Below are 288,358 nucleotides of genomic sequence, written 5' to 3'. Positions count from 1 at the left end.
TTGAGACAGCTCAGCAGAGTTTTACCCTTTCGGTACTTGAAAGACTCATATGCTCCCTTGATGAAACTCATAATTAAGTATTTCAACTATGAGGGCTGGTTTTCTCGCCTATATGCCTATCATATCAGATTGTTGATGCACTTTACCAGGGTGAGAATGATGAATCTCCCCTACTTCATGTGCCGAAATATTGAGAAGATGACCACCCTAGTGCAAAAGAAAACTGCTCAGTAGCAATATAACAATATATATCATTTTGCACTCATCAAAATTGTGGTCATGCATCAGCTTGGTTTGCAGGACATTTCATGGGAGGATTTCATTTCTCATGAGTTCTTCACAACTCCTCAGGTACCTCCATAAAGCTTTCATGAGACAGGGATCTTCACATTAGCAAGAGAGTCAAGAGATATAGACCGCTAGTGTGCCAGTATTTGTCACCTATCAAAGGGGTACTAGAGGGTTGTTTGCAGCAGCAAAGCGAATATTATCTCCACCTGGGGTGGAAGGGGTCTCGCTTCCTTCATCAGAAAAATAGGTTCAGGACAAGGGAAAGAGGCCATTACAGGATGATGGGCCTTCAAGAGAGCAGGGGACATATTTTATTCTTATTCAGGATGATGACACCGATTTGGGCTCACAAAGCTCAAAGCTTAGAGAGATCATCCAGGAGCAACAAGCCGACATTCAACATTTATCTCTCAAACTAAAAAGAGCCAAGTGGATCGTCAAATACCTATAGTAAATAAACAAACAACTAGAGGATGTGCAAACCATAATGGAGCTAAGAAACATATGAGAGAACCGGCAAGCTGCCAAAAGGAGGAAAGTCAAGTTCACAACACTTGAACAAGAAATCAATGTTGATCATGAGTCTTGGTTGGAGAGGACTAATATCCACCTGGAGAGGATGCTGTAGAAGGCCATCAACAAGAAAAATATGTTGATAAACATGGCATATCACTATTTGTCAAGGAATATTGTGTGCCAAGCTAGAATCAGGAACTTGAAGGCCAAGTTGAAGAAGAGATCAAGGAGGGAAAAAACATAAGATAAACTTCAGATCTTGGCTGAGGCTTCCTTGGCCCAGTATAGCACCTAATGGAGTACACTCAGCCCAAATTTCAAAAAATTTGGGACACTTTTTTCATTTATGGAATTTTTGGGCCAAAACACGAGTATTTTTGCCAACCTGGCACTCTCTTTTGATGGGGGGACTCCTTTTGATGAAAACTCAACATTTTTGGATTTTTCATGAAAAAATATGCATTCTCACCAATGGCGAAGAAGTTTTGACAAGTTTTGATTCCCCAAAAAGGTCAAAAACACCCTAAAAATGACCTTTCTGCCCCTTTTTTGACACACAGGAAGCAATCTTGGGAGAACTCAGTTTTAGAGGGGCAAATGGAGGTCAACTTCAAAAATTCCACTTGTGCTAGAAAGTAGACAGGAAAAAATTTCCAACAAGCCCACTTGGAGTAAATTTGGACACCAAGAAGGCCTTCAAAAATAGCTGCAAAAAGGTGCTACGCATAGGGAACTTAGCGTTGTGCGTTGGGGAAATTTTTCTCAGTTTCACCAAAATGCTCTGTTTTTCGCCTAGTTTCTTGACAATTTGACTTTTCTCCTTCTTAAGGTCAAACTCATGATCTAATTTAATGTAATTTGATGGATCTTTATGTAATTGTGTTGACTTTTTACTCATAGAGGTAGATTCATCTATGAAAAGGCAATTTGCAATTGAATGAATCAGTTCCCTAGCTTTTAGAGGCATGCTTTTCCACTACCTACTTTTTAGTTCTCAGTTTAGAATTTGTTGGAACGGCTCCTAAACTCACGATATCGAACCATAGAGGCTAGGATGAGTTATTTTTTACCTATATCTTACGTTTTTTCAGTCATTACCATGGATGGACTTTTGGGAAAGCTTGGAGCTTCATTGTATACTCATTTCTGCAGTTTGGCTAAGGAATAGACCAGTGGTTTGCAACACTTTATAGGATTCATGTGGCATCTTACTTTGGTATTGTGTTTCCTTCTGTAAATTGTAAGTTTATATGTGTTTATGTATCCCACTATCTCTCTTGTTTCTTCTTAACTAAAACAAACAAGGATAAAGGTAGAATCCATTGAATTTGTAGTGCTCTACCTAGGGTTTGCTTAGTTGTTGATGTTTTTAGCTGTTTGAAGAGGATCCCTGAGGTTTTCTTGCCCTCTTCAACTCCTCACTTGTCTAAATCTCTCCATTTTATTCAATTTGAATTGCCAAATCAGTTTCCTACCTCGCCCCATAGCGATCTCTGCAAAACTGAGCCTCATTCCCCAGACCCAAATCTGCCTTTCCATTTGACCCAAAAAAACATCATTATATTCAATCAAGCTCTTCTGCACACATACCTAGCCTAAGATTAGTATTCATATTAGTCATCTCAAGCCATCATTGATCATATTTTGCTGAGATTGACAAGGAAAGAGCACTCTCCCAACCTGGTAGGGCTAGCTACCAAGTTAAGCATGGTTTGATGTTATCCTAGATCCTACCTTTCTCAACCTGAGGTAGATTTAGGCACTAACATAGTGGCGACCATACTAGGGAACTGAAATTGTTTGTTTGTTAGTGTTCTTCGTTTCATAAACTACAAACGGAGCCTGAAGTTAAGCCAGGTAGCCTTCGAAACGGTTTTGCTTCGCATTAGCGCAAGTAGATAAAAGCTACTTTAGTCAATCTCTGGTCTAGTCTTATAAACGGAATATCTAACTTGCAAATTGCCCAAGCACATCTGATAATGCTAAGCTTTTGGATGATAAGGTTAGAATTTGATAGGCTGAACAAGTAGGTTATGTCCATTTAATTTCTTGAAACTAATAACACACTGGCTTCTAGAAGACACACGAGAGCAAATCCAGATCTTGATCCACCTCGTGTGTATGAAAATCCCATTCTTATACCGAGAATTATTCGCCGCAAAATTTCTGTGATTCTTGTGTTCAAATATTGTTCATGTCCTATAGTTTTTGAGTATCTTGAAGATCTTGAGTTTGACGAACAGTTTGAGTTGTCTTTGTTTGAGACCAAATCTGAAAGTGTTGTTCGTTCTACTGCCTTAAATCCAGAGTTTGTTAAAGATCTTGAAACTGAAACAGCCAATAGATCAATTGAAGATTATAATTTGAGACTTCAAACAGCCATTATGGCTATAAACATTCCCGAATTTTAAGAGTCTGTATCTGCAACTCTTGGGTCTTCTGCAATTGCATCCAGTTCAAAAATTCCTACTGAACCTCCCTTCATTCCCACTATTCCTGTGCAGCCTTCCATCTCTAATCAGAAATCTGCAGTGGTGTCACCTCCATCTACCTCTTCTACCCCTCAAACTTAAAAAAATTTGTCACCTTATCCCCACCTCATACACCCCATACATCAGCTGCACCGACTCCCCCAACATCTCCAAGACCGATCGCAAATCCACCAAGAGCAATGGCTGCCCGATTTGCACCCCTTGTGCTGCCTCAAAATTTGGATGATATGCCTGCCGATTATCAAAGAAAAATTCCATTATTTGATGGAACTCCTCACAGTGTTACAGCTCAGTAACATGTGGATAGGATGACAGATTTCTTCGACCTTCATGAGATTAATGGAAAAAATGTGACAATGAGACTGTTTGCACAAACCTTTGGCGGTGAAGTGAGGAAGTGCTTCAGAGCTTTTCCGGCTGCAAGTATCACTACGTTGACTAATATTTATAGACAATTCTTGGATGACTGGGAAGTGAAGAAAAATCCTCTTCAGATCCTTTCCAAATATGAGAACATTAAATGGAATGTTGGTGAGTATGTTCAAGATTATTGTATTAGATTCAATTTTGTTTACAATGCAATTCCTGATCATATAAAGCTACCTATGGGAATAGCTTTAATTAAATTTCTGGATGGTTTTGACCCTGATATGGCCTATCAATTAAGAGAAAGAGATCCGGCCAGTTTGGAAGATATGCAGAAAATTGCAGTCAGTGTTGAAGCAAATCTACTTGCCAAGAGAGCTAGAACAATGGCTGAAAAGAAGGTAACAATAAGGGAAGAGGTTTCCACTTCAGATCAAGTGCTCCGAAAGATGGAGAAGATGTTTGACAGACTGACAATTGACAAGTCTAAACTGCAAGTCAGAAATCCCAATTTTCATGGTCAGCAGCAACCACAATTTAGAATTAAGCAAAGAGAGCAACGAGCACAAGACCAAGTAGCATAGCAGCAGGTGAAGACACCCTTACAACAGAATTTTGTACATGGTCCGGAATCAGATGATGAGGAGAATGTAATTGGAGAGGAAAATCATTTCTTTACACCTGATGATATGCCAATTTTTATCACTGAAGATGAGGAGTATTTAGAGAAATCAGCTGTACAAAGGGATGAAAATTTCATCTTGGAAAATGAAATAGCTCTTGAAGAAGAGTTTGATGAATATCAGCGAGGGTACATGAATTCTTTGACAGCCAAGCAGCAACAATATTCACTCGGAAGTAGAGATGTGCTCATAAATGCAATTCAGAATAAGAAGGAGACAACAGCACCAAAGAATGATCCTCCCATTGTGCAAAAATAGGGAAAAGAGACAGCTAATCCTACCACCAGTAAAACACCATCAGCAAATGAAAAATCCAATCATCCAAGTGTATCAAAGGAGAAAACTAAAAAGAAGGATGTTTCAGTGAAAGAGGTAGAGAAAATTTCAGTTTTTGACTTAGAAAATGAAATTGCTAAGTTAAAAGTATCTATTCCTTTGAATGAGTTGATGAAGAACAACAGCTACAAAGGTCAGTTGTCTAAGATTTTGAATTTAAATGCATCATCTGACATGATGAACATGGAGGATGATAGACCTAAGTTGATTTTTGGTCCAGCATTAGAAGGTCAGTCTCAAGATAGTGATGTTGCCCCTTTTTACATCAGTCTCAGGGTGCATGACTATGTATTGCATAATGCTATCTTTGATTTCGGAACCTCTCATAATCTCATGCCTAAGGCCATCATGGAGAAATTGGGATTGGATATCAGTAGAAAGTATCATGACCTCTACTCTTTTGATTCTAGTATAGAAAGATGCATTGGTCTCATCAAAGATTTGGCGGTTAGTTTGGATCAGATTCTGGCTAAAAATGTTTTGATGGATGTGGTTGTGGTGGATATACCTTCTATATTTGGCATGCTTCTTTCCAGATCTTGGGGAGAAAAAATTAAAGGGACAATGCAACTTGATTTCTCCTATGCTACTATTCCTGTGTTTGGTAAAATGAGGAAATTATACCGGGAGAAAAAGATGAAATACATTATTACTAGTAAGGAGAAATCGGTAAATCATACAATCAGCTATGTACATACTGATTTAGAATCATTTGTTTTGTATACAGATAGCTTTAATGATGTAAATAACCAATTAGTTGAAGTAGAAGACATTCCAGAGATCACTGAAAATTTCAGAGAGGTCTTAAAGCATGAAAGACAAAGACTTGATAGTGCCGCTGAGTAATCAGCCTTCTGAGAGCAGCAACATATTGATGGACAACAAGGAAAAGTAACAGCGCAAACAAAATTTCAGCATTTGGAAGAGGACAAAGCAGGCCTGTGGAGCATGGATTTTGACAGCGCGGTAGGAAGGGAAGGTGTTGGAATTTATATTTGGATACGCAGCCCTAGTTTCATCCCCAAAAAAGTGCCAAGCAATGTAAGGGTTTGTTCTTATAAACTAGCTTTTGACTGTTCAAATAATGAGGCTGGACATGAGGCTTTAATTGCTGGTTTGAAAATTCTTATAAAGTTAGATGCTAATAGGATTTTAGTGTATGGCGACTACGAGTTAGTTATCAAGCAAGTGAAAGGAGAATACCAAGCTAAGTATCCTCGAATGTGGGCCTACCGCAATGCGGTATTAGATATCTTTAGAGTATTTTAAGATTATACTTTGACATGTGTCCTTCCTGTTCAGAATGTCATTGTAAATTCACTTGCAACATCAGTAAGTAATTTGAAAATTTTGATGAATTCAAACAAGAAGTTTGAGATTCATGTGAAACATCGCCCAACTGTCCCCGACAATCAAAGGTATTGGAAAGTGTTTCAAGATAATGAAGAGATAGATGAATTTCTGCAAAATGAAGGTAAATTCAAAGACACTTCTATTGATGTGGAGTATGATGATGGTGAGGCGGATATATAAGTCAATCAGATGGAAGTGTTGCAGCTGAAGGACAACGTCATTCCTAAAGGTCTAATACCTTTAGAGGAGTTGTTCGATCAGGATGATGTGGCCTGAAAACTGAGCTTGCTGCCAATCGAGAAAGGAGTTAAGGATGTGAACATTGGATCAGCTGAAAATCCTAAAATAGTGAAGTTATCAAAGGCATTGCCTCCACAGGTAAAAGCAAAGTATATAAGTTTACTATCTTCTTTTACTGATGTATTTTCTTGGGATTATTCAGATTTGAAGGCATATGATACAAGCATAATTCAGCATATCATCCCAATCAAGCCAAATCAAAATCCTTTTCGTTAGAAGCTAAGAAGAATAAATCCAAAGCTATTGCCCTCCATTGAGAAGGAAGTGAATCAGTTTTACAAAGCCGATATCATCGTCCCCATAAGATTTTTAGATTTGACTTCAAATTTGGTGCCTGTGCAGAAGAAAACAGGTGAGATTTGATTATGTATTGATTTTAGAAATTTGAATAAAGTATCTTTGAAGGACAACTATCCATTGCCTAATATGGATCACCTACTTCAAAGAGTAGTTGGAGCATCCTGTATGTCGCTACTCGATGGGTATTCGGTTTATAACCAAATTCTAGTCCATGAGGATGATAGAGACAAAACAACGTTCACCACTCTGTGGGGAACTTTTCACTATGCAAAAATGCCTTTCGGATTGAAAAATGTTGGTGCAACCTTTCAGCGGGCGATGGATATCACATTTTCTAATGAAAAATATGTTTTTCTAGTTGTTTATCTTGATGATTTGACAATTTTCTCTAATTCAGATGAAGAGCACCTTTATCATTTGAAGATTATATTTCAGTTGTGTAGGAAGTATGGTATATCTCTCAATCCAAAGGAAAGTTTGTTTGTCATGAATGAAGGCAAGCTTCTTGGTCATATTATATCAAAGGACGGTATCCACATTGATCCAGCTCAGGTGTAAGCGATTCAAAAAATTTATTTTCCACGAAGTAAGAAGGAAATCCAATCATTCAATGGTAAGATGAATTTCTTATGTCGCTTTGTGCCCAATCTTGCAGAACATTTAAGGGAAATCACAAACATGCTCAAAAATGATAGAATAGTGAAGTGGACCGAGGAAGCAATTAAGTCTTTCAATTTGGTGAAATTGGCCCTCCCTTCAGCTATGGTGTTGATCAAAATGGAATATACTAAGGATTTCATTTTGTTTTCGTTCACCTCAGATCATACTATCGCAGCGGTCTTGATGCAGAAAAGTGACCAGCTTGTGAAACCAATTGCATTTTTCAACAGAACCATAAGGGATGCGACATTAATGTACAATATTGTTGAAAAGCAAGCTCTCACTTTGGTAAAGGCATTAAAATATGTTTGGGTTTATATTTTGCATTCTCACATCCTTGATTATGTCCCTAACGCTGTTGTTAAAGATGTTTTAGTGCAAACAGATCCAGAGGGGAGAAGAGGCAAATGGATTGCTGCCTTGTTGGAACATGATGTGGAGATCAAAACGACAAAGCCCATCAAAGGACAGGGGCTGGAATATGATTGGCTGCTATGTCCGAGGAAGATGAAGAGAGTCTGCCCACTCAGGTATCCGATTTTTTTTTCTTTTTCCTTTGTATTCAGACATTGTTTATATACTCCAAAACCTATCATCACCACCTAGAATGGCTAAGAACAAAATTTGGACACTAAAATTGAAGGCTGCCAAGTTTTATATCATGAATAATGCACTCTATTGGAAAGATCCTCATGGTGTCTTGCTCAATTGTTTGGTTGAAGACGAGGAAAAACAGGTTATGGAAGACTTTCACAAGGGAGATTGTGGAGGCCATCTTTTCTGGAAGAAAACAGCCAATAAAAGTTTGAGAGAGGGATATTATTGGCCCACTCTTTTTTCTGATGTGTACAAAACAGTAGCAAGCTACCAAGAATTTCATATTTTTTAAAGTAGGAGGAAGTTGCAGCCTTTACCACTCAAGCCCATTGAAGTAAGTTCTCCATTTCAGTAGTGGGGTTTCGATTTCATTGGCGAGATCCATTCTTCTTATTCAGCGTAACACAAATGGATTCTCACAGTGACAGATTATTTCATCAAATGGATTGAGGCGATTCCCACGAGGCAAGCCACTGATTTGGTAATTATTTCATTTCTTGAAAACAACATTTTGCCTCATTTTGGCTATCCAAATAAGTTGATCACTGACAATGCAACAACCTTTAAATCTAAAAGAATGATTGATTTTTTTCATAAATATCAAATCACTTTGGGGCACTGAACTGCATATTACCCCTAAGGTAATGGATTGGCAGAATCCTAGAATAAATCTTTGGTCAACATTATCAAAAAGCTGCTGGAAATGAACAAGAAAAGTTGGCACAAAAAGCTGGTCAATGCACTTTGCGCAGACAGAGTAACTCAAAAGAAATCTACAGGCATGTCTCCTTTTGAGCTCGTGTATGGTGTGGACACAGTCTTCCTGACCTCTCTTGCAGTCCCGGTGGTTAAACGCCTACAAGAAGCGGGCAACGAAGCTGATCATTTGCAGCGGAGAATCAATCAAATGATTCATTTGTAGCAAACTAGAGAGGAGGTATTTCAAAACACTTTCAAGCTGCAAGAGAGAATCAAGAAGATGTATGATCAAAAGGCAAAGGCAGACAAGTTTCAAATAAAAGATATAGTACTAAAGTGGGACGCAAGAAACAAAGAGAAAGGTAAGCATGGAAAGTTTGAAAATCTTTGGAAAGGACCTTTCAGGATTGCTACATATCGGGGCCAAAATGCTTTCCTTTTGCAAGAAATGAATGGTGAATACTATCCTGGTGGGCTGGTCAATGGTCTGCTACACAAACAGTACTATTTGTGAAGTATTTTCTGTTGTCATATGTATCATTGTACATACCGGTTTGTTTAAATTCCATTGCAAGTGTGTATTGTTTTCATTCTTTCAGTTTGGGGCCCGAGGTGAAGGCTATAAAACTGAGGTTTGATTTTAGTTTTGGTTTGGTTTGTTTGAGTCAGGTCTTTCAAGTTGATTTCAATCTTGAAATTGAGTCAGTTTTGAGTTAGATTTCAGTCCTGAAATTGAGTCAAGAGTCTGGTTTTGGTGTGTCGAAGTTATTGACTCCATAGCCCAATGGACGAAGGCACTGCCTATTTTCCCAGAGATCTGTAGTTCTTGGCACCTCCAAGGAGCTACCATCCCCATTGGAGCCAATGTTAGTGTTGGTATCTTCATCCCTTCGTCAGAGATCAACTTCTCTTATTGCATTGCATATTAGGTGTCTCGCTCAGACAGCTACATTCCATTAGGATCATGGATCATCTGACAATAGTGGCTTGTTGTACATTTCCCCTCATGCCCTTTACCTGCTAACACATTACCATTCATCTAGATTGTCTACAATCATTTTTTGTTTTTAAATCTGCAAGAGTCATTTTTAGGGTTTTAGTTTCATTAGGTCTAGTGTTTCGTCAATAAGGTCTTCAAAGGGTCCAATAACAGTCAGCAGGCACATGCAGAGGTTGAATAAAGTTCCAGTACCAATAAATTCCATCATCATATGCCCAGAAATGAATTTTTCCTCAAAACTCTGTTTTGAGGAAAAACATAAAAACAAAATATTTTATCTTTTCATGTATATAATTTGGTGTAATCACAATTTTTCATATGTAACAGTTCCAGTGGAAACCCTGGTCACCTTACCAAGCTTTAGCAACTCCATGCACTGTAAGGAAAATAGAAAATCAAGTCATTCAATTAATCAGAGGCAAAATGAAGCTAAAATGCCTAAAATGGAGTTTGAAAAGAAAGTTTCAAATGTAAATATTACAAAAGTGGGGTTTATAAAGTGAAAAATTAAAGTCTTTGGTGTATAAGTTATTTATTGTGTTTAAAAGACTCATTTGCATCCAAAAGAGCAAGAGAGTTTTAGAGCAAGTTGTGGTAGCAAAATCACAGGAAAGAGTTTCAGTTTCAGGGGTGCAACACATTGGGTGAGCAGCGCGGTGCATAGAGCCGACGCGGCTCATTGGGCTGCCTTCCACAGTATAAAAACTATACTGGCACAGTGCATATAGCAAGCGTCACGCATAGAGCTGCAAGCCATTTTCACCACAAATTCATCCAAATTCCCAATTTGCTTGGCTTCCTCCGGTTCGAAGTAAGTCAACAACTCTTCAAGTGCCAATGAAAGTGTGTCTTAAGATGTTTATGATTATTTAGTAAAAACATTTCAAAACCCTACCTCCTTGCAATTTTTGTTCAAAACATGATTTCTTAGGGTTTTTAAACTTGTTTTTGTTGCCATCACTCCCTCACCTTTTATTCCCTCACTTGTTTTCTAGTTTCATTAACCCATTTTACTATCCCCCATATCCCTAAATTCATTCACCCCTATCCCCAATTCCCATTATCCTAAACCCTAGCTACAAAATCCCCAAACCCTAATTGCTATCCCAAAAGCCTAAAAACTGTCCCTAAAACCCTTCAATTCCCCAAATTCCAGTCAACAAAATTCCAAAAATCCTTCTGACCCTCTCTCTTCATAGTCCCTCATACATTTTCATACACTTGGCAGCAAAAGATCAAAGACACCTAAAATATTTTCATACTCATCTAAGACAACACAAACATTTGGCAAGCATGGAGTCTAATGCTTCCTATGATCGAGATGAAGAGACACACAGTGACTCTCCTACCGAAATGCATGCACCAAGGATACCTCACAAGGGTGGAAAACATATACGAGAGGAGCCTACTTCACTTGTCGAGCTACAGGCCTGCCTTCTTTCTATCACATGCTTCCAACACCAATCCTGTTGTCATTTCTGTGAGATGGTTCCTAGAGTCCAATACCATCATGAGTTGGCCAGATTATTTGTTCTTCATCTACATAATGGCCAAGCCACTCTAGTTGGTGTGACATTCACCTTGACACCAGAGTCTATTTCTATAACAACCAGCATTCCTAATGTTGGAGAGCAGTGGAACAAAAGGCAACAAATTGACAGGGAACATTACAGACCATACATCAATCCCAGTTATTTGAGACAGCTCAACAGATTTTTTCCCTTTCGGTACCTCAAAGACTCATATGCTCCTTTGATGAAACTAATAATTAAGTATTTCAGCTGTGACGGTTGGTTTTCTCACCTATATGCATATCATATCAAATTGTTGATGCACTTTACCAGGGTGAGAATGATGAATCTCCCCTACTTCATGTGCCGAAATATTGAGAAGATGACCACCCTAGTGAAAAAGAAAACTCCTCAGTAGTGGTATAACAATATATATCATTTTGCACTCATCAAAATTGTGGTCATGCATCAGCTTGGTTTGCAGGAAATTTCATGGGAGGATTTCATTTCTCATGAGTTCTTCATGGCTCCTCAGGTACCTCCAGTAGCTTTTCATGAGACAGGTGGACCTTCACATCAGCAGGAGAGTCATGAGATACTGATCGCTAGTGTGCTAGTATTTCTCACCTATCAAAGGGGCACTAGAGGGTTGTTTGCAGCAACAAAGCGAGTATTATCTCCACTCGGGGTGGAAGGGGTCTCGCTTCCTTCATCAGCACAATAGGTTCAGGACAAGGGAAAGAGGCCATTACAGGATGAGGGGCCTTCAGGAGAGCAGGAGACAAATTTTATTCTTATTCCGGATGATGACATCGATTTGGGCTCACAAACCTCAAAGCTTAGAGAGATCATCCAGGAGCAACAAGCCGACATTCAACATTTGTCTCTCAACCTAAAAAGAGCCAAGTGGATTTTCAAATACTTGTAGCAAATAGAAAAACAACTAGAGGATCTGCAAATGATAATGGAGCTAAGAAAGATACGAGAAAACTAGCAAGCTGCCAAAAGGAGGAAAGTCAAGTTCACAACACTTGAGCAAGAAATCAATGTTGATCGTGAGTCTTGGTTGGAGAGGACTAATATCCACTTGGAGAGGTTGTTGGAGAAGGCCATCAATGAGAAAAATATGTTGAGAAACATGGCATATCACTATTTGTCAAGGAATATAGTGTGCCAAGCTAGAATCAGGAACTTGAAGGCCAAGTTGAAGAAGAGATCGAGGAGGAAAAAAACGCAAGATAAACTTTAGATCTTTGTTGAGGCTTCGTTGGCCCAGTATAGCACCTAATGGAGTACACTCAGCCCAAATTTCAAAAAAATTGGGACACTTTTTGCATTTTTTGAAATTTTGGGCCAAAACATAGGTTTTTTTTCCCAATGCGTCGCGCCACCTGGCGCTCTCTTTTGATGGGGGATTCCTTTTGATGCAAACTCAGATTTTTTTCATTTTTCATGAAGGAATATGCATTCTCACCAATGGGCAAGAAATTTTGACAAGTTTTGAGCCCCCAAAAAGGTCAAAAACACCCTAAAAATGACCCTTCTGCCCCTCTTTTGACACAGAGGAAGTAGTCTTGGGAGAACTTAGTTTTGGAGGGAAAATGGAGGCCAAATTCAAACATTCTACTTGTGTTGGAAAATAGACAGGTATACCTTTCCAACAAGCCCACTTGCAGTAAATTTGGACACCGGGAAGGCCTCTGAAAGTAGCTGCAAAAAGGCACTACGCATAGGGAAATTAGCGCGACACATTGGGCAAAGCTTGCTTACTCTGACCAAAATACTCTGTTTTTCGCCTAGTTTCTTGACAATTTGACTTTTCTCCTTCTTAATGTCAAACTCATGATGTAATTTAATGTAAATTGATGTATCTTGACGTAATTGTGTTGAATTTTGACTCATAGAGATAGATTCATCCATGAAAAGGTAGTTTGCAATTGAATGAATCAGTTCCCTAGTTTTTAGAGGCATGCTTTTCCACTGCCTATTTTTTAGTGCTCAGTTTAGAATTTTTTGGAACAGCTCCTAAATTCATAAGCTCGAATCCTAAAGGCTAGGATGAGTTTTTGTTTCCTATATCTAATGTTTTTTCAGTCATTAGCATGGTTGGACTTTTGGGAAAGCTTGGAGCTTCATTGTATACTCATTTCAGCAGTTTGGCTAAAGAATAGACCAGTGGTTTGCAGCACTTTATGGAATTCATGTGGCATCTTGCTTTGGTATTGTGTTTCCTTCTGTAAATTGTACGCTTGTATGTGTTTATGTATGCCATTATATCTCTTGTTTCTTCTTAACTAAAAGGAACAAGGATAAAGGTAGAATCCATTGAATTTGCAGTGCTTTACCTAGGGTTTGCTTAGTTATTGACGTTTTTAGCTAACTAAAATGAACAAGGATAAAGGTAGAATCCATTGAATTTGCAGTGCTTTACCTAGGGTTTGCTTAGTTATTGACGTTTTTAGCTGTTTGAAGAGGATCCCTGGGGTTTTATTTCCCTCTTCAACTCCTCACTTGTTTAAATCTCTCCATTTCATTCAATTTGAAGTGCCAAATCAGTTGCCTACCTTCCCCCATAGAGATCTCTGCAAAACTGAGCCTCATTCCCCAGACCCAAATCTGCCTTTCCATTTGAGCCAACAAAACATCATTATATTCAATCAAGCTCTTCTGCACACATGCCTAGCCTAAGATCAGTATTCACATCAATCATCTCAAGCCCTCATTGATCATATTTTGCTGAGATTAACAAGGAGAGAGCCCTCTCCCGACTTGGTAGGGCTAGCTACCAGGTTAAGCGTGGTTTGATGTTATCCTAGATCCCACCTTTCTCAGCCTGAGGTAGATTTAGGCATTAACATAGTGGCGACCATATTGGGGAACTGAAATTATTTTTTTGTTAGTGTTCTTCGTTTCATAAACTATAGACGGAACCTGAAGTTAAGCCATGTAGCCTTCGAAATGTTTTTGCTTTGCATTAGCACAAGTAGATAAAAGCTACTTCAGTCAATCTCTGGTCTAGTCTTATAAACAGAATATCTAACTTCCAAATTGCCCCAGTACATCTGATAATTCTAATCTTTTGGATGATAAGTTTAGAATTTGATAGGATGAACAAGTTGGTAATGTCCATTTAATTTCTTGAAAATAATAACACACTGGCTTCTAGAAGACACACTAGAGAAAGTCCAGATCATGATCCACCTCCTATGTATGAAAATCCCAATCTTATACTGATAATTCTTCGTCGAGAAAGTTATGTGATTCTTGTGTTCAAATCTCGTTCATGTCCTGTTGTTTTTGAGTATCTTGAAGATCTTGAGTTTCACGAAAATTTTGTGTTGTCATTGTTTGTGACCAAATTTGAAAGTGTTGTTGGTTCTACTGCCTTAAATACAGAGTTTGTTAAAGATCTTGAAACTGAAAAGGCCAATAGATTAATTGACGATTATATTTTGAGACTTCAAATAGTCATTACGGCTAGAAACATTCCCGAATTTTTAGAGTCTGCATCTGCAACTCTTGGGTCTTCTGCAATTGCATCTAGTTCAAAAATTCATACTGAAGCTCCCTTCATTCCCACTATTCCCGTGCAGCCTTCCATCTCTGATCAAAAATTTGCAATGGTGTCACCTCTATCTACCCCTTCTACCCCTCAAACATCAAGAATTTTGTCACCTTTTTCCCCACCTCATACACCCCATACATCAACTGCACCCACTCCCCCAACATCCCCAAGAATGATTACAAATCCACCAAGAGTAATGGCTACTCGATTTGCACCCCTTGTGCTGCCTCAAAATTTGGATGAGATGCCCACTGATTATCAAAGCAAAATTCCATTGTTTGATGGCACTCCTCACGGTGTTACAGCTCAACAACATGTGGATAGGATGATAGATTTCTTCTCCCTTCATGAGATTAATGCAGAAAATGTGACAATGAGATTGTTTGTACAAACCTTTGGCGGTGAAGTGAGGAAGTGGTTCAGAGCATTGCTGACTGGAAGTATCACTACATTGACTAATCTTCAAAAACAATTCTTGGGTCGCTGGGAAGTGAAGAAAAATCCTCTTCAGATCCTCTTCGAATATGAGTACATTAAATGGAATGTTGGTGAGTCTATTCAAGATTATTGTATTAGATTCAATTCTGTTTACAATGCAATTCCTGATCATATAAAGCTACCTATGGGACTAGCTTTAATTAAATTTCTGGATGTTTTCGGCCCTAATATGGCCTATTAATTAAGAGAAAGAGATCCGGCCACTTTGGAAGATATGAAGAAAATTGCAGTCAGCGTTGAAGCAAATCTACTTGCCAAGAGAGCTAGAACAAAGTCTGAAAAGAAGGTAACAATAAAGGAAGAGGTTTACACTTCAGATCAAGTGCTCTGATAGATGGAGAAGATGTTTGATAGACTGGAAATTGACAAGTCTAAATCGCAAGTCAGAATTCCCAATTTTCGTGGTCAGCAGCAACCACAATTTAGAATTAAGCAAAGAGAGTAATGAGCACAAGACCAAGCAGCACAGCAACAGGTGAAGACACCTTTACAACAGAATTTTGTACATGCTCCGGAATCAGATGATGAGGAGAATGTAATTGGAGAAGAAAATCATTTCTTTACACCTAATGATATGCCAATTTTTATCACTGAAGATGAGGAGTATTTAGAGAACTCAACTGTACAAAGGGACGGCAATTTCATCTTAGCAAATGAAACAACTCTGGAAGAAGAGTCTAATGAATATCAGCGAGGGTACATGAATGCTTTGACAGCCCAGCAGCAACAATATTCACTCAGAAGTAGAGATGTTCCCATAAATCCAATTCAGAAAAGGAAGGAGACAACAGCGCCAAAGTATGATCCTCCCATTCTGCAGAAAAAAGGAAAAGATATAGCTGATCCTACCAGCAGTAAAACGCCATCAGCAAATGAAAGATCCAATCAGCCAAGTGTATCAAAGGAGAAAACAAAAAAGAAGGATGTTTCAGCGAAACAGGTAGAGAAAATTTCAGTTTTTAACTTAGAAAATGAAATTGCTAAGTTAAAAGTATCTATTCCTTTGACTGAGTTGATGAAGAACAACAGCTACAGAGCTCAGGTGTCTAAGATTTTGAATTTAAATCCATCATTTGATATGGTGAACATGAAGGATGATAGACCTGAGTTTATTTTTGGTCCAGCATTGGAAGGTCAGTCTCAAGATAGTGATGTTGCCCCTTTTTACATCAGTGTCAAGTTGCATGATTATGTATTACATAATGCTATGTTTGATTTCGGAGCCTCTCATAGTCTCATGCCTAAGGGAATCATGGAGAAATTGGGATTGGATATCACTAGAAAGTATCATGACCTCTGCTCTTTTTATTCTGGTAAAGTAAGATGCATTGGTCTCATCAAATATTTGGTGGTCAGTTTGGATTAGATTCTGGCTAAAAATGTTTTAATGGATGTGGTTGTGGCGCATATACCTCCCACATTTGGCATGCTTCATTCGAGATCTTTGAGAGCAAAAATTAAAGGGACAATGTAGCTTGATTTCGCTTATGCTACTATTCCCGTGTTTGGTCAAATGAGGAAATTATACCGGGAGCAAAAGATGAAGTACATGATTACTAGTAAGGATAAACTGGTAAATCATCCAATCAACTATGTACATACTGATTTAGAATCATTTGTTTTGTATTCATATAGCTTTAATGATGCAAATAACCAAGTAGTTGACGTAGAAGACATTCCAGAGATCACTGAAAATTTTAGAGAGGTCTTAAAGCAAGAAAGACAAAGTCTTGATAGTGTCACTGAGAAATCAGCCTTCCGACAACAGCAACATATTGATGGACAGCAAGGAAAAGTAACAGAGCAAACATAATTTCATCGTTTGAAAGAGGAGGAAGCAGGCCTGTGGAGCCTGAATTTTGATGGCACGGTAGGAAGGGAAGGTGTTGGAATTGGTATTTGGATACGCAGCCCTATTTTCGCCCCAAACAAAGTTCCAAGAAATGTAAGGGTCTTTTCTTATCAACTAGCTTTTGATTGTTCAAATAATGAGGCTGAATATGAGGCTTTAATTGCTGGTTTGAAAATTCTTATAAAGTTAAATGCTAAAATGATTTCAGTGTATGGTGAATCCGAGTTAGTTATCAAGCAAGTGAAAGGATAATACCAAGCTAAGCATCCTCGAATGTGGGCCTACCCCAATGCGGTATTAGATATCTTGAGAGTATTTTCAGATTACACTTTGACATGTGCCCCTCGTGTTCAGAATGTCATTACAAATTCACTTGCAACAACAACAAGTAATTTGAAAATTCCGATGAATTCAAACAAGAAGATTGAGATTCATGGGAAACATCGCCCAACTGTCCCCGACAATCAAATGTATTGGCAAGTGTTTCAAGATGACGAAGAGATAGATGAATTTCTACAAAATGAAGGTAAATTCAAAGACACTTCTATTGATGTGGAGTATCATGATGGTGAGGTGGATATAGAAGTCAATCAGATGGAAGTGTTGCAGGTGAAGGACAACGTCATTCCTAAAGGTCTAATACCTTTAGAGGAACTGTTCAATCAGGATGATGTGGCCCGAAAACCGAGCTTGTTGCCAATCGAGAAATGAGTTGAGGATGTGAACATTGGATCAGCTGAAAATCCTAAAATGGTGAAGCTATGAAAGGCATTGCCTCCACAGGAAAAAGCGAAGTATACAAGTTTACTATCTTCTTTTACTAATGTATTTGCTTGGGATTATTCAGATTTGAAGGTATATGATACAAGCATAATTCAACATATCATCCCGATCAAGCCAAATCAAAAGCCTTTTCGTCAGAAGCTAAGAAGAATAAATCCAAAGCTTCTTCCCTAAATTGAGAAGGAAGTGAATCGGTTGTACAAAGCTGGTATCATCGTCCCCATAAGATTTTAAGATTTGATTTCAAATTTGGTGCCCATGCGCAAGAAAATAGGTGAGATTCGGTTATGTATGTATTTTAGAAATCTGATAAAGTATCTTTGAAGGACAACTATCCATTGCCTAAGATGGATCACCTACTTCAAAGAGTAGTTGGAGCATCCCACATGTCTCTACTCGATGGGTATTTGGGTTATAACCAAATTCTAGTCCATGAGGATGATAGAGACAAAACAACGTTCACCACTCCGTGGGGAACTTTTCACTATACAAAAATGCCTTTCAGATTGAAAAATGCTAGTGCAACCTTTCAGTGGGCGATGGATATCGCATCTGCTAATGAAAAAGATGTTTTTCTAATTGTTTATCTTGATGATTTGACAGTTTCTCTAATTCAGATGAAGAGCACTTTTATCATTTGAAGATTGTATTTCAGCGGTGTAGGAAGTATGGTATATCTCTCAATCCAAATAAAAGTTTGTTTTCCATGGATGAACGAAAGCTTCTCGGTCATATTATATCAAAGGAGGGCATCCACATCGATCCATCGTGGGTGGAAGCCATTCAAAATTTTCCACAAAGTAAGAAGGAAATCCAATCATTCAATGGTAAGATGAATTTCTTATGTCATTTTGTGCCCAATCTTGCAGAACATTTAAGGGAAATCACAAACATGCTCAAAAAAGATAGAATAGTGAAGTGGACCGAGGAAGCAATTAAGTCTTTAAATTTGGTGAAATTGGCCCTCTCTTCAGCTCCGGGGTTGATAAGCCTGGACTATACTCAGGATTTCGTTTTGTTTTTGTTTGCCTCAGATGATACTATCACAACAGTCTTGATGCAGAAAAGAGACCAGCTTGAGAAACTAATTGCATTTTTCGGCAGAACCATAAGGGATGTGGCATTAAAGTACAATATTATTGAGAAGCAAGCTCCCACTTTGGTAAAGGCATTGAAATATTTTCGGCTTATATTCTGCATTCTCACATCCTTGCTTATGTCCCTAACACCGATGTTAAACATGTTTTAGTGCAAACAGATCCAGAGGGGAGAAGAGGAAAATGGATTGTTGCCTTGTTGGAATATGACATGGAGATCAAACCGACAAAGCTCATCAAAGGACAGGGGTTGGCCAAACTAATGGCTGAGTCAAATTTGCACGCCTTGGACATTAATCTCATTGCTGCTATGTCCGAGGAAGATGAAGAGAGTCCGCCCGCTTAGGTATCAGAAATTTTTCTTCTTTCTCCTTGGTATTCAGACATTGTTTATGTACTCCAAAACCTATTATCACAACATAGAATGGCTAAGAACAAAATTAGGACACTCAAATTCAAGGCTGCCAAGTTTTGTATCATGAATAATGCACTCTATTGGAAAGATCCTGGTGGTGTCTTGCTCAATTGTTTGGTTGAAGAAGAGGCAAAACAGGTTATGGAAGACTTTCACAAGGAAGATTGTGGAGGCCATCTTTTCTGGAACACAACAGCCAATAAAATTTTGAGAGAGGGATATTATTGGCCCAATCTGTTTACTGATGTGTACAAAACAGTAGCAGGCTACTACGAATGTTAGATTTTTCAAGGTAGGAGGAATTTGCAGCCTTTACCACTCAAGCCCATTGAAGTAAGTGCTCCATTTCAGCAGTGGGGTTTGGATTTCATTAGCGAGATCCATCCTTATTCTTCAATGCAGCACAAATGGATTCTCATAGCGATTAATTATTTCACCATATGGATTGAGGTGATTCCCACGAGGCAGGCCACTGATTCGGTCATTATTTCATTTCTTGAAAACAACATTTTGTCTCGTTTTGGCTGTCCAAATAAGCTGATCACTGACAATGCAACAGCCTTTAAATCTAAAAGAATGATTGAATTTTGTCATAAATATCAAATAAATTTGGGGCACTGAACTGTATATTACCCCCAAGGTAATGGATTGGCAGAATCCTCTAATAAATCTTTGGTCAACATTATCAAAAAGCTGTTGGAAACGAACAAGAAAAGTTGGCACAAAACGCTGGTCAATGCACTTTCGGCAGACAGAGTAAGTCAAAAGAAATCTATAAGCATGTCTCCTTTCGAGCTCATGTATAGTGTGGACATAGTCTTCCCAACCTCTCTCCCGGTGGTTAAACTCCTACAAGAAGCAGGCAACGAAGATGATCATTTGCAGCAGAGAATCAATCAAATGATTCATTTGCAGCAAACTAGAGAGGAGGTATTTCAAAACACTTTCAGGCTACAAGAGTGAATCAAGAGGATATATGATCGAAAGGAAAAGGCGGATAAGTTTCAAGTAGAAGACATAGTACTGAAGTGGGACGCAAGAAACGAAGAGAAAGGTAAGCATGGCAAGTTTGAAAATCTTTGGAAAGGACCTTTCAGGATTGCTGCATATCGGGGCCAAAATGATTTCCTTTTGCAAGAAATGAATGGTGAATACTATCCTGGTGGGCCGGTCAATGGTCGGCTACTCAAATGGTACTATTTGTGAAGTGTTTTCTGCTGTCATATGTATCATTGTACATACCGGTTTGTTTAAATTCCATTGCAAGTGTGTACTATTTTCATTCTTTCAGTTTGGGGCCTGAGGTGAAGGCTATAATTCTGAGGTTTGATTTCAGTTTTGGTTTGGTTTGTTTGAGTCATGTATTTCAAGTCAATTTCATTTCTGAAATTAAGTCAAGATTCATGTTTTGGTGTGTCAAAGTTATTTACTCCACAGCCCAATGGATGAAGGCACTGCCTATTTTCCCAGAGATCTGTAGTTCTTGGCACCTCCAAGGAGCTACCATCCCCATTGGAGCCAATGTTAGTGTCGGTATCTTCATCCCTCTGTCAGAGATCAAATTCTCTTTTTGCATTGCATATTAGGTGTCTCGCTCAGTCAGCTGCATTCCATTAGGATCATGGATCATCTGAAGGTAGTGGCTTGTTGTACATTTCCCCCCATGCCCTTTACCTACTAACAGATTACCATTCATCTAGATCGTCTGCAGTCATTTTTTGTTTTTAAATCTGCAAGAGTCATTTTTAGGGTTTCAGTTTCATTAGGTCTAGGGTTTCGTCAATAAGGTCTTCAAAGGGTCCAATAACGGTCAGTAGGTGCATGGGGAGGTTGAATAAAGTTCCATTACCAATAAATTCCATCATCATATGCCTAGAAATGAATTTTTCCTCAAAAAACAGAGTATTTTATCTTGTCATGTATATAATTTGGTGTAATCCCAATTTTTCATATGTAACCGTTCCAGTGGAAACCTTGGTCACCTTAACAAGCTTTGGAAACTCCATCCACTGAAAGGAAAACAAAAAATCAATTCATTCAGTTAATCAGAGGCAAAATGAAGCTAAATTGCCTAAAACAGAGTTTGAAAAGAAAGTGTCAAATGTAAACATTACAAAAGTGGGTTTTATGAAGTGAAAAATTAAATTCTTTGGTGTATAAGGTATTTCTTGTGTTCAAAAGACTCATTTGCATCCAAAAGAGAAAGAGAGTTTTAGAGCAAGCTTGTGGTAGAAAAATCGCAGCAAAGAGTTTCAGTTTCGGCGGCGCAACACATTGGGTGAGTAGCGAGTCGCATAGAGCCGACGCGGCAGATTGGGCCGCCTTCCACAGTATAAAAAGTATTCTGGCACGGTGCATACAGGAGGCACAACATGTTGGGTTTGTGGCGTGACGCATAGAGCTGCAAGCCATTTTCACCACAAATTCATCCAAATTCCCAATTTGCTTGGCTTCCTCCAGTCCAAAGTAAGTCAACAACTCTTCAAGTGCCAATGAAAGTGTGTCTTAAGATGTTTATGATGATTTAGTAAAAAAAATTCAAAACCCCACCTCACAATTTTTTTTCAAAACATGATTTCTTAGGGATTGTAAATTTGTTCTTGTTGCCATCACTCCCTCACCTTTTATTCCCTCACTTGTTTTCTAGTTTCATTAACCCATTTTACTATCCTCCATACCCCTAAATTCATTCACCCCTATCCCCAATTCCCATTATCCTAAACCCTAGCTTCAAAATCCCCAAACCCTAATTACTATCCCCAAAAGCCTAAAAACTGTCCCTAAAACCCTTCAATTCCCCAAATTCCATTCAGCAACATTCCCAAAATCCTTCTTACCCTCTCTCTTCACAGTACCTCATACATTTTCATAAACTTGGCTGCAAAAGATCAAAGACACCTAAAATCTCTTCATACTCATCTAAGACAACACAAACATTTGGAAAACATGGAGTCTGACCCTTCCTATGACTAAGATGAAGAGACACACAGTGACTCTCTTACCGAAATGCATGCACCAAGGAGACCTCACAAGGGTGGCAAACATATACGAGAGGAGCCTACTTCACTTGCCAAGCTGCAGGCCTGCCCTCTTGCTATCACATGCTTCCAACACCAATCCTGTTATCATTTCTATGAGATGGTTGCTAGAGTCCAATACCATCATGAGTTGGCCAGATTATTTGTTCTTCATCTACATAATGGCCAAGCCACTCTAGCTGGTGTGACATTCACCTTAACACCAGAGTATATTTCTCTAGCAACCAACATTCCTAATGTTGGAGAGCAGTGGAACAAAAGGCAACAAATTGATAGGGAACATTATGAACCATACATCAAGCCCGGTTATTTGAGACGGCTCAACAGAGTTTTTCCCTTTCGATACCTGAAAGACTCATATGCTCCATTCATGAAACTCATAATTAAGTATTTCAGCTGTGAGGGTTGGTTTTCTCACCTATATGTCTATCATATCAAATTGTTGATGCACTTTACCTGGGTGAGAATGATGAATCTCCCCTACTTCATGTGCCAAAATATTAAGAAGATGACGACCCTAGTGCAAAATAAAACTCCTTAATAGTAGTATAACAATATATATCATTTTGCACTCATCAAAATGGTGGTCATGAACCAGCTTGGTTTGCAGGACATTTTGTGGGAGGATTTCATTTCTCATGAGTTCTTCATGGCTCCTCGGGTACCTCCAGTAGCTTTTCATGAGACAGGTGGGCCTTCACATCAGCAGGAGAGTCATGAGATACAAACCACTAGTGTGCCAATATTTCTCACCTATCAAAGGGGCACTAGAGGGTTGTTTACAGAAGCAAAGCGAGTATTATCTCCACCCAAGGTGGAAGGGGTCTCACTTCCTTCAGCAGCACAACAAGTTTAGGGCAAGGGCAAGAGGCCATTATAGGATGAGGGGCCTTCAGGAGAGCAGGAGACAAATTTTATTCTTATTCAAGATGATGACACCGAATTGGGCTCACAAAGCTCAAAGATTAGAGAGATCATCCAGGAGCAACAAGCTGACATTCAACATTTGTCTGTCAACCTACAAAGGGCTAAGTGGATCGTCAAATACCTAGAGCAAAGAAACAAACAACTAGAGGATCAGCAAACCATAATGGAGCTAAGAAACATACGAGAAAACCGGCAAGCTGCGAAAAGGAGGAAAGTCAAGTTCACAACACTTGAGAAAGAAATCAATGCTGATCGTGAGTCTTGGTTGGAGAGGACTAATATACACTTGGAGAGGATGTTATAGAAGGCCATCAATGAGAAAACTATGTTGAGAAACATGGCATATCACTATTTGTCAAGGAATATGATGTGCAAAGCAGCTAGAATCAGGAACTTGAAGGCCAAGTTGAAGAAGAGATCGAGGAGGAAAAAAACGTAAGATAAACTGTAGATCTTGGAAAAGGCTACCTTGGCCCAGAATAGCACCTAATAGAGTACACTTAGCCCAAATTTCAAAAAATTTGGGACACTTTTTTCATTTTTGGAATTTTTGGGCCAAAACACAAGTTTTATTGCCCAATGTGCCGCACCACCTGGCGCTCACTTTTGATGGGTTACTCCTTTTGATGAAAAATAAATTTTTTTGGATTTTTCATGAAAAAATATGCATGCTCACCAATTCCCAAGAAATTTTGATATGTTTTGAGCCCCCAAAAAGGTCAAAAACACCCTAAAAATGACCTTTCTGCCCCTTTTTTGACACACAGGAAGTAGTCTTGGGAGAACTCACCTTTGGAGGGGAAAATTGAGGTCAAATTAAAAAATTCTACTTGTGATGGAAAGCCAACAGGTAGACCTTTCCAACAAGACCACCTGGAGAAAATTTGGACATAGGGAAGGCCTCCAAAAGTAGATATAAAAAGGCACTACACATAGGGAAATCAGGGCGACACGTTGGGGAAATTTTGCTCAGTTTGACCAAAATACTTTGTTTTTTGCCTAGTTTCTTGACAGTTTGACTTTTCTCCTTCTTAATGTCAAACTCATGATGTAATTTAATGTAATTTGATGGATCTTGATGTAATTGTCTTGAATTTTTACTCATAGAGGTACATTCATCCATGAAAAGGTAGTTTGCAATTGAATGAATTAGTTCCCTTGTTTTTAGAGGCATGCTATTCCACTGCCTACTTTTTGATTCTTAGTTTAGAATTTGTTGGAACAGCTCCTAAACTCATAAGATCAAATCCTAGAGGCTAGGATGACTTGTTTTTTTCCTATATCTTATGTTTTTCCAGTCATTATCATGGTTGGACTTTTGGGAAAGCTTGGAGCTTCATTGCATACTCATTTCAGTAGTTTGGCTAAGGAATAATCCAGTGGTTTGCAACACTTTATGGGATTCATGTGGAATCTTGATTTGGTATTGTGTTTCCTTCTGTAAACTTTAACTTTATATGTGTTTATGTATTCCATTATCTCTCTTGTTTCTTCTTAACTAAAACAAACAAGGATAAAGGTAGAATCCATTTAATTTGTAGTGCTCTACCTAGGGTTTGCTTAGTTATTGATGTTTTCAGCTGTTTGAAGAGGATCCCTGAGGTTTTCATGCCCTCTTCAACTCCTCACTTGTATAAATCTCTCCATTTCATTCAATTTTAAGTGCCAAATCAGTTTCCTACCTTGCCCCATAAATATCTCTGCAAAAATGAGCCTCATTCCCCAGACCCAAATCTGCCTTTCCATTTGAGCCAACAAAACATCATTATATTCAATCAAGATCTTCTGCACACATACCTAGCCTAAGATCAGTATTAACATCAGTCATCTCAAGCCCTCATTGATCATATTTTGCTGAGATTCACAATGAGAGAGCCCTCTCCCGACCTGGTAGGGCTAGCTACCAGGTTAAGCGTGGTTTGATGTTATCCTAGATCCTACCTTTCTTAGCCTGAGGTAGATTTAGACACTAACATAGTGGTGACCATACTGGGGAACTGAAATTGTTTGTTTGTTAGTGTTATTTGTTTCAAATGCTTCTCAGAATCCTTGATACCCAGCTTTGTGCGAAGGTTATGAAAAACATTGGTAAACTCTGGCACATCTTGGTCCCTTCCTTGTCATAATGTTGTCCACTTTATGTGTTTATCCTCATAGCTCCCAATAGGGTAGTACTGCTACTTAATGGCATCTCGAAATGAGTTCCAAGTGGGTACGGCCGAAAACAATGAGTTCGTACTTTCATCCTTTTGCTCAAAATAGGTTTCCCACTAGTCCTTGATGTGGGGGGCTACTTTGACAAGTCCGAAAGTAATATTTTCCCGACTAGAAAAATCATAAACTGTTGGCTTCTATGGGCCTGACCCAGTTTCAGATGTGATTTAGCCAAGAAAATCCTGGTACTTCTGGCCCTTTTGGCAACAATTCGTGGAGCGCAGATTGAGGTCTCACCCGAAGTAGTATGGGAGGGTTCTAGAACTAGGCTTCTGCACCCTACTGATGTTTGATGGGCTTTTGGTGGTCTGCGGTCTAACCTGTCGCTACGTGCATTTGCAATCCCTTCGCAACCTGTGGTGTGGCTTTTGTGCAGCCCTACTTGGGGCGCAACCCGTATAATACCCAAGCCTCTTTCTACTTAAATAATTATTTAACTGGTGTGTGCAAGAGTTATGGCTATTAAAACATATTCAACAATCATATCAGTGCGTGCGATACATAAACAAATACAACCATAAAGAATATAATACACAACAAATACACAAAAATAGGAATCAAATTCTCTTTATTAATCTTCAATTCCGGTTACAGACTCGACACCCCCTGCGCACTCAGTTGCAAGGGTTCACACACTTACCTGTGGACTCTACTAGGGCTTTGTGCACTCAGCTGCAGAGCCTCTTCCTACTACTACAACTCCAGACACTTAGAATTCTACTCTAAGCTTGAACCGTTCCTTCGCTACTATCTCTATTCACCTACTATCTTTACAACTTAGAGCCTCGCTCTATTTATACAATCCCATGGTCCGTGAACCATGGGTAGGCTGACTTTACACTAGTTTACAATACAACGTTTATGGCAGACAACCCTATGACTCAATTGTACACTTCGCGCTCCGCGCCCTCAATTCACAGAGACTAACAATTTATTGTTTACCAAAACTTGGGTTTTGTACCCAAAACCTATTGTGGGGTACCCGATGCCCAATAGGCCCCCAACACAATAATCATTACTCATCCTGAGTCACTTTGTTGGTGCGACTATCTTGGCACGGAGCCCTTCCAACCGATCCTGCACTGCGCGGAGGTCCGCAATGCACTATTCTGCAGTTTGCTATATCTGCTCCACTCTTTCGGCCAAAGTCTTGCTATCAGGGGAAAATCCCTATCTTAAGGCATGAATCGCCTTCATCTGCGCAATATTTCCTTTGATGTTTGTAGTGATGAGGAAGGCCTCATCAATCCAAGGCTAGATACGTGGTTTAAGGACTGCCTCTTTCTGCCACACGACATCCACCTGTTCCTTCAACGCCTTTGCCTATTGTAGCTTCGTAAGTCGTTGGGTCAAGACACCTGTCTATGCCATTCCGTGCACACTATCATACTGCACTTGAAGCTCCCACTCCTCTATTTCCAGGCACTATATGTTGGGGTCCTCCTGTAATGAAGTGAGGACCACAAAGGATTCTTCCAACATAGCAGTGCAGTTCTGCACTGCCTGTCTTATTTCCTCCAACCCTTTTTTAATAGCGCGAGCACACTAATCCCTAACTTCCGGGGACATAGAGGACTATGCCTTTAATCGTAGCTCGACAATATGAAGTTTGAGGTCCAACTGTACCCTTGTTGCTTCCTTCTTTGCCTCGCGGAATCGCCTAGCTAATTTGTGGATTCACACTCCAACTAGTAGGTCTGTCATGATTTCTAGCTCTGGAATGTGGCGACATGCTTCCTCTACCATTTGCTCCAGTTGATGGTTCTTCGCAAGCAGTTCATCGCACTGTAGACTAAGCTACTCAATGTTGATTCTCTGTTTGCCGAGAATTTGTACTATGCGTCCTTCCCTAGCACGAAGTTATACTGTCGCTCTGTCTTGCAGCTGATATAATGTATCCTGCAGAAGGTCATCCGAATTAGATCCTTAAACATTTCTCATGATTGTTTCAAAATTATGTCAAATCAAATATTACGAATAACAGGTATCAGAAATGACCCCTAGACAATGGCACTTATGGCTTGCACAGAACAACAAGGACCCTCGGTCAAAGCACGCTGACTGTTGGCCCATGGAGACTGCGCATGGATGCAAATTGGCAATTGAAAGCCCAGATCTAGAAACAGAGGCAGTTTGGCCTGCAAGGAACAATGAGGACCCTCGTTCAAAGTGCTAATAGCTTATCGCAAGACAAAACCCTCAGAGAAGGAAAGCCTCAAGTGCTCGCTCATGAGGGAAAATAGGAAACCTTGTGGAAAACGTTAGAAGGTGGGTCTCGTGCCCTAAACCGGCAGGATATCGCATGCACTTCGAGCGGTAAGTGGGTTTGGCCAAGTTCAGCACGATTCCATACACCAGGCGACGCATGTCCAATGGATGAGACAGAAAACCGCTTATATCGTGTGAGTAACGGTCGATCGACTTACCCACGTGATATAAATGGAGACCGTAGGATCTGGAGGCTCCAAATCAACGACTGAGTATTAACCTGATGGATGATCGGATTTGATGAGAAAATAGACTAAGGCACATATAGATTTGAGGTCCGGCATGACCGATAAGCTAGTAGAAGGATCAGTTTCATGGGAAAATCATGGAGTAATGGAAATAAAAACCGTTCAAAAGAAAACTGACACTCAATTCATAAGGAAACAAGTGGCCACCACTCCGTGCAGTGTTACATAACGATGATGATGCAGAGCAGGGGAATTCTAGCGGATATAGGCAGGCAATCCAGAGAGTCGGGAAGAGGAAATGAATAGTCAGAGAGAATATTGGCTTTAAGCCACGAACAGACAAAGAGCAAAAGAAACAGAATAGAGGAAGAAGTGAATTACAGAGAACAGAGAAGCTGAGCTGATCTCTAGAGCAAAGGCAGCATCGAGCAGACAGAGACAGAGAGAGTCTGAGAGTCTGTGAACTCCAGAGAGTGCTTGAGAGGTTCAAGCAACTCCTCTTTGTATACCTATCCAGTATTGAGTACCAAATTGGGCTCATACCATTGAGACCAGTTGAGGTCGAGATCCAGTAAGGGGGAGTCTGTGTACTTTAGAGGCTTAGGGAATCCAAGTTCCACCCTACTGATCATTATCTGTGGAGTGAGACTCAAATTGAGCTCCTTATTGTAAAATATCTGCTTTAAGACACAATAGAAAAGGCCACCACTGAAGGCTAGACCAAGAGACATAACCGAGGAGGATTGGGTGAACTCCTTATTAATTTTGTTGTGTTTTTATATTTTCTTACTGTGTTTCTCTTACTGTTTCAAGTGTCTATGTATTTCTCAATCTTATCGATCCATTGCTTAAAATAACATAGACACACCCCAACACATGGGTCTGTAATATCTTCATTAATTAACTGAGATCATTCACGGGTGATTTCATATCAAGTGGTATCATAGCTCCTAGGTTGTTTAAGGTTAGACAAGCTTGTGTTAGATTTTGTTGTTGAATGCTAACTAAATCGAAGCTTAAATTAGGAGAAGGAGAGCTATTCAAAACTAACTCGGAGATTGGAAGAGTCTATCATTAGAAGAAAATGTCATAAGAAAGTCCCTTGGGGACAAACCCTCAATTTATAGATAGTTTCCTGGCCATGAGGTCCATGGTAGAGGAAATGTATAAGGACTTTAGGAAACATAAAGATGAGGATTCATCAGGCTCCAAACAAGATAAAGGAGAAGAAGAATCTCTCCTCCATGACCACTCAAAAGGAAAAGGGAAAGAAGAAAGATTTCTCACACCTCCTAATAGCCCTGAACATAAAAAGAAGGCATATTTGATTAAATTAGATGTTAAATTTGATTTACCAATACATGATGGAGTGTTGAATGTATAGAGGATGGATAATTGGATCAAACAAATTGATGTGTATTACAAAGTGCAGAGTATCGACTTAGACAAGAGTAAGATTCAGTCGGCCAGCCTACGCCTCGGAGGCAGTGCCTTGGTATGGTGGGAAGGGAGGACATAAGCTGACATGAAGAAACATGGTAAGATTCTTTCTGTGTAGAGTGAATTTGTTTCTGCAATAAAAAAATAGTTCTATCCACTAGCTTACATGCAGCAAGCCATGACGAGCTGGCAAACTCTTTGCCAATTGAAATGGAAAAGTGTACAGGGTTACACTCAAGAATTTAGGAAGAGAGCTTTAATTCTAGGAATTTCATTAGACTCACTTGAGACTCTATTGAAGTACATAGGGGGTCTACACATCTACATGAGGCACACTATCCTCATGTTTAATCCCACTAGTATAGATGAGGTATCTGTTCAAGCTACGCATCTAGAAGCTAGAGGAAAGAATGGGAACCCATAAGTTGGAGGATCATCCAAGCCCATTGCAAGCAAGAATAAGGAGAAAAGAAAATAGATATGGAAAGAGAGGAAGGCCAACACTACACAGAAAAGAAATTCTTCATGCACTCACTGTAGAAAGGATGGGAATGATGATGAGCACTATTAGATTCTGCATCTGGAGCTAAGAGCTAAGAAGTTTGAGGGCAAGAAGAAGAAGACTACTACAGCTATTTAGAAAGATTTGGGGTCAGACTTAGGAGATGAAACAACCATTGTAGCCATAGGTATAAGAGGTAAAAATTCTGAAGCATCTACTAGTAATTCTACACAATCTATTAATGATGAAGAAAATGAGAGAAAAAGACATGAGATTTTCCATATTCGAGTTGTTTCCAAACATCAAAAGATTGATAATTTGTTTGATAGTGGCTCAAAAGTAAATTTAATTTCTAAAGCAATTGTGAAGAAGTTGGGATTACTGACTACACCTCACAAGAAACCATACCCATTAGGTTGGTTAAGTGATAAAGCACAACTACAAGTGACTGGACAATGTAAACTTAAGTTTTCTTTTGGGTCAGCATTTTTAGATGAGGTTGAGTTAGATATAATTCCTCTAGATATATGTGAAATTGTTTTAGGAAGTCCTTACTTGTATGATAGAAAAGCTATTTTGTATATAGATGAGAACAAGTATCTACTCATTAAAGATGGAATCGAATACTTTGTAAGAGCTCATAAGCTCAAGAATAATTATACTCTCATAAACTCAGGGTAGATGAAACAAATTGTAAATTCATGCAAATACTAATGGTTGTAAAGGAAAAGAAACTTGATAAAACCAATGTATTTGAGGGCTGTGATGCTAAATAGCATGATGATTTAGAAAATTTTGATTCAGAGTATGATATCTTGTTTCAAAAACCTAAAGGTCTGCTACCCAAAAAGGAAATAGTGCATGATATTAATTTGTAGCAAGATGCTCCATTGCCTAACATTGGGACGTACAGGTTGTCTAATTTAGAGAATGCAGAAATCAAGAAGTAGGTGCAGGAGTTGCTTGAGGTCACCAATCCTTTTGGTGAGAAAGAAAGATGGCTCGTGGAGAATATGCATTGATTACCTAGCACTAAATAAGATAACGATAAAAAATCGTTATCCCCTTCCTCGCATAAATGATCTACTAGATCAGTTAAAGGAAGTTGTTTATTTTTCCAAGTTAGAGTTGCATAGTGGATATCATCACGTCAGAGATGTAGAACAAGATGCATGGAAGACTGCTTTCAAAACAAAGTAGGGATTGTATGAGTGGTTGGTTATTCCTTTTGGTTTAACTAATGCTCCTGCTACTTTCACGAGAATAATGAATGTACTCAGAACTTTTCTTGATGATTTTGTTATTGTATATATGGATGACATTCTTATATTTATCAAAACGTGGGAAGAACATTTCAAGCATGTTAAGCAGACATTAGATGTTTTGAAAAGAGAAAAAATTTATGTTAAACTCTCAAAATTCGAATCTGGCAAAACATTTTTGAATTATTTGGGTCATATAGTAGGGGGTGGTGAGTTGAAGATAGATCCCTCTAAGGTGGAAATAATTGTAAAATGGCCTAAACCCAAATCTGCTACAGAAGTTAGAAGCTTCTTAGGAGCAGCACAATATTGGAGAAAGTTTATTTCTAACTTTTCCTTAATTGCAACTCCCTTACATGCTTTGATAGGATTAAACAAGGTGTTTCAGTGGGGAGGCAAACAATAGAAAGCCTTCGACACCTTCAAAGAAATGATTAGTACAACACCAGTACTAGCACTGCTAGATCTTCAAAGACCATTTGAGATCCAAAAAGATGCTAGTGATTATGCCATGGGAGCAGTGTTGATATAGCACGGTAAACCCATATTTCATCATTCTGATACATTTAATTCGGTAGTAGTTAACTATCCAACATATGATAAATAATTGTATGCATTAGTACAGAGTGTGAAAAAGTGGAAACATTACTTAATGGGCAAAGAGACAATCATAGATACTGATCATCAAACACTTCAATATCTACACTCCCAAACTAAGTTGCAACAATCAAGACACTATAGGTGGATGGGTTTTCTACAACAGTTTCATTTAGTCATCAGATATAAAAGGGCATACACAATAAATTTGCAGATATGTTGTCTAGACCTATTATAAATGCATCCACTATACTTAAGCATAATTCAATATTGCATGAGAGCTACATTGAACAATATGCTTAAGATATAGATTTTAGAGATGTATATGCAACTTTAAGTCAAGGAAAACAAGTAGAAGAATTGGATTATCACATTAAGGACCAACTCTTGTATCATTGTGGGAAGTTATGCATTCCAAAAACTGAAAGAGTAAAGATAATTTTGGAAGCACACACTTCTCTAATATCAGGTCACTTTGGGGTAAGTAAAACAGTTGCACAGCTGCAAAGATTTTGTTATTGGCCAAAAATGAATCAGGCAATTTCTAGATATGTAAGAGGGTGTACCATGTGTGCTAAAAGCAAGACCAACAATAGAAAACTAGGCTTGCACACTCCACTACCAGTTCCTTCACATCCTTAGGAAAGAATTTCCATGGACTTTGTTGGAGGATGGCCTAAATGTAGGAAAGTTCATGAATATTTATATGTTGTTTTGGATAGGTTCAACAAAATATGTATTTTAATACCTTGTAATAAATAGATTACAGCTGAACAAACTACAAAGTTGTTCTTTCAGCATCTATTGGTTCATTTTGGATTACCCACTTCTATTGTATCTGATCAAGACACGCGATTTGTTGGGGAGTTTTGGTCGAGTCTGTGGGAACTAATGGACACCAGAGTGAAGAAAAGCACAACCTTTCATCCACAGACAGATGGCCAAACAGAAGTGGTCAACAAGATAGTGATCCAGTTGCTCAGAGGCTATTGCAGCAAGCATCCCAAACTTTGGGATGAACATTTGTGTTATGTGTAGCATTCTTACAACCGAGAAAAACATTCTTCTACACAGAGAGCTCCTTTTGAGACCTATTTTGGTTTCACACCAAGGTCTCCCTTGGATTTTGTCTTTGGTAAAGACATAGCAGTTGATGGACACAGTGATGTGGACAAGGCAACCAAGTTCATTGAACAAATCCAAGAGATTCAATAGGCAGTACAGGAACAACTGGAAAAGAGCCAAGCCAAATACAAGGCAAGGAATGACAAGCATCAGATGGAGCATAGTTTCCAAGTTGGTGATCAATTCTAGCTGTATATTAGCAAAGACAGAATGCAAGGTGAAGGTAAAAAGCTAAAGCCAATAAGGTATGAACCTTTCAAGATACTTGAGAAAATTGGTGAGAATGATTTTCACCTTGATTTACCAGCTTACATGCACATCTACGCAGTCGTTAATGCAAACATCTTGAGACTATTTGAACCTTAATTAATTGAAGATCCCGAAGAGCAAGGTGAATTGCCTTCTATTGATGATCTGTTACCTGAATATCTAAATGAGTTACAGGAAGACACAGTTCTGGACAGGAAGGTGAGGACGACGTGTAGAGGAGATGTTGAGTACCTCAGGATTGGACTCAAGGGTTCAAAGCCAAGCAGTGCAAAATGGATAGAGATTGGACAAGTGAGATAGTTATATCCTCACTTAGTCAATACTTGAAAACCAACTTTTGGTGGTCCAAAATCTTTTTCAGTGGGAAGGCCATGATCTGAATTGGATCCTAAACATTTCTCATGACTATTTCAAAATTATGTTAGATCAAATCTTATGAATAACAAGTATCAGAAATGACCTCTGGACAATGGAAATTGTGGACTGCATGGAACAATGAGGACCCTCGGTCAAAGTGCACTGATCGTTGGCCCATGGAGATCGCGCATGGATGAAAATTGGCAATCAAAAGCTCGGATCTAGAAACAGAGGCAGTTTCAAGCGCTAATCACATATTGCAGGAAAAATCCCTCAAAGAAGGAAAGAACCGAGCACTCGGTCATGAGGGGAAATATGAAACCGTGTGGAAAACGTGTGAAGGTAGGTCCCGCACCTAAAACCAGTAGGATATTGCATGCACTTTAAGTGGTAACTGGGTTTGGTCGAGTTCAGCGCGATGCCATACACCAGGCGACATGTGTCTAGCAAATGAGAGAGAAAATTGCTTACATCGTGTGAGTAACGGTCGAGAAACTTACTCGTGCAATATAGACAGAGACCATAGGATCTAGAGTCTCCAAATCAACGATGGAGAATTAACCTGATGGATGACAAGATTCGATGGGAAAATAAACTGAGGCACATAAAGATTTGAGGTCTGGCATGATCGATGAGCTGGCAGAAGGATAAGTTTCGTGGGAAAATCCTAGAGTAATGAAAATAATGACCATTCAAAAGAAAACTGACACTGAGTTCGTAAGGCGACAAGTGGCCACCTCTTCGTGCAACGTTACATAGTGATGATGATGCAGAGCAGGGGAATTCCACCGGACAGAGGCAGGTGATCTAGAGAGCCAGGAAGAGGAAACGAACAGTCAGAGAGTAGATTAGCTTTAAGCTACGAACAGACAAAGAGCAGAAAAAAATAGAAGTAGAGAAAGAAGCGAATTGTAGAGAGAAGAGAAGACGAGCTGACCTATAGAGCAAAGGTAGCATTGAGCGGACAGAGACAGAAAGAGTCTGAGAGTCTGTGAACTCGAGAGAGGGCTTGAGAGGTTTAAGCAACTCCTTTGCATATACCTATCCGGTATTGAGTACCAAATTGGGCTCATACCATTGAGACCAATTGAGGTCGAGATCCAGTAAGGGGGAATCTGTGTACTTTAGAGGCTTGGGGAATCCAAGTACCAGCCCAATGATCATCATCTATTGAGTGAGACTCAAACTAAGCTCCTTATTGTAAAATCTCTGCTTTAAGACACAATAGAAAAGGCCACCACTAAAGGCTAGGCTAGGAGACGTAGCCTAGGAGGATTGGGTGAACTCCTTATTAAATTTGTTGTGTTTTTATATTTTCTTACTGTGATTCTATTACTGTTTCAAGCGTCTATGTATTTCATGATCTTATCAATCCGTTGCTTAAAATAACATAGACACACCCCAGCACATGGATCTACAATACCTTCATTAATTAACTGAGATCATTAACAGGCGATTTCAGATCAGAAGGGCAGCCAAGTTTAGGCCAAGTCCCTTGATCCTGCCCACCACGGCTCTGTCCTCCTCGCTTTCCGCTATTAGCGCTCCTTCCAATAGCACTATGGTGTTGGCCATTTTTGTGTGTAGCAGCTACTCCATTGTTGATGTACCTGCGGCACCAGAGGTGGCTATTGTTCCTTCCCCGAGGTCCCACACCTGAAGTTCCTACAGTTGTGCCCTTAGGTCCCCCAACAATTTCTTTTGCTCCGCCGTAGCTTCCTAGATCACTTCTTCGGTGACCTCGCGAACTGTGTCACCGATGTCATAGAGGTCACCCTCTGTCAATGTAATTGGCTAGATGTCTAGTTTAGAAGCCTTTGCCTTCCTTTGTGGACCTGATCGCTCCATGACATGCATCTATTTCAATTGGGCGGACGTCGTGCTCAGGTCCGCACCTTCTGCTGTATTTGGTCCCTATCCCATAGACATGTTCTGGCCCCCTTCCTCCTGTGTCATGATGGTCCCTATTTCTTGTGCTACTACTACTATTTCGGCAGCCTTTACTTGTTCTGCGGCTACCTTTGCTGCTTCGCGAGTGGACCTTACCTCCGTAGCCACTTGTTCGTCACACCCCTGTTGGGCTAACTTCGTGACACACAACTTGGTTGCATCCTTCTGCTTCAGTGTTGCTATTCTATCCCTTTCTGCTAGATTCGGGGTGCACCACTTGGGAGGCCATTATTTGAGGACAGAGAAGATGGCGTCATCAATTGCGGTGAAAGGAAGCTTGGTCTAGGTTTGTGCTGAATCCTTATGTGCCTTGGTATACACATTGTGCATATCTGCCTTGAAGGATGCAAAGCTCCGTAGGTTGTTATACACTATGGGGGATAGGTGTGGCCTCCTATTAATCCACAATCGGATGCTCGCCTCCATGAGCACCCAAAAGATTTTAGTCTCACAGATCTGTGTGGCATCCTTCATAGCCCAAAGCGACACATATTTTGCAACCTCTGGCAAGTCCTATTCAATATGAGGGAATCGATTGTCCTCAAGCAGTTCCCCTATCACCAATAAAATCGACAAGAGAAACCACGCGTAGTGGAAGGTCTTGCCCTACTCTTGAGCTTCCTTGTAGTTGATTAGGAATTCTTCATAGAGGAGTTTGGCCTAGTTGAATTGGACACCCTTCACCCATTGTTCTACCACCGCAATGACTGGCGCTGGTACCTCATCTCCGTGACATTTTCTCATCACCTTCCCGACCAGTAGTTGGGTGGCTACATGCACCCCTTTGTATTTAATGCTATTGATTACTTAGCCTCTCTTCTTCTTTTCCAATTTGTACTTCTTCTTCATGGCCTCTGTGAGTGCCAAATCTCCGCTTTTTCCAGCTATCTCTGCAGGGTCCTTTCCCTTACAGGGAAGCCGAGAAATCCTATGGATAAGCTCCACCGTGATGGGAATATGCTCCTCCATCCATAAGTACCCATTGCGCATGAGATAAAGCAGCTACCAAATGAAAAGGATCGTGATAGGTGCATGGCGAAAGTGTGGAATCCATAGTACGTGGAGTAGTCTGGCCTTCTCCACGCCATGTAGCCATTTTTGTGGCTCTAGCATTGTAACTAACCGTTCCTTACTCTATTTCATGAGGTTCTCGGTCTCCAAATGTGGTAACTTTTCACTATACGCGAGGTCCCAGTCTTCAAATTTCATTTTTGGCACGTGGCCTAGGGCCGATCCCTCAAACAGAATTCCATCTGGAAGGAGCGGGGTTTGCAGTGCGCCATTAGCAGCATCCAGATCCTTGGGTACCTTAGCTTTCCCTTTCCACGGAGGAACGTACTCGAGCAGTTTTGCTGGAGTGCGCACGGCTGGATGTCTTCTTCAATTTCTTCATCTGCCCCTATCTCATCTATAGGAGCTTGGAGGTCCTCCTCCTCATCGTCTTTCTCAAGGTTGATAGCCTTGCCATTTTCTTCCATGGAAAGTTTACCAAACCTCGGATTTCGTGGGGACATGCGGACTAGTCTTGCTCCCTGTTTATCCTTCTTGGGCCTCGGCGTCCGACGTGATTTCAGAATTTCTGGCGCATCCCCCACCTGTACCGTAGGGCTTTGTGCGACTTCCTCAGCTATACTCTCCATAAAACCCACTCCTCTCCTAGTGGTTTTCATATTGTTCGAACTGTCTATGGTTGTTCGCAAACTTGGGGGCTCAAATACCACTTGGTGCTCAACACTCTATGCTCTTCGTAATAGCTTAAATCTAAAATGAAAAAGTGTTGTCTCATGGCTAGCCTTGGGAGTTTTATAGTGTCTTTTGAATTTGAGTTTGACCATTCGCCCCACTTCTAAGTCATTTATGCATTCTTGGTGGTAGATCGTCCCAAATCTAACCCTTAATTTTTGTCTTAATTGCCTGCCACTTGCTCCCTTTTGCCTTAAATTGGACATCTCTTCATGAACAGTGACGCCAATGGTTACCTCCAAGTTTACCCGCGCGACAGCACAACCCTCTATGCATGGGTGCAAACCTTGTACCGTGCTGATTCTGCGTGCACCTCCTTCACTACGAAGTTCCTAAACAAATTCTTTTAGAGTCCCACGCTCTCTTTCAACTATCTGGAGCATTGAGACTGTGCTCCCTACAGCTAGTCAGGTGGTTGCACCATCTGTGCAAGTCTTCAATTCACCTTCGAGTATAGTCCGTGGAAACACCTCAGTTGCCCTCGTGATAGCCGGCGCCGCATGCTCTACCTCATGTGGTGTGCTCCCCTTGTTACCACGTTTGGTAAGGTGTGATCTCAGCCATGGTAGCGGAGTTATAAATTCTCAGTGACAATCTTTTAACGTAGTTGTATGGCCATCCATATCTTGCCTTGTCATCTTTGGTTTATTGATGAGACATGCTTGCGTAACCTCATTTTCCAGTCTTTTGATCTCAACGTCCATCAACATGCTTTTCTTCCTTAATCGTACTCGATCTTCTTCGAGTTCGTGAAGTCTAAGGTTCCCTCGTTGAATGGTTTCCCGAATCCTTATATGGTTTTCCTCGCGTAGCTGTGTGATTCCTTCTTCCTGGTCTTCGTGCACTGTCATAATTGCGGGAGCTATTACATGTGGATTTATTTTGGTATTCCCTTCAGAAATTGTGGTTTCTACTCTGTTTCGCATCTTTGGAATCATCTCCATGCTCAGGTTTTTGCACATGGTCCTATAGGCCCATTAAACTGTTGGCACGTGCAAGTTCCAATCAGTTCGTCTCATCTGGTAAACCTTGTCCAGTACTCCACACACCCTATGGAATGCCCTGTCATGAAGAATTGGTAATGCACATTACCTTTCCTACTGCTGTGGTTTGTTCTGATTCTCTAGGCTGGTGGTCATGTGTGCTTGTGCGGACTGTACAACATACGTCTGTACCCATCGGGAAAGTTGGGCATGCAAGTTGTTCCACCCCTGTTGATTGGCTTTCATTCGAAGCTAGGGTTTTCCAAAACGTAGGCGTATCATCCTTCTACATCCGAGCGAGTCTTCAAAACTTCCTTGATGTGTACCCCACCATCGTGCGCGTGTTGCGCACAATGCCCACTTCAGTGCATCGAACCACTACTGTTCTGGTACTGCACTTTCGAATTTGCTTATAAATTCATCCACCACTTACAATCCATCATAGGTCGAGAGCTCCCTTGCCTCTATTGTTACGCAACACAATGACCTGATCATCATGTTGTAGTTCAGTGTTGTTACTTCGTGCAGCCGATTCTGCCATTGCTCTATCTCTTCGTCTGTATCCGAAGTGTAGGAGCTTTCGCACTCCCACGAAATCCTTCCATCTGCAGTCGGCTTCACCTAATCCTTTCCTTGTGAATTTATCTTGTAGATACAGTCGAGATTGTCATCACTATCGTCATCACCCACCAGTTTAGTGAATTGTGCTCCTTTGGCTGGATCCAGAGGTACTACTACGCGTAGTGGCTTTTTCTCAAAGATCATTTTGCGCTTCTTCAGATTTATGACTCTGTTCATATCGGTAGCCCAGTTTATTCCTAGTGGCGTGGGATAGGGATTGTTGTCATTGACAATCTCTATCACTTCAAAATCCGCTTCTGCGCTCGCGCCTTCAATATCAACTATCACCCCTGTCAATCTTCCCATGGGAAAAATCTTTTGTTGGTTTGCCATTCATAACTGAATAGGGGACCATTGTAACGCGGGTCTGCCCAGGCATTCCAAGGTTTGCTTTGGTAGTACATTTGTGTCCAAACCTAGATCCAGGATTACATGATCCATTTCGTACTCACCTATTTGCACGGTCAACCTAATCTCCCATCCTGTGCACAATGCATGCTTTCCAAGTTTTTAAACCATGTGCACTTCTCCTGAACCTACGAACCTAGTGATAAGCTCTTGTAGCCCTTTTACTGCCTTGTTGTCGTGCAGGAGTTTCATGCATGTCTCCAAAAAAGTAGTTAGCATTGAACGATCTATCCCTGGTTCTAGTCGATCCTTACTACCTAAAGTGGAGGCCTCCATGAAGCTCTTCTTAGCTTCCATGAATGTCTCCTGCACACAATCTAAGTCAAACTAGGGTTCCCTTGTAGGAGACTAAAAACCCACGCGTTGTCTTCTGGCTACTTCCCTTTATCATCTCCCATGGCCATACCACTTCTGAGCATCATGTTTACATTTGGGTCTTCCTCGCGTGGTTCAGACCTCATCATTTGTAAATTTTGGGTTGGAGGGGGATAGAGTACCCCCTTTTCACACATATTCGCTATCAGTGAAGGGAAATCTTCTACCTCATGATCAAACCAATTACAGTACCAACATGATATCCTAGTTGGATTCGTACAATCGCAGGCATAATGGCATGGCCCTCCGCAATTGCAACAAATTATCTGTCTGCGACCTCTTCCTGGTTCCATTCCACCTCGACCTTAACCGCACTCCTGAAACCCAGTGTATGCCATCCTTGCATTTGGGTCGAGGGCTCGTGTTTTGGTTTGCACCCTGTAAGTAGGAGTTTGATCCATCATTAGTTCATCTCTCTAGAAGGTGCATTCGTCATGGCCTACCGACCTATAGAAATTACAAAACAATTGCTGGGACATCTGCATATACCTCTGCAACAAATGACAATTATATGTGGTATGTTTTCCTCCTATCTGGTAGATTGCACACCATAATGCAGATGTCGTGCTCGGTCTCACCTGCACCTCTTGTATTAATGGCATTGGCCCTCCCCCTGCTAAGTAGTTCATGAACACCAGACAGTGGTCCTTCTTGTGCCCTTGGCCTTTGCATTTTATGCACCATACTTCCTCGGACACCTCCAGCCGAGTTGTCCTATCTTGTTTCAAACTTTGCATCTCCAAACACAGATACTGTAGTTGCGCATGGATTTTTTAGACTCCCAACCCAGGGTCTTGTATAGGGGTCTCATGCAATCTCATTGCCATCTCGAATGCTTCGGCCTGGGTGGAAAGTTTTTGCTGTGACAATGCTGTCCTTAAGTGTGGCGTAAGAGAGGCCATAAACCATGCGCGATGTTGTGCATCTGTTAACGTCATATTGGCTTTGCGGATCGTACTCTTCAGCCTTTGGTCTAGATCCCAGGGTGTCTCACCCGAAAGCATCGTGATCTCCTTAAACTCCATGATTGATTGTGTCTCTAATTTTGGCCTGCTAAATTTCCTATTCAATGCGATCCGGATCTCTACAATTCCTACATTCGAGTGTTCATTAGAATGCTTGATATACCATGTTAATGCGTGATCCTGCAATACACTCACCAGCACAGACTTTTTAATATTATCACCCACAATGCCCTATGCTTCCCATACTGCTCCTACCATGAACCAGAATTCGTCCAGATCTTCATTTCCTACTCCTCTAAACACCGACAGTTTGATCGCACTCGCCAAACTGAACTGCGATGGTGGGAGAGGTGAAGCAGGTGGAGATGGAGCTGAGGGGGGTGAAATCGGTGGTGGTGTGGGTGGGGGTGGTAAACATGAAATTATCTATATTATCAAACTGACCGCACTTCTCGGAGAAACTTTTGCGAGCTCCTCCATGCTTTCCCGCGAGGGTGAAATTAAGGGACTGTTTTCTAACTCCTCACTACTTCCGCTTCTGTAGATCTTCCCACTTCACATAGTCCCAAACATTAATTTATTCGCATAACCTACTTTTCACACAATAGCATCTTAATCCAAGTGTTCAAAGATTTAATATACTTACCTTGCGGTCCCTTGAGAAAATGTCGCACTACCTCATTGTAGCTAACGGTTGTGTCTACTATGAACTCAATGATAAATCCTCCTATTATTCGGTCGAGCCAGTGGTCCATAGCTTGCGCTACCTTCTCTTTTGAGGGTTCTAGTCTGTGCACTAGTTCCAGAGTCCAAACTATTGGTTTGTCGAGCCTACACCTTCCCTGGCTATCTCCTGAATTCTCTATCCATTCATACAGCTCAGACAGAAAATATGCAAAGAAAATTTCATGGATTTCAGTGTACAGGTAGGGATCCAACCACTATTCCTTAGATACTCGTGGATTTATGTTTTCCTGTGCCACGAACTCGTGAATCTTCTTGTCCAACCACTCTCCAATTTCTTTCTTTGTAGGATTCCAGTGGCACAACATCAGACATCCTTTATGCAGATCCCGGTCCTAGTAACAGAACCATTTGCTGGCTTGTATGGGCCTGACCGAGGTTTAGAGCTGATTTAGGCAAGAAAATCTTGGTACTACTGGCCCTTTCAGCAATAGTTAGTGGAGCACGAATAGATTTCTCACCCCGAAGTAGTATGGGAGGGTGCTAGAACCAGGTTTCCACATCCTAGGGATGTCTGTTGGGCTTCTAGTTGTCTACGGTCTAACCTGTCGCTACGCGCACTTGCGATCCCTTCACAACCTGCGGTGCAGTAATACCCAATCCTCTTACTACTTAACCGATTATCTAACTATTGTGTGTAAGAGTTATGGTTATTACAACATATTCTACAATCATATCAGTGTGTGATACATAAACAAATAAACCATAAATAATATAATGCACAACAAATACACAGAAATAGGAATCAACTTCTCCTTATTAATCTTCAATCTCGCTTAGAGACTCAACACCACCCTACACACTCAACTGCAGGGGGTCTGCGCACTCAGCTGCGGACTCTACTAGGCCTCTGCCCACTTAGCTGCAGAGCCTCTTCCTACTACTACAAACCAAGAGACTTAGAACTCTACTCTAAGCTTGAATCATTCCTTCGCTACTATCTCTATTCCCCTACTATCTTTACAACTGACAACCTCGCTCTATTTATATAATCCCATGGTCTGTGGACCATGGGTAGGCTGACTTTACACTAGTTTACAATACAATGTTTAGGGAGGAAAATCCTAAGACTCGATTTTACACTTCGTGCTCCGCGCCCTCAATTCACAGAGGCTTTCAATATTGTTTGCCAAAACTTTGGTTTTGTACCCAAAACCTTCTATGGGGGACCCGATGCCCAACATAAACGGAAAAATATCCTTCTAGCATATTTAACCATTTATCTACAATGTCTCCATCTATTTGACCCTCAAATATGGGAATGTCAAAGTTAACTTGTACCTTAAAGGGTGTGGCACTTTGAGAGTAGTTGCCACAAGTAGTTGCATCGCCCTTAGGTAGCTATTGAAGGATCTGGGCAAAGTTGTCAATCATCGCATTCCTTTGTCGCTCAAGGGCTTCTTCAAGCAATATTTTAATAGGATCTCTTGCCCTCTTGTCTTTCTTTTCGTCTGCCATGGGAGCCTGTTGAGATTTGCAAGGTTGGTCTTGCAAAGGTTCGACCAATTCAAGCCCTAACTCCTTATATCCCAACCTCGTTGGGGACATGCAAAGAGAAACAGAGAAAGAACATACTGCTCTGATACCACTGATATGGATTTAAACGGGAATGTAATAAATTATAGATATAACTATAAATAGAAGGATGCAGTAGAAATAACACTTCATTAAATTAATATCAAATACTGAAATATGCTTACAAACTGAATGGACATAAGACTAGCTCGGGCGATCGTAGCTTATCTCTGAAAAGAGATGTGGTGGCTACATGCCTTTTACCTATGTTACAATGAGGCTCCAAGGCCTATGTATTATTGAGAAACAATGGAAAACCATAAACATTCAAGAACCTAACCCCAGGAAATGAAGCGCCAAACTATGGGCCCTGTTTGGGTAAATTGATACATCAACTTCCCGGGGTCATAACTTTGGCATACGATCTTTGTTTGATGCTAAAAATACCTCATTAGAAATATCTATCCGAGGACTACAACATTTGAGTGGTAAAATCTAGTGAGTGACCCATGTTGCTCTTGGTTTTCCCAAAAAAACCATCGTTTAGGGCCTCAAAACGGCTCCGGAAGTTCACGACTCAAAAAACTGCCAAAAATAGTAAATTGTGCTACAAATAAGGAAACTTAAAAACTGAAAGAAAAAATGGTGGCGGTCCAAGTGGAATAGGCGGGTGGCCACCAATATCCACCTGGATCATTACTTCCTTTCACAATTCGACATTCACTGATGCAGTATTTATTTAACATTCTCCAATTTGTGTAAACATGCTCATCACTGTAAAATGCACCTAGTTTTGTTGATTATGAGGCACTATTTATGTTGAGTGTGTTAAGAGAATCTCCATGTTTGTAGATTCCAATAAACTTTTCATGGAGTATTCACACCTATTCCCATCAGAATTGGAGGAGGAGTTAGCGATATTGTAGTGAATTTTTGGGCTTTTCAATTAAGTTATAGGAATGGGTTATGCTAGAGTTGGCTCCATCTCATGTTTGCAGCGAGAGAATTGCTGCAATTGGTATCCAAACTAGTTGTGATATTTTGTTGAGGAAGCTTCATATCCAATGAATCTAATTTATGTAATGAACTATTATTATAGACTTCATAGAAAGCTGAAGTTGCAGAGAAGTCCCTATCAATAGATGTTTTCTGGGCAATTAATCATTCCTTGGAGGTACAACAAACCACCCATCCTTATTCTTGTTAAGAATAAAATACTAAATTCCTGTAAGGAAAGTTTTATACCATTTCTCAACCATTTTGAAGAGAGATTCTTACTGAAATAAAATAAATGAAGTAGTGTGTACGTGAGATAAAAAATTGTGCACTTTTAAAGTTAGAATAAAAATGTTCTCTGAAATGTTTCTAAACATTCACGAGAGATCTGATCTAATCATTCAACTCTGAGAGATTTTAAGGATGTTCACATCTCCCAGTCCATACTTCTTTTAAATGGGATCAATTCAAATAAATATAATTAGATTCATTGAGCATCCAACATTGAGGTAGACTAGGTCACTAAAAAGGCCATACTCGCCAAAGGCTCTTTTTCTTTCAATCTCAACCTCACTCACACAAATTCTCAAACATTCACTTATGAAATAGATCTCACATGGGACCAAACATCATTCCAGCAGAGCTATGTTCATACAAGTGGTTATGTCAACTTTCAAGTGACAATGTCCTTAGTAGGATCCCTTGATCATAACACAAATTTTGATCCAATCACACAAAATCTATTTTAGAATTGTTAATATTTTAATTTCAAAAATCATGAAAGAAATGGGAATGTAGAGACATTAAAGATTACATTTTTAATGTACATACATCAAAGGTTACATTCTGAATGCAAATAAATCAAAGTGTTGGATTGCTATATGTTTGGTTTACAAGTCAATTGTTTCTTTAAAATATGAAAATTGATATATTTAAATTTAAAAAAAACTGGAGATTGTATCTTACTTACTATTATTTACGGCAATCTAACATTTCTATGTGAAACCTCGAACTTGTATTATATCATCATTTACTCTAGATCAACATTTTCTCCCCTCTCTAGACAATATTTATATGAGTCCATCATTAAATCGTAACGTGAAAATTATAAAACGTAGTATTCTCAAATAGATCTCAATGCACTGTAATTTATTTCGGAAGAAAAGATAAGTTCATAATCCAAGCTTTGACTGAGAAAAGAAATACTAAATAGATATCAATGCACTAAAATTTCTTCCAAAAGAATAGACAAGTTCAGAAGTAAATATTTGATGGATAAAGAATAACTAAAATATACACTGTACAACGCAATTGAAGACATGATTTTCATTTTCTCTCTAAACTATATTTACTAGGCTCAAAAGAAAATCAAGAGATTTATATACCTCCATAGGTTTTCTCATCTCATCCTTAGAGTATATGCCACTACTTCTGTGTTCATTACAATGCAGAGATACAAGACATTCTCAAGGAAACATATTGCACTCAACATCTAACTCCATATCTTTTCACATTCTTTCCCATAAAGTCATCTCTCTAGATACCTGAAATGAAACAACACTTTTGCAATTCCTTGCACTCCAAAAAAATGAGGTTCTCTTTTCACCAGGTCTAAATCAACATTCGGCCATTATATAAATTAATTAGTATGTACAAGAGAGCTCGTTTAGAGTATGACTTGGCAAAGATGATTGTTAGTGCCTAGAAGGAACCATTAACTCTATGACATGTATTCAGACAATACAAAGGACATATTTTGGTATGATAAACCAATATTTAGATTTTTAAAAAAAGATAGAGAATAACAAAAGTGATAGCTAACCAAAGAGATAATTTTAGAAATTAAGTGCCAAAGTGTTATAGACATATTTGGGCACTACAACCCCAATCACATATGCCCATAAACCAGGGGCTTCTAAACCCCTAAAAGTGTTTTTTAATACCTTAAAGGAACAAGGTCAACTGATTACATCATTTCCGAGAAGTTCTCCTTGAAAAACTACTCAAAACTGGTCAAAACTGGACCATACTGACTGCTCCATGCATATGGTGCGATGAATATCACCTATTACACATGGGGGGTGCGATGCATGCTGGAAAGCCCTTCTATAGGGTGCGATGAGTGAGAGAAGACAAATGGCAGAAGCAGTTTGCTAGGTGAAAACTCAAAGAATCTTCTAGAAATTGCTCATATGACACTTGCCTCTCTAAATTTTCCCAGGGATGAGTAAGAGATCATGAAATCTCCAAGTGGAACCCAGAACTATCAGTAAAATGACACTATTCAAAATCCTAGAAGCTTACTCACTCTCCTGCAAACATCTATATATGGATCCCTCATCCTAGAGATCCAGAGGTTGGAACTTTATAATTTGCAAGGAAGTGTTGTTGGTTTCTCTTTAAAGACATTGTTGGGTGATCTTGCTTTGTATGAGGTGAAGGGGGCTTTCATGTTGGGAGGATGATGCTGGATCAGATAGCCTAGTTGTAATCCTCTCTTCTACTACTTCTATCAATAAAGCTATTTGATTTTTCCTCCATATGCTTGTATATCATTGAATCTTGTATTTGTATATGCATTTATATGGTTAATGTAGATTTGATCCTACATTGTTTATGGTTATAGATCTCTATGCTTTGATGGTATTTCTCTACTTTGACTCTACAAGTGTTCTTTGAAGCGGGACAAGTGAGAAAGGGGTGGCAAAACCTCTATCAAGGGAGAGAGTAAATGAGTAAGGAGACTAGCAAAAGACTAAGGTTGGTACTCTCTACTTCTCTCTCATATATCTCTCATAAAGGAAAACAAAAGTGACTTTAGTTTTTTTGTTTCTAAGATAGCTACCCGTCTTAGTGGGACTAGTAGCTCTAAATGGACACTAGTTTTCCCAATAAAAAAATGGAAACTCCACTGGGGAGCGAATATTTTTTTGTTTTGTTACTGCTGTTTGCTTTATAAACCACAGACGAAGCCTGAAGTCAAGCTAGCTAGCCTTCAACATGCTTTTGCTATGCAACTGCAAAGTAGATCAACGCTGCTTCATTCAATCTCCGGGTTGGTTTACGAATTGAACATCTTGCTTGCAAACATCCTAAGTGCCCTGGTGGTAGCTCAAATAACCTCATTAGATCAGCCCTTATACTTTGTGTTTACTGACAATCATTAGCTCAACCTAAATCCATGAACTTAGCTACAAACTGTGAGTGAAAACCAAGCTTAGTCTTGTCCTTAGACCATCGCACTGTCTCTTCTTGGCAATCTAGATGCATCACACCCCCCATGTGTTGCAGGTGAGATGCATCCCTGTTTCCCTATGTTACAAGTGCGATGATTGAATGAGACTGTTTCTGCCTCCAGATTTTGGTTTTTTCTTCATTGTCTTCAACGTTATTCAGTAGTTTTGTTGTCTATGATTAGTATATCTCTATTGAAACCATCTTCCTCTGCATTATTTAGCCTCCATCAGAAGGAATTGTGAATGTTTTTTTTATGTATTTTTCATCATTTACAGTTCTCCTTTGCAAATAGTAGCTTAATCAAACTGTCGTCCTTTGATTTGAAAGTGTTGCAAGTGTCGTTTTTAGTCAAGAAAAAGAGTGTCACAAAGCATTCCTCTTTTAGATAGTCAATTACACTTTTTCCATTGTATTTGATTCGAGTTAATAGTATTTCAAGTGTCGAAAGCAATTTTAAATTCGAAACCGCAAAGTGTCTTCTTGGCCTTACTTTCGTTTTCTGAAAAGAAAATTGTTAGCATTGTCGCTTTGAAAGAAGATAGTTCAGATCTATACTTAGTTTTCTTTTTATCATTCTCACATTAAGGAAACTGAAAAACAATACATGCATGTGCATTTTCATTTAAACTGCATGCTGAAGTTGATTTAGGAAAAGTGCATTTAGTGTGTGCTCTCTGCTCTATGTTGAAATAATTTCATCTCTCCTTCCTTAGTAGCTAGGATTTTCATTGCAAAAAGAAAGTAAACGACTGTTTATCATCTTAGATTTCACATTTAGGAATTGTATATCTACATCATACGGTGAACCTTAAAGGCAAACTTCTTAAGAAAGATCAATTGTAAAATAAACCTCAATGAACATAAAAATGCTTTGGAACCTAACGCACAACATTTAGAAGTCTAGGCTAGAGATGTATTCTAGCATCGTAAAGCCTAGTAACTTTCATCGTAGGTTGGGTGATTCCTCTTCATTGAGATGACAAGTGCTAGTACGGACTTGTGCTCCCACGTATCGTCGAGTAAATATTGGGAGACCATAATAGGCTACATCCTTTATCCTTAGGAAGATGTGTCTGTCGTGGTATCGATCGCAGTGCACTGAACACGGCGTTCAGGAAGATTGACTACCGTACCGTAAAAGGTATTCTGCAGTTTTTCGATTGGTTTGGTAACCCCTCTGTCTAGATTTCTAGAGTAGTCACTTTCATTCCTTTTCAGACTCCTTAAAAGAAAATGTCCATCTGAGCACTTGTCACTTCAGGCTCATTAAAAATCGAAGGCGACTAGAGTCATCTTTAGCCTTTTACCGACTCTTAAAAATTGAAAAAGCAAGTTGTGTGAAAGCATTATAAAATTTATTTTAATCGGAATAATGTCACTATTCCCTCATTGGTCTTAGGTTTAGAAAATGGATTCTACCAATCAAGGATTTTCCCTTGGGGGAAATCCTAGACCTTTCTCTTCTTGGGGAGATGTTGGTGCTCCACATATGGCTACATTGTCCCTTCCATGACTCACAATTGGCCTTCCAGTATGGCTTTTCTTGACCTCTGTCATTCAAAACACAGTAATTCCTCAGCAATCCAATCAGTAACCAGATGAAGTTGCTCCCCCACCTTCTACTTCATTTGTTTCTCCCTCTCCTTCTCCCTGTTCACTTGGTGAAGCTAGTAACGCTAAAAACCAAGTAACTGAGAAGAAGAAGAAAGGGGAGGAGAAGAAGAAGAAGAATCCAACAGCAAAAGGGGGCAACGGTGCATCATCTGGAGAAAATCCACACACTGCACCTTCCAAACCTAAATCTCCATGTGTCATTTGCAAGGGAGACCACTATCATCGAGATTGTCCCTGCATCCCACGGATCCTAAGTGACTGGTCTCCCTGCTTGGACAATCCGGTGTCTTGAACCTCTTATGATCACGTTGAGAGCACACTATCAACTATTGAAAATAAAGCCAATGGAAAGAAAGGAAGATCTAAATTTCCTTGTAGACTATGCGAAGGCAATCATGCCCTCCACCATTGTCCTTTCCTGGACAAGGCTAAAAGAGTCTTGGATAACCGTACTGCCTCACTACAGTGACTTCCTCCTGGATACAAGAAACTCTTGCCAAGTCCATCGCTAGTTGAAAATCCGACTGAGACACCATTACTGTTGGTCGAAGCACCTATCATTGAATATAGACCCTCTAAGTCCACACCAGACCAAAGTCAATAGGCCGAGATGGTAGTCGACCCAATATTGTCTTCAGAAGGTCCACCTTCAGATGATACTGTCACCAAAGAGAATGAGAACGACATTGTTCAAATTCTTTTCGTAAACATAGAATCCAATGAACATGGGGGCAATCTACCCATTCATTTACTGTAGGAAGGATGTTCTTCAGAGATTTACCTAGTCGTTTATTTTGTCCCACCTCCAAGCAATCTAGTTGTTTCCTTCTATTGGAATCTACTAGGCAGACCCCGCCTACCATCTAATGTACCATTCCGAATCATAGTACAAGATTACAAAATGATAATGGTTGGTACTATTATAAGTGAAGGGGATTCTATGAGTATCCTTTCCTCAATTACTTGGAAAGCGCTTGGTTCGCCATCGCTTCTGCCTGAGATTCGAAATCTGACAGGCTTCAACAAAGGAACCAGTCGACTGTTAGGGATCCTTCCAAGTTTACCTATAACTTTGAGAAGGAAAATCGTTCATCTAAACGTGATGGTAGTCCAAGGGCCTCTAGATTACAATCTACTCCTTGGGCGTGACTACATTTATAGCATGGGAGCTATTGTTTCCTCACTCTTTCGAGTGATGTGTTTTCCACATGAAGGCAGAGTGGTCCAACTCATAGACCAGCTTTCATTCCCTAGTTCAAACATAGTTATTAGTCAAATGCCATCCCTAACTGGTCTTTTCGCACAAGGAATGTCTCATCAATCTCCAGTCTGCCCAGCTGATGATCACGAGTGATTCGGTGATTGTGACTGAAACCCAAGAGGCATGTGCCCTTGTCTGCTTCAGTAGAAAAACCTCGAATATAAGGTAGGTTTCTACGTAGGAATATGAATAGTTTGACAATCCTGTCCATTTGAGAAAATGGATCAGGCTGGAAAAGGATTCCCCCGTCAAAGGTTATGTGATTGGCATTGACAATAATCACCTTTATCCATTTCGATGGACACCACCAGGGAAGTGTTTTGTCTGCTACGTGATTGGAACAATCTTGCTAATGCAAGAACTTCCATATGGTGACCTAGAAACTCTACTTTATACCTGGGGGCATGCAAACCTTTTTGCATGAAAGTGAAAAGTGACCATTTATTTTCTTAGTTTGTAGGCTCTTAACCCTTTAAACTCGTAGGTTGGTCGTTCCTAGCTTGGATAATGAAAGGCTCAGGAGAAAAGTTTCGAATGGGGTAAGCTCCCTAAAAAATGAACCTATCAGTGAGACATACTTATTATACGACTAACACGAGAAATTTTACACAAAGTTCAAGATCGTTAAAAAATAAACCTAGCCACGAGTAGTTTTACGCGAAGTTTAGGTTCGTTAAAAATAAACCTAGCAATGAGAAAATGTTCATCCAAAGTTCAAGCTCATTAAAAAATGAACCCCACCTTCGGTAAATAACCATTGCGATCACATGACTATCAACTTTTCAACCTTGGTCGTGTTCTTACCATCACTTCCACTCTTTTTTAGTTGATCATACACCTCCATTTGATAGTTTACCCTTTTGAGGAACAACTGCGACAAGTGATTCTATTAGCCACCTTCGTTACACTGTTGTGATTGAAAAGTTCCAAACCCTACCTAGAACCAGTTACTATCCAAAAACATCACTCATTCCTCAAAAAACAAGTCTCTTTTAAGCTATTTTCATCTGACTCATAAAATATGAAAATATTGCCAAGCAATTGGCCTCTCTAGCTCGTTAAAGCGATCGGAAGTGCCATCCCTCCTCTAGATTTTAATCTTTTTGGACCCGGGGGATTATTACACAAAAAGATCGACCGCTTGTCTTGCTTGGCTCGTTAAAACTATCAAAAGGTCATCCCTTTCATATTATTTTATACTTTTTCAGACTTAAGGGATTACATTACAAAAAAAGACTACTGGAGTTGCCTTTTCGTCCCTTTTTAGACTCTCTAAAATTGAATACAATCGAGTTATCTTTATAATTAAACTTGTTAAAATAATAGCGACAAACTTGTCCATGCAGACAAGAGCGAGTTTCACTGCCGCTAGGCTTGTTAAAAAATAACGATAGGTTTGCCCAAAGGGAAAATTATAGAACAAGCATATGTTATCCTCCTCAAGCTTGACAAAAATAAAGAGGTACTGGTCAGCAATGACTGGGGAAAAAGGGAAGAAAACTTGAATAACTTCGTTGGTAGCAGGTCGCTCTTGAACATGACACTTTCACTCCACCACCATGATTGAGTTGGGTTGGGTTATTCCATTCACCAACCATATCACCATTGGTCTGTCGTACCATCCATCCTGGGGTTAATGTTACCAATCCATTTCAGTGTCGCCGATATGTTCAAGAGAAGTCGCTCAAAGAATTCACCAACCTAGCTAACGCCTCATCCGCTGCAATACCTTCACTCTCCATTTTTCATGACCACCACCCTGAACCTTATATCATCAGATCGGTTTCACCTCCACAAAATCATTTGCTCCATTCCATGTCGTAGATGTGAGATTCATTAAGGCCCTCCTATGATGGGTCACTTCTTGTCGACATCAGCTCATTCTCTAAGAAGTCGACTTAGGAACAACCCTTTCAGTACTTTGAAGCTTGCATGCCTCAATGGGAAGTTTCTCATTTTCGGCGATAGGTTTACATCAATGGCCTTCGACCGAAAGATTTGGTGTGGTGTTCGACATCAACTCATGTATTCACACGATGTGAATTATACTGTAGTACCTTAAGGGTCATTATCATTATCGGTGATTCCTCTCATGCCTGTTAACAGCTTACATTATTGGCTGGTAAAAAGGCGATGTCTTTCCATGTTCGACATTAGAAAATCTTTTCAAATCGATCGAATTGTACTTTGGGTGAAGATTGAATGAGTTTGAAGACCCCGGATCTAATTTCATCCATCCGAGCTGTGATATATTTAGGAAAATAAAGACATCAAATGTACATCATTGTTGCACAAATAATAATTCGAGCCAAGGGATGATGGCTCTACCAGAATCACCAGTCTGCCACACAGACGATTGTCTATCTTATGTACATGAAAATGAATCTATAAAGCTGAGCATGGGAATGCCCACCTCAGCTAGATCATGAAAATATTGTGAAGATAATTTATGGTATTGTATCTTATTACAGGTCACCTTCTAGTTTGAAAAACCTCATATCCTCATTATAAAGCATTTCACCGGACATCAAAAGATTTACGACCTCATGCTTTAGGGGGCAACTGTTATATATATATATAGCCCCAAGAGTTAGCTCAATCGGTAAAATCAAGTGCCTTGCCAATGGGAGGTCATAGGGTCGAATCCCGAAAGCTCTTGGGGTTAGGTCAGTAAATAGGCCGAGGGGTGTTGATGCCTTCGGGTGCGTCCACTCAGTGTTGAACAACCCTGGATGTAGCGGCTACCCATTGTCCCGGGTATCCGTGAACCAGAAAGTGAATATATATATATATATATATATATATATATATATATATATATATATATATATATATATATATATATATATTTGGGCACTGCAACCCCAATCACATATGTCCGTAAACCAAGGGCTTTTAAACCCCTAAAAAGTGTTGTTCCATACCCTAAAGGAACAAGTTCAACTGACTACATCATTTCCAAGAAGTTCTCCCTGAAAAACTACTTAGAACTGGTCAAAACTGGACCATACTAACTTCTCCATGCATAGGGTGTGATGCATCTCACCTATTACACACGAGGGGTGCCATGCATACTAGAAATCCCTTCTGTAGGGTGCAATGAGCGAGAGCAGGCAAATGGCAGAAGCAGTTTGCTAGGTGGAAACTCAAAGAATCTTCTAGAAACTGCTCATATTACACTTGCCTCTCTGAATTTTCCCAGGGATGAGTAAGAGATCATGAAATCTCCAAGTGGAACCAAGAAATATCAATAACATGAAACTAATCAAAATCCTAGAAGCTGACTCACTCTCCTGCGAACATCTATATATGGATCCCTCATCCTAGAGATCCATAGGCTGGAACTTTGTAATTTGCAAGGAAGTGTTGTTGGTTTCTCTTTGAAGACATTGTTGGGTGATCTTGCTTTGTATGAGGTGAGGAGGGATTTCATGCTGGGAGGATGATGCTGGATTAGGTAGCCTAGTTGTAATCCTCTCTTCTACAACTTCTATCAATAAAGCTATTTGAGTTTTCCTCCATATGCTTGTATATCTCTGAATCTTGTATTTGTATATGCATTTATATGGTTAATGTACATCTGATCCTACATTGTTTATGGTTATATATCTCTATGCTTTGATGGTATTTTGCTGCTTTGACTCTACATGTGTTCTTTGAAGCAAGAAAAATTAGAAAGGGGTGGTGAAAGCTCTAGCAAGGGAGAGAGGAAACGAGCAAGGAAACTAGCGAAAGACTGAGGTTGGTACTCTCTACTTCTCTCTCATCTATCTCTCATAAAGGAAAACACAAGTGACTTTAGTTTGTTTGTTTCTAAGATAACTACTCGTCTTAGTGGGACTAGCAACTATGAATGGACACTAGTTTTCCCGATAACACAAAGACTGAATCTCACATGGTGTGGCACCCCAAATAACTCTAAATTCTTATGATTGTTTATAAAAATGAGATGAAGATATTTATGAGCCCCTTATAGTTACATGTTATCCTTATTTCTGAGTAGCTTGGATATGGTATGGATGAATAAAAATTCAGCCCACCACTGAAACACATAAGAAAAATAATTTTTTAAGACATGATCAAAGATACAGTATCACTTCTGAGTTCTTGGAAATGCTTCTCTAACATAAAAGTATTCCCATAATAGCATATCCACCCTATCACTTTTAAATTTTACCACATACATAGTTATGTGATGTAGGTCCATCTTGGCCATTGGCTTCAGAGTCGGAACATGAAAAAATGTAGGCCAAAATATGGATCTAATTTGGTTTCCACGACCAATTTCTATATAATTCATATAATATCGCAAACATGTATTTGAAAGCTTGTGACATTAGTATTGGACCATAGAGAGGCAATACTTGGTCTCATGTTGTGATAACAATTTATGTCCAACTCATAAAACTATAAACATAAGTTCTTTCTACTAAATATAACTTCATCTAAGAAATTAAAGAAGTTAACGATTTTCTAAATAATTTAGAGCTGATAATGAGTGCTTACCCAATCAGTTCAACTTATCCAATTAGCTCAATGGTGTTGAAGTGATGGAAATGTTTTAGAAAGAGGTTGATGACTATTTTGAACTAGAGATGCTCCTTACCACAATAATTACCTAGAATTGGTACTAAAGTTATTTGACAAGTTCAGAAGGAAAGCTTTGATTAAGAAAATAAACGTTGAATAGATCTCCATGCATTGCAATTTCTTCCAAAAGAGGAGACAAGTTCAGAATCCAAGCTTTGACGGATAAAATAGTAATCGAAATCAATTGATTGTTTCTAAGAATAATATTAGAACTTAGAGGATAACAATATCAAACCAAAACAAAAAAATGCAATATACTATTAATGAAAATAGTCTAAATAATAAAGATTATTGACCTATCTAATACAATATAGATAGAGAATGGCACCCATTTATGCACATTCAAGCACTTCAAATCTTATGCATGCTCACCTATCTACAAAACTCTTTGGAGATCAGATTACATAATCATATGTATAGCTAAAGTTGTACAAAGGTACACCACTACAAGAAAATATGAAAATAAAACATTATAATAAATAATATTAAACCAACCAGATTAGGAATACAAAATTATGTCGCACTTCTCTGAAAACAAAAATTCTTTGACACATAAAACATTGAAGCACAACTAAAGTTGTCAACTCATGATAGATTGGAAAGGTGGAACCTCGGATTCATTGCAGTCAACAGTAATATGCACTTCATTGTACATTTATCATTCACTTGATTGATCCTCCAACATTTTAATGAATTAAAACACATCATATTCCCGGCAAAACTGGAGGAGTTAGCAGTGCAGAGAATTTTTGGGCTATCAAGTTGAGGAAGCTATAGGAATTGGTTATACTCGAGTTGGCTCCATCTCCATGGTCAAACAAGCTAAATTAGTCGCATAAGATTACCTTGTTAGTTATAAATATTCACCAACATTTCTACTTGGAAGGAGGATACAAATAGCTATCTACATGCAACAAAGTATCAACTTTTGAACCAAATGAAAATTTTTTGAACAAACAAATAAACAAGGACGCCCTATCAAACATAGGATATATTTCTAATCAGGTATGTTTTTTCAATTTTCAACCAACCATATTATCACTATGTCATGTGAACTGTCTACATTGTACAACAAAATTGAAGACAAGATTTTCATTTTCTCTCTAAACTATATTTACTAGGCAATCAAAATAAAATCAAAAGATTTGTATACCTACATAGGTTTTCTCATCTCATCGTGAGAGTATACGCCACTACTTATGAGTTTAGTACGATGCAGATATGCAATACATTCCCATGAAAAGATATTGCACTCAACATCTAACTCCATATATTTTCCCATTCTTTACCATAAAGTCATCTTTGCAGATACTTCAAATGACACAACACTTTTGCGATTCCCTGCACTCAACAGAAATGATGTTCTCTTTTCATCAGGTATAGATGAACATTCAACAATTATATAAATTAATTAGTATGTACAAGTGAGCTCATTTAGAGTATGACTTGGTAAATATGATTGATAGTGCCTATAAGGAACCAGAAACTCTAAGACAGGTATTAAGACAATACACACAACATATTTTGGCATGATAAACTAGTATTTAGTTTTTTTTTAAACCTAGGACCTTAAGGTTATGATAGAAATGTAGACTATATTAATCGAGATATTGGGTTACTACAACCAGGTTCCTGTAATGATAATATCATATCTCAATTAAGTGAATTAATGATATATGAAAGGTGAGGAAATGTTAAAAGTTTCAATAGATAAGTACTATGGAAGAACATCAAGTGCAGTGGTGCATTACTAAATACATTAATAAAAGGTTTAGCATGGAACTAGAAAGAAAGTCTATTAAAGTAATTAGAATGATTCCTAAATTACCCACTAATGAGATCTTGGAAAAAGGAGTAGAGTTCCTTTAAACCCATTATTTAAATCATGGACACTGAGAATCACCACACTAGGCATATCAAAGTCTAGATTTAAATTATATACAAAATAAAATTGCGAGAAAAATACTTCGTATAAAATATTTGTACAAGAAGTTACAAGTGAGTGTACCCAATATTCTTGTGAATTGAACATAACACATCTCATTTTAAAGAAATTAAGGATGAGAAGTTGTCTATGCACTCAACATGGAATCAACCATGACATGTCTAACCTATAAAAGTGATGAAAGATGCGACAAAGTGAGCCTTGAACAAGAACCTAGAAAGGGAAATTGTTGTAGACATATTTGAATCTACACAAAAAATATATGTGAGGTAGCAAAGAATATGAATGGTAGTCAGAAGAGTAATTCATAATCAAGAATGAGGAAATGGAAATGAGATAACAGAGGAAAATATTATAATACCCTATTTTATTTGGAAAATGTAATGCAGGCCACGCTCCACCTGCAATACCTTCAAAGTCAACCAATTAGACTCAAGAATAGGAGTTGTTTAAGAATAAAATATGAGGGATTATCATAGATGGAGAAATTGAAATAGTGAAAGAACATTGGACATGTTACCTGGCATAGAAGCCCCTAACATTGTATGAACTTGAGAACTAGGACAAAAGGTACGAGGGAGAAATCTCTTCATAAAACCTAACTAGAGAGTTCTCTTCGTTAGAAATAAAGAAAAACTAAAATCAAATACATAATTGAATATTGGAAAATGTGAGGGGATTTTGACTTTACTAGAATTGAAGGGAAAACCCTCACACAATGGCTACTATCTCCATGAACCTCCTTGACATCCTAGGAATTAGAAGGGTTAGAAATATATAACATGACCATCATGATAATATAAATAGAAATACAAAGAGCATAATAATGAAGCAGTCTATACATACAATTTTTGAAGAAAATCCTATAAAACAACTTTATTTCTTGCAACCAAATGTTGGGGTGCCTGTGACCAAACAAATGTCCATACTACTTTTCAAGTGCATAAAAGAAATAAATTCTTCCAAGGATTATATGCCAAGGCTTAATGTTGTTCAATATCACCCCATATACAAAAAGGAGAATCAAAGAAATCATAATGAGTCAAAATCCTTCGAAAACTGAACACAAGATAAAATAGAAAAATGAACATAGTGGAATCAGAAATCACATGGGTTGCTTGTTGGGCACGTTCTTGAGTCATTAACCAATGGATAGATTACAGATCCACTAAAGAATGAAAGAAGAAAAATCATGACCATAAGAAAGCATACTATCGAGGTAGCGCAGAGTGTCGGAAAATGAAAAATACCAAATGAGAAAATGAACTTGAAATCAAGGCTATAGGTGGGGGATGAAAACAAAAAGTTTTATCACCGATTTTCAAATGACCACCAAGTAATCCGAAATGTTGGGTTCATAAAACTCTATAACAGGTTATTCCTTTATCTAAAACTTTCCTCACCTGTATGGATTCATTATTTAATAACATCAAGCCCTACCATGGAAGGGACATGATGGACATTGCATCAGAATTCGAGAAATTAAGATTATGCAGAGCGAAACTGATTTCCAATCTAAATTTTCTTAAAAACCATATTCCTTATATTATTTATTTCATAACCTATATATATACTCTGAAATATAGCTCATGGATACATAATTAATATCTTTAGAATATCTATTGATGCATTTTCTGATGATGGACTCACTTGGTAGTCTGAAATGTTGGGTTCATAAAAATATATAACAGGTTATTCCTCCTCTATCTAAAACATTCTTCAGCTATATGGATTCATTACTGAACAACATCAAGTCCTACCATGGAAAGGACATGATGGACAACGTATCAGAATTCGAGAAATTAAGATTATCCATAGTGAAACTGATTTCCAATCTAAATTTTCTTAAAAGCCATATTCCTTATATTATTTATTTCATAACCTATATATATAATTTGCAATATAGCTCATGGATACATCATTAATATCTTTAGAATATCTATTGATGCATCCCCTGATGATGGACTCACTTGGTAGTTTGAAACGTTGGGTTCATAAAACTCTATAACAGGTTATTCCTCCTCTATCTAAAACTTTCCTCACCTATATGGATTCATTATTTAATAACATCAAGTCCTACCATGGAAGGGACATGATGGACAACGCATCAAAATTAGAGAAAATAATATTATCTAGAGCGAAATTGATTTCCAATCTAAATTTAAAAAAAAAAACATATTCCTTATATTATTTCTTTCATAACCTATATATATACTCTAAAATATAGCTCATGGACACATCATTAATATCTTCAGAATATCTATTGATGCGTCCCCTGATGATGGACTCACTTGGAAGTCTAAAACATTGGGTTCATAAAACTCTATAACAGGTTATTCCTCCTCTATCTAAAACTTTCCTCACTTGTATGGATTCATTATTTAATAACAGAAAGTCCTACCATGGAAGGGACATGATGGACAACGCATCAGAATTCGAGAAATTAAGATTATCTGGAGCAAAACTGATTTCCAATCTAAGTTTTCTTAAAAGCCATATTCCTTATATTATTTCATTCATAACCTATATATATACTCTGAAATATAGCTCATGGATACATCATAAATATCTTCAGAATATCTATTGACACATCCCCTGATGATGGACTCACTTGGTAGTCCAAGAGGTTGGGTTCATAAAACTCTATAATAGGTTATTCCTCCTCTATCTAAAAAATTCTTTTATGCTTCAGTAGTCCATCTAAATGGTTGCTTCTCCTTCTTTATGGTCTAAATAATAGGAGCATTAATCCTACTAAAATTCTTGATGAATTTTCTATAAAAGCTAGCAAGACCATGAAGACTCCTTAGCTCAAAAACACTCTTGGGAGAAGGCCACTCCATAATTTCCTTGATCTTCTCTGGATCCATCTTCAGCCCTTCAACAGAAATAACAAAACCAAAGTACACTAGCTCTTCTTTCATGAATGAACACTTCTCTATATTATACTAAAGCATGGAATTTCAGCAATATAAAGTAATAATAATATTGTCACTTCATTCCAGTTAAGTTCATCCATTAGAAAAACATGAGAATTATATGCAAGACATTAAAAGAACATTAACATCATTATACAGATGCACCATTTCATAAGGAGTGATTATTCGACCTTCTACTTTTATTGAAAACCATAAATAAAAAGATCAATGAAGACAATGGATTGTTCATGCAAGATCACATAGTGAATAATAGACTGAAACAACAATTTCCTTTTACTCCACCATATGAACCCCAGTAAGGTCACTTGGAATGCTATCATGGGTCACTGCCACCCTATAGTCCATATTGATTGAGTTTTTTAAGGCCAACTTGGGTTTGCACTATTGTAGGCCCAAGCTCACTCGTCTTAGATCCCTCACATCTTGTCATATCCCTCACACTATTCCATGTCCTCTTTGCATACGACTTGAATATGTTTTGAATTTCTCTCATCCATCGTGTGGTTCTTCCCATATGTATGAACCATGCGCTACTCTTCTAGTTTTATTCCACTATGAACTTACGTCGACTCTCTGTTATTGGCTGGGAATCTCGATTAAGGACGACCTCACCATTTTTCCCATGTGCTAGCACATATACACAATTTTTCTGCTTGACTCCACCATGTCATGCCACCTTACCCAACACACATGCCTTCATTCTATAAAATCAGTGGCTCATTCTACCATTTGCTTGTCGCTCGTCCCAACACAACACAAAACCAACATGACTGATCTTGTTCTCATTTTTTTAACACTCGCTTTCCTATATCATCATAAATATTGTAATTCTTTCATCACATTTCTTGTGAAGGTTTTCTCACACATAGCATCTTGTTTCAACAAGGGTTCCAGGGGTGTGCCTTGGCTTGTGGAGAGACATGAGCATGCCTTGATTCACTAGAAATTAACATATAAAATATAGAGATAGTTCTTATATCCTTTGGGCATAGATATATATTGGTTAGAATTGGTGTTTAGATATTCAAAACCTTAATTATTAAGTATACTTCATTGTCAATTTCATAAAATTGTCATAAATAAATAAACTAATCTATATTAGATAACAATTATATATATATATATATATATATATATATATATATATATAAAATAGTCATGAAAAACGTGCAACTTATCATTCTTATTCATTAATAAGACTATTAATAACACATTTATTACATATCACATAACTATTACTATATTACTATATTTTAGGTATTACTAGTATTGCCTCCTTAATACTTTGTCATCAAAGCATGCGAAAGGAAAAAACCCTTCAATTAAATGGTCTGCTTGTAGATTTCTCGTACGACAAGGTTGAAGATATGACGTGATTTTATTATGTTCATTCTTAACATATAATGAATTTGTGATTTTGGATTTTGATATAGCACCTTAATAAACTAATTCCTCTTAATTTATATTTTAATCTTATACACTTATGTGATTCGTGGGTCCATATAGTTGCGTCATAAATTAGTCTCTCTTCTCTTATACACTTATGTGATTCGTGGGTCCATATAGTTGCGTCATAAATTAGTCTCTCTTAATATATATTTTGATCTTGCTATGATTTACTTAATGCATCACGATGTTATTTGATATTATTTTATTGACTGGTATGACAACATCCTTCCACAAACGTATGACTTCACTTGAGTTAACCAAAGGTATTTCAACTTTCACTAAATCTATGGATGTTGTTTTATTGTTGGAACTTAATTTCTAAAATCACTTTTACTGTTAAGACTTCATTGACAATGAAGCTATGAATTTTATATTTGATCTCTTCTATTTACGTTAAGACTTCATTGACAATGAAGCTATGAATTTTATATTTGATCTCTTCTATTTACGTTAGTTTATCTTCATTTTCACTTTTTAATGATTTTCCTCAATACAATTTTATTGATAACAACGTTATGTTTTACCATATTGATTTTGTTGATGTGAGTGTATTTTATATTTGATTTCTTCTATTTACGTTACTATATCTCTATTTTCACTTTTTAAAGATTTTCTTCAATATAATTTTATTGATAACAAGGTTATTTTTTTCCATATCGATAATGTGGATGTGAGTATAATTTTTTTAATTGTTTTTTTTTCAATTTTATTTTTGCGAACTTTTTCCTTCAAATAGTGTATATATTCTTAATAGTGTATATATTTTCTTTTTTTTTGTAAGCTTCGGTAGGACCCACTTATATTCCACATTTTTTACAACATTTTACAACCTCTCTGCAGGATTCGAACTCGGTTGGGCGGTGTGAAAGCCATCCGCCCCAGCCATTACATCATGCACGTCATGTGCAATAGTGTATATATTTTCGTTCTTATTCTATATATGTGTATTTTTTTTTATGAACATTGATTCTCTACCTTCTTCCAAATTAGAAACAACCAAATGAATAAATATTGTACAACATATTCCTATGATGTATTCATTTTATTTATTTTTTCATATTTCTATGTTATTCACTTTTTTCCCATTTATGTTACAAATAATTTCATATTTTTTACCTCTACAAAACAAAATGATGGTAAAAGGAATCTTGTGGAAAATCAATTTACCTACATCAATGTGTTTAGGACATATTTATATGATATTGAAGATACACTAGACATGACCAAGTTGAATGTTTTCCTACCTGAATATATATTGTAACAACTTTGATGAAAATTTCATCTAATAAAAGTTAATAAAGGAAAAAATAATAATCATGGTTGATGGGATACTAATTCCAAGCTGAATTTTTGGAAAAACATCCTAGTGAATGTTCATTTGGTTTATTATGGCTAACAAAATTGGCAAGGACAATGACAAAGGATTTGGAAAGGGAAACTAACATTTTTGGCACATTTATTATAAAAATAATGGGAATTAGTATTAAAGGAAGGTGAAAGGTCACGGGTTGCATGTGAGGAGGAAAATGAAGGAAAAAAATGGAAAATGAAGAGAATAGAGACCTAATTGATAAAAAGGCTTCTGAGGATCAATTTGTAACCTTTTTTTCAGTGCAGTTTTAGAGCTCTCTCATCATTCTCTTTATTTCTCTCACTATTGGACACTCAAATTTTTCTTGGAGCACTTGGTATTTTGTCAAGAAAGGAAAACGAAGGCAAGAGGAAGGAAGGCACAACCAAGGAAGAGAAGGATCAAGTAGCTACAACAATATTCTTTGTAGGTATTTATTTGCATGTGCATTTTCCTTACTAGATTTGGCATGCATGGTATTGTACGTGGTTGTTTTTCTTCTATGGCATGGGTTTTTCCAGGTGTGATAGTGTTTTAAGACTAGCCTTTCCATTTCCGGATAGTCATGGTGTGATGGGGTTATCATGTTTTGGTTGATATGGATTGCTGGATGGATTTGAAGATGAGTAAGGTGGATTTATGAATGATAGAGCAAATGGCCCGGTGGTCGTTAAACTAGAATGTGGATCACGGTAAAGCCACTGGCCTAGTAGCCCCCGATCCAGACTCTGGGTTGCGGTAAAGCCAGGATCGTGTTACTTCAGTGGGCCTAGGAATCCTTGCCGGTAAATAGAAGGATATACGTTAAATCCAAGAGGTGGATTTCTCTCCATTGGGCCTAGTAATCTTGAGTTGGGATATATGGTAAATATTGGAGAGTGGGTCTCGGTTTAGGGCCTAGTGATCCAGTGTTGATTGTGGTAAACCCTGTGAGACTAGGAGATAGGAAAATTCCTCATGGTGTAGGTTGAGAGATTTGGTGGCATCCATGCTTGTTTGGCCTAGTGAGTGGGTGGAGATTATAATAAATCCTATTATTATATGTTTATTGTGTTGACTCGGGGATCTGATATGGATTACGATAAATCTTGGTTTCTATTGATGAGGGTGAGGTGATTTAGCCTCAGGATGCGCTGGTTGGTTCTTTTGGTTTGAGTTCCACATTCATGCTTGGAATATGGCACGTGGGCGAATGGCTGAATAGAGATTTGGCTCAGCCATCTATGGTTGGGTGGAACGTGGTAGTCCCATCTTAAGTTTGGATTTTGCATTATCAATATGAGGTTATTTCTCCCTGTATTTCTATGAGCATTATACAGGTTTATATGTGGATCATATGGTTGTGATTTCCTTGGTATTTCTATAATTTGCTATTATGTTGGTTATGTATATGTTTTATGACAATGGCTATGTATGGCTCTCATCATGTTTTTACTTATAAATGAATGAACAATGTATCTATGACCTAATAAACGATAATGAAACAAATGATATAAGGGAGAAATGCTTCATAGCAATTCTCAAATAAGTTTGAGACCCCTATGCTTAAATCTTTTTTTACACCTATATATTACATATTTGTGATATGTTTGATGAAAATCTTGTCATGGCTAGTGGGGGTCTGGTTAAGGGCTTGTTCAAGTATTTACATTTTCATCATTGTTTACCTGTTATCTTTCTATTCTTAAGGAATCATTCAGTTTTGGGCAGTGACCTGGTCTTTGGGCTTGAAAACATGGCTCAAATCTCAAGGATGCTAGCACAACAATGAGAAAAATAGTCCCTCGACACTGGCATGCCTTGGCATGAGAGCGTCCAAAGCCTCCTGGATCCTATGAGGTCTATATCATGAGAGAGTCTGGGGGTCAAGCAGTCTAAAAAGTTAGTGGGCCCCAGGGGGTAGCTACCTGAGTGGTTGGGATGGTTCATGAGATTTTTGTATCTTATTTGGAAGGTTTGTATGTTGTGTTTCCGTCAATTCCACTTCCTTAAGGTCACAAAGGAGGTTGACTATAATCATATTGGCCTCTCATCATATGTTGAGCCTAGTTGGATGGTTACTTGGGTAGGTGTGGGAGGAGGGTCTTAATATATAGTACAATAAATGAATCAATTATAACTAGCCCAAAGTATGTTAGAATATCTATTTTGATGTGACCAACAATAGTAAAAAATTCTGAGTAGTGAAAATACTTAATCTACATCACATAATTTTATAAATCCACAAACCTTTATTTTCAAGCATGAGAGAGGAAATTTTGCATAATCTACAATATTATCCATGGTTTCTCTTTAATGATCATTATTAGCTTAACTCAATTCATAACAACCATGCTTTATTCCTTCAACAACCTACTTCATGACAGAAACATGAAACTAAGAGAAGTGTCTTAAACAAAAATACCTTTTGCTCTCCATCATCAGGACTATTTGAATGTGAATCATGAAGAGTTGGTATATATTTAATGGAGAAAAAAAATATATAGGATTAGCCATCAGAAGAAGGCCCCATAAAGAAAGGTAGTTGTATCTAAGCTTTAGTACATATGCTCTATGAGTGATAAAACAATTTTGGGATATCACACCATCTCACAAACAACTTGATCTAGGTATCCATAAAAAATAACATCAATTTCTTCATTCCAATTGCATGGACACAATGCTAATGTATTAGAACCACTAAGATGTTGACCTGCAAAAATCCTTAAAATGTCTATGCCTAATGTGAATTTTGTAAGGAATACAAAAGGACAAGGAATGACAACTTCTTAAATGTTTAATTGAGAGAAAAGAAAAAATGATAAGAATATGCAACTATAATTTATGAAAATTGGAATAGAGAAGGTATCTTCAAGATAGAAATTCTAGAAATCATAGCATTGTGAAACGACACAATATTTCACTAAAGAAGGAAAATAGAGATCTCGTTATAAATTTCAATCACATTTATTTCAAATTCATTAGAATATATACATTTGAAACCATAAACCTTGGCCAAATTGGAGAAGAGGTAGCTCTCAAAATAATATCACTACTTTATTCAACAGTTTGCAACCTATAAATTACAATACATTTTTAGTAAAATAGTATCTAAATATTTATATCAAAATGTCTACATAAAAATATAACTTCAATTATTTCTTTGGTAGAATGGAAGCTTCAATTACTAAGACCATGGTTAACTTATTTAATCCTCAATAAGGAGGAAAAACTTTGATTGTCATCTCATCGAGAATAATTTCATGAGGTACCATAGGATGCAGGGATATGAGTAGTTGTGTTACCTATTATAGGCAATCCTGGTTGATTATACTATGGAGGTTTAAAAGTTGTATATTGGTTATTACACTGTGGAGTTTTAAAAGTTGTATATTGGTTATTGTGAGGTTACACTCCATTGGTGGTATGAAAAAAGTGAGTTCTTTCGATGAAACTCGAGATCCACTTCTTAGATGAAGACACTGACTACACCATTGCAATCGTTGCCATCATTGCCAAATGCAATGGGAATATTCTTGCAAAATATTCCCTATCGAAAAATGTTGCCACGGTAAGATTTTTCCTACGTTAGGGTTCCATCCATAGTCATGGATCCATAGCTCATGGTTTAAATAATTAACATGCGAGCAATAATATCAAAGAACTAGCCTTATGCATTAGCTAGCGGATGGTTGTGTGGTAGTTAAGACTGGTGGATCAGGGTTTAAAGCCCACTGAGCTAATGTTTGTTTATTTTTACTTTATTTCATAAATAAAAATACCACCGCATAAAAAGGACAGATTTGATCTGAGTCATATGTATCTCCCGCGTACATATAACGTGCAGTTTGAAAACTGTCAAACATTTTAATAACCGTTGGCCATATGAACCCTATAGTTTATAACTAACCACTTGTTTCGTTTAATATATTACACCCATATGGTTTAACCATGTAACTTCCTCCCAACAATTCGTAATATCTAATGTGGTTTTTATGATACGGTTGTTTTAATGCTCAGATGCGGCACAACCAAATGGATATGTTAATTTTATATGTTTATATTATTAACCATATTTTTATATTTTTGTTTTGGAATAACCCTATATCATTATTTTAATATTTTATTTTTTATATGGGTATTTTTAATATATTATTTTTTTTGTTCTTTATGGTTTGTTTAATTATATTTTAATATATATATATATATATATATATATATATGATTTTAATCCATTGGCCTATGCTTTTACTAGAATTTCTTACCATGTGTTGAATCTAGTGGGTGGTATGTCAATCTTGGATCTCGCATGTCGATTCAGATACCATGTGGCATGTTTTGGGCCTTTTTTTCCTAGTTGTCCCGTCAAACTTCAAACTTTGATAAGTTGGTCATAAAAACTTGGATTTGAGTGACATTTACGGGACTCGAATTATAACAATGAGCACTGCAACTTGGAGATGTTTCCACCAAATTTTGAGCACTTTCATTTTCGAGGTTTCTTGAAGGCACTTGGTTCATTCGTCTCCACTAAGCGACTTTTGGTTCTCTAAAAGTATAAACAATATTTCAATCCTAATCTATGTAGCGAATATCTCTAACAATTCAACTTTCCCTTCCTTCCCCTTTGTACTTCATAATTTGGAATGATGAAACCGACACCTATATCTATATCCCAATTTGCATATGCCAATACATGTCCAACTTTAAAGATTCCAAACAAGATCATACTCGCCAATAGTTTATAAAACACTCTTGATCAAGTTTAAAATAGAAACCACACCCCATGATATCCAACTAAAAGCCCAAATATCAAGATGTTGGCTTGATAAGTGATTTTATATTCTTCATCACTTTTACAAACTTTTTTGCAACATCTAATTTACAATGGTGCCCATACTCAACTACTTCAAAATTCTACCCATCTTTTGTCTAACCAAGCTAATGCGATTTATTCCTATAGTTGGCTTCCTTGTTGAACTGCTTCATTGGTGGGTTCCTTCACATGTGCTTTCACATGCTTTTAGCATTTCTTTGGGTGAAAATCTTTGTGGAGGTTCCAACTTGTGGCTCTATGATTTCCACTATTGTTGTAATGGATGCATTTTAGTTTCCTCCTCTATACTTTCTTGACCATATTTCTCCCATGATGCGGAGAGGGATATTTATGTCCCATATCCTAATTGGTCGACACAACCTTCCTCGAATGACTGTCTCTGGTGCACATCTAGCAAGGAGATATTGCCTTGGCTCTTCCTTGGAAATGTTCATCTCTCTTTGGAGATGACCTAAAATCACCATCAATAGAATGGTGTGATGTAGTCCCAACCTACATTGATTTAGACTCCCTTTCTTCTATGGTTTGGAGTGTCTTTCAAATGCACCAAAATTAGCATCATAATGAGAAAATGAAACTAAAGAATCACCAACACTATTTATCTCAATTTTCAATTCTATAGTGGATGATGATGGAATCATTATTCCTTCGTTGCACTTAAACTCTTCCAAGGCCTCTTACATGGCTTGTAACTGAAGCTGCAATATTTTCTTCTCCTTTTCTTCTTCTTGTAATAGTCTTCTCAATTCAACATTCTCTACTTGAATTCTCTAGTTTATCCCCTCATTTGAATGATGAGCATAAGATAAAGAACAATAACATTCACTTGAAGATAGAAATGAATGTTCTCCCTCATTTACAGAACCATTGTCCTCTCCTTTCTCTTTCTTCTTCCTTTCCCTCTTTGCCAATTTATTCTCATAATTTTCAAACAATTTGTCTACCATGTCCTATAGAAATCTTGACAAATAGTTTTGTCATTCTCTATTTTCCTTCTTCGTGTTGCATGTCCAATCTAGTTAGCATTAAAATTAGCATGTATATGGATATGATACCAAATTTGATATGGATTCTCTTATTTACAGGAATTATCCAAGACTTTTCTTTAGGGTCGCGTTAATGTAATTGCATGAAATATATGTAAAAGATCTATGTGCAAATACTTAAATAATGAGCAACATAAAGTGGATTGTAAAGACAATTCACACAAAAGTTTGATAATGGAGTTCATCTAGTGTCAACTTTTTCTTTGGGCCCTCCTTCAGCCGCTTCATTCATCTCATAAAAATAAAGGCAAGTACATTTAAAAATACATCATTATGCCTCTAATCCTAGGAGTGACTTGGAATTCAATAGCTCAAATGACAACAAGCACATAAAAAATAGGTATGTCTCGTCCTCCTAAGACTTTTAACTATCAACGTGACCTTCTTCTGGAAGACACATTTTTGTCACAAACTTCATGCCAACATTTAACAAAGTAGGTATGTTCCTGCCATGAACCCTGAGATCCACTACTCAGATGCTAACATTGGCAGAACCATCGTTATCCATGTGAAATTTTGGTTAAAATTAGTATAATGTTAGCCAAATTCCACCACCTAAAATTTTGGTCCCTTGCAAAATATTTTATATTCCTAACAACATCAAAAGAACATTCTCTAGGAATATTCATGTAGAATATTCCAATTTGAAAAATGTGCCAAATGTAGGGTTCTTCCTGCATCAGGGTTACATCTTAGTCATGGATTTGTAGTTCATGGTTTCGTTGGATTTCTCATGGCTCTGCGACCCTCTCGTTATTAGTTTTATGGATCCATGCTCATGAAATCCACTCCATCCTTGGCCAATCTACCCCATGCTGAATGTATTATGGTTTAAATAATTAATATGTGAGAAATAATATCAAGGCACCACCCTGGCGCATTGGTTGGCAGATGGTTCTATGGGTCGTTGGGCCCGACGGGTCAAGGTTCAAACCTTGCCACCCCAATGTTTGTTTTTGTTTTTTGTTTTGTAAATAACAATATCATCACATAAAAAATGCATATTTGGTCATATTCACATGTAACTCCCACTGATATATAACATGTGGTTTGAATAATGATGAACATTTTAATAACTGTTGGCCATATTAGCTATTCCATTTATAACAAACCATTTGTTTTGTTTAATATCTTACACCCATATGGTTTAACCATATAACCTCCTCCCAACAATTCGTTGGTCTTAACCATTCTTATAATGACCACTTTATAATATGGCATAGTATTTTTATTATATGGTTGTTTTAATACCCATATGTGGCACAACCAAATGGATATGCTAGTTTTATATGGTTATAATATTAACCACATTTTTATATTTTTGTTTAGAAAGAACAATATATGATTTTTTTAATATCTTATTTTTTATATGGGGTATTTTTAATATATATTTTTCTATTTTAAATAGTTTGTTTAACCATATTTTAAGATATTCCCCGATGGTGGTGACGAAGTCGAAATAATGTGTGGTGAAAATGTGACGTGTGAAGCCCATCTAGCTTCCACGCGCCCACTGAATTCTCCTTAATGAGAACGAGCATCATTAATACCAAGCTGGCGAGTGTCCTTCCTACTGGTTGCATTGATAAATATGTGTATTGACCTGAGAAAGCTTTAAGTGTATTGTGCTAGACGATGAGGCAGGGGCCTGTAGAGAATTTGGGTTTTGAACTGTGGTTCACTGAGAAATAGTCATGGCCTTGGGAAGGTGAATGATGTGACATATAGATTAGCTTGGAGCAAGGCGAGGTCCTGTCTGGGAGAGGCCCCTCGGATCCTGGCACGGCAAGGGTGGTTGGGGCACCATGGCTTCGTCAAGGTCTTCTAAGTTTGTTGTTTGAATGTCCATTTCTTCCCATGGAGGATGAATTATGCTCTAAGCTGCGTCATTAGCTCCTTCGTCTATGTTTCAGCTCTAGTTTTGTTTCGAGGTGGGAGTTTCTTTAGGTCAGTTCCATCGGTATTGGAAAGGGTGGTTTCGTGATGACTGCCTCCTACTATCCTACTAGCTTGGTGGGTTGTGTAACTCTGTTAAGCAAAGATGAAATTCGCTCGAGCTTGATTTGGGGTGGCGCGGGGGACCATGGGATGTTGTAGTGTCGAGCCTCAACTCTAGGGTCGGTATGGTATGGTAATTGGTTTTGTGATTTCTTGTTCATTGCCCATTTTGGTTCACTTTGGTTTTTTCTATCCAAAGAGATTTTAAATGGCAGGACCATTGGAAAGCGTTTCTCTAAATAGTGTGGGTTTGTCTATTTGTCATTGGTTGTCTACAAGTCCCCTTGGGTCACCTCAATGTCGTGCCAGAGGGGTATTTCGCGCCGGGCAGAGCTGCTCCTCATCCTTAAGTGAACAACATACATAATGAGGGTAGCCACTCATCCTCTAACGATGCTACTAGCCAAGACACAGAGGAGGACGCGACCATTTCGCGTAATTTCTCTCTGGGGCAATTTTTAGCTCCAATCACCCTTGACACGATTGCAGACCAACTGCTCCATGTTCAACTGAATATTGATATTATTAGGAATTAGTGTTATGAGAACCAGAACGAACTAGTGGCTTACATCAATGATGAACATCATGTCCAAAATGAGATCCTAGACAATTTGGAAAGCCTTTGATGACAACATCGATGCACCAACGATAACCTTCACACTCCGGACGTGAGGATATAGCACATTGACTTCCACATGCATGATCATGCAACTCTCTTTACTTCCACTCCTGCCTTTCCACCCAATCTTCCTCCTTGAGAGGTTGTTTCTTATTGTAGATGTGGCTAAATTTTTGTAAATGTATGGTACGCCCAGTAGGCCAAGCGGAAATAAATTCTTGTACTGGGTGTAACTGTTTTCCTCCAGGATCTATGCTTTCTAAATCTCATTCACATGAGAAGAAAGGGTATTTGGAGATGAATTTTGTACTTATTTTCCTTTCGATAATATAATGCAAGATTGTTGACAGACAAAAAAAACATATTTTAAGATAAACATGATTTTAATCCATTGTCTTGTGGTTTGACATGCTTTCTTTCCATGTGCTGAATCTAGTGTGTGATATGTCAATTGTGGGTCTTACCTACTGAATAAAATACCATGTGGCTTGTTGTGGACCCCCTTTTTCTTGATTGTCCCGTCAAACTCCAAACTGCAATAAGTTGTTCATATAGACTTCTATTTCAGTGTCTTGATTTTTGAGGTTTCTTGGAGCCACATGGACCATGGAATAACTTTAAAAATATATATTTTTGGATGTTTAATCATTGGAATTATATGATATTAGGAGTATTTCACTTAGATATGCAATATGATCTCATGATACTGTAAAATATGAAATGATGATTTGAAATATTTTTATTAATAAAAGTAAATTTTATAAAATGTCAAATAATATGTATTTGAAGATATAATAGAACCCTAGCATTCCTTACGAAATATTAATATAAGAAAACATAAAATACAACTTAACCAATTTAAGTAATGACATAAAAAAATAAATTTAATAGGTCCCCATTATTTATTTCCTGTTATATAGACACAAGGGTTGCTGGTACCAATAACAATAATAGGTATGGAACTAATTAATACAACATGGTATATGTTCATGAAGATTTATCATGAGACATTTACCATGATAATATTCTATTATTAAGTGAAACATCATTAGTTCCCATTTAAACCAACCAATCTCACTTGAAGAAGTTGTGTAGTGAAGGATTAATGAGGACCCTTATAATTCCATGGGCTACTATATGTTTATACCTATCTAGATACTACAACTATAATTAGATTCATACTTGAACAACCACTTCAAACCTATAGAGACTTTATCCTTAGGAAATTTTGTTAGTTCCCATGTTTATTTTTTCATTGTAGTAGCATATTTGTCATGCATGCGAGCCATTTATTCATTTTGATATTTTTCCTAGTCAAAATTTGAAGCTAATTTTACACTCATAACTTGAGTCATTAATTCATAAAATTTATACTTGAGAGCTATTTGAAATTTCCTCATTCATCTCCATAATGCTTCACTTCCTTATAAATTTGTTTCAATCCTCCTTGTTGTTGCATCACTCTTTCTTGGTGTATGGTCGACTCTTATATCTTGAATGCGACCTTGATCTTCAACATCAACATATTGATATTAAATCTCTTCTTCTAAAAAAAATTTACACATGAAAAAATATAATCTCTACTTATATTACATCTATACTTAATATGCTTATATTAAATCTATGCTTAAAATGAAATATTGTTCTATTACATAAAAATATCACACACACAAAAAAAAAAAAAAAAAAAAAAAAAAAAAAAAAAAAAAAACTTACCATATTACTAAAAGCGTACCATATTACGATTAGAAGAAAATAAATATGTCCCAACTCACACTAACCATCTATATAGGAGAAGAATACAACATCTTACAAATTAAACTTAAATTAAATCTTGACTCTGGTCCTAAAGTCAAAATTAGCTGTTAGTCAAGATAGCCGTTGGAGTATCTGGTCAAACTATTTAACATGCTAAGTTGGATATGTTTCTTCAAATTGTCCTGATGATGAACCACACTTGTTGGTTTGAAACGCGTCGACAAATGATTTATCTTGTGATTTACGCCGAAGAATTTCTCGTAAACCTGATATAGATCACAGAAGCCTCAATTCAACTATTCATATCTAATTAAAAATTATGATATTATGTTTTGTTCATAATAATATTACTTTTTTTATGCTAATTATTATAATTATGTTTTATTTATTTATTTATTTTTATTTTTACTTTTATTTTATTTTTTTTCTGAGTAAGACTAATTCTATTAACAAAGTAGAGAAATATTTACATAGAGACCGAGGTCATTTCACTGCTCTGATAAGAGGCAGAACTTTCTGGAAAAAGCAGGTAGGAAGACATAATTCAGATCCCACGCAGGGGATTAGGATGATACTCTTCTTGCACTTCATAGTAAAAAAAAACATAAAAAAAACACAGGAAATCCACAACATTGTTTAAATAGCAAACTTGCCCGATGATAGCCATAGCATAACCAAAAATTCGACGCCAGGGAGTGCACACTAGTCATCTTGTGGTTCTTCCACGATACGGCACCATCCATATTCTGGATCGTCCTTAGCTTGAGCGGCATTCTGATTAGAGGGGCCGGGGTCGACCGACAACATCTCCGCATCATGAGTGCTGCAACCCAGAGCATTCGGATCCTGCTGAGGCACCATAACAATTCCTAGCTAGATAGAAGGAGAAGGACCAGAGACTGCCCCCGAGCCTCCCAGATGAGAATCTGAGTCCTCCATCTTTGTTGTCTCATGGAAGACCACTGTAATGTGAGCCGTTATCCGTGGTCGATGCAAGGAACTATTAAAAGAGAAAATAGCAAAGCCTGACGAGGAAGGAGGCCTTGGGTAGTGTTTGGAGGCTCAGTGTTGCCCTCTCCCACTACACGTGCTGGGGTAGCGACAAAAAAACAAATCACTGGAGGGGGGAGGCGCATCCGAAGACGAGCTTGTTGGCGTGCGTTGGGGTTGGCCTCTTCGACACCCCATTCTTTGGCGAAGTCGAGCCATCTGTGAGGGTGCGGTGGTGAGTTGGCAGACAAGCTGAGCAGCTATGAGGCGAGCGGAGCAGCAAAGACACCGATACCAGGACGACAGTCTACGGATCCCCTTCACTGGCAAAGACAATGATTCTTTCCCGAGAAAATTCGAGCGACCTGTGGATTGACAAGGCCAATCTCCTGCCACCCAGTGTCAAAGACGAGGCCTGAGACCAAGTGATTGATCGATGGGACAGAGGCTATAGAAACACAACTCAAAACCCACCACCCAAATTCAGAGGCAATACCTGAGACCTCACAATGAAAATTCGAGACTAAGACCACCAGACTATGACTCAATGCCCTGCGGAGGAAAGAGAGGAACTGGAGGAGCTGCCCCGGGAGGGCCGAGCTAAGCTGCAGCGAGGCTTTCCCCGTCAAGTGCTATGAGACTTGTGAGAAAACCAAAATGAGAGTCGAGGTGAGGGGATGAGCCAAATGAAACAACACAAAAGGCTTCGACGCAGACCTAGAACATAGCCTATTCTTAACCTTTCCAGACATGTCTCGAGAAACCCCTTCCATTACTACCGCATTGAATATCGTTGTCATCTCTTGCAAGTTAGAGCGTGTGGAGGGACGAGCCGTCGTAGTGGCCAAGAAGAATGAACCAGAGCCACTGGAGTGTGAGATGTTAAAAATTACCTTGCGTGCATGCCAAGCGCTCTCTAGCATAAATGTATTTAACTCAGTGTATTGGGTGGGCAGGTGTCGAACAGCCTTGCCCCACCCCAGTCTTTTCACCTTAAATGCCACCTCAATCACCCGCATCCGGGGAATTATTATAATTATGTTAGCCATGATTAGGGATAGAATTTGGTAGATAAATTACTTGTCATGAGGTGATTTGTCCATGAAACATAACGAAATATTATTCATTCTCATTAAATTTTTTTGTTAAAATGATCATAACTAATGCTAGAGTTGTAGAACTATCAAATTTCACGAGTGTTTTATAATTCCTACCTTCGTGGCAATGAGACTATTTCCTTGAATATTTAGAATTAGTTAATTTTCTTCTTCTTCATCTTTATGCAAATTGGTTAGGAGGCTATGAGTATTGCAATATATGATATTTTGTATTACTATTTGGTATTATTATGTATAGCTATTATACTGAACAACTCATCATTATAGATCCATTAAACTAAATTGAAATTATAATATGAACATTTAATTACCTTTAGATTCGATATATGTTATTGTAGTTTTGTTTCAAGCTAATCCCAGAAGGTTTTTTACTCTAATTCTTTGAATGGGGTCCCACCAATTAAACTACTCTTTTAAGTTCATTTTTTGAAATTTTGCACTATGAAAGCTTCAAAAACTTAAATTTTTTGTAATGATCCAATCTAAATCAATACTTTAACTACAATGAGACAAAAACCTACAAGGAGATTTTAGTGACACTTGGTTATGATGATATATTCAAAATAGACATTTATTATCAGAATAATGCTAGTATTGCTAACTCCTAGTTGTTCAATTTTAACACCCCACCCAAAATTTACACTCTTTTACAAGCTCTCTAGGTTAAAAATGAACTAAGTGTTACTAATACATGACCCAACATCTATGTCCCAGTTATGGAAGTGGTGCCTACTAACCATAATCTTACCGAAACCCCCATGGACACCACATCATCTAGATGTCACAGAACATCCACTCATGATTTCAACCCGAGCTGGAACTATCTTTTTCCTGACTTTGTAGCCCAAAAACGTGCATGCCAAGTAGTGAATGCAACCAGAAGTCTCCATCTGCATGCAGATTCCTTCCTCCCTGTGGATACAACTGAAATTTCTCAGTTCAAAGGATGTAACTAGAAACCCTGTTCCAAATTTTCAGCTCCGACTACTGCCCAGCTACCTAGAACAACTCAGAACTTTCCAGAATTTAGTCTAAGATGATAAAAAAGCTTATATAATAAAAAGTAAGGTTAATATATTTCCCAAAATTTCCAAAAACATGATAAACATTTCATCAAATACATGGTAAATATAGTAGCTATAGGTCATAAATGCATATTTTCTTATTATCTTCTTAACTTCATCAGAGAATCATCAAAAAGGCTCAATGTCCTCTCAAATTAGTTGCATTGACACTAGTTAGCCCATGTATTCACATATCCATTTAATGACTTATCAAGCCATAAGAAAATCTATAATAAGATTTCATTATACAGCAAAAACGTACCATGCCTATAACCAATATTTAACCAGAATGAATCCATGAAAAACCAATAATAAAATAAACACAATAAATAATACATGTTATCATTAATCTCAATAAGAAAAAATGAAAAATAACATATGCATAAATGCAATCAAGCCAAAGACTTCCACATACCACTCAACCATAGATTGGGCTAAACAAAATCTCTCTTTGAGCTAATCACCCCCATTCCATATTCCAATCATCAATGTGGGATAAGCCAAAATAGAACCAACCATGAACCAGGGCTTCAAGATGACAAACCACATGAACACTCAACCATAGTGATTTCATCTCAACTGGTCCATAAATCAATAATACCAAAGTAAGCTTAGATTCCTCCAAATTTCTTCACCATGCCCAGAGGAACTTTCTTGTCTCAACCAATCCATCAAGAGTTCCAGGAGAATCACCATCTCCACCCTCAACCCATGGAAATTTTGAGGAGACCACCTCAACCAGGATTGAAAGTCTATCGATAAAAACAAGGAACCCATTATACCATGGCTATCAAGGAAATGGAAAGGCTTAAACCACAATCAATCTAGGAAAAGCCCATATCAATCAAATAAAAGTAACCAAATAACCAAATGCATGTACCATGCATTCAAATATTAGTAAGGAAATCGCACATGCAACCTGTTACTTGCAATGTTCTTATGATGTAGTTGTTTTTCGAACCTTCTTTTTCACTTCCCATGAATTATTTTGCTTTCTTCCTTTCTTCTGCCCAAGTTTTCTCTCTCTCTCCATGTCCAAGCAAGAATGCCACAATGTCCAAGTGGACACTGGAATTCTCCAAGAGTATAAGTGTGTAAGAGTGTATGAGTGACTAAGAGTAGCTAAGAGTAGATAAGAGAGGCATAGAATGTTATCCCTCTCCTTTTGTTTCCTTTTCCTTTTTTTGTTCTCTTCAATTTCTTTCATTTCCCCTTACATGCATATTATTGTCTCTTCATATTCCTTTTCTCCTATTTTTCTTTATTTCTTTAATTAATTTTCACTTATTTCCTTTATTCCTTTGTTAACGTTGATTCCAATTTCTGTAGCCATTATGAAATCACAAGTGATTCCCACTATAATGTTTTCCCCTCATTCAATTTCCAATACGTGTCCCATGACCTTCTTTTGTATTTATTTACATGGAAAGTCAACCTAGGGCTATTAGAAACCCCCCAGGGAGAAACATATCCTCATTTTTCTATGATTCTTATGAATAACAAAACATATTTCTCATTAGAGCTTTATAAACACAACTTGATGCAATATTTACAATGGAAATTGTTGCAAACATGACAAACATGACAAACATGCCGCTTATTGTAGTTTTATAACACAACTTGATGTAATATTTACAATGACACGGATATATATATATATATATATATATATATATATATATATATATATATATATATATATATATATATATATATATATATATATATATACGAAAATTTCATTTGTTTCAACCTGTAAATAACAAAGTATATAATGCTTGCGTCTAATCATCCATATCCCATATAGCTTCATCGAGCCCAGGGTGCTTCTACTGTACTTTAACTTGCTCTATTGCTCAATTCTGGAGCATGGATTGTTTCCACTATAATATGCATTGTGGCACTGGTTGGAACTATACCTATAGTTCCACTTGTAAGATAGACTAATCAGTTATGTGATAAACATCATGTACATATCTCTTAAGAAATGAAACATGGAAAACATCATGGAATTTCGTTAATGGTGGTAGTGCAAGTCTGTAAGCCACTAGTGCAATCCTCTTAAGGATCTCAAAGGGCCCGCAATACCGAGATGTCATATTGGAACATGATTCAATATTCTAGGAGATCTTCTTGGGATTAATACACAAGTACACATGATTCCCAACCTCAAACACCTTCAATGCTCTATTTTTATTTGCACAACTCTTCTTCCTGTCTTGTCGTGCCATCAAATTATTTTTAATAACCTGCATCTCACACTCCATATCTTCCAATACGTCTGGTTCAATCAACACCCTATTAATTGGATCACTCCAATTGATAGGATTATTATAACTCCATCCATATAAATCCGAAAATGGACATACCTTCAAGGATTCCTAATACGAATTATTACAAGAAAACCCCACTAATGGAAGATACTCCTCTCTTCATATGTTGATGCATCACATACATCCTTAACATGTCCATAAGAATCCTATTAACCCTCTTTGTCTACCCTTTTGTCTATGGATGATAAGTTTTATTGAAATATAGTTGTAACCCCAAGCCTGTAAAAAACTCCTTCCAAAACATGGAAGTGAACTTGACATATATGTCTAATATAATCTTATTGGGAACTCTATGCAACCTCAACATCTCCCTCATAAACTTCTGAGCTACTTCACTAGATAAATTAGTAGACTTCACCACAATGAAGTGAGCTTCGTTACTCAAATTTTCAACCAGAACCACGATGGAATCATGTTTCCTTAACATCCTCAACAATCCTGTAATGAAGTCCATGGAAATGGCCTCCAATTTCCATTATGGAATAGTAATAGGTTACAATAGATTAGTTGGATTCTTGAATTTAGATTTCATCTGTTGATAGTCCAAGCACCTTGCACAAAATCAACCACCACCTTCTTTAAATTTAGCCAATAGTAGAATTTCTTAATATTTTTCAAGTTCTTTTGGTATCCTGGGTGGCTTGAATATGACTTGACATGAAACTTACTCAAAATAAGCTTCTTGAACTCACTAGTATCTAGCACATAAATCCTTCTTCTGAATTTGACCCAGTCATCTGCTGTGATGGGATACTCCTCATCCTCATCACCTTCACCCTGTCACTACAATCTCTACTTCAGTTGTTGGTACGTCTTATCATGCTTCCCTACATGTAAGATTTGTTCCTAGAAGTCTGTTCCATATGAGTTCACAGTTGAAATATGGTTCACCTGCACTCTCCTACTAAGACCATCTGCAACCTTGTTCTCCTTTCCCTTGATGTAAATAATATCAAAATCAAACTCACTGAGAGTAGCCAACCATCTTGCTTTCCTTGCATTCAGATTAGGTTGGTCAAACAAGCACCATAGTCCACTGTGAAAGGACTAACCTCCTACCAAGAAATAATGTCTCCACATCTTCTGATCTAAAAATAACTCGTGAGTGATCTTAGTTAATTAATTAATGAATAAAGGTATTACAAACTCTTGTGTTGGTGTGTGTCTATATTATCTTAGGCAATGGATCGATCAGATTGCAAAATACACAGACACTGGAAAATAGAAAATAGTAAGAGAAACACAGCAAGAAAATCCATGAACACAACAAATTAATAAGGAGTTCACCCAATCCTCCTGGGCTACGTCCCCGATCTAGCTTTCAATGGTGGCGTTCTTTTTATTGTGTCTTTAGACAACGTTTCTACAATGAGGAGCTCAATTTGAGTCTCCTGAAACATATGTTGCTTAGTAGGGTGGTTCTTGGATTCCCCAAGCCACTAGAGTGCACAGAATACCCCTTACTAAGTCTCGACCTCAACTGGTCTTGATGGGATGAGTCCAATTTGGTACTCCGTTCTTGACAGATATCCTCACAGGGATTGCTTGAACTTCTCAAGCCTGGTTCTGTCTGCTCGATGTTGCCTTAACTTTGCAGGTCAGCTCGGCTCTCTCTTCTCTGCTTTTACTTTCTGTTCGGTTTCTCTGGCTCACTATCTCCTTCTCTCTATTCCTGTGTTTTGTTCTTTGTTTGTTCATGGCTTAAAGCCAATCTATCCCTTGATTGTTTTCTTTCTCTTCCACCTCTTCGGATCACCTGCTGCTGTCCACTTGGAATTCCCTGCCTCTGCATCTTCACCACTCTGTAACGTCTCCCAGAGAAGTGGCCACTTGTCCTCTCAAAAACTGAGCGCCAGCTCTTCGTTGATGGTTCGTTATTTCAATTACATTGTGAAATGATTCATCCACCAACTCAACGGTCAAATTGGACTTCAAATTTTTATATGTCGTAGTTTATTTCTCCGCCAAATTCGGTCTCCCCATCGGGCGCAATCTCCGCCATTAGATCTGGGGTCTCCAGATCCTACGATTATCACTCTTATCGCGCGGTTGACTTTCTCGGACGTTAGCCCACGATGAGAGGTGTTTTTCTTTCTCATCCATCGGACACGCATTGTTCACTGTATGGCATCATTGGGTCTCCTGACAATTCCGCCTACCGCCCAAAACACCTCCGATATTCCAGTCGGTTTTGGAGCGCGGGACTTGCCTGTCACTTCAATGCTTTTCCCATAGTTTTAAGCTTTCCTTGTGACTCATCACTTGGGGCTATTCCTTCTCGAGGTGTTTTTCCCAGCAATGCGCAATTAGCACTAATCACACATCATAAACGGCCTCCATTTTCTGATACAGACTTCCTAACTGCTAGTTTGCATCCTGCGTGGTCTCCATGGCCCTTGGTCAGTGCGCTTTGACTGAGGTCCTCGTCGTTCCTTGCTAGCTACAAACTGCCACTGGCTAGAGGTCCTTCTCGATAGCTCTTTGTTCACAAGTTTCTCTTTGAAGTTTGTCATAATTTGAAACAATCATAGAACTATGATAATCTTTCATGGATCCAATTCTGATCATCTTCAATGCATGAATGATAGCTGCTAACTCAAGATCATGAGTCTCATAGTTCTTCTCGTGCTCAATCAAATTCCTTGATTCATAGCAAAACACCTTCCCTTCTTACATCAGGAATCCACCATGTCCTTCCTTGCAAGCATCTGTACAAAAAACAAACTCCTTAACTAGATCTACAATGTTAAAAACTGGAGCATTGTAACAAAATGTTTCAAGTGATCAAAATTAGTTTCACACTCCTTAGTCCATTTAAACTTCTTCCATTTCCTTCGTAAAGATGTGCTAGGATATCCAATATTAGAGAAGTTCCTAATGAATCGCCTGTAATAAACTGCTAATTCCATGAATGATTTGATTTCATCCACATTTCTTGGATTAATCCACTCCATGATAGCTTTAATATTTTCCTTATCCATTTCTATCACGTAATTGGAAACAACATGTCCCAAGTAATAAATCTAAGACTGAAAGAAATTTTAGTTGTTAAGCTTGGCATACAACTTATGCTCTCTCAATAATCTCAAAACTGTTTCCAGATGCTATGCATGCTCTTCCTCATTCTTCGAATATAACAATATATCATCAAAAAATACTATCACAAACTAATATAGGTAAGGGCACAACACATTATTCATTAAACACATGAAGGTGGTTGGAGCATTGGTAAAACCAAAAGGAACCGCCACAAATGCATAGTGCCCATACCTTGTTATATGAATGTAGTATTATAGATGTCTTATTCTTTGATGCGAACCTAATGATATCATGATCATAGATCAATCTTAAAAAATACTATTTCTTCCTTCTTCTAAATAAACAAATCATCAATATAAGGCAATGTATACTTGTTCTTGCAAGTCATGTTGTTCATCTACCTATAATTAATGCACAATTTGACAGTACCAAAACTTTTTGTTAAAAACAACATTGTGCACCTGAAGGAGATACACTTGGAATTATGTATTTGTTATCAAGCATTTATTTAAGATTCATTTTCAATTCCACCAAATTTAGAGTGTTCATCTTTTATGGTGCCTTAGATGTTGGTGCTACTCTCAGCATCAACAGAATAGAGAATTCCACATCCCCATGAGGTGGTATCTCTGGAATCTCTACAGGAATCACATCATGGAATTGTTGTAATAGAGGATACATCCTTAGCACCTCATCCTCCTCACCCTCCTTCCCTTTTCATTGGAAAAATGTACGGTAAACAATAAACATATTTTCCTGAGGCTACACTTGTCTTTCATAGTTGTAACCACTCTCACTAATGTAGGTTTTTTGTTTCCCTCCAAGACTCTATTTCCCCATCATCATCCAGGCACTCAATGGCCTTCTCACACAAGTCTACCTTGGTATTTTGATTGAACAACCAATCAATGACCAATATCATGCTATATGATCCTAAAGGAAGCAGATTTTAATGTACTGATGTAGGCATGACATTAAGCTAAAACACACAAGATCTCATCGAGTGACGTAGTCTGTTGGGTCCCTATAATACTAGTGATTATCCCATTACTATTGTAGTTATACCGCTTATTTATATTGTTGTGCACTATTACCCCCATATTGTTATTTATGTGCCCCATAGAATCCCTCTATTGTTATTTTTGTGGCTTATATTATTATTGTTAGGTCGGCTAGATTATATTGTGACTCCTTAGACTCCTATATATAGAAAGGAGGTTTTGTCATTTGAATCATCCAAGAATTGTTCATTTATGTAATGTAAAGGAGGTTTCCCCCTCGAAGAGGCTGAATTTTAAGGCGTTGATCTATCTTTTATATCTTTTCTTGAGCTGGTCTCATAACATTTGGTATCAGAGCTTTGGATTCTAGGGTTTCGCTGCTCCAAACAGGTCATCGTGGCATTTTCGCTATAACGTTTTTTCTGTGACGTTTCAGAAGTCGCAAAAAAAACCCATTTGAGAAGGAATCGCATGGAACCTTGGGTCTGAATTTCAGATCTTTTCAAGTGACATTTACAGAGATATGATCGGAAGAAGTTGGTCTTTTTGCAGACTCCCGAATTACATTCAAAATAGGTGACCTGGGGAAAATCGTCCTAACTTTCTCTCGGGAAATCAGATTGAAATTTCATAAAAAGTTACAGAAAGAGGACGGACTATAGTTTCTTGTATATCGTTTTCAAAACCGAAGATCGAAAATTGTATACGTGGCACTTCATACAATTTCGCTCTTCTCGAAAGGTCTATAATCAGGTCATCTTGGGAGATTGTGCATAACGCTTTCTTCGAGAATCCAATTTAGATCATACTGGTGGCATTGGAAAGAGGACACAAAGAGCTACTACATGTCACAAATTCAGAACTAGATGATTGTAAAGTACAGAGATACATGAGAGGCAATATCGAGCTCCTACAAAGTGAAAAAAGGTGTGTAGATTTTTTTAAATTTTTGCTTAAGCTTGGGTTGAAAATTTATTTTGAAGGAATTCAAAGGGCATAGTAGAGCATTATTATTGGTAACTGATGCCCCGAGGAAAGAAAATGCAAACACCTAGTAAGGAACCTGAAAGCTCTAGCATGACTCATGAAGAAGAGGAAGAAATGCTACATGATATAGCAAAATTACAAGAACAAGTGCAACAGTTGTCACGCTCACAAAAGTTAACAGAAGCTAAGATAAATAGCGTGGAAGCTAAGATGAATGGAATGGAAGCTAAGATGGATAATTTGAAGATAGATTTGAACACAAATTTGAAGACAGGCATGGCAGATTTGAAGACAGATTTGACAAATTTTCTACAAGAAATACTTACTAATGGTGGAAAGGTAGTAAAGGAAACTCATGATGAGAACAAAAGAAATGTTAATCATGATTCCATAGACGTTAATGTTGGATATAAGAATCACCATATTACAAAAATCAATATGAGGAAGTTTGATGGAAAGGATCCTACCACATGGATATTACAGATTGAGCAATTCTTCGATCTCAATAATGTGCAAAACACAAAAAAGGTACGTATGGCAACTGTATATTTGGAACCAAATCAGTTTGTATGGTATCAATGGCTTTGTTGTCGTAAAAAAATTATCACGTGGGCAATTTTTACGGAAGAATTGGTAGCACATCATAAGGATACAAAAAGCAACACTTTTTTTAGCCAATTGATAAGTCTCAAACAAAAGGGTTCAATAATGGAGCACATTGAGGAGTTCCAAAAATTGAACATAAGGGTAAAAGATATTCCAGAGGAGCATAGGATTGATGTGTTCATAGGGTCTTTAAAGGATAATATCCAACATGATGTTCGCCTTTGGGAACCTGATTCATTAGAGAAGGCATTCAGGTTAGCAAGAAAAATGGAAAGCAAAATTATGGCAACTAGGAAGCATACCACTCACAACTATAAAGACGGAAGTGTTGTTGCCCCTAGTCTTCCACAACCTACAAGGTTGACACCACAACAATTGGAAGAAAAAAGAGCAAAAGGGCTTTGTTACAATTGTGATAGCAAATACACAAAAGGTCATAAGTGTGCTGAGAAGAAATTATTCTACATAGATTGTGAAGAGGAAGAAGAAAAGGAGCAAGAAAGGTCAAAAGAAGAGGATATACTCAAGGAACAAAGCCTAGATGAAGAACAAATAAATCCGACCATATCTTGTAATGCATTGGCGGGAATTACCACTCCTCAAACCATCAAGATAGAAGGACAAATCAAGAAGAAAAAGGTAATAGTGTTGATTGATTCAGGAAGCACCCACAATTTTATTCATTGTAGGGTAGCAAAAGAATTGAATTGCTTCCTATATCCAGCACCAGAGTGTCAAGTGATGATTGCAAATGGAGGAACAATAAATTGCTCTGGAAAGTGCCATAATATCAAGCTATCCATGGGAGAATATGTATTGACTAGCCCAATGCTTTCCATTCCAATGGGAGGTGCTGATGTTGTACTAGGAGTCCAATGGCTACAATCCTTGGGTACAATAGCTTTTAATTTTCAAGAACTTTTCATCAAATTTTCTACGGAAGGAAAGGAAGTTGAATTAAGGGGTATTGCAGGGAAACCAGGAAAGATAATCAGCTCTAATGGCATGACAAAGCTTCTAAAAAAGGAGCAAAGAGGTGTAATTGCACAATTATGTTCGCTAGATGTTTCCACATTGGAATCATCTATTTCTCCAGATCTCCAAAAAGTCCTGGACAATCATTCCAAGGTATTTGAGACTCCCAAAGGTCTCCCACCTATGCGTGATCATGATCATGCTATTCATCTGATTCCAGGAAGTGTTCCTCCAAACATCAGGCCGTACAGATATCCCTATGTCCAAAAAAGTGAAATTGAACGTATGGTTGCAGAAATGCTAGAGGCTGGTATAATTCAACCAAGTCAAAGTTCTTTCTCAGCTCCAGTAGTATTGGTGCACAAGAAGGATGGATCATGGCGCATGTGTCTGGATTATAGGGAGCTCAACAAGCTCACTATTAAAGATAAGTTCCCCATTCCTGTCATTGATGAATTACTGGATGAATTGCATGGATCAATTTACTTCACCAAGTTGGATCTTCGTTCAGGATATCATCAAATCAGAATGAAGATTGAAGACATTCCGAAAATGGCATTTAGAACTCATGAGGGTCATTATGAATTTTTGGTCATGCCTTTTGGCCTTACCAATGCACCTTCAACATTTCAAGGTTTGATGAATTCAATTTTCAAACCATTCCTTAGAAAATTTGTGTTAGTATTTTTTGATGATATACTAATCTACAACAAGTCTTGGAAGGATCATGTTGAACATGTTGACAGGGTGCTACAACTATTGGAGGAGAAACAATTATATGCAAAAAGATCCAAATGTTTCTTTGGAGTCCAGGAGGTGGAATATTTGGGTCATATTGTATCTCATGAAGGAGTTAAGGTAGACCCTAGCAAAATTAAAGCCATTAAGGAATGGAAAATCCCCACATCCATAAAGCATCTGCGAGGATTTCTTGGGTTGACAGGGTATTATCGCAAGTTTGTTAAGAATTATGGGAGAATAGCAGCACCTCTAACAACATTATTGAAGAAAGATTCATTTTCATGGACTCCGGAAGCAACAAAGGCCTTTGAACATCTTAAAGAGGCAATGTGCCAAGCACCGGTCTTAGCTACACCGGACTTCACAAAAACCTTTATTGTGGAATGTGATGCTTCAGGAAATGGAATTGGTGCTGTTCTAATGCAAGATGAAAGACCCATTGCTTTTGAAAGTCGTCCAATCAAGGGAAAGTTTTTAAGCAAAGCTATTTATGAGAAGGAAATGTTGGCAATACTCCATGCACTTAAGAAATGGCGACCCTACCTAATGGGAAGACACTTCAAGGTAAAAACGGATCATGATAGCCTTAAATACTTTTTAGAACAAAGATTATCCTCTGAAGAGCAACAAAAGTGGGTCACAAAGATGTTGGGTTATGACTTTGAAATCATCTACAAAAAAGGGAAGCAAAATGTGGTGGCAGATGCACTCTCAAGAAAGGATGAGGATGTGGAAGCATTGTTGTGTGCCATTTCTATTATCCAACCAGATTGGATAAACGAAGCAAGGGAGGAATGGAAGAATGACGAAGAAGTGTGGGCACTTATTCGAAAGCTACAACAAGATTCCAGTACTTTTGATACATTTAGCTGGCAAAATGATTCGTTATGGTACAAAGATCGCTTATACCTCTGTAAGAATTCCCAGCTAAAACAAAAGATTCTTATGGAATTGCACACTTCTCCCTTAGGAGGGCACTCAGGATTTTTAAAAACTTACCACAGGGTTAAGAAGGAATTTTTTTGGGATGGCCTTAAATCAGATATTCAAAAGTTTGTGGCGGAATGTTTGGTTTGCCAACAAAATAAAGTTGAAACAATTAAGACACCAGGTCTATTACAACCTTTATCCATTCCAAGCCAACATTGGGAGGAGGTTTCAATGGATTTTATCACAGGTTTACCCAAGTCTGAGGGAAAGAGTGTCATCATGGTGGTAGTTGACAGACTTACCAAGTATGCACACTTTTGTGCATTATCACATCCATTTAAAGCCAGTACAGTTTCTACTGCATTTATGGAAACAGTTCAAAAGCTACATGGAAACCCAAAGATTATTGTAAGTGACAGAGATCCCATTTTCACTGGAAATTTTTGGACATAATTATTTTCTTGTCTTGGTACTCAGTTAGCTCATAGCTCATCTTATCATCCTCAATCTGATTGGCAAACTGAGATAGTAAACAAATGTTTGGAAGGATATCTTCGTTGCTTTGTATCTGATAAACAGACACAATGGGTCAAATGGTTGCCTCTGGCTGAATGGTGGTATAACACTTCCTTCCATACATCAACAAAAATGACCCCATTTATGGCACTTTATGGGTATCAACCACCATCCATCACATCATATTAAGAGAAAATTCTAAGGTTCAGGCAGTGGAACATCACATCGAACATCAACAACAAGTCCTCCAACTCTTAAAGGATAACCTCGTGTTGGCAAAAAATAGAATGAAACAACAGGCAGATCAACATCGCAGTGAAAGAAGTTTTGATGTAGGTGATTGGGTATTCCTACGACTACAACCATATAAGAAAATGTCCCTAAAGCAAGCTAAGAAGGATAATAAATTATCACCAAATTATTATGGTCCATACAAGGTGTTGCAAAAGATTGGTACTATGGCATACAAATTGGAGCTTCCTGCAGCTTCTCGATTGCACCCATTTTTCCATGTTTCATGTTTAAAGAAGGTTATAGGTGACAAGCTCCCAATTCAAACAATATTGCCAGAACTTGACGAGGAAGGAAAAATTATATTGGAACCGGAAGCAGTCACAGAAACAAGAACTCGGCAGCTACGAAATCGATCAATTTCAGAGTATCTTATCAAGTGGAAGAACTTATCCGCTGAAGATTCCACGTGGGAGGATGAGAATTTTATGCAGAAGTATCTAGATCTACTCAAGCGTTGAAGACAACACTTTTTTGAAGGAGAGGGGCATGTTGGGTCCCTATAATACTAGTGATTACCCCATTACTATTGTAGTTATACCCCTTATTTATATTGTTGTGCCCTATTACCCCCATATTGTTATTTATGTGCCCCATAGAATCCCTCTATTGTTATTTTTGTGGCTTTATATTATTATTTTTGGGCCGGCTGGATTATATTGTGACTCCTTAGACTCCTATATATAGAGAGGAGGTTTTGTCATTTGAATCATCCAAGAATTGTTCATTTATGTAATGTAAAGGAGGTTCCCCCCTCGAAAAGGCTGAATTCTAAGGCGTTGATCTATCTTTTATATCATTTCTTGAGCTGGTCTAATAACATAGTCTTCTCTTAGCCCCTTTGGCCAACTGCACCAACTAAGATTTTGCATGCACTTCCTCATACACTGACATTGATCCACTAGGTTAGGACTAATATAGCTATAATTTGGTCTAGAATCAATCAAAATAGAAAGAATTTGATAAAAAAGATTACCTTCCATCTTGATAACAGGTGCCTTGGTATCTTCCTGCTTGTTATCCGCTACTGCATAGATCTGGGGAATGATCCGGCCTACATCCCCAACTCTCTGCACTTCCTAAGCATTATAAATATGCGGCCTACCACCTTGGTGTGATGGAAAATCCCTCGTACGATGGGCTCCACCATAGGTCCAACAATTCAATGGTTTTCTACCATATCCTTTATTCCGTTACTCTCCTAGATGAGACCCATGTCCTTTCTGAGTTTCATTGAACTTCTTACATGGTGTTGTATTTTCTTTGTCTCCTACATCCTAAAATATTCCTTACTTATTAGGCCATTTTCCCTTAGTATTCTCATTAAATTTCTAGTCATGCTTGAACTCAGGATTTTTCTTTGACTACTCATAACAATGCATCAACTTCATGATGGCTTCCTCCAAAGACCGAGGCTCATCAAGCTCAATCCAATCTTTGAATGCTAATGGAAACACACTAGTGAACCTGTGGATCTTCACTTTCTCATACTTGATATAAGGAACATACCTCAATAGCTTTAGAAATTTGATTGTGTACTCTTCATCTGTCATGCAACCCATCCTAAGCTCATAGAATTCCTTGGCCATTCGATCATAATACCTCTCAGTTTAGTACTTCTTACAAAAGATTCTTTGAAACTCATCTAAAATAAGAACCTCTCATTTGATACCTTTGACATGCTTAACATCTTCCCACAAAATATCTAATTTTCATTTGAGTCTAGAGGTGGCTATCTTGGTTTTCATGATCTTCAAGTAATCATGCAACCCAAATAATTTATTCATCCCAAGTACTCGTGGTTTCACATATTTTGATTTATTCATTTCCCCATCAAAAGTAAGAGGATTGTCTATCTTTAACTCTTTTGGAAGGTATCCCTTATCACTTCTCCTATAAGGATGCTAGCAGTGACGGTGATGACATCTCTTAGAACCAGAGCTGGAATAAAGTCCACAAGTGATAAACCTCCTCTTAGGCATATCCATGGATCTGACACCCTTTACTGTATCATCTCTATCCATGACTAATCATAAGTTGTCCCTATTTCAGAAAATCTAAAAGGATTTAAAAAATCATTGCATTAACCTCAGCTTGATTTTGTTGAGATCTGGAAAGCCTTTTTTATGCCTATTCAATCTCTCATTTTCTAAATTGCAATTCATAATTTATTCCTTCCAACTTCACCATGTATCTACGAAAACAGGAGAGTTTCCCTCTCCCCGATGCTCAACTAATTCCCCCCATCCTACTAATGTCTCTTCCAACTTGTATGGAGATTCATATGAGTTATACTAAACTATTATTATCTTCATCTCTTGGCCTTCTAGTTCCTACAACATTCCATTATTAGCTAAGTAAAAACATAATCAAAACCATACCTCAATGTATCATAGGGTAGGTTATTGAAATTGCACAGGCCAATCCAGATTAGCACGATACAATGTCACAAACATACCAACCCATACAAGGATATCATAACCATAAAAACAAGTAGCTAATATGCGTACATAATAACATATAGACAACTGAAGTGCATGCATAATAATGTACATTTATCCCAAGCTCCAAGGCTACATGATCCAGGTCTGGGTGTGACAAAGGAACCTTCCAAGACCTTTTACCTTCGTGATGTGTTAAATTTCATTTTTTAAAAGAACATAAATGAATACATCTGCATGTTGTAAAGAAGAAGGAACATGACAAGAATCAGCAATATAATACGCAATACGTTGATAACAGAGTTCGTCCAGGAGGGACTATGTCTTTGAGCCCCGGTGTCAAGATGGTGTAGGCCACTGCATTAATCGTTGTCAATAGTGATGATGTACATAAGAGGTGATGTTGCTATCATACAAGGAAAATTCTCTCACGCAGGAGTGGCTCTAAGAGATGTTCCACTACAGGAACGCTCAGTCAAAAGACTCCTATCAGTATGACACAAAATCATGCATGATGATAATGAGCATCCTGCTGACATGGCATAAAAGGGATCTCAATGCAAACATACATGATGAAAACATGAGTATCCCATCAACATACAACCAAGGGATCTCAAAACACAACATAACAAATCATGACAATAAGTACATCACACAAATGATTCCGCATCACATCAAGTAGGTATCATGAAGAAAGTATGAAAACAAGATCCGACATCAAGCATCAAACATGGATCTGTTCAACACAATGCATAGAAAAAGAAGTACATGAACGCATTGCATATACCTCACATCTAGGGGCCATCTGAATAAGCGGATGTCAAACTGTTGAATTTGTTCAGACCATCAATCTCACGGAATCGAATCGCATGGAAATGATTGTTTTTGCTCATGAATGCTGACACTTACGCTCCACTTACAAAAGTGGCGAAAAAATAGAATGAGAAAATGGAAAATTTGAACACACCATAAAATTTGTCGCGTTAGATAGTGCAAAATCGACTCTCAAATTTCTAAATTTTTGAGAAAGTGGAATTCTAGGGCTTAAGGAATCTCTTAGATTCCCCTAGATTCCTTAAAGATTCCCTCCTCCGGGTCCTCTACAAATCATATGCCCAGATCAAGAAACTGACTACACCATCGGGTTCGTGTCTTTGAGAGGTGTAAGATTGACATAAACTTTGTCCAATTTGGACACTGACAAAATTTCACCCTCCTGGAAATTTTGCTCAATCATGGTTCCACCTGCACAAAAATTAAAAAAATAACTCTGCCTCATTTTCCATGCCCACTCCTGGGTTCTCCATCTCCTCGGTGCACTATGGAAATGAGTGTTTATATTAAATCCCGGGCGGATTAAACTAAGAAGTGGTTTTGGCATGTTGGTAAAATTAGGCATTAGTTGAGGAGCCGTCAAGTGGTCAAACCCTGCCCCTCCTATTTTAATTCATTTTTCCAACTGCAAACATTATGATTGGGGGTCAGGTCCGCATTGAGCATCCCGCCCCCATAATCCTCTGTTTCATTGGCGCATTGAATGCATTTAATGGGCACATATAATTTATGGGTGTTTATATGGTGCGATGTTCATGCTACATGGCATGTTGGTACCGTGGTTTTGCTTTCTTGTACATGGGGTTGCTCGGTGGGGGTCGGCCCACATTGGCTGGGCGGTTTCAATCCCCACTCGCCCCTCATTAAGTCATGGCATGTGGTCAAGTTTATGGGTGTGGGTCGGGTCCACCTGAGGTGGCCCGTGCACACCCCATTTAATACCATGTATATAGTGTAGTGCTGGTTGGAGGGCTCGGCGGGGTGATGGCTGCTGAGCCACTTTTTTTTTTAACACAATTTTGTTAAGGTTGCAGGGTTGAGGGAGGGTCGGCAGGGGTCATGGCCCGTCAGCCCATAAAATAATATATTTTAATTTTTGGATATGTGGGGGTGGCGGGGTTGGTGGCCTGCCACCCCAAAATTATATTAAAAAAAAAAAAACCAAGACGACCATTTTTGAAATTTGAAATTTGGACCAAAGGAGTCTTTTTAATGAGGCAACAATTTCACCCGAAATCTGGCCTAGATTGGGCAGAACCCGGTGACAGGATTTTGTCCAAATTGCGGCCTTCTTAAGCTTGCCCAGTGACCAAAGTCAACGTGAACTTTGACTGCTCCTAACTTTCACATACAAACTCTGTTTAACGAACCGTTCACACCACCATGAACAGGACGATGAGATCTACGCTTTGGTCCTATTTCCAAATCATTCTGATCACTTTGATTTTCGAGCTTCGATAAGCCCTCTTTGTCCCATGCTTGTCTTTGGAGCCACCTAGGTCAATCCTCCCCACTGAGGAGCTTTTAGTCCTCCAAAAGCATGAAGAATAACCTGCAACTTCTATGTACCTTGTCTACATCACAAGCGTCCTGAAAGGTCTCGCTTCCATCTCCTTCACCTTTGTTCTTCAGAGCCTTAAGTGATGAGACAACAACTACAATCTTTGCAACCTGTAGTACTTTGTTCTACAAATTACATGCTTGAATTTCATGACCAACTAATGACCCAAGCGTCCCACACTTTCCATGAGTTTATAACACATACTCGGTGGCCAACTTTACATCCAGATGGACACTACCCCAGCGATGAACACATGGCCATCATATCATTGTTGCTTCAACAAGTGATGGAAAACACATCATCATTGCAACACATGATTTACAAACATAAGGCCAAACACTATTTTTTTGACAAGTGATGGAAACACGAATCACTTTCACAATTCAACATGCAACTCAAAATAAGACCAGACATCATTGTTGTTGAACAAGTGATGGAAACACATCATCAATTTTACATTTTAAAATGAAACAAGTGATTTAGAAAAGTACGAACATGACATGCTAACGTATCTAGAAACCATTTTTCACTTATCAAGGTGAATGGGTTGCCTTCTTGTGGTGCATTCGATGGTTGAACAACTGCTTTACCTAGTTCATGCATCGACACTCTGTCTTTAAGGTGTTTCTCTGGATGGAGCCTCCAACAAGTGGCACCTTGATGGACACTTCTGTCACAATGACTGCCATAGGTCTTCTTCTTTTAGATCTGTTTAACATGTTTCTTTCCCTACTGTTGATAGGGTCTTTCACGCCTCATCCTTTTGTGTGTTGCCATTATTTCCAACACTTAGAAAATGTATGGTTATGTAATCCACAAAAGGTACATGTTTTTCAATGCCATGTTTTACATTCATCATTAACAACATGATTACAATTGAAATGAACATTCAAATGTTGAGAGTGGTTATACCTTCCCTTGCTGTCTCTGGTGTAGTCATGGCAATGAGAGCTTGTCTCAGCTCTTTCCTTGCAATGGAAAATTCCATGGGATGATGGGGATGTGTTCCCATCATTCTCTTTCCTCGACGATTTTGATGATGTCTCGGAAGCATATGACACCTTCGATCATTCCCCTTTGGTGTATCTCAAGCCTGCAAATTGAGGTCTCTGTACAACCTCCAATGGTTGAGTTATGCCTTGGTTATTAACACCAAGTTTGTCTTCCTCCTCGTGCCTCGTCCTTGTAAGGAGCCTCATGTTTTTTCCTATAATTTGGCACTCCAAATATCCAAAAAAAATCATACTATGTGAAGACGAAACAAAAAGGAAATCAACATCTTTTACCTCCTCTGATGATTTGGAAAGAACTGGTGGGTGCTGCTCATCATCTATTGTTGGTGGTTTGCTAATTGTCGTGGTTCATTCCCCAAATTACTTTCTGACATACCCATGTCCTGTTCGACACGGTAATTCCTGGGTTGACAATGGCTTGGCCATTGATGCCCAAGAATTTTCCTTCATACCCCATTTTCTTCAACAGTTTAGAGCTAATTCATGCAGTATCATTTTCAAAAACAATGAAATCATCATCGGGAAACATACATGAAGATGGATAACTACTTTTTACCTCACATGGGTCACGTTGTAGCTTTTCCAAGGCCTCATCCTTTGCTTGCACCTATCGTAGCAAACTATGTTTTTCCTCTTTCTCTTCATGTAGACCCATCTTCAATTCAGCATTATCTGTTTCAAGATTAGGTTTGTTGTGCTTCAGTTCTTCCAGTGCCTCTTCCGTGGCTCGCAACTGAAGTTGCAGTCACTCATTTTCCTCTGTCTCTTTCTGTAGAGTTTCATACATTATTTCCACCCTTCTAGAAATTTTGAGCATGGTCTCGTACATTGCTTTCTCATCCTCTGTCGCTGCAAGTTCCATTGTTCATGGTTGCAATTCACATCAATGCAAAGACCACTCTGATACCACTGTATCCAAGTCCGTGTGTGACAAAGGACCATTCCAAGACATTTCACTTTCGTGATGTGTTAAATTGAATTTTTTAAACTAACATAAATGAATACATCTGCATGTTGTAAATAAGAAGGAACATGACAAGAACCAGCAACATAATATGCAAGACATTGATAACGAAGTTTGTCCAGGAGGGTCTACGTCTTCGGGCCCTGGTGTCAAGATAGTTTAGGACAATACATCAAGTGTTGTCAATAGTGATGATCTACATAAGAGGTGATGCTGCTATCATACATAGAAAATTCCCTCACGCAGGAGTGTCTCCAAGAGATGTTCCACTACAGGAACTCTCAGTCAAAAGACTCCTATCAGTATGACACAAACTCGTGCATGATGATAATGAGCATCCTATCGACATGGAATAAAAGGAATCTCAATGCAAACATACATGACAACAACATGAGTATCCCATCAAAATAAAACAAATGGATCTCAAAACACAACATGATGAATCATGACAAAAAGTACATCACATAGATGATTCTGCATCACATCAAGCAGGAATCATGAAGCAAGTATGAAAACAAGATCCCACATCAAGCATCAAATAGGGATCTGTGTAGCATAATGCATAGCAAAAGAAGTACATGAACACATTACATATACCTCACATCCAGGGGCCATCTGAAGAAGCGGATGTCAAACTGCTAAAGTTGTCAAACCATCGATCTCATGGCATCGAATCGCATGGAAATGACTACTCACTCATGAATGTTGACACCTACACTCCACTTAGAAAAGTGGCTGAAAAATAGAATGAGAAAATGGAAAATTTGAACACAACATCAAATTTATGGCATTGGATAGTGCAACATCGACTGTCAAATATTTGAATTCTGAGAAAGTGGATTTCTAGGGCTTAAGGAATCTTTTATATTACCCCCAGATTCCTCAAAGATTCCCTCCTCTTGGTCATCTACAAATCGACTGCTCAGATCAGGAAAATGATTGTGCCACTGGGTTCGTGTCACTGAGATGTGTAAGATAGACATAAAGTTTGTCTAGTTTGGACACTGCAAAAATTTCACCCTCATGGAAATCTTGCTTAGTCATGGTTCCACCTGCATAAAAATTAAAAAAATAACTTTGCCTCATTTTCAGTCCCCGCTCCTAGTTCCTCCATCTCTTGGGCACACTATGAAAATGAGTGTTTATATTAAATCCTGGGCAGATTAAATCAAGAAGTAGTTTTGGCATGTTGGTAAAATTAGGCATTAGTTGAGGAGGGGTCGGGTGGTCAAACCCCGCCCCTCCTATTTTAATTCATTTTTACAACTGCAAAAATTATGGTTGGTGGTTGGGTCTGCATTGGGTGACCTGCCCCCATGATCATTTGTTTCATTGGCATGCTGAATGCATTTAATGGTCATATAAGTTATGGCCATTTATATGGTGTGGTGTTCATGGTACATGGTACGTTGGTACCATGGTTTTGTTTTGTTATACATGGGGTCGCCTGCTGGGGGCCGGCCCACGTGGGTTGGGCAAGTTCAATCCTCATCGGACCCACATTAAATCATGGCATATGGTCAAGTTTCGGGGTGTGGGCCGAGTCCACAGGAGGTGGCCCATGCCCACCCCATTTAATACCATGTATATAGTGCGGTGTTGGTTGGAGTGCTCAACGGGGTGATGGCCGTTGAGCCACTTTTTTTTTAACACAATTTTGTTAAGGTTGTAGGTTTGATGGAGGGATGTTGGGGATCATGGTCCATTGGACCATAAAATAATATATTTTAACATTTGGATATGTGAGAGTGGCGGGTTTGGTGGCCTACCACCCCAAAATTATATTTCTTTTTGTTATTAAAAAAAAAAACAAGATGGTTGTTTTTAAAAATCCAATTTGGATTGAAGGAGTCTTTTTGATGAGGCAAAAAAATTTCCACGAATCTGGCCCAAGTTGGTTGGAATCTGGTGGATAGATTTTGTCCAAACTGCGGCCTCCTTAAGCCTGCCGAGTCACCAAAGTCAACCTGAACTTTGATTGCTCCTAACTTTCGCATATAGAATCAGTTTGACAAACCGTTCACACCACCACGATCAGGATGACGAGATCTACGCTTTGGTCCTAGTTTGAAATTATTCTGATCACTTTTATTTTCAATCTTCCATAAGCCTTCTTTGTCCTGTGTGTGTCTCCAGAGCCACCTAGATCAATCCGGTTTGACCACCCAACCCCTCCTCAACTAATGCCTAATTTTACCAACATGCGAAAACTACTTCTTGGTTTAATCTGCTCGAGATTTAATATAAACACTCATTTGCATAGTGCACTGAGGAGATGGAGAAACCAAGAGCAGGCATGAAAAATGAGCTAGAGTTATTTTTTTAATTTTTATGCAGGTGGAACCATGACTAAGCAAAATTTCCAGGTGGGTGAAATTTTTATAGTGTCCAAATTGGACAAACTTTATGTCAATCTTACACCTCTCAGTGACATGAACCCAATGTCACAGTCAGTTTCATGGTATGAGTAGCCGATTTACAGAGGACCTGGAGGAGGGAATATTTGAAGAATCTAGGGGGAATCTGAAAGATTCCTTAAGCCCCAGAATTCCACTTTCTCTGAATTCAGAAATTTGACAGCCGATTTTTCACTATCCGACGCCAAAAATCTGATGGTGTATTCATATTTTCCACTTTCTCATTTTATTTTTCAGCCACTTTTCTAAGTGGAGTGTAGGTGTCAGCATTCATGAGAGAGCAATCATTTCCATGTGATTCGATGACGTGAGATCGATGGTCCAAACAACTTTAGCAGTTTGACATCTGCTTCTTTAGATGGTCCCTAGATGTGATGTATATGGAGTGCATTAATGTACTTCTTTTGCTATGCATTGTGCTGCACAGATCCATGTTTGATGCTTGATGTGGGATCTTGTTTTCATACTTGCTTCATGATTCTTGCTTGACGTGACACGAAATCATCTGTGTGATGTACTTGTTGTCATGATTCATCATGTTGTGTTTTGAGATCCCTTTGTTGTATTTTAATGGGATACTCATGTTTTCGTCATGTATGTTTGCATTGAGATCCCTTTTATGCCATGTTGGCGGGATGCTCATTATCATCATGCATGGGTTTGTGTCATACTGATAGGAGTCTTTTGACTAAGAGTTCTTATAGTGGAACATCTCTTGGAGCCACTCTTGAATGAGGGTATTTTCCTTGTATAATAGCAACATCACCTCTTATGTACATCATCACTATTGGAAACACTTAATGCAGCAGCCTACACCATCTTGACACCGGGGCCCAGAGACGTAGTCCCTCCTGGACGAACTTCGTTATCAATGTCTTGCTTGTTATGCTGTTGATTCTTGTCATGTTCCTTATTCTTTACAACATTCAGATGTATTCATTTATGTTCTTTTAAAAAATGAAATTTAACACATCACGAAAGTAAAAGGTCTTAGAAGGGTCCTTTGTCACACTCGGACTTGGATCACTACAAGATTGCTCTGATACCACCCTATAAGATCCTTCCTGCTCTCAAATATAATACTTTTCAATACTGTAAAACAAATTCTAACATATGACTAAAATATCTTCTTAGTTGTTACACTTCATTCTGAAGAAGTGATCCATCAAATGTGAATCTTTGTTCTTGTAATATGCTTTTTTTGAAGCATTTATTTGAAGAATGAGTGGTTTTATGAGAGTTCTCACATGGATGATTATCAAAATAATGATATTTCATATGGCCAACTCTGTCGTAATGTTAACATTTAGCAATCCATTGTGGCTACTGTGGAACATGAGAAAAATCTATAACAACTAAAGGTGAACTATCATGAAGAAACCCATCACTATGTAACTGGATGGGATTTGAGTAATATGGAATTTGAAAGAACAAATCCTTGTCATATCCAAGATTATTTTTCTTATTTTTATGGAAAATATCTTCCCAATGTTTGATGATTGGCTAGGGAAGTGAAGGTTGAATTTTCACACATGTATTCAAATATTCTTTTGAAATGGATAGTTGATCTGAATCAACCTCAAATTTACTGACTTGATGACTTTTTGGTTGTTGATAGGACCATGTTTCAAATTCAAATATGGGATTGTTCTGAACACAGACAATTTTAGAAAGATGCCTTTTCTGTTATAACTCATCTAGGTGAAGCTTAGTCTCCAACTGCAAAAATTTGATATTTTATTGTGCATGTTGTAGAAATGTTTGCATGCCAACGAGACTATCTTTTCTTATTTGGACGATGTTATGAATAGTAGGAACCATTATTTTACTTAATAGCTCTAACAAGTCATTAAGTCTCGTCTTTGTCTTAGTAGTAAAATAAAGGAATCAAAAGGGTTTCAACTAGAAATGCACCACTACCAGTTTCAGAAGATCCTTTTTTAGAAATACTATGAGCTGGAGGTGGAGGTGGAGTTGGGCTACTCTAATGCAATAATGGAGAAGATCGAAATTCAATGCTAAATCACACCATTTCCTAATTAAATACTAAGAAACTATGCTTTGCAAAAATGCTAAACTAACATCAACCAAATGCTACTATCTAAGTATAGAAGTAAGAAGCATCAAACATCACTAATGTGCAAGTAAAGAGTGAAATAAAATATGTTTTTGTCTTTTTGTATTTTCATGCAAATCAAGTATGCAAACTAATTTCTTTTGGTGATGTGGCAGGTGAATTAACGATGTTTGAGGATGGCTGGAAGGGTTAGGAGATGGTTGGATGGTGTGGGAGACCCTTTGGATGCTTTTTGTGACTTCCTAGAAGTTTTCCCTCACTTTGGTCTCAAAACAGTCCATTTCAGGAAAACCTACAGGATGTACTAGAAACCTACAGGATTCCATGTAAACCTACGAGATACAGACGAGAGAAAAATGGAAGGTGTTGGAGGTGATGGAAGGCTTTGGGAAGGTGGTAGGTGGGTGGAATGAAGTGAGGAAAGGTCTAGGATCACTCAAAAATCAACAGAAAAGATAGAGGATCGTTGGATTCACTCAATGTGGTTGGAAGAATTTTTATGAAGAATGATGAAAACTAGTGAAGGAAATGGTGAAACAAGGAATGGATATGGTGGATGGAGTGGAAGGTGGTTATTTGCTATGAAGTCTTTGTCTCCCCCTGAAGCACCCGCTCTGCATAAAACATGTATATTTTTCAAAAAGATATGTAAACAAGAAACATTCTCATAAAATAGAAAAGCAGATTTAATGAACTAACTGCCTAATTATGCATGAGGAAAGTTGCTAAAAGGAATGAAAGCATGGATGAGATCTACTAAAAAATGAATATGAAAAAGATCACAATGGAGTACTACTTCGAAAAATTTACCAAATACTAATTTAAAGACAACAAACTCCAAAGCTTATAAAAGAAATAGAAATATATTTTTTTGGGATTGCATAAGGGTCCCTTCCTCAAGTCATGATCCCTAAGGGAGGAAGTGAGGCCGAGACACCTGATGACAACCTTGTGGTGCTCCTTTTACTCCTGTTAACCTCCTATTGAATTAAGGCACAAATTGAAGCAAACTAATATACAAGCAATCCAATTTACACTACTTGCAATTGAAATGCATCTAAAAGAAAATTAACAATGAAGCTATGAAACTAATCTAAACATACATATAGAAGAAAGAGGAACCTTGGCTACTAGGGCTGGGCCCTAACCTAAGATATTCATCCCTCTGAGTTAACTCAGTGATGGCTCAAAACAAAACTGATTCTTATTACCAAAATAGAAAATTACATCAATAACACTTTCACAAGTCTGGAACTCGGAAATATCTTAGAGTTTTAGAAAAAAAAATTGAATCCTAATGAGGCTCTAGGCCTCTGTACTTATACAAATGAAGTGCCCATTGAATTCCTTAAAATCAAGGAGTCTCGGCTCCCGAACTCGAGATAAACTAGCTCTTTGTCTCTCACTTGTTCGGTTGCCTTCTAATCCTCATGGCACCGCTACTTGCAATTTGAGCTGGTGCGATGGATGGAGGAATATTCGAATGGGGGATAAGTAAATGAGGAGGATTTACCTCCTAAAATCCCTCTCCCTTGTCCCATTCGATTTTTAACCTTAGTATTTGCAAATAATTCCTTGATTTTCTCCTTCAATCTCGAATTCAATGCATATTAGTCCACTAGGCATAATATCCAACTCTAACTCATCTCATAAACAAAATATAATAAAAAACATGTAATAATTTATGAGAAATGTTGGTTTGACTAAGCTAGGAGGTGAATTAAGACCCATTTAATTACCTATTGATGAGGCTCATCAATCATGCTCACATAGAAAAACCTTTGGACTGAAGTTTCTTATCATAAATATATATGGCCACATCATCTCATGGATTGGATTCAACTACCCTCCTAGTCATGAATTGGGATATCAATGGTCTGGAGAGAAATTTTACACACCTTTCCTACTATTAGATATGGGCTAGCTTGGTGAATCAATGATGGCACTTTGGTCTGTATAGGTATAGATCCCTGGACGGGAGGTGGGAATATGTATCATTTACCCCCTGACCTCATCTTGTTTCTCAATCAGAGGAATATCAAGGTAATTGCACAGGTGGCTGATTTGGAGAATAACTCCATTTTTGAGCAAGCTTGGTTATCAACACTACAATTAGATATCCCTGAACATTGGCAGTGAGACTCAGAAGTTTATGTCAATGCCCTGACTGAATCCCATGTCCGTATCAAAGAAGGTATAGATGAACTCATCTGGACTCCGGCTGATCATGGCTTATACTCCCCAAAAGTTGGTTACCCCATCATCCACTTTGCGCATAGACCACCAGCACTTCTAGACTGGTGGGGAAAGCTTTGGAAGCTCAAAGAGCCACCGAGAACGAAATTATTCATGTGGAATGTGATCTAGAACAAGACTCCAATAGGAGATAACCTTATGCATCGATCCTATTACGGCCCGAACTGGTGTGTGCTATGTAAATAGGCTGAGGAAACCAACGATCATCTTTTCCTACATTTTCAATGAATGCTCAGTTGTGGATACATGTCTTAGATATGCTTTCCAAACCTATCAGATGGCAGGGTCAAACTGTATCTGGAGCTTGGGATCTCTGGAGAGCTGCGAGCAATGACACAAAAACACATTGTCTACCTCTCCTCGTCTGCTGGTCAATCTGGCTGGTAAGAAATGGGATTATCTTCAAGGGGAAAGAGGCTAGATGGCCTCATATCACTAGAAAAATCATTGTTGCCTTCCATGAACTACCGGACGAGGATCACTCTCCTACAAACTGAATGGTATCCCGTGAATTGATTGATTACTCTATTCTATGGGCTTATTTTGATGCTGCAACCCAAGCATTGGGGTGTGGAGGGGGAATTTTAATCCATCTATCTAGACACCACCACTACAAAATACAAATGGGGTTGGGAGTGGGAACAAACAATTTTGTTGAACTAATATCTCTCAGGTATCTTTTGAATTTTTCATTGGCACATTCATGCAATAAATTGTAGATCTTTGGTGACTCCAAAATCATCATAAATTGGTTCAATAAGATAAATTCATGTCATGCACATTCACTCAGAAACATATTGGATGAAATTCAGATCTTCAAAGAATAATTTAACTCTATTACCTGTCAACATATTTACAGGGAACATAAATCGGCTGCTAAAAAATTATCCAAGGAGGCTACGACACATCATAGAGGCCCGTGGTTGATACAGGAATAGATTAGTGAAGAACTATATCAATACTATCACCGACCCTACATTGATAGGGAATATCCTAGGGCGAACATGCCCTAATTTATTTTTGTTTATTATCAGTAGTTTATAGCTTAGCTATTGCCATGTTTATGTATAAATTTATATTTTTGTTATAAGACTTATCAATATACCTTGCGTGGTAATATATGTACAGAACTATCTATTTTTGAATTAGTTTCTGCCATACTTTATTTTTTATTACTAATTGAAGTCTACGACCAATAGAATGCATATACCACGGGCATCTACTACATGTAATTTTTCAAATTAATGGAAAGTTATGATTTTTCCTTGGGAAAAAAAAATATGTATCAACATATTTGAAATTGAGCATTTTCTAGAGGCTTGGTAAATATGTCTCCTACATTATCATTTGTGCAAAAATATATCAAGTGAAGTTCATTTGGTTGTATTTTATTTCTTATAAAATGATGATACGTTTAAATATGCTTTGTCTCGGCATGCAAAATAGGACATGTACAGGTTTAATAGAGCTTTAGCTATCACATTTGATGGTTTTTTGTACACTTTTATGTTCTCTCATGTCTTTTAGAATTTTCCTTAACCAAATTTCCTCACAGTTTGAACTACGTAATTCTTTGTACTCATATTCAATGGAAGATACCTAAATATTTGGCTTCTTCTCACGACGTTGAGATCCAACTATTGGACCTATTTTGAATACATATCCCATCGTGGGAATTTTGTCATCTGGATGTCTAGAAAAAATATAATTTTAATAACCTATCAACTCAACCTTCAAATTATTAGTATATTTAATACCAAAATTTACAATCCTTTTCAAGTATTGAAGGCCTCTCTTGCATACTTTTGAATGACTGTCATGTGGCTTAGTCATGAATTGAGTAATTATGATAATTGAATAAGGAATATCCGACTTGACTATAACTAAATAGCATATAATTCCCACCAACTATTAATGCAAACTACCATTCACTTCTTTTCATTCATCATCATTGCCAATCATAACATTATTTCCTTATGGAGTACACAATACTTTAAATTCATTCGTATTAAACTCCCAAAGTCACTTCTTTGCATATTTAGTTTGTATATGTACTTTGTGTAATCAAATTATTACTACCATCCCTCCATACCTCAAGGCCTAAAAAAAATTGCAACTAACTAAGGTCCTTCATATTAATTTTTTGTGACAATTACCTTTTAATATCTTCAATCAATCAACTCAGAAGCACTTCTTATTATTATTAGATCATCAACATATAATCAAATTACATAAATATACGCATTTCCACCCTCTTTGATATAAATATTTGGATCACCTTTAGTGTCAATTAACCCTTTCTAAAAGAAGAAAATACTATTTTGTACATATCTAGAACTAAGTGATTGTTTTAGTGCATATAGCATCTTATTTAACATACACACAAGTTATTATTAACCTTTGCTTAGAAACCATCTTCGTAAGATAAAATAAACTTATTCTTTAAATTCTCCATTCAAAATTTTTGACATAACATCCAAATAATGTAGCTTCCAACTACAAGTAGTAGTCAATGTAGTCATTAATATAATGGTTTTCGTTTTAGCTAAAAGTGAAAAAATTTCCTCATAGACTATTTCTCTTATGAATTCCCCTTTCCTATCAATATAGCATTATACTTGTTTTGGTACTACAATTAACATTGAATGTATACTTTATTCATATGAAATTATATCAATTCCCATGTGTAGTTTTTCATTATAAAACCATATTCATCCCTTTTGGCATCCATCCATTCTTTATGTTATTTTTATTTGTCAAAATTTAAATCTTCCTTTAAACTCATAACCTCAGTCATTAATGCATAACATTTATACTTTGAAATTTCTTCATTGATCTTCATAATGTCTCACTTCTTTGTAGAGTTGTTACACTCCTTATTGGTATTGCATCACTCTTTCTTGGTGTACCGTTGATGTTTATATCTTCATTTCCACCTTGATCTTCAACATCAACATATTGATATTCAATTTCTTCTTTCATTTTTCATTAGAAAAATTCATACAAAATCATCTCCTCACCTATAAACCTCTTTTAATTATTGATAAAATATAGCATCTCTAATTACAATAGATGAGATCATACATTTTATGAGATCCGTGATTAGTAAAATAACCAATAAATATTCATTTGATTACAATGACTTCAATATTTCTTTTATATTATTTTTGCAATGTGGGGAATGTCTGACTCCCAAACATTCTCAAGTGGCTACTTACTTGTTTATAGAAATAAAATGCTTGATAAGGGATTTTGTACTCTAAAATGTTAATAACAATTCTATTTTTTACGTACACAACAATACTTATTGCTTCATCTTAAAAACAATTAAAAATACTCCTACCCCTAATAAACTATTGAGAATATTCAACCAATGTTCTACTTTTCCTCTCAACCACACTATTTTATTGAGGATTATGTAATACTACATACTATTGTTGAATCCCACTTCTTCCAAAATAACCGATGAGAGCTTTTGATTAGTATCACCTTCCTTGATCTTACATGAAGATCATGTTACATGTACTTATCTTCATTTCAACCATGTTCTATTACCACATTCAATATTTCTTTTAAATATGTAAAAGAATGAGTTTTTCTTATGATGAAATAAAACCATGTGAATCTAGTTATATCATCAATAAAAATAAGGAATTAAGTAGCTCCACAAGTGACTTAGGTAGCATGGGGTCACACACATCAGTATGCATTAGATCAATAATTTATATTTTTCATTTTCTGTAATTGTAGGAAACTCTTACCTATACTTTTTTCCCTAATGCATATAATTAACATTCATTATCATCATTCTTTAAATTTTGATGTGCCTCTACCTTTTCCTTCCTTTTAAATAACATAAAATCTTTATGATTTTTATGAACGTACCTTTGATGTCATAATTATTTTCTTGACAGGTGAAATCATGGAGTTGGGTTACACTTTTTTGCAAGAGAGAGCATGTTTGGGTGGAAAAAATGATGGCTTGATCAATCTCCTTCGGTGCTAAAAAGGTAGCCCAATCGAGGGTTAAGATCAAACCCCCAATCAAGAAATAATGCTTGATCAACTTATAATCCACAGTCTCCATACTCTATTTGTACACACTGTGGGTAATTTCAGAGTTTGACCTAGAATGTGATAGTAGCTAGACCGAGAGTATTCAAGCTTGATCGAGCAATTGAAGCATGAATTTTTCAAATCAATCTTGCCAATGCCCTCAAAAACATCGTAGAGCTCAAAACCAAGGTAGTTATTCTACCTCTTTTGTCTTTCATATCTACTTTTTTTTCAAAAATTAAACAAATTAATTAAAAACAACAACCATGTGCAAAAACCATGAAAAGAAATTAATTAAAAAAAACAATTGTATAAAAACCATGAAAACCACAAAAGACCCTCAAGCCAACTTAGAAAACCACAATACCAACCTAAAAAACTATCAAAACAACCCTCCAAAACAACCTAGAAAACACTTTGAAACCACAAAAAAAACTATAAGTTAGGTTTTAATTTTTTTTCTTACTTGCAATGTTTTGTTTATTAAATGCATATTTTCCTGATTTTGAATGGGAAAAACATTTTTTTATAACTATTTTAGGTTCTAAAGTTTTTCATTAGGAATTTTGTGAAATTCAATTTCTTTTATTTTTTTGTAATTTAAAATGAATTTTAAATCTCTAACAAATTTGACTAGAAATTTACATCAAAAAACTCCAAAACAGAAAACAACGAAACTATAAACAATATATAAGTAAATTAGGAGGTTGAGATTGACATGATGAATATGGTTGCTCATGATGAACCTCTATTTATAAGATAAGAAGATTATTTTATTTTATTATTTTAAATTTAGATTAATCTATACTTTAAATATTTTTTTAATAATAAATATAATACATATTTAGTTTTAAAAAAATAATATTAATCTTTAAAATTAAAAATCTAAAAAATAATGTCTTGTTAAATATATAACATAATCTCAAGAACGTACACTAAAAATAGAGGAACAACAAATTTAGACTTATCTTTAATGACACAACTTGGACAGCTAGCTAAGGGGAAGGCTAATACGATGGGGGCTGAGAGGGTTTTCGTAGGAATTTCTCACTCGATTTTCTAGTCGAGTGCCTAAGGGAACAATAGAGAACTCACCCTGAGTTTTGCAAGCCTTAACAATAGTTCCATAGTTACTAACTTTGACTCGGCTAGAATGCCCCCTGTGCATTCTTACCATGAATCTGAAATTTATGCTTTTGCATGGTCTAAGATTAGATCCGGGTTGATCCTATCCTCCACGAAGCACAACATCATCCCAAGATCTATCAAAGATCCAACAAATATGGTCACGCAAAAGACTAATTGGATAATTCTCTAGCCAGATCCAAAGGTAAGTTCATGTCTGTGCTTTTTCTACTCCGGATTATAGCCCCAAAATCCCGAGACGGGTATGTAAGGGAAGCACTATCGACAGCCTGGAAAAAACATATTCATGCACCGTTGCTAACAATTTACAAAGATCTTGGCTCCTTTGTGAAGCTTTGGCAATTGTAGTGGACAAAATGGGAGTATGCCCCAATGCAAAGCTTTCATGGCTGAGATTCAATGAATCATGGAATAGATAGGGTACTTCTCTACCTAGATCTATCATATATAGAACATTTGGTAGTATATCGATACCTTTCTCGAATAGATCCACTCACTACTGATCCAGATCTGATTCAAATCTTCATCAAAATGATGCAAAGAAGGAATATCTGCAGGCAAATCACGAAGGGGAGGCGGATTCAAGACTTAAAGTTTGAAATCTAGACTCACCTAGGCATACTAGCATGGACGAAAAACTTTATTTACTTAGGACAAAGTTTACAAGATAATTGCACACTACAGGATTATGGTATTGTCTCAAATACGACCATCATCCTCAATCTGAGATTGTGAGGTGGATGCTTCGTAACCAGCTCAAAGGGCACATGATCTTTTAAAGACATAATCAAAGGGAAGGATAAAGCCCAAACCAAACCATCATCACCTCCAAAACTACCTAGTCCCTATATTGTGGAACAAAAATCTCAGATTCAAGCCTTAACAGTCTCACTGCCTAAGGTAAATAAGCTATATTCAGATTTTTATAACAAAGCAGTCATATGTAGATTTAATGGATTTTGGCCTAAATCATATGCTCTACACCAATGGATATTTTCTACATGGACACCAAAATTTCAAATTCATTTATGCTCCAAGGGGTTTTTTATTGTTAGATTCAACAGAGTTAAAGATAAGGAATATGGCCTCAATGAGGGACCATGGTTCTAGGGCAATGCAGGACTCTTCAGATCCCTTGGTTCCCGGGTCCTGATGTCACTACTATGGTGGTATCTAAAATACTTCTATGGGTTAGGTTACACAACCTCCCACTACACTTCTCGCATCATAAAGTTTTAGGAGTAGGGAACTCCTTGGGTAAATTCCTAAATATTGATGTGGATAGACTTACAAGAGGCATATTTACTTTCGCCAGAATATGCGTCAAAGTAGATGTTAGCCAAGTTCTAACAGATTGTATTATACTGATCCATAATAATATACAATGGACTCAACCATTAGATTAGGAAAATACATCTTTTTGATGTCGTGGATGTCTACAATTAGGTCCCATTCACAGTTCGTGCCCATAAGCTAAAAAAGACCCCAAAAGGAATAAGAAACAATTCAAAAAGCCAAAATATTGGCAATGCACAAGACCCCTGGAAGAAGAACCAGATGACGAAGAGGCAACAAAAAATAATGTAGAAAATGAGGCACATAACGTTCGGAACAACTCACAAAAGGACGAGATAGATCACACGTCTTCCCGCATTCTGAGGCCCAACAACCCTTCTCAGTAGCATGAGATGCACACATTAGGAAAGGAAGTAAGCGAAAGCAAAAAAACTCATGGATCAGAGGGATCTGATTCTAAAAAAGAATATCCAACATATTCAAAAGAGAAAGAAATGTCCATTGTAACATCCACTACCAACACTGGTGATTGGTGAAAAGTGGAAAAGAAGAAAGGTAGAAAAGAATAGGTTAGCTGTATTTTTTATTTTTTTATTGATTCTATGAAAACATGATCAGATAATATGCATACTCCTTTTAGCATCTACAACATATAATTTTTCTCATTATGAATAAAATTATGATTTTTCCAAGGGGAAAAAACAACATCTCATTATATATAGTGAAACATTTAACTTATTTATATATAATATTTAACTATATATAATTATAACATAGCATACATATATATAACACATAAAATTTCTATAGTTAACTATTATTTAATTATAACATCATATAGCTATTTATTATAATTCAATATATAAAATATAACATAACATAGTTCTATAACTACTTCATTCATAACATAAAGTTATATAACATAACACACATATAACATAACATAGAATGTAACATAACTATAACTATTTCGTTATTATATAACTATATAATTATTTAAATATAACTATATATGTTTAACTATTATAAAGTTCTAACATATCACATAGCTAGATATATTATAGTTTATAAGAAGAACTTCGGCGTAAATGACATAAAGAGAGACATTTGTTGACGCGTTTCGAACCAACAAGTGTGGCTCATTGTCAGGACAAGTTGAAGAAACAGATCCAGCTTTGCATGTTAAATAGTCTGAGCAGAGCCTCCAACGACTATCTTCATTAAGTATATATATTGTTTATAACATAACATAATTCTATAACTATTTAACATAACATAACTTATTATTTAACATAATATATATATATATATATATATATATATATATATATAGAGAGAGAGAGAGAGAGAGAGAGAGAGAGAGAGAGAGAGAGAGCATAATATAACATGTAACATAGTTATAACTATATAACTATATATATTTAACTATTATAAAGTTATAACATCAAACCCATATATATATATATATATATATATATATATTGATATTGTAATATGTAGTGTGCATAACTATAACATAATGTAACTATAATTATAACATTTAACATAGCATAATTATTTAAAACATATCATGTATATATAAATATATAGTATTAAACATATAATTATATAACTATTTATGAGTTCATGTTTCAACGATGCAGCAGTAATAAATACATTAAATCCATCATGAAAAGTATGAAAAGTGTATTTGGTCTAGTGAATAAAATAATTTGGACTCTTTTCTAATTTGTATCATATTGTTTCGTTATGTAGTGTGTTGTACAGGAAACATTGTCTTCTTGTGATTGCACCTAGTACATATCATGTGTCAAATGCAAACAGTAAGAACTTAGAGCCTATTGGAGTATTGAGTTGGCATGAAATTTTATTAGCTTTGTACATAGGTTTATTTCAATTTTTGACATATATATTTACATATTTATGTAACATGAATAAAATGCATTATTTACAAATGAGAAAAAGTGTGAAGGTTAGTTTGATCACTTCTTTTGATTGTGTTTACATGGAACACAATACTTTGGTTGATAAATTATCAAAAAATGAACTCTAAAGTTTAGGGATTCAAGCTATATTATTCTGCTTGAGTAAGAAATGGTCTTTTTGTCAACATTCTTTCTAAGTCAAAATTTTATTCTTGGATTAGTCTATATATATTATATGTAATAGTTTTGTATTATAAGTAATACTTTAGTCAACATTTTTTCCTTGGATAAACTATATGTATTAGATGTAATATGTCGAGGCATCCCATATACGCTCCCCAACTACAGGCCATCGTAGTGTGAGGGGTTCTACTATATGTGGTCAGGCTCGTGATAGATCATGTAGCCCACTGAGATTTCACATTCCACTTATAGATCTTGTTTCCGATGCCAGTTAGAGTGTCATAGGAAGTGTTTCTATCTCTATTACTGAGCATGTTATATCTAATGGAGCTTCTTCACCTATTTCAGGTACACCTCATGCATTTTTAAATCCTCTTCAAACTTTATGTGTTTATGCCTTGAAATTGTCTTTAATTTTAAAATTGCATTCAACTTATGTGTTTGAATTTAATGTGCATGCTATTATGCTTCTTGTTTATTAATTATATATGTTAAATTATGTTTATGATTTGCAGGCACTCAGCAGGATGAAGTTGAGCATTAGCATGTAACATCGACCCCTCCATGGAATGATGCTAAAGCTCATATCACATTGGAGGATGTTTTGACCTGTGATATGTGCATCATACAAGAGATATGTAACATCCCTGCTAATTCACCAACTAATTTTAGTTTTTCTTTGATGTTGGGTAGCATCAATAGGTTGATCGAGATATAACAAAGGTCTGACCACATAGTGACCTTCTATAAACGATACAGAGGATTATAGGCATGAGGTTAGAGGCCCAGATACTTGGGAGGTGGTGAAATAGGCCACCAAGGAAATTGATGTTCATGGGGAGTTGTTCGACATCCCTCCACATCACCCTGCTAGACATAGATATCTAATTCCACTGAAATATTTTAGGAATATTGATGTAACCCTTTTTATGTATGATAGACCCATTATAGGTTGGGGTGAGTTCCCCCACCATGACCAAGTCTCCATTTATTTTTCCATGGATTTATATGAAGAGTTTGTGTTACATCTGAGGTTAAATTACACTGATACTGGATCTCATTATTATGGACCCAGCTTGGGATTTACCTATGAGTGTGATGGAGCTTGTAGGGACCCTAGGGATGTACAAGCACCTACGAGGTTCTTTCAGCTATTAAGTTGAAGCTTGGTATTACCAAAAAATCTAGAGGAGTTATCGTACCTTGGTGGTGATACAAGGGAGAATATTGTAGAGAACATGTATCCATTATTGGCTAGTGCACATGCTAGATTAGTTGGAGATATCAGGAGACCACAACCATTTCCTCGTGACCCACAAGTGCCTTTATATGATGATGAATTTCTACTGAGTTTACCCTTTGACCAACATTTGGCATATACATATATGTATCATGAAGCCATTGGTGAGACATGGAGGGTGCACGACCTGCATGACACATACTATATATATATATATATATATATATATATATATATATATATATATATATATATATATATATATATATATATATATATATATATCAAAATTTAAACTCTTATTGTCAAATTAACCATAATTATTTAAATTAATTTCTATTTCGTGATTGTATATATATAAATAAGTTCATGATAACATGTAGACACAACCCATCTAATAGATAATGTTATGAGGTCATCCATGGTGGTATTTGATCAGACAGGCCATCCTCAGCCAAACCATGTTTGCATGGATTCTCCTCCACCTCTACCTCCACCTCATATGTTCACGAACGTGGAAGAGAGTCACTATGTATAACCACATGGGCCAACTATTGAGGTAAATGTTTCTATTCTTAATATTTCAATTTTTTTTACGTTACATATATATGTTAATTAATTTGTATACTAATTATAATTTGCCCTTGGCATTATGTACATATTCCCATATGGAAAGTGTCATTGATGCCATTGTTATGTGGATACATGAGTTGGATGTTAGGTTTAGAGGTACTAATGATGCAGGTCCATCGATGCAGGCCCCAATCATTGAGCCACAAGCAGGGGATCACAAAAACCATATTCATCAGACCCCCATCCTATCTAACTTGCATTTGGACTCAATTGAGGTTAGCAGAATCATGTATATGTAATTAAAAATGTGGCTCAAAATCATTTATTTATGTACTTTTTTATCTTGTAAAAATAATGATCTAATTAGTTTGAATTTGGATGTTCTATATTGTAGTACCATCTTATGGATCTTTACTTTGAGCAGAAGAACTCGCATAAGAGTTTTGGTTGTACTTAGAGTTTCATAGTTTGTATATTTTCAGGCTCGATTCATAGGGCATATTTACATGTGATATGAACTTTATATATTTCCATACATGGAAAGTTTATGGATGTGCATCATGGACATTATTTTAGCTTATGAATGATTATTATTTCAGTTTATGGATTTGTATTATTTTTTTTTATGGATGCTCATTAAGTTTTGTAGCTTATGGATGTGTTAAAATTATTTCTCTAATTTAAACAAAAATCTATATACTATAACTTTTATTAGCACAATATTAAGTTATGATGAAAATCACTTTAACAAAAATGAACGAAAATATATCATGTATCAATTTAATATTAAATATGGAAATAATTCCAATCATGCTTCATATTGACTTGTAGAAAGTGTCTTTGAGTGCAATCAACATGTATGCTATTTTTTTCCAAAGAAACGTTATTTTATTCATAGAAAAAATTACATTTTTGGAGATTCCCGGGGGAATTATAGCTACAAATCTTAAGCTTTCCAAAATATTTGTGTCATGGTGAAACAAAAACAACAGAAGCCATGAAAAAACTAGCAATAAGAATTAAACAAAACTTGGTCGCAGGCCACCCAAATAGCCCAGAAAACTCCAAATAAATTGTGGTAAAAACACCACAGTAATTACATATAGCACATTAAACCTCAAAGAAAATATGGTAGAAGCACAACATCTACGATATCAAACCACAAAAGAAGAGATAAGAGGCATGAATCTAGGGCTACAGCAGTAGGGGAGAACCTTTGACCCCGCTCCCTCAACTCCCATCTTCACAAAAAAGAGGAGAAGGGAGACACTACAATGATGACCCCAGAGCACTAAGAAACATCCAACAGCAGAATGGCACTAGTGCCAGAAGAAGCCACCAAAAAACAAACTGACCTAGAGTCCCACCCATGATGATAAAATGCAACCCCCATGATGACCAAGATATTTGAATAAAATGATGGCCCTAAAGCATGAGAAACTTACACCAACAATTGAAGAGACCTCTATGCATCAAGGAAACCATCCTTAAGGCCCAAGGCAACCCAAAATGGACATTCACATTGATGACCCTGGGAGAAAAACTAGAGGGAGATAAAAAAGAAGACTATGAGAAACAAGTAGACCCTGAGTAGTCTGTTCCCAGAATGAAACCACAACCAAAAGGGTCCCAACATGCACATCAAACCTTAAAAGGAAAATCCATGAAGCCAATCCACCTATGTCACCAACAAAAAAAAGATGGTGTTGCGCAGAGCAAGGGAAGGCACGAAACCAAGGGACGGATGGCTAGGGTTAGCATCCCTACCCAAATCCCCATCAACTACCCCCATCAAAATTCATGTTATTAAAATTCAATTTTAAAATTAATTTTTTTGCATTATAAATCCTTCCACACACACACACATATATAGATATAGACACACACACACACACAGATATATATATATATATATCTATATCTATATATATCTATATATATATATATATATATATATATATATATATATATATATATATATATATATATATATATATATATATATATATATATATATAGATATAGATATAGATATAGATATAGATATAGATATAGATATAGATATAGATATAGATATAGATATAGATATATGAAATTTTTTGTGACCCACCCATTTACCATTGAATGGAAAACCTTCTAAAGTATTTCAATCAATTTCTTATCTCAAGGTTCAATTAAAAATCATAAGTAGAAGTCATATAAATTTTATTCAATTTTAAAAAATGTCATGTAAACAACAAATAGGTTTTTTTTAGCATTATTTATTTTGAAATTATCTACAAGAGCTTAGTCATAACATTATATAATTTAATTGTATTGAAATTTGATATATAGGTCAAAGAATAATGTGTGACAACATTTCTATAATTTTTTATAATTTTATCAACTTTCGTATGTTTACAACTAGTTATCCAAGTATTTTAATCAATTCCTTATGATTGAAATAAGTTTTATTCAAATTTTGAAAACTCAAATATGATTGAAATAAGTTATATTCAATTTTAAAAGATGTCAAATATGTAAAAGATACAAATACTAGTTTTATTCAAATTTATTTTATTTGAAGTTATCTACAAAATCTTAGTCATAATGCATGTCGCCAATAATTTGTTTTTTTACACTGAAATCAATGTACAACGTTAAATTAATTATCTTGAATTTGATATACACCATATATCTAGTTACATCAGATCATAAATCAACATCTTCATTGAAATCAATGCATCTAATGCTAGCAATGAGATAGGATGAGAAATCAACATCTACACTAAAATAAATGCATCTAATGCACATAATCAAATAGTATTAGAAATCAACATATACACTCAAATCAATGCATCTAGTGCTAGAAATCAAATATGATTAAGAATCGACATCTACACTGAAATCAATGCATCAAATGTAAGTTCAAACAAACAATATTATAAATTAACATCGTTAATGCAATTAATGAATCTGATGCAAGTGATCAAGTAGAATTAGAAATATACATCTACAAAAAAATCATTGCATCTAATGAAAGAAATCAAATAGGATTAGAAATAAAGCTCTGTACACTAAAATTATTTCATCTAATGAAAGTAATTTTCTTCCCTTTCTCTCCCCCCTCGATCTATAATGATGTCTTCCTACATCTCTCCTTCCTTGTCTTTGTATCTCACCCCCAAGACACACATTCTATGTCACTTCATATCTATATATCTTTCGCTCCCTCCCTTTATCTCTCTCTTCTTCCATCTCTCCCCCTTCCATCTATATCTCTATCTCCATTTTTCTCTCCTTCTTCATCTCTCTTTATCACCCCACAAACATACACGTTGTTTCTCCATATATATCTACATATCCCTCCTTCTCTCTCTCTCTCTCTCTCTCTCTCTCTCTCTCTCTCTCTCTCTCTCTCTCTCTCTTCCACTTCTATCCCTTTGTCTCCCATTCTATCTCTCTTTCCTCATAGTCTCCTCTTTCCCTTTCTCTCCATCTCCCTTGTCACTCGCTCTCTCTTTCTCTCTAGCTTTCTTTCTCTATATGTCTTTCTTATTACCTCCATCTCTCTTTCTCTCTACCTCCCTCTCAATTACTCCCTCTCTTCCTTTCTCTCCCTCCTCCCTCTATCTCTACGCCTTGTCACTCACTCCCTCACTCTCTCTCTATATGTCTCTCTCCCTATCGAGCATCGTCCTATAATTTTGTTGACTATCTCCCTCCCTCTATCATTCTCTCTCCCCTTTACCTCCATCTCTCCTTTTTTGTCTTTCTATATCAACCCCAAACATACAAACTCCCTCTCCATATCTCCCTTGTCACTCCCTCTCTCTCTCTCTACCTTTCTGTTTCTATATGTCTTGAAATTATTCATTCCCTATCATTTCCTCCAACTCCACCTCTTGATCTCCCTCTCTTTCTCAGAGAATCTCTCCTCCTCCCCATCTCTCCATCTTTGTGTCCCCCCCTCTCTCTCTTTCTTACCTTTCCCTCCCACTCTCTATCCTCTATATTTCAAAAATTTTTAAATACTTTGACAATTAAAATATTACGTTTAAATAGATATTTTTATTTTAACTATGTACACCAATTTAATTTTTTTATATAATACAAATTTAGAAGGAAATATTTGAAATTTGTGTTGTATATTCATGTGGAGGGAAAATGATAATTTTCCACAGAAATATTTTCTAAAATATTTGAAAATATTATTGTTCCAGCTACCTCTATAAATATACATAGAGCGATTCATGTATTCCAATTGAAACTTTTTAGATTTTATTTCTTTAGGTATCTTTAGGTGATGATTACTTTTGGATTTTAAAAATATTATATATTTTATTATGTTAGCTTTATAAAAAAATTAGGTTAAATAAAATTAACATATTGAGTGAGTTCATATGACTCTTTTTGTGTTAAGGGCTCCTTTGCTAACACCTATGGCATACATCAACCACATTTATTAATGTGGTTGTGCTAGTATATATTGTAATGTTTAACAAATTTTATATTACAATAAATTCAATAATATTATATTAATCCAAAATCAATAAATATAATATTACCAGTAAAATACATTAATATTAAACTTGTATATTAATATAATATTTCATAATAGTAATAATAATAATAATAATAATAATAATAATAATTTAATATTATTTAACAAGGTTTCTACATGACATCGATAACAAAAATTATAGAAAAATTTAGAATTTTAAAATGTGGTAAAAACTTAAATTTTAAATCTTCATTGATTCTAATATGTAAATTATGGGATTCAATTTTTTTAGACAACCTCAATCGAGTGTTTGTGAAACCATCGATCAATCATTTTAAGCGTTCCATTGAGCCTCTGAAGTCCTAAAATCCACAATTTAAGCACACCTTCTGCAAAATTTCCTCCAACACCATTTCGTACCTTAGTGGACTTACGAAAACATTTGTCCTTACATGGTAGGTTGATCATGTTGGATTCATGAAGGAATACTCTATCCAATGGCATATGCGTTTGACATTTTCAAATTCATATGATATTTTTCATCTAATTTCTTTTAAACATAATGTTCAATTTTTTTTTTTTACAATTTTAAAGAGGTTGAATAAGAAATATACATCATAAAATATACACAACGTAAAAATTTCAAAAAATACCATTATCTTCATTTACAAGTCCCCTTTAAAAGGGTACTCTTGGTTTTTTAATTTATGTAAATAGTTTAAAAAGCCTTACATGAGCACATGTGTCTACAAAATTCAATTGAAATATTACTTCACCAACTTCGAAAAACAAAAAAATATACAATTTTGCATAAAAATATATTTTTTTAATATGAAAAACTTAGTTCTCTCTGTGTAGATCATGATCATATATATATATATATATATATATATATATATATATATAATTACACAATATATACTAAGTCATGCTACGTGAACACACACATACATTTTAAGATGTGTGAAAGTTTGCAAGGATAAACATTTCAGCTAATTGAAAATTGACATATTATATGACATTAATTGTTTTTTGCAAAAATAATCATTACAACAACAAAATAATTCTCTATAATTTTCCTTTTTACTCCGAATCAAAATTCACAATGCTTATATGATTTTTAATAGCTTCAATTGAATAAAAGAGGGAAAACTTAAAATTTCATTGCCACATTTGGCTCAAAATTGTAACCCTTCTTCATGCATTCATCCTTATATAGTTATTCATGTCAATCCTTGATGATATTTACATCCAACATCAAGATTGTAGTTCCCTCCCACATTGACTTCTCTTGTTGTGACATTTTAGTCATTGTATATGACCTTCACAGCACATCATCCCCTAATAAATTCAACTTTTAAATCTTGATCTGCAATGGTGAAAATGAGATTAAATTCATTTTATTCTTGGAACATATATCAAATTCTAGTTTTATTGCACATGACTATTGACAAAATTTACATTATACATGTTTGTAACCTTTAATTTGATGTGAACCATCATCTCCTAGAGAGATATTAGCACCATTACTATTATAATGATATTTTACAAGCCAACTGTTACTAGTCTTCATATGAATAGAAGCACTAGGATCAATAAATATGCATGAACATCAATTACTATTGATAAAACAACATTTGAAATAAAACAAAAATTGAGGTTCATTAGAGAAATTTTGAGGTCTAAAATGGGCCTCCTAAGGAATATTATATTATAAAACGATAGTAGAGGTAATAAAATATTATTAGATTCCATGATCAAATTTTAGAGACAAAAAAGAAAAAATGATTTTTCAACTCGTATTTTCATCTTATCTCCATACGATTTTACTCAATGTTTTACCAAGAACACTTGTTGGATGCAAAATTTAATTCCTCATCCAAGGAGTACTGATGTTGCATATTTTTGATGGGCCTTAGTACACGAAAATGAAAAATACATGATAAATGTTATTGCAATCATATTTTTCAAGTATTTCTCATTTTTTTTGTAGTATGGTCCATCAAAAGTATGGAACATGGGTACACTTGGGATGAAGAATTACATTTTTCATCGAACAAGTGCTCTTGCTCGAAATTTGAGTAAAATTGTAGGGATATAAGTTGAAAATATGAGTCAAAAAACTAGTATTTTAAACTTTTTTAACTTTTAAATATTTTTATTTTTTTACTCCAAAACTGATGAATCATCCCCCATGGTTCACATCATCATATTCAATCATATTGGTTCTTATAAAGTTGAATTTTCTTGTACATTTTTGTTTTGAGACCCATTTTAGACCTCAAAATTTCTCTAATGTTTGAAATCATCGGCAACATTCTCTATGAAAAAAAAAATCATGAATTATTTCTATATTTGAACTCACTAAACTTCATTTTTCTCCAATCCTTAGAATAATGTCCATACTTTCCACAATAGAAGTATCTTTCATTTCTCTTTAAGCTGGTACATATTCATGTGATTTTATATATTTCTTACATCATTTGTCCGTTTCCTATGGATTTTTATTTGTTTAGATGTTTCCCTTTAGCTACCAACATGAAATATAAACTCTAGTATTGGTAGATATGATTCTTCCATTATTAATACCTCGAAATTCATCAAATATAGGTGTTTTGATTTCTTCTTACCTCCAAAACCCATGATAAACATTTAATATTCATCGAACATTTTATTCAATGTAATACTAACTAGATTGGCACTTGAAATATTTTTGTTAATATCAACAAGTTTCACCAACTTAATATTTAAAACTTAATATTTAAGCTCTTTTATTCTAGTATGACAAATACTAATATTTTAACTTTCCTCCATTTTAATTAAAAAAAAAAAAAATTTAAAAACAAAACTCAATTTGTATTGCTAATATCAACATGTTTGACCAACTTAATATTTAAGCTATTTTATTTTAGAATGAAAATTACTAATATTTTTACTTTCCTCCATTTTAATTAAGAAAATTTTATTTTTTTAAAACAACATTCCATTTGTATTTTTCATTTTATTAAAACCTTTTAAGTGTCTCCCAATTTTGGTGAGATGTTTTAGATTCTTTTGGTTTACATTCTCTAATTCTTGGAATAATAGATTTGTCCTTCATGGACATTCTGAACAGCACAATTTCTTTAGTCTATTATCTTTCTCAATATTGAATTGAAGTTTTTGGAACTATACCTTTCTATCAAAGTACATATCTTAAATTTCGAATTTGCATAGTTTTAGTTGTATTATCTTATTTCTATAATTGTTAATTGTAGTTAACATTTATTGACAAAGTAAAAGAAAGTAAACTGAATTAGAACAAAAAAACAAAAACTAAAAAGAACATTATTTAGAAAAATGAAAACACTCCTTAAATCAAGAACATTAAACTTACCATGAAAAAATTGCCTTCTAATATATTTTGCAATAATCTCTTCACCTAACAATTAAATGGCAACTCTTTTAGGAATTACTAGGAGAGGTTGCTGTGGGCAGATTCTACTTGACTACAGCTCACAATAGTGACAACTTTGCTTAACCCGCAATCCATGTCTCAGCTCTTCAAGCGATAACTATGGTTGTTTCCTTGAATAGTAGTGGCTCTCCTCAAAAACCCTTCACTAGACTAGACTCACGAGGATGGACGGACCGAAGCTCTTTTTGAAAAACCTAAAGTAACATTAAATTACTGATAACACTTTGAGGAAACCAGCCTTGTTTTGAATAGCTAGCAGCCTAGCTTCCCTTCCCTTCTTCTTTCTATATTTGAACTGAATGAAGTGATCGATTGCTATTCTGGCCTCACTTAGCGTTATCCAGTTCACCTTATATCGTGTTTTATAGAGAAACTAATCTCATAAATCTTCAATTCATGACATCTCTCTTGCGGTCACAAGTTTGTGTTACAATTTGTAACTTACAATTGTGTTACATGCCCGGAAGAGCACTGATAACGGCAATTAGTTTTATTTGCAAATTGATTCTTTCGATGGAACGTGGCATAATTTCATAATGTGAGTTTAAATGGATTTTGTTATTTAGGAATGTTGTGGTTTTTAAATTATTTTTATCTTAATTCGTAATTTCTAAGAATGTCTTCAAATTGGAGAGTAAAAATTGAAGTTATTTTTTTTAATTTATTCCATTGAGATTGTTAAATATTTTTTAATTTACAATCAAATTAATTTCAAAACTTTTCCTCTTGTTCTTACATCTGCCTCTCTGTTCTAAAATTGTAACTAGTCACGTATGCAGCCTATCTTCGAGATGTGTGTATTTTGGACCGCATATTTTTATCTCCATGATAGAATTTGGAATATTTAGAAAATACAACGGATACCAACAAAATTAATGGTTGTAATTCAGTCATGTCATAATCTAGTTAATAATTTATGACATGTTTGGATGTTTCTGAATTTACACAGATATATTGAAAACATTTCGATTATGCTACCCTGAATTAATCGTTTGTATTTATTAGATTCCACTAAGAAACGGGGTTTAATGAACATATGACGCATATAGTACTGTCGTTTTTGGATGTCGTGACTCGTAGGGTTTCCTCTAATTTCAAACGTAAAGGACGATAATCCGTTATTATAATTATTTTAATTATCTAATCCAATATTTATTATCAATTTGAATTTATCTAGGTTATCAATCATTTACAAAAGGGCTCTGCATATAATAAAAAATGGATAACATTTATAACAAATTCATACGAGTACATAAATGAACTGCGAATATTTTTATGATTTTTATATTTATTTTGTATTTTTAATAATATAAAAATTATATTTTTGAATTTAAGTTTTTGTAATTTATAATTATGAATGTTAAGATATTTTTCTCTATTAATGATATTAGAGTTTTTTTTCTAAATTTTTGGAACGAGTTGAACCACACTAAATAATTAGACAAAAACTCACTAATTGAACCACACTGAATAATTAGACCAAAACTCTTATATGATTAATACCAAAAGATATATTAACATTATTAAAATTTAATTTATAAATATCTTAAAAAAATTAATTCATGAAAATAAAAAAATAGTTATATAAAAGATTAAGAATAAAAATGGCTAACTCCATTTCTTCATGGTAAAATCATTATGCAGTTGTATATTTCAAATATAGTACAGAATGGTATGGAAGATAGAGAATTCTACAGATGGTATTCAATGGAGACCTATATCAATTAAAATATATAATAATAAGATGTACAAAATAGAAAACTATTGCAATTACAGAGAAACAATTTTCCAAAGCGAAGCGCTAAACTTGTGCGCTGGATAACAGAAAACTATTGCAAATACAGAGAAACAATTTTTCGTTTCCTGCTACGGTTTATGGTGGAGAGCTGATCCTCAACGTAGGATAAGCACAGAGCGGAACTTGCCTTGAAATCGTCACTCCACACGCTTCCGTCATATCCAGCTTGGACGGATGACCTTCAACTCTCCAATCGAAAGTGTGCACCAACTGAGCCAGTGCGAGCTCAATAGTGGGAATAGCCAATGAAGCCCCTGGGCATCCTCTCCTTCCTGCCCCAAACGGTATCATATTGAAGTCTGATTGGTCCGTTAAATTGATATATTGGTCTTCCATAAATCTCTCTGGCTTGAATTCAGAAGCATCTGGTCCCCACACATTGGCATCCCTTCCTATAGCCCACAAACTTACCATTACCATAGTTTTGTTAGGGATATAGTATCCTCCTACCGTCACTGCCTCTACAGATTCGTGAGGAATCGATAGTGGCGCTGGTGGGTATAATCGAAGAGTCTCTTTCACCACACAGTGAAGGTATCTCATGGTTTCCAGATTCGACTCCTTTACATTGCCATGTTGACCAACGACCGATTCGATTTCTTCATACAATTTCTTCATTACATTGGGATGCCTGAGCAGCTCAGTCATTCCCCATTCTAATATAGTTGATGTCGTATCCGCGCCAGCACCGAACATATCCTGCACAAATACAAATCCAATTAGTTGAAAATAATGTATAATATATATCAAATGGCAAAAACCGAAGGAACATACAAGAACGACAGCCTTGATGGTTTCCCGTGTAATTTTGGTGTCGGTCTCAGCCAAATGGAGCAGCACATCCACGAAGTCTTCAACATGAGGCTCTGCTTCTCCCTCTTTCTGGCCATTGGAGGCCGTGGCCATGAGATGATTAACATTAACATGGTCGTCTATTATTTTCTCCGCAAATTCATTGAATGTTTTATCAATTTTCTTCATCCGCCGCTTGATACCTTGCAAATCAAGCCAATCCAAACACGGAATGAAGTCTCCAATGTTGAACTCTCCCACCGTAGCTGCCATCTCTATCAACAGTTCTTTAAACCCTTTGAAATCACCACCCAAATCGTCGTCAGAAAATGTCCTCTTCACCAGCATTCGCCAAACTATATTAGAGGTGAGAGTAGTGACGGCCTGACTCACATTCACCCCCATTCGTCCGTCCTCACTCTCCTTGCAAATAGAACGGATCATCGCAGACACCTCTTCCTCTCGCACACCCTTGAAGGACTCGATTCTTTTGGCGGTGAACAGTTCTAACACACATATTCTTCTCATTTGCCTCCAGTGATCTCCATACGGAGCAAAGATCACATCTTCAAAATTGAAAAACATTAATCTCCCAGAGGCTCTTAGAGGTCTGCTGGCAAAGATCAAATCATGAGTTTTGAGAAAATGTTTGGCTATCTCAGAAGAAGAAACTACGACAGTAGGGACTGAGCCCAAGCGGAGAAACAAAATGGGACCATATTTGTCAGCAAGGCCTTTAAAAAAGCGATGAGCGGGGAGTCTGAGTTGGTGGAGGTTTCCGACAATGGGCCATGGATAGGGTCCTGGGGGAAATCTCACACTAAACCTTCTCTTTTGCAATAAGCATATGATGAAGAAAGAGAAGAAGGTACAAAGAATAGCTGCTGTGGCAGCCCCCCTGCCAAGTACTGTTAATGTTACAGGCAGAGAGACAGACGGGCGCAAATTATGAAAAGCCATATTGCACTGTATGGAAGGAAAGGAAGACGAATCTGCTATATATAGCATTCACATTAGCTCAGTTTATCCGGATAAAATAATAAAATATTGCCAACTATGACCTGGATTCCACGGGATCAATAATCGAATTCGTATCAGATTATCAATAATCGAATTCGTATCAGATTTCCAGACGGGATAAAAGATTTGATTTCCGAGGTTCCTTTAATTCGTTTCTTTTCATGGTGCAGTTTCAGCAGTGTTCAATTTTCCTTCGTAGTTTTGCATGGCGTGTCTGGTATAAGTAGCTATCCATTTGCCCGCAGGTTTCGTACAATCCAAAATGGTCCATACGCACAAGTGGGCAAACGCGTCCAAAGGGGCACAAGTGGGCATAATGTGAGAGGAGTAAACGAAATCTCCACGTAAACTCTGGTACCATTCAGCAAAATTGACAGCCTACAATTTGATTTAATGAAATCGACAATTTGGCATAAGCTATTCCACCACAAAATATACAAATCATCAGAATCATCTAATCTGTTATTTTTATTTTTGTTTTTTCCCTGGCGGGCAGAGGGAAAGGAATCGCCAGTTTTATCAAATTCTTATTTCTTTTCTAGGAATAGTCAGTATTTTTATTTTTATTTTTTAGCTGATGAGCAGAGGAATGGTTACTTAGGTCAATTTTATATAGATAAGTTAGGTAGATATCAACCTCCTACATAACACAGTTTACCAAATAAACTATTCCAAGAAATCTTATGCATTAGTATTTATTCTTTCAATATAATATAATATGTGTTAATTTATTCACTTTCAAAAATATAGATAACTAAATATATAAAAAATAAAAATACATTTTCAAAATCCTTTATTTATTTGTATGTCAAAGTATTTTTAAGACAGATTTATATAATAAACTATTGTTCAAATAATAAACCCATCTCGCTTGAGACTACACTTACATTAAAATTACTTGCTAGAAGTTGCATGTATGGAGATAAATAATATATATTTTTATGGTCAGGAAATATATCATAATGCGTGGAAATTACATTTATACTTTTACATGTTATAGTCTCACATTATATATAATGTCCTTTGTATTACTAATGATGATAATATAGAATGCAATGTATTATTGTTAAAGTGGAGATCATCATTGTTTAGCGTGAAGAAGGATATATTCAAACTAATTTCCATAACCAACGTGATATCTTTTCCTTATTAAATTGAGGGAGATAGATCTCAGGAGTTCGATAGAGGTCAGGCAAACAGGAATAAAGTAAGAAAGCACGTCGGGTCTATTTTATCTATTTAAAATTGTTAAAATTGTTTGCGTTATCCTCATAATTACTTTAGTTGAATAGTATATAAGACTGGTTGAATAAAATATACATGAATAGAGAAACTATTGTTATGCAAAAATCCCTAAAGATTATTTTGTAGAAAAAGAAGATTATTAGACGTGGATTATCCCAATGAAATGAACTTATAAAAAATTTTATTTGGTTTTTTAATGTTGATTTAATTTATTAAAAATTATCTTTAAAGATTATTAGTAGAAAAAGAAGATTATTAGAGGCAGATTATTCCAACGAAATTAACTTATAAAAAATCTTAATTGGTTTTTTTATGTTGATTTAATTTCATAAAAAGAGAAGATTATTAGAGAGGTAGATTATTTCAATGAAATGAACTTATAAAAAATCTTATTTGGTTTTTTTATGTTGATTTAATTTCATAGAAAAAGAAGATTATTAGAGGTAGATTATTCCAATGAAATGAACTTATAAAAAATATTATTTGGTTTCTTTATGTAGATTTAATTTATTAAAAAGTGTTAAATTGTTTGTGTGAACCCTTATAATTAAAAGGGATAATAATATGAAGAATTATTGTTAAGTAAAAATATTTACACAATATTTGTAGATGAAGATTATTAGAGGTAGATTATGAAAATGTAATGAATTTACAAAATATGTTTATAGTAATTTTATTTGGATACTTTATGTTGTGAAAAATATTTTACATGGTATTATTCTAGTAGATGTAAAAATGTGATATCTTTTTCATGACACATTGATTGTTTCTTAAACTAATATTAGAATAATATATGAAGTGTTTTTTTGTGGTGTAAAGGAGATGTGAAAATTGATGTGGGATTCATGCCCCGTAGCACTTTTGTCTTATATGGTATGCATTTAGGTTTGATTAGGAATTATTATATCTTTCTTGTTAAAAATAATTATGCATGTGACTGAGGATGAGACAATATCCTTTAATATGTAGAATTGATTACTTTTGTTTTTGTTGATCTTTATGCAAATGGATTAAGAGACTAAGATTGTTGTGATATATACTATTTATAAGTGAGACGTCCTGATCTATAACCTATCCACCAATATCCTTTAATATGTAGAATTGATTACTTTTGTTTTTGTTGATCTTTATGCAAATGGATTAAGAGACTAAGATTGTTGTGATATATACTATTTATAAGTGAGTAGTCCTGATCTATAACCTATCCACTAAACAACTCATCGCAATAGATTTATGAAAGTAAATTGAAATCTGTACTATGAAAATATAATTTCTTTTAGATTCTAGATTTATTATTATATTTTATTCTATGCTAACTCTAATTGATTAAACTACTCCTTTAACTTGATTCCTTCAACTTTCCAATTATGAAAGCATCAATATCAATGTAAACCTATATAGTGATCCAATCCAAATCAATTCCTTAATTGCAATGTGAAATGATTTTATATAAATAGTCTAATGACACTTGGTTATGGTGCTATATTAAGAATAAATGCTTGTTGTGGGAAGAATGCTAGAAATGTTAACTCTTTATTGTTTAATAATGCATGTGCTACAAAATATGTGGGAGACAAGAAAATGGTAAGTAGTTATGTGAAAATATATTTTTCATAACAATTGTGTAGAAATAGTTGTAACAATGAAAAAAAATTATGTGAAAATTTAACTCCATTAAAATGATCATTCCATAAAAAAAAAAACAATTATAATGTTTCTCATAATTTGATCTTAAATTTTTATAATATAACATGTAAAACATTTTAAGAGTTAACATATAATAACCCATATCAATAAACTTTTCCATTTTTTCATCGTACCTCCTTGAACATTAATTTAACTATAAATTTATATATTTTAAAATGTAAAACATTTTAATAAGTAACATATATAAACAAACATCAATAAACCTATCCGATTTTTCATTTTACCACCTTTATTCACACATTTTCTATATTCTCTACAATGAGGCCAACCTTTGCCACAAATTTCACAATTCATGGCAATAGGAATCATTTTTCATATATAATTTATTGATTCATTGGAATGAGGTAGAACTCTCCATATTTTATTATGTTGAGCATGAAAGAGGTTGTTTAGAAAATATTAGATATTATTGTGTTATTATGGATATTTTTGTCATGGTTAAAGATAATTCCAAGTTTTAGTTTTTATTGGAATTTGTTACTATTAAGAAAATAAATCTTATAGTTCAAGTGATATATAATTTGATTGATGATGGCTTTTATTTACTGTTAATAATTTATAAAAACTTTTGTGTCACAAATCTATGGTGTCCAACTATTATAAGGCACCTTGTGGTGCACCATGATCCCGCAACAATGTGGCACTAATGTGTTTCACAATTTCCTAATGTAGCACAATGTTAATTCACCCAAACTATGTCTTACAATATATTACACGTTTCAATCTCTATATTATATTAAAGTGTTGAATTTCATCAATGTAGAGTAATAATAATATTGTCACTTCATTCTAGTTAACTTCATCCATTAACAGAACATGAACATTATATGTAGTACATCAAAAGAACATGAACATCATCATACACATGCACCATTTCATAAGGAATGGTCTTCCCACCCTAGGATTTCATTAAAAACCACAAATACAAAATGTCCACAGAGGTAAAGGCTCGGTCCTGCAAGATGACATATCTAAAATCCAAAGCGAAACAATAATTTCCTTTTATCAAAACTTATGGACCCCATCTATGTCACCAAACAACAAAATGTGAATCGTTGCCACCCAACATGTAGTCTGGGTTCGGTTCTTCAAGGCTATCTTGGATCTACACTATTATATGTTTGAGTTCACTTGTCTAAGATCCCTAGCATATCACCTTGTCCCTCGCACCATTATAGTTCATCTTTGCATTCAAAGTTGGTTGATTTCTATTGTATTTCCTCCATTTTTCGGTTTTTCACATATACATGAATTATGCACTACCTGTGTTTTTTTACTCCTCCACGTACTTAGGATGGCCCTGCCATAGGGGTTGGGCACCCCAGGTCGGGCCAACCTCACCCTTCCTCCAAAGATCCCAAACATTTGCCTAACATGCCTACTTAACTCCACCATGCCATGCCATCTTACGTAGTTGACATCCCTTTAGCCTATACAATCGATCACTCAATGTACTATTCACCTACCACTTAACCTTTTGTGTCACCAAGCCACCATGACTTAACTTATTTTTATTTTTTGATACCCACTCTCCTATATCATCATAAATTGTGTGCTTACCTCGTATCATTTATTGCAGCGATGATGTCACCCAAAGCACCATATATCATTAACACTTTTATGGGTCCACCTTGGCAGATGGACGAGAAGGGGGAATTTCTCAGAACCTTAGGGCATGGCATCCTACCCCACCCCAAGTCATTTCTTTCCCTAGTGACCCTAGGACTGCCAGCAAATTCTAACTCTCATAATCCCTCAACTCCTTCTCCCATCTCCATAGGGATTCATGGGTGTCCCATCCATTGTCCTTCATAGCATCCTTCAATTTTAAAAATTACTCTCTCTTCGTGTGGTTTCCAATGCTCAAATTCCAATTTCATTTTCTTTCCTGAAGCTCTAACTTTGAATTATCAATAATCCATGTGAGGGAATGGGTTGGCTACACTCTACTAACATCCTTTGCACCCACCTTTACCTTATTAATCTAACTGATATGGCATACTAGATTATGTGCTCTCAAATGGAAAGGTAACTCTATCTTGTAGATGTAATCACCAATTTTCTACAAAACTTAGAATGACCACTCAAACCTCCTCACTAGAGATCTGAACATCCCAACAGGCAATCAGAATAGCTCCTTTTTCATCTTTATGAAGACCATATTGCTTGCATGAAATTATTAATCTCTCATATTCTTGTCTACCCACTTCTAATTCATCCTCTTTGTTGCATCTTTGAAGTGCACTCGTGTCATCCCCAGCATCTCCTACTAATAGTTAATGAATTTCAAAGTTAAGGGGCTCCCCCTGTAGTATCCCTAGGACCTACATGAACATATGTGCAGTAATACACATTTATCTACTAACCAACTTGAATGGAATATATCCCATAGAAGCACTCTTCTACAGGTTGTAAATTAATTGAGTTGCAACTAACAGGCATGGCTAATTCTTTTGATTAGCCCACACATAACTCCCGAGATAATCATCTACTAGGGAGTTGATACACTCCATTTGTCCATTTATATATTGAAAAATGTAAGAAATATGTAGAAACTACATTCCCATATGTTTGAACAATGAGGTCCAAAACATCCCCATGAATATTGTATCTCTATTTAACTAAATGCTAAATGGATGACCCCAAATTTTCATCACATTTTGGAATAATTTATCTGTTAACTCATTTGGAATCTTTGGTACCTTCGTAGGTAAGAGGGTGGAATACATGGAGAATTGGTCAAAAATTATCTTAGGCTCAATTATACTCTTGCATCAACCACAACTATGAGGTGAATTCCATTAAGACACTTTCCCAAGGTCTCTCTACAATTAGTAAAGTGTGAAAAAAATCCTTCCTATCCTATGGTGTTAGCCTTACCTTTTTGGAAACTAATTAGATCATACACATTCTCCCCCACATCTTATCTCATGCTTCGCCAAAATTATTCTCTCTCCAATAATGCTAGTTTTATCTACTATCTTTAGTGATCTCCTCAAGACAAGTCATGACACTCCTGCAATAGTTCCCTCCTGAATCCACTTGCTTTTAACACATGCATGGTAGATCCATAGAAAAATATATCATATTGTAGTAAGAACTTCCTCATCCTTCCTTTTCCACCTGCTTCATTATAGTCCTTATTGTAGTATCTATTTGCAACCCATCATGAATTCTTTTTTTCATATCCTCAACAAACTCAATCTGACTCTGACCTAGAGTAGGTAGGTTCCCCATTCTTCCTTAATTGTTTCCATGTATGCCTTTTTTCTCAAGCCATCCATAACTACATTTAGCATCCATGTCCAATATTGAATGGTCATCTCAAATTCATTAAAAGAGTCTTGCCATTAAGCTTTCTTTAGTGATAATTCTAGTTGCTTATCTAAGTAATTAGTTGTGATGTTATATGCCTTTACCAAAAACAACTTCCCCTCTAAATAATGTCTCCACATCTTAAGGAAGTGTAGTACTACTATCATTTTTCCTTATGAATGAGGTAACTTCTCTCCCAATGCTATAAGTTCCTACTCACGAAACCTATTGGGAAACCTCCCTACATTAAAATGCCTCCTATGGTGAAATCAAATACAACTATCTAGACCTCAAATGATATCACATAATCTCGTAGTTTCAAAACAGGGGCCTGTACAATCCTATGCTTTAGCTCTTGAAACACAATTCTACTCTTCTTTATCCACTTTCATGATTTTCCTTCTTTAGTAAGTATATCAATAGAGATACTATAGTTGAATATCCCACCATGAACTTCTGACAGTAATTGGCCATCTCAGTGATAACCCTCGCATCCTTCACATTGGGAGACTCCTCCAAATATACTATCACCTTTATCTTCTCACGGTCTATGTGAGTAGATCCTTAACCAACCCAATGACCGAGAGATGGTATCTCCTTTTTGGGAACAATACACTTAGTCTTCTTCAGGTATAATTGATGTTGGATAAGTGCCTTGAATACTTGTCCAAAATGTCTCTTATTTTCTTCTAAATTTTCATTGAACACTATGATATCATCAAAGTATAACATGAAAATATTATCCAATATTGGATTCAAAACCTTATTCATGAAGATCGAAAATGTATTAGGAGTTTTACACAAAGAAAAAGGCATAACTAGAAAGTCATAACTACCATACCTTGTTACCATCATTGTCTTTACTTCATCACCCTCTATAATTCAATCCTAATAGTGACCTTATCTCAAATCCAACTTCATAAGCATTAACGTTTTTGACAAATTTTTAAAAAAAATTGCTACTAGTGGAAGGGGAGATTGGTTATTCATGGTATGCTTGTTCAAAGCTTGGTGGTTAGTACACATCCTGAGCTCACTTGTATTATTCTTCTTATTGAAGAGTAGAGGAGAACCATAAAGGGATATAGAAGGAAAAATAAACCCTACATAAACCAACTCTGTCAATTTATGCCTCAACTCATTTAACGCGAGTCCTGGCAACTTGTAAGGAGATTTTGTTAGTGGTGAAGCACCAAGCTCAAGCTGAACGTGATGTTCCACTAGTCTTCTTGGTGAGATAACTTTTGAAAACTTATCTAGATTCCTATCCAAACATGTCTCCAAAAACTAAAAATTATTTGGTGGAATAAGCATCCCCACTCATCATCTCCTACTTCCTTTTTCACTATTGCACATATATAGGCATCTAACGTTTGTGTTTCTCCATTCATGCTTAGTGCATAAACAAGTGGCACATTATCCTTTTCCTTCTCTCATGTGGATGTACACATAAATGATGTACTATTTCCATCCAAGATAATGAGTTTATCCATCCATGGTATCAAAATCACCCAACTTACTTTCATGAAATCTTGTTCCAATATCACCTCAAAATCATCCATTAGAATCACTATGAAATCCAAAAGTCACCTTCAACTACCATTAAATAACGACGCATATATTACCAATCCTATCACTTTCGTAGCTTGGAAAGTTAGAATTCTTTCATTATTTCCCTATTCATTTTTAGTTTCAACCCAAAATGATATACCAAGATTGCCTTGAAGAAAAAAATTAGCGTCTATGTCAACAAGTGCAGGTAGTAACTTATTGTTGATTTCCATATTCACAAAGCATAACTTGTGCCTTTGGTTGTCTTGTTCCTTCCCCATGATATTTATCCTCTTAACACAATATTTAAATGAATATGAACCACAAATACTAGAAATACCTCATAACCTGGACATCTCCATCCAAGCTCCATTATTGAAGTACTCAACTTCCATTGAGTTGTAGCTCTGATACCATCTATGAGGACCCTTAGGATTGCTATGGTTACAAGGTTACTTGTAGGCAAATTGTAATCCCTTGAGTGCATAGAAATAAAATGTTTGAAAACTTCTTAGTGTATCACAATGTTAATCAACCCAGGTGATGCCTCACAATATATTAGCCATGTCAATCTCTATATTATACTAGAGCATGGAATTTCATTAATATAAAGCAATAATAATATTGTGAATTCATTCCAATTAAGTTCATCCATTAGAAAAACATAAGAATTATATGCAAGACATTAAAATAAGATTGACATCATTATATATATGCACCATTTCATAAGGAATGACTATTTGACCTTCTAATTTTATTCAAAACCACAAATAGAAAATATCAATGAAGACAATGGATTGTTCATGCAAGATCACATAGTGAAAAATAGACTGAAACAACAATTTCCTTTTACTCCACCATATGAACCCCACTAAGGTCACTTGACATGTTATCATGGGTCACTGCCACCCTATAGTCCATCTTGATTAAGTTTTTTAAGGCCAACATCGATTTGCACTACTGTAGGCCCAAGCTCACTCATCTTATGTCCCTCACAGCGTGTCGTATCCCTCACACTCATCCATGTCCTCTTTGCATATGACTTGAGTATGTTTTGAATTTCTCTCATCCATCATGTGATTCTTACCATATGAATGAACCATGCACTAGTCAGGTAGTTTTATTCCACTATGAACTTAGGTCAACTCTCCGTTATTGGCTGGGAACCTCGATTCAGGATGACCTCACCCTTTGTCCCATGTGCTAGCACATATGCACAATGTTTCTGCTTGACTCCACCATGTCATGCCACCTTACCCAGCATACATGCCTTCATTCTATACAATTAGTGGCTCATTTTACCATTTTCTTGTCACTCATCCCACCACACCACAAAGCCAATATGACTAATCTTTTCCTCATTTTTTCAACACTCGCTTTCTTGTATCATCACAAATATTGTAATTCTTTCATCACATTTCTTGCAAAGGTTTTCTCACCCATAGCATCTTGTTTCACCAAGGATTCCAGGGGTGTGCCTTGGCTTGTGGAGAGACACGAGTGTGCCTTGGTTCCCTAGAGATTGACATACATAATATAGAGATAGTGTTTATATCCTTTGGGTATAGATCTATGTTGGTTAGAATTGGTGTTTAGATACTCAAAACTTTAGTTATTAAGTATACTTCATTGTCCATTTTATAAAATTGTCATGAATAAATAAACTAATCCATATTCCATAACAATTATATATATATATATATATATATATAGAGAGAGAGAGAGAGAGAGAGAGAGATAACAATAATGTATTAATCTATGATAGGTAATGACTTTTGAAAAACGTACAACTTACCATTATTATTCATTAAGGATTACCTAATTATGATATGATCATTAATAAGACATTTATTACATATTACATAGCTATTACTATATTAGATCCCTAGTTTTAATATATTGTAGGTATTACTAGTATTGCCTCCTTAATACTTTGTCCTCAATACTTATCATTATTATTCATTAAAGATTACCTAATGATGATATGACTATTAATAAGACATTTTTTACATATTACATAGGTATTACTATATTAGATCCCTAGTTTTAATATATTGTAGGTATTACTAGTATTGCCTCCTTAATACTTTGTCCTCAAAGCATGCAAAAAGAAAAAACCCTTCAATTAAATGAACCATCTACTTGTAGATTTCTTGTACTTGACTAGGTTGAAAAGCCATCTACTTGTAGATTTCTTATTATATATTTTTATCTTGCTATGATTTACTTAATGCATCATGATGTTATTTGATATTATTTTATTTACTGGTGGTTGAAGGGAAAATACCCCTAGGGTCCTTTGGGCTAAGACTCTACCAGACTGAAAATCGCTTATACAAAGAAACACACACACACAGCCATCTTTTTTACTTTTAAGCAAATTCTAATGTTTAGGGTACATACCTAAGGTCCTACGTTCGAGAAGACCGTTAGGGTGCAAACCCTTCTTGGAGTTCCCTTCTTCTTTCTCTGACCTGCAAGACAAACAAATCAAAGAATACAACAGTACATGTATAGAAGTTTATATATAAATCATCTTTATGCTATAAAGTTAGTTATAAAAAATCTTTAAGTAACCACTTCCATAAGAATTCAACACAAGAATCTCATAAGCATAAAGAAAGATTATTCGGGAACAAAGACGTGTTTCTTTATATATAAAGGCAAATAAAGTACATATATCGGAAAGATATCACCTGAACACCTTCAGCAGGCTCCAAGCAAGCTTCCTCCCGGATTCGTTCCAGCCTCCAGCCTCCAACAAGAGCTCCTTCCAAGTCTTACTCAATGATGATGTCAAGGATGAATGATCACCAATACACATGGAAACAAGGGTTTCCTATGCAAAATGGGGGAAGTGCAGAATGCACCAAGGACTTCAGACCTAGTCAAAGGGAAAAATCTCAGCATAATAATCTTGCTCTCCTTTCTCTCTCTCCTTGGCCTTCCCTTTGATGTCTTTTTATACCCTCTCCAAAGTAGTTTTTTAGTTAGGAGTTGGTTGGGAACAGTTGGGCCACGGGCACTAACAGGTGATCCAGCAGGTAAACCCGCGATCACCGCCCGAAAAAGAGGAAATTATATTTTTTTAAGTGTTTTAATAGATACACGCGGGTTGGGTATGACAGACCCGCGTGTACACGCGTTTAACACAGGGCAAAGTCGCGTATAGGGAATAAAACACTTTTTTTTAAATTTTTGGACCAGGTCTGGAAGGAGGGGTTGCCCTAGGCCATAAGTGCAGCATCACAAACCACAAGAGTGAGATTTGGAGCTATAACAGATGCCCCCTAATGTATGAGGTCAGAAGGGGAACATGATGGCCGAAATACATTAAGTAAGTACAAGGAAAGGAACTCTGCCGAAAAACCGAGGAGGACTTCACCGGAATTCAGCTTGCCAAGCCACCGAAAGGAGATTAGAAAGAAACACTGTCTGAGGCGGGCATACCCATGCTCAGGAAAAGTAAAGCATGTCCGCATATCAAGTACAAGCGGATCCACTAAGTATACAAGTATAAATGACTGTAAAATACATAATGGATCATCTGATCATAATGAGTAAGTACATGTCTGAATGTCACATATAAAACTGTCAATGATGCTGAAAGATGCAACGGATCACTGAAATCAAAGACTGATCCCATAAGGTACTAACTGAACATGATGGAATAGGATGGTACTACACTGCAAACTCAGGTTCCAGCATATAGAATGTCGCCATGACTGACTGCAACATATAAGGTGGAATGGTATCAACTAGCAGCAACAGGAGCAACTGTCAAGTGAACCAATGAATGCTGATACAACCTGAGGTCTTCACTGACCGCCGTGGTACATTTCTACACCATGGGAATAAATGATCTGAAGTCGACCATGTGAGAAATCGTTTGATTACCGGTCATTGATGTATACCGTTAACAAACGCGAGACTACTCATCGATAATGATAATGAGCGTCAAGGTACCCAGTACAATCTAACAAGTGTGAATAGATGAGCTGAAGTCGAACACCTGTAAGAATCTATCAATCAGGAGACAATGATGGTTTCCCACTGTCGATAGCGAGGAATCTGCCACTAATGACTGCAAACCCCAAGGTACTGCCAAATGGACTCTAGATCTTTGCCCCAGAGCAATGAGTCGGAGTCGATAGGGAAAGATCCGCTAGAAGGAAGGCATTAAGGCATCCTCCATCAATCTAGCGCGAGTGTAACCCGTAGGCCAATAATGTGGAAGGAATCGGACGAAAAAGATGTAATAACCCAACCGAAGTACGTTTCCGGCGTACACAAGATGTGGCTAGCGCACGGCAGAAACCCTCTGAACCAACCAATAATGAAAGCTGACACAGAGGCGAGGTATCCACCAATAGGGTCAAATGGAAACCAAGGTACTGCACGAATCCCAATGTGTGATAATGTATGCTGATGTCGAACACAAGGGAAACCACTCAGTCAAAGACCCATGATACTGATCGATGCTGAGCACAAGGTGACCTATCAATAATAAAAATAGGGCCAGGGTGCGGTCTCTAGGTCTGCCCTCAGAGCAATGTGTCGTCGTCGATAAGGACAAGACCCGCCAGCAAGAAGTCAATGGGGACCTTCTCAAACCGGCACGAGTGAAGGACCAATATAACTGATGTGATGATAGACATGACACTGACAACCAGGGATGGCCGACTGAAAAATGAGTCAAGAGACACCGCAGAAAGGCCGACTCAGGCTAACTTCCCTTGAACAAAAGCACGACTCAATGTGACTATGCGGCAGCATATAATGAATCTGTATAAGTTCGTCATGCAGGAGGCACGAACGAACCCTCCATATGATTGGAAGAGATAACCAATCGGGGGAGAACTGACTCGATAACAAGGTTATGGCTTACCTAAGTCAAACTAAATCCCACCCAAGCGGAGGAGACTTTGTTTTGAGTGCTTTGTTCAAGGGCGACACGACTGACTCTAGCTGCCAACAATAAATGGAAATAATGTCCCTGTTCCCGCTCTTTTTGGAATATTTAATTTTTTTGTCTTTTTCTGATAAGCCGGAAAAAGAATAAAAGAATGCTATGGTACAGTGGAAAGAACGAGTGTCGGTGAAACAGATGCTCTAGTTCCTGGGAAAGGAACGTTCCTATGCTCAATGCAAAGAGGTGAAAAACTGGTCATTGACACTCAGAGGTATGTTCCTTCCACGGATCTGGGTATGTCAAGCTGCAGAGGTCAAGGGGATGCAAGGTTGATTTTTGCAGACGTCATGGTCAAAAGTGGGCTTAAACACGAGTCCAAGTGAAGCCGGCTATAGGCCAAAAGGTGCAAATGGTCAACATGCAATGCAGAAGTACAACTCAACACACATAGGAGCCTCTAGGGTATAAGGCCAGAACGAAGCGAAGAAGCAAAGAAGAATGAGTCTTCAACGCATAAGTCATGGCGGGACTACAGAGGACTCCCGAGCCTACTCAAAACGAAGCAGCATGGGCAACAAATGTCAGTGAGGTGCTAACTAGGATGCCCATGTAAAAGGATGGCTCTACCATCATGTCATGATTTAAAGAATCGGCGAGTGAAAATGGCTTGCGAACCATAACATGATGGGATCGACCCTACGGCAGATGTATCGGTCAAATGGAGGCTAGTATGCATAATGCAACGGAAAAATGGTGTCCCTAACCTATATGCCAGTGAGAACACGATACCTGCCATGACGGGTCAGCAGTCATGGAACCGTCTCGAACCGTCGAAAAATGTCCAAAATGTCCTGAAAAACAACTCAATCTCGACATTCCAAGCTCCCAAGTTAAAAGTGACATGAAACCAAACAAAATAAAATTTTGAAAAAATTTTGCATTTTCAAAACTTATAAAAAGAAATTTTGGACTTACCATTTTCACCGTTTGACTTGGAGAGCAAATTGTGGAGCAAAAGGAGCAAACTTTCCCCGTGACTTATTCAACCGTTCAAACTTGCCGAAAACTTCCAGGTAAGCACTAAACTTGTCTTGCAATCAATTGTGATAGTTTTTAGGAAGTTTAATTAATGTTTCACCGTTAGATTTTTGCAAAAAATCGCTCTGCGGCGTACACGCGGGTTGGATGTATATAAATCGCGTATACGACGGCCCTACATGCGACTGTGTATAGGGTAAACCGCATGTGCGCAGCGAAAATTTTTTATACAAAAAACTAATGGATGAAAATGATTTTTTCTTCCAGGATGACTCTCACATGGCGTGAAAGAGAGCACTCAGCTGTAGATAATGAAGTTATGGACAATGATGAGGCATTAGATGCCTTACGGGGATGCGGATTGTTAAAATTCTTCAAGTTGCCGAATATGAAAGCAAATGTGCGTCTGCTCGAGAGACTTATTGATTATTGGGATGTCGAGGAAGAAGCTTTTATGATTGATCAAATGCCACTCAGGATAGAAGTGGAAGATATATATTTCATCACGGGCCTTTCCCGAAGGGGAGAGATAGTCCACTCCCGGGGCAGGACCCGGAATAGTCTCAGCGTAGACGACTATGTACAACTTTACTGCCCAGGTCATTGGAAGGTCGGGAGTCAGATCTCGATCCCACACGTGGCGAGTTTGTCACTGCGGATAATCCTGTTCACCATAGCTCGAGTGAACGGGTCATCTTCGCTACATCAGGCATCACGGGTAAACATGAGCGTAGCAGTGGACTGTCTCACCACGGTGTTTGACTGGTGTACTCCTCTACTTGCCAACATGAAGGAGCAGCTTGCTTCTATCAGGAAGGGACAGACCAAGAACTTTGGGTACGGAACCATTTTATGCACGTTTTTCTTCGAGAAGGTTCCCGCACTCCGCCCCAGGGTAGCAGTTCCCATCAGTAGTCCACGTGATCCACGCATGGGCCGGTGGGCTGACTTGATGAAACGTCTGGGGGGTGGGGAAGTGCCCAGGAATGCATTCGACGACGACTTTTTTGCTTGGTGGGAGCAACAGATCATCGCCATAGACGACTACCCCTATGCTGGACTGGATTTCCGAGGAGATCCTGACCTAGTGTTACCACCAGACGCAGCATGGGGCGAGATCGGTAAGATTTTTTTTTTGATTTTTATGATTTTATGATTTTTAGGATTTTTCAAGCATAATGATGAACTTTGAAAAATATATTTTTTTTTATGAGATTCAAATGACTGATATGATGATCATGTTCCAGACATTGGGCCTGTGCGACCAGATGGATTCCCACGGCACGGACGGCGTGGCCGAGGAGCCGAAGAGGCGGCTGCGGATGCGGAAAGGACCCTCGCCAACGTCCAGCGACACTTGGCGAGATTGAGCTATCAAGTACCGATGGCCGAGATAGAGGACCTTCCTCCAGATATGCAGCGTCATGTGGTTGGGATGCCACGTGACTGGGTTCGCGTTTTTCGGCGCGTGGCCAATGCTATAGTTAGTTATTTAGCTGCTCATCCAGAGCCGAGGCATTAGATATGCCTGACATGATTATGGGCATTTGAGTCCCAATTTTGTATATTTTTGGACACACATATGTACACTCGAGACGCTTTGCGATATATATATATATACAGTTTGACTTTTTGATGCATGATTTTATGATGATGAATGATTGATATGCCAGTCTAATGCTTGATTAGCGATAGAATCAGCTAACCAATTTTGAGATCTTGGAATGTGCAAATAATTAATGTAAGTAAATGATCTTTGCAACAACCTCACCCTTAAATATTGGCGATATAATGATGGATCTCTAACCCGATAAATGTTATTTAACTGAGACACTATCAATTGAGAATCAAGATACACTACCAACGAGTCGATCCCATAAGAGATTGCCTCGGATAATAAATTGATAACAGCTGTATACTCGGCCATATTGTTTGAAGCAGGACCGATACACACGCCTCTCGATGTCATCAACTGACCAGTTGGGTAATAAAGTACCCAAGCTGCGGAAGCAAGATTCCGAGTGTGCCGACTAGCACCATCGGCGAATCCAAAATAAACCAAATCATCCATCAACACCTGCCAAAGCAGACCAAAAGTGCTGATATCAGAAAACGCTCGATAAGATATGTACAAATATACATAAAATACAAAGAAGCCATTGCCTGGTAAAACTAAGCAAAATACTTCTTTAAATAGAGCCCATTTCGGGGCTCCGCCAGCTTGTTTCCTTCGAAATCAATTAACTCATACGATCCTTTTTCTAAGACTCGTTTGATAATGAAAGGACCGTACCACATAGGCTTGAATTTGCCTGCCCCCAAGGCGTCCTTATCTTGGTCATAGACCAAGACAAGGTCACCTTCAGAAAAGACACGAGGTCGGACAGACTTATCATACTGAGTTTTGACCCTTTTCTTATGGGCCTCATTCGTCGTGGCGGCATCTCGACGCTGCTCATCGAGATGTTCCAGGTGAACTAGGCGCTCCTCGAGACTCGAAGTCTCAGGAAGAAGCTCGACAGCCAATTTCAGAGATGGAATTTCACATTCGACCGGAAAGATAGATTCCACCCCGTAAACTAACTGAAAAGGAGTAAAACCAGTAGCCGTTTTAACGGAGGTTCGGTATGCCCAAAGAGCCGGATACAACATAATGTGCCAATTGGACCGATTTTTATCGATTGTCCGTTGGAGTATCGTCTTAAGAGTTTTATTGACCGCCTCGACCTGTCCATTGGCCTGAGGATAGTAAGGAGACGAATGCTCTTGACGGAAACCTAATTTAAAAGCCAATTCGGACATTAGCTGATTTTGGAAATGACTGCCATGGTCAGTGACAATCTCTCTTGGGATACCGAATCTTGAGATAACTTGATTGAAAAGAAACAAAGCTGCCGTGTCACTGTCGTTCTTATAAGTAGGCATGGCTTCAGCCCACTTCGTGAAGTAGTCTACAGCCACGATAATGTACTTGTGATTTGCCGCTGAAGGCGGATTACAAGTCGTAAAATCAATACCCCACTTAGTAAAGGGACCGACGGTGACAACGGGAAAAAGGGGAGCTGGATGCGCGCGCATCTTGCGAGTAAAAATTTGACACGGGTGACAGCGTTTTACCGCTTCCACACAGTCCTTAAAGAGTGAAGGCCAAAAGTAGCCGGCACGTAAGATGCGCTGGGCTGTAGCAAGCCCGGATAGATGACCACCACAAGCTCCACTGTGGCAATCATTAAGAACAGACTCTGCTTCCTCTAAGGTTAAACAACGTCGAAGAATTGAATCAACCCCTCGACGGTATAAAGTGTCACCAATGATAACATAGTTTTTAGCCAGGTGACGTAACTTGCGACGTTCATCCTTGGAGGAAGTAGAGGGAAACTTCGAAGTCTGGAGATAAACAATGATATCTCCATACCAAGGGTCTTGTGAAGAGATGAGGAATATATGTTCGTCGGGTAAACTTTCCTCATAAACAACATCCTCTCCACAAGGAAGCTCAGAAATTAGCTCCGCGAAGACCATAGATTTCTTAGACTTGGCGGACAAGAACTCGAGGTCGAATTCTTGTAAAATGACTATCCATCTATTATATTTGCCCCCAATCACTCGCCTACTGAGGACAAATTGGAATGGATTGACCGCCGCTAAGACAAAAGTTTTGCGTAGCAAAATGTAATGACGGAGCCTCTGGACAGCATGGACTGCTGCCAAGGCCAACTTCTCAACTGGAGAATAGCGGAGTTCAGGGCCTATCAAGCCTCGGCTCAAATAATAAATCACGTGCTCGCCAAGAGCATCGTCTTCCTGAACTAGAACCATACCAATGGTAGATTCTGCTGCAGCGAGATATAAAAGGAAGTCTCTACCGTAATCCGGTGGACTCAAAAGCGGGGCAGAGACTAATGCCTTTTTCAAAGCATCAAACGACCGCTGCGCAAAGTCGTCCCACAGGAATGGAACTCCTTTCCGTAGCAAACGCATGAACCCTTTAGTGATCTCGGCATAGTTTGCTATAAACCTTCTTAAGAAATTGGCCTTCCCTTGAAGACTTTGAAGTTGACGAATTGAAGAGGGGGGAGGCAACTGAACTATTGCCTCAACCTTGAAGGGATCAACCCGAATCCCTTCATTGGAAACTATGAACCCTAACAACCGACCTGATGTAACCGCGAAAACGCACTTATTAGGATTCAACCGGATTTTGTAAAAACGACATCGCTCAAAAACTAATCGAAGATGACTAGGATGATCAGTTCTCTTTCGAGAACGAGCAGCGAGATCATCTAAGTATGCCTCGATGATATGTTTGATGTCGTGGAAAGCGTAAGACATGGCCCGCTGAAAGGTGGCTCCAGCGTTTTTAAGACCGAAGGGCATCTTTCGATATGCAAAGGTACCCCAGGGACATATGAAGGCAGTCTTATGCTGATCCTCAGGATGAATAGAGATTTGATTATAACCTGAGAAACCATCCATAAAGGAGAAAATCGCATTACCCGCACACTCGTCAATAATTTGATCAATAAATGGCGTGGGGTAATTGTCTTTTGGACAAGCCTTGTTTAAGTCCCTAAAATCGATGCATACACGGATTGTTCCTTGCTTTTTGTCCACAGGGACTGGATTCGAAACCCAATCCGTAAGAGGAACAGGGTATATAAAACTCGCCCTTAGCAGCTTCTCAACCTCAGCTTTGATAGCCGCTGCTTTCCTAGGGTTAACCGGCCGAAGCCTTTGACGAATTGGTTTTGCGTTTTCGTACGTCTTGATCTCATGTTGGACTATAGAAGGATCAATGCCGGGCATTTCCTCATAAGACCAAGCAAATACATCACGATATTCTTTGAAGAGGTCGGTGTAAATTTGAATTTCTTCAGGGGAACACTCACTTCCGATGAAGATATTCTCGATGATGTTAGGATCCTTAGAGATGTTTATAGGTATCGTTTTTGAGATTACCGACATATTACCTTCAGCACGTGTGTGTGTTGGAGCCAAAGGGTTCGATACCGTACAGACATCACTACCAACGAGCTCGGAGAATCTAGATTCTACTTCCTGCAATGGAGGAAGAAAATATGAGCGATGGTGTAAGTCTTCCCAAGGTCGATCTATACCCATCATAATTTCGAGGATTGCTTCTTCAGAAGGTAGAACCGAATCTAAGCAGTCCAAGGCAGAGTTAGAATCAAAGCTCCAAGCGGGGGCCACATGACCATCTAACTCCTCTTCGGAAAAGGGAGTAGAATGGTTATCTGCAGAGTCTACAATAACCTGATATCTAAGCTCAGCTGCAGATATAGGAAATGCCATTCCATTAACTTGCCCTTCAACTAATGTGGTCGTAGGTGAAGGCAAGGTCCAAGGGTCGGAAAAATGATGAGTTCGGAAGAACTCCTCTCGAGAAGATTCCTTGGATGATGAAATAGCATTAATTCTTGCAAAAGGAGAGGGAAGATCAAACGTACCCATCAATGAGGAATACATCCCTACTCCTAAATTCTCAGTCGGCGGGCGAGGGTTATCCACCAAAGGAACAGTAGAGTCGGAGTTTGCTTGAGGATCGATTGGAGCATAGTCCAATTGATCAACCTTAATGATTTTCCCCTCATGAGGAAAGCAAATGACACGAAACAGAGTCGAAACAACGGCTTCCATCTCGTACACCCAGTTCCTTCCTAATAGGAGATTGTAGTCTAGGTTAGCATCTACGACTTCAACTTCGATATTAACGACCTTCCCTCCAACACATATAGGAAAGGCCGGGATAATCCCATGCGGCTTGTGAGAATGGCCATCAAATGCAGTTAAGACGGTTGGTGAAGGAACAGCCGAAGGTGAACCAATAGCCTTCCAACAAGACATGGACATGACGCATGTGGAAGCTCCTTCATCTATAACGGTGCGAAAAATATTGATTTTCCGGTATGTTGACTTTACCTGAAAAGCCATATGATGAGGGAGTCTCTTTTTGACATTTGACATGTCAAAAGAGAGCACTAGAGAGTTAGCTGGATCGACTGCTCCAATGGCGGAGAGTAAAGCACTTCTCTGAGACGGACACGACTGGAGAACTTCCAAAGCGGACATAGCACATGGGCTTTGAGCCAAATCCTCCACAATGGAGTAATTTTGAGCAGCTCTAGCATTGGGGTTAATTGTCGCGCGTTTGGCGGAACCTTTCGGTATCCTAGGTACAGTCTCAACAGGAGGTCGCTCAATATGAAGGTCATTACTTCCGGGAACCGTTTTATCCTTAGATGTTTCGGCTTCACCATAATCACGTGACCGAGTAGTCACGTTAACGTTTGAACCCATCATAAAAACATTTGATGCTTTTTCCCCTTCCTGGTTGCCCCCTGAGGAGGTCCCAGGATTCGAATTTGCGCCAGCAAGAAGTTGCTGCCCTTGGGGAAACGGGTTAGTCAACACAGCTTGCGAACTAGAAGTCCCTTGCTGTGCTAACAAGCGCTGAGCGTCTTCGATTTTAGGGCAAAGATGAGTTAGATGGTCCCCACTGCATAACTTGCAAGGAAACTTGACTTTCTTTCTCGACTCACCCTTACCACCACCAGCGTTGTTGCCGGATTTATTTGCATCGGGCTTCCCATCCGAGTTCTTCTTTTTACCACGTCCTTTCTTTTTCCCATTGGAATTTTGATTTCCTTTGGGGTTATCGGATTGGACGGCGTTAATGGAAGAATTTTGGGAAGCAGGAGGATTAGACATTGTGACTTGGTTGTTAGGAGCAGTTTGTAATGACAACTGCTGCAATTGATTCAACAAGTTCACTGTAGTCGAGTCTACAGACCCCACGATACCATCCGCATGCGGACCTGGCTTTGGCTTAGCTAAATCAACCTTAGATCCAGGAGCATCTGGCAAGTACTTTTGGAGGATCCCAGACTCAGAGTAGATCAGTTCTAATTGCTGGGCCCTGAAAATGGCTTGCTCCTCAGAATAGACCCCAGACATGGAGACATCCTTGGAGATCTCAGGTTGCAAAGACTTCAAAAACCACTCTAGACGGTACTCCGGAGGGATTTCGGCTTTAATGAGCCTTTTTCTCCGTCTCCATTCCTGTATGTGATCAGAAATGTGGGTTGCCTTATCCTGACGAAAGGTAGCCAGAAGTTCAGTTCCGGCATCATAGCGGACAGGCAACTGAAAGTGATTCAAGAAGATATTAGCTAAGTCTGCGAACGATGTAAAGCTGCCCCCTGGCAACTCTATGTACCATTTAGCCGCATTACCAGTCAAGGTGCGCTGAAAAAGTCTCAACCTAACCGAATCTTCGATGAGGGAGTTAGATGAGCACCACAAATGGAATGTGGTTACATGATCGCCCGGATCTTCACCACTCTTCCCTTCGAATTTTGGGATGTCCGAAGGGAGTTTAGTTGGGACCGGAGGCCAGGCCGGATTGTATCTGATAGGGTCGTTCGTTAGCTTAGTGAGATCTGGCAAGTTTAACGTTGCCAGAAATGGAAGCCTAGGAGGACCTAGGGGATTCCACCCAGACTGGGCAGAACTCCCCAAGTTCTGAAAAGATTGTCCTGGGATTTGAGAGGCACCAGGCTGCCCCAAGTGACCAGTAGAACCAGCTGAACCAAAGGGCAAGCCTTGTGGTCCAGCAAAATTCGGAGTTTGACCAACTCCTGCCGTATAAGCTCCATAGCTTGCAAAGTTTCCTCCTAAAGAATTGTAAGGAGTCGATAACCCCTGATATGGGTTCCAAGCCGAAGCGAGGGGAGGAATACTTTGAAACATGCTAACCGTGGAATACGGCCTACTTCCTTGTTGGCCAATGAATGGATTCGCAGTTCCTGCGTTACTAGCCCCAGGGTTATTCCAACCTTGGAAAGGATTGCTGCTTTGTCCTATTGAAGAAAAAGGCATGGATCCTACCGTTGGGTTGGAATGTGGAATATGACCACTTCCAAAAGGAAAACCCTGAAATGAAGCCGATCCGCCCATCATGGACGTAGCGGCACTGAACGGAACTGACGGAATACCCTGTGATTGGGTGCCAAAAAGGAAGGAACCAGTACTAAAAGCATTGGTTTGGGCATTTCCACTCGTGGACGGAATGGAGGTAGACCCAACCAAAGATGTGCTAGCAAACGATCCGAACAAAGAAGCGGAGGGGATGGAAATGGTTCCTCCCCCTTGCACCGATGTTGGGGTTTGCATAGTCGCAGCACTCGTGGAAGCCATGCTTCCAGTAGTGATCATAAATGGTAAGCGCGTAGCGTAACCTGGACTCGCTGGTCTATATAATGGAGGCCCAACGTATTGCAATACGTCTGGGTAACTAGATGGTAGTGGAGAATTTGGAATCACTAATGATTCTGAAAGTTTTTCTACCTCTACGTTATCCTCCGCTTGAAAGCGAACTTGAGAAAAGACTGGAGCGTCCCTCTCTTGTTCAAAAGTACCAGGCCTTGCTTGGCCGCTAATATCCCCGAGAGGAAGATCAATCCCCGATGCGTCAGCCGGCGTGGGACGGACCCCACCGGTAGTATTCCCTCTGCGCCTTCTAGGAGAAGGCTCTAAACTAGGTGGCGAGAGACCACGAAGTCTTCGAGACCGTCTTGGAGACCGGTCAGCCACTTTGAATTTTTTGTTAAGATCTAACTAAAGACTCAAAAAAATTAAAAGCTAAGCCGACTAGGAGCACAGAGCACACAGTATAAAGTTCCTAAAGATACAGCCAGTCAAACAACTTTCAAGTATTTCCGCTCCGAGTGATTGAGACCGGACACTAAAATACAAGAAAGTGAATCAAAGGGCCTTCCGAGGATAGTCTGGGATGATGAGGGCCCAGTCCTATCAGCGAAGGTATCAGAGGAAGTTACGCTGACCTCCTAACAACAGTCTGCGCCGGTGCAAGCCCCCAAGCTTCGCAAGGGTGCCCTCCGGAAGTACTGTCGAGAGTGATACAACGTCGACCTCAGGTGCCACGGGATTCCCCTCCGCAGCCACCTATGCAGATCCCTAGGAGAGGCAACTATGGGTACCAACTCGTCGCAGAAGCCAGGCGGAACAGTCGTGAGGTAAGTTCAGACAAGTAGGAGAGGGGGTATCTCTCTTCCCTGTCTTCACAGACCCTCGTGCTTAACTCCCAGATCCGGAGTTTTCCTGGTCTCCCTAACGCTATTGGATTTACTCTCTTTAATCAGACTCTTATGTTTGACGTTTTGTGTGGCCTTGGAGAGTTAACTCTCCACTCGCCTAATCCAAGGCCCTAAAATCCTAAACTTGTTGGTGTAATAACTAAAACAAACAGTTCTAGTGGATTTTAATTAAGCGCTTGATTTTATTAGGCTGTTCTTTAAGTCAAAGGTAATGGAGGTGAAACTTGTGGTGTTTTATGGACGCAAAAGAAATTAATAAAACCTAGCTACATGCACATGCACTTTTGTTTTCGATGAATAGCAATTTCTATGAGGTTCAGAAGGCACTTGTAATATAAACAAAAAATTTTCCTTTTTCTTTTCAGACTCCACACTCACAAAAACTAACAAAACTAAATATGCCTAAAAAGAGATGCAAATCTTTCCCTAATGCAAGAACTAAATGTGGATGCACGATTCAAAGACTACTCTAAAAACAAAGAAGGAAAGTTGCTGCTTTACCAAATTTTGTCTTGCCACTGAAATGCTTAGATAGAAGATGATTTGTTACTAATCATTTCGTCCAAACAATAAAAACAAGTTTTAAGATAAAAAACAAAGCACTTTCACTTCGCAAAAAAGGAAATCAGATGAGAAGCAAGTTTAAGAAAGCGAAACTCAAAAACTTTCAAAAGATTTTCTTTCAATCAAACCAAAAAGTCTTTTTCAAAGGAAAAACTCTCAAAAATACTGACACCAATGATTGATAAACAAGCAACCAAACACTTTTGTGAATTGACACCAATGAAATGATGAGAACTCAACAAAAATAAAATGTGTTCGAAATCGCTTTTGACAATCAAAAGCAGCAATGAAAGTCCAAGAAATCAAAAGACAAGTTTCAAGAAACTGGTAACAAACAAATTTCCCGAAACAAAGGAGTAAATGGTCATAAAAACGATCTCGTTAAGCAAACATAAATGTCATGAAAACAAAATGGACACAAAGATTTTAATACAATCTTCCCACTCTGCCAAAACAGAGCAATCAAGATTCTTAAACAGAAACCTTGTGTGTCAAAAATCAATGACGCTTGCAATCAACGAAAAACAAGACTAGCACTCCTTATAACTAGAGAGAGTTCGAAACAAGATGCCCCCTGTTAAACAGAGAACTGTCACTGGGAATTGACTGCTTTAAACTGACCCAAACCACCAGACAGACATTCAGCCAAAAGAAAAATTATAAATCTTGAAAATTATGAAATATACGCGCCTGCAATTACTTGCAGAATGCGTGTACACGCGACTGTAACTAAGGAAACGTGCGTATACGCGGGTTTACTTAGTGCAACTTGCGTATATACGCTTCTGTAATCCAGAAAAAGTGCGTATATGAAGTGTTTCAAGAAAAATAAAAAACACAAACTGAAAAACTGTAAAAGCTTGGAGTTCAAGAAAATATCAGACAGTCAGAACCAACAAGCAGAGGGACTGAGCCTTGATTGGCTTGAGGACTACCCAAACTAGGAACAACAAGAGTGTTGTCCCCAGTGGAGTCGCCAATTCTGGTTGAAGGGAAAATACCCCTAGGGTCCTTTGGGCTAAGACTCTACCAGACTGAAAATCGCTTATACAAAGAAACACACACACACAGCCATCTTTTTTACTTTTAAGCAAATTCTAATGTTTAGGGTACATACCTAAGGTCCTACGTTCGAGAAGACCGTTAGGGTGCAAACCCTTCTTGGAGTTCCCTTCTTCTTTCTCTGACCTGCAAGACAAACAAATCAAAGAATACAACAGTACATGTATAGAAGTTTATATATAAATCATCTTTATGCTATAAAGTTAGTTATAAAAAATATTTAAGTAACCACTTCCATAAGAATTCAACACAAGAATCTCATAAGCATAAAGAAAGATTATTCGCGAACAAAGACGTGTTTCTTTATATATAAAGGCAAATAAAGTACATATATCGGAAAGATATCACCTGAACACCTTCAGCAGGCTCCAAGCAAGCTTCCTCCCGGATTCGTTCCAGCCTCCAGCCTCCAACAAGAGCTCCTTCCAAGTCTTACTCAATGATGATGTCAAGGATGAATGATCACCAATACACATGGAAACAAGGGTTTCCTATGCAAAATGGGGGAAGTGCAGAATGCACCAAGGACTTCAGACCTGGTCAAAGGGAAAAATCTCAACATAATAATCTTGCTCTCCTTTCTCTCTCTCCTTGGCCTTCCCTTTGATGTCTTTTTATACCCTCTCCAAAGTAGTTTTTTAGTTAGGAGTTGGTTGGGAACAGTTGGGCCACGGGCACTAACAGGTGATCCAGCAGGTAAACCCGCGATCATCGCCCGAAAAAGAGGAAATTATATTTTTTTAAGTGTTTTAATAGATACACGCGGGTTGGGTATGACAGACCCGCGTGTACATGCGTTTAACACAGGGCAAAGTCGCGTATAGGGAATAAAACACTTTTTTTTTAATTTTTGGACCAGGTCTGGAAGGAGGGGTTGCCCTAGGCCATAAGTGCAGCATCACAAACCACAAGAGTGAGATTTGGAGCTATAACAACTGGTATGACAACATCCTTCAACAAACATATGACTTCACTTGAGTTAAGCAAAGGTATTTCAACTTTCACTAAATCTACAGATGTTGTTTTATTTTTGGATTATTTTTGGAACTTATTTTCTAAAATCACTTTTACTAATAAGACTTCATTAGCAATGAAACTATGAATTTTATATTTGATGCCTATGCATTTTTTTGGTTTCTAGTTTTACATCATTTTCACCATCCAAATTTGCATCTTTTTCTGCCTCATTTTGTGTCCACATTTGCATATAATTTTGTATCTAAGTTTGAACCTAAATTTTCATCTGATCATGCATCATTTTTTACATCCAATATGGCATCCTTGGTTTCACCTTTTTTCAGCCCAATTTTGCATCTTGTTTTATGTCTTTTTTTACATCTTTTTTTCTTTTTCTTTTTTGCGCCCAAGTTTGCATCCCAAATTTACACTATTATTTGCATAATCATTTGGCATCTTAATTTGTAACATTTTTTGCTTCTTTTTAGCACTCAACTTTGCATCTTATTTTACATCTAAGTTTCTATCTTTTTTTGCATCTAATTTGGTGTGCATTTATGTGTCCTTGTTTTGCCCAATTTGATATCCTTTTGTATGCCATGTTTTGTTCCCTTATTTGTGTCAACTATTGCACGATTTTTCACTTCTAGTTTAAAACACTTTGTATGTCATTGTTTTCATTTTTTATTAATTCCTAGTTTAACATCCAATTTTACTTTCAATTTTGCATCCATGGTTACATCCGCATTTGACTTCTTATGTACAATATATTTTTCTTTACATATATGAGCCCCTTTATAGGTTCATTATACTAATTTCAATTGCATAGTGAAATATATCGTAGTTTCTAAATATCATTAAAGAATATATCACAATTAAAAATCATTTGTAAAGAAATTTAAGGGAAATTGACAACATCCATCCAAAAAAATAACAATGTCACCATATACAATGATTCATTGACAATTTTCAACACATATGTATAAAATAGCAACATAATAATAATAAGATCAGTATTATTTTTAATCACAACAACTAAAGTTCAAATATGATTAACAGATCAAAATATTTCATGAATATCCTTATTCTATGATAAATTAACAACATACATCCAAATATGGTAATATCACCATACATTATAATTCTCTATCAAAATAATGATGTTACTTTCCAATATATAAATCAAATAAAAATATGATAATGATAATATCATCATCATCTTTAATCAAATCAAACTCATCGTATGATTATCAAATCAAAATTTTTCATTGATATAGGGTAAATTCACAACACCCATCTAAACATACGAATGTCATTCTAAATAATTTCTTCATAAAAAACAATGCATGTGCATCCCTAGCTACCACCACGAAGATCATCCTCATGATTATCTTGACCATCCTCATTAGTCTCATCCACATCATCACCAACACCACAACTATCATCATCATCTGCTCCTTCACCACCATCATCCTCATCCTCATCATATCCTGATATATGTTGAGCATAGTTGGGATCATCATCGTGATAATCGTCTTGGCAATCATTACCTATATCATTCTAGCAAAAAAAATCAATATTGAATGTTAGTATTAATTACATAACACAACACATGTTTTTGTTATACAATTCTAACCATAAAATGAGGTAAGATATAATATCTAATAGTACTAAAAAATAAAATGAAAATATGGTTCAAAAGTATATTGGAAATCCAACTAAGATTACATACCATAGAGTCCATCCAAACAACAAATTCAACCCATCTCTTTTGCTGCAGCACCTCCTTTTCCTTATTTGGAATAAAAGAGCTACAACAACCACAAGTGCAGAGTTGTTTGCATCTTTTTGGGATAATTTATTGAAGAAGGGTGGCAGTCCAAAAAAATCTGGTGATGATAATATTGAGAGCCTGTTGGAAAAGGTTGTAAAACTTGTTCACTATGTGAGTGATAACGATTTATTTGCAGAATTTTGCAGGAAATACTTAGCTAAGAGATTGTTGCATGATATAGGTGTAAATATTGATGATGAGTAGAAAAAATTGTCGAAGTTGAAGGAGCCCTGTGGTTCTAGTATTATATAAAAAATGGAGGGCATGGTTAAAGATTTCGTAGTTTCGAAAGAAATCCAAACTGAGTTTAACAATTCTGCATATAACAATTTGAAACTAACCTTGGGTGTCACAGTATTGAATGTTACACCTTGGCCAACTTACAAGTCTTCCAATCTTTATATACCTTCTAAGATGGCTGCATGCCTTGTCGAGTTTCAGGAATTTTATTCTCGGAGATATGAACATCGTACACTTACATGGATATACTCCTTGGGAACCTATGACATCATCTCAAAATTTGACACCACGGTAATAAAATTGGCAATAAAAACATACCAAGCAGCTATGTTATTGCTATTCAATGAAGCTATGAAGCTGAGCTATGTAGAAATTATATCTCAACTAAATTTGGAAGATGAAGATCTTATTCGACTTCTGTATTTAGTTTCATGTGGCAAGTACAAGATTCTTCTAAAGGAACCTATCACTGCAACAATATCTACAAGTGATAAATTTGAATTCAATCCTTGCTTTTTGCATAAGTTGAAAAAGATTAAGATTCCACTTACAGATATGAATTTGAATGAGAGGAATAGAGCGATTGAAAATGTAAAAGAAGACAGACATTTCTAGATAGATTCAACAATAGTTCTCATCATGAAGGATAGAAAGATCTTACCTCAGCAACAACTATTGAGTGAGTGTGTTGAACAGCTCCAAAGCACATTCAAGCCCGAACTTAAAGCAATAAAATCTGGATTTCAGGACTTGATCTCAAAGGAGCACCTGGAACGTGACAATGAAAACAATGATTTATTGAGATATATAGCCTAATATTGTTGATTGAGATGCAAGTCAAAAACAAATCTATAATGCAACTTCTGGTTAATTTTGCTTTATTTTAGAGAAATAAAACATATCACAAATTGGATTTTCCATGTGAGTTTGATTGACTAACATAGAAATTCTTTGTTTTGCGATAAAGGATGAAGAAGTTTTCCAGGTCACTTGCAAATCACTCACTCAGATCTACCTTCAAGAGGAGGGACTTTAGGTAATTCATGGTAAATTTTGTACCACAACTCATCATAGGGGAGAACACTGCTTGACTCGTGCTACTGTTCCTTAAATTTTGTTTTATGTTTCAGACAGGGAGTTCCATCCCTTCATCTACAAGGAAATAACATAAAGTGGTGATGGATCGATATAGAAGTTGAAACTAATAGGATCTAAATGAGTGGTGGTTTTATCCACTACTCTAGCTAGAACCTAAAAAATTATAAAATTTGGGTTTGGTGGTTGTGAATTCCATTGCCACTGAAGGTAGGTGTAGCCTAATTTTGTGTCCACCAGAAACCTATCAATTATTTTGGCTATACCATCCTTACCCTTCCTTTCATTACACCAATATTACAAATAGCATGCACTTTCAGAACCTAACCACATTTTTCCAGTGTAAGCAAACACCTAGGATCAATTTCTCAATATCTTCTTTAGCTTTAATGGGATTCTTCCCCTTAACTTTGTTGGTAGCAATGTTTTTGATGTCGACCAATGAAACTGTAGTCAAAGAGCCCCCAAATCCAATGGTTTTTCAGACTGGTTGTGCTTGACCTCCACGTTTGAAAATTCAATGCGCAAAGAGATAACAACAAATTATTGGAAAGGTGGCCAATTATAGTTTAAAAGGCCGTCTTGGGAAACAACTGTCTCTATTGGATAGGCAAGTTTCTTAGCTGTCAAGATTCAAATTTTTGTACCTCCACCAACATCCTTAATTACTTGTATGTGATGGACACTGCGAGTGAACCGACTTGAGTTAAAAACTCCAAGTGTTGATCTATGAGAAAACTGTACATAGAAATTTTTCTTCCCAAGAACTGGATCCATTAGAAAACACATTGCCTCACAAATAGCATTGTTGTTGTTTATATAATGATAACAATCAAGGTTCAACTGAAAGAGGCCATTTGTGAGGACAGTAGACACTCGGACATAAGTGGAGAAATGGATAACAATCATCAGCATCAGCATAATAATTAATGAATTTCATATGATGAAATCAATAGAAAAAGAGAGATGTGTACATAGCTAGGAATATACCAATGAATTCATTGCTCCGACTTTCTTGTGGTGTTGGAAACTAGGCCTCTTTTCATGGGATACATAAACTAACCATGGAAATTCATTGCCAAAATTGTCAACTCCCCCTGATTCTATCACTAATGGCGGCTGCAGAGCATTTTCAAATGGTGTGCCAGTAACAACCTTATCATTATCTTATGTAAGATCACGATTTGTCAATGGCATACTACATTTTGGTCCAAATGATGTGTACAAGCAAGGAGATATATCATGGCCCTCAGTATGTCCAAACGTCTTCAGTGGTGTGTCGAAGGATTCCATCCTCTGTTCCAGTGTTGGTGATGACATATTTTGTGAAACAAATTGTTTACTTATCTCCTGAAAAGAAAAAATGAAAAAATGTCATACATACAGTGCACCAATTGTGCACTATGTTCCTTAAGATGAATCTAATAAATAAGATGGAAAATTATGAAGTTCATACATAATTTAGCTTACCTTTTCAGAATCCTTTGTTGTGTTTCATTTTCTTTGTGTAGATTCTGTAGCTTCCATAAACTAAGTTGTCCCACCAACTCAACACGACTCTCCTTTAATGAAATGTGCATAGGCTCATCACTTCCTATGGATTGCCTTGGCCTGTAAATAGAAATGGTATCTATGGTTTTCTCTGTGCTTCCATTAAGTTTTCAATTCATCGGCCTTCTGGAAGGTGTAGCATAGAATGACTCTGGATGTTGTCCTTGTAAGTCCAATTGCAAAGTTTGCAATCTATTGCTCAAATTTAGTATTCTCTCTATGATTTTGGGGCTTTTTGAATCCCCTTTACTAGGAATATTCATATCACCCACAATAGTAGAACCCTTAGCTACTTCTCCAGATTCTACAGGATTTTCTATAAGGAGAGTACTTTCAAAATTCTTTGTCCCTTCCAAAACCATAGCATCCTTCTCCATGACAGACACATGGTTTCCAAGTGGGACATGTAGTGACAAATATTTAGTCTTTGATGTCACATCATTTTTTATAAGCTCAAGCTTTTTCACTAGGGTATCATATTCTGGTCCCTTAGCATGTTCAAGCCTCTTCAATGACTTATCCAGGGAACGTTATTGATTGCACACATGCTTTTCTATTAGAAGAGATTCATTCATACCTAAACAAGGGGATACGTTGTAAATTTTTCTAAGTTCTGAACTTTTGGATGGAATACTGGAGTCTAGGCCAAATAAGGTGCTTAAAAAAGTTGATATATTATATCCTGCCGTAACCTCAGGGATTCTCAATGGAGTATCCAATTGGGAAGGTTCCTGCTTGCTCACCACAATCTGTATATTTTCTCCAAGTTTGAAATTTTGGGTCTCTCCATCTCCCTGCTCATTGTTTCCCTCAATTCTGGTAGGGTAAATAAATCCCTCATGTTTTATGTTGCTGTCCATATCAAACAATTGTTCTCTAATTGGACTTGTAGCAGTTATGCCATCAAGAATAAAAATTCTTTCCTGGCATGCACCATCTTCAACTTGATTCTTTTCCACAGATATATTATATCCCTCTATAACGTCAAGGGTCTTCAAAGGATTATCGAATCGGTAAAGTTCTTGCTTGCAGGCAGCTTCTGTAACAATCTCTAAGATATTTTCTGGAAGAGAGTCATCAATACCTGAACAAAATAATGCATCATTACTCTCCATAAGTTTGGGCTTATCTAATGGATCACTAAATTCCAATACCAAAAAAATAATTCAAGTAAGAAGATATATCAAGGCCTTTTGTAAGCATAGGCATCTTCAATGGAGTATCCATGTTAGAAGATTCCTGGTTGTTGGCCACTGTGTCTACTTTCACAAGTTGTATATTTTCTCCAACTTTGAATTCTTTTGTCTCTTCAGCTCTGTTCTGTATAGATTGTTCTTCCTGGTCATCCTCTTTTCCCTCAATTTTGTCAGGGGCAATGAATCCCTCGCGTTTTCCATGGTTGTCCATATCACAAAATTTTTCTTTAATTGGACTTGCATCAGTTATGCCATCAACAATACTAATGCTTTCCTGATATGCTTCATCTTCAACTTCATTATTTTCTAGAGCTACATTGTAAGATCCATGTTCTACTTGATCACCATCTATTAAGGGAATTTGATCATTCTTGGTGATCTGCTGAACTACATCTTCCTCCTTTTGAGGAGTTTAACCATACAGATCATTGAGGTTATAAAACTAATTTCCATTGTCTGAAAAGTTGGCTTGATGCACTTCATCCTCTGAAGCTTGAATGTTCTCATATGTTCCTTGAAGTTCATTGGACATATCTACCTATTCAAGATTTTTCACTTTCATCCAAACTACATCAGGAGATGTTAGAAAATTATATATTATAGAGTAATGGAACACATAAAATGTTGTAGAAATATAAACACAGAAAACGCATAAGACAGGAGAGACACAGAAATACGTGGTTCACCCAGTTTGGGCTACGTCCACGGAGAAACAACCAGTCCTTACTTTTATATTATCCAGCAAACTAAAGATATACAACCTACAACAGATCCGTTGTAACACCCTCTTCGCTCTCTTTCTCACTCAGAATACAGATCTACATAGATGTAATACAATTCCCTCATATATACTGAGGGGTTGCCTTCTAGGGTAAAAAACACTAAATTAAGCATAACTTCTATCGTCAGATCTCTGCCTAATGAATGGCTCAGATTGACTAGCAGTCGCCCCCCTGGACCACCCCGCAGAGAATATTTTTTGGGCCACATTACCACCCCATTTCGAACTGGGGCCCAATGTGGCAATACCTTTGAATACAGAAGATAATCAGGCTCCACACCCAACAAGAGAGCCATGATTTTGCTTGTGAAAGATAGTTTCTTCAACATCTTGAGTTTCAGCCATTGAAGCAACTTCATAATGCTCCTCTCTTTGATATCACTCAATTTATCTTCTTAACCTTCACCATTAACTAGTGAGATGCGACTTTGTTGAACATCATTTAGAACTAAAATATCTTTTTCAAAGCATTCCCCAGGTGCTTGACCTTCACTATATAATGCCAGCTATGATATATTTTCTAGATACAAAGCCTTTGGCAGGAGTTCGAATTGATGAGCACCATTCAAATTGTCTGCATCAAGTTGAAGCTTATTTTTTAATTCTGGAGTGTTGCCACAATCCATTGATTCACCTTTATAAGCTTCATTCTCGTAAATATTTGGCTGTCATATTCCTCCTTTTGAGGACCATTCAACTCATCAAGGCCAAAACACAGTTCTCTTTTTTCTAAAAAATAAGACTTGATTTCATGAGCTTCATCCTTCACAGCCTCTTGAGCTTCCTCATTGTAGTTCTTAGGAGATACAGTCTCTTGAGCATTCTGAGTTTCACTCTTGGAAAACTATTCAATTTGTTCTTCTTTTTCAACTACAGAGACCCAATACCCTTCAGTGGTTTTTGAATCATTCAATTCATCCTCTAAACCTTCATCATTAACAAGTGATATGGGATTTTCCTGAAGATACTCTTTACTGCATTCTTCATTGGCTTGAGCTACATTGTTTTATGTCTGCTGCACTGGACCTTCTAGAACTTGATCCTCTACTAACAAATTACCTTTTTTCTTACCTCTAACTGAATCTGCAATCTGCTCTTCATTGGTAGTTTCTTCAGCAATGTCCAAATCATGTGATTCATCTTCATTATATATGTCTCCTAGTAGTGGACTATTTGCCAAATCTACATTTGAAACTGGAATCTTCTCTTCCATGTCACAGTGTCCAAGCTCTGGCTTTTTGGATGCAGTACTATATTCTAGTCCAAACAAAGTGACTAAACAAGGAGAAATATTATATTCATCAGCAACCTCAGGGGTCTTCAACGAAGTATTTAACATGGGCATTCCTTGCTTATGGGCCTCTTTTGTAAGACTCTCTAGGAGTTTGTCTAGTACAAAATCATTCATTCCTGAACAAAGAAACATGTCATTTGTGTCCGTAGGCTTGGGCATGTTTAAAATAGTACCAAATTCATTACATCAGAGGGAACAACACATCAGTACTATCATTACTGAGACAATCCATCTTTTATCTGGAACAAAATCATACATATCTTGATGAGGGAACACATTGTTATAGTCTACAAAATCAATTGAAATGTCTGCTTCTGTTTCAAGAATAGAATCAGTTATACCTGAACAAGGGAACATATCATTATTATCTGGAAGCTTCGCTGGTTTAATTTGTTCTAGAATTATTGCAGCAGATCACTAGTAGCTAGGTTGTGTCTCTTCAACTCCATTATGTATAGATTATTCTTCCTGGTCATCCTTTTTTCCCTCAATTTTGTTAGGGGCAATGAATCCCTCATGTTTTCCATGGTAGTCCATATCAAACATTTTTTCTTTAATTGGACTTGCATCAGTTACGCCATCAACAATACTAATGCTTTCCTAATATGATTCATCTTCAACTGCATTCTTTTCCAGAGCTACATTGTAAGATCCACGTTCTACTAGATCACCATCTGTTAAGGGAATTTTAACATTCTTAGTGATATTCTCAACTACATCTTCCTCCTTCTGAGGAGTTGAACCGTAAAACTCGTTGAGGTTATAAAACTCAGTTCCATTGCTTGAAAAGTTGTCTTGATGCACTTCATCCTCTGAAGCTTGAATGTTATCATATGTTCCTTGAAGTTCGTTGGACATATCTACCTATTCAGGATTTTTCGCTTTCATCCAAACTACATCAAGAGAGCCATCATTTTTCTTGTGAAATATAGTTTCTTCAACATCCTAAGTTTCAGCCATTGAAGAAAGTTCATAATGATCCTTTCTTTGATATACAGAGTCATGAAATCCTTCGCTAGTTTTGGGATCACTCAATTTATCTTCTTCGGCTTTGCCATTAACCAGTGAGATGTGACTTTGTTGAACATCATTTAGAACTAAAAGCTCCTCTTCACTGTATTCCCCAGGCACTTGACCTTTACTATATGTTTCCAGTTGTGACATATTTTTTAGAGACAAATCCTTTGGCAAGAGTTCGAATTGATGAACACCATTCAAATTGTCTGCATCAAATTGAAGATTATTTTTTAATTCTGGAGTGTTGCCACAATCCATTGATTCGCCTTCATAAGATTCATTATCATAAATTTGTTAGCTGTCATATTCCTCCTTTTGAGGACCATTCAACTCATCAAGGCAAAAACACACTTTTCTTTTGTCTGAAAAATAAGACTTGATTTCATGAGCTTCATCCTTCACAGCCTCTTGAGCTTCCTCATTGTAGTTCTTAGGAGATATAGTTTTTTGAGCATTACGAGTTTAACTTTTGGAAAACTATTCAATTTTCTCTTCTTTTTCAACTACAAAGACTTGATACCCTTCAGTGTTTTTTGAATCATTCAATTCATCCTCTAAACCTTCATCATTAACAAGTGATAAGGGATTTTCCTGAAGATACTCTTTACTGCATTCTTCATTAACTTGAGCTTCACTGTTTGATGTTTGCTGCACTGGACCTTCTAGAACTTGATCCTCTACTAAAAAATTACCTTTTTGCTTACCTCCAACTGAATATGCAATCTGCTCTTCATCGACAGTTTCTTCAGTAATGTCCAAATCATGTGATTCATCTTTATTATCTATGTCTCCTAGCAGTGGACTATTTGCCAAATCTACATTTGAAACTGGAATCTTCTCTTCCACGTCATAGTGTCCAAGCTCTAGCTTTTTGGATTAAGTACTATATTCCAGTCTGAAAGAAGTGACTCAATAGGGAGATATATTATATCCATCAATAACCTCAGTGGTCTTCAACGAAGTATTTAATTGGGACATTTCTTGCTTACAGGCATCTTTTGTAAGACTCTCTAGGAGTTTGTCTAGTACAAAATCATCCATTCCTGAACAAAGAAACATGTCATTAGTGTCCGTAGGTTTGGGCTTGTTTAAAAGAGTACCAAATTCATTAGATCAGAGGGAGAAACACATCAAGGCTATCATTATTGAGATAGTCCATCTTTTATGTGGAATGAAATCATACATATCTTGATGAGGGAACACATTGTTATAGTCTACAAAATCGATAGAAATATCTGCTTCTATTTCAAGAATAGAATTAGTTATACCTAGACAAGGGTACATATCATTATTATCTGGAAGCTTGGCTCATTTAATTTTTTCTAGAATTATTGAAGCAGATCATTAGTGGCTGGGTTGTGTCTCTTCAACTCCGTTTTGGATAGATTGTTCTTCATCTTCATCCTCTTTTTCCTCAATTTTTTCAGGGGCAATGAATCCCTCATGTTTTCCATGGTTTTCCGTATCAAATAATTTTTCTTTAATTGGACTTGCATCAGTTATGCCATCAACAATACTAATGCTTTCCTGATATGTTTCATCTTCAACTGCATTCTTTTCCAGAGCTACATTGTAAAATCCACGTTCTACTAGATCACCATCCATTAAGGGAATTTGAACATACTTGGTGATCTGCTCAACTACATCTTCCTCCTTTTGAGGAGTTGAACCATACAACTCATTGAGGTTATAAAACTCATTTCCATTTTCTAAAAAGTTGTCTTGATGCACTTCATCCTCTCAAGCTTGAATGTTCTCATATGTTCCTTAAAGTTCATTGTACATATCTACCTATTCAATATTTTTCACTTTCATCCAAACTGCATTAGGGGAGCCATAATTTTGCTTGTGAAATATAGTTTCTTCAATATCCTAAGTTTCAACCATTGAAGCAAGTTCATAATGCTCCTTTCTTTGATATACAGAGTCATGAAATCCTTCACTAGTTTTGGGATAACTAATTTTATCTTCTTGAGCTTCACCATTAACCATTGAGATGTGACTTTGTTGAACATCATTTAGAATTAAAAGCTTCTCTTCACTACATTCCCCAGGAGCTTGATGGCTAGCTGTGACAGATTTTTTAGAGACAAAGCCTTTGGAAAGAGTTCAAATTGATGAGCACCATTCAAATTGTCTGCATCAAATTGAAGCTTATTTTTTTATTTTGGAGTGTTGCCACAATCCATTGATTCACCTTCATAAGCTTCGTTCTTGTAAATCTCTTGGTTGTCATATTCCTCCTTTTGAGGACCATTCAACTCATCAAGGAGAAAACACACTTTTCTTTTGTCTGAAAAATAAGACTTGATTTCATGAGCTTCATCCTTCGCAGCCTCTTGAGCTTCCTCATTGTAGTTCTTAGGAGATATAGTTTCTTGAGCATTATGAGTTTCACTCTTGGAAAACTATTCAATTTGCTCTTCTTTTTCAACTACAAAGACCTGATACCCTTCAGTGGTTTTTGAATCATTCAATTCATCCTCTAAACCTTCATCAATAACAAGTGATATGGGATTTTCTTGAAGATACTCTTTACTGCATTCTTCATTGGCTTGAGCTTCACTGTTTGATGTCTATTGCACTGGGCCTTCTAGAACTTGATCCTCTACTAAAAAATTTCCCTTTTGCTTAACGCCAACTAAATTTGCAATTTTCTCTCATCGACAGTTTCTTCAGCAATGTCCAAATCATGTGATTCATCTTCATTATCTATGTCTCCTAGCAGTGGACTATTTTTCAAATCTACATTTGAAACTGAAACCTTCTCTTCCACGTCATACTGTCCAAGCTCTGGCTTTATGGATGGAGTACTGTATTCCAATCCGAACAAAGTGACTAAACAGGGAGATATATTATGTCCATTAGGGACCTCAGGGGTCTTCAACGAAGTATATAACTAGGGAATTTCCATCTTACACGCCTCTTTTGTAAGACTATCTAGGAGTTTGTCTATTACAAAATCATCCATTCCTGAACAAACAAACATGTCATTAGTGTCCGTAGGTTTGGGCTTGTTTAAAAGAGTACCAAATTCATTAGATCAGAGGGAGAAACACATCAATGCTATCATTATTGAGATAGTCCATATTTTATGTGGAATGAAATCATACATATCTTGATGAGGGAACACATTGTTATAGTCTACAAAATCGATAGAAATAACTGCTTCTATTTCAAGAATAGAATTAGTTATACCTAGACAAGGGTACACATCATTATTATCTGGAAGCTTGGCTCATTTAATTTTTTCTAGAATTATTGAAGCAGATCATTAGTGGCTGGGTTGTGTCTCTTCAGCTCCGTTCTGGATAGATTGTTCTTCATCTTCATCCTCTTTTTCCTCAATTTTTTCAGGGGCAATGAATCCCTCGTGTTTTCCATGGTTTTCCGTATCAAATAATTTTTCTTTAATTGGACTTGCATTAGTTATTCCATCAACAATACTAATTATTTCCTGATATGTTTCATCTTCAACTGCATTCTTTTCCAGAGCTACATTGTAAAATCCACGTTCTAGTAGATCACCATCCATTAAGGGAATTTGAACATACTTGGTGATCTGCTCAACTACATCTTCCTCCTTTTGAGGAGTTGAACCATACAACTCATTGAGGTTATAAAACTCATTTCCATTTTCTAAAAAGTTGTCTTGATGCACTTCATCCTCTCAAGCTTGAATGTTCTCATATGTTCCTTAAAGTTCATTGTACATATCTACCTATTCAATATTTTTCACTTTCATCCAAACTGCATTAGGGGAGCCATAATTTTTCTTGTGAAATATAGTTTCTTCAATATCCTAAGTTTCAACCATTGAAGCAAGTTCATAATGCTCCTTTCTTTGATATACAGAGTCATGAAATCCTTCACTAGTTTTGGGATAACTAAATTTATCTTCTTGAGCTTCACCATTAACCATTGAGAAGTGAATTTGTTGAACATCATTTAGAATTAAAAGCTTCTCTTCACTACATTCCCCAGGAGCTTGCTAGCTGTGACAAATTCTTTAGAGACAAAGCCTTTGGCAAGAGTTCAAATTGATGAGCACCATTCAAATTGTCTGCATCAAATTGAAGCTTATTTTCTAATTTTGGAGTGTTGCCACAATCCATTGATTCACCTTCATAAGCTTTGTTCTTGTAAATCTCTTGGTTGTCATATTCCTCCTTTTGAGGACCATTCAACTCATCAAGGCAAAAACACACTTTTCTTTTGTCTGAAAATAAGACTTGATTGCATGAGCTTCATCCTTCGCAGCCTCTTGAGCTTCCTCATTGTAGTTCTTAGGAGATATAGTTTCTTGAGCATTATGAGTTTCACTCTTGGAAAACTATTCAATTTGCTCTTCTTTTTCAACTACAAAGACCAGATACCCTTCAGTGGTTTTTGAATCATTCAATTCATCCTCTCATTCAATTCATCCTCTAAACCTTCATCAATAACAAGTGATATGGGATTTTGTTGAAGATACTCTTTACTGCATTCTTCATTGGCTTGAGCTTCACTGTTTGATGTCTATTGCACTGGGCCTTCTAGAACTTGATCCTCTACTAAAAAATTTCCCTTTTGCTTACCGCCAACTAAATTTGCAATTTTCTCTTCATCGACAGTTTCTTCAGCAATGTCCAAATCATGTGATTCATCTTCATTATCTATGTCTCCTAGCAGTGGACTATTTGTCAAATCTACATTTGAAACTGGAACCTTCTCTTCCACGTCATAGTGTCCAAGCTCTGGCTTTTTGGATGCAGTACTATATTCCAATCCGAACAAAGTGACTAAACAGGGAGATATATTATGTCCATTAGGAACCTCAGGGGTCTTCAACGAAGTATCTAACTGGGGGATTTCCATCTTACACGCCTCTTTTGTAAGACTATCTAGGAGTTTGTCTATTACAAAATCATCCATTCTTGAACAAACAAACATGTCATTAGTGTCCGTTGGTTCAAGCTTGTTTAAAAGAATACCAGAGTCATTACATCAGAGGGATCAACACATAAATACTATCATTACTGAGATAGTCCATCTTTTATCTGAAACAAAATAATACATATCTTGATGAGGGAACACATTGTTACAGTCTACAAAATCGATTGAAATTTCTGCTTCTATTCCAAGAATATAATTAGTTATACCTAGACAAGAGAACATATCACTATTATCTGGAAGCTTGTATCATTTAATTTGTTCTAGAATTATTGCAGTAGATCATTAGTGGTTGGGTTGTGTCTCTGCAGCTCCGTTCTATATAGATTGTTCTTCTTGGTCATCCTCTTTTCCCTCAAATTTTTTAGTGGCAATGAATCCCTCATGTTTTCCATGGTTGTCCATATTCAACAATTTTTCTTTAATTGGACTTGCATCAGCTATGCCATCAGCAATGTTAATGCTTTCCTGATATGCTTCATCTTCAACTGCATTCTTTTCCAGAGCTACATTGTAAGATCAACATTCTACTTGATCACCATCTGTTAAGGGAATTTCAACATTCTTGGTGATCTGCTCAACTACATATTCCTCCTTTTGAGGAGTTGAACCATACAACTCATTGAGGTTATAAAACTCATTTCCATTGTCTAAAAAGTTGTCTTGATGTATTTCATCCTCTGAAGCTTGAATGTTCTCATATGTTCCCTGAAGTTCGTTGGACATATCTACCTATTCATGATTTTTCACTTTCATCCAAACTGCATCAGGAGAGCCATTATTTTTCTTGTGAAATATAGTTTCTTCAACATCCTGAGTTTCAGCCATTGAAGAAAGTTCATAATGCTCCTTTCTTTGATATACAGAGTCATGTAATCCTTCACTAGTTTTGGGATCACTCAATTTATCTTCTTGAGCTTCACCATTAACCAGTGAGATGTGACTTTTCTGAACATCATTTAGAAATAAAAGCTTCTCTTCACTGCATTCCCTGGGCACTTCACCTTCACTATATGATGCAAGCTGTGACAGATTTTCTAGAGATAAAGCCTTTGGTAGGAGTTTGAATTGATGAGAACAATTCAAATTGTCTGCATAAAATTGAAGTTTATTTTTTAATTCTGGAGTGTTTCCACAATCCATTGATTCACCTTCATAAGCTTCATTCTCATAAATCTGTTGGATGTCATATTCCTCCTTTTGAGGACCATTCAACTCATCAAGGCCAAAACACACTTTGCATTTGTTTGAAAAATATGACTTGATTTCATGAGCTTCATCCTTCACAGCCTCTTGAACTTCCTCATTGTAGGTCTTATGAGATATAGTTTCTTAAGCATTATGAGTTTCACTCTTGGAAAACTGTTCAATTTTCTCTTCTTTTTCAACTACAGAGACCTGATACCCTTCAATGGTTTTTGAATAATTCAATTCATCCACTAAACCTTCATCATTAACAAGTGATATGGGATTTTCCTGAAGATACTCTTTACTACATTGTTCATTGGCTTGAGCTTCATTGTTTGATGTCTTCTTCATTGGACCTTCTAGAACTTGATCCTCTATTAACAAATTACCTTTTTTCTTACCTCCAATTGAAGTTGCAATCTTCTCTTCATCGACAATTTCTTCAGCAGTGTCCAAATCATGTGATTCATCTTCATTATCTATGTCTCCTAGCAGTGGACTATCTGCCAAATCTACATTTGAAACTAGAATCTTCTCTTCCACATCATAGTGTCCAAGCTCTGGATTTTTGGATGCAGTACTATATTCCAGTCCAAACAAAGTGACTAAATAGGTATATATATTATATCCGTCAGTAACCTCAGGGGTCTTCAATGAAGTGTTTAACTGGGTCATTTCCTGCTTACAGGCCTCTTTTGTAAGACTCTCTAGGAGTTTGTATAGTACAAAATCATCCATTCCTAAACAAAGAAACATGTCATTAGTGTCCGTAGGTTTGGGCTTGTTTAAAAGAGTACCAGAGTCATTACATTAGAGGGAATAACACATCACTACTATCATTATTGGGGTAGTCCATCTTTTATCTAGAGCAAAATCATATATATCTTGATGAGGGAACACATTGTTACAGTCTACAAAATCGATTGAAATGTTTTCCTCTATTTCAAGAATATAATTAGTTATACTTGGACAAGGGAACATATCATTATTATCTGGAATCTTGGCTCGTTTAATTTGTTCTAGAATTATTGCAGCGGATCATTAGTTGTTGGGTTGTGTCTCTTCAGCTCCATTCTGTATATATTGTTCTTCATGGTCATCCTCTTTTCCCTCAATTTTGTCAGGGGCAATGAATCCCTCATGTTTTCCGTGGTTGTCCATATCAAAAAAAAAATCTTTAGTTGGACTTGCATCAGTTATGCCATCAACAATACTAATGCTTTCCTGATATGCTTCATCTTCAACTTCATTCTTTTCCAGAGCTACATTGTAAGATCCATGTTCTACTTCATCACCATCTGTTAATGGAATTTGAACATTCTTGGTGATCTTCTCAACTACATCTTCCTCCTTTTGAGGAGTTGAACCATACATCTCATTGATGTTATAAAACTCATTTCCATTGTCTGAAAAGTTGTCTTGATGCACTTCATCCTCTAAAGCTTGAATGTTCTCATATGTTCCTTGAAGTTCATTGGAATTTTAAGCTATTTGAAGGCTATTTAGTGGCTGACCTAAAGGCCACAAATCAGCCAAGAAGATTTGGTTTAACCCAACATTTCTTGGCTGCCATAGGGTAGACTTTTATTCAAGTTTTAGTATAGCTAATTTGTTATTTTTTTCTAATTGAGTTTGATCACTAATCTAGTGGATGCCCAAGTAAGCTTGGCCTCTTTCACATTGGCTTTTTCCAACCTTTTTTGTAGGTATCAAGTGTCTCCTAAAGCTGATTTGTCTCTCCTCTTTTGGTCTGATATTGGGCAGCAAGGAACTTGCTTCTTGGCAGATTTCCTCTACCTAAGAAAGCTGATTTTTGTTGCATTTGAGTGGCCAAATTTGCCCTTTTTTGTGTACTAGAAGACCTAAAAATTCATTTTGAGATGATTTTGGGGCAGCTTTTGAAAGGGAAAGAACATTTGTGGATTTGGACAACAAGGACAAGCAAACTCTTTAACTATTATACCCTTTCATTGTACCTTCTAGATTGGTTCTACATTCCAAGAATTCTTCATGGATTCCCTATTTTGTAACTCATTTAGACTTGTCTTCTCATCCATAAGGGGAGTTCTAAGTTTTGTTGGGTTTTGATCTTATCATTGAGTGAAATATCAAACCAAATTTTGTAACTATTTCCAATTAACATTTAGTTTGATTTTTTAATCACTTCTAACTATTGGAAGGAGGTATCTCTCCCTTTTGAGGGATCATTTGTAAAATTCCTCCAAAAACAACCTCCTTTCCATCCCTCATTTCATAAGAGGGAACCAATATAATACAGAGTCACTTGTTCTTGGGTGCTTGGTGACCTTTTCCCCTTGGCATCCCACTCTTCCTCATTTGTGGAAGGTCTCCATGTGACTGATTGAGTGGTTTGTTTTTGTCACTTAACACTAAGTAGATTAAATGAACACTAATTACTTTCATTTTCATTCTCTTTTTTGTTTTCATTTCATGCATTGTAGTTCATATACTATAAACTTCACATGCAAAAGACTTAGATGAGTCTTGTGAACTATTTTAATTGATTTTAAGCATTCCATTTTCTTATAGTTTGTATCTTGCTCTATTGTAATTCCAAATCCATTTTCTTATTTGAGTAAGTTGCGCTTGTTCATTTTCTTAAAGGAATCATTTATTTATTGAGGCATCTTTATCACTTGTTTGGCAATTGCAAATCCTTTCATATCCTTCTTAGAAATCAGTAGATTTGAATTTTTTTGCACTTAGAGGAAATTAACCTCTAGCTTAACAGGTTGTATAGTTTTATAGGGCTCCTATTCATCCAATTCTTTTCCAAGCTTGGAAATGGTAAACACTCGACTTGTTAAATTAGTTTGGGCATGCCCAATGTTGGATCTACTTGCGAGTGGGTTAACTTCAAAAATTAGTTGGATACTCATTAATGAAGCTAAGATTCTCCATGTTGGATCTCCTTGCAACCATCCTTATCCTTTCTTGGATAAATTTTTGGATCCTCCACCCTCAATTTTGTTAAGAACCCTAAAGAACCAACCATTAGCTATGTCTAATGGGAGGCAAAAGGTTCCAAGGTATTTCCCAATGTTAAAGGATACAATAACTGTCTCGGATAATCACAAATTTCTTCTGCTGGAAGTGGCTAGCTAACAGAATGTCTGCAATTCATCTACCCTAGGATAAAATAATTCTAACCTAGTAATAGAAAGTTAGGTCTTATAATAATCCATTCATTAACAATACTGAAAAATAACTCTACGAACAGAAATTTTAGGGGATTCCATCAGTTGTTCACATAATGTGTATAAACAACGCAGACAATGTAAAATTTGGTGAGGGTAAGTTCAGATGGATCAACTAACCTCTGTGTTTCGTCTTTCTAAGCCATGCAGATTTGTCCCACTACCTCCCTGACCCGTACACTTTCCTTCTCTCCTACCAGTAATAGCTTCAATCTATGGATGATCTGGTATTGTTGGCCCTTTTTCATTCCCAATGCGTCTTTTTTTGTTTCTGGTTACCCTCCCAAGTCCCCTCCTTTCACCTTTTTTCCTATTCCAAATTGGGGTTTTCCCAGAGCAAATGATCTATGGTCAGCAAATTAAAGATGGGAGCGAAATCCATAGGTTCTAGTGCTGGCCCTTTTTCATTCCCACTGCATCTTTTTCTGGTTATCCTCCCAATTCCCCTCCTGCCTTTTTTCCTATTCGAAATCAGGGTTTTCTAGAGCGAATTGGGGTTTTCTGGTGTGAATGATCTATGATCAGCACATCGAACATGGGAGTGAGATCCATAGGTTCCAGCACTGGCCCTTTTCATTCCCACCACATATTTTTCAGGTGATCCTCCCAATTCCCCTCCTTTCGCCTTTTTTCATATTCGAAATCAGGGTTTTCTGGAGCGAATCAGGGTTTCCTGGAGTGAATGATCTATGGTCAGCACATTGAACATGGGAATGAGGGCCGTAGGTTCCAACATAGTTAGGGCAAGCCAAAAAACATTAACCAATTTATTGGCCATGTATATTTATTTCTTGAAATTACAATAATCCCTAGTAAATACATAAATAAATATATATACATATTCATCATCTCCAATTAACAACTACACATTAAGCAAGTTCATGCACTCCTATATGGATAAACATGCTTATTATCTTTCATGGGTTTCATCAAATATTTAACATATTATTCATCAACTTTGGATATTCATCATCTCCAATTAACAAATATACATTAAGTAAGTTCATGCACTCTTATATTGATAACATGATTATTATTTTTCATGACTTTCATTAAAGATTTAACATATTTTTCATGAGTTTCATTAAAGATTTAACATATTATTCAATAGCAAAAAAATTCTGAGTACTAAAAATACTTAATCTACAACACATAGTTTTATAAATCCACAAACCTTTTTTGTCAAGCATGAGAGAGTAAATTTTGCATAATTTACAAGATTATCCATGTTTTCTCTTTCATGATCATTATTAGCTTAACTCAATTCATAACTACCATGATTTATTCCTTCAACAACCTACGTCATGACAGAAACATGAAACTAAGAGATGTGTCTTAAACAAAAAACCTTTTCCTCTCCATAACAAGGACCATTACAATGTGAATCATGAAGAGTTGGTATATATTTAATGGAGAAAAAAAAAGGATTAGCCATCAGAAGAAGGCCCCATAAAGAAAGGTAGTTGTATCTAAGATTTAGTACATATGCTCTATGAGCGATAAAATAATATTGGGATATCACACAATCTCACAAACAACCTAATCTAATTATCCATAGAAAATGACATCAATTTCTTCATTCCAATTGCATGAACCCACTGCTAATGCATCAGAACCACTAAGATGTTGACCTGCAAAAAGCCTTAAAATGTCAATGGCTAATGTGAATTCTCTAAGGAATACAAAAGGACAAGGAATGACAACTTCTTAAATGTTTAATTGAGAGAAAAGAAAAAAATGATAAAAATATGCAACTATAATTTATGAAAATTGGAATAGAAAAGGTATCTTCAAGATAGAAATTCTAGAAATCATAACATTGTGAAATGACACAATATTTAACTAAAAAATAAAAATAGAGATCCCTTTATAAATTTCAATCACATTTATTTCAAATTCATTAGAATATATACATTTGAAACCATAAACCTAGGCACATTTAGAGCAGAGGTAGGCCTCAAAATAATATCTCTACTTTGTTCAGCGATTTGCAACCTATAAATTTCAATACATTTTTAATAAAATACTATTTAAATATTTAGATCAAAATGTCTAGATAAAAATATAACTTCAATTATTTCTTTGGTAGAACGGAATCTTCAATTACTAAGACCATGGTTAACTTCCTTAATCCTCAATAAGGAGGACAAACATTGATTGTCATATCATCCAGAATAATTTCATGAGTAAACATTGATTGTCATGTCATCGAGAATAATTTCATGAGTTACCATAGTACGTAGGGATATGAGTAGGTGTGGTACCTATTGTAGGCAATCCAGGTTGATTAGACTATGGAGGTTTAAAGGTTGTATATTGGTTATTGTGGGGGTTATACTGCGTTCGTGGTATGAAAAAAGTGGGCACTGACTACACCATTGCAATCGTTGGGAAATGCAATGGGAATATTCTTGCAAAATATTCCATATCGAAAAATGTTCCCACGGTACTATTTTTCCTACGTTAGGGTTTCATAGCTCACGGTTCTATCAGCTTTCTTACAACGTAGTGACCCTCCCATTCTCATGGCCTCCGCTTCGTCCTTGGCTAGTTTGTCCCGTGTTGAATTTATTATGGTTTAAATAATTAATATGAAAGCAATAATATCAAAGAACTAGCCTTATGCATTAGCTAGCGGATGCTTGTGTGGGGCGTTAGGACTGGTGGATCGGCGTTCAAACCCCACTAAACTAATGTTTGTTTATTTTTATTTTATTTCATAAATAACAATACAACCGGATAAAAAGGACAGATTTGATCCGCGTCATATGCCAACAATTCGTAATATCTCATGTGGTTTTTATGATACGGTTGTTTTAATGCTCATATGTGGCACAGCCAAATGGATATGTTAATTTTATATGTTTATATTATTAACCATAATTTTATATTTTTGGTTTGAAATAAACATATATGATTTTTTTGAATATTTTATCTTTTTATATGCGGTATTTTTAATATACTATTTTTTGTGTTTTACGGTTTTTTTAACTATATTTTAATATATATATAATGATTGTTTTAATATTTTATTTTTTATATGGGTATTTTTAATATATTATTTTTTGTGTTATATGGTTTGTTTATATATATATATGAGATTTTAATCTATTGGTCTGTGTTTTTACTAGATTTTCTTACCATGTGTTGAATTTAGTAGGTGATATGTCAATTTTGGATCTTGCTTGTTGATTGAGATACCATGTGGCATGTTGTGGGCTATTTTTTCCTTGTCGTCCCTTCAAAATTCAAACTACGATAAGTTGGTCATATAAACTTGGATTTGAGTGTCATTTACGTGACTCAAATTATAACAATGAGCACTGCAACTTGGCGATGTTTCCATCAAATTTTGAGCACTTTGATTTTTGACGCTTCTTGAAGCCACCTGGATCATTCCTCCCCACTAAGGGAATTTTGGTCCTCTAAAATTATAAACAATATTGCAATCCTAATCTATATAACAAATATCTCTAACAAGTCAACTTTCCCTTCCTTCCCCTTTGCATTTCATAATTTGGAATGATGAAACTGACACCTATATCTATATCCCAATTTCCATATGCCAATACATGTCCAAATTTCAATATTCCAAACAAGATCATACTCGCCAATAGATTATAAAACACTCATGATCAAGTTTACAATAGAAACCATAGCCCATGCTATCCAACTAAAAGCCCAAATATCAAGATGTTGCATTCATAAGTGGTTTTATACTCTTCATTATTTTTACAAACTTTTTCGCAACATGTGATTTACAATGGTGGCCATACTCAACTACTTAAAAATTCTACCCATCTCTTGTCTAACCAAGCTAATGGTATTTATTCCTATATTTGGCTTCCTTGTTGAACTCCTTCATTGGTGGGTTCCTTCACATGTGCTTTCACATGCTTTTAGTATTTCTTTGGGTGCAAATCTTGGTGGAGCTTCCAACTTGTGGCTCTATGATTTCCACCCTTGTTGTAATAGATGCAATTTATTTTCCTCCTCTATACTTTCTTCACTCGCATGATGTGGAGAGGGATATTTATGTTCGGTCTCCTTACTAGTCGACACAACCTTCTTCGAATGACCATCTCTGGTGCATGTCTAGCAAGGAGATCTTACCTTGGCTCTTCCTCTAAAATCTTCATCTCTCTTTGTAGATGACCTACAATGACCATCAATAGAATGGTGTGATGTAGTCCCAACCTACATTGATTCAGACTCCCTTTCTTCTATGGTTTGGAGTGTCTTTCAAATGTACCAAAATCATCATCATAATGAGAAAATGAAACTAAAGAATCACCAACACTATTTATCTCAATTTTCAATTCTATAGTGGGTGATGGTGGAATCATTATGCCTTCGTTGCACTTCAACTTTTCCAAGGCCTCTTTCATGGCTTGTAATTGAAGCTGCAATATTTTCTTCTCCTTTTCTGCTTCTTGTAATAGTCTCCTCAATTCAACATTCTCTGCTTGAATTCTCAAGTTTATCTCCTCACTTGAATGATGAGCATAAGATAACGAAGAATAAATTCACTTGAATATAGAAATGAAGGTTCTCCCTAATTTACAGAAGCATTGTCCTCTCCTTTCTCTTTCTTCTTCCTTTCCCTTTTTGCCAATTTATTCTCATAATTTGCAAACAACTTGTCTACCATGTCTGTCATCCTATAGAAATCTTGACAATAGCTTTGTCATTCTCCATTTTCCTTCTTTGTGTTGCATGACCAATCTAGTTAACATTCACATCAACAATTCACATTAGCATGGAGATGGATATCATACCAAACTTGATCTGGGTTCTCTTATTCACAAGAATTATACAAGGCTTTTATTCAGGGTGGTGTTAACGTAATTGCATGAAATACGTGTAAAACATCTATGTGTAAATACTTAAATAATAAGCAACATAATGTAGATTTTAAAGACAATGCACACAAAAGTTTGATAACAAAATTCATCTAGAGTTGACTATGTCTTTGGGCCCTCCTTTAATAGTGAGGAGGTCACTTCATTCATCTCATAAAAATAAAGGCAATTACATTTAAAAATACATCATTATGCCTCTAATCCTAGGAGTGACTTGAAATTCAATTGCTCAAATGACAACAATCACATCACCAATAGGTCTGTCTCATCCTCCTGAGACTTTTAACTATCAACGTGACCTTCTTTTGGAAGACGCATTTTTGTCTCAAACTTCATGCCCATCATTTAATGAAGAATGTTTGTTCCTACCATGACCCCTGAGATCCACTACTCAGACGCTAACGCTGGCAACACCATTGCAATCCATGTGAAATTTTGGCTAAAATTAGTATAATGTCAGCGAAATTCCACCACCTACAATTCTGGTCCCTTGCGAAACCTTTTAGATTCCTCACAACATCAAAAGAACATTCTTTGGGAATATTCATATAGAATATTCCAATTTGAAGAATGGGTCAATTGTAGGATTCTTCCTGCATTAGGGTTACATCCTAGTCATGGATTCGTAGTCATGGTTTCGTTGGCTTGATCATGGCTCCATGACCCTCCCATTATTATTTTTGTGGCTCCATGCTCATGACATCCACTCCATCCTTGGACGATCTACCTCATGGTGAATTTATTATGGTTTAAATAATTAATTTGTGAGAAATAATATCAAAGCATCACCCTGACACATTATTTAGCAGATGGTTCTGTGGGTCATTATGCTCGATGGGTCGAGGTTCAAACCTTGCCTTCCCAATGTTTATTTTTGTTTATTTTTATAAATAACAATATCACCACATAAAAAGGACACATTTGGTCTAATTCACTTGTAACTCCCACCAACATATAACATGTGGTTTGAACAATGATGAACATTTTAATCACTGTTGGCCACATTAACTCTTCCATTTATAACAAACCATTTGTTTTGTTTAATATCTTACATCCATATGGTTTAACCATATAACCTCCTCCCAATAATTTGTTGGTCTTAACCATTCTTATAATGACCACTTTATAATATGGCGTAGTAATTTTATTATAGGGTTGTTTTAATGCTCATATGTGGCACAACCAAATGGATATGCTAGTTTTCTATCGTTATAATATTAACCATATTTTTATATTTTTGTTTTGAAATAACCATATATTATTTTTTTAACATTTTAGTTTTTATATGGGGTATTTTTAATATATATGTTTTTGTTTTAAATAGTTTGTTTAACCATATTTTAAGATATTCCTGATGGGGTGACAGAGTCGAAATAATGTGTGGTGAACTTGTGGCGTACTGTTATCACCCCAAGAAACTCACCTAGGTTGTATATCAGTGATGCTCGGGAACATTACAAACTCAACAAAAGGTTGGATACATTGGTGGAAGAATGAAACAAATGCTACATATTCAAGACAGATAACCACTCCTACTATGCTTAACCCCAGACATGGGTGAACACCCCTAGACTAAAAGACTTTTAACCACCAATTACTCACAGTTTTAGAGAAAATGTGATGATGGAGAACACTGATCACACCAGCAGATGCACAGGACCCTATGATGGCCAGCTGCAACGAGTTTTAAGGTCTGTAAATATGTTTTCTAATACTCAGACAGGATGATAGCTCTCTGGAATTAAGGTAACAGAAACCTGCAAACAAATTCAAAGATGCATGCTAAATCCTAACACAGAGGTGGTATGACAGCCCCTCCAATGCTAAAAATTAACAGCACATGAAATAATGCAAAACAAGCACAGCCTGGAACAAAGAAGAAGAAGTGGAAAGTGAGCAATCAACAACAAAAGAAGCTTGTATTAGTTGGAAATGCAGACCAGAAGCTGCAGGTTACAAAGTAATTACAGTCTCCAGAAGTTGAAGGTTGCAATAGAATAACATTCATCAACCTCATTACATTGTTTTTCTGTGTATATATAGAATCTGTTACACAAAATTTCTTAGCTAGCCTATGCGTGGAGGTGTCTTAATGGGCCACCAAACGAATTTACAATTAGATATGGGCTTCTGATAAGATCTGAATGTTTTAATGAACAAAATGGCTCTTTCTGTACTTTGATGTCCTTTCTGAGCAAATGGAAAGTAATGTGTACAAAGCTCCATGACTGATTTATACGGTTATCTTCTCGAGCCTTGTATTTCTTTTCCTTCGGTCATTCTGCCTTTAAATGAAGTAGTTGAGATTTAACTGCACAGTATACAGAGAGCTGATGGCTTGCTTTCTCCTTCACGCGCGGAACAGGCCGAAAACACTGAAAATGGACGATGGCCTCTGAATGAATGCCAACTGTTGGATGATTCAGATGGACGACCAAGATCAAGTTGCACAGGCCATCGAAAGACATATGTGGATGAAAGAGTTTGGGCCGATGGATCAAGAGAATTAATGGTGGAGATGAGATTACGGAAGCCATCGGAAGAAATTCAGAACGGAGGATCCTAGACCGTCGGATCATGATCGGGGAGATCTGACGGCTGACGGGCGACGAAGATGTGGGCGCGTTAAGGGCCGAGGAATAGGTAGGACGGGTGGAAAGTGGTTTTATCGCACCGCTTATGGAGTTGCGGTGGTAATCGTACCGCGGGCAGCGATGCAATAGAATAGAGACGCGTGTCTGAGGGGACGATGGGGAAACCACTTTCCCCGGAAGTTATCGGTCGATCGGTTTACGGGGAGAAGGTTTGCTAATGGTGTTAGATTTTACAGTGGGCGCAATCGGACGACAAAGAAAGGTCAAAGGTTAATGCACCCACTCAGAGTTTGATGTGACAGGCGAGGGGCGGGCCTGGGCTTTATTAAACCTTAAGGTTATAAGCTTTATTACATGCATGGGGTTAAAATTGTTAAGACTCAAGTGCTCGGGATAAAACGAAGAAATAGATTAATATGGAGTTTAAAGGGTTTTCGGGGTTTATAAGGGTAAACGAGTTTTATAAAGGGTTATTGGGGTTTAATAGGTTTAAAACAAAAAGAAGCCCGGGAGCCCCAAAAAAAAGTTTTATAAGGGGTTTTAAGGCAAAAATAGGGAAAAAGGGGTTTAGAGGGAAATAAGGGAAAACGGAAGGGAAGGATGAAACAAAGGTGTGAGAGTTATAAGGAGAAAAGGAAAATGAAGGAGAAAAGCATGAAAGACTCCTACCAGCCTTATACAACCAAACCAACACTTCTCAACGCCTATTTTTATCCATTGACTGCTGAGGAACATAGTAGAGCTAACACTGGTTCCTTATGGGGATGAAATCCTCCCTGCGAGGTCTCAAGAACCTGCAAACCAGTGCCTTTCCAGCTGAAAACCAATTAACCAAAATTCCTAGTGTTCCATTGGGCATTGAGTCTACTTTGCCTACACAAACTGATAAAAACAAAATATTTATATCTTTTAAGGCCAAAGACCTTAAACAACATAAACTTTCAAAAACCGCCCATTAACTGGGCCATCAAAGACTGTCTCTCCTCCCATACTTTTCAGTGTGAAGGTGTTGTTCCCTTGAACCTGTGAAATGATGAAAGGCCCTGTCCAGAAAGCATCAAATTTCCCATGATTTCCTTTCCTTTCCTTAATTGCATCCCATTTCAAAACTAAGTCACCAATCTGAAATTTACTTGATTTTTCCTTTTTGTCAAAGGCTTCCTTGATGCTTCTCTGATGTGCTGCAGCTTTTTCAACCAGTTGTTCTCTAATCTGATGTAAATCTGCCAAATCGGTGATTCTCTTTGCGATGTCTTCTTCTTCATCTTGCTCTGCTTGAAGGAACTTTGCCACAGGGAGAGTTAGTTGAATTGGAAATACAGCCTCAGTGCCATATACCAGCTTGAAAGGATAATTTCCTGTAGATTTCTTAACGGTCACTCTGTCAGTCCACAGTGCATACTTGAGCTTTGAATCCCAATTCTTTTTATTGTCCTCTAACAATTTTTTAATTATCCTGATTAGACTTTTATTAGAGGATTTTGCTAGACCATTTCCCTGAGGATAACATGAGGTGGAATGAAAAAATTTAATGGCCATTCAATCACACATTTCCACCAGCTCTTTTGCCCTAAAATTTGTTGCATTGTTTGTGATTAGTTTTTGTGGACAACCAAATCTGTTGAAGATATTCTCTGTTAAAAACTTCATGACCACATTGTGATCAGCCTTCCTTGTAGGGACTGCTTCAACACACTTTGTGAAATAATCAGTGACTACTAATATCCACCTACGCTGGCGACTGGAATGTGGATTGATTTCTCCAATAAAATCCAAAACCCCACTGCTGAAAAGGTCATTTTGCAATTATTGGTTTTAGAGACAGGGATTTCAACTATTGTTTTCCTTCAAATCTTTGGCGCATGTCACAAGATTTAACAAAATCAAACACATCAGAAAGCAAAGTGGGCCAATAGTACCCAGCTCTAAGAATTTTGCGGGCTGTAGTTTTCCAATAATGGTGTCCTCCACACATGTTGTTATGAAACTACTGCATAAATTTCTTTGACTATTCTTTATCTAGACACCTCAAAAATATTCTAGATGGATCCCTCCAATAGAGCAGATTTTTATTGATGCAATATTCTGCTGCCCTGAGTTTCAAAGTTCTAGCTTGACTTGTACTTAAGCCTGAAGGGATTTCTAGCTTCAACAAGAAATTAATTATTGTAGAATACCAACCACACGAAGCTAGATTCTCGGCCACTGACTGTTTTTTCTCTGTTTCAGCTGTTTCTTCCTCTTTTTCCTGACCGTTTTCTACCATTCGGCATAGGAAGTCAATGTCTAAAGACCTACAATTTTCTTCAGCTAATAGTTTGGCAAGACCTTGACCTCTGACCAGTTTAGTGGGCTTCAACTCTATATTAAATTCAATCAATTTTGCAATCCACTTTGCCCTTCTTCCATCAACATCAGTTTGTGTCAAGACATCCTTTATTGTAGTAGAAGGCACATATGCAATTATTTTTGAATGAAAGATATAAACTATGAAAGCCTTCAAGGACTTAATAAGAGCATTTTCCTATTTTTCTATAATACCATACCTTAGTTCAACATCCCTCAAATTCTTGCTGAAAAATGCCACCGGACGTTCTGAACCTTCTTCATCTTGTTGCAATAAAACTGCTGCAACAGTATCTTCAGAGGCAAATCAAAATATGTGGAACTCCTTGCTGTAATCAGGACTTATTAATGTGGGAGCCTCCATAATATCATTTTTAGTTGATTGAAAAGATTGTCTTGCTGTATCGGTCCATCTTACCTCTGATCCTTTCTTCAACATGGAGGTCACATGCTTAACCAAATCTGCAAAATTTGGAATAAACCTCTTGACAAAATTAATTTTACTGAGAAAGGATTAGATGTCCTTCTTTGATCTTGGGACAAACAAAGTCTGTATGACTTTTACTCTTCCTGGGTCAATCTGGACACCTGCAGCAGACACAATATGTCCTAACAGCTTGCCTTCATTCAAAGCAAATTGAGATTTCTTGGGATTTACTGATATTCCAAACCTCTTGCACTTCAAAAACACTTTTCTTAAATGCTGCAAATGATTTTGATGGCTGCTGGAATAAACTGAACATATATCATCAAGGTAGATAAGCACAAATTTTTCCTTCTCTCCCACAAATGTTATATCCATAGCTCACTGAAAGGTGGCTCCAGCGTTCATCAAACCAAATGGAATTTTGGCATACATAAAAGTGCCCCAAGGAGTGGTAAATACAGTCTTTTCTTGATCATCTGGGTGAATAGCAATCTGATTAAAGCCTAAAAATCCATCCAAGAATGACATCACTCTAGCTCCTGAGACCTTTTACAACAAGTGGTCCATCTTTAGTAGAGAATAGTTGTCTTTCTTGGAGCATTTATTAAAATTTCTGAAATCAACACACAGTCTGATTTTTCCACTCTTCTTCCTCACCACCACTAGATTAGCTACCCATTTTGAATATCTGAGAGGTAGTATAATCTTGGCAGCCAACAATTTTTTAATTTCTTTTTTGATTAGTGGAAGAAGCATAGGATTTATTGCTCTCAACTTCTATTTGAAAGGTATTGTGTCTTTCTCTAGAGGGATTTTGTGCTGAATTATATTCTTGTCATATGTTTTTAGATCACTATACTCCCAGGCAAACACATCAGCAGATTGCCTCATTAAATTGTAGTATTCAGCACTTTGATCAGCAGACAAATGAGTGGACAAATTCACATACCTAGGATGACCTGGACTTCTTATATCATGCTTACAGACTACAGATTGGTCTTCTTTTTGGGCAGCTTTGTAAGGGACATCATTTTGGTCAAACAGTCTTTCAAGGGGAATTAGACCCTTAGGAATATGGTTACTAGGAAGCTGGACTATGCTATCTTTACCAATTTTATTTCTAAACTGGGACTGGTGGTTTTCTAACAAGGCATCGTTTTCCTGGTCAATTTGTATTTCGTAGAACTCATCAATGAATTGAAGGAATCTATTCAACTCATTATCATCTTCAAAAACTTTCCAATGGTGGACATTATCAGGCAAGGAAGGTCTATACTTCATTTGGACTTCATAAACTAATCTGGGAGGCATGGGAGGTATAAACATACTAGCAGAAACAGAAAGGGAATCAGCAAGTTGATTTTGGGCTCTAGGAATGTATGAAATACAAAAAAAATCAAAGGAATATATGATTCTCCATACCTCATCTCTGTATGATTTTAGCCTTGGATGCTTTGCTTGAAATGTTTTATTTACTTGCTGAATTATCAGGTCAGCATCTCCAATTACCTTTAAATTCTTGATTCCTCTGTCTTTTGCTGCATTAAGGCCCAACAACAGTGCTTCATATTCTGCTATATTGTTTGTCACTTGAAAAACCAGTTTGAAAGATAGTTGAATGCTTTCTTGTTGTGGAGAAACTAGCACCACCCCTGCTCCTGCAGTCTCCTTGGAATGTGCTCCATCAAAAAACATTTCCCAAACCTGTCCTCCTTGCTCTTGTTTGGCCTGAATTGTTGGTTTCCTGATCTGCATCACGACCTTCTGAGATTCTTCTATTTGGAGGATGCATGCTTCAAAATCTGTGTCCACTGCATATATAGGATGATTTGTAGGATTCTTCTCATCACTGATGATATATGCCAACTGTGCTTCTCTGTACAATCTCCTGCTTTCTCTTCCGAACACTAGGATAGTGGCATAAGATAGATCATTTTGTAGTGTCTCACCTAGTCTCTTAATCCATCCTCTTAACAGCAACATGCCAAACTTAGGAGGGAGATTTGCTACCACAATATCCATCATCATACTCTTCATGGGTAGCTGAGTTAAGGTAATAGCCAGATCTTTAATCAATCTAAGACATTTCACCTTCCTTGAATCAAAAGAAAATAAATCATGATAGGTTCTAGTGATATCAAGGCCTAACTCTTCCATGACAGCTTTGGGCATCAGATTGTGGCTGGCCCTTGTGTCTAGTAGGCAATTGTAGAGGATTTTATCATGAATGGTCAATGAGATATGAAAATATGGAGAATTATTATCAGCATGTTCAATCATGGAGTTGAGCACAATGGCAGGCTTGTCATCTTGCAAATTGACAGAGTCAGTGGAGGTTTGTTTGGTTTCTAGCTCAAGGGCTTCAAGGATAGGCTTTCTAAATAATTCACTCTTCACCAACTCAACCAGAGGCACAACTATTTTCAATTTCTGGATCTCTGACTCAAAGCTGAAAGAAGAAGGTGACTTATCAGAACTTTTTACCTCTTGAACTGGAGCTTTGAGGATGACTGGATCGACTGTTGGTCTTCTCTGCTTGATATTCTATGGTTCTATTTGGACAACAGCTCTTTGGGCAGGATTCTCCTTGACATTCTTTGCATTGGATCTTAGATTATATCTCTGTTGATCACCAGTTTGTAGAACAGCTCCTCTGTCCCACTCCTGACTGTTCTGTTCTTGCAGCAATGATTGTTCATACTCAGCTAATGTCAAAAATGCAGTGCTACCTTTATCTTCCATGCAGTGAATTTCATCCTCATCTTCTTCAAATTCTTCCTCCTCCATGACTACATTTTGGAAAGGAGCTTTAACTTTCTGATCTTCCTTTGATTCTGCACCCCTCTGCATAATTTTTAACTGCTCATTTACTCTTCTAAAAGGATTTGTATTCTGATTTCTTGGAGTAAATGCGTTTTGCTGCCTTGTTTTCCCTGAGTTCTGTTCCACTTTCAGCTTAGAAATTTCAGCAGCCAATGACTCTATCATCTTAGTCATTTTGTCTAATTTAGGCTCTGAATATGGTGTAGAAGAAGTAGAAGCCTGATTTCTCTGTCTTCTTCTGTCAGCTTGACTTTTAAGCTTTTCTGTAGCCATGATATTAGATTCTACTTCTAAGGTTGCATCCTGCATGTCTTCCAGCGTAGCACATCTCCTTTCTCTCAATAACAAGCAAAAATCAGAGTCAAAAGCATTAGCATAAGTGAGTATGGCAGAGGTAGGAGTGGGATTTACCTCAGATGGTACCTTACTATACATTCTATTGAATATTTTGTTAAACTCAGGTATTGATTCCCCATTTTCCCTCTTCAGATTACCAAACTCAGTATGATAATACAACAAGTTTTTTTTATCTCCCCATTGCTTCAAAAACGCATCATCTAATGCTTCAATATCTATAATAGATCTCTGGGGTAATTCTCTAAACCACTTCCTAGCCTCTCCATCAAGGCTCTAGACAAAAACTCTCATCCACACATCATTTTCACTTATATCTAAATTATCAGCATAATTGTAAAAAGCTTCAAGATGTTCTTTTGTTGTTACTCCCTCTGTTCCAGTGAATTTAGGCATATATGTTTGATATTCTCCCACAGGCATAGGATTTAAAGGGACAAGCAATACCAACGGTCCATACCTGGCAGCTACAATTCTTTCTATCCTCGTAGGTGCTTGCTATCCTGCCATGATTGAAATATTTGGAAGAATACTAGCAGATGGAGCAGTAGGAAGTAATGTGATGGATGGCAGAGATAAAATGGAAGCTTTCGTTGGACTGAGATTCAAAGGGGAACTAACTGAACAAGGGGCTGAACTAATCTCTGAAGGTTTTTCATTAACAGTGTTGTGTTCTAATTCCTCAAATTGTAAATCTTCAACAACAACTTTATCTTTCAGAGAATTTTGAGACCTTTTAGGCTTACCTGATCCTTATGCCCCTTTCTGTGATGCTTTCTTCGATTTAATAGTCCTCTCAGTTTCAGGCACTGGTTCAGCTAGCAATTTCTGAGTATTTCTTCGAGTATTTCTCATAGACTGAGCTAGAACTTCAATGTGGAGTCGCCAAAGGTTGGTCTTCCTCCAATGGAGTCGCCAGACATATGATTACAACCAAAAACTATGTACAAACCTTGTCTATCATCAAATCTTGAAGCTGTGTCATTCTCCCAGGGAAGTTGAGCTTCAATTCTCCTCTCCCCGGCAACAGTGCCAATTAATGTTATCACCCCAAGAAACTCACCTAGGTTGTATATCAGTGATGCTTGGGAACATTACAAACTCAACAAAAAGTTGGATAAATTGGTGGATGAATGAAACAAATGCTGCATATTCAAGCCAGATAACCACTCCTACTATGCTTAACCCCAGACATGGGTGAACACCCACAGACAACAAGGCTCTTAACCACCAATTACTCATATTTTTAGAGAAAATGTGATAATGGAGAACATTGATCACACTAGCAGATGCACAAGACCCTGAGATGGCCAGCTGCAACAGGTTTTAAGGTTTGTAAATCTGTTTTCTAATACTTAGATGTGATGACAGCTCTCTGGCATTAAAGTAATAGAAACCTACAAACAAATTCAAAGATTCATGCTAAATTCTAACACAAAGGTGGGATGACAACCCCTCTAATGCTAAAAATTAACAGCACATGAAATAATGCAAAACAGGAACAACCTAGAACAAAGGAGAAGAAGTCGAAAGTGAGCAATCAACCGCAAAAGAAGCTTGTATTAGCTGGAAATGCAGACCAGAAGCTGCAGGTTACAAAGTAGTTACAATCTCCAGAAGTTGAAGCTTCCAACAGAATAACATTCATCAACCTCATTACATTGTTTTTCTGGGTCTATATAGAATATGTTACACAAAAATTCTCAGCTAGCCCATGCGTGGAGGTGTCTTAATGGACCACCAACTGCATTTACAATTAGATATGGGCTTCTGATAAGATCTGAATGTTTTAATGAACAAAATGGCTCTTTCTGTACTTTGATGTCCTTTCTGAGCAAATGGAAAGTAATGTGTACAAAGCTCCATGACTGATTTATATGGTTATCTTCTCGAGCCCTGTATTGCTTGTCCTTCAGTCATTCTGCCTTTAAATGCAGTAGCTGAGATTTAACTGCGCAATATACAGAGAGCTAATGGCTTGCTTTCTCCTTCACGCGCAGAACAGGCCGAAAACACTGAAGAATACACTGAAAATGGACGATGGCCTCCGAATGAATGCCGACCATTGGATGATTCAGATGGACGGTCGAGATCGCGCTGCACAGGCCATCGGAAGACATATGTGGATGAAAGAGTTTGGGCCGATGGATCAAGAGAATTAATGGTGGAGATGAGATTACGGAAGCCATCGTAAGAAATTCAGAACGGAGGATCCTGGACCGTCGGATCATGATCGGGGAGATCCGAGAGCTAACGGGCGATGGAGATGCGGGTGCGTTAAGGGCCAGGGACTAGGTAGGACGGGTGGAAAGCAGTTTTATCGCACTGCTTATGGAGCTGCGATGGTAATCGTATCGTGGGCAGCGATGCAATATAATAGAGATGCATGTCTGACTCGATGGCAGGAAAACCGCTTTCCCTGGAAGTTATAGGTCGATCAGTTTAAGGGGAGAGGGCCTGCAAATGGCGTTAGATTATACGGCGGGCGCAATCGAACGGCGAAGAAAGGTCAAAGGTTAATGCACCCGCTTAGAGTTTGATGTGACAGGCGAGGGGCAGGCCTGGGCTTTATTAAAGCTTAAGGTTATAAGCTTTATTACATGCTCGTGGTTAAAATTGTTAAGACTTAAGTGCTCGGGATAAAATGAAGAAATAGATTAATATGGAGTTTAATGGGTTTTCAGGGTTTATAAGGTTAAACAAGTTTTATAAAGGGTTATTGGGGGTTTAATAGGTTTAAAACAAAAAGAAACCCGGGAGCCTCAAAAAAAAGGTTTATAAGGGGTTTTAAGGCAAAAATAGGGAAAAAGGGGTTTAGAGGGAAATAAGGGAAAATGAAAGGGAAGGATGAAACAAAGGTGTGAGAGTTATAAGGAGAAAAGGGAAAATGAAGGAGAAAAGCATGAAATACTGTTGCCAGCCTTATACAACCAAACCAGCACTGGTCAACACCTATTTTTATCCATTGACTGCTGACAAACATAGCAAAGATAACACGTACAAAGCCCATCTAGCTTCCACATGCCCATTGAATGCTCCTTAATGACTATGGGCATCATTAATACCCACCAGGAACGTCCTTCCCGCTGGTTGCATATGTCTGCCTGAGAAAGCTCTAAGGATCATTTCAAACTAACTTCCACATCCAATGTCGTTAGTTTTTCTTATTAATTTGATCTTATTTATGGAAAATTGTGCGATATTGATTACGTGATTGTCATAGCTAACAACGATAGCAGTGTGGTTGAATACATACGGTCAGATAAATTATTGTTAACTAGAAATCCTTGCAAACTATTTGAGGACAAAGATTCTTAAAGGAAACTTAAGAGAATGCATTTATGCAATGAAATACAAATATGTTTATGGTCAATTTATTGGATGCTGCAGAAAATATTCTACATGGTGTTTCTCTTTATCAAATATGAAAACAAAAAATCCTTGTAATGATATATCTACTTTTTCTGGTACTTGTGAAACATGTTCTTGTCAAACTTAATTGTTTGAATAATATAAGAAAGTGTATTTTTGTAAATGATGTAAAGGATATTTAGATGTAAAAACACATGGTTATAGTCTTGGATTCTAGCATTTTGGTCTTTTATGATATATATGCATATTCAATTAAAAATTATGATGATTTCTAGTATTTTTCTTTTTTATGATATGTATGCATATCTGGTTAAAAATTATGATATTACCTTTTGTTCATAATCATATTACTTTTTTTATTCTAATTATTATAATTATGTTAGCCATGATTAGGGATAGAATTTGATAGATAAATTACTTCTCATGAGGTGATTTTTCCATGAAATATAACAAAATATTATTCCTTCTTGTCAACATTCTTTGTTAAAATGATCATAACTAATGCTAGAGTTGTAGAACTATTGAATTTCACTAGTGCTTTAGAATTCCTACCTTTGTGGCAATGAGACTATTTCCTTGAATATTTAGAATTATTTCATTTTCTTCTTCTTGATCTTTATGCAAATTGGTTAGGAGGTTATGAGTATTTCAATATATGATATTTTTTATTCCTATTTGGTATTATTATGTATAAACTACCATGGCTATTCTACTGAACAACTCATCACTATAGATCCACTAAAATAAATTGAAATTAATAATATGAAGATTTAATTAACTTTAGATTCCATATATATTATTGTAATTTCATTTCAAGCTAATCCCAGAAGGTTTTTTACTCTAATTCTTTGAACTGGGTCCCACCGATTAAACTACTCTTCTAAGCTGATTTATTCAAAATTTTCACTATGAAAGCTTCAATATGACTTAAAACTTATGTAATGATCCAATCTAAATAAATACTTTAATTAAGCTGAGACAAAAACTTAGAAGGAGAGTTTAGTGACACTTGGTTATGATGCTATATTCAAAATAAACATTTATTATCAGAAGAATGCTAGAATACTTCTAGTTGTTCAATTGTAACACCCCACCCCAAATTTACCCTCTTTTACAAGATGTCTAGGTTAAACATGAAATGAGAGTTACTAAGACATGACCCAACATCCAAGTTCCAGTTGTGGAAGTGAGGTCTACTAACCAAAATCTTACTGAAACCCCCATGGACACCACATCATCTAGATGCCAGACAACATCCACTCATGATTTCAACCCTAGATGGAACTATCTTTTGCCTGACTTTGTAGCCCAACAACACGCATGTCAAGCAATGCATGTAGCCAAAAGGCTCCATCCGCACACACAGGCCTTCCTCCATGTGGCTACAACTGAAATTTCTCAGTTCAAAGGATGCAGCTAGAAACCATGTTCCATATTTTCAAGTTTGACTACTGACCAACTACTTAGAAGAACTGAGAACTTTCCAGAATTCAGTCTAAGATGATAACAAATCTTATATAATAAAAAATAAGGTTAAGATATTTCCCAAACTTTCCAAAAACATGATAAACATTTCATCAAAGACATGGTAAACATAGTAGCTAAAGGTCATAAATGCATATTTTCTTATTATCTTCTTAACTTCATCAGAGAATCATCAAGAAGGCTCAACGCCCTCTCAAACTAGTTGCATCAACACTAGTTAGCCCATGTATTTACTTATTTGTTTAATGCCTTATCAAGCCATAAGAAAATCTATAATAAGATCACATTATACAACAAAAATGTACCATGCCTATAAGTAACATTTAACCAGAATGAATCCATGACAAACCAATCATAAAATAAACACAATAACTAATACATGTTCTCATTAATCTCAATAAGAAATAACAAAAAATAACATATGAATAAATCCAACCAAGGGAGAGACTTCCACATAACACTCTACCATAGATTGAGCTAAACAAAATATCTCTTTGAGCTAATCACCCTCGTTCCATATTCCAATCATCAATGTGGGATAACCAAAATAGAACCAACCATGAACTAGGGCTTCAAGAGGCCAAACCACCTAAACTATCAATCACAGTGATTTCATCTCAATTGGTCCATAAATCACTAATACCAAAGCAAGCTTAGATTCCTCCAAATTTCTTCACCTTGCCCAGAGGAATTTTCTTGTCTCCATCGATCCATCAAGAGTTCCAGGAGAATCACCATCTCCACCCTCGACCGATGGAAATTTTGAGGAGACCACGTCAACTAGGATTAAAAGGCTATCCGCCATTAAAAGCTTAATAAAAAAGGGGAACCCACTATACCATGATTATCAAGCAAATGGAAAGGCTTAAACCACTGTCAATCTAGGCAAATCCCATGTCAATCAAAGAAAAGTAACCAAATAACCAAATCCATGTACCATGCATTCAAATATCAGTAAGGAAATCTCACATGAAACCTATTACTTGCAATGCTCCCTTGATGTAGTTGTTTTTTGAACCTTCTTTTTCACCGCCCATGAATTCTTTTGCTTTCTTCCTTGCTTCTGCCCAAGTTCTCTCTCTCTCTCTCTCCAAGTCTAAGTGAGAATGCCTCAATGTCCAAGTGAACCCTAGAATGCTCCAAGAGTCTAAGTGTGTAAGAGTGTATGAGTGACTAAGAGTAGCTAAGAGTAGCTAAGAGAGGCATAGAATGTTATCCCTCTCCTTTTGTTTCCTTTTCCATTTTTGTTTTCTTCCATTTCCTTCATTTCCCCTTACATGCATATTCTTGTCTCTTCATATTCCTTTTCTCCTATTTTTCTTTATTTCTTTAATTAATTGTCACTTATTTGATTTTTTCCTTTGTTAATGTTGATTCCAATTTCCATAGCCATTATGAAATCACAAGTGATTCCCACTATAATGTTTTCCCCTCATTCAATTTCCAATACGTTTCCCACAACCTTCTTTTGTATTTATTTACATGGAAAATCAACCTATGGCATTTACAAACCCCCCCGGGAGAAAACTATACTCATTGTTCTATGATGCTTATGAATAACAAAATGTATTTCTTATTAGAGCTTTATAAACCCAGCTTGATGTAGTATTTACAATGAAAATTGCTACAAACATGACAAACATACCGCTTATTATAGTTTTATAACACAACTCGATGCAATGTTTACAATGACACATATCAATATGTATATATACAAAAAATTCATTTGCTTCAACCTGCAAATAAAGAAGTATATAATGCTGGCATCTGATCATCCATCTCCCATGTAGCTTCATCGAGCCCATGGTGCTTCTACTGCACTTTAACTTTCTCTATTGCTCAATTTTGGAGCATGAATTGTTTCCACTATAATATGCATTGTGGCATTGGTTGGAACTCTCCCTCTAGTTCCACTTGTAATATAGACTAATCAGTCACATGATAAGCATCCTGCACATATCTCTTAAGCAATGAAACATGGAAAACTTCATGGACTTTTGCTAATGGTGGTAGTGCAAGTCTGTAAGCCATTAGTCCAATCCTCTTAAGGATCTCAAAGGGCCTGCAATACCAAGATGTCAACTTGGAACATGATTCAATATTCAAGGAGATCTTCTTGGGATTGATGCACAAGTACACATGCTCCCCAACCTCAAACACCTTCAATGCTCTATTTTGATTTGCACAACTCTTCTTCCTGTCTTGTGTTGCTTTTAAATTCTTTTTAATAAACTGCATCTCCTACTCCATATCTTCTAACACATGTGGTCCAATCAATACCCTATTCATTGGATCACTCCAACTGACAGGATTATTATAACTCCATCCATATAGATCCTCAAATGGACATATCTTCAAGGATTTCTGATACCCATTATTATAATAAAACCCCACTAATGGAAGATACTCCTCTCACTTCCTATGTTGATGCATGACATACATCCTCAACATGTCCATAAGAATCCTATTAACCCTCTCTATCTACCATTTTGTCTATGGATGATAAGTTGTACTGAAATCTAGCTCTACCCCCAAGCCTGCAAAAAAATCCTTCGAAAACATGGAAGTGAACTTGACATATCTGTCTAATATAATATTATTGGGAATTTTATGCAACCTCGACATCTCCCTCATAAAATTCTGAGCTACTTCACTAGATAAATTAGAAGACTTCACCACAATGAAGTGAGCTTCCTTGCTCAAATTGTCAACCACAACAATGATGGAATCATGTTGTCTTAACGTACTCAACAATCCTGTAATGAAAACCATGGGAATGACCTCCAATTTCCATTATGGAATCGTAGTAGGCTGCAATAGACCAACTGGATGCTTGCATTCAACTTTCACCTGTTGATAGTCCAAGCACTTTGCACAAACTCAACCACCACTTTCTTTAAATTCGGCCAATAGTAGAATTTCTTAATAGTTTTCAAGGTCTTTTGGTATCATTGGTGGCTTGAATATGACTTGACATGAAACTCACTCAAATAAGCTTCTTCAAATCGCTACTATCTAGCACATAAATCCTGCTCCTGAATTTGACCAAGTCATCTGCTGTGACATGATACTCCTCATCCTCATCACCTTCACCCTATTACTGCAATCTCTACTTCAGTTGCTGGTACCTCTTTTCATGCTTCCCTACATGTAAAATTTGTTCCTAGACATCTATTCCATACGAGTTCATAGTTGAAATATGATTCACCTACACTCTTCTACTAAGACCATTTGCAACCTTGTTCTCCTTACCCTTGATTAGCCAACCATCTTGCTTTCCTTGCATTCAGATTGGGCTGGTTAAAAAAGCACCTTAGTCCACTGTGATCAATCGTAAGGACTAACCTCCTACCAAGAAGATAATATCTCCACATCTTCAATGCATGAATGATAGTTGCCAACTCAAGATCATGAGTCACATAGTTCTTCTTGTGCTCATTCAAATTCCTTTATTCATAGAAAACCACCTTCCCTTCTTACATTAGGAATCCACCAAGTCCTTAATTGCAATCATCTGTACAAAAAACAAACTCCTTATATGGATCTACAATGTTCAAAATAGGAGAATTTGTAACCAAATGCTTCAAGTGATCAAAACTAGTTGCACACTCCTTAGTCCATTTAAACTTCCTCCCTTTCCTTCGTAAATATGTGATAGGATAGCCAATCTTAGAGAGGTTCCTAATGAACCGCCTGTAATAAACTGCTAATCCCATGAATGATCTAACCTCATCCACATTTCTTGGATTAATCCACCCCATGATAGCTTTAATCTTTTACTTATCCATTGTTATCACATCCTTGGAAACAACGTGTCCCAAGTAATAAATCTAAGACTGATGGAAATTTCACTTGCTGAGCTTGGCATACAGCTTATTCTCTCTCAACAATCTCAATATTGTTGCTGGATGCTATGCATGCTCTTCCTCATTCTTCGAATATAACAATATATCATCAAAAAATACTATCACAATCTAATATAGGTAAGGGTGCAACACATTACTCATTAAACACATGAAGGTGGTTGGAGCATTAGTAAGGCCAAAAGGAACCACCACAAACTCATAGTGCACATACCTTGTTATATGGAATGCAGTATTATAGATTAATTATTCTTTGATGCGAACCTAATGACATCATGATCACATATCAACCTTCAAAAATACTATTTCTTCATTCTTCTAATCAAATGAATCATCAATCTAAGGTAATGTATACCTGTTCTTGATAGTCAACTTGTTCATCTACCTATAATTAATGCATAATCTGAGAGTACCATCCTTTTTCCTTAAAAACAACACTGGTGCACCTGAAGGAGATACACTTGCCATTATTTATTTCTTATCAAGAATTTCTTTAAGATACAACTTCAATTCCACCAAATTTAGAGTGTTCATCCTGTATGGTGTCTTAGATGTTGGTGCCTTAGATCGGCATCAACTCAATAGAGAATTCCACCTCCCCATGAGGTGGTAGGTCTAGAATCTCTACAGGAATCACATCCTGGAATTGTTGTAATAGAGGATACATCCTTACGACCTCATCCTCCTCATCTTCCTTCCCTTTTTCATTGGAAACATGTACTATAAACAATAAACATATTTTCATGTGGCTACACTTGTCTTGCATAGTTGTAACCATTCTCACTAATGTAGGTTTTTTCTTTCCCTCCAAGACTCCCTTTTCTCCATCATCATCCAAGCACTCAATGGCCTTCTCATGCAAGTCTACCTTGGTCTTTTGATTTAACAACCAATCAATTCCTAATATCATGCTATATGATCCTAAAGGAAGCACATTTAGATGTACTGATGTAGGCATGACATTAAGTTAAAACACACAAGATCACACCCAGTGATGTAGTCTTCTCATAGCCCTTGTGGTCAACTGCACCAACCAAGATTTTTCATGCACTTCCTTATACAACTAACATTGATCCACTAGGTTAGGACTGATATAGCTATAGTTTGGTCTAGGGTCAATCAAAATAGAAAGAACTTGATCACAAAGATTACCTTCCATTTTGATAACGGATGTCTGAGTATCTGCTTGCTTGTTATCCACTATTGCATAGATCTGGGGAATGATCTAGCCTACATCCCCTACTCTCTGCACCTCCTAAGCATTGTAAATATGAGGCTTGCCACTTTGGTATGATGGAAAATCACTCATACGATGGTCTCCACCATAGGTCCAACAATTCAATGGTTTTCTACCATAGCCTTTATTTTGTTATTCTCCCAAATGAGACTCGTGTCCTTTCTCAGTTGCATTGAACTTCTTATATGGAGCCAAATTTTCGTTGTCTCCTACATCCTGAGATATTCCTTACTTATTAGGCCATTTTCGCTTAGTCTTCTCATAAAATTTCTAGTCGTTCTTGAACTTAGGATTGTGCTTTGACTACTCATAACAATGCATCAACTTCATGATGGCTTCCTCCAAAGATTGAGGCTCATCAAACTCAATCCAATCTTTGAATGCTAATGGAAACACATGGATGAACCTTTATATCTTCCTTTCTCATACTTGATATAAGGAACATATCTCAACAACCTTAGAAATTTGATTGCGTGATCTTCATCTGTCATGTAACCCATCCAAAGCTCATAGAATTCCTTGGACTTTCCATCATAATTCCTCTTAGACAAGTTCTTCTTCCTGGAGATTCTTTAAAACTCATCTCAAATAAGAACCTATTCTTTGATACCTTTGACATTCTTAACATATTCCCACAAAATATATAATTTTCATTTGAGACTAAAGGTGGCTATCTTGGTTTTCATGATCTCCGAGAAATCATGCAATCCGAAGAATTTATTCATCCCAAGTAGCTATGATTTCACATCTTTTGATTTATTCATTTCTCCATCAAAAGTAGGAGGCTTGGCTTTCTTTAACTCTTTTGGAAGGTATCCCTTATCACTTCTCCTATAAGGATGCTAATAGTGATGGTGATGACATCTCTCAGAACCAGAGCTAGAATAAAATCCATAAGTGACAAACCTCCTCTTAGGCGTATCCAAGGATGTGCCACCCTTTACTGTATCATCTCTATCCATGACTAATCCTAAGTTGTCCCTATTTTAGAAAATATAAAAGGATCTGAAGAATCATTGCATTAACCTCAACTTGATTTTCTTGAGCTCCGGCAAGTCTTTCCTATGCCTTATTCAATCGCTCATTTTGTACATTGAAATTCATAATTTCTTCCTTCAAAGTTCACAATGTATCTTTCAAAACAGGATAATGTCCCTCTCCCTAGTGCTCAACTAATCCCTCCCATCCTACTAGTGTCTCTTCCAACTTGTATGGAGATTCATATGAATTATACTCAACTATTATTATCTTCATCTCTTGGCCTTCTAGTTCCTACAACATTCCATTATTAGCTAGGTAAAAACATAATCAAAATCATACCTCAATGTATCATAAGGGAGGTTATTGAAATTACACAAGCCAATCTAGATTAGCACGATACAACATCACAAGAATACCAGCCCATACATGGATATCATAACCATAACAGAAAGTAGCTAATATGTGTGCATAATAACATATAGACAACTCGCGTGCACACATAACAATATTCATTTAGCCCAAGGTCCAAGGCTACAAGATCACTTTGATACAATCCTATAAGATTTTTCCCACTCTTAACTATAAGAATTTTCAATACTGTAGAACAAATTCTAATATACGATTGAAATATATTCTTAGCATTTATAGCTCATTGCCAAGAAGCGATCCATTCAATTTGAATATTTTTTCTTGTAGGAGGCTTTTTTTTCAAGCATTTATTTGAAGAATGAGTGGTTTTATGAGAGTTCTCACATGGATGAAGATCAAAATAGTGATCTTTCATATGGCCAACTATGTCATAATCTTGGCATTTAGAAATCCATTGTTGTTGTTGTGGAAGAGGAGAAGAATCTAGAATAGTAGAAGGTGAATTGTCATGAAGAAACCCAACACTATGGAACTGGATAGGATTTGAGTAATATGGAATATGAAAGAACAAAACCTTGTCATATGCAAGACTAATTTTCTTCTTTTTATGGACAAGATCTTCCCAAGGTCTGATGATTGGCTTGGGAAGTGAAGATTGAATTTTCACACATGTATTCAAATATGCTTCTTAAATGGATAGTTGATCTAAATCAACCTCAAATTTACTGACCTGATGACTTTCTGGTTGCTGATAGAATCCTGTTTCAAAGTTAAATATGGGATTGTTTTGAACACAAACAAGTTTAAAAGGATGCCTTTTCTGTTGTAACTCATTTTGCTAAAGCTCAATCTCCAACTACAAAAATTCAATCTTTTCCTGTGTGTGTTGTAGACATGTTTTCATGTTAGCGAGATTGTCTTTTCTTATTTGGACGGTGTTATGAATAGTAGAAACCATTATTGTGCTTGATATCTCTAACAAGTCATTAAGTCTCGCCATTGTATTACTAGTAAAATAAAGGACTCAAAAGGGTTTCAACTAGAAATGCACCACTACTGGTTTCGAAAGATATTTTTTAGAAATACTATGAGCTAGAGGTGGAGGTGGAGTTGGGTCCTGTATAAAGAATTAACCTATTTTATGAACCTTGGCAGCTACTATAAATTATTCATCACACATGAACCAAAAATGACAACTTTAATAAAAAAGGAAATAACCTAATTTTAATAGTGGAACGAGCATCTTGAATAATGTACCAACGCATACCAACATATCATCATATAATGACTAGCATATATGGATGAGACTACACATAGAATAGATCAATGCATCAATGCTAAAGATGGACTCAACATACATACAAGGACTGCATCAACTCATTTATTTTGGCTTCAACTTAAATATAAAGAGTACAAACCAATCACAATCCAAAGTTGATTAAACACACAACAATTCACTATATGTTAAATATAACAACAAACATGCATACATATTGGCCTATACTTCACACTGTTCAATGTATGAGAAATGAAACAATCCATCTGAACTCAAATATCAACACATAATGACACCGATATCTCTCGTTCTCTCTAAATATTCTCACTTTGTGGGCCTCTTCTATGCGTTATCACAACCACTTTCTTAGTGCCTAGGTTGAGGATATGGCGGAGCTTCTAAGTATAGCCAGGAAATTGGAATGAAAAATAGATACCATCCAGCCTAGATTCAAATATCTCATCATCACTGGTGGTTTCCTCAGGAACTTTAGAGGTAGTGCTTGAAGGACCAAACTGTTCTTCATGTTCTAGCATGTCATCATCTCTTTCATCCACAAAACTATCTTTAGTGTCTGTCTTATTTTCCAATTCACCTTTTTTCTATGCAATGGCAGTAATGTGCCTTCAATACTTGGGTCACTTTCACTATAGGTCTTTCAAAAACTAACGGATCCCTCTCAACCAATCCACTAAGGTTTAATTCGAGTTGTATTTTAGGTGATGTGATAGCTTGAAGAGATACATGCCATAAATGTTGACATAACCTAGAAACAATGTTTTGAATAACATGATTGCAGAGAATGGATCAGACAAAACATACACCGAGAATGCACAACGTATCACCAGAGTGTGTTTCAGTAGTTTTATCCATCAAAACTTCAACGCACAGTAATCTTCAATCATCGCATAAGGATACCAATTTTAATACCAAATGAGGTCGTTGCCATGGGTTTTTCCATTCAGGGTGGTATACTTTTTCATGATGTGAAAGAGTTACTTCTTCTTGATGATACTCCTCTATCCTTGGGAATTGAAACACTTGGTGGTGTGTTTACAAGGCTTGTAAACAGAAACACCACAATTCCAATAAAGAAAAGTCAGGTGTTTTCAACTGTTGTATATGGTCAAACTCAAGTAGGATTGAAAGTATTGCAAGGTGAGCATGAAATGGCTTCAGATAATAAGCTTCTTGGTGAGCTCAAGCTTATTGGAATTCCACCAGCACCCATACGTGTACCTGAAATAGAGGTTACCTTTGACATTGATGCAAACGATATTATGATTGTATCTACTAAAGACAAATCCACCAACAAGGATAAGGTTATCACTATTTCATCGTTTAGAGGACTCACAAAAGGCGGCATCAACTTGTATAAAGATAGGTTATCCTTACAAAGGTTGAGAGAATGAATTTTTGTATATGGAACAATGGAAAGGTTCCAATTTCTAGTTTTTAGAAGTGCAGTTATTATGCAGAACGCGTTGGTGCTAGTGCCAAAATTTTCTTAGCTGCTTCTATGCAGTATTAAGATGTGAAGTGGGTAGGTGGAACGTTAAGTGCATAGGTATGAGAACAAGTATGAACACACATGACGAGCCATTGGTGTAGTTGCAGCAGAAGATATAATGTTCATTTGGCGTAGCTCTTTAATGGTGCCTAAAATTGGAGACGTTGCTAACAGACATAGATGGTAGGGAGTGTTTTAAGTTGATTTTGAGAATTGTATGCAACACAAGCTAGCGTTATTCAAGGTGAAGCTTAAACTGGGGACATGTAGAACTGAATATCTAATACCATGTTAGACACACATGGAGAATTAGAAGATATGAAGGATAAACATTAAATGCATTATATTATTCCCATGATATACATTTATAATACATTGGATTGACTCTTGGATTCATCTTCCAAGGTCTCTTGGACTTCCTTTGACTGTTCAACTTCCACACCATAACCCTTAGTGGATTAGGTGTTCAACATTCATTCCCACAAAATCCCTAAAATAGGAAGCCTTCTGAAGTTGTTAACTTATTATTAACGACCCTTGCAGGGTTGTCAATGAGTTTTGAATCTTGATATTTCGTGCTCCTGGAGCAATTCAAGGGATGATAAATATGATGAATAGTCATTATTACAACATTTTTATTTCTTGAATAAGTCATTCCCAAAAAAATCCCTCTATAACAAGCCCTTTTAAGCCATTAACTTGGTATTAATGACCCTTGCAAGGTTGTCAATGAGTTTTGATATTTCATGCTTGTGGAGTTATTCAAGAGATGATAAATATTATGAATAGCCATTATTACAACATTTTTGTTTGCCAATTTTTGTTTGTTTATTTTTTGATGATGCACTTCTGAAATAGATATTATATATAACATTTATTGCAGAGGAGCTTATCCCATGATCTCACATTCTATGGCTTGAGCCACAACTTGTAGATATTCTTCCTGAATTATGTATGGAACTCTTTTACACTTATGTGGTCTACGGACATGCCAAACAGATTAACATTGAAATTCCCCTCATGTGAGATTACAGATAACTGCATCGATATTCTCTTGTGACCTGTTTGCACCAGATTTCCTTCATCTACACCTAGGATTTGAGTTCAAAGATGCTATCATATGTCCTTGATAATATTCTCATTGTGCTATTCATGTTTTCTACTCTACAAATGCTACAAGACTAGGGATTATATTGAATTAATATTAAGTCATTTTGTCATTTTATATCGCTTCTAGGTAGTCACATGTTTTGAATTTTGTATTATTTTTCTACTCACTATGTTCACAATACAGACGGTAATATATAGTTTTTTTATTATTACAATCTTTTATGTTTTTACTCTTGTCATGAAATTTGACTTTTACATTGAGATTGATGCTTTGTTGACATATTATTATTGCACTCTATAGTACTTCTAATTGTATTTTATCTATGAATTTGAGTTTTGAGACTAAGTTTGGTTGTGTGCAATATACTTGTAATGAATCAATTAATTATTATTTTGATTTTTAAAGATTTGTCATAGTCCCATGAATTTGTTGATTCGATTTTTAAATTTTTGTTATTTTTCATGCTTATAGTTTTCCGTTAAGTATCCTGGAAATATTGATTAAATATGATAAAAACTTAGAAAGAAATATTACAACTATAATTCATGTGCAGGTTGTATCAACAGAAGCTCATGTAATGTATTATATAGGATTTACATGATTGACATATTGAAGCCCTAATGTGAATATATTTCATGACACCAAATGGGGCCATGATCAAGAAACTACAGGAGATGATCCTTTAGTTGTTTGTAGACATGGCACCCACTATGTAACATGATTATAGTCAACAAGTGGTCGAAATGCTAACAAATTGAAGGTTGTTGCTTGTTGTAAACATTACACTACTTATGATTTGGATAATTGGAATGAGTTTGATAGCTTCCATTTTGATGCCAAGGTACAAATAGTATGATCTATAATTGAAAATTCATTTATTCACCTATTATATAATTTATGGTTTTGGTTGGTGATTACGATCTCAAAGCTAGAACTACAAATGCAGGATACACAACAAGACCTAGACGACCCTTATAACCCACCATTTAAGAGCTGAGTGATGAATGACCAGGTTACAAGTGTCATGTGTTGTTACAAAATGGTTAATGGATATACAACCCGTGAAAACCCCAAGATTATCAATGGAATTATAGAGGGACAATGGGCATTGAATGGTTAAATTATCATCCAATAAATGCTAGCTTTGTACATGCTCAAAAGAGTTGCTTAGTTATCAAGCATTTAAATTAGAAGATATGCGTATGGTTTTGATTGGCTGTCAAGGTAACTATTTTTTTTAAATTGTATTATGTAGACACGTAGAATCTAAGTGTGATTCAATAGATGTTTTTACAACACCCACCACTAGATTACAACTTCTGAAAGAGGAGTAGAAAATGTTATGGTGGCTAGTGAGTGGTAGAAATAGTTGAGGATTCTATTATGTTATTGAATTGTAGAGACTAATCTATTTTATATTAATTAATTTGTAGTTTTGGCTTGTGGATGATTAACATCATTGTATGTCAATTATTGAATATTCCTTGGGGATCATGTAGAAGTAGCAGTGAAGGTTGTGAATTTGAAGGAATCCTTAATTGATATGGCTCTAATAAACCCTTTCATTATTCAAATTCATCTGGGAGTATTTGATGGAAATCCAACAATGCATTCCTTTGATAATATTATACCCCAAGATATTTGTAGTGAACAAGATCAATAACTGGCATTGGGAGGCTACAAGGGAGGGGATAGTTCTATTAAAAAACAATAACAGAGCATTTCTATTATACGAAACCAAAACTAGATCATTTTTTGTGATTGGACCCAATGCAAATATCACCAATGCTATGATTAAACACTATGTAGGTAATCCCAATACTCACTCAAAAATTTCTAGAAACCCAACTTATTCAATTCAATGAGTTTTTGATTTTGAGATGATTAAGCTCAGTTCCAAAACCAAATTCCCATTATTAGCCACAAAAATTATCACCATGGGTTACCTTGGGAGATCAAGACAACTTCTTAATTTTAATAATGACAATCTACTTATTGGTTTTCTTTAGTTCACCTGCACATGATTTTGTCCATAGAGATCTTTGTATTCTAGGGTAATCTCCTCATCACCCATCCTTTAGTATGATAAATATTGTTTTACTTATAGCCTGAAACTTACTATGATCATTGGTTTCAAAACCTTCAACATTTTATGATTAATCCTAGTGTTCTCCTATTTCTGATTGTATCCATTTGTTATAAAATGCCAAATGTCCTCATAGAATATCTCGATTATGTATGAAGAATCCAAATTTCAATCACTAATTCTAAAATAGAAATGGAATTTTCCATTGCACAACTCTCTTTAGCTATATTTACATCTATAATGATAAATTTTTTGCGAGGTTCCATCACATTGTCAGCTCCTTTCAACTTCTCAATGTATGGAATGTGAGTTTGTGAGGCCTCATCCCTATAACACTCCTCGATGTGAATTGTATATGTTGCTGCTAGTATCTACTAATATCTAATTGGAAATCTTAATTAACAACAAGAATTTATTGCTTTAGTTCCATTTTACAAATTTTGAGTTTCTTAATATGAAATTTTTCATATGGTATAATACTTAATAGTTTTGAGTGATACATTGATGTGAACTATGCTACCTTCTAAACAAATTTCCATTGTATGACATAGAATCGAGAGGCATGAAATATTATGCATACAGTAATTTGATTTCTTGTTATAGACCCATGCATGAATTTTGACACCAAACTAGTAACATGTGGAGGGATATTGTAGCTTTTAACACTATTAGAGGAAAGTTGACATAAAAAATTAGATTTATGCTCCTTAGTTACATCTTCATCTGTTATGAGTTAATTGATCTATATTTAAGAATATTGATCTTACATGGGGTTATAACAACTCAACTCATTCATAGACACAAAATGGTGGGAGGTATGGCTAGTCTTCTAGTGACATGTGACCTTAATTTGAGTGCTAGATAATCTTGTTGGATTTTGAGTCTATGTAAACTATAATATAAAATTATATCAATTGAATAGATTCAATAGCATTCATGAACTCCTCTTGAGACTTTGTTAGTTGTGGAAAACTATTAGCCTCCACCTTCTTGGGCATTCAAGGGAGTTGTTAACATAGTTAATTTCTAGGTGCAACAGAAGGAAAATCTTTAGAAGGATACCCATGGAATAACATGCAACTTTTCTTGAGGGAATAGAATTGGGATAATGGGGTGGAAAATTTGTGGGAAATCTACTTTAATTCAAGCACTTTTTCAAATCGCAGAGCCCATTGATGGAAAAATTGTAATTGATGACATAGATACATCAACCATATATCTGTATGTTGTGTTCTCATGTCTAGGTATTTTCTATATTACCCAACTTTTTTGTAGCTCGTGGACTTCGATCCCTAGCTGTGGCCAGCTAGGTATGTTATTCAATTAATGAAACTCACAACCATAGAATTGGTTTTAAGAGTTTTAGTGTTCATGTGATGAATATGAACTACTAAAACAAAATCATTAAACCTCTTGAACGATCCTAGCAAGTGCCAAAGAAGAGAATGGACAGTCTAGTATGTACGTGGCAATTTGTCGGTTTGTTGTCCTATCTGACCCACTTCGCCATGACGGTGCATAAACCACTCACTAGAATCTTGACCTTCGTGTTAATGTCATGATTATACCTACCTTGGGTGGACGAATCAATGTTGTGAAATTTAGCCCACCAGATGACCGAAGAGTAAGTACCATGTACAATTTTTTCAGTTCGTTCGTCATGTAGCGACAAGTAACATAAATTTTCTTCACTAATATGATGATACATTTTGGCTCATTGATTTTTATTTTGTATGATCAAGATAGCATATTTCTTTAAATGGTGCTAGCTCAATGGAAGATCACTTACCATGTAAGTAGGAGGTTGGTGGTTCGATTCCATCATGCCCTAACATGAATTAATCATTGAAGGAAGAAAATGACCGAAGAGTAAGTACCATGTACAATTTTTTCATTTCGTTCGTCATGTAGCAACAAGTAACGTAAATTTTCTTCACTAATATGATGATACATTTTGGCTCATTGATTTTTATTTTGTATGATCAAGATAGCATATTTCTTTAAAGGGTGCTAGCTCAATGGAAGAGCACCTACCTTGTAAGTAGGAGGTTGGTGGTTCGATTCCATCATGCCCTAACATGAATTAATCATTGAAGAAACAAAAAAATTCACATTTTGTTGAGAGACAAAAATGAATTGTCTCTTAAAATACAATAATACTTATGTACTATATTATCTTTATAGTTAAGACAATAATTTGAGACACTCTCTTAAAAACAATATTTAAAATAATTTATATTTCTTTTTGTCTCAACCTAAAATAATTTACACGAAAATTATCTTAAATTCCCTATTTATATAATAAATTTATATGAAAATTATCTTAAATTCCCTATTTATACAGTAGTGGAGCGAAACGAATCTTCTATATATAGAATTCACGTAAGCTTGGCTTATCCCAATAAAATAATAAAATATTGTCAATTATGGGAGGTTCAAAGACTTTGTTGCCGTGTGAGAAAATTCGAAACACGTGGAATCCACATGAAAGGGGATCAATAATCGAAGTCGTTTCAGATATCCGAGAACTCCTTTATTTCATTTCCTTCTAAGACAAAGTTGCAGTGTTTTTGTGTATCAGTAACGGTCGTAATGCTACGACAGTCGCTCTCTTGTTTAGTTGTAGTGTTTTTGTGTATCAGCAATCGAATTCGTAATCAGATTTGGATTAGAATACCCCTTGATATTTTCGATGAGATACGGGATTTGATATGTTTGGTATAAAGTAACTATCCATCTGCACTCATATTTCGTATAATCCAAAATGGTCCCCGTAAACTGTGCTACCATCCACCAAAATTGACACAACACAATTTGATTAAATGAAAATCCACAATTTGTCGTTAGCTATTCCACCCCAAAATATACGAATCATCATAATCATCTAATGTGTTATTTTTAATATCTTCTCCACTTTATGTGTTGGTATTTTATTGTGTTAAAAAAAAAATGGTAATTGGGCCAGTTTATGTGTTGGTGTTTTATTGTGTTAAAAAAAAAATTGGTAATTGGGCCAGTTTATGTGTTGGTATTTTCTTTTGTTTAAAAAAAAAAATGGTAATTGGGCCAGTTTTACAGATAAGTCAGGAAATTTTCAAATTTTAATTTCTTCGTATGTAACACTTCTTAAGCTCGTCAATTAAACTACCCAGAAAATCTTATATATTAATATTTATCTTTTTTCAATATTTTTTTATATTTTTTATATCGTAGAATGAATATTTTTTTGTTTCATGAATAATTATAATTAAATTAAGAGATAATTAAAATATATAATTAGTGATTTCAGACTTCTGTGATTTATATCATTATTAGAAATGTATTTTGGAATAATTACATCTTGGTTTTTGAGTCAACTTTTAGAATCATCTATTGTGGTTCATCCTAATAATGATGAAAAAACAAGATGAAAGTTTAGTTTTAAGATGAAAGTTTCAGTTTTAACATTAGCTTAATGTATAGTTAGGTCAAAATAATATTCAAATTAGTTAGGAAATTATAAAATATTAATTGAATAGAATAAATAATGGAAATCACATCTTGGTTTTTGAGTCAATGTTTCAAACCATCTATTGTGGTTCAAAAAACAAGATAAACGTTTCAGTTTTAAGATGAAAGTTCCAGCTTTAAGATTAACCTTAATGTATAGTTAGGTCAAAATATTATTCAAATTAGTAAGGAAATTATAAAATATTAATTGAATAAACTAAATAATAATACTAATATTAAAGAGTCATTGAAATTGAAAAGCATGCTAGAAATCTCAATAGGGATGATGGTTGGAAATTAAGTAGGAGGTGGGTTCCCACCCTTTAGTTTTGACTTCTTGGTTTTTAATATAATTTTATTATTCTTTTAGTTTTCATATTTTTTCATTTTTTTGGTTTTGTTTTTGATTGTTCATTTCCATTCATTTCATCTTTTCTATTTTGTAGCTCTTCTATATTCCTTCTTTTAATTATTAAGACTTGTCTCTTAATAATATATTAATTAGCTTTTTTTTTACCTTCTACTGTTTCTTACCCTTCCGTCTTGACTTATGGGTTTATATTTATTTGTTTATTTATTTATATATATTATTTTTAATTATTTAGCCTTAGTGTAATATATATATATATTAGTAGTTTATTAATTAATTATTAATTTTATACCCCTTGTCTATAAAAAAATAGTTCCTTAATTTTTTTCCTTGCTTTTTAATATTAGTATTATTATTTCTTTTATTCAATTAATATTTTATAGTTTCTTAACTAATTTGAATATTATTTTGACCTAACTATATATTATTTGTTTATTTATTTATTTTATATTTAGCCTCGTGCAATCAAAATATATATATATATATATATATATAAATATAAATTTTATACCATTTTTCTATAAAAAAATCTCCTTGATTTTCAATATCATTTTAACGTAATTATATATTAACTGAAACTTGGGACCTTACGCATTCTACTATTTATACCTAATGACTGATGTGAAAACTGAAACTTGGGACCCTAGGTATTCTATTATTTATACCTAATGACTGATCTTGTTTTTCATATTTTTTCTAGAGGATGAACCAAAATAGATGGTTTGAAATGTTGATTCAAAAACCAAGATATGATTATTCTCAAATACATTTCTAATAACATTATATATAAATTTATTGAATTATTTTTAACTCTTTCTAACCATCAAAATTTATCTTTAATTTTTAAATAATTTTAAAATATCTAATGAGTAAAGACCATTAGCTTAAGACAATATTTACATTAATTACATTGTAAGTATAGTTAATGTTTACCATATGACAGAGTTTTTCAAAACATAGATGAGCGACTTTGTTTGATAGAAAATTTTAAATATATTATAGATTGAGGATTAAAATATGTTTATGGGCGGATCAATTATATCTATTAATGTGGTTATATTATATTATTAGATTTATTCAAAATATTTTTTTGAAATAGTATTTATTTTTAACATTTATAAAAATATGATATTTTTGTAATGACATATTTATGGTTTTTTTTGTACTTTGCAAAACTTCATTATTAGTATAATATACGTGTTTTTTTTTTTAATGTTGTAAAGGATATGTGACACGGTCATAAAACCCCACCCCAGACCGAAATTGATTCTGGAAGGCTCCGAATGAGCAGCGTGGTAGTCAAGGGGCAAGGATACGATTTCCTTCATTTCTTTTAGTGTAACATTCAATTATTTGTAATCCTCTAGAAGATTGACGTCGTGGAGGATGAGATTCCTCTTATATTTGTTAGCGTTCGGCTTTAAATAGGTAGTCTGCAAGATGTGAGGGGGTCTAGTACGTATGTAAGACCAGGGTAAGGGCTGGTAGGCCGCGAGGCTAAGTGTAATCGTCTTTTCGTATTAAGCATTCATTTATGTATTTAATGGAATCCATGTGGTTTTTCTTTATGTCAATATTTGTTGCATTATGGTAGTTGCGTTTTGTTCAAAGGGTGGGACACGAGAGTTATTAATACTTGTAGGCAACTCCAGAAAGGAAGTTTGCAGAGCCAACAGCCATACAATCAGCGTGTGATTAAGTGCAACGAGGATGTTACCTAAACACTAACAGGGTTTGCAGAGCCAACAGCCATACAATCAGCGTGTGATTAAGTGCAACGAGGATGTTACCTAAACACTAACAGGTCATAGTCAGACTGGGGAGGACACAATAGTTACCGTGAGTAAAAAAAATTCACACTTTTGGACTTTAATGAAAGCCATGGAGTAGAAAAAAGCCAAGTAGACTCAGATGGGACAAATTCAACTAGTCAAACCCTACTCTTATCCAGGTCCATTATAGAGAAAACAAGTTGAGGCGCACCCCCAACATCTTGAAGTGGTCTGCCTAGTTGCAGTAAAAAGAGAAAGGGAGGACTAGTGAATTAATGGTGACTCCCAACCTCTGACATCGAATTGGGACGTCGACCAGAATGGAGTGTGGGTGCGGCAAGAAGAGGTTGGGGCCGCTGATAGGAGAATAGTTGTCCTGTGTAATTTTTTTGTTTGGGGACTTGATAAGGGCAAGCTCCATTGCTGCAAACCAATGGAGAAAGAACCAAATTTGTGGGATCATAACCCACAGGCTTCCAAAATTAGAGCCATCAGCAGTTGAAATACGCAGACCCTTGAATCGGTCTGCATCAATATGTAGTCGTAAAAAATGATGCAGGATTGATAACCTCTAACATTTTGGTCCTTTATGGTACGCATCTAGGTCCAATTAAGAATGATTACATCCTTCTTATGAAAGATATTTAAGCAAGTTGATGAGGATGACACTATATGCTTTGAATTGATTAATTTTGTTTTTTTATATTCTTTTCCAAATTTATTAAGAGGCTATGATTATTACAATATATACTAATTTTAGGAAAGTAGTTTTCATCTATATATTTTCACTAATACTCTAGTAAACCATCATCATAGTAGATTTATAAAAAGAAAATAAAATCTATAGTATGATTTAATGTCCTTTAGATTTTAGGTTTGTTTTTATAGTTTGTTTCAAAAGGTTTTGGATCCTGATTTTTTGAACTAAGTTTTATTTATTAAGTTATTGTTTTAATTTGATTTCTTTAATTTTTTCATGACTTAATCTAGATTACTATTATAACTAACAATTGTATAATGTTTCTGTATTTAAGCTTCTCTGATCCATAATGAATTAAACAAAGTCTTTCGGTAGAAATTACATGAGAGAATTTTTTGGCTAGGCTTTTCGAACCAACAAGTATGGTTTATGATGAACCACACTTGTTGGTTCGAAACCCGTGGGCCAAAAAATTCTCTGATGTGATTTCTACCAAAAGACTTTGTTTAATTGTATAATGATCCAATCTAAATCTTTTTCTAATTGTTTATGAGACAAAAGTTTATAAGGAAAATCTAGGCACACTTGGTTATGATATTATATTCAAAATAAATATTTATTATGGGAATAATGCTAGCAAGGCTCACTCCTAGTTATTAAATAATACACATATTTATAATTATGTGGGAGGCATCAACATCAACAATTAGATCTAGAATAATACAAATGAAACATTATTCCAATAGAATCACCCACCTACTCTAATTCTCTAATACTCCATCATGACAATCTAAAAAATACTTGATCTTATTATCTGTACAATCTAGAATGTTCTTATTCAATTCAAATGAAATTATGTATGTCATTTTGAATGGTTTCTTAGTTCTATGATGATCATGTTAGTCCTTCTATTTATCTTGGGACTTATTAAAGTCCCTTGTTTATGCAAATGGATTTTTCGCCTTAGGTGTTTCTATTTCGACCCTAGGTGGATTGGGTATCATCGACTTTCTTTTTTATTTTTTAATTTTTAATTTAAATGAGTAGATTAGATTGAATATAGCAGGAATATGCATTGTCTGAGTCTTGCATCCCCGGTTGTGGCACGAGGGAGAGCGAAGCTACGGTGAAATGTTATTTTTATAAATAATTTTTAGTCGAAGTTATTTGAAACGAAGGGCTCTGCCACCTGCTTCATCACCTCTGTCTCCCAATTATTCATCAATGGTTTCATCGTGTGTGCATGGATCCTTGTTTTAGATGGGCAAAGGAACGATGGGCGATGGATCATTTCATTAGCCATGGCAGCAACCACCCGCTCTCCTCCAAATGAACATCTCAAACCAAATAATGAATACAAAGGGAGTAATTGTCATACATTTAGGAAACCACTACTCCATATAACCAAACCACTCTGCGAGCCACCCATCCTCCAAATTTTGATGTCTGCATTTAGCACTGGAAATAACCTTTTCGATAGGTTTGTCGCTAGATAAAACCACAGACTGAGGTGACGCGGGGTTTTGAATCATAGTTTTATGTTTATGGGCGATGGTTCCTTCTCCTCATCTTTGGTTAGCCTAAGATATTAGGGTTCTCTTTTCCAGGGAAATATGTGGTTCGATATTGACTCTAATGAGGGTTTCCCCTCTGATTTTTATAGCATCCTCATTCTTTAGACGTCGGGGATATCAGGGAAGATGTCATTTCTATGTGTTCCTAACTTGATCCTGAACGAGAAGGGAACCCTTGTAATAAATGCACATGAATGTGCTCTTGTGCTCGATGGGTGTCAAGTTGGGGTTAGTGACATTCATAGAAATGCTAAACTTGACATCAATGAATGCAAGCGAAATGAGCGAAATTGATAGGACCCTATAATACTAGTGATTACCCCATTACTATTGTAGTTGTATCCCTTATTAATATTGTTGTGCCCTTATTGTCCCCATATTTTTATTATTTTGCCCCATAGAACCCCTCTATTGTTATTTTTGTGGCTTTATATTATTGTTAGGCCGGCTAGGTTATATTGTGACTCCTTAGACTCCTATATATAGAAAGGAGGTTTTGTCATTTGAATCATCCAAGAATTGTTCATTTATGTAATGAATTATAAGGCGTTGATCTACCTTTTCTATCTTTTTGTGAGCTGGTTTCATAACATTTGGTATCAGAGCTTTGGATTCTAGGGTTTCGTTGCTCCAAATAGGTCATCATGGGAGTTTCGCTATAACTTTTTTTTCTGTGACGTTTCTGAAGATAAAAAAAAACCCATTTGAAAAGAAATCGCGCTGAATCTCAGGTCCAAATTTCCAAACTTTTCGTGTTATATTTGTGGAGATATGATCTGAGGAAGTTGGTATTTTTGCAGACTTCTGAATTACATTCCAAAAAGGTGACCTGGGGAAAATCGTCATAACTTTATTTCTGAGCATTGGATTGGAATTTCGTAAGGTACAGAAAGAGGACGGACTGTAGTTTATTGTATATAGTTTTCAGAGCCAAAAGTCGAAACAGGGACTCGTGGCACGTCGTACAAGTTCACTCTACTGAACTAGTCTATAATCAGGTCACTGTGGGAGATTGTGCATAACTCTTTCTTGGAGAAACCAATTTGGATCAAACTGGTGGCATTGGAAAGAGGAAGCAGAGGGATACTACAGAACACAATTTCAAAACTGGATGATCCGAAATTACAGAGATATATCAGATTCAATATCAGGCTCCTAAAAAGGGAAAAAAGTTGTGTAGTTTTTTTTAAATTTTTGCATAAGCTTGGTTTGAAAAATTAGTTTGAAGGAATTGAAAGGGCATAGTAAAGCATTATTATCGATAATTGATTCCCCAAGGAAAGAAAATGCAAACACCTAGTAGGTAACCTGAAAGCTCTAACATTACTCATGAAGAAGAGGAAGAAATGCAACATGATATATCAAAATTATGAGACCAAGTGCAACAAGTGTCACTTGCACAAAAAGGAATAGAATCTAAGATGGATGGTTTAAAGAAAGATGTAGAATCTAAGATGGATGATTTAAAGAAAGGCGTAGAAGCTAATATGGATTGTTTAAAGAAAGACTTAGAAGCTAAGATGAATGATGTGGAAGCTAAGATGGACGATTTGAAGATAGATTTGAAGACAGACATGGAAGAATTGAAGATAATTATGAATAAGTTGCTACAAGAAATGGTCACTAATGGTGAAAGGGTAGTAAAGGAAACTCATGATGAAAACAAAAGAAATGTTAATCATGATTCCATAGACTCTAATGTTGGATCGAGCACCCACCATATTCCAAAAATCGATATGAGGAAGTTTGATGGCAAGGATCCCGCAACATGGATACTACAGATGGAACAATTTTTCAATCTCAATAATGTGCAAAACACACAAAAGGTACGTATTGCAACTTTGAATTTGGAGCCAAATCAGTTTGTATGGTATCAATGGATTTTATCTTGTAAACAAATTATCACTTGGGCAATTTTTATGGAAACAACACATTATGAGGATACAAAAAGCAACACTTTTTTCAGCCAATTGATAAGTCTCAAACAAAAGGGTTCAATAATGGAGCACATTGAGGAGTTCCAAAAATTGAACATAAGGGTAAAAATATTCCAGAGGAGCATAGGATTGATGTGTTCATAGGGACTTTAAAGGATAATATCCAACATGATGTTTGCCTTTGGGAACCTGATTCATTAGAAAAGGCATTCAGGTTAGCAAGAAAAATGGAAAGCAAAATTATGGCAACCAGGAAGCATACCAGTCACAACTATAAAGATGGAAATTTTGTTACCCCCAGCCTTTCACAACCTATAACGTTGACACCACAACAATTGGAAGAAAAAAAAGCAAAAGGGCTTTGTTACAGTTGTGATAGAAAATACACTAAAGGTCATAAATGTGCTGAGAAGAAATTATTTTACATAGATTGTGAAGAGGAAGAAGAAAAGGAGAAAGAAAGGTCCAAGGAAGAGGATATACTCCAGGAACAAAGCCTATATATAGAAGAAATGAATCCAACCATATCTTGTAATGCATTGGCTGGAATTACCACTCCTCAAACCATCAAGATAGAAGGACCAATCAAGAAGAAAAAGGTAATAGTGTTGATTGATTCAGGAAGTACCCACAATTTTATTCATTGTAGGGTAGCAAAGGAATTGAATTGCTTCCTATATCTAGCACTAGAGTGTCAAGTGATTATTGCAAATGGAGGAAGGATAAATTGCTCTAGAAAGTGCCATAATATCAAGCTATCCATGGGAGAATATGTATTGACTAGCCCAATGCTTTCCATTCCAATGGGAGGTGTTGATGTTGTATTAGGAGTCCAATGGCTACAATCCTTGGGTACAATAGCTTTTAATTTTCAAGAATGTTTCATGAAATTTTCTGTGGAAGGAAAGGAAGTTGAATTAAGGGGTATTGTAGGGAAACCGGGAAAGATAATAAGCTCTAATGGTATGACAAAGCTTCTAAAAAAGGAAAAAAGAGGTGTAATTGCACAATTATGTTCGCTAGATGTTTCCACATTGGAATCATCTATTTCTCCAGATCTCCAAAAAGTCTTGGACAATCATTCCAAGGTATTTGAGACTCCCAAAGGTCTCCCACCTATTCGTGATCATGATCATGCTATTCATTTGATTCCAGGAAGTGTTCCTCCAAACATCAGGCCGTACAAATATCCCTATGCCCAAAAGGGTGAAATTGAATGTATGGTTGCAGAAATGCTAGAGGTTGGTATAATTCAACCTAGTCAAAGTTCTTTCTCTACTCTAGTAGTATTGGTGCACAAGAAGGATGGATCATGGCGCATGTGTCTAGATTATAGGGAGCTCAACAAGCTCACTATTAAAGATAAGTTTCCCATTTCTATCATTGATGAATTACTGGATGAATTGCATGGATCAATTTACTTCACCAAGTTGGATATTCGTTCAGGATATCATCAAATCAGAATAAAGATTGAAGACATTCCAAAAATAGCATTTAGAACTCATGAGGGTCATTATGAACTTTTGGTCATGCCTTTTGGCATTACCAATGCACCTTCGACATTTCAAGGTTTGATGAATTCCATTTTCAAACCCTTCCTTAGAAAATTTGTGTTAGTATTTTTTGATGATGCTACAGCAAGTCTTGGAAGGATCATGTTGCACATGTTGACAGGGTGCTACAACTATTGGAGGAGAAACAATTATATGCAAAAAGATCCAAATGTTTCTTTGGAGTACAAGAGGTGGGACATCTGGGTCATATTGTATCTCATGAAGGAGTTAAGGTAGACCCTAGCAAAATGAAAGCCATTAAGGAATGGAAAATCCCCACATCCATAAAGCATCTGCAAGGATTTCTTGGGTTGACAGGGTATTATCGCAAGTTTTTAAGAATTATGGGAGAATAACAGCACCTCTAACAACATTATTGAAGAAAGATGCATTTTCATTGACTCCAGAAGCAACAAAGGCCTTCGAACATCTTAAAGAGGCAATGTGCCAAGCACCAATCTTAGCTACACCGAACTTCACAAAAACCTTTATTGTGGAATGTGATGCTTCAGGGAATGGAATTGGTGCTATTTTAATGCAAGATGAAAGACCCATTGCTTTTGAAAGTCGTCCAATCAAGGGAATTTTTTTACACAAAGCTATTTATGAGAAGGAAATTTTGGCAATACTACATGAACTTAAGAAATGGCGACCCTACCTAATGGGAAGACAATTCAAGGTAAAAATAGATCATGATAGCCTTAAATACTTTTTAGAACAAAGATTATCTTCTGAAGAGCAACAAAAGTGGGTCACAAAGATGTTGGGTTATGACTTTGAAATCATCTACAAACAAGGGAAGCAAAATGTGGTGGCAGATGCACTGTCAAGAAAGGATGAGGATGTGGAAGCGTTGTTGTACGCCATTTCTATTATCCAACCAGATTGGATAAATGAAGCAAGGGAGGAGTGGAAGAATGATGAAGAAGTGTGGGCACTTATTCGAAAGTTACAACAAGATTCCAGTACATCTGATACATTTAGCTGGAAAAATGATTCGTTATGGTACAAAGATCGCTTATACCTCTGTAAGAATTCGCAACTCAAACAAAAGATTCTTATGGAATTGCACACTTCTCCCTTAGGAGGGCACTCAGAATTTCTAAAAACTTACCACAGGGTTAAGAAGGTATATTTTTGGGATGGCCTTAAATCAGATATTCAAAAGTTTGTGGCAGAATGTTTGGTTTGTCAACAAAATAAAGTTAAAAAAAATTAAGACCCCGGGTCTATTACAACCTTTATCCATTCCAAGCCAACGTTGGGAGGAGGTTTCAATGGATTTTATCATACGTTTACCCAAGTCTGAGGGAAAGAGTGTCATCATGGTGGTAGTTGACGGACTTACCAAGTATGCACACTTTTGTGCATTATCACATCCATTGAAAGCCAATATAGTTTCTACTACATTTATGGAAACAATTCAAAAGCTACATGGAAACCAAAAGATTATTGTAAGCAACAACGATCCCATTTTCACTGGAAATTTTTGGACAAAATTATTTTCTTGTCTTGGTACTCAGTTAGCTCATAGCTCATCTTATCATCCTCAATCTCATTGGCAAACTGAGATAGTAAACAAATGTTTGGAAGGATATCTTCGTTGCTTTGTATCTGATAAACAGATTTAATGGGTCAAATGGTTGCCTCTGGCTAAATGGTGGTATAACACTTCCTTCCATACAGCAACAAAAATGACCCCATTTATGGCACTTTATGGATATCAGCCACCATCCATCACATCATATTTAAGAGAAAATTCTAATGTTCAAGCAGTGGAATATCACATTGAACATAAACAACAAGTCCTCCAACTCTTAAAGGATAACCTCGTGTTGGCACAGAATAGAATGAAACAACAGGCAGATCAACATCGCAGTGAAAGAAGTTTTGATGTAGGTGATTGGGTATTCCTATGGCTACAACCATGTAAACAAATGTCCCTCAAGGAAGATAAGAAGCATAATAAATTATCGCCAAGGTATTATGGTCCGTACAAGGTGTTGCAAAAGATTGGTACTATGGCATACAAATTGGAGCTTCCTCCAGCGTCTCGAGTGCACCCAGTTTTCCATGTTTCATGTTTAAAGAAGGTTATGGGAAACAAGCTCCCAATTCAAACAATATTGCCAGAACTTGACGAGGAAGGAAAAATTATATTGGAACCGGAAGCAGTCACAGAAACAAGAACTCGACAACTATGAAATCGATCAATCTTGGAGTATCTCATCAAGTGGAAGAACTTATCCACTGAAGATTCCACATGGGAGGACGAGAATTCTATACAGAAGCATCCAGAACTACTTAAGCATTGAGGACAACACTTTTTTTGAAGGAGAGGGGCATGATAGGACCCTATAATACTATTGATTACCCCATTACTATTGTAGTTGTATCCCTTATTAATATTTTTGTGCCCCTATTGTCCCCATATTTTTATTACTGTGCCCCATAGAACCCCTCTATTATTATTTTTGTGGCTTTATATTATTATTGTTAGGTCCACTGGGTTATATTGTGACTCCTTAGACTCCTATATATAGAAAGGAGGTTTTTTCATTTGAATCATCCAAGAATTGTTCATTTATGTAATGTAAAGGAGGTTTCCCCCTCGAAGAGGCTGAATTCTAAGGCGTTGATATATCTTTTCTATCTTTTTGTGAGCTGGTTTCATAACAGAAATTGTGTTGAAGTTGAGGTTGAAGACCTTGACATGTATTGAGAGAACCTCAAACATAGGGTTCCTTTGCCTTATCACATATAGGGCTCCTCTTACGCCTCGTATAACCACAACTAAGTTGAGCTAGCCCATGGAAATGCTAGTGGAAATTTTCTTCTCCTCTCTTCAGAAAATACATCAACGTGGGTTGTTTTCACTATTGTCTCCTCTCTTGGGGTTGTTGCAAAATCTAATCAAAGTGAATGGCATGGGTGATAATTCCATTTGTGTTGGAAAGGCAGAGGAGACAAAGCATAAATTTACACACAAATCCATGAGTTGTTTCTCTTCTATTGATCACACAAAACATGATGCTTACAATGAATGTGATGAAGGGTATTTATCCTTTTCCAACTAGTGACTTGCCTAAAATATCTTGACATGCAACCACATGCAACCAAACACTCAAATCCGTCTATCACTTAACTCAACTTGACTCAACACTCAAACACTCAACCCTCAACACTTAGTTAACTGACTCTCTAAGTTTAGCCAACTCCTCATGCAGGAGTAATTATCTTATTGTAACACTCCCCCTTCATTACAACCGTTAAACTAAAGCACGACTCATGAAAAGTTAAACATGCCTGATGGTCTATGTCTCAGCTGGGCTTACAACAACCAAGTTTCTTCTATGAAAATCAAACAAGACTTCAAGTGAACTTCTCCATTGCTTAGAAGTTCTCTAATAAAGTGATATTCAGTATCAATATGCTTGCTCTTCTGATGAAACACATAGTTCTTGGATAGTGCAATCACTGACGTCTTGTCACAGTAAATTGTTGTTGATCCTTGTTGTTTCTGCTTGAGTCCATCAAATACTCTTCTTAACCACACTACTTTACATGTTGTTGATGTTGTTTCTACATATTCTGCTTCTGCTGACAAAAGTGTCACAATGGGTTGCTTCTTAGATGCCCATGAAATCACACCTGAACCAAGGTGGAACACAAAACCAGAAGTTCTCTTCCTATCATCCAAACTTCCTGCAAAATCACTATATGTTTATCCAATCAAATCCTTCTTTTCTGTCCTTTCATACATTATGCCACAATCTCTAGTTCTTGCTAGTATCGCAGAATCCTTTTTCCTGCACTCCAATTTGTTTCTTTTGGAGTCTCCATAAATCTGGAAATCAAGCTTACTCCTTGCATGATATTCAGTATTGTAGCTATGAGATACATGAGACTGCCAATCAATCTTTTGAATAGATTTGGATTGACATCTGATCCTTCATCATCCTTGCTTAACTTTGTACTTGTTGCAACTGGTGTAGGGATAAGTTTGCAATTTTCTATCCTGAATCTATTCAACAAATCTTTGGCATATTTATTTTGACAAATAATAATTCTTTTTTGAGAATCCTCAACTTCTATGCCAAGAAAATATTTCATGAGACCAAGATCTATCATCTCAAATTCTTTCATCGTGGCTGCTTTAAATTCATCTATCTCAAAATCACCTGTAAAAAGCATGTCATCAACATATAAGCAAACAATCAAAATCTATCCATGCTCATTTACCTTTGTGTACAAGGTAGGTTAATTGTTACTTCTACAAAATCCATTCTTAATCATGTAGCTCTCAATTCTGCTATACCAAGCTGTAGGTTCTTTCTTCAGTCTATAGAGTGATTTATTCAACCTGTAAACTTTATCTTCGTTACCTTCAACTTCATAACCTGGAGGCTGCTGTACATAAATTTCTTCTTCTAGAATTCCACTCAAGAAAGATGATTTCACATCCATTTGATATACTTTCCAATTTTTTTGAGCTATTGTGGCTAGAACTTCTCTTACGATATCAAATTTGGCTACCGAAGCAAACATTTCTCCAAAGTCTATTCCTAGTTGCTACAAGAATCCTTTTGCTACGAGTCTAGCTTTGAAGCTGTCAATTTCACCTTTCTCATTCAGCTTTATCTTATACACCTAGTTTACACCAATGTGATTTTTGTCTTTTGGTAAATCAATCAATTTCCATGTATCATTCTTTTCAATAGCTTCAATTTCTTCATCCGTGGCTTGCACCCAATTTTCATCTTTGATTGCTTCTTCAAACGAGGAAGGTTGGAATGACAACAAGGAAAAATTTGAACTAACATTCAAATCATCATAAATATCTTTCAAACTTCTCATCTTTCTCTTACAATTGCTTGATTCATTGCCTGATTGATAGCTGGGAGAATCGTGATCTGTTAATTTGCTTGAAGATCCATGCTACTCTGAAAATGTTGGAGTCCTTGTTGGTGTGTCTCTGTTTGGTGTCTTCACCTGTGATTCTTGCTACTCCTTTTCTGCTACATCATCTTCTTCCATCAATGGCACTTGTGCATCAACAATTTTGTCTACAATTCCATTCCATGACTCTTGTTCTTTGAACACAACATCTCTGCTAACTATGGTCTTCTTTTTTACAAGGTTATACAATTTGTAAGCTTTTGATTGCTCACTATAACCAGTAAATATGCATTTTTCACTTTTATCATCCAATTTTCCTGTTCAATCTTTAGGCACATGTGCATAAGCTACACATCCAAATACTTTGAGATGAGATATGTTGCAAGACATACCATGCCATACTTGTTTTGGTACTTTGTTCATCACACTCTTTGTAGGAGATATGTTGATCACATAAATAGCACATGCAACTGCTTCTGCACAATACCCATTAAACACGTTTTTGCCTTTCAACATGCTTCTTACCATGTTCATAATTGTCATGTTCTTTTTCTCTTCTACACCATTCTGTTGTGGTTTATACTTGGTTGTAAATTGTCTTCTGATTCCATATTTTTTGAAATCATCGAATGCCTTTGAGTCATGTTCTTCACCACGATCTAACCTAAATACCTTGATATGTCTATCACTTTGATTCTATGCTAAGGCTTTGAATTCCTTGAACTTTGCAAAAGTTTCATACTTCTGCTTCAAGAAGTAAACCCAAGTCTTTCTACTATAATCATTAATGAAAGTGAGGAAATAACAACTTCCACCAATCGATTGTGTCCTCATAGGTCCACATAAGTATGTATGAACTGGCTCAAGGGATTGCTTTGCTCTGTATGCAACTCCCTTTGGAAAACTTTAATGGTGTTGCCTTCCCAAAATGCAACACTCACAAGTACTAGCAAGTTCTCTGATGGCAGGTAATCCTCTGACCATCTGTTTCTGCTGCAACAATCTTAAACCAGAAAAGTGCAAGTGTCTAAACCGAAATTTCCATAACCAATATTCATCCGAACATACAACTGTAAAAGAACTGGTGTGATTATTGTAATTCATAATTAGAGGAAAGAGTCTATTCCTCATCATCTGCACCTTTGCTATTAGTTGCTTGCTTGGGGGCTTGTCATATATAACACATTCTTGACCTTGAAAGATAACTTTGAATCATTTTTGTGTTAATTGACCAGCACTTATCAAATTATGTTTTAGACTAGGAACATAATATACCTCTGAGATTGTCTTTAGCTCCCCCTACTTGGTTAGAATATTGACTACCCCTTTGCCATTTACTTCCACAGTCTTGGAAGTCCCCATCTTTACCTCTATTTTCATAGATTGATCGAAATTTGCAACCAAATCCTTGTTGCATGTCCTGTGGAAACTGTAACCACTATCTAACAACAACACACTAGCAGAAGGTTCATTCATGTTATGGCAAGCTAGGAACATGGAGTTAGTACTCTTTTTAGTGACATTAGCTCTTTGGTTCCCTTGATCAACTATTTTCTTCCTGCAATCACGAGCATAGTGACCAATTTTATTGTAATAATAACATCTTACCTTCAATTTGTCAACTCTTTGATTACTGTTGAAGCTTATGTAGTTTCTTCTACTTTCATGTTCATGCTCTTCTCGGCCATCTCTCTGACTAGCATATCTTCTGCGTCATCCTCTACCTCTCGTTCTACTTTTGCCTCGACCTCTGTCTCTTGAAATAGAAACCTCACTTTTGAAAGTGGTCTCTAAAGTGGAATCCTTATTTTTGTCTATCCTTGCCTCATGTGATAGAAGTGATCCCATCAACTCATCAACTCAAATCTTTGGCTTCTTCTATGGCTGCTACCACAACATCAAATTTGGTAGACAAAGATCTAAGGACCTTCTCAACAACTGTTTGATCTTTAATTTCTTTACCATAAAATTGTAACTGATTTATGATAGTTATAACCCGATTCATGAAATAATCAATGTCCTCTATCTCCTTCATCTGCAAACTTTCAAAATCTCTCCTAGTATTCTGCAACTTGACAATATTGACTTTGGCCACACCTATATACTTTGTCACTAAAGTATCCAATGCCACTTTTGCTGAAGACGTGATCATAATCTTCTGGAACACTGCACTGTCCACTCCCTGCTGGATAAGCTGCAATGCTTGTGCATTCTTCATCTTGTCTTTCTTCCATTGTTCCCTCTTTGTATTACTGAGAGCTTGTTCTTTTGTTTCATTCTTAGCTTCTAAAAACTCAAACTGGACATAATCCCAAACATCATGTGCCTGCAACGTGGTCACCATCTTAATAGCCCACACATCCTAATCCTTCACTATAAATGATGAGAAAATTCTCTTAAAAAAAATCTCCTTTCATAAACTTTTTTAACCATAACCATTTCAATAACAAAAAAAACTAAGTTTTTGTTTTTTATATATAAAAGAAAAATTAAAAATAAAACTTAAAAAAAAAACAAATCCTTTTATAAAGTTTGCAAATCTTTTATATAATGAAATCTTTTAATAAAAACCATTTGTTTTTAATATGCACTCCTTTTAATAAAAGACTTCCCACACTCAACGTATTTATATAAGGAAATATTTTAATAAAAACCCTTTGTTTTTAATATGCACTATTTTTAATAAAAGATTTCCCACACTCAACATATATAAATCTTCAGAATTTTTTGACTTTGTATTTTAAAACTATGTTATTCACTCTAACTTGTCTCTCGTGAGTATGGCATGCGATTAACTCCCTACACGAACAAGAGATCAATGTTAATCTTAAATGCTTGAAAACTCTACGGAACCCGCGTGATTTGAAATCGCGTTATGTCCAACCCTTGTAACACAGTGTTCATTGATACCGGCGTGTGTTATAACGCCCAGTCTATAACCTACAAGGTGCGTTATAGCACTAACCAAAAGAAAAAATATGTTTTTCCTTTCACATTCACTGTTTCTAATCTGTTCTCCCTCGCTTTTTCTAACATCGCTCTAATACCAATTTGTTGGAAAAGAGGAGGAGACAAAGCATAAATTTACACACAAATCTACAAGTTGTTGCTCCTCTATTGATCACACAAAACATGATACTCACAATGAACTTGGTGAAATGTATTTATCATTTTCCAACCACTGACTTGCCTAAAAAATCTTGGCATACAACCACATACAATCACACACTAAAAGTCTTCTATCACTTAAGTTGACTTGACTCAACAATTAATCCTCAACACTTAGTTAACTGAATCTCTAAATTTAGCTAACTCCTCATACAGGAATAAGTATTAAACTATCATGATGGTTGTGGTGGTTTTTGAGTTTACTGCAAGTAATTTGGAAACGTTTCTTATTTCAATGTAATCAATGAGTTGAATTGATGCAGATCTAGGTATTCATATTATTTAACTAGAACTTGTGCAAAACTATATTATTGTCCCACAATCGTAGGTATAGTGTTGTTTTTCTGTGAGTTTTATATATTTTAGAGAAATGTTTGGTTGATGACATGTGTTTGAATGATGCAAGTTCTTGCCGAAAAAAAAAAATTAACTTAAATGAATATAACAAATAATTTATAAAAAAACAACTTGAGAGGATCTATAACGATGACAATATGATTTAAAATATTGAAATAACATTATGATTTAAAATATCAAAATAAATTTCCAAATCTATCTATGCTACTAAGTGAAAACAATTTCACTCAAAAAACATAACATAACACACATGTTGTCCCACCATAGCTAGAGTGAATTTTGAGATTTCTTGTGAAATATCTTTGTGCAGGGGCTACTCTCAGTAAGGGCTTGAATAGAGGGATCGACATACTGCTGGTAGGATCTTTTGGTGTATCAGTTGGGTGCATCATTGAAATGGTTGGGAAAACAGGCGAACCCATTATCATCGACACTTCATGTTTCATTCTAGGTTAATAAATGTGCTTAAACTTGTAGCTTCATGTTTCATTCTAGGTTAGTAAATGTGCTTAAACTAGTATCTTATTTAGTAGGCAGTGGTCAGATATGTTTCTATAGATATTTCTGATAGACATGGATTCAAAATGAGCCTTCCATCTTTGGGGGTTTAAGACGTCCTAGGTTGAATGGAATTTTGAAAAATAGAGTTGAAAATGATAAAATTTATCAGTTATATAATATAATTGCAACCATGTGCTACTATGTGAGCTCCATTCAAAAATCTGAATCACATCTAGGAATACTCGTTAGATTATCACATATCAAAGCACCTGTTAGGTCCCGATTCATGAAAGAATCAATGTCCTCTGTCTCCTTCATCTGCAAACTTTCAAAATCTCTCCTAGTATTCTGCAACTTGACAATATTGACTTTGGCCATACTTGTATAGTTTGTCGCCAAAGTATCCAATGCCACTTTTGCTGAAGACATGGTCATAATCTTCTGGAACACTGCACGGTCCACTCCCTGCTGGATTAGCTACAATGCTTGTGCATTCTTCATCTTTTCTTTCTTCCATTATTCCCTCTTTGTATTATTGAGAGCTTGTTCTTCTGTTTCATTCTTAGCTTCTAAAAACTCAAACTGGACATAATCCCAAACATCATGTGCTTGCAACGTGGTTGCCATCTTAATAGCCCACACATCATAATCCTTCACCATAAATGATGAGGAAATTCTCTTAAAAAAATCTCTTTTAATAAACTTTTCTAACCATAATCCTTTCAATAAAAATAAAAAAACTAAGTTTTTATTTTTTATATATAAAAGAAAAATTAAAAATAAAACTTTTTCAAAAAAATTCCTTTTATAAAGTTTGCAAATCTTTTATATAATGAAATATTTTAATAAAAACCATTTGTCTTTAATATGCACTCCTTTTAACAAAAGACTTCCCACAATCAACGTATTTATATAATGAAATATTTTAATAAAAACCGTTTGTTTTTAATATGCGCTCTTTTTAATAAAAGATTTCCCACACTCAACATATATAAAGTCAACATATATAAATCTTCAAACTTTTTTACATTGTATTTTAAAGCTATGTTTTCTTTTTGACACATGGTGAATTGGTCACTGCCAGCCCTAATCTATGCGAGACCTAGGATCAATCCTCGTAGCTGCCTCTATAACACCAGGAGTACATCCAACTACCTTCAAGTTGGATATACTAAGATCCTATGATTTTAGAAAGAACAAGACTCACGGGAGAGGGGAATCTGCTCCTTTAGCTACCACCATAGCAGGTCACTGTACTCCATGAGATTTGAACTCAAATCTCCTGGGCTTCGCCCAAGTAGACCTACCGTCAAACCGCACATCACTATACGTATTTTAAAACTATGTTATTCACTCTAATGCATCTCTCGTGAGGATGGCATGCGATTAACGCCCTACACGAACAATATATCAATGTTAATGCTTGAAAACTCTATGGAACCCGCGTGATTTGAAATCGCGTTATGTCCAACCCTTGTAACATAGTGTTCATTGATACCAGCGTGTGTTATAACACCCAGTGTATAACCTACAAGGTGCGTTATAGCACTAACCAAAAGAAAAAATATGTTTTTCCTTTCACATTGACTGTTTCTAATTCGTTCTTCCTCGCTCTTTGTAACATCGCTCTAATACCAATTTGTTGGAAAGGCGGAGGAGACAAAGCATAAGTTTACACACAAATCCACAAGTTGTTGCTCCTCTATTGATCACACAAAACATCATACTTACAATGAACCCGGTGAAAGGTATTTATCATTTTCCAACTACCAACTTGCCTAAAAAATATTGACATACAACCACATGCAATCACACACTAAAAGTCGTCTATCACTTAAGTCAACTTGACTCAACAATTAACCCTCAACACTTAGTTAATTGACTCTCTAAATTTAGCCAACTCCTCATACAGGAGTAAGTATTAAACTGTCATGACAATTGTGGTGGTTTTTGAGTTTACTGCAAGTAATTTGGAAATGTTTCTTATTTCAATGTAATCAATGAGTTGAATTGGCGTAGATCCAGGTATTCATATTATTTAACATGAACTTGTGCAAAACTATATTATTGTCCCACAATCGTAGGTATAGTGTATTTTTTCTGTGAGTTTTATATATTTTAGAGAAATGTTTGGTTGATGACATGTGTTAGAATGATGCAAGTTCTTGTTGAAAAAAATTAACTTAAATGAATATAACAAACAATTTATAAAAAAACAACTTTAGAGGATCTATAATGATGACAATATGATTTAAAATATCGAAATAAATTTTCAAATCTATCTATGCTACTAAGTGAAATAAATTTCACTCAAAAAACATAACATAACACACATATTGTCCCACCATAGCCATAGTGAATTTTGAGATTTCTTGTGAAATATCTTTGTGCAGGGGCTACTCTCAGTAGGGCTTGAATAGAGGGATCGACACACTGCTGGTAGGATCTTTTGGTGTATTAGTTGGGTGCATCACTAAAATGGTTGGGAAAGCAGGCGAACACATTATCATCGACGCTTCATATTTCATTCTGGGTTAATAAATGTGCTTAAATTCGTAGCTTCATGTTTCATTCTAGGCTAATAAATGTGCTTAAACTGGTATCTTATTTAGTAGTCACTGGTCTGATATTTTTCTATAGATATTTTTGATAGACATATATTCAAAACTAGCCTTCCATCTTTTGGGGTTTAAAACGTCCCAAGTTGTATCAAATTTTGAAAAATAGAGTTGAAAATGATAAAGTTTATCAGTTATATAATATAATTGAAACCATGTGCTACTGTGTGAGCTCCATTCAAAAATGTGAATTGCATATAGGAATACTCGTTACATTATCACATATCAGAGCACCTGTTATGTCCCTATACTACTAGTGTAACCCTTTATTGTTATTATTACAACCCCCTTATTATATTTTTGGGCCCATGTAGTCCCCAAATTGTTATTATTGTGCCCCATAGAAGCCCACTATTGTTATTATTGTGCCCTTACATTATTATTGTTATGTCGGTTCTGATTATATTATGACCCCTTAGACACCTATATATATAAAGGAGGTCTTATCATTTGCATCATCCAAGAATTTTTCATTTGCGCAATGTAAATGAGGTTGCCCCCTCGAAGAGGCTTATTTATAAGGCGTTGATCTATCTTTCCTATCTTTTTGTGAGATGGTTTCATAACAGCACCAATGTCACATGTCAACTCCGACATTCAACATGCTAACATTATTGTGATGGAGCAACACCACACGTCACTTTGAACTTGTACGCACTAGAATATGTACATATGCTTTTGTTTCAATTTTCTTGTCTTATGCTCCAGTATAAGAGAATATACGTTATAATATATTGTATACATTCTAGTAGTTCTAGCACTACTACATAAAGGGGAGTTTTAAGACAATATTTGAGACAATTTTTGGGTAAATTGTCTTAACTTGAGACAAAAAAAACTTGTGTATTGTCTTAAATATTGTCTTTAAGCAAGTGTCTCAAAAATTATTGTCTTAAATATTATTGTCTTAAAAATTATTGTCTTAAAGATTATTGCCTTAAAAAATATTATCTTAAAGATTTTTGTCTTAAAAAATTGTCTCTATAAAGAAAATATATAACACAAGAATTATTGCCTCTAAAGAGACTTTTCATTTTTGTCTCTCTAGAGGCAACTCTCGGATTAGAGACAATATGTATTTAATACTAGCTTTTGTCTCTCTAGAGACAATATAAAACAGTGAATCCAAAAATAGCTCACCATTGAAATAAATTGATATAAAAAACATTTAATTAAAAATAAACTACAAAATCATTGATTAATTTGTGTTAGCGCACAGTGGAATCGAACCACCAACCTCCTGCTTGTAAGGCAAACACTCTTCCATTGAGCTAGCACAATTTAAAGAATTACGTGAAGAGTTATGGAAATCCTAAAAACTACATTTATAGACATTGATTTAAACAACAACCACAAAAAAAAAAAACAAAAAATCACTGACACATGATCTATAATCTTTATAAAAATTATAATCATGCAGACCATATATTTAACATACTAAAACTAGCAATTGCCCCAAAAGGTGTAAAGAGAGGCAGATTATATCTCTAGCAAAAAATTTCAAAAGCTTATACTAGTATACAGTTAAATGTTCATGTATACATGCATCTATAAAGATAGACTCTATAAAGAGCGCATCGTTAAAGATTTAGGCCACACCAAGAGGCAGGGTGGTAGTGCCAAAAGAGGGGAGGATCTACATAAGAGAGAATTAAAAACTCTATCCCAAGAAAAGAAACTCTAATGTAGACCCCATTTATATTATTTTGAGTTATCCCATTGGATTATGAAGGATTTATAAAGTGCTTTGAATTTTTGTTGATGAGTGACATCAATTGAGAATTTGCTTCACACCAAAGGAATTTGTTGAAAACTCAAGTGGAAAGTTGTACCTTTCATATGCAATTATGCCAAAGTTATCATGCATTAAGCATTGGAGAAGTAGGAAATCTAGACAGATAATGATTGTAAAGGGGTTTCACTAGTAGAGAGATATTGGAATTGATAATGCAATAGGAAAAGAAACCAAAACACACTAGAGAGATATTGAACTTAATAATGTAATAGGAAAAAGAACCAAAACATGCTACAAAAGAAAAAAAAAACATAGATAAAAACATAAAGCTTATATATTTTGGAAAGTGCAAGAGAGACATTGGATTTGATAATGCAATAAGAAAAGGAACCAAAACACACTACAAGAATAAACAAAAATCATAGATAAAAAAATAAAGCTTACATTTTTTCTAAAGTGAAAATTGCATAATAAATTTATAATAGTTATCTTAAAGTGGCAAGCTTGATTGAAGAAAGTGCGACTTTCAAATTTATCAATAGTGTGATACAAAGTTAATTAAAAATAGATATTCAAATGTGTACTTAAAAAAACATCTTAAAATAAAACTATTTCAAAACTTCCACTATAAAAAATCTCATTGCTATTTCTTACAAAATCACGTAATGCATCCCCACATAATTGAATTGGCCCATAAAAAGGCACACCATAAGGGAAAATAGAACGCTAAATTCAATGAAAATAGTCTCAACTCATGTGATGAACTAAAGGATGAATGACTTATCTAAATCAGATTGAGTTTGGATGAAGGATAAATGAGCTTGCATGGATAGGAGTTGAATATCATCACCCAACAAGCACACACTTCATTCTAATTCAGGTTTGATTCATTTGTTATTCTGGGGAGTTCGGTGTTGCTGTTTGAAGTGATAGTTTGTATGGTTATACATTAGAAGGGTGCATGGGAAAAAATTGACATCTTAGTTGTGGTGCATGTTTTCCTTCCAAAAATATCTCTGTGCCCATGCCATTGCCAGAAAATTGCAGAGTTGAATTCTTCAATAAAAGACAATAAATCTCAGTACAACAAACCTGTCAGTTTTCTACAATGTAAAACCAATAGTGAAGACTATATATCGATCCAATTTACTACCAATAGTGCATGTGATCTATATGCAAACCTAAATCAGATGGATATTCTAGTTGCAAAAAATAAATGATATGCTCGCACTATCAACAAGTTTGGCAGATAAAGTTACAAAATTATAATGTCTACTCGTTGAAAAGAAGAATATTGGTAATTAAATTCCAAGACATTCATAGCTCAACCATTGATGAATACATGATGTCAATTCCTAATGTTTCATGGGGCAGTAAAAGGCAAGTTGATACAAGTAAACAAGGGATGGATAATGTAACTTTATATTTAGAGTCACATGTGCTCAACAATAGACATCCATAGAAAAGGAGAGGGGAATAAGACTAGGTTTGCAAAAAGAAAGAGGAAAATAAAACTCACACTACATGCAACTAATGGAAATGGACTCAAAATATTATATAGTCTAGTGACACAATCACTTCTCTCTTACAACACTCTAGAATGTAGAAAAGCTTTGCCCTCCACTAGCGTTGTTGTTGTGAGTTGTACTTGCATCACCCAACAAACATGTGAAATTTGATTGCGGTTTTGGAATGCCACCAACGCCTTGAAAAGTGTCTCTAATGGATTGGAGTGTGCCCACAATGTCCATCATGGTAGGTCAGCCTTCAGGAGAATCTCTTGTGCAAAGTAAACCCATGCTTAAGGATTGATTGAGGCAACTAAGATCTTTATCTGTTTGAGTGCTCATACTAGCCCATCTCAATAAAGGCCCCTAGTAATAATTTGTCTATCTAGCTGATACTTAATATAATGTATAAAAAATAAATGGCAAATAGAAAGCACCAAATGCCATCTAGGTACGGTAGGATAAATACTTTGTGATATGATCACATGTACTTAAGAAATGAACCTTCCAAATAAAATGCAAACAAAGGGAATGCTATCTTGCTATGTTCATGAAATGTTGCTACTCCAAATTAATTGCCCACATTTATCACATCATTGTAAGTTGTATGCATTATACCATTGTATGCGGTGGAAAATCAATATTAAATTTACATGTTATGCTTCATTGCTGACTGAAAAGATCCTTACCTCAGAAATCGAGGTCAAGACAACATATATTTTTTCGTATGCAGGATAGCGAGATTTGAGAACAACATTTGATAATATGGATGAAACCCGGTCAGGATCATGAATTGGGGTAGACCATATGGGCCCAACCATATTAAATTTTTTCCACAATCACTGCATTCTTGAGGAACAATTGGGCCAAAACCAAGTGCATATCGTACACTGTTATTCTTGAACATACCAAGGCCATGGTTGCAAGTATCAGCTAAATTTGAAGCAAGACTAAACTTGCATATATTTTACAACATAGTTTTAAAAAAAATGATTTCATTGCTTTGGTGTACATTGCTAAAACAGGTTTCTAAAAACATTTGAAGATCTGAAGCTTTTGTGCAGTTTATTTTGTGCCTAAAATAAATTGAAGAGTTATCACCATCTTTTAAAAAGGCAAGTTAAGCATACCTTGTCGATAGTTCGTGCTAGAGGCTGCAAATGGAATGAATTACATCCAACACATTGGTACACATAAGACAATTTCAGAGGTGTGTTTTTTATTGCATTTGCAGACCTACAAGCACACAGAGAAGGTTAGATCTTTATGGCTATCAAAGCAAGACCCAATCAATGTTGTAAGATTAGGTTCTGTACTCCTCGAAGCATTCAATCCAATCACTAAAGAAAGTTCAATGAGGTGGAAATATATATAGAAAATAGAAACTAATGTTACCACTAAATTATGGAGGGGGGTGCGCTCCTTTCCAAAGTCATTGGAAGATAGAAATAGGACATGATCAGCTGAGTATTAGTTAGAACTATTATAATTCGTTGTCCTTTCAATTTATGATTACATTTTAAACTATAACTCCAATAAACTATAACTATAATACACATAATTTATTTTTGTAATACACAAAGAATCTGTGTGAGGAAGAATTGTTGATTTGAGAAGAGGAATTAATGGAAGAAGGAGAAAGTATGAGTGCATCCTGATCATCAGTGCAGAGCTCCATGTTCTTCACATACACAACTGACTGCACAATTTTATTTGGGACCCCGCTCCTTGAGTGCCTTGATCCTATCTTGCAGCTTCTTACATACTTGATGATATAAAATCAAGTATAGACAAATAAAGAAGAATCCAATATTACTATATTACTATGACAGTTTGGGTTGAAGAATCATGTTTTTCAGTGTACTTTTACAAATTATGTTCTTGTAGATGGGACTATTAGACCTTATTCTGAGTGGAATAATTACATTTCATAATTTCCGTAATGAAAACTTGTAATTTCAACAACCCATCGAAAATCGATCTAATTTGTAAATAAAGCACAATGAAAAATACATGAATAATCTATTCCAGTTATTTTAAGAATTCTCTAAACTATGGAAGAGTACTTACATTAACTCCAGAAACAGTTGGTGGTACTTTCCGGGAGAGAACCAAGGCAGAGTGAAGAAATAAATTGTATCTGGATATGGTGGATGACAAGATCAGTTACATTTTATGAAGGTAATCAATAAACACTCAATACCATAGTACTAAATTTTGTACATGATAAGATACACATCATTTGAGGGATTTATGACCTAGTAGTTTTCCAGTGTGATTTTTTGGAAAGTTTTCTAGTTTATTTTTCTATCTAGTTTGTTCTAGCCAACATTCATTGAAATCACAAGTTTTATAGGTGAAATATTCACAATCGAAGTGATTCAGAGGTTTTTGAGGGTGTTGAATCCATATATGTAGTCAAAAAAACCAGTTTAAACAACACAAATCAAAATTTGGCCACAAATGTTTTCACAAAATTTTGACCAGAAAACTGCTAGAAACTCCAAAAAAATTGCACTTAAAACTACTCCATTTATTATTGTGCAACTAAATGCCCAATGCCTCATCTGCATCATAGGGGAAAATGTTTGGCTAGATTTTCTAATCATTACTACTTTGTACTGATAAAACATATTCATTGAATTGAATTAACGAAATAGACAAGTGATAGGGGCTTACGGTGTAAGAAAAGCTCCAATAAGAGAAATGAAATACCAATTGCTCCACTTCCTCTTAAATTACGAATGAAAATTCCTTTTAACACCTCATTGGCTTTAGGATTTGCATATGCCAGCTCTCCAATGAAACAGCCAAACATTGTAAGTACAAGAAAAGCAATGTTCGACTCCAAATTTCTCATCTGTGATGTCCAAAGATATAACACGGGATAAAAGGATTTTAACTTTGCATACTAACACTTTTAACACTACTGTATTTATTGTGCTATGCTTACAAATGCAGGTAGAAATCCACATGGACAATTTCAAAAAATCATTGGACAAACATATAACAGCAATAACAATATCATACTTCTTTAGATTATAGTGAATGTCAAGGCACAACACATTCAATATCCTAAATACAATTTGAGTTTCAGTCATTACCCAAATTAATCCCCCTATTAAATATTCCAGTGTTACATGGGGATGCATCCCCCAGATTGGAGAGCACACCCCCAACATTTACCACACACTCTAGAGATGGGGGTTCCTAGAAAAACATTTCGCCACATGCCCCTTTTGGGGAAACTTGAGGCAACATTTCCTTGGTGTGAGAGAAGCATTTTACCAAAACGGGTATGATTGGTGGCCCCTCTGCCAGAACAGGAATGCCCAGACCCCCTCGCATTAATTTTTTTGTTCAATAAAATGAAGATATGAAAAAAATAGGAGATTGAGCTTTGAGTCTATTTTTTGTTCAATAAAATGAAGATATGAAAAAAATAGGAGATTGATCTTTGAGAACTCTGTGACTTTAGTAATTAATAGTAATATTACATTCTTGAAGTAAGGTGAAATTTTTGAAATGAGACGCCTTTATCTCATAGTCTACTTTAAACTGTTTCAAGGTGTTTGAGGGTGATTCCAACCTCATCAGACATCATATGGAGAATGTAGAATTTTATATCCCATTCAGAATTTAGTAGACTAAATAGATTTCACGATTGGCAACATTATAGTGTTTCCACTGGATTACATAATGATGAATTTACATTGGATGAATTTTTATTGTTGAGATTTTATCATTATTTTTTTTTTTAATTTTAGAGATGGGGACCCCTATGCTAGATGCCCTAACACCCCCCTGTCCTCCCTGAATGTCTCTAAGCTTTAGGGATGCTACGTGAAAAGGTAGAAAACTCATGTTTCGATTTCATGACAAGAACCTAATCATATCATGCCTAAAAAATTTCCTTTGTAGTGCCTTTGAACTAATAATAAATGTAAAGGTTCCCAAGTCGGTAAAAGGAAGTTCTCCCCCACAACACACAAGTCAACATTGGTAGTGACTATTTGTAGCACATTTTACCCACCTTGCATATAAGAGTATAAATTATCCAAAGCCCTAGTGCATTGAAAAAACATAATGCCAACCAACTATTTTCTCTTATGGTTTGATTAGAGATCACAAACATTTCTAATTACAGAAGTTTCTTTTATAGGAGGAAAAACAAAAACAAATTGGGATTATATCCCTCTCCTTGATTGAAACAGTCTAGAAAATATTGGAACTACTTTAACAAAGATGATTTTTCACTGACCACCTTGTTCCTGAAGCTTTCTAACTGCAAAAGAAAACATCGAACATCGAGTTGACCTTCATCTTTGAGGCTGAAGCTATAACAAATCACTGCAAATTGATAGAGACAGCACCATAGAATCTGAAATAAATTCAACGTCATTTCCCAGTACAATGTCTCTACAAGATAGAGCAAACCAAGAGTTTGAAGTAACCAGGTTACATAAGAAAAATGAATTGTCATTTTGTCTTGAAATAGATGCATAGAGTATAGTCAAAAGGATTGGATGGAGCACCCTAGATCTCTACACTCCAATGAGAGTGAGTGTTATGAATCCAGTTAGAAGAAAACCAGCCCATGTAGGTATATAGAAGATCATGTTAAGAGCAAATGTAGTTCCCAGCACTGCGATAAAAACATGAAGGGACAAGAAAATTACAAACAATGAATGAAGTGAATGAAGTAAACTAGGGTAAAATTGTTAACCCTTATTCACTTAGGGTTCTTGTGGACAGTTATTTATCATTCAAACTTAGGAAACTGAATCAATGGTTTACCTATTGTATATAGTGCATATTTATGTGTACTATGTACATTATTTTTCATACCATTCTTAATAATATAGTTGAATTCGTTTTCCAACAAAAATCAATATTCTCTACATTAGTTGCAGACTTACAAGTATAAACATCAAGACTACAAATAAACAACATCCATCCTTTGTATCAATGTTACAAATAAAATAGTTCGTCAATGTAGAACTCAAAGTGTTGGGAATATAGGCCATAACTACCCAAAGAACATCTCTAGAAAAACCCAACTATTAAAGCCACTCTATCAACAAATGTCAAGGAATATCAAAAGCTTCCTAAAACCCACAAAAAAACAACACGCTTTTGTGTGGTAATGCTCCATCCCCCGAATAACACTCCTCAAAGTGAGAATGTAGTCAAGGATTTGATAATCTCAACAAAAATTCAATAATCATTCCCTAAAACTTATCTATATCTGCATACGTTGATATATGAGCATTTAAGAGAGTGGAGTGAAGCTCGCCTAATATATGTCCTATTATAATGGTTCTGCAATGTGCAGGTACTTGTGTTTAATGCATCACTAAACTTATGGATGGGATGAATAATATCATTGCTCCAAGATGGTCGAGCAAAGGCAAATAGCTTAGCCGTGGTTGAGGCAAGAGGTTTCATGCCATGAGTCAAACACTCAAATTATAAGCCTTCAATATCTCTTGCCTTATTCACCTATAGTTTAACAAAATTTTTCTAGGATTTCTATGGAGGTGGAAGAATCACATCAAATGAATCAAGGGGAGCACAGATTAGGTGATTGGTGGGGAATTTCATAAAGTTAGATGCATGTGAAAACCCAATAATGAGATCAAAGATGGTGAAGATGGAATTTTTTGGTAACAAAGTTTACCTGAGGGCTTTGGCTAAATGCCTCAAGGCATGCAAAAGTTCAATTCTTTGTTGGGATATCAAATGATGTTTCGTCCTCCTACAAAGAGAACAATATTTGAGGTGGGAGACCACTACTAGTTCAAGGTAATTCGCCAATCTATCTTAATATATCTCCATAGGTCAACCATCTGGACCCCAGATTTTATCTTTCTTGAAAGATACCAAAATACCTTTGAATTCCTTTTTTGAAACTTCCTCCGTTGATATCAGATTATCCTCCTCTATCACATATCTAGGGAAATATGTAGATAACTACATGATTCCTCTAGATTTACCCTCTTTAGCTCCTAAATTGACTGAATGGGCTTGAATCTAAAGTATGCTTTATCAGGGAACTTTCTAACTGTGATACGCTCTTCATTTTGCATTTCCCAAATAATATTTACTCACTTTCTATGATTAGTAAAGTTAACATCCTATTCTTCTTTCTCTCCACCTCTATTATCTTGCATTCTTCTTCTCCCTGAGGATGCCTTCCTCATTCTTCTCAGAGATCTCTGCAGTTTCTTTGTCAACACACTTCAGCTCCTTGTCCATTCTTTCTTTTTTGATAGAGGTTGAGGAAGCTGCAACATCTTTTAGCTTCTTTAGCGAAGTTGCAAACTGAAAGCTAACATCAACATTTTTGCTAGCAATCCTATCATACCCCACCCACTCTCCATTGATTAATTCCTAAAAATAATCTTCATCGAACCATATTGGATTGAGTTTGAAATGACTGTCAGGCTTTCCATCCAGTTTCCCCATTTGAAGGAGAATAGAGGAGTGATCAGGACCTATATCTAAGTTTTAATTGCAGGCATAATAATAACGACAACGATAATAATAGTTTAATTTTAAGGTCACGGCTAAGCCAGACACCAAATTGGTATATGAGACCCCTTTGTTTTTGGGACGAGGGATCCTCTTCCGTGCAGTGATTTGACTGCTAAAATCTATGGAGGTGTACATACTCTGCTTCACTGTGGATTTAGACCTGTAACCTAGTAGGAGGAAACACATGTTCATAACCCTTAGGCTCACTGAAGTTGTACCCTTAGTTGACATGTTTAAAGATTTAGACCAGTGTGATCATTTGATATATCATGTTTCTTACCTGATGACAATTACTAAAATTTTAATGGTTATATTCTTGCAGGTACCAAATCAAAGCGTAGAAGAGATGCCTGGGTGAGTAGAAATTCTATTTGTTGAATATTCTTTCTTGTGATCTACTTTTAGGTGCAAAGAGCATAATATTATCTACCTAGATTGTTCTGAAAATATATGAAGGTTCTTATTGCAATATCTCTGCGATTCTTATTTAATGTGTTTAATCACCCACATCCTATGCAAGATTTAAGTTGGAATCTTACCGCTATAAAATATGGGGTAGAATTTGTATTAAATTCTATATTTTTACTATTTAGTGATTGCGTGAAGTTATATAAGCAAGAATAAGTCAGAAGGTGCACCAATGCATCATGTATTCTTTGATAAATATTCCCACCACAACTTGTAAAATTTGCTAAATAATATGGATATCAGCATTAAATTTCCAAATTTTGAAGAGTACAAGCATGTTTACAGTAAACACAAGAGAGTGGAGAGAAAATACCAGACAACATTATATTACTGCTATAGTGAATGCACAATAGAAGGCTAGCCTGAGGTAGGCTTGTGATATACAGGCTTATGTACTACACTCAAATACATCTCATACGCTTCAAATAGTGCCATAGACTTCCTAATGTAATGGTTGGTTTAACCACCTAGCACTAACCTTACCTTTGATGGTTACATATTGGTCAGATGCTAAGTCATATGATAGAGGGACAGGGGACACACAGATACAAGTGTCCGATATGGGACTTGTTGGCCTTTTAAACAAAACATGGGGGATATATATATATATATATATATATATATATATATATATATATATATATATATATATATATATATATATATATATATATATATATATATATATATCGAAAATAAAATGTAAACATAAAGATCCAAACTTTTTAGAATATTTACAGAGTACTGATACAACTGGTTACTATATCAAACACACAAGAAATTAGAGTATTCAAAAACAGTGCACATAAAATAGAGGTTTAGACTATGTTGCACAAAATGCCTAGCTAGGGCCATATTGGTATTAGAAATACCTAAACGTAGTCAAAATGGCCCCGAAATGTTGCTGGCCATATTGTATAGTGTTTCATGATTCCGAAATGCCATATGGTATGGAAGACAACTTTTTGTGGCCATTTCAGCCAAAATCCATCATGTTTCGACTAATTTTTTCGATTTTTCTCAAACGGCGTATGCAATTAGTAGTTATGCTATGGGTTTATAATTTGAGATTTGTTGAAAAACAATGTTGGGTGCCTTTGCCATAAAACTAAAATATTCCTGTAAATGCTAGAAGACTGATGCAAAGGATCATATTTATATTCACTTCACGGGTGGAATGAATTGGCACAGTGAATCAGCCCTGCTTTTCTTTTCTTTCACTTCATGGGAGGAATGAATTGGCATAGGGAATTGACCCTTTTTTTTCTTGCCGTCCGATTGGACAGAAAAACACCAGGAATAATAGAAGGTTACGATCAGACGGTAGGGATCCTCCACGACAGTGTGGTCCCACCAATCTCTAGAAGACATGTGCTACAATATTTTAACCTTAAATTGTCATGTTCGATACATATTTCCTTTGCTGACTTATGAACATTGAATACATTGCATCCATGCAAGTTTACATGACAATTTTTAATACATTACATGACATTAATATATTAATATTTATGTGTTGACTCAACACATTCACAGTCTAATGAAGAGGCCAATACCCATTAAATCTGATGAAGGGGGCCAATACCATTAAATATTCTTATGCTTGTTGTTGTTGTAAAGATTGAGTGGAGTTTTGTGACCTTCGATGTTGAGACCTCCACCAGTGGCACTCCACCTCTTCTGACTTCTCCATAGTATATGCACTAGGCATGGGAGATATTGATGCATATGGAGTGGGTGGATTATTTTGGACCACATATTTAAAAAAAAAATGGAGGATGAAGACGCATTGTTTCCCACAACCCTTCCATGCATGAGTAAAACCGAAGAGTTGAATCCTTGTATATGCTATAGTGATAATAGTGCTTGATCCTCAATTTGTTTCCCTTCAAACAGAAGTTGTTGTTGTTCTACCAGAGTCTGTTGCATGTGCTTTAACTTCAAGTTTATATCGACCATAGAATCTCTAGAATGCATCCACATCATCAAAGTTTTACTTGAGAGTGATTTGGTCATGTTTCGAAACTTATGTTGCACTGCCTTGGGGGACATGTGAAACATAGTTTGAAACCATGGTTGATGGTCTAGAATTTCTTCAAATACATGGCCTGCACTCAAACCATCATACACTTGGCATATAACATCAAATATACACAATGGCTTGATCCGGTTGTGCATAGGAATTTTGTCAAACATTTTGCGGGATGCCATTTTTTATTTAAATACTTCTTGTATAGGCTCTGCCACCATGGAGTTGTTAGCAAAGCCTACCAAAGCGATTAGATGCTTAAAAGAGAGCAACCTTGAGCATAGGTTGAGAGTCATGCCATAGAGACCAATCACCCTGAAATCTTCAATCTTTGTCTACCCTAGCTCTTGTGCATCAGTTTGCATCACCTTCATACTATCAGAGCCCTCTAGGTGCAAGAGATCATTTAGGGCATCAAACTTTGGCTTGTATTTAGGAGTAAATTTCTCCATGAATTTGGGGATTTCGACTTTTTCATATGCTTCTTTGTACTTGTCAACCAAATGAGAACCTTTACCCATTCTAGAGTAATCCCAATCATTTGGTTGCAGTTTCTAGGCTAACCCTGGTATCAAGAGTTCACTTAACTTTTTCATAAGCTCAACAGATTTGGAAGAAACCCTTGCGGGATTAGTTTGAAATGAGAAGCTTTGGACATGCCATCTCAATTATTTGTCTTGGTGTTCTCCAAAATCTTCTTTTTCCTTCTACTCCTTTTGACCATGTGATTCAATCTCATGACTAGAGTGAGATTGTTGATGCCTAAGTGAGGGCCTCTCTCACTCTCTCTCTATACATACACACACACAATGAATTACAAATACAAAAATGAAATATAGACATTAAGATCCAAGTTTTTAAATACATTTACAAAGTATTGTTACAACTAGTTACTATATGACGTGCACATGAAGTTAGAATATTCAATACACAAAATAGAGGTTAGTAGTAAGAAACATTAATTATAATTTTCTCATCTCATTTTATGTCACCAAAATCAAAATATATTACATAAGCATTGATATTGTAAATGGGAAACAAATGGAAAATACAAAATATGGTGGATACTAGAATCATAGATGGAAGAATTTGATAGCTCATAAATGGTCATCGTTCATGTTAGAATAATCAAGATCACCACCACTACCACTATGCTCTCCCCCATCCTCTTCCTCCTCTATATCCAATCCAAAGTCTACATTTGTTGGTGTGGAGGATGACATCTAAAGAGGATCATCATCATCATCAAAAGCGATTGGCTTTAGCATTGGATCTTTAAGATCCAAGCTGGCTAATACTAACTCAATGTTGTTGTCCAAACACATATCATTAGAAAATACATCTCACACCTTTGTCTATCCCTTCAACCACTCATCCCTCATCTTGTACATAAGGAAGAGATTGGCATGCACTTACAACATTGTTTTAGCTATGGATTTCTTAGGTCTGTTGTTATTCAAAGTGTGAAAATTCATGTATGTGCTCCAATTCTTCTTACAATAAGAGGATAAATTAACATGAGAGGAGAGCCTCATAGTTAACTACTATAGAATAACACACACTAACTTAAGATTTCCCCATTGATCATAGGGATTTTTAATCCCCCTATCTCTAAGAACATCATAGCCTATGAATCTACTAGTGCCAATGGATAACTATTTGAAGCCCTCCTCCACCCCATCAAGGGATGATTTGTCTTGATATGTCGTTCTAAATGACTCCATATTCCCCTATGAAATGTTAGGGTACTTGTCCAACATGTGGCGTAAAGACACGTAGGTGTTGGGGAACATGTCATGTTTCTTAAATAAAACGATGTTTCTTTGTTGTTTCTTGTAATGCATTCACATTATACTCTATTCTTGATGTTGTCACTTTTGAAGAAATGAGGCAACATGACCAATGAAGTCCTGAATAAAATTCATGTTTCCAAACTCAAAGCATTAGAATATACTAATATAGAGAGAAGACAACATATGATCAAAGTAGGCTCATGAATATATCCATTATATCAAAATGGCACTCAGTGCACTATCCAATACATAGTTATTACTAATTAGAATTTAGTACATACATGATATAGAGATCAAAACAAAAACACATAACCAAGGAGGTTCCAAATGGCCTCTACAACAAAAGTAAACTATAAAACATCACTAGTCACCATACTATGAAAATGCCACTACCAACAAATTTGTGAATTGTTGTAGCTTATTCTTATGCATGTATCAGTTCATAATTGCAAAGAAATTTATGAGATTAATCACCCGAGATGCAAAATAAAGGTATCAATGCCTAATATCCAAGGCTAGTGCTCAAGAACAATGCAAGACACCATTGTTATGCTAGATCAAACCACTACACATTTATATCAGTTAGCTGTAGCAAAAATATCAGTCTTAGTAAAGTAACCAAACCTCATAAGATACCACTGGTTAGTTCAGCTGGTTTAACTTAGACTCGGTTGAGCCAGCCAATTTGTTACCGAATTGACCGAGTCAGTGACTGGCTCGTCTGGTTCGGTAACAAACCAGCCACTAGATTACCACCACTAGTTCAAGGTAATTCGCCAATTCATAATCTATTGTTAAAATTGGCAACTAGGGCCAAATTCCATGTGGTTCATCTTATTTATGGTAGCTGATTTTTTCTTGGATCCCTCTCATCGAGAGGTGTAGGAATGATCTAAATATCATCTGATTCTGATAAGTATTCATGGAGTTATGAATTTATTTGTGTTATGGGACAATTTGTCAAGGTCGGCCAACAACCAAATAACCCCCACATTTGCTAAACGTTTTAGTATAAAAGGAGATGACTTGAGAGTCATTTTACACACACTTCTCTGTTGATTTCTCTCCACTTTCTTGGGTTTTAGTGTGAGATAAATCTAGGAGGAAGAAGCCCTAGATGTTGGAGGAGAGGAGGTTGCCCTAGCTGCAGCAAAGAAGATAGGCCAGCGAAGCTATGGAAGGGATCTACGTTGACCTAAAGGAGCTCATCGAAGAAGTTTAAAATGCAACTATGGAGGAGGCCTTAACAAGCCCTAGCAGCAGTTCTGAAGTAGCCCTAACGTTGTCCTAAATTTTCCCTAACCACAGGCATGTTCAAGCCCTAGACGCAAGTCTATTGAAGTGTCTTGGGTGCAAGAAAGGGAAGCGTATGATGCTACAAGAGGAGGCCAAGGCAACGAGGGAGTTAAGGTATGGCTCACGGCTAACCAAGCTATTGTTAGAGGACTGAGGAGCTGAGCTTGGAGGACGAGTTGAAGAAGGGTGAATGAAGGACTGTTTGGGGCAGCGAAAAGGTAAGGGAAATCTGTTTTGAGTGGGCTGTAGGTGACAGTGTGGGACCACTTAGAAATAGGGACAACGTGAAGAGGTTTTGGGTCAAATTTGTGCCCAAAACAACAACACGCATGTGGAGGACTCTTCCTTAGTAGGGTCGTAGAGATTAAGAGCCGTTTTGGTGGATGGTTAAGGGATGCTGCAGCATGACCAGATGCCCTAACCAGTCACAGTATAAACAGTAGTGAAATCATACACTTGGGACAACAGTTATGGCATGGCACAATTGATGGGATAGCAATACAATTGGGATAGTAGTTGTGTCATGTCACAATTGGATAGTAGTTGTGATGGGACAACATCAATAGCCAATTGGGACAATAGTACGGTAAGCAAGATGCATGGGTAGCATGTTACAATGACAACATGATAACATCAATGTTATAATGATGGCATGGGACAACAATATAACAATGGGACAATAGCAAAGGCATGCTTACAATGAAACAACAATATGGTAGGCTAGGTGTAGTAAGCACATTGTGACAAGCATGGTGTAGCAAGCACATGGGACAATATGGCAAACATGGTGCAATAATGGCACATGATGGTACATGATGTAGTACAGTGATGGGTACAGTAATGATTGATGAATCATGATGAGATGTAGCATAGTAATGATGGGTGCAGCATGATGTAGCATGGTGAGGTGCATCATGATGACGAGGTGCAACACAATGATAGGTGAAGGAGTCACCTTGGAGAATCATTTGAAGCAACATGTCTTCAACTGAGTTCAACTATCTCATGTATCATCTTCTTAGAGATGATCTATGCTCTTATTTGGATAAGTCAAAGTGTTGAATTCTCTTGTAAATATACTATCTCTATCTCTCTAGTCAACTATTGAAGAACATATAAGAAGAATTGATCAAGGGTTTCCCCACATTGGGTTTTGTCCCTGGCTAGCGCCACATTTTGTGTCCTCTTGTCTTGGCTTGTCTTATGTGATCTATGTTTATGTTCCATCTGCAATTTACTTTAAATGATGATGTGATTGCTAATTTGGAAAAGGTATTGAGCTAACTATGAAAATTGAAATAAATTGCTCTAAGCATAGAACATACCTAAAATTAACATCTATTAATCCCTATGCCTTCATCCCTCCTTCATAGGCCCAGTTCGAACATGCAAGGAGGCCCAGTTCCAAATTTAGAACTCGAGTCCTAATTGCGAGTTAACTAAGAGTGTTACTTTCTCTCCTTCCAATCATCACTGGAGTTGTTAACTTGTTCTCTCTCCAATCAACACTAGAGATCTAACTCACTCTTCCTTCAATCAAGACTAAAGACTAACTTGTTCTAACTTAACTGCTAACTGCCACCCCATTTTGTAGTCAAACTGATGAAGACTCCACTTAACTGAAACTCCAACTCTACGCATGCAAACTTGAATATTATTCTAGTAAATTGGAAATAACTCATCCTAACTGAAGTCTAACTCATGAGGACAATTCGAGGTCTTCATTGGCTAAGGCACAAGCCAAAAGACCTTGCTTGCTACATTTTTAACATTCCCTACCAAGATGGCTGCAATAAGGCAATACTAAAAGTGGAAGAAAATAATTTTGCAAAAACATCCATTAAAATGTTTTCCTTTTTCTAACAAAAATATGGGACATTTACAAGGACTACTTGCTTACAAAACATTTACTAGTACATGAATTGGCAAGAAGTCCATATTTTAATGGGGTAACCTAGATTTTTAGGGACAAGAAAACTAGGATGGCACATTAAAAGGATGTTCATCTCCAAGTTTAAACATTAGGCAGGCAGTTGTTCCTTGTCTCTTTTTATGTTATGTCGATGGACAGTAATGTAGACTCTTTATGAGTGGTTTGGCCAAGGGAAGCCCACTTGTTTTACTTTTGGACTTGCTTGCGGAGTCTGCAATTGCGGCCCTCCTTTTTTGTATTAAAGCCTTGTATATATTACTCTTATTAAAATTTTATAATGTGTAAAGAAAAATTCATATAACTAATCACAAAACCAGGAAAAGAGTCTCGCCTTCTTATTCTTGAGTCTTTCCTAGAAGAAGAGATAATATTCAAGTATTCAAGTACACATTTTCACAATCATGGAGACTCTATGGCCTTGTACAAATTACCATCAACATCAGAAATTCAGGATAGTCATGCTTGAGGAATGCAAACTTTTGATGGAACCTTATTTCCTACATATAGAGCAAAATAGTTACAGGCTATGATCATGGCGAAAATATGAAAGCTATAAACTTACTTGTAGTCAGACTGAGAAACAATTGATAGGTATATGTAGCCATATCTTGCTTGATGAAACACTGTAAAGAGGGCTCCCTTGATCCAGTTTGCACACAAGAAATAAAAGACAACCATTCAAAGGGAGACAAAACAGCTAATTAACAAATAAACATCATGCCAAATACTAGAACAATGTTGCAAGTAAAAATTACATAGGAGTAAAAGCTAATATGAAGGAAACTAAACAGTTCCCTTGTACCAAATCAAGCGAGTAAATAATCAGGTAAATGCAAGAAATGTTATAGCAAAACAAATCTGAAACCTCCAATTTCAAAGCATTCAAAAGGCTATTTTATTATTATGTGTCATTGAAGGGCTTCAGATATAGTTACAAAGAAAGTTTCCACTCTCTTTCATATTTCTTTAGCTAAAGATTGCTGCCAGTTGCAAATCAATTAATGCAGAAATTTTAAAAGTCTTACTAGTACCAAATTGAATACCTTAAAATGGGCCTATGTTACCATTCATGGTCCACCATCGAGATTTGCCACCTAATATAGAGGTTTTCCTCTTTCATTCAAGGGATCTTCTATCAAACTATTTACCACCTTAACAACATAAAGAGGTTGACCATTGTCATTCCAATGAATAGACCATTATACCTAAAATCTCCCCTCAACTTGTGAGAGGTTTATCTCTGATGAAAACCTTCACTGAAATGGACAATGTTGTCTGCAATGCAAAACAGAAGTAGGATTTTCCCTATTCAGTTTCTTCAGCTCTAGATATAATTAATCAACAAAGTAATAAGTTATGAATAGCATGGGAAACTTATCAATTAAAATTGAACACACAAAACAAGAAGGTGAGGTGTCAATAAGTTGGAACCAAATTAATAAAACCTTTAGGCATTGGCTTCTCAAAACACCAGTACGTCTGAAAATTCTGATGAGAAAGATATATCATATCTTGGACAACAAAGAAATTGCAAGGAAAGGCAATCAATAGATAGTTTGCAAACTTGAAAGGAAGCATTAAGAGTTGTTATTATGTAAAGTAGAAAATTCTGGCTACATAAGGGGTTTCATGGACATTGCATAAAATAGAGACTTTGATTTTTAGGTAATGGAGGCTTTGCAACACTTGCTCTGCATATACAATTGAAGAGAAATTAGGAAGAAACGATAGGGGTTAAAAACAAGGAAGAATGAGACAAGAGGATTTTTCTCAATCCCTTATTTTCCTAAGCCCTTGATTTAATCCAGGGTTACAGAGTTGTCATGCACCCCTGGCAATGGTAGAGGTCAATCATCCCACCGTTGCCTATTGCCTACAAGAAATAATTGGTCTACCCAGCTAAAAATTGTTTGCCAAGGGATGCATGACATGTGCTAGAACTAAAATTACTGAAGCAAAGTGGGAGGAGAAAAATTAGAGACATATTCACATGGTCATGATATAACCTTTATTTACAGTCACAATGTGTATGTATGTACACAAAGCATAATTTGATTTCCATCCTAGGTGCAAGGGATTGCCAGATTCTTAGAGACTAGCAACAACACTAGGCTAAGATGGTGAGGAGGGGCTGATTTTGCCATGCCAAAGAGAGGTAACCTGAGGATTAATCTAGAGAATAAGCTTCACAATAACTATAGAGAAGAATTCGAGCTTGGGTGGGAATATTCTTACCTGGGGGATGGAAGACACAGTTTTGTTGCGAGTTTTGCTGCTCAGCTTGCATAATATAATATATAATGTCAGTTACTCGCCTATGCAGGGGCATTATTCAAGTTGATCCGCTTATTTCTACTTCAACGCCACTAAGGCCTTAATACCTAAATCCTGCAAATTGGGTATGGAAGTGGCAACAACCTCCAACAAAGTACATTTATTCATAAACCCTACAAACCCTAGATTTGAAATACATTCCTGTGGTTGGTGAGGGTTCCCTAACTAGTTTTTTAAGGGATTTGGAGGCCAACTGGACATCTTGGTCTTGTAATTGATCCATACATTTTGAAATATTTAAGTTCTTGACTATGTGTTTGAAGAGGAAAAATGAGAGAAAGGAGGAGTGCACGGGACCTGAGCTTTTTGTATTTTTGCATGAGCACTTTGTTCTAAACTGTGCACACCAGGGATGCTGAGAGAAAATCATGCGGTCTCTCTAATAATGTCAAGATGAGGAGGGACAATAGTTATTGCAGCTTCTACGACTTCTAGAAATCTCCACGCTACTCTCCATTTTTCCCTTTGGTTATGGGCTCCCCTCTGTTGAATCAATTGAGCGAGTAGCAAGAATAGGAAATCCAGCCTTTGGTTATGGGCTCCCCTCTGTTGAATCAATTGAACGAGTAGAAAGAATAGGAAATCCACCCTTTGGCTATGGGATCCCCTCTACTGAATCAATTGCATGAGCAGAAAGAATAGGAAATCTAAAGGGTATGGGAACTTTGTGTGTATTTGCAAAAATTATAGTTTTACTATAGGGAAAGACATTTAAAGGATTTGAAAAAGAGTTTGGAACAAAATAGTTTTTTTTTTTATCATGTAAAATATATAAAGGAGGTTATAGTTACAATTGGTTCTCATTTTTATAAAGGTTTTAGAGTTATAATTGGTTCTTATTTAGAAGAATTATATTACACAAAAATTATTGAACAACTATAGGAAAAGACATTTAGATGATTTGAAAAAGAGTTTGAAACAAAACAATTTTTGATCATGCAAAATATATAAAGGGGGTTAAAGTTACAATTGGTTTTCATTTAGAAGAATTAGACTTTTTCTAATTGCATTTTTTATATCCATTATTATTATAGAAAAGGTTATTTCATATTTAATATTAATATAATACGCACAAATTATTGAACAACTATAGGAAAATACATTTAGACGACTTGAAAAAGAGTTTGAAACAAAACAACTTTTGATCGTGCAAATTATAGGAAGGGTGTTAGAGTTACAATTTTTTTTCATTCAGAAGAATTATATTTTTTCTGGTTGCATTTTTCATATCCATTACTCTTATGGCAAAGTTTAATGAATATTGAATATTAAGATAATACGCACAAATTATTGAAAAATATAGGAAAATACATTTAGATGAATTGAAAAAGAGTTTGAAACAAAACAAATTTGATCATGAAAAATATATAAAGGGTGTCAGAGTTACAATTGGTTCTCATTTAGAAGAATTAGATTTTTTTCCAGTTGCATTTTTTTATATCCATTACTATTATGGCAAAGGTTAATGCATATTTACTATTAAGATTTCTATATATGGAGTGAAAATATTATTAGGATGATGTATTAAGTTTGGGGTGACATAATATCCATAAGCATCAATAAAGAGAATATATGCAATATCGCATAGTAGTGTGAGAGATCATTTTGGGATGAAGATACTTTTGACAAAGGGTGTTGTGCTTATTATTTGGGATCGTCTCCATTAATGGTTCCTCTAGGGGATCTTAATAATATATTCACCTATGGAATGGTATTTTGATATTTTTAGCACAAGACAAACTAGATAAAGTGATGAGTGACATTGAATTCCATCATCTATATTTCATATAATATATCACAAAAAATGCCCTTTGCATGTCCACCCACTTCTCTACTGATTTTGCATAGAAAGTGGAATGGTATGTTGATATTTTTAGCACAAGACAAACTAGATAAAGCAATGAGTGACATTGATTTTCATCATCTATAGTTCATGTAATATATCACAAAAAAGGCTCTTTACATGTCCGTATCATAGGAGAAACTCCTAAGAAAATGAGGGTATAAGGCAAAGATCTCACACCAAGTACAAGGTTTGTTAATTTCATGGTCTCTCATTTGGATGTCATTTCCATTCCTCAATTTCATGCTCATATTAATAAATGAAAACCAATAAACTAATGTGATAATGTATTTGGAATTTCCTTGCAAAAAAAAAAACTTCTTGTTTGACCCCTTTCCGTAGTGAAAGTAGATTTCTTTCTCTAAACTAGATTTCTTTCTAAACTAGATTTCTCTAAACTAGATTTCTAAACTAGATTTATTTCTCTAAATAAGGGGAAGGAAAAGTTAGTTTGAATCCTAACACACCAATAGGATTGGCATTGAGGGACAAGCTCAGAAACATCTGATTGCAGAAAAGAGAAATCATTTCACATTACTCTCTAGGTTCATTCAGTGTCGAGATGAGCTTAGAGGAGTTGGAGAAAATATTCCCTCTAGAGAACTAGTGATCCTAGCCCTCCTAGGGATTCTAAAATTCGGACATAGCTATTGGCACTCTGTAAATGGAAGGGAAAAATTACCAATTTGGGAGAGACTGATCTGATAATCACCTTATGGGTGCCATCAGTTAAATATTTATTGTTTAAAGGTATTACAGACTCATGTGCTGGTGTGTGTTCTATGTTATTAAAGCAACAGATCGATCAGATTGCCAATACATAGACAGTTAAAGGGAAAGAAAGCAGAGAAATATAGTAAGCAAACACAAAGACACAAGAAATTAATAAGGAGTTCACCCTACTCTCCAGGGCTACATCTCTGGTCCTGCTCTCAGTGGTGGCCTTATTTTATTGTGTCTTAAGCAGAGAAATTACAATACAGGGACTCAATGTGAGTTCTCCTAAAGCAGGTTTGCTTGGCAAGGTGGTTCTTGGATTCCCCAAGCCAATTGAGTACATAGACTTCTTCTTCCCACTAGCTCTGTGACCTTCCGGTCTTCGTTGGCAAGAGCCCAATGTGGTGCTCGGCCAGGACAGATCCTCTCTGGGGTGTCTCGGATGTCTTAATCCTCTGGTGTTCGATGCTGCCTCTGGTCAGCTCAGCCCTCTATCCTCTTCTGCTTTCGCTTTATAGTCTTCTTTCTTTATGTTTCGTTCTCCTCTTCGGATTCTGGTCTCTTTCTCTGTCTCTCGGGGTTCTTTGTCCCTCTCGGTCTCTCGACTGCCTGGCTTCTTTCTCTGTTCATGGCTTTGAAGCCATCTGTTCCAAGACTGTTCAGTTCCCCTTCCACCTCTATCGATTCACCTTTTGTAGTTGCGCTTGGAGTTCCTTGTTCGGTGTCATCATCAGCACTTAGGGGCCACATGTCCTCCTCTAAATGGTGCTAGCCTGCTTCGTCGGTTCATTTCTTCAGTTACGTCATGGATGAAGTCTTTCCTCCACCATGGTAGTCAAATGGATTCCAAACCCTTCTAAATCGTGGCTCATTCCTTCGTCGATTCCACTTCCTCCATCGGGCGCATTCTCAGCTGTCCAATCTGTGTCCTCCAGATCCAACACCATATGCATGTTTTGTGCAGTTGACTTGCTCGACCAATAGCACACGATCAATAGTGGTTTTCTCTCACCTCTGCTTGCCACACGCCAATCAATGAATGAAATCGCTCCACTCTCCTCCAAAACCATTTATCGTTTGAGGGCACCCCAATAACTACCGCCAGTTTCCAGAGCACGGGTCCCGCCTTTGTCCTTTTAACGCTTTTACCTTTTCGCCCACGGTTCTCCGGTTCCCCATGCGTCTGTGTGCTCGGGCTTCCTCCATTATGGCCCTGTTCGCCCAACAATGCGCTAATCATGCATCAAAAATCACCTTATTTTCCTGATAGGGGGCTCCCAAGGGCTACATTGACCTCCCGAGTAGTCTCCATGGGCCTCGGTCAACACACTTTGACCGAGGTCCTCGTCGTTCCACAATGGCAGCCATTCCAACTGGTTCAGTGTGTTTTTGATCGCTTTTTTGGAGTCTTTAGAGATTTTGTCTGACCTGATATAGTCATGGTTATTTGATAGTCTTTTATGAATCTGATTCAGATCACAACCTTCCCACTGAAAAAGCTTTTGGACCACCAAAAGTTGGCTTTCAAGCATCGACTAAGTGAGGGTATTGCTTTCTCACTTGTCCAATCTCAATCCACCTTGCGCTGCTCGGCTTTGAACCTTTGAGCCCAATCCTGAGGTATTCAACATCTCCCCTGCACGTCCTTCTCACCTTCCTATCCAGCACTATGTCTTCCTACTACTCATTAAGATATTCAGGTAGCAAGTCGTCAATAGAAGGCAATTGACTCTGCTCTTTAGGGTCCTCAACCACTGAAGGTTCAAACAATCTCAAGAAATTTGCATTTATGACTGAGTAGATGTGCATGTAAGTTAGTAAATCAAGGCGAAAAGCATTTTCACCAATCTTCTCAAGTATCCTAAAGGGTCCATAGCTGATAGTTTTTAACTTCTTACCTTCACCTTGCATTTTGTCCTTGCTGATAAACATCCAGACTTGGTCTCCAACTTAAAAACTATGCTCCATCTGATGCTTATCATTCCTAGCGTTGTACCTAGCCTGGCTCTTTTCCAGTTATTCCTGTACTGCCTGGTGGATCTCCTGGATCTATTCAATGAACCTAGTTGTCTTGTCCACATCACTATGTCCATCAACCATGGTACCTTTACCAAAGACAAAATCCAAAGGAGACCTTGGTGTGAAACCAAAATAGGTCTCAAAAAGAGATCTCTATGTAGAAGATTGTTTTGCCCTGTTGTAAGCATGATGCACATAACACAAGTATTCATCCCAAATCTTAGGATGTTTGCTGCAATATCCTCTCAGTAACTGGATCACTGTCCTGTTTACTACTTATGTCTAGCCATCTATATGTGGATGAAAAGTTGTGCTTTTCTTTTGTTTGGTGTCCATCAGTTCCCACAAACTCGACCAAAACTTCCCCACAAATCAGGTGTATCGATCAGATACAATGGAGGTGGGTAATCCAAAATGAACCCATACATGTTCAAAGAACAATTTTTCAGTCTATTCAGTGGTCATCTATTTACTACAAGGTATTAAAATACACATTTTGCTGAACCTATCCACAACAACATATAGATAATCATGACCTTTCCTAGATTTAGGGAATCCTCCAACGAAATCCATGGAAACACTTTCCCAAGGGTGAGAATGAAATGGAAATGGAGTGTACAAACCTAGTTTTCTGTTATTGGGCTTGCTTTTAGCACACATAGCACACTCTCTTACATATCTAGAAACTGTCTCATTCATTTTCAGCGAATAGCAGAATCTTTGCAGCTGTGCAACTGGTTTATTTACCCCAAAGTGACCTGATATCAGAGAAGTGTGTGCTTCCCTAATTATCTTTACTCTCTTAGTTTGTGGAACACAGAGTTTCCCACAATGATATAAGAGTCGGTCCTTCACATGATAGTCCAATTCTTCTACTCTTTTGCCTTGACTCAAAGTTGCATATACATCTTTAAAGTCCATATCCTGAGCATATTGTTCTATGTATCTTTCATGTAGTACAGAATTATGCTTTAGTATGGTAGATGCATTTATAATGGGTCTAGATAACATGTCTGCAACCTTGTTATGTATGCCCTTTTTATATTTGATGACTAAATGAAATTGTTGTAGAAAACCCATCCATCTGTAATGTCTTGATTGCTGCAACTTAGTTTGGGAGTGTAGGTATTGAAGTGGTTGATGATGAATATGTATTACTGTCTCTTTGCCCATTAAATAATGTTTCCACTTTTTCACACTCTCAACTAATGCATACAATTCTTTATCATATGTAGGATAGTTAACTACTGCAGGATTAAAAGTCTCAGAATGATAACATATGGGTTTGTTGTGTTGTGTCAACACTACTCCCATGGCATAGTCACTGGCATGAGTTTGGATCTCAAATGGTCTTTGTAGATCTGGAAGTGCTAGTACAGGTGTTGTACTAATTTTCTCTTTCAAGGTGTCGAAGGCTTTCTGATGTTTTCCTCCCCATTGAAACACCTTATTCAATCCTGTTAAAGCATGTAAGGGAGCTACAATTGAGGAAAAGTTAGAAACGAACTTCCTCCAATATTGTGTTGCTCCTAAGAAGCTTCTCACTTCTATAGCAAACCTAGGTTTAGGCCAATTTATAATGACTGCCACTTTAGAGGGATCTACTTTCAATTCACCTCCCCCTACTATATGACCCAAGTAATTTAGAAATGTTTTGCCAAATTCACATTTTGAGAGTTCAACATAAATTTTTTCTCTTTTCAAAACATCTAATGTCTGCTTAACATGCTTTAAATGTCCTTCCCATGTTTTACTAAAAATCAGAATGTCATCTAGATACACAATAACAAAATCATCAAGAAAAAGGCATGACTACATCATTCATTAATCTCATGAAAGTAGCAGGGGCATTAGTTAAGCCAAAAGGCATAACCAGCCATTCATAAAATCCCTGCTTTGTTTTGAAATCAGTGTTCCATGCATCTTGTTATGCAACTCTGACCTGATGGTATCCACTGTGAAAATCCACCTTGGTGAAATAAACAGCTTCCTTTAATTGATCTAAAATATCATCTATGCGAGGAGGGGGATAATGATTTTTTATTGTTATCTTATTCAGTGCTCGGTAATCAATGCACATTCTCCATGATCCATCTTTCTTTCTCACCAAAAGGATTGGTGACCCACATGGTGATGTGCTAGGCATGATGAACCCTTTCTCGAGCAACTCCTACACCTGCTTCTTGATTTTGGCATTCTCTAAAGTAGACAATCTGTACACCCCAATGTTAGGCAATGGAACATCTTGTTGCAAAATAATATCTTGTACTATTCCCCTTTTGGATGGCAGACCTTTAGGTTCTTGAAATAAGACATCATACTTTGAATTAACCTTTTCTATATCAGCGTGTTGTTCGGCATTATAGCCCTCAAATACATTGGTTTTATCAGGTTTCTTTTCCTTTACAACCATCAGTAAGAATTGTTTGCATGAATTTATCATTCTTTTCATCTGCCCTGAGTTTATGAGAGTATAATTATTCTTGAGCTCATAAACTCTTACAAATTATTCGATTCCATCTTTGACAAGTAGATACTTGTTCTCAGCTCTATATAAAATAGCCTTTCTATCATACAAGTAAGGGCTTCCCAAAACAATTCCACATATATCCAAAGGAATTATGTCTAACTCAACCTCATCTACAAATGCTAACCCAAAAGAAAACTTGAGTTTGCACTGTCTAGTCGCTTGTAGTTGTGCTTTATCATTCAACCATCCTAATGGGTATGGTTTCTTGTGAGGTGTAGTTGCTAATCCTAATTTCTTTACAATTGCTTTAGAAATTAGATTTACTTGTGAGCCACTATCAAACAAAGTATCAATCTTTTGACTTTTTGAAATAACTCGAATATGGAAAAGCTCATGTCTTTTTCTCACATTTTCTTCATCAATAACAAATTGAGCAGAATTACTAGTAGATGCTTTATAATTCTTACTTTATATACCTGTGGCTTCTATAGTTGTTTCATCTCCTGAGTCTGACCCCAAATCTTTCTGAATAGATGTAGCAGTCTTCTTCTTTTTTCCCTTGGACTTCTTAGGTCTCATCTCTGGATGCAGAATCCAACAATTCTCATAATCATGCCCATTCTTTTTACAGTGAGTGCATGAAGATTTGCTTTTCTATGCAGTGTTAGCCTTCCTTGCTTTCAACTTCTACTTTATTTTCTCCATTCTCTTGCTTACAGTGGGTTGGGATGGTCCCCTAACTTCTGGATTTCCATTCTTTCCTCTAGCTTCTAGATGAATAGCTTGTACAGATACCTCATCTATACTAGTGGGATTAAACAAGAGGATGGTATGCCTCATGTAGTTGTGTAGACCACCAATTTACTTCAAAAGAGTCTCTAGTGAGTCAATTCTCTCTTTCTGAATTCTTGAGTATATCCTTGCACACTTTTCCCTTTCAAATTTCGAATATTTTTCCAACTCATCATGGCTTGTTGCATGTAGGCCAATGGATAGAACTCATTTTTTATTGTAGCAACAAATTCACTCTAGACAGAGATGGTCTTGCCATTTCTTGTCAGATCAGCTTGGGTACTGCCTTCCCACCAAACCAAGGCAGTGCCTCCTAGGTGTAGGCTTGCCACCTGAATCTTACTCTTGTTTGAGTCTATGTTCTGTACCCTGCAATACACATCAATTTGTCTAATCCATTTGTCCAACTTTTCAGCATTTAGCTCTCCATCATATATAGGAAAATCAAATTTAACATCTAGCTTAATCAAAGATGCTTTCTTATTATGCACAGGGCTATTAGGAGGTGTGAGAAAGCTTTACTCTTTCCCCTTTCCTTTGGAGTGGTCATGGAAGTGAGTCTCATCTTATTCTTTATCTTGTTTAGAACCTGAGGAGTCTTCAGTCTTATGCTTTCTAAAGTCTCTGTACATTTCTTCTACCATAGACTTTATAGCTAGGAAACACTCTATGAATTGAGGGTCTAGCCCCACAGAACCTCCCTCTAACATTGTCTTCCGAGGATAGACTCTCCCAATTTCAGGATTAGTTTCCACCAACTCTCCTTATCCTAATTTGAGCTTTGATCTAGTGAGCATTCACAGCTAACCCAACACAAGCTTGTCTAACCTTACAACCTAGAGATCTGATACCACTTGATCTGATAATCACCCTATGGGTGCCATCAGTTAAAGATTTATTGTTTAAAGGTATTACAGACTCATGTGTTGGTGTGTGTTCTGTGTTATTGAAGCAACAGATCGATCAGATTGGCAATACACAGATAGTTAAATAGAAAGACAGCAAAGAAATATAGTAAGCAAACACAAAGACATAAGAAATTAATAAGGAGTTCACCCTACTCTCCAGGGCTACATCTCCGGTCTAGCTCTCAGTGGTGGCCTTATTTTATTGTGTCTTAAGCAGAGAAATTACAATACAGGGACTCAATGTGAGTTCTCCTGAAGCAGGTTTGCTTGGCAGGGTGGTTCTTGGATTCCCCAAGTCACTTGAGTACATAGACTTCTTCATCCTACCAGCTCTGTGATCTTCTGGTATACAATGGCAAGATCCCAATGTGGTGCTCAGCCTGGATAGATCCTCTATGGGGTGGCTTGGATCTCTTAAGCCTCTAGTGCTCGATGTTGCCTCTGGTCAACTCGGCCCTCTTTCCTCTTCTGCTTTCGCTTTACTATCTTCTTTCTCTGTGTTCTGTCCTCCTCTTGGGATTCTGGTCTCTTTCTTTGTCTCTCGGGGTTCTCTATCCCTCTCGGTCTCTCGACTTCCTGTCTTCTTTCTCTGTTCATGGCTTTGAAGCCATACATTCGAAGATTGTTCGGTTCCCCTTCCGCCTCTGTCGATTCACCTTCTACAACTACGCTTGGAGTTCCCTGTTTGGTGTCATAATCACCGCTCAGGGAGTGGCCACATGTCCTCCTCTAAATGTCGCCAGCCTACTTCGTCAGTAAATTTCTTAAGTTACGTCATGGATGAATTTTTTCCTCCATTGTGGCAGTCAAATAGATTCCAAACCCTTCTAAATCGCGGCTCATTCCTTTGTCGATTTCGACTCCTCCATTAGGCACATTCTCAGCCGTCCGATCTGGGTCCTCCAGATCCAACGCCATACGCACGTTTTGTGCGGTTGACTTGCTTGACCGATAGCACGTGATCAACGGTGGTTTTCTCTCACCTCCGCTTGCCATTCGTCGATCAATGAATGGAATTGCTCCGCTCTCCTCCAAAACCATTTACCGTTTGAGGGCAGCCTAATCAATACCGTCGGTTTCCAGAGCGCGAGTCCCGCCTTTGTCCTTTTAGCACTTTTGCCTTTTCGCCTGCGGTTCTCCAATTCCCCATGAGTCTGTGTGTTCGGGCTTCCTCCATTATGGCCCTATTCGCCCAACGATGCATGATTAATACTAATCACACATCAAAAATCACCTTATTTTCCCGATCTGGGGCTCCGAGGGGCTGCTTTGACCTCCCGCGTAGTCTCCATGGGCCTTGATCAACGCGCCTTGACTGAGGTCCTTGTCCTTCCATGCTGGCTGCCATTGCCACTGGTTTAGGGTGTTTTTGATTGTTGTTTTGGATTCTTTAGATATTTTGTTCAACCTGATACAGTCATGGTTCTTTGACAGTCTTTTATGGATCCGATTCAGATCAGAGACTTTGGTCTGATTTGGTGTAGGAAGAAATTCAACGGAATACTAGAAATGGAATAACATCCAAATCTGAGGGGGAAGAAAATTTTTCCTTGGTTGGAAATGGCAATAAGGGCAAGGGAAAGAAGGCTCAAAGAAAACCAGAGACTTGTCAAAACAATGACAAGAAGAAGGACTTGAGAAAGATAAAATGTTTTCACTGCCATGAATTTGGGCACTATGCAAGAAAGTGTTAGTAGAAAAAGTATAAGAAGAAGCCTTCAAGAGGAGCAAGAGGTGAAGCACTTGCCTCACAATTCGAATTAGGCTTCACCCTGATTGCATGTATGGACACCATTATAATGGGGAGTGTGTGGTATCTATATTCAGATGCCTTGTTCCATATGGCATGATGTAAATAATGCTTTAGTACCCTAGAGGAGAAGGATCTCTAGATGCACATATAAATTGTGGATGATGGGTGGTACAATACCAAAGGAATTGGTATCGTAACCTTTAAGAGGAAGTGGGACTCACATATTCATCTAAAATATGTCATGTATGTACTTGGGATGAAGAGGAACCTGCTCTCTATAGTTGTATTGGAGGATCATGGCTATGATGTTGTTTTCAGTAAGGGGAAATCCTTTCTGAGACATGTAACTACCGGGCAAGTAAAACTTATTAGCTCATTATCACTTGCAGCTCCTTTTTGGAGCAAGACCTCATAACTAGTTAAAAAATTCTTTATCGCATTTAACGTCTCTTCACATTTCTACTCTTTTTCCTTAGATTGTGATGACAACCCTAGATTGTCAAATACTTCATCATTTGTTCTCTTCCCTAATCGTGTCGATCTTCCTTTAAAGTTTGTTGTGTCTTTTTCTTTTATTTTTCTATATATTACTTCCTACCAACAAGCCATGTCCTCAAGGCTAATTTTATTTTCCACCACTAGCCTTATCCAATCATTAATCACAAGATTAATTTCAATGCTTCCTATAGTAAAAAAGAAAATGTTGTTGCAAAAATGTCCTTCAATTTGCAACTGGACCAGCTTGACATAATACCTTGAAAGCATAAGTACGTTTCTCCTCACCATCCACCAAATGGTTCTCAGACCAATGAACCTACTTCATAACGACATCAAAAAATATATTATCTTCATCGTCGCTTAAGCAACAAGCACATATTCTCCATTCCCTTTTTCACTCCATAATGGTGATCTTGAAGTTGTTTCGATGAGAATCGAAACCATGACCTCACATCATCTATAGTTTTGAACTCTTCTTCCTAAAGAAGGTAGTCACCCTTTCACACTTAGATTATTTGGCTATCCTTTCATGCCTAACCCCACACTTGGTGCCTATTGTGAGTAGGATGATGACGGTAGGTGCGCAAGTGTCTTCCTTGTGACTCAGTAATAGAGGAAACTAGTGACCTCAAACACAAATGGACAGGGCGAGAAGTAGTTGAATGACATAACACCACAAATTGAGAGACATTAGCAATATTAAAGTGGTGTATTGATAAGCTTGAGGATATCTTGGAGGAAACAATTATATCCATGGAGGTGCTAGCTGATGCACATGACTTTCACAATAAGTCCAGATGAATATTGTGCATAATATGATGTGAGAATGATTTGAGGACCATATAGGTGAATAGATCACATACTAATTGTGTGATGAGGTGCATTTTCAGCCTTAGTATAGGCATGCCAAAGGGGAATTTGGATTGAGCACAAATATTGGAAATGTTGACACCCAATCTTTGGGATTAGGAAAACTTATGTAAATATTCTAAATAGCAAAAAATAAAGGAAGATAGAATACAAAGAGACATTGAGAGATGAAACACAATAGTCTCCCTCTCCTTCTATATAGTCATATTATCTTTTAATGCTAAACACAATTTGATTCAGAGTTACAAACCTGGCCTAACATGGTATCAGAGCAACATGTCCCAATTCAGCTCCTCTTGTATCTCATATTCATTGACATATTCCCTACAATTATTTCCTTAATAAGGTTGAGAACAAAAACTGTTGTCATGTAAGGCCTTAAGATGGATCTTAAGGCTTTTCTCTGGAAATTTTCAAGGTGGGAGAAGTAGTAAAAATGACACATAAAGTTGATTCCTCAAAATATTTCACTCTAAAATATGGCTGAAAAATAATATATTGATCCAACCACAATTATTAATACTTTCCTCTAGGATCGTATCTAACAACATATGAAAAAATTTCTTTACCTATAAAATCTAAGTGAAAGGCCTACTCACATTGCTTAGCAGAACATAATATGCCATCCTCAAAATCCTCCACCTCCTCAAGTTAAAAAATAATATTAGGGGAAGGAAAAATTACTTTGAATCCTAACAAACCAATAGGATTTTTTCTACTTATTTTATCAAGAAATATAATTCTATTAATGAAACAAGATGACTATGTAATCAACAAATATTAACGCTCAAAATAGTTTTGTGAAAAAATTCCATCACCTAAGGAGAGCATATAGATGAAGGAGATACTAAAGATGAGGCTCCCATAATAGATACAACTTAACCTCCACCCATCAATATCCCATTCTAGTAGTTTGAGTTAATTTGATTATCCCTCTTTAATGCATCCATCACTACAACACGTGAACTCTTGAAGCCTTTTATTTTCATATGTTGAAAAGGCTTGGTTGATCCAATCCCTCTACTCTAGTACTTCTCACATGGATACATTGTCAATATATTGTGTGTAAACTTAATATAATTTGTGATCCCATTTTTCGTATCATGAATTATATATTCCCATCCATTCTCTACTTTATTTTGTCTAAACATGAGAAGGAGACATGAAAACTTGACTTACTAGTGACGTGACTTCTAAATATTCCACAAAATCATAAGATGATTCATAGAAACGTCACTAAAATTCAACCAATATTAAAGAGTTATCAATTTAATAATTCATTATATAGTTTAATATATGTTATGTTCTAAATAAACCATGGTTGATAATAATTTTGTTAACAATAACAAAAAATCTTATAAAACAGAGTATGTTTATGTGTTTTTTCATTAGCAAAAACAAAGTTGACCATATTTCTATTCGATTTGAAAAAAATACACATAATAGATACTTATAGCATTCACAAGGAATCAAGGTCATTATATTATCGTTACAAATTTCTATCTCAATATTTAAAATTCCAAGAAAAAAATCAAGAAGCCCATAACCCTTTATAAAATTGATTGTAAACATCTAGTATTTTAAATATTTATAAGTAAATTATACCATGATAAAAGTTTAATTACTTCCAATAAGGAAATGATGTACTCTATCATCACCTAGAATAGAATACTCTCGCAAAGGTCAATGTAGATATGACATTCTATTCACTCAAGGTTGATTATTGGAAAAAATATTTCGAGTTCTACTCTGCACCTAGCCATAGACCTTATTGCTCAAGCACAAGATTTAAGAGTGTTTATAAGGTAGCAATAAATATGAGATGGATTGTCAAGCATATGTTGGCAGGGGTGTTGTTGGACTGTCATAGTGGAAAAAATGATCTAATGGATAAAATGAACGCATGCTTCCAAAGAAAATTTCAATGTTGAGGAGCAACTTGGGAGGGGTAGTTGAAGGTTCCCTAAGCTAGGTCAAGTGCTTGCAATGGATTAAAGATCAAATCTGCTGCAAAGTCTCACGAGGGAGATGATTATGCAATAAATACACATGAAAAATTGGAAGTCAAAGTTTAGGACTCATTACAAAGAAGTGGTTCAAACAATCACCACTAAGTTTTTAATGGGATCTAAAATTTGACTTTCTCAAAATTGAATGAAGTTGGAACCACTTTGAAACAACCTAAAACAATTAATGTTAATATTAAAAATTTAAGTAAAAGTTGACATTATCCTTATCTTTCATTTTCAAAAAGGAAAGGTAAGGAGAATGTCAACTTTTACTTTAACTTAAAACTTAGGTATTACCATTAATTACTAGGGTTATGTTTTGTAGGGTCCTAGGGTTAAGATATATATTTTTTTCCTAATAACTATTTTTTATTAAAAAATAATATTTGGTGGTCATTAGCTATGTTTCACCACATTCTTCAGAGTTGGTCAGTTTAGAAGAGAACTAGTCACTTTGATGTTTTAAGGTCAGTTCAATACAAGACCAACCTTAGGCAATTTGAACCACCAAATTAGACTAGTACAACTCTAAAACCATTGGGACCAGCCAATTCCACTAGTTATAGGCTAGTTCCAATAAGAGTGTGCCCTTCTCATCTTCCTCTGAAGTCGTTTTGTTGGATCCTTTCAGGAATGGTAATTTGGAGAGTGTCATAAACTGTCAGATTGTTGTGAGAACCTAGGATCATAAGTAGTTAAGCCTTAACAAACATGAATTTGCAAGGAACTAGTACAGACATCCCAAAACAAATTTAGTGAGGACGTGCATGTAAGGAACTATTACAGACCTCCCAAGATAGTTAGTGAGGATGTGCATGACCAAAAATCATCAGAAAAAATTATCCACCCTTAGAAACCCTGCCCAAAACATTGAAGTGTAGTGGAAACCAAATTGTTTGTAGGCTATTAATGCTACCAACAGTCATTCGCTCTCCAATTTCATGAGAAACTCCTACTCAAGCTACCACCTCCACTATGGTTATAGTAAGTTCTTGCAACTGTGTGAGCTACAAGAAATTAAAACTTCCTTGGAATCTCCACCAATATTAGGGAATCAACTTCTCAGCATTCCCTAACTATTTTGGGTTGATTGATCATTTAACTATATGATCATTGAGTTTGACTGAAGTCTCACTGCGTAAATGACCTTCCACTAGTTCCTCCAAAAGTTAGAACTAGTTTAACTAACGACAACATGAGATAATTGACCTTTATTGCTACAAATTAGCAATCACATATGCAAAACTGGACTCTAACTCCTGCAACTCGAATTTACTGAGTAAACTAGGTGACACAAGCCATGTCACACAAGTTAACCTCATCTAAGTTGTCTGTTGATGTGGAAATTCGAATTTTTTCAATTTAATCAATAAAAAATCAAATTGAGAATTTCTTATTGCATTTTTCAACACATAGTTCACTAGAATGTATTACTTTCACTATGAACTTGTCATAGTTCACATGTTAAGCTCATAAGGTTTTGGGCTGATGTGGTTCTATGTGTTGTGTATATAAAGAATAGGTGTCCATCCCATGCTATCAGAAACAAGACTTCCTATGAAATGTGGTATGGCCACATTCCTTCGGTGAGGCATCTTAGGGTTTTTGGTTCCTCCTGTTATGCCTTCATACATAAGGAACAGATAAAAAAACTCAATGCAAGGAGTCACAAATGTATATTCTTTGGGTGCTCATACCTCCAAAGAATACCATCTCTATGATGAAGTGAATAAGAAGTTTATAATATCTAGAGATGTTATCTTTCTTGAGTCTTCCAATATTGACAATGTTGTTGAGTGGGAGCTTAATCGTTTTGATAGATTCGAACATGAAAAGTATTTTCAAGAGTTTTATAGTGAGATTACACATCTCCTTCTCTTAGCTCTATTCTTTCTATGAATAGCCTTGAAGAAATCAGGTTGAAGGAAATTCCTTCCCCTGCTTTGTCAGGAAAGAGCTAAGAGACTACTGGAAACAGGTGGCCAAATCTGACAAGCAGTGAGGGTACATGCAAGATACAAAGCAAGGATTAATGCAAAGGAGTAATGTAAAGGAGTGTATTTACGATATACGTATCATCAAAAATCTTTCATCCAACTTAGGATGCCTTTCATCATGCATTACTATTCATAAGATCATGTTGGTCACAACCTCTGTAGCTTAAATAAACAAGTGGTAATACTCTTCATCTTCTAAGCTATGTAATAAACAAGTGAAAGGGAGCAAGACACGTAGAGGAAATACATGGATGACTTTAAGTCCTTGCAACCATGCATGTCATTGAAGATAGAGTGATACGACAATGATAAGCAATCTTTTAAGCTACACTATGACGTGTATTTCAAAACATGTGCTTTTGTTCCATACCTAGCCTCCAAAGGGTTATGCATCAGATGGAGTCTTCATGTGGTATTGATATTCTATCATACCTTGGGTTCCTTGGTCTGCTTATTGTTCTCCTCAGCTCCTTGAGAGTCATCTATCATGTCATCCTTCTTCGTGGCCCCTGAGAGACATAATTGTGTAGTTTTAGTGGGCAGTGACTGTTGTGGGATGAGGCCCTAGAAGGACACATTTACACAGCTTTAGGATGCAAAGCACTGCTATAAGATGAGGCCCTAGGAAGACACATCTATGCAGTTTCAGGATGCAAGGTAGACTAGGTAGTCAAGGGACAAAACTGCACAATTTATTGAGACAGTGGGTTCCGACAGAGGGAAGGAGATTTGAGGAAACCACTGCACAATATTGAACGTTAAGAGAAGTTGGGATTTCTATGCATTTCACAGTTCCAACAGACAAGGAAAAATCTTGAGGATTACATATGTGAAGTGCACAATTCAGGAAAATTGGATGAGGCTATGTTAATAAGGAAAGTCTAAAATTTGGCTGTGTGGGATCAATGGAACTGATTTGAACAATGATAAAACTTGACTACAATCAAACACTTGAAAACTTAGCGATACAACATAGACCATCCAGACCATATAACACATACTCCTCTTAATGCAACATTATTTGTGGCAGCTTACAACAAGTGCGGCTCCGATGATAGACTTTGGGAGGATAAAGGCAACACTTGTGTAAGAGTGTGTGAAATGGGTGTGAAACATGTCTATGTGGTGAGGACAACCCATTCTCATAAAGATTTCCACTTGAAGAAAAACAAACCTCCCTTTGCATGACGAGCGATAACCCCCATGCCCAAAGATGACACATTCTATGTAAATATAAAAGCATGAACAACTCTTAAGATCGAAAAGGGGAGCTTGAGATCATCAGCTTACCAAACTAAGGAACGATCGATCACAATATCCATAGTGGGCTCCGAAATTTAAGTGCACGCCAAAATTTTGGAGGGTGTTGCAGCAGCTACAACAAAGCCTTCACCTTCTTGCTAGCTTCTTTTTCAACCAGTGTCTTGAATTCTACGAACTTGGAGAATGTATCATCTTTCTTCCACATGAAGAAGATCCAACACTTTTGTGAGAAGTCATCAATAAAAATTACAACATATTTGTGTTTGATAGTGGAGGTTGTCGAGAAAGGTCCATAAACATGATAGTGGATCCTTTGTAAGACTACATGTGCTTTGTTGTTCCGATCATGGAATGTGGATTTTATGTACTTCCGCAATGTACATCCTTTGCATCCTACTGCCTAAGTGCTCCTTTAGGGAGGCCAGTGGTTATTTATTGCACAATATTCAAGGTACCATGATGCAAATGGCAAAGTATTTTGTGCCAAAGTTCATTGACATCACGACCTACACTTTCTCCGCCGTAGTGCTTAATGAAACATAGTCTTCCACATCTAGCTTATAGAGGTTCTTCACATGAACCGCAATCTGCTTCACCTGTCCCATGGTTATGTGTCTCAGGAACACTTTTTCTTTGATGAATATCACTTCAAAACCATGGCCTTCCAAAACTGCAACAAAGATGAGATTTTTTTTAGGCCTAGAACAAACATGACATCCTTTAGCCTGAGAGGGGAGTCTGACTCCCTCTGAAAGGTGACTGTACCAATACTAGTACATTGTACCTTTTTTCATCCCCTAGCTTAATGTGCATCTATTGATCTCTCTCCTCCAAGTCATTGAAAACATATTTACACCTTGTCATGTGGAATGATGCACTTGAGTCCAAGTACCACACGCTCCCCATCATTGTGCTAGACATGCATACGATAAGGGTAAAGTCAAGCTTGAACTATGAAGCCAAGGTTTAACATGTTGCTCCTCCTAAGGTCTTCTTGTTTGCATTGTTTTGTGGACACTTCATGGCATATTGCCCGCATTCATGACAATGGAAGAATTTGATTTTTGACAAATCTTTCTTCTTTCCCCTTTGACTGGATTCTAGTTTGGTTTGAGATTTATTCCCTTTTCCCTTCTTTCCCTTTCAAACCATCCAAATTTTTCTTTATCCTCGCCCTTGGATGAGGTCCCATCTCTGGTATTCTGCCTTATTTAGTCCTGTACCAAATCAAACCATAAGTGTTCCCAATTCGGTATTTACTCCCTTCCATTCACTAAATTTTGATAGTTATGCCAGCTCTTGGGAAGGCCCAGAAGGGCTAGGCTTACCAAGTCATCCTTTGAAACAATAACACCAACTATTGCAATCTCATAATGAACTTGTGTGAACCTACTCAGATATTGTAGGATACTGTCATTCTTCTACATCTTGATATTTCAAAGTTTATCCTTGATCTCCAACTTCCTGTGGTCACTACTATTCTGAAATAGATTTTTCAGTGTCACCACATTGCATAAGTATTTTCTTTCCCATGGAGATTGGTGAGAATGTGGTCTCGTACTCCCTCCAATAGGTCTCACGCGTACTCCCTCCAATATTATTCTCCTCGCTTTGGTTACATCTTTCTTCCACTGAGAAAGGTTTTCGGCATCATATTTCGCTAGTTTTGCAACAACTCCCTTGATGTATTTTAGAAATCCATTGTCATCTAATACATCCTCCATGTGACCCTTCCATGTGATGAAATTAGAGTTGCATTCCAAGGCATACTCTAGCCTCAACCCACTGAAGGTCATTTTCTCAGCTCTGAAGAGATCGTACTACATTGAACCGCGAATGTGAATCTCCTGAGAAGCAACTTTGAAATTCCTACACTAATGTGAATCTTGCTCTAATACCATGTAGAAATTATGGTGTAGATTTTCAACTGCTCATGAAGTTTTATTCAAAATTACAAGAGAAAAACCTAGTCTACTACACTATGGAAGTTAATTCCCAACTTAGAACAAAAATTTCAAACATGCAATAAGAAATAACACACATGCGCTTAATATCTTTCTTGGGGAAAGAAATTTGGTAAAAACCCCAATGTATGCTTGCATTAATATGGTGAACATAGATGTATTAAAATTGCTTTGCTCAACTAGCACAACCTATAAGTGAGTAACATCTCTCTCTACTCATTGAGAAGCTCTGACCCAGACTTAGTCAATTTATGCCTATTCCTGAGCCCCTATTTCCCTACACAACCCCTATTTCCCTACAATGCTACATGACATTAATATGGTTGTATTGAGTTAACATTAATTCAATTTTTTATTTTATAAACATTTTTATTTTTTATAAATTAAGATGTTAGAGAATTAAATTAAACAAAATATATTGATTAATAAAATATATTATTTATTTAAATTAAATTAATTAATATTATTTGTGATTGAATTTAAATTAAAAAAATATTATTCAAAATATTTTTTTATAGCAAAAATAGCATAATAACTATATAAACTCAAACATTGATAATTTTTCAAAGTGAATAAATACATGAATCAAACATTGAAATTTTTTCAAAGTGAATAAATACATGAATGAAAATTGATAATATTTCTAAGTGAATAAATAGATGGAATTAGAGATAGTTAAATGAAATTACATAGTAATATATATGGAAATTTATATCTAATATAAATAAAAAATATCCACATTAATACTTATTCATTCACTATAACAAATATTAAAATTTTATAAAATAAGAAATATTATAATAAATCAACGAGTGTTGCACTTCGAACCAACCATTTGTGGGGGCTTTTTGAACCAAGAGTGTGGCACTTCGAACTAATTATTTTTTGTCGTCTTTCGAACCAATCATTTGTCGACGAGTTTCAAACCAACCATTTGTCAGGGGTTTCGAACCAACCGGTGTGGTTCATAGTCAGGACAAGATGAAGAATCAGATCATGACAGAGGGGGTTAAATAAATGGACAGATCATTCCAATTGCTCTAACTAAACGACTATAAAAAAATTGCTATTTTGACTGAGTAAAAAAATAGGTGAAGGATTAATTTTTTTCCATAATTTAAATTAAGTAAAATATATATAAAGAAATGTCTGCATGGGGTACATCAAGTGGCAATGGCCGTGGAAATGAAGTCTCACGGAACTAAAGATCTTGGGTTCGGTTCTTGTGCTACCCTCCCCGGAATTGGGGTGAATAATGGACATGTAAAAACTCGAAAATGAGAGGGTCCTACCTAAGCTTACAACATATATATATATATATATATATATATATATATATATATATATATATATATATATATATATATATATATATATAATTTTTCTTTTTCAACTAAATTTTCACTAAACTAAAACAATTAATCTCTTTAATATATATAAAATGATAGATTCAAAAATAACTTAATAATAGACTAAAAATGAGAAGAATATTAATTTTTCTTTGTATATATATATATATATATATATATATATATATAGAGATATATAGATAGATAGATAATTGAATAAATAAACATATAAATATTATAACCCCTTATAATAACTCCAAATATTATTCTTAATACAAAGCTTAATAAATAAGAAATTAAAAACCATCAAATTTAGAGGTAGAATATAAAAAATATAAATAACAAAAATAAAATGTGTAAAAATATAAAATATAAAAAGGGGGAAATAAATGGACTAAGGGAAACAAAGAGGAACCAATGCACTCAAAGCGTGAAACCAGAAGGAGCCAAAATCAAGGAAATAAAAAGGGAAATCAAGAAAATGGACACAACAACTAGACTAAAAAGAAGAAAAACTAAGAGGAAAGCGCAAGGATCCAACAAGTGCTAATTTTCCATTGGTCATCCATGTTTAGATTACTTGACTTCTCTTCAATTTCAATGGTTTCCTAAACATACAGTGATGAAAATGAGAAATCTTCGAATCACCTTAGCTTCCTAATGCATATATGACACTTTGTCTTCTCAGCGAGTTCACCCAAAACTAAGGAGCTAGTCCTCAATGATTGATGTGATTAGTATCGGTTTTTTTCTTATAATTAAAAATAAATAACATAATCCAATAATAGTTAAAAAAATAATTAAAATTAAACTATTTTTATTATTATTAAAAAAATATTTTTATTATTTATATTAAAAAATATAAATAATTATTTAATTTAAAATATATTTAATCATATAATTTATCATTAATTATTAATAATAGTTAATTAACCATTTTCATTTGTGATACATATAGAGTGGATGTAGTGATATTCATCTTCCACTTCTCCCAATTACCGTTGCGATGCGATCTGCTGTAGTCGTCATGCAAGTGTGATGATTTCTCCAATTTCACCTTTTCTTTTGTATGAAGAAGATGATTAACACATTTTGATTATATTTACAAGAAGAAATTACAAAATAAATACATATTTGTATAATCTCTTAATATTGTACTATCAATATTATAGAATCATGTATCCGTAGCTATCTGGCGGTCAATAACCAAACCGGCCAAGACAATCTGGATGAGGGGCAAGACCGCTGGTGGCAAATCTATCTGATGCTTGATGTGGTATTCAACAATGCCACTACGATAGTGAAAGTATAGATCTTGAATGTATAGCAGATGGAGACTGTGTTCGTGCATCCTTACTAGCAACTTGAAGAGGAGCATTTGATGGTCAATGGTGGGTGGTCGTGTGATTGATCCCCAGGGTGTGTTTGTGTCTTTTATGGCTTGTATCTTTCCTGTTTCGTACTCTTAGATTTGTTTCAAATGGATGGTAGATAGGTAGAGGTTAATTCACAGTTTTTGTCCGTGCGCACTTGAAGTTTTGTGAACGTTCTCATGTTTTTGCGTTTTTCCTGGCATAAAGGAAAACGAGATCATATACATTCTATATCTCTCGTGTTAATAATATGGTCTTGGAGTGACTCTCTATGGTATTTTGTAGTTTCAGAGTATATTATCATCCAATGAGATGATCTTTCCTTTCTAAGTGGACTTGCGCTCCTATGAACAATCTATGGAATAGTACTTCTATTTCTAAGCCTTGTTCTGACTATCGTTTTAGCCTTGGACCTTGGTGGTGCATTTTTGAAGTCTACCGTTGTTGTTTCATTTGCCCAGGGGGAACCTCATAGAATCACTTCGTATCCTCCATTGTCGACATTTCTGTATTACGTTACCGCACTGGTTTTTCTGACCTTTTTCTGGCTGATCATTTGGGGTTACTCCCATTCAGGTCATTCATGTCATAAATCCTCCCCTGTCCTTTCCTACTCCTGGCCTTGACCACAATTTTTTCTTAATTGGGATTTATGTCTCTGACTCCTTTCGTCCACTCTTGTACCGTCTAATAATCCTCCCTATTGTCTATTTTTGGCCTATTTTTCGTATCCACACTATCTTCTATATTCTCCGAGATTTCCTGTTAGACATTTTATCCCCTCGTTCTGGATGATCTGACTTTTTCTATACTTCTCTTGGCATGATGGCTGAATCCCGTGGTGGATTGAATATCTAACTCTTTGATTATCTGTCCTTTTCCCTGCGGAGTCATTTACTCCTCAGCCGGCCTCCCTCCAGCTGATGTGATGGACTTGCTCCACGCGGACTCTGACTCGACTGCATTGGTTAATGCTGCCATGGAGGCTGAGGCTTTACACTTTGGCACGATTAAATCGTCCTGCTGGCACTCCAAGCTAGCAGCTCATCTCCAGGATTCTATACAGGTGCCAGAAACGGAGACTGCTTCCTCCCCTTTCTCACGCCGCAAAACCAACCAGCGGCCTGCCAAGGTCACTCCCTCCCCGGCCGCGATCTGTTTAGATGGGATCGGACTGAAGGACCGTATCGAGAGTTTGCAGTCCCGAGCTCTTATTGGGAAATGGCATTTCCCCGAAATGGATGACGCCATGATTAGAAAATGGCTAGGTTCAAAATGGCGGTCTCTCATCGGGTATACTCCTACCATTGTCCGGTTAATGAAAGACTAGTACAACTTTCATTTTTTGAAAGTGAAGGACCTCTATACTATTTGGAAGATTCCATGGGTATATGGTCAGAGCTTTCTTGCTCTCTATAGATGGTATATAGGCTTTGATCCGCTCAGGAATACACCTCAGAATAATTTCATATGGGTGAAGTTGCCAGCTCTCCCAATTGAATTGTGGAACAGGGAATCTTTAGAAAGTATTGGTAATGCTATCGGGAAGTTCGTCTTCGTCGACCCTGGATGTCTGGGTGCTAAAGATAAAAGGGTCGCCTGGATCCTAGTTGAGAAGGATTATAGGGGGGGTCTGCAGCACCTTGATCTGTTCTGGGGTACTCTATCGACCTGTCAAAGGCTCGATTACTGGGGTGTACCCTTCGGGTGCTTGGTCTCTCATAAAACAGGACATCTCAAGCATAACTGTCCGCAACAAAAAAAGGAAAAGATGGGACAAACGAACCACAGGATGGCCCAGAAGGTCTGGGAAAAGGTTTCGCTGACGGGATCCGATGATGAAGAAATGCCTTTTTTTAATATGCATTCCCCTGTTGCAAAGATCTCCCCGCCTCACACTCGCCGTTTTTCCTCCCCCCTGAACCGACCGGGGGCGACCCTATTTCGGCCTTTTCTTTCTCCCAGGGTGCAAAAATCTTCTTTCCATTGTATATAGAGATAGAACTCGATGGGGTTGCTATCCCCCTCGGATAACAACATCATTTCCTCCCAACCGTCGCCAGTTAGACCCTCTCCGGATATCCCCATTATATCACCCCCCCCCCATCATGAAAGAATCCATAAACTTCATCGATATCCCATCGAGATAGTCTTCTCCTCTGCGCTTGGGCCGCACTCCAGACAAACTCTCCCCACCTCTCATCTCTCAACAGATCCCAATCATCTCCTTGAAATCTAAAGGAAAGACCCCCATGATCTCCCACTCTTCCCCGCCTTATCCTATCTCATCCCCCACAAAATCCCTGGCTGACGATTTGGATTTACTCTTACAGAGGGAGTCTCTTCATCTGGTGCCTCTCACCATTGATAAGGCTCGTAAACCTACTTCCCCCATCATTATCCCAAATTTGGCGAAAAACATCACTGTCCGCCGAACTAACAATAGGGGAAGTCGAAATTTCAGGGGGCGAAAGGGTATTTGAAATATAAACATCATGGACTCCTCCTTGGTTGATATCCCTATTAGAGATCTTCCGAAATGTGGGCCTCTTAGAGCATGCTTGCCCGAAAAAATTGAAATATGACGAACATCCTATCTTTCAATATAAGGGGTCTTAGAGCTGGCCCGAAATTCCTTGCTCTAAAAGATTTTTTCTGTCCTCTTTTTTCAGGATGATCGTAATACAGGAGACAATGCACGATAGACAGGATTCCCTCACCATTTTTAGGCACATGCTGCCAACCTAGTATATGGTAGCAACTGAAGCGAATGGCCTCTCGGGAGGCTTGGCGGTATTATGAGATCCGGCATGGATATCTGCTGCTACGTTCCGCTGCCTTGGAGGAATATTGGTTTCAGCTAAACAGAGAGGTAGTGCTAAATATTTCCACATTTTAAATGTATATGATCCCTATAAAGAGAGAACATTTTTCTGGAATGTTTTCCTTGCATCAGGCATTATGGAGATCGAATCACTTATTATAGTGGGTGATCTTAACTGTACCATGGGACCTGATGAGGTTTGGGGCAGGGGGAATAAGGTTGACCGGATTGGTGAGAACATTCGAGAGGCTATGTTACAACATAATCTGGTTGATGGGTGTCCAAAAACTATTTCTCTTACATGGGCTAACCGAAGTTCGGGAGATTTTTACATAGCAAAAAGATTTGATAGGTTTATCATGCATGAAAACCTCATTGGAAAATATGGATCCCTGTGTTCCTTTATCCATCCTTTTTTTATCTCGAATCACCGTCTGATTTCTCTCACATTGAATGCAGAGCAACCGGGGATGCATTACCCTTTTAAATTCAACAGAATATGGCTCGAGGACGAAACATTCAATAACATGATCCAAGAAACGTTTAATGCCACTGATGTAAGCTACGAGAGTTCTCTACCGGAGAAATTAATTGATAAGATGAACCGTCTCCGGACAAAAGTAAAAAAATGGCAGTATCAGAAAAAAGTATCAAATCGTTGGGAAATACAAGAGATCAAAAAAGAACAAGAAGACATTGCAAAATGTATGGCGTCTCGTCCCTTAACTTGGAGTATGTGGGCTCGGTTATGGAATCGAGAGAAAAAAAACAACAACTGCTCTCCATTGAATAACGGACCTGGCGATTAAAGAGCCGTGAAACTTGGCTTATGGAAGGTGACAAAAACGCTAAGTTTTTTCACCGGTTCATGAACAAAAGGAGGGCTACAAATGCTATTTGGAATATAAAATGCGAGGATGGCAGTACTGCTCATTCACAGGAGGCAATATCTAAAGAAGCAGTAAAACATTTTAAAACAGCATATAAAAAAGAGGACACCAGAGAGATTGCCGACATCATGTGGGGTATCGATCCATTTCCTGTGATGTTTGACGAAGAAGAAAACAATAGAATTTTTGCAGCTGTTACGGAGGATGAATTGTTAACAGTCTTGAAGTATTTCAAGAAAGACAAGTGTCCTGGTCCAGACGGTTGGACCATTGACATTTTCATCTATTTTTTTGACATGATGAAAGATGATATTTTAGGAATGGTGGAAGAATCAAGGATAAAGGGCAAGATAAATCATATCCTCACATCTACCTACATAGCATTGATTCCTAAAAAAAGGGATTCTCAATCATTTGCTGATTTCTGGCCTATATCTTTATGCAACACCCTATACAAAATCATCTCTAAGCTAATTGCTGAAAGAATCCGTGGAAAGCTTTCACATTATCTCACAAAAGAACAGCATGGTTTTCTGAATGGCAGAAATATTATTGACGCGGTGGCTATTGCTCAAGAAGCTCTACGCTCTATGCAAACAAAAAAGCTTGTTGCGGCCATCCTAAAAATAGATCTCAAGAAAGCCTACAATTGCATTGATTGGGGCTACCTGAGGTGCCTCCTCATAAAGATTGGTCTAAATGATCAATGTACGAGATGGATAATGGCATGCGTGGAAGGCGTGAACTTTTCTATTCTCATCAATGGATGCCCATCTCCTTTTTTCGCGTCTGGAAGAGGTCTTCGCCAGGGATGCGCCCTGTCTCCCCTGTTATTCATTTTGGTTATGGATACACTAAGTCTCCACCTAAAAAATGTTATGGATATGGGGCGTATTGGCCCACTGTCTATCTCAAGGGGATGTTTCATTTCCCATAATATCTTCGTGGACGACATCCTCCTATTTGCTATGCTCTGTTGATGATATTGGGACTGTCTGCATAGGATTTTGCACTCTTTTCAAAAAGCAACTGGCTTATGCATAAACAAAGGAAAATCTATTTTACATTATGGAAATGTGGATTTGAATGATATGGAATATGTATCACAGATGTTCGGGATTCAGGCTGCTCCCATAATGGAGGGTATGAAATATCTAGGCTTCAACCTTAAACCCTCGGCATATTCCATTAACGACTGGACTTGGATCACAAACAAATTCTATAAGCTGATTTTGGGATGGGAATATAGGTGTTTATCAATGGCAGGCAGAGTGATCCTTACACAGTCGGTGCTCACCCAATTATCAGTCTATTGGGCGTAGCTTTATTATTTGCCTTCGGCTATCATAAATAGATTAAACAGACTGATGGCCTGTTTTATATGGGGAGGGAATAAAGAAAAGCGCAAATTCCATCTCACAAACTTAAGATACTTAACCCTTCCAAAGAAAATGGGGGGTTGGGGCATCATGCAGCTACGAATTTTTGGTATGGCCCTTCTTTGCAAATCCTTGTGGAGAGCTGTCTTTGGGGACAATCTATGGAGCGTTGTGGTGAAAAAAAAATATCTCCGGAACAAAGACATTCTATATTGGTACAGGACCAAAAGTTTTGGGAAAAATCAAGGATCGGTCATATGGAGAAGTCTTACAAAGATAACACAATTCTTCTTTAAGAGAATGTTATGGAAATTTCAATCTGGCAATCACATTTTAATTGGTATCGATCCTATTTCGGGAGTACAATCAGACTCTCCATTTCCTCAAAAGCTCCTTACAACCCTTCATCAGAAAGGAATGTTCTTTTGGGCACAGGTAATCAAAGGATGGCAGGGATCTATTCCCACGTGGAAAACAACAATTGAGCTGGGGTTGGAGGCTTCTCTAACCGATAGTTGGAATAAGATAATCTGGGATATGAAATTAGCAGGTTTATACAGGTCTGAAGTGAATGACAACATCATTCTACAGATAAAGGAAGGAAATTCAAATGTACAGGTAAAGGATATTTATCTTACCATGATTGCAAATCATATGGATGCCTCCCGTTGTATTTTCCCGGTGTCCTTCTGGAAAACTGGTGTACCTCTCAAGATCACGTTATTTGCATGGTTAGTTTTCCATGATAAGAAGCTCACTTGGAATAATTTGCAAAAGAGAAACTGGCAGGGACCAGTTACACAGCATGTACCCCTATGCCAACAGAAGATCTGGATAGCGCTGATACTGAAAGAAAATATGCTGCTACTGAAAGAGAATACGCTGAAATAAAGGTTCCAGCAGAATGCAACCACGTTGTTCAACCAGAGCACGCTGTTCAGGAGCACACAGTAATTTGCAATGAGCACGATGTTCAGCCAGTAATACCAATGGATATCATGGAGCACGTTGTTCAAGAGCACACAGTAATTGGCAATGAGCACGCTGTTCAGGTAATAGATGAGCACGCTGTTCAACCAGCAATCGTTTCCAGCAGCAATGATGACAATGTGGAGTACGCAGGTAGCATAGTCTCCTACGTTGAGGAGCACACTTCCAACAGTAACTGCGCTATGAAGGAACACGCAGGTAGCAGGATCCCTTACGCTGTCCCTGATGGTAATTCCAGCAGCAATAAAAGGAATCGCATTGAAGGTCCATCAGAAATTGTTAGTAAGGTTGTGGAAATTAGTAGGGATGTTGAAATTAATGATACCAACAACATTAATAGTGATGCTATAAGAATCATGAATGATTATAATTTATTTAAAGGTGTTGGAATTAAGTATACCGAGAACATTAAAGGTGATGCTAATAGAATCATGGATGATTATAATATTTATAAGAATGGAAGCAACTCTGATGGTAAAGATCTTGATGCTGAAACCAATTCAAGCCATAGAGCTACCAGTGATAATTCTGAAAATGATAGGTTTGTTATGGGGAACCCCATTGCTCCCAATAAGCATGATAAGAGAGTCGTGAATCTCTCATCCATAATTCTCAGCTCTGAAGAGATCAAAATCCTGAGCAAGGGATTGGGATTTGCGGTGTCACCTAAGAACATTCCCTTTGAAAGCATCATTTGCAACATTGAGAATGGGACTCAAGGTCTTTCCTCAAACGACAGGGAGATATTAAGACAAGAATGTTCCCTAGCTATGTTGAAGTCTAAACGCCCAAAGAGTAACTTGAATAAAGAAGGGCGAGAGGCTCTTAGATCTCTCAGAAATAATGATAAGATTGTTGTTCTTAAAGCTGATAAAGGTGGCGCCACCGTTGTGTTAAATAAAGAAGATTACATTCACAAAATGAATGAGCATTTGAGTTGTGGAAGTTATAGAAGAGTCAACTCCAACCCTATTCCCAAGGTGATAAAGCAGGTCAAGAAAGCCATCATGGAAACCAACCTGGATGATAAAATAAAAAAGAAGTTGATTCCCTCCTGTGAGGTTATTCCTAGAATCTATGGATTACCAAAGATCCATAAGGAAGGGGTCCCCCTTAGACCAATTGTTAACACCATTGGTTCCCCTACCTATGAATTAGCCAAGTATGTAGCTAAGATCCTAAAACCTTTGGTTGGTAACACTGACTCTTTTATAAAAGACTCAAGTGATTTTGTAAAGCTTATTAAGAATAAAAGGGTGCATAAAGATGATATTCTTGTAAGCTTTGATGTCGTATCTTTGTTTACAAAGATTCCTCTTGATGAAGTTGTTCATGTTATAAAGATGGCCACCGATCCTGAAACAACGAAGCTTGCAGAAATCTGTTTGCGGTCCACTTTTTTCAGTTTCCAAGATCACTATTATGAACAAATTTCTGGAGTCGCCATGGGTTCCCCGCTCTCACCTATTGTCGCCAACCTATACATGGAGTACTTTGAAAGAAAAGCCCTTGGTTCATTCCACTTGAAGCCAGCATGGTGGAAAAGATTTGTTGATGACACCAACCTGAATTGGACTCATGGTAAGGCAGAGCTTGAGAAGTTCTTCAATCACCTTAACTCTATATCTTCTGAAATCAAATTTACGATGGAGCTTGAGGAGAATGGTAAGATCCCCTTTCTAGACATTCTAATAAGTAGAAAAGAGGATGGTACTTTGGGACATCAGGTCTACAGGAAGAAAACTCATACTGATAGCTATCTTCATGCTGACTCTTACCATCATCCCTCCCAAAAATCTGGCATCTTAAACACCCTGGCTGTGAGAGCTTTCAGGATTTCTGACCCTGATCACATAAAGGATGAGATTGAACACTTAACCTCTGTCTTCAAAAACATTGGATACAAGGAGTGGAGTATCAAGAAAGCTATAAGAAGGGCTCAGGATAGGGCCCTCTCTGAGCATCCCCCTCGAGACAAGAAGGAATATCAAGGGAAAGTTTACCTTCCATTCATCCAAGGGATTACTGATAAGATTGCAAAAATTTTAAGGAAGAATAACATAGACACTCAATTTACAACATGTGGAACGATAAGGCAAATGATGAGGTCGGTTAAGGATAACATTGATCGACAACAACTCAAGGGAGTGTACAAGATCGATTGCTCATGTGGCAAGAGTTATATTGGGGAAACAGGTCGGTCTCTGAAAATAAGACTTAAGGAGCATGCCGCTGACATAAAGAATGAAAGATCCCGCACATCGGCCCTTGCAGAGCACTCGTCCAAGACCAAACATCATGTGTGTTTAGAAGACGCCAAGGTAATTGCAAGAGAGGACAACTATCATAAAAGAAAAATCAGAGAGGCCATTGAAATTATGAAATTTCTTCAGAACCTCAACAGGGACAAAGGGAGTGAAATCAGTGGAAATTGGCTTCCTCTGATCAAGCAAATAAACCTCCCCCGACCCTTGGAAGCTTAAGGTCGGAAATAAGGGGTCTTTCATTTCGGAAGTTTAATGAATTAATTAAAACAATTAAAACAAATTAATCTAATTAATTTAATTTAATTCAATTAATTATATTAATTAAATTAAATTAAATTAATAATTTAATTCTTACTAAAATAATTAAAATAAATATGAAATTAATCATAACAATCAAATGATTAATAAATTTCTGAAAAATATAACTAAAAATAACTTTGATTATAAAAATTTAATTAATAAATAAGATGTAATTAAGATTTTAATTGAATAAATATTAATCAATAGATAATTTAGAATTATATTAAATTAAAAACATTAGGATGTAGCATGGATTTTATTGATTTTAAATAAATTCAAAAATCAAAATCAATTAAACAATTTAAATTAATAAATTAATTAATTTAATCTATTAATTTTAGAGAAAGAAATTGAAATAAAAAATTTTAATCAAATAAAAAAAATTTAATCAAATAAAATTTAAATGAAATAAAATTTTTAAATGAAATAATATTTTTAATCGAATAATTTTTTTTAAATGTAATAAGAATTAAAGCTTTAGTTTTATAAATTAATTTCTTTAACAATTTGAATTGGATTTTAATTAAATTTAATAGGGTCTTATTAATTGATTAAAATCAAATTTGTTTATTAATTTAAAACAAATTTATTAATTAATCAATTTATTAATCAAGTAAAATTAATTTAAAAATTAAAAATTAATTGATAAATTAATTTGAAGAATTAATTAATTAATCAATCAATTAATTAATTCATTAATCAATAATTGATTAATTAAAGGAAGGTTAAAATAATTTAATGTAAATTATTTAATTAAATAAAAAAGGAATTAATTAATTAGACTAATAAGGAATAATTAATTAAAGTTTTAAAAAAAAAATTGTAATTATTATAAAGGAAAATTATAAATAAAAATAAAATAATTATTAATAAAAATTAGGAATCATGTGTCGGCCTTTATAAAAATTAGGGTTCTTGGTTTATTTATATCCAGGTCGCAAGGCTCTCTTCTCTCAATAATTTTTCAATCATATTCTTTCTGATTTGTCCTGATGATGGATCCCCTTTGGGGTTTGAAACATTGGCAGAATGAATTGAAAATTGTGGATAATCCGGATCATGAAACTACATAAACAAACCTGCAAGATGAGAAGCTACTAAATGTCGGGCATTTTGAAAGGATGTGGGCAGTAAGTAAAGGAATCCAAAGTGATGTTCAGGTGCCACATACCTAGAGAGGATAACAAACCTTTTTTTGAAAGATCATCGGCCTCCAAATTTTGCGAGCGCCTGATATGGGATATAGGAAAACAAGTTGGTTCCCAAGGATCAACAATTCTATTCATCCGCCCCATAAGAGAGTCACTATTTATAGATAGTTTTCCAGTAACCTGCTCTATAATGACTTTTGAGTCACCATATAATTGAATTGAGCCAATTCCCAAAAAGGTGCAGAAGATGAGCAGTCCATGGAGGGCCATTGCCTCGGCTCGGTTGTTCGTTCCCATTCCTCAATTCCAGTAGATATAGTAGCTCTCTTCCTTTGCTAAGTGTATATATACTCCACAGCCGCATATTCCATTCTTTGATGCTCTGTCGAAGTGCGCCTGGGGAGTGGAGAGAATTTTTGTTTCTATTATTTGCTGATATTTTGGCTACATGGGAGAAGCTGGTAGGATAGAAGAATAAACAGGAATGATTTTGTCGAATATGAGACCGAAATCCTCTCTCCCATTTTCAAAAAAAAAATTATTTCTCCATTTCCAGACAAACCAGAAAACTAGTAGAGGAATAGGTCTCCACTCGTTTTTCTGGGCGCTCCACCAATGAAAGGCCTCCGTTATAGTGGCGGGATAGAAGATAGCAAAGCCGAAATGAAGAGCCAAACGATTCCAAATATTCCGGGTGATATGACAATTTAGAAACATATGATAATTGTCTTCTGTATTTGCAAAAAAAATAGAGCATATAGCTGGTCCCTGCCAGTTTCTTTTTTGCAAATTATTCCAAGTGAGGTTCTTACCATGGAAAAATAACCATGCAAATAACGTGATCTGGAGAGGTACACCAGTTTTCCAGAAGGACACCGGGAAAATACAACGAGAGGCATCCATATGATTTGCAATCATGGTAAGATAAATGTCCTTTACCTGTACATTTGAATTTCCTTCCTTTATCTGTAGAATGATGTTGTCATTCACTTCAGACCTGTATAAACCTGCTAATTTCATATCCCAGATTATCTTATTCCAACTATCGGTTAGAGAAGCCTCCAGCCCCAGCTCAATTGTTGTTTTCCACGTGGGAATAGATCCCTACCATCCTTTGATTACCTATGCCCAAAAGAACATTCCTTTCTGATGAACGACTGTAAGGAGATTTTTAGGAAATGGAGAGTCTAATTGTACTCCTGAAATAGGATCGATACCAATTAAAATGTGATTGCCAGATTGAAATTTCCATAACATTCTCTTAAAGAAGAATTGTGTTATTTTTGTAAGACTTCTCCATATGACCGATCCTTTATTTTTCCCAAAGATTTTGGTCCTGTACCAATATATAATGTCTTTGTTCCGGAGATATTTTTTTTTCACCAAGAGCTCCATAGATTGTCCGCAAATACATCTCTCCACAAGTATATGCAAAGAAGGTCCATACCAAGAATTCGTAGATGCATGATGCCCCAACCCCCCATTTTCTTTAGAAGGGTTGAGTATCTTAAGTTTGTGAGATGGAATTTGCGCTTTTCTTTATTCCCTCCCCATATAAAACAGGCCATCTGTCTGTTTAATCTATTTATGATAGCCGAAGGCAAATAATAAAGCTGCGCCCAATACACTGATAATTGGGTGAGCACCGACTGTGTAAGGATCACTCTGCCCGCCATTGATAAACACCTATATTCCCATCCTGAAATCAGCTTATAGAATTTGTTTGTGATCCAAGTCCAGTCGTTAATGGAATATGTCGAGGGTTTAAGGTTGAAGCCTAGATATTTCATACCCTCCATTATGGGAGCAGCCTGAATCCCGAACATCTGTGATACATATTCCATATCATTCAAATCCACATTTCCATAATGTAAAATAGATTTTCCTTTGTTTATGCATAAGCCAGTTGCTTTTTGAAAAGAGTGCAAAATCCTGTGCAGACAGTCCCAATATCATCGACAGAGCATAGCAAATAGGAGGATGTCGTCCACGAAGAGATTGTGGGAAATGAAACATCCCCTTGAGATAGACAGCGGGCCAATACGCCCCATATCCACAACATTTTTCAGGTGGAGACTTAGTGTATCCATAACCAAAATGAATAACAGGGGAGACAGGGCGCATCCCTGGCGAAGACCTCTTCCAGCCGCGAAAAAAGGAGATGGGCATCCATTGATGAGAATAGCAAAGTTCACGCCTTCCACGCATGCCATTATCCATCTCGTACATTGATCATTTAGACCAATCTTTATGAGGAGGCACCTCAGGTAGCCCCAATCAATGCAATCGTAGGCTTTCCTGAGATCTATTTTTAGGATGGCCGTAGCAAGCTTTTTTGTGTGCATAGAGTGTAGAGCTTCTTGAGCAATAGCCACCGCGTCAATAATATTTCTGCCATTCAGAAAACCATGTTGTTCTTTTGTGAGATAATGTGAAAGCTTTCCACGGATTCTTTCAGCAATTAGCTTAGAGATGATTTTGTATAGGGTGTTGCATAAAGATATAGGCCAGAAATGAGCAAATTATTGAGAATCCCTTTTTTTAGGAATTAACGTTATGTAGGTAGATGTGAGGATATTATTTATCTTGCCCTTTGTCCTTGATTCTTCCACCATTCCTAAAATATCATCTTTCATCATGTCAAAAAAATAGATGAAAATGTCAATGGTCCAACTGTCTGGACCAGGACACTTGTCTTTCTTGAAAGACTTCAAGACTATTAACAATTCATCCTGCGTAATAGCTGCAAAAATTCTATTGTTTTCTTCTTCGTCAAACATCACAGGAAATGGATCGATACCCCACATGATGTCGGAAATCTCTCTGGTGTCCTCTTTTTTATATGTTGTTTTAAAATGTTTTACTGCTTCTTTAGATATTGCCTCTTGTGAATGAGCAGTACTGCCATCCTCGCATTTTATATTCCAAATAGCATTTGTAGCCCTCCTTTTGTTCGCGAACCGGTGAAAAAACTTAGTGTTTTTGTCACCTTCCATAAGCCAAGTTGCACGGCTCTTTAATCGCCAGGTTCGTTCTTCAATGGAGAGCAGCTGCTGTTTTTTTTCTCTAGATTCCATAACCGAGCCCGCATACTCCAAGTTAAGGGACGAGACGCCATACATTTTGCAATGTCTTCTTGTTCTTTTTTGATCTCTTGTGTTTCTCGGCGATTTGATACCTTTTTCTGATACTTCCATTTTTTTACTTTTGTCTGGAGATGGTTCATATTATCAATTAATTTCTCCGCCAAAGAACTCTTGTAGCTTACATCAGTGGCATGCCACGTTTCCTGGATCATGTTATTGAATGTTTCGTCCTCGAGCCATATTCTGTTGAATTTAAAAGGGTAATGCATCCCCGGTTGCTGTGCATTCAATATGAGAGAAATCGGACGGTGATCCGAGATAAAAACAGGATGGATAAGGGAGCACGGGGATCCATATTTTCCAATGAGGTTTTCATGCATGATAAACCTATCCAATCTTTTTGCTATGTAAGCATCTCCCGATCTTCCGTTATCCCATGTAGGAGAAATAGTTTTTGGACACACATCAACCAGATTATGTTGTAACATAGCCTCTCGAATGTTCTCACCAATCCGGTCAGCCTTATTCCCCCTGCCCCAAACCTCATCAGGTCCCATGGTACAGTTAAGATCACCCACTATAATAAGTGATTCGATCTCCATAATGCCTGATGCAAGGAAAACATTCCAGAAAAATGTTCTCTCTTTATAGGGAGCATATACATTTAAAATGTGGAAATATTCAGCACTGCCTCTCTGTTTAGCTGAAACCAATATTCCTCCAAGGCAGCGGAACGTGGCAGCAGATATCCATGCTGGATCCCATAATACCGCCAAGCCTCCCGAGAGGCCATTCGCTTCAGTTGCTACCATATACCAGGTTGGCAGCATGCGCCTAAAAAAGGTGAGGGAATCCTGTCTGTCGTGCATTGTCTCCTGTATTAAGATCATCCTGAAAGAAGAGGACAGAAAAAAATCTTTTAGAGCAAGGAATTTCGGGCCAGCTCCAAGACCCCTTATATTGAAAGATAGGATGTTCATCATCTTTCAATTTTTTCGGGCAAGCATGCTCTAAGAGGCCCGCATTCCGGAAGATCTGTAATAGGGATATCAACCAAGGAGGAGTCCATGATGTTTATATTTGAAATACCCTTTCGCCCCCTGAAATGCCGACTTCCCCTATTGTTAGTTCGGCGGACAGTGATGTTTTTCGCCGAATTTGGGCTAATGATGGGGGAAGTAGGTTTACGAGGCTTATCAATGGTGAGAGGCACCAGATGAAGAGACTCCCTCTGTAAGAGTAAATCCAAATCTTCATCCAGGGAGTTTGTGGGGGATGAGATAGGATAAGGCGGGGAAGAGTGGGAGATCATGGGGGTCTTTCCTTTAGATTTCAAGGAGATGATCGGGGTCTGTTGAGAGATGAGAGGTGAGGAAAGTTTGTCTGGAGCGCGGCCCGAGCGCAGAGGAGAAGACGATGTCGACGGGATATCGATGAAGTTTATGGATTCCTTCATGATGGGGGGAGGCGATATAATGGGGATATCCGGAGACGGTTTAACTGGCGGCGGTTGGGAGGAAATGATGTTGTTATCCGAGGAGGATAGCAACCCCATCGAGTTCGATCTCTGTATATAATGGAAAGAAGATTTTTGCGCCCTGGGAGAAAGAAAAGGCCGAAACAGGGTCGTCCCCGGTCGGTTCGATGGGGAGGTAAAATGGCAAGTGTGAGGGGGGGAGATCTTTGCAACAGGGGAATGCATATTAAAAAAAGGCATTTCTTCATCATCGGATCCCGTCAGCAAAACCTTTTCCAGGACCTTCTGGGCCATCCTGTGGTTCGTTTGTCCCACATTTTCCTTTTTTTGCCGCGGACAGTTATGCTTGAGATGTCCCGTTTTATGACAGAGGGAGCACCTGAAGGGTACACCCCAGTAATCGAGCCTTTGACAGGTCAATAGAGTACCCCAGAATAGATCAAGGTGCTCTGGAAAACCCCCCCTATAATCCTTCTCAACAAGGATCCAGGAAACCCTTTTATCCTTAGCACCTAGACATCCAGGGTCGACGAAGACGAACTTCCCAATAGCGTTACCAATACTTTCCAAAGATTCCCTGTTCCACAATTCAATCGGGAGAGCTGGCAACTTCACCCATATCAAATTATTCTGAGGTGTATTCCTGAGCGGATCAAAGCCTATATACCATCTATAGAGAGCAAGAAAGCTCTGACCATATACCCATGGAATCTTCCAAGCAATTTAGAGGTCCTTCACTTTCAAAAAATGAAAGTTGTACCAGTCTTTCATTAACCAGACAATGGTAGGAGTATACCCGATGAGAGACCACCATTTCGAACCCAGCCATTTTCTAATCATGACTTCATCCATTTCAGGGAAATGCCATTTCCCAATAAGATCTCGGGACTGCAAACTCTCGATACGGTCCTTCAGTTTGATCCCATCTAAACAAATTGCGGCTGGGGAGGGAGTGACCTTGGCACGCCGCTGGTTGGTTTTGCAGCGTGAGACAGGGGAGGAAGCAGTCTCCATTTCTAGCACCTGTATAGAATCCTAGAGATGAGCTGCTAGCTTGGAGTGCCAGCAAGACGATTTAATCGTGCCAAAGTGTAAAGCCTCAGCCTCCATGGCAGTATTAACCAAGGCAGTCGAGTCAAGGTCTGCGTGGATAAAATGTCTGACAAGAAACCCCGGAGAATATAGAAGATAGTGTGGATATGATAAATAGGCCAAAAATAGACAATAGAGAGGATTATTAGACGGTACAAGAGTGTACGAAAGGAGTTAGAGACATAATTCCCAATTAAGGAAAAATTGCGGTCAAGGTCGAGAGTAGGAAAGAAGGACGGGGGAGGATTTATGACATGAATGACCTGAATGGGAGTAACCCCAAATGATCAGCTGGAAAAAGGTCGGAAAAACCAGTGCGGTAATGTAATACAAAAATGCTGGCAATGGAGGATATGAAGTGATTCTATGAGGTTCCCCCTGGGCAAATGAAACAACAATAGTAGACTTCAAAAATGCACCACCAAGGTCCAAGGCTAAAACGATAGTCAGAACAAGGCTTAGAAATACAAGTATTATTCCATAGATTGTTCATAGGAGCGCAAGTCCACATAGAAAGGAAATACCATCTCATTGGAGGATAATATACTCTGAAACTACAAAAAACCATAAAGAGTCACTCCAAGACCATATTATTAACACCAGAGATATAGAATGTATATGATCTCGTTTTCCTTTATGCCAGGGAAAACGCAAAAACATGAGAACGTTCATAAAACTTCAAGTGCGCACCGACAAAAACTGTGAATTAACCTCTACCTATCTACCATCCATCTGAAACAAATCTAAGAGTACGAAACAGGAAAGATACAAGCCATACAAGACACAGACACGCCCTGGGGATCAATCACACGACCACCCACCATTGACCATCAAACGCTCCTCTTCAAGTTGCTAGTAAGGATGCACGAACACAGTGTCCATCTGCCATACATTCAGGCTCTGGACTTTCATTGTTGTAGTGGCGTTGTTGAATACCACACCAAGCATTAGATAGATTGGCCACCAACGGTCTCGCCCCTCATCCAGATTGTCTTGGCCGGTTTGGTTATTGACCACTGGATAGATACGGATACATGATTATATAATATTGATCGTACAATATTAAGAGATTATACAAATATGTATTTATTGTGTAATTTCTTCTTGTAAATATAATCAAAATGTGTTAATCATCTTCTTCATACAAAAGAAAAGGTGAAATTGGAGAAATAATCACACTCGTGTGACGACTATAATTGGGAGAAGTGGAAGATGAATATCACTACATGCGCTCTATATGTATCGCAAATGAAAATGGTTAATTAACTATTATTAATAATTTATGATAAATTATATGATTAAATATATTTTAAATTAAATAATTATAAAAAATAATTATTTATATTTTTTAATATAAATAATAAAAATAATTTTTTTAATAATAATAAAAATAGTTTAATTTTAATTAATTTTTTAACTATTATTGGATTATGTTATTTATTTTTAATTATAAGAAAAAAACTGATACTAATCATATCAAACATTGAGGACTAGCTCCTTAGTTTTGGGTGAACTCGCTGAGAAGACAAAGTGTCATATATGCATTAGGAAGCTAAGGTGATTCGAAGATTTCTCATTTTCATCACTGTATGTTTAGGAAACCATTGAAATTGAAGAGAAGTCAAGTAATCTAAACATGGATGACCAATGGAAAATTAGCACTTGTTGGATCCTTGCGCTTTCCTCTTAGTTTTTCTTCTTTTTAGTCTAGTTGTTGTGTCCATTTTCTTTATTTCCCTTTTTATTTCCTTGATTTTGGCTCCTTCTGGTTTCACGCTTTGAGTGCATTGGTTCCTCTTTGTTTCCCTTCATCCATTTATTTCCCCCTTTTTATATTTTATATTTTTACACATTTTATTTTTGTTATTTATATTTTTTATATTCTACCTCTAAATTTGATAGTTCTTAATTTCTTATTTATTAAGCTTTGTATTAAGAATAATATTTGGAGTTATTATAAGGGGTTATAATAGTTATATGTTTATTTATTCAATTATATATATATATATATATATATATAAATAAAAAGAGAGATTAATTGTTTTAGTTTAGTGAAAATTTAGTTGAAAAATAAAAATTATATATATATATATATATATGTGTGTGTGTTGTAAGCTTAGGTAGGGCCCTCTCATTTTCGAGTTTTTACATGTCTATTATTCACCCCATTTCCAGGGAGGGTAGCACAAGAACCGAACCCAAGATCTTTGGTTCCGTGAGACTTCATTTCCACGGCCATTGCCACTTGATGTACCCCATGCGAACATTTATTTATATATATTTGACTTAATTTAAATTATGGAAAAAAAAATTAATCCTTCACCTATTTTTTACTCAGTCAAAATAGCAATTTTTTTATAGTCGTTTATTTAGAGCAGTTGGAATGATCTGTCTATTTATTTAACCCCCTCTGTCATGATCTGATTCTTCATCTTGTCCTGACTATGAACCACACCGGTTGGTTCGAAACCCCTGACAAATGGTTGGTTTGAAACTCGTCGACAAATGGTTGGTTCGAAAGACGACAAAAAATAATTGGTTCGAAGTGCCACACTCTTGGTTCAAAAAGCCCCCACAAATGGTTGGTTCGAAGTGCAACACTGGCTGATTTATTATAATATTTCTTATTTTATAATTTATTTATTTTTTTAATTTTTTTTTTTTTTGAACATGTGGTTCACGAGCACCCTCGTCAGTGAGTGATCGCTACGTCCACGGGAAAATCTGGGCGATAGCTAGGCTAAATCACTCCTCGGCCTACTGCAAGACCTGACCCCAAGGGCTTCGGGTGGATTCGACCCTGTGACCTCCCGATGGCGAGGCACGGTTTTTGACCAAATGAGCTAACCCTTGGGGCTATTTTATAAAATTTTAATATTTGTTATAGTGAATGAATAAGTATTAATGTGGATATTTTTTATTTATATTAGATATAAATTTCCATATATATTACTATGTAATTTCATTTAACTATCTCTAATTTCATCTATTTATTCACTTTGAAATATTATCAATGTTTCGTTCATGTATTTATTCACTTTGAAAAATTTTCAATGTTTGATTCTTGTATTTATTCACTTGGAAAAATTATCAATGTTTGAGTTTATATAGTTATTATGCTACTTTTGCTATAAAAAAATATTTTGAATAATAATTTTTTAATTTAAATTCAATTACAAATAATATTAATTAATTTAATTTAAATAAATAATATATTTTATTAATCAATATATTTTGTTTAATTTAATTCTCTAACATCTTAATTTATAAAAAATAAAAATGTTTCTAAAATAAAAAATTGAATTAATGTTAACTCAATACAACCATATTAATGTCATGTAGCATTGCTATTTACAAATACTCAATACACAAAACTAACTTAATAAAGAGTATAGCCTAAATAGAATATATATTTAGTATTGGTTTATGTAAAAAGTTTTATATCTAGTTTAAGTTGTAATAGCTCTAAAGTGTATCAAGAAGAGCATTTGGAGAAGTTATTGTAAATAAGTCTATTCAAAATATGAAACTTAATCAAAGAAAAAGATTTTTGATTGCATTGAATAGTAGAGTATACTACATTTTGGATAGAAAATATTTTGTAATAGATAATTGTTCATTAACAATGAATAAATTACAGAAATAAAATATATTTTAGAAAATATTGTAAATTTTGATTTAAAAATCTCATTTATATTGATTGATTCTTGAAATCAATTAATTTATTATTAAAATTAAAAAATATTAAATTAAAATTCATTACATAACTTCATTTTTTGATATAAATTTAAAAAAAGGAAGAAGAAAAACTTTTAATAATGTGTTTATGTTCAAATATATAGAGAATATTAAGGATGGCTATGAGGATTTTGGAAATTTTGGGGGATCTAGGGTTTCACAGCTATAACCAAAGTATATAGGTTTTTCCTTCTCCCTCAATCCTCAATCAATATTCTCCTGCGCATTGACTTCCCATTAGAAGTACATGGATTTTGTTTTCTTCCATGTCATATCCAAAAGGATGACGAATTGGTATATTTTTCAAAGGACTCCTCGCTTGACTTCATCTCATAAATAATCATCACAGAGCAATAATCAAACAATATGGAGGCTCTATATATTTACATTCCGATGATGGTCAATTCATCACTTCAGGGTGTTCTAGATTATATAGGCAGTAGATGATAATGAATAATTACCTACTCCCTCTTTCAAGGAGGGACTCACTCCCCAAGCATCTTTGGTAGTTTCTCCCCACTTTGGAATTTTTTTTACAATCCTCTTCTCGTGGTCTTCTCTGGAATCAACAATTGTTCTTAGTAAATTCGCTAAGTATCCTACCTCCTCGTTGTCATACTACCTGTCATCTACTCTTCCCATCATAGTCTAGTTTGCTAAGTTTCCTATTAATTATTGATATGTTGAGTAGTGGTTTTACTCTTATCCAAAGGTCCTTTTCTTCTGAAAAATGGGACCGTGGGAGAAACAAAGACTATGTTAAGTGGAAGGTTGAGGAACCATGTCTTGTACTAGATAAAAAAATCAACCTGTGGGACATTGAGAAGATGGAAAATTTGGCTCTAGTTCAAATTTTTGCGAGCAAATGACTTTCCATGGCTATTGTGAGAGGATGGAAAAAACAACAAGTTAAGCTTCTTCTCGAGTATGTTCCACGATGTATGATATTGGCCAAAGGATGTCTAGGTTGTATTGCATCTTCAAGTGAAGATGTTGAAAAGCTTCTAAAAAATTGCTAGAGCTGGGGTTCACAAGAATTATTCATCAAAACATGGATGGTAGAATTCAATGTCAAGTCAAAATAACTCTCCATTACTCCAATATCGGTTCGTCTCCTAATTTTTTCCATGATTTTCTAGCATGAAGAGGTTTTTAGGAATATTTTTGGCTTCTTCTATGAGGCAGATCTTTCCTTTCGTCATACTGGATATATAGGTATGGCAAGAATTCTTGTGGGTTTTAAATTAACCTCTAGCATCCAAGACACCATAAGTATCAAGTCTAGTAATACTTCTCATAAATAAGTTCTAGATTATGAAGGAATTCCCTTCAAGTGTAGAAGATGCCACACTTACTACCACCTTGGGAAATATTGCAAGATGAGTAAGCCAAAGCATATGTGAGTGAAAAAACATTGAAGGAGCAAGTCCCTTCCCCTCCTCCCATCATGTTAATTATGTCTGGAGATCATGTGGTTTTACCATCTTCAAATATTGGGATGATCATTTTAGCTTCTCTTAAGACTTCATCTATTCTTGCTATCTTGGAGAACCCTCTCTCCATAGGTGTGACTACAATGTCCCCCTCCCCTACTTCATCTTCGATTTTGTCTTCTTGCATTTGTATCTTTTCAGTTCTTGCTCTAGTTTCACTTTCCTTTTCATTTCCCCCTCCCCCACGTCCTTGTCTAATCCTCCTTATAGCTTAGTAATTTTTTCTCCTTTCTCTTTAGAATCCACTTCATCTCATACTCTCTCCTCCCTATTGAACCTTACTATCCCACTTTCCTCTCCTTTTGTTGACTCCTCTCCCCCATCTCGTGTCTCTTCCCACCCTAAGACTCACTTCCCAATTCCCCCTCTCTTGATAGGTCACTTGTATGTTTCAACATCCTTCATTAGACCAACTATAATGTAAGAACCTAACCTTATTGTTTCCCTTATCCTAGATACCCGAGGGTGGTTTGGGGGCTTTGAATGACGGTGTCCTCAAATCTTCAAAGATCCAGGAAAATTTATTTATGTTTAGCCCAACATCAATTGAATTCAAGAAACATGATGGGAAAACAAAAATGGATCATTAGAGCTCTTAGATAATCTAACTTGCAAAGAGTTTCAAAAATATAGTCCCTTCCCTTAACTGTAGAGGGATATCATGTCCCTCCAAAAATTTGGATGTCAGGAGACTCATCAACATTCATTTCCTCCATATTCATTCTTTTAGGAAATTATGATGGAAGGATCAAAACCTTCCCTACTTCTCGAAATGTCCCTCTCTTCCTGGTCATTTATTTTCATGAATGCAATTGGGAAATTTGGAAGGATTTTAAGTGGGATGGTAGGATCTCCTAATCAAATTCTCCTTAATCTGGTCAATTTTCTCAGGATTAGGAATTGATATTTAGTGAATAAAAATTTATCCCAACTTCATTTTAGTAAACATATTTGGGTCTTATTTAGGAAGGAGCTCTTTTGGTTTAACAATTTGAAGATTCCTTATTTTAAAGACAAAAACTTGATTATGGGAGGTGACCTCGACTTTACCCTTGGCCACTTGGAAATTTTGGGCTATTTTGCTCATGTGGACAATTTAGTAGACTTCTTCACCGTAAAACTAGATCAAGCAAATTTGGCGATGTGAGCTTCCCATCAAGTTGACCTATGTCTAAAGAAATAGTCAATATGGGGAATCACAAAAAGCTAAAATACTTTGATCATTTTCTATTATATTAAGACCTATTGGAGAAAACTTCGTGATTCAATGATAGGTAGGTTCGGGAGGAGACTAAAACCACCCACCAATTCTATTAGACTTGGATACTTCCTTCACAAACCTGCCAGAACCCTTTAAACTAAATATTCACTGGATGGATGACGATACACTTACTGTAAAATTAAAGAATCCCTCGAGCCCTTTCAATCGTGAGACAATAGACTCTCTTCCTATTCAATTTAAAAAAATATTAAGGAATCTAGTGTATATAGATGGTAATGTATATTTACCAATACATATATACCAACATGTTATATTGGTTTATTTGTTTTCAGATATATATATATATATATATATATATATATATATATATATATATATATATATATATATATATATGTATGTATGTATGTATGTATGTATGTATGTATGTATGTATGTATGTATGTATGTATGTATGTATATGTATGTATGTATGTATGTATGTATATATAAACTACTTGTCGGCATATGCATATAACGGTAGAATTTTACCAATATAGTATGTTGATATATATATATATATATATATATATATATATATATATATATATATATATATATATATATATATATATTGATGTAGGTATATATATCTGTACTAGTACATATACCAACATATAAATTGACATATATATACTAGTATACCAATATATATACTATTACCAATAGTAGTATATATACAAGTATATATACTATTATGAATATATATCGATATGTATATATATACTATTATATATATTGGTGTGTGTGTGTGTTGAAAATTGGTGCCATTGATGACAAAGACGAGGGGACTACAAATGTTAAAGATAAAAATTGCAAAATGAAGATTGTTGGAAACATTGTTTGGATACCTGGTTTTTTTTATGCCCTATCTTTGAAGGCCCTTTTCCTCTAAATACCTATCAAATGGCAAAATAGGATATATGATTCAAAGTTTCATTCTGAGACCTTTCCAATAGTATATTACATTCTCCCCCCCCACAACGGGTGCGAGTACGGGACAAAAGTCAAGCATACGATTACAATGATAACAGATCCTCATCACATGCTTAATCGAATACTCACTTCAATGCAAAGGTATTGTAATTTAATTCCTCGCACAATGGTAGCCTTAAAGAATTCAATGACCAGGTATGCCAACCCGACTTTGGGTTATAGGGACATGATGGCAAATAATCATGGTATGGCTTGATGCCTTGAGTTGTTAATGTTGGGCCTTGGAATTGGTATAATTCTTCACCTCATTTCCCTAGTTGATAGTTAGTTTCTCAATATTTTTGAGCTTAGATTATAATAATTTCGATGAGCAGGAGTTTTCGAAATGGGTTAATAACGATCTGATATTTTACCTTACTAATGAACCAATTCAAATATTAAATATATTATTAACTCACGAATTGGTTTGATATGTGGGCAGGAAATACTTGATGATAGTTGTTGTTCCCTGGATCACCAAGGAAATGCGAGTCAAAAGTAAATCGTTGGAGTATTTATAGAGTGTTGACCAAGGATTTACACCCTATATACATGAGACGACCGAAAAGGAAGCATAAGCTATTATTCTATAAGAGATGTTGAATATTTTATAGCTTGAATTAAGCAATCTTGAGAATCTTTTGATTCTCGAGATAGCTTTATTATTTTTTAGAGTTATGTTGTAAAATAAAAGCATGATTAAACTCTAGTAAAAGAAGTTAATTTTCTCTTGTCAATTGTAAAAGGTGACTAAAGAATATACTTTTCTAAGTTTTCACAGACTTTCCTGTAATTTACTGCTGCATATGAATGAATATTTTGGCGATTTGGATTTAATCTAGCATATTGAGTTTACTTCTAGGCTGTTAGATTCTAGAGACCGTGGGCCCAATCCTCGACCACTTACTGTCTTTTTGTATCATTATTTATTTGTTCTCTCGGTCTTTGAATGATTTACTTTTCCTTCAATTGAATTACAATTTACAAGATTTACTGTTAATATTCGCCAGCGATTGGATAAAATTCCTTTCATAAGCATTATGTTTTGTTATCATTTTTCGAAGTGAAGTAAGGATTGCTAGCTTTAGAGAGATTAATGCTTTCCAAATAGATGCACTTCGACTCCTTTGTTATATTTATTGTTTCCTAAGAAACAACCAAATTGCTTTATGGTTTCTACATAGGAGTGTATTTTTTAACTTTTGTTATCAGTTTGTTTATGAATTACAAATAGGAATAAAGTATTGTTTCAGTACAAGTTTCTATTGTTCCTTTCATTTCTCAGTCCTTTCTTGCTATTAGTCGCACTCAAAACAAGGTAATATGAACACTAGCCTTGCACCAATTGTGTAGACAACCTTGCAATAAAAAGATGAAATCCTAGGTTCATAATTTAATGTGTAAGGTTTAAGTTGATTCTTTTAGAATGCCTTAGTTCCCAAAAATGAGGAGGTGATCAATGATCTAGGAATTTTCCTTATTTAGCCCACCATAGGTCACACCCCATGTACACAGTTGATGCTTATCCATTGTAGGATATGTCATTTTTCAGTTACCATGTCAATAGTTTATGTGGTAGTTATGTTTACATCCGCCGATCATTCTTTTGGAATCCTCTAATCCTTCTTTTAGCATCCTCTCAATGCATATCCTACTACGCATTTAACATAATTCAAAATTTTCATGGGCACTATGGGGCTTAGGATGGCCAATCAACCTAAACCTCATGGCTCATCTGATGCCTAGTCTCTCTTATCTTCTTTCCATCCACTGAATGCACTGAACTCCCATCAGGATACACAAGAATTATGGTATCCCTATGTAATTAACCTTCAAGTGTCATGGTGGTGTAACTCGGCCATCAATCACTCCTTCATTCTCATCCTTGAATTACGTAGGGAAGAGCATCATGATAAGAGAATAAATAATTTTGGTAATAGTTGTTTTTGATATCAACAATCATGTGTCTATAGCTGGAGTTCCAAGGGTAGGGGTGCCATTCATCATGGTCGCGCTATTAGATGTCACAAAGCTTGCAGTTGTGTTGCATAGGAGTGTTTTCCTCAACACCAAATTCATCATCGTGGTAGGGATATTGGTATAAAAGGTTGCTCATGGATGATGCTCCACTCACCATTGGAGGTTCATGAAACTCGTGGCTAAGGGAAATCTCAACCCTAAGTTCAGTTCATCTCTTGCTTCTCTTATGCATTATTATTTTTCTTGTTCAACAGATTAAAATTGGGCTGCCTCTCTTTGTTTTAAAGAATGTGATGTCTATAAACATTATTGGTTTCACTTTTGTAATTTTGTTTATTAGTAGCTGGTCGGAAAAACTAATGTACTTTCGAATCTCCTTCATTGTTTTTATAGTCTAGTCAAGCGAGGTTTCAATAACCTCAAAGTCATCTACTTGTCCTACTGGTTTGGTCTCCCTATGGGAAGACCAATAGGGTAGTAAACTCTCTCATGTAATATCTCTTTGAATTAATGATAAATTAAGCCTTCAAACAAAAATAAGTATATGAAACTCTCTCTAATTACATAAGAATTAGGAGATTTGAAATATTTTGTTAGGTTGGCCCAACCAGAAAATATAGGTCAACCTAGCCAGTTTTACAAGTCGACCCAATAAGTGAACACAAAGACACTATAAATAAAGGATATATAAGTGTATTTGAAGATTATCCAAGAAAGAGTGATTTGAATTGAAAATGAAAAACTAGGAATACTCTTAGGGTTTTAAAGGTGGAGAAAAAATGTGATTTGTGGAGTGGAAAACCCATCTTGACATTTTTTCTATAACTCTTATTTTGGGATGTTTTAGACCATAAAATTTTGAGAAGATATAAGTGATATGTTCATGTATGTGTGGTAAAATTTTAACTATTTTTTAACTATACATTCATAGGTATGCTTTGAGGAAGTAAGGGTTTTTAAATGCTCCTAAAATTTGTTTCAAGCATGCAGATGGGATTCATCAAAGAGGAGACAATCTCTAGTTGGTTGCACTTTCTGAGTAGCAATATTGGTATTTAGGGTAGTGTCGGGAGGCCCTAGCCTGACCCTCTGCAACAGGAGTAAAGGTCAGTAGACAAGTCTAGTGGGCGCTGCCAAAAAACATTATGGCCTCTACAGAGAGAAAGGATATTTTCGAGAATTCCTAATAAAAGCATAGATGGTTAGGTTTACACAAATTTTTTGAGTGTTTCTTCTTTGGTTGAGCTGTAAAACTTAGGAGGGGGGCGAAAGGTCGAGTAGTTAACATTAAATTTCTTGTTGGTCCTCAATTGCTAGTCTCTACAAAATTTGTAGGTGCTTCCTCAAACCTAAACAAGGAACTCCACTTCCCTAACAGAATTGGGATATTTATTCTGCTCTGTCATCTCTGTATTTCCTTCAATGGTTTCTCTTTGAGAGTTTCTTGGTATGATTCTATAAGTGTTGGGATTTGTCTCTATGGACTCATTTATGCTCATAATGTTCTGAGAATGGTTCTGACTTGTAATCTGGGAGATGACCTTGGTTTGATTGTCATTGTCCTTCCTTTCTAGAGGCACTCTTTTATTTATGGTGGTATGTATAGGCTTGAGGCTATTATTTTGGTCACCTTATTTTTCCACCCTTGGGTTTTCTGGTAGTTTTGGTGTTGAGTTGACAAGGGTATATTTTTAGAAACATGCTTGGGTGGTTGTTATCAACCCACTTTTGTTGGTGTATCACCTCTACTTCTTTACTAGAATTATGTGGTCTCGATACTATGTTGTGACTTTTCCATCCACTAGTTCTATGGTCCTTTGGATTTTGTTCTTCAACAGGGGTGGGGGTCATGGTTTCTATGGTTCAAGATTGAATTCCTTGAGTCAAAACCCCAAGTCTTATTTTTACCATCCATGCATGCAATGATAACACATGTGTAGCAGTAGTGAGGGGGAAGGGTGCAACCCCTAGGGCCACAATT

The 288,358-nt window shown here is 36.6% G+C and overlaps 1 protein-coding gene across 1 annotated transcript; it reads right to left on the bottom strand.

Moving 5' to 3' along the window:
* Positions 1–120,638: 120,638 nt before the first annotated feature.
* On the bottom strand, positions 120,639–122,703 carry LOC149252105 (cytochrome P450 750A1-like). Its single transcript, XM_089459648.1, has 2 exons — positions 121,511–122,703; positions 120,639–121,435 (listed from the first exon to the last, which is right to left on the bottom strand). The coding sequence occupies exons 1-2, from the start codon at positions 122,534–122,536 to the stop codon at positions 120,812–120,814; spliced, it is 1,650 nt and encodes a 549-aa protein (XP_089315774.1). The 5' UTR covers positions 122,537–122,703; the 3' UTR covers positions 120,639–120,811.
* Between the last annotated feature and the right edge of the window lie 165,655 nt (positions 122,704–288,358).

This window comes from Pinus tabuliformis, chromosome 7, assembly GCF_031772625.1.
Source record: "Pinus tabuliformis cultivar Carrire ecotype Pingquan chromosome 7, CPIR1, whole genome shotgun sequence".
Taxonomy (NCBI): domain Eukaryota; kingdom Viridiplantae; phylum Streptophyta; class Pinopsida; order Pinales; family Pinaceae; genus Pinus; species Pinus tabuliformis.
This window is presented reverse-complemented; position numbering and strand designations above follow the sequence as displayed.

Coding starts and splice junctions, on each gene's coding strand:
- LOC149252105 (XM_089459648.1), bottom strand. CDS start 122,536: ATGCTATATATAGCAGATTCGTCTTCCTTTCCTTCCATACAGTGCAAT. Junction 121,436..121,510: donor CCATCAAGGCTGTCGTTCTT/GTATGTTCCTTC, acceptor GTATTTGTGCAG/GATATGTTCGGTGCTGGCGC.